The 288,358-nt window shown below is 41.1% G+C and overlaps 1 non-coding gene and 1 pseudogene across 1 annotated transcript; both read right to left on the reverse strand.

Moving 5' to 3' along the window:
* Nucleotides 1–28,074: 28,074 nt before the first annotated feature.
* On the reverse strand, nucleotides 28,075–28,181 carry LOC138835164 (U6 spliceosomal RNA). The gene has a single exon (XR_011374481.1). It is a non-coding gene; the product is annotated as a U6 spliceosomal RNA (small nuclear RNA).
* A 168,871-nt stretch (nucleotides 28,182–197,052) lies between these two features.
* On the reverse strand, nucleotides 197,053–200,421 carry LOC138835151 (transcriptional regulator protein Pur-beta-like; annotated as a pseudogene).
* Nucleotides 200,422–288,358: the final 87,937 nt, after the last annotated feature.

Raw genomic sequence — 288,358 nt, forward strand, 5'->3', positions numbered from 1 at the left:
CCTGAAGGCAACAGATGGATAGAGCATGTTTTCTGATCCAATCTGCAGTTCTTTATCTTTTGATTGGTGAATTAAGAACGTTAATATTAAGAGATAGTATAGAGACATCCATTGTAGTCCCTATCATTCCCTGTTTTCCTAAGTTTTTCTTCTTTCCTTTCCTCCTGTGCTTGCTCAGTTGGACTTCTATTAATGCCTGTCTTGTTCAGGTCCCCATTCCTGGTTGCTTTCTTCAGGTTGTGTTCCCCCTCTTAGCATTTCTTGTAATGCTGTTTAATATTTATGCATTCATTTAGTTTTTCTTTAGTATTAAAAATTTCAGTTCTCCATCGAATGTGAATGCTAGCTTTGCTAAGTATATCAGTCTGAGTTGGCAGTTATTGGTTCTAAGGGCCCGTATAGTACTTTCCCAGGCTTTTCTTGCATTCAATGTCTGTGTGGAAATATTTTTTCCCGTTGTAGTATAACTCCATTTTTGCTGCATGCAAGATTGTTTCCTTATTATTCAGATGTATCATTTTTACCAAAATGTGCCTAGAAGTGTTTCTCCTGGAATCTTGCTTGTTAGGTGTTCTATATGCTGTTATGTAAGTAAGAGGATCTTTTTTAAGATGGGGGAAAATTTCACTGATAATCTTGTTGAATATGTGCTGCATTCCCTTGCCTTGATATTCTTCACCTTCCTCCACTCCAATTATATGAAGGTTAAGTTTCTTGGCAGTATCCGATTTCTCTTGGATTTCCCTTTGGCATAATTTACATGATTTTTCCATATCTGTGATTTTTAGGTCCAGTTGTTGCATTCTGTTTTTGACATTCTACATTCCATTTCGTTCACTGTGTTAACTATGGCTTCCATTGTGGTTTGCATGGAAGAAATGGACTCATTTATGGATTCGATGTTGGTTCTCAAAGTACTAATTTCATCTCTTAGTGAGGTGTGTGCTGACTCTATTTTTGTACTAATTTCACCTCTTAGTGAGGTGTGTACTGCCTTTATTTTTGCATGCACATCCTGTTTGATAGATGGCATCTCTTTTGATATTTCATCCCTGTGTTCTTTGAATTTCTGGTCTATTTCTCACTTTAATTCTTGAGTCATTGCCTCCAGCATCTCTTGGATGTAGCTTTTGTCTTCCATTCCTGCTTTGCTCCTACTCAGGCTCTTCCCTGGGTGGCTGCTAGCTTTTGGGTGTGGCTTGCTATCCTGGGTGTTGATAAACCTTGTAATTTTTCTCTGCAATTTTCGTATAGGGATTCAGGGATTATTGGAGACTAATCTGAAATTTTATTTTGGTCAATAGGTGTCTATCTTTGCTTGGCTTCTGTTTCTGTGCTGGTAGAGAGAGTCTGTACCTGGTCTTGATTCTGTTGGGAGCTGAGCTGGTGGTCTGACCCACATCGGGTTCTCGGCTCTCTGCTGTAGATCACTGTCAGTTCCCACCTTTAGATGGGTTGAGCAGCCTAGATTACTCCTGTTTACTCCTAGAGGTGCTCTTGGCGAGATCTAATGTGCTGGATGTACTATTTCAGTTGCTGGAGTCTGTTATGGGCTCCTGATATTTGTTTGTTTGTTTGTTTGTTTTGACAATTGTGGGTCTGAACTCTGGTCCTGGGCACTGTTACTTAGCTATTCAGCTCAAGGCTGGAGCCCTACCTTTGAGCCACAGCCCCACTTCTAGCTCTTTCGGCTTATGTTGTGCTGAGGAATCAGATCCAGGGCATCAAGCACACAAGAAAATCTCTCTATCGCTAAGCCACTTTACCAGCCTGAGCTCCTGCTTGCAACCTGAGTTGTCAAATTCCTGGCCCAGGATATATGGGTCAGGTTCTGACCGGGCATGGGCTTCTTGTTCTGTTGCCCTGGAAACCCAGATCTTTTGCTGTCACAAGCATGTTTCCTAGGGGGTGCAGTTCCCTGTTTTCCCCCCTCTGCTGAGGCATATGCTCAGCTTCTGACTTCAGTTGGGAGGTGTTGGCTGTGTTTCTCATGCACTAGGTCCCAAGGCCTGTTCCTGGTCCCCTGGTTGGGGCACGCCAGTTAGACCTCTGCTGCTGTGCATCCCACCTGGGTTACACAGTCTGGAGTATACAGTTCAAGTTTCTTCCACTGTTGGTTGTTTTGACCCAGCGGCACTGTTCTTAGCTTGGGTGTTTAAGCTCCCTTCCAGGGGCACTCTTGCTCCAGCCTGGAGGGCTGGGTGGACCCAACAGGCTGGTGGAGCTCTCGAACAGTTCCCAGTTGTAGTGGGTCCGGTAGTCCGGGTGTTGGGGTGGGGGTTTGGGTCAGGGTCTGGGAGTTTCCACCAGCTCTGACCTCTCTTGAGGGCTATACTGTCCCCTGCAGGATATTCACCATGGCACTAGTTGTTGTTTTTGTGTGATGTAGGTTGCGGGTTGCTGCTCTAATCAGAGTTCAGTTGAGGTGGTTGTAGGCTGGGCTGGGCGGTGGTGGCTCTGCATTTTTTCTCCTCTGTCTCTGCCTTTGTTGATGTTCAGGCCAGTGCTGCAGGATGAGCCTCCAATTTCCAGCCGAGGGGTGGCGGAGGGATCTCCATGCAGGTTCTGAGCACTTGGGTTTGTCTCTGTGCTCTCCCAATAAGCACCAGTACCTTGCAAGTCTTCTGCTCTAGTGTGGGCAACCCTTGTAGTGCTGGGCTTCCCACTGAGTGGCTTAGGTGGCATAGAGCCACTCTGCCAGGACAGTGAGAGGAGGGGGTGGGATCTTTGTGCAGGCTCCCAGCTCGGAGGTTTCTCTGTACATCATGATCAGCGTGTCCTACACTGGTACCTCAGGCTTCTTCTGAGTGGGAGATCTGAAGATGACCTCCTGTGTCTCAAGGGACTCCAGCAGCCCCCGCCGCGCTGGGGTGGCCGTGGCTTGGTGTATTGCCCTGTAGAGAGTAAAGGTTGGGGTAGGGCTCTTCGTGCTTCTGTGTCCTGAAATTCTTCCTTTTCATTCTTTCTTTTTTGTTTTTTTTCCCCCGTCTCCTGTTTTTCTGTGGGTATTTGTCTTTTTGCTGTTGTTGGTCTCTTGGGGAATTAAGCATTGGAAATCAAACTCTCTTTTTGGTTGGAGAGAGCTGTGGCATTTTCCTACTGCTCTGTTGCCATCTGGGTCCCCCTTCTTGCTATGGTTTTAAAAGTATTTATAATGTATTATGTGATTTTGTGTTTCTTTGGTATGTTCTTCCTCCATGGTATAACCCCTATTTTCACTTCATTGATTCTGGTGCCCTGCACCTTGTATATAGATTTTTCTAATTTGGGGAGGGGAAGGGAAAACAAATGTTTAAATAAGGATACATGTTGGCTCATTGTAACAATGAGATGTACAAGACAGTATGTTGACAAAGAACTTTACAACTTTGTACATGGGGGAGGGGAGGCAAGAGTTAGATAGCTGGAGAGGGAAGGGTTGGTGGGGAAAAAATAAAGGAGGGGTTAACCATACTTGATAGGAAATGTAGTTATTGCCGTACTCATGTAACTGTAACCCCTCTATACAGTATCTTTACAATAAAAATATATTAATAAGAGGAAAACAATAAATGTAAGTGGCTAACTTATTCAGACGGTTGAGATCTGAGGATCATTGTTTAAAACCAGCTCAGGCAGGAAAGAGAGAGACTCTTATCTCCAACAGAAAACTAAAAATCTGGAAGATGTGACTCAAGTGGGAAGGTGCTAAACTTGAGTCAACCAAAAAAGGGGATGGGGACAGAGGAAAGCATTTAGGACCTAACTTCAAACCCAACGACCACCACACATATACACAAGCAAATTTAACTAACAATTCATGTATATATCATGTGAACTGCCTAATTGGAAATGTGCATAAGAATTTAAAAAACATTTCTATTTTGAAGACATATATAATTTGTGGAGGGAAAAACAAATTATTTAAAGAGGGATAGGAGCAAGGGAGGAAGATGAGGGAGATGGGAAGGGATGGTAAGGAGAAACAAGAGGAGGCAAAAATGCTTGATAAGAAATTTACTCATTAGCTTACCTATGTAATTTTAAACACGGTGTACGGCATTTTCACAATAAAAATTCATTTTAATAAGATTTTTATTGTAAAAATACTGTACAGAGGGGTTACAGTTACATGAGCAAGGTACTGAATACATTTATTATCAAGTATTGTTGCCTCCTCCCTTGTTTGTCCACTACCATCACTTTCCACCCACCTCCAAACTATACTCCCACTCCCCCCCCACTTAAATTGTCAAGTTCATTTTTCAACATAATGTCTTGTACATCTCATTGTTACATGGGTCAAACTGTATCCCTACTTAAGGATTTTGTTTATTCCCTTCCTCTCCCCAAATTAGAGAAGTGTATATACAAGATGCAGGTCACTGACATCAAATAGTGAAAATAGGGGTTATACCATAGGGGAAGTACATACAAAGAAGCAAAACAAAAATCACATGGTACATTATAAATACCTTAGAAACAATAGCAAAAAAAACCACACACACACACACACACACACACACACACACACACACACACACACACACACACCCGTGTCCATATCTTGAGGTTCATTTCACTTAATACGTCTTATGTGGCTATAAGGAATACATTTTTAAAAAAGAAAGAAATTAACACTTTATTTTATATTTGCAGAATCCATTATTATTTGGGAACATGTCATAGTGTTTGAAAAGTAAGCAAATAAAGGTTGATCACAATATACATATACCTCCTTCAACTGCACACTTGTAATTTTCCCTGGGATTTTAAGAACCAGATAATGTGGTTTTCATCCTAATGCAAACCAAATGACCTCACTAGTCACAAACACATCAAGATAACAAACAAGTAATGTGTAAGAACTGTTTATTTTTAAATCCTTGCAGAATGGTCTAATTTTCGACTTCAGTGTAATTTCCCTTTCAGTACAATATGTAATTGGGAATTAGAGAATTCCAACCTGTAAATCTCTCTCTCTCTCTCTCTCTCTCTGTTTCTCTCTCTCACTCTCTCTCTATCTGTATTTATGATTGTTCCCATTAATATTAAGGCATTAATTATTTATATAGTTTTGTTTTGTAAGGTAAACTTGGTTATATAAGAGATCCAAATGAATTTTGTTATTTTTTTGATTAACAAGGACTTCAATTTTGGAAAAATATTTGGTACATTACATATATTTATACCCAAGTAACTACTGCTGCTTACAAGTATTCTGTAGTTTTCCCCAACATTTTCTTTTTTTTTTTGTCTTTTCTTTTTTGGTACTGGGGATCGAACCCAGGACATTGCACTTGCTAGGCAAGCGCTTTGCCACTGAGCTACATCCCAGCCCAATTCCCCAACATTTTCAATCATGGTTAGAAATTGTACATAGTTGCCTAGCACCAGTGGGTCACGCCTATAATCATAGCTACTGATGAGGCTGAGATATAAACATTCTGGTCCAAAACGAGCCCATGCAGGAAAGTCCATGAGACTCTTATCTGCAATTAACCACCTGAAATCCAGAAGTAGCACTGTGACTCAAGTGGTAGTGCACCAGGCTTCAGCTGAATTGCTGAGGACAGCACCTAGGCCCAGAGTTCAAGCCCAGACCCAAAAAACCAAGCACAAAAACAAAAACTTTTTTAACATGGACAAAACACAGATAAAAATTCTGGGAATATATTGGCTGGCATATTTCATTCTTACTTAAGCAAAAGTTCTTTGTGGTTGGATTTAGAAACTCTATTAGAAGATCATTTTTGCCATAGCCTCATTCTGGTTCAAGTTAAAGTGTGTGGCCAAAAAAGGAGGTTTTGTGGTCAAGTTATGAAAATTTGTCTTAAATCATCACTGTAACTGAACACTGATCTCTGTTGTGAAGTTCTTCACATCACTCGATAAAGTCATCTAAGATGACACTGACATTCACTTACAGCCTTTCAAAAAATCTAAGCAGTCAGACTGAGCATGGTGGATATTGCTAATATGGGATGTAGCATGCGAGATGCAAAAGGAGGAACCTGAAGGGAGGCTTCAGACCACAGCAACTCAATTGCGTTGAACTCATGGCCCTGATGAATTCATGTTGAAGACCTAACCACTAAGTTTCCAAGGTTATGCTGTAAGACAATCCCTCTTATCATGTTCTACCAATATATTTGTTTCTAGACTATAATTGTATCTAACTAGAATAATCAAAACCTAAAAATCTGAAACATTCCAATATACTGGAATAAACATTTCTTTCCATCCTACACTCAGATATAGGGAGAATTCAAAAAGATGTTCTGGGGCTGGGTTATAGGTCAGTGAGTGTACTTGCCTAGCTAATGAAATATCCGGGGTTCAATCCTCATTAATACAAAAGAAGAATAAAAATCAGATAGGAGGAAAAGCCAGAAAGTGGAAAGTAATTCAAGTAAAACTCCTGAAACAAGGACAGACTCCCCTGGTATCTGTCAGGAAAAAGTAGAAGAAGAAAGGCCACCCCCTCCACCTGCCATAGCTACCAAGTGTGTTAGAACTAGACCAATCAAACCTCAGGCAATCAAAACTGAAGAAACAAAACCATAAAGGCTGTGGTTTGCTGCAGGATATTGAGGGAGGGGAAGCGAGAATTGGGAAAAGGAAGATTGGTAATGCCACCAGCCACATAGGTAAAATGGTCAGTGACATGTTGTGTAGAACTTGGAGAGATGCATATGGGAAACAGGAGGAATTACATTGACATACAGTTGCTGTACCAGTTAAAACGATCCTTTGCAAGCTAACACCTCAGTTGATGGACATATATCTTCAGCCAGAATGTGTATAGAAATATGCACATAGTTCTCAAATGCACACAACTCAGATCCAAAAGTAGGAAGAAAGTAATACTACAGAAGATAAAAAGTTCAAACTGAACCATGTGTTGGTCCCAGCTAATACATAAGGTGGCTCAGTGGTAGAGTGCTTGCCTTGCATGCATGAGGCCCTGGGTTCGATTCCTCAGCACCACATAAGCAAAAAGAAAAAAAGCCGGAAGTGGCGCTGTAGCTGAAGTGGTAGAGTGCTAGCCCTGAGCTGAAGAGCTGAGGGACAGTGCCCAGGCCCAGAGTTCAGGTCCCACGACCGGACCCCCAAAAAAGAAAAGGATGCTAATACTTTACCTCCCTTCCTTTCATTCTTTTTTTATATATTTATGATGATTATGGCTTGGAAGTGACCTAAATATAACTGGTGCTGGGTAGAGGAGCCTTAATTTTTATTTTGGAAGCTTGCTATTTTTATAACATGGTAATTGGATGGAACACAATCAAAATACCATAGTAACTGATCTCCCCTTCCTGGATGAATAAGCAAATGATTAAATATTAATGACAGCATCCTTGAACATATCCAAATGTACACTGCCTGGTCGCATTGGCATCTCCTTCTATGGAGCTCTCACCATTCAAACACAATAGATTTGGTAAAATATTGTTAGGTTGAGTCTTACTTGCCTTCATTCAGTCATCTTTGTATGTATCCAGTGGTTGTGGGATAAGTTTTTTGCTTTGTTGTTTGTTTGTTTTTCCTTTCCTGCTCCTGCACTTCCATTTTCAGATGATTTATTGATGACGTTCAGTAAGAGACAGAGTATTAAAACTGTCCCACTGATGGAAGGAAATATTCGTGTGAATGCACATACACAAGCACAAAACCCTTAATCCTCCTTTTGGTTCTTCCAGGGGAGGAACCAAAGGTCCCCTTCCCTTTTGGTGGGCTCCCACTTGTCTTGAAAGGAGGCATCTGGCCATGATACCTGCACCTGGGCGGACAGGGACCAAGAAGATGGTCTAGGAGGTGAAGAACAATAGGCCCTTGGACAGGGAATGTTTGTAGCACTTAGAAGCTGTGTTCAAGCCCCAGTACTGAAAGAAGAAAGAAAAGGAAGGGAAAAATGCGGAAAAAAGAAGGAACTATTGTTTGAGTGCATTTATATATTATCTATACCTCATGGATAACCGTGATATGAATCTGTTACCCTAGATGAGGCCCATTCTAACCACCCATCTTCACAATAAACCTATTCTCCAGTGCCAGAGTGTTTTGCCACTGCCAGGTGAATAGTTAGATGGAGTTCCTTTCCTGTAGTCAGGTTGTGGGAAATGGTAACTCTAACCGACTGGGATTACCCATGACATAGCAGAGATGAGCATAGCACACAGCACATGGAGAGAGCCATACTGGACAGTCCTGTTTCCAGTTTAGGGGGCCCAACCCCTCTTCTTGCTCCTCTTTCCATTTTGCTAGGTTCCTGTCTCATACCTCTCCCCATCATCCCACCTCCCGCCTCCATCCACTGGCCCATGGTCACCCCATGTTTCCCCCAACCCACCACCATTCTATGAGCCCTACTCCCCCTTTGTGGACCAGACAACTTATTGAAGCCAGATATCCACTCAGGGCCGCATCCAGTCTCCTGATCCACCCTTCTCACTGCCACAACTTTTACCTCCACTCCCACCTTCCTGGCCCCACCCCTTCCAGCCACCACCCCTTCTGGCCTCACTGCTTTCCCCTAACTGCCTGTTCCAGCCCCTCCCTTGGGAACATATGCTTAGGATGGGGAATGTGCACATTCCCAGCACTCACTACCCAATGCCAGGTGCCACAATATTCTGAACATGAACTATGGCTGCCACAGAGAAGGAAGTCCCAGGTCATAATCTGCCCATCCTCCCTGCCTGGCTAAGGCCTGGACAGCCTCAGGGCTCTCTGGTTTACCTGAGTTTGCTGGCAGTTGCAGGACTGGATATGAAGATCTTGCCTCCATCTCCTCAACCGGTGTTGCATCTTCCTGAGGGATCTTCAGCTTCAACACCGAGATCTCCATCTTTCTACTCAGTGTGGGCCCAGCTACAGACAATATCCCATGATGACCCTGATTTGAGGTAAAGGAGCCCCCTCTCCTAAACCCCTCTCTCCTAAACCCCTCTCTTTCCAGTTTCTTCTATGCTTCCCTGTGGGAGCCTCCCATCTCAGGCCATTTTCAACTGAAGTGGGCCATCTCCTCTTCCTGGAACCCAATATCCCCTGCCAGGCTCCCCTTTCCCACCAACACCTGGCCCACCACAATCCCTTGCTCCTCATCACACGGGACACCAATACCCCATTCCCTGGCCCTGTAGTGACCCTCGAACTTTCATTGGGTTAGGGATGTGTGGGACCCAGCTGCCAGAGACAACCCTAGAGGACCCAGTTCCAATGTAATGGTTCCCCACTCCCACTAGTCTCCTCCTCCCCACACCTGTTGGTCTAAACCTCACCCTAAACCCGGCTCCACCCCTCTCAGTGTAGGAAAATTCATGGGTGAGAGGATGTAGCTCCTCCATAGAAGGAAGATAGGAGCTTAGAGTTCAACCCCATCCCCTTCTGGTTAGCCCCCAGTAGTCACGGTTGCTATGAAGCAACTGCTGCGCCTCCAGCAGTTGGAGCTGAGGAAGATGCCACCTCTCCCAACTGGTGCTGCATCTGTTAGAGGGACGTGGTTCCCCAGGCCCTCTTTGGCTTCACCAGCCAGCTGATCTCCACTTTCAAGGTCACTGTGGAATCAACTGCTGGAGCAATCATCAAAGACCCAGAGTCAATGTAAATGAGTGCCACCTCTCACTCCCCTCCATTACCCTTTTCTCCATTCTCTCCTCTGTTCCTCAACAGGAGCCATCCCTGGGAAATGGCTCTTAAATATTAAGTGGGCTGAACCTGTCTTCTTCTCCTCCTTTCTATTGCCAAGTTGTCCACCTGTGTCCTTCTTCCTCACTAAACCTCTGCTATCCCCACCCACACCCCATATTTCCCCTTCCCACAATCAATTGTTTCCCCTGCCCACCCCAAACCATGCTTCCTCACTCCAGTTGCTTCCTTAACCTTTGCTTTCCTCACTCCATCCTCCATCCCTTGCTTCCTCTGCCACCCATTCCCATCCTTCCCCCATTCCTTCCCCTGCTGAGTGAGAGGATGTGCATGGCATGCACATATGAAGATGATGCAATTGGACTGAACCAAGGCAAAATAATCATTGGAGAAAGAAAGCAGGGGTTCAGAGTCTTTCCTGTCTACCATTCCACTTTGTAACATGCTTGTTGTTCAGTTCCACTGCATCTGCTGGTACTGGAGATAATATTGCTGACTCTTCAATGTCAACATGGGGGACCTCCACTTTCCTCGTGAGTGTGGGCCCATCTCCAGGAGCCATCCCTGGACAGCCATGAATTTAGGTAAGTGGGGCGTAACTCCTCCCAGCTGATCCCCTTTCCCTGACCACCTTCAACCCCATTCACCTTAGTCTCCAGTGTCCCACTCTCTCTTCTCCTCCCTGTCCACTTCCTGGTTCAACCCCTCCTGTGAGAACATGTTAGGGAGGGGGAATGTGTGTGTGTGTGTGTGTGTGTGTGTGTGTGTGTGTGTGTGTTTGTGTCCACACACAACACACATAAGTGGTGCCAAACTGGTCTGAACCCAGTTGTGGTGGTTGCAGACTCAGAGATATATTCATATTAATATTACTGAGATTTGCATTACAATATAAGCAATATAAGTATTTTAAGGAATTGGTCATTCAATGCCCTAGATTCCTAATGAATGAAGAATGGAGTTTGCCCTGCCTCCCCTCCCAGCAAGGGTTGTAGAGCTTCAGGATTACTTGTTTTCTCTATGTTCACTGGCATTTATGGGGCTTGAGGTGCAGCCCTTGCCTCCTTCTTTCAACAGGTTTTATGCCTGCCACAGCAGCTGGGGAAGCCTGAGTGATCTTCAGCTATACCACATGACCTTCCTGCTAAGTGTGGGCCCAGCTGTTGGAGCCATCCTCAGAGGACATCACGAGGTAAGTGAGACCCCTGTTCTTCATTCCTTGCTTTTCCATTTTCAACTCTGACCCCTGAGGCATCCATTCCAGGACAGCCCTATTTTGAGATAATTTGGTCCCACCACCTCTTACCAGGTTCTATACCATCTGCCAGTCCTCCCTTCCACCAAGTTGAGCTGAACATATGCTATAGCAGGTGCCAGAGAAAGAAGGTTGAGGATGGGAGCTGCCCCATCTCCTCTCTTGGCTATGGCCTGTTTAGCTGGGGGTCCCGGGGGGTTTGTGTATTCAGAATATGTTCCTGGCTGCTTCAGGCGAATTCACAGTACCCTGAATACAGTATCCTCAAACTTGACATTCAAGTCAAACTCTATGAATTTATGATACTATTCCAAATTACTAAAATTTATTGGATCTAGAAACCAAAAAATCAAACTTGTTATTTTAGTAGCAATTGACATCATGAAAGTAGAATATTGATCAGGAATAGAGGTAAGAAAACAAGACAATGTGGGAAAATGTAGAATACTGGATGTGCGTTAGAGATACAAAAATCATATCCTAGCCAGGAGCTGGTGGCTCACGCCAGTAATCCTAGCTACTCAGGAGGCTGAGATCTGAGGATTGCGGTTCAAAGCCAGCCCAGGCAGGAGAGACCGTGAGATTCCTATCTCCAATAAACCACCAGAAAACCGGAAGTGGCGCTGTAGCTCAAGTGGTAGAGCGCTCGCCTTGAGCTGAAGAGCTGAGGGACTGCGCCCAAGCCCAGAGTTCAAGCCCCATGACCGACAAAAAAAAAAATCATATCCTATAGGCTCATTTATTGAAAACTTGTCATCGTATATTGAAAGCTCAATTTACATATATAGTTACAGTTACTTTTCTTACCTATTACTTCTGATCACAAATCCTTTTATGAATTTTTATAGTACTTTTGAATAAATCACATTTTATTGTTAAAATACCTTACAGAGGGGTTACTATTACATGGGCAGGATAATGCGTACATTTCTTATCAAGTATTGCAGCCTCTTCCTTTGTTTACCCTTCACATCCCTTCCCAGCCTCCCCTCCCACCCCCCCACCCATACCTCCCCCCTCTCCCCACCCACACCAACGTTGTAAAGCTCATTTTCTTTTTTTTAAATTTATTTTATTTTATTTGTGAATATTCTGTACAGAGGGGATACAATTACATGGGCAGGATAATGCGTACATTTCTTACCAAGCATTGCCGCCTCCTCCTTTGTTTATCCTTCACATCCCTTCCCAGACTCCCCCCTCCCCCGCCTTCAGTCCCAATCCTCCCAACCCCCACCTCGCATCAACATGGTAAAGCTCGTTTTCGACATGACAACTTGTATTTCTCATTGGTGCAACAGGTCCACCTGTATCCTTAAACGAATTGCTTTTCCCCATCTCCTCCACAAGTTATACTGACATCAAATATAGTGAAAGCAGGGGTTATATTGTAGGGGAGGGACATACAAAGCAACAAAGAAATAATATTATAAATGCGTTAGAAACACATGCATGAAAGAAAAAAAAACATTAAAATAAATATCTAAGGGTTTATTTTCCTAACATCACATTATCTGACCTTTTTCGCTTGACTCATACATATACTAGATATTGCAAATAAGGGAAACGATGGGGCCTGTGTTTCTTTGGGCCTGTCTTATTTCGCTTAATATAATTTTTTCCAAGTCTTTCCATTTCCTAACAAATGGGGCAATGTCATTCTTTCTTCTGGAGGCATATAATTCCATTGTGTATATATACCACATTTTCTTGATCCATTCATCTACTGAGGGACATCTTGGTTGGTTCCAGATCTTAGCTATGGTAAATAATGCGGCAATAAACATAGTTGTGCTGGTAGCTTTAGTGTGGTCTTGTTTGTAAACATTTGGGTAAATGCCCAAAAGTGGGATTGCTGGGTCATAGGGGAGTTCTATGTGGAGTCTTTTGAGGAACCTCCATACTGCTTTCCAAAGTGGTTGAACAAATTTACATTCCCACCAACAATGAAGTAAGGTTCCCTTCTGTCCAAATCCCCTCCAGCATCTGTGGTTGTTAGAGTTGTTGATTTTTGCCATTCGAACTGGAGTGAGGTGGTATCTCAATGTTGTTTTGATTTGCAATTCTTTTATGGCAAGGGAGGTTGAGCATTTCTTCATGTGTCTATTGGCCATCCTTCTTTCTTCTTCATAGAAGTTTCTCTTTAAGTCTTTCACCCACTTGTTTATTTGGCAGTTGTTTCTTTGAGGATTTGTTGTTGGGGGATTTAATATTTTGAGTTCCAATTATATTTTAGATATGAGACCCTTGTCCATTGTATGGCTAGAAAAGATCTTCTCCCAATCCATGGGCTTTCTATTGATCTTGCTAGCTATGTCCTTTGCCAGGCAGAAGCTCTGCAACTTTATGCAATCCCATTTGTCCAACCTTTCTTTGATATGTTGTGTTTCTGGGTCACTATTCAGAAATTTTCGGACTGAGCCAAGGAGACCTAGGTTTTCTCCTTTCCATCCTGTAATGTTTTCAGAGTGTCTGCTTTGCCTTGGAGGTCTTTGATCCATTTGGAGTTGATTCTGGTGCAGGGTGATATATAAGGATCTAGCTTTAGGTTTTTTTTTAATTTAATTTTATTTTATTTGAGAACATACTGTACAGAGGGGCTACAATTACATAGGCAGGATAATGCATACATTTCTTACCAAGCATTGCAGCCTCCTCCTTTGTTTACCCTTCACCTCCCTTCCCAGCCTCCCCCCTCCCCCCACCCAATTATACCCCCCTCCCCCACCCCCACACCGACATTGTAAAGCTGCTTTTGACATGATATTTTGTTTTCTACAAGTAGTTAACCAATTTTGCCAGCACCATTTACTGAAGAGGCTGTCTTTGTTCCACTCTATTGTTTTAGCTCCCTTATCGAAGATTAGATGGCTATAGGTCTGTAGGTTCATTTCTGGGTTTTCAATTTTTTTCCATTGGTACTGAGGTGTGTTCTTATGCCAATACCAAGCGGTTTTGATTACTATGGCTTTATAGTAGAGTTTGAAATTTGGTATTGATATTTCTCCAGCAGTGTTCTTTCCATTGAGGAGCGTTTTTGCTATTCGGAGTCCTTTTTTGTTCCATATGAATTTTTGGATTGCCTCTACTATTTCCTTGAATAATGAGGTTGGAATTTTGATAGTTATCACGTTGAATTTGTAGATAGCCTTGTGAAGTATTGCCATTTTCACGATGTTAATCTTTCCAATCCAGGAGCATGGGAGGTTTGCCATTTTTTAAGTTCTGTGTTGATTTCCTTTTTGAAGATTTTAAAGTTTTCATCATAGAGGTCCTTCACTTCTTTGGTTAAGTTAATTCCTAGGTATTTTATTTTTTGTGGGGCTATTACAAATGGAGTTGCTTTCCTAATTTCAGCCACACTTTTCTCATCGTTGGCATACAGAAAGGCCATTGATTTTGGGGGGTTAATTTTATACCCTGCTAGTTTGCCAAAGTTTTGAATCAGCTTCAGTAATTTGTGCGTGGAGTCTATGGGATTCTTTAGATACAAATCATGTCGTCTGCAAAGACGGAGAGTTTTATTTCTTCTTTCCCTATTTGGATCCCCTTTATGTCTGCATCTTGTCTTATTGCTGTAGCTAGCCATTCTAATACTAGATTGAAGAGAAGAGGAGAGAGTGGACATCCTTGTCTTGTTCCTAGGTTCAGAGGAAATGGCTTAAGTTTTTCACCATTAAGTATAATGCTGGCTGTAGGGTTGTCCTAGACAGCCTTTATTGTATTGAGGAATGTTCGATGGATTCCTAATTTTTCCAAAACCTTCATTATAAAGGAGTGTTGGATCTTGTCGAATGCTTTTTCTGCATCTATTGAGATAACCATGTGGTTCTTATTCTTGCTCCTGTTGATGTGATGAATAATATTAATTGATTTGGGTATATTGAACCAGCTTTGCATCCCTGAAATGAATCCTGTTTGATCATGGTGTATGATTTTTTGGATGAATTGTTGAAGTCGGTTGGCCAAAATTTTGTTGAGAAGTTTTGCATCAATGTTCATCAAAGAAATGGGTCTATAGTTCTCTTTCTTTGATGAGTCCCTGCCTGGTTTTGGGATGAGGGTTATGATGGCTTCATAGAATGTGTTCGGTAGTGAGCTTTCTATTTCAATTTCATTGAAGAGTTGGAGGAGTATTGGTGTGAGCTCTTCTTTGATGGCCTTGTAGAATTCCGCTGTAAAACCATCTGGTCCAGGACTTTTCTTAGCTGGGAGGACTCTTATGGCTGTTTCTATTTCAAAGCTTGATATGGGCCTGTTAATCTGGTTTAACTCATCTTGGTTTAGTTTTGGCATGTCAATATTTGCTAGGAAAAGGTCCATTTCTGTCAAGTTCTCAAACTTATTAGCATAAAATTTTGAGAAGTATTCCCTCATAATATTTTGAATCTTGGTTGTTTCCGTGGTGATGTTTCCCATTCTCATCTCTGAGTTTATATATTTGGGTGTGTTGTCTTCTTTTTCTGATAAGGTTTGCTAAGGGTCTGTCAATTTTGTTAATTTTTTCGAAGAACCAACTCTTTGTTTTGTTGATTCTTTCTATAGCTTTTTTGGATTCTAATTAATTTAATTCTGATTTAATTTTAATTATTTCTTCCCGTCTACTGGATTGGGGTTTATCTTGCTGCTCTTTTTCAAGGAGGTTTAGATGTCTCATTAAATTGTTGGTTTCAGTTGTCTCGAATTTGTTGATGTAGGAACTCAGAGCTATAAACTTTCCTCTGAGTACTGCCTTTGCTGTGTCCCAGAGGAGCTGGTAATTTTTGTGCTCATTTTTTTGAATAGCATGAACATTGGAATTTCCTATCTAATCTCTTCCATGACCAACTCATGATTCAGCAGTGTGTTGTTCATCCTCCATGTGATACCAGACTTTCTTTGGTGGCTTTTGGTGTTGAGTTCTAATTTTATTCCCTTGTGGTCAGAGAGAATGCAAGATATAACTTCAAAGTTTCTGAATTTGGACAAGTTTGCTCTGTGGCTTAAATATGGTCTATTTTAGACAATGTTCCATGTGCTGCTGAGAATAACGTGTATTCTGATGCTGCTGGGTGAAATGTTCGGTAGATATCTGTTAAATCTAGTTGATCTTTGCAGCTGTTTAGATCTGTAGTTTCTCTGTTGAGTTTTGACAATTTGATCTATCTAGTGGTGAGAGTGGTGTGTTAAAATCCCCAACAATTAATGTCTTTGTAGTTATATTAGATTTGAGGGAAAGTAGTGTTTCTTGGATAAATTTGGTTGCTCCATTGTTTGGCGAGTAGATATTTAGAATTGTAATATCCTCCTGAAAGAGAGATCCCTTAATTAATATGTAGCGACCTTCTTTATCTCTTCTCACGAGTTTTAATTTGAAGTCTATTTTATCTGATATTAGGATTGCAACTCCCGCCTGTTTATGGGGGCAGTTTGCTTGGTAGATTTTGTTCCAACCTTTAACATTGAAAATGTGTTTGTTTTTACGGGCAAGATGTGACTCCTGAAGGCAGCAGATAGAAGGATCTTGATTTCTAATCCAACTAGACAGTATATGTCGCTTACTTGGATAAAGTCAGTTAATATTGAGAGATAGGACTGAGAAGTATTTGGGAGATCCTGCCATTTAATCCACCTTCATGGGGGCTAGAGGTACTGGGTTCTTACTATAGTTCTTGGATTCTCAGTTTGGGTGCAGTTTCTTGGCCTTTATTGTGGTCTTGTTGGTTTCTATGTGTAGGACATCTTTAAGAATATTTTGTAGGGATGGTTTGGTGGAGATATACTGTTTCAATTTTTCTTTGCTATGAAAGGATTTTATTTAGCCTTCAGTTATGAAGGAGAGTTTAGCTGGGTACAGTATTCTTGGTTGACAGTTTTTGTCTTTAGGACATGGCATACATCATTCCAGGCTCTCATTGCTTTGATAGTAGCTGCTGAGAAATCTGAGGTGATTCTAATGGATTTCCCTGTACAGATGATTGGTCTTTTCTCCTTGACAGCTTTAAAGATCTTTTCCTTGGTCTGAATTGATCCTGTTTGGATTATAATGTGATGGTGGGATGTCCTATTCTGGTTTGGTCTATTTGGTGTTCTAAAAGCTTCTCATATCTGAATAGGCATATTTTTTTGCATGTTTGGGAAGTTCTCTACTAGGTCCCTGTTAAACAAATTTCCTAGATCATTAACTCCTATTTCTAGGTGCTCGTCTACACCCATTATCCTCAGATTAGGTCTTCTGTGGTGTCTTCCAAGTCTTGAATAGGTCTATCATATTTCTTGGACTTGTCTTGGATTGTTGTATGTTCTTTCTCCACAATATCTAGGCTGTCTTCAATCCCCGAGGTTCTATCTTCTGCATGGTCTAACCTGCGGTAAGACTTTCTATTTGTTTTTTATCTCATTTCCCCAATTGTTCAGTTTTGATGCCTTCAAATTCTTTGTTGAAGCTTTGTTCTAGACTTGTATGAGCTTTTTTACTTCCTTAATTTGGTGGTCAGTGTTTATTCTCAAATAATTTTGTTGATTGGTTATGATTTCGTTGGACTCCCATTCCTTCTGTTGGGTGCCATTCAGCATTCCCTTTGTGGTCTCCATGATTTCCTTCAGCTCTTTGTTAATGGATTCCTGAATGCCTTTAGTGATCTTTGTGTATTCTCGTCCTGTTCTCTCAATTCCTGTATTATTCTTTGCTTAGCTTCCTCACATTCACGCCATTCTTGTATTTCTCTTTCAGTGTTCTCAGCGTGCTCATGCCATTCCTGCCTTTCTTTTGGAGTGGTCTCCAGCTGGTCATTCAATTTCTGTATCGGTTTTTGAGTAGCTTCCTCAGGCTCATGATATTCCCGCATTAACCTTTGGTTTGCCTCCTCTCTCTCCCTATCACGCTCATACAGAATCTTTTGTATGTTTTCAATCTTTTCATTTGCCATTGTTGCCAGCAGTGTTTGTAGAGCTCTCTGGGAACTCTCCTCTGGATTATTCATTATCTGTTCTGTCCCCTGATTATCATGACTTGGAGTTGAGATACGCGGACTTTCCATTTTTTTGTGTGTTTTTCCAGCTCACTCTGCTCATTTAGGATGAAAGTAACACCAGTTTTGTGCTAGAACACTATCTTAAGGCACGCATCAATCAAAGTCTGTACTTGCACAGTCCAAAGTCTGCAGATACAATCTAGTTCATCAGATATATGTATTCAACATCAAACAATTATATATTAATGGGCTACAAACCCCAAAGAAGTATTTGGCATACGAGAAATTATTATGTTGAGGAGAGATGTGGGTAAAAATAGGAATAAAAAGATGTAGGAAGGCACAGGGAGAGTTTACTTAACTAAGTCCTAATCTCAAAGTGGGAAATAGTTTGGATAGGATGAAAGCAGAGAGAGAGAAAAAAAGAAGAAAGAGAAAGAGAAAAAAGAGGCAAGAAAAAATAGAAAAGCAAAAATTAAAAAATAAAAATTGTAGTGCTTAAAAATTATGCAGAATTAAAACAAAATACGCAGAGAAGAAGTGGATACAATGAGGGAAGGGGAGGGAAATAATGGAAACATGAAAAATTAAAAATAAAAATACTGAAATTATTATACAGGTATAAAGAGTCATAGTGCTATTAAGGAATTTAAGTCTAAGAGGTTTTGAATTGAGTAATAAATTTCTGGATTAAGTGTGTACACAATGGGGGATAAGGTCTAATAATTGACTATGGGTATATCTGAGGATGTGCAGAACAGCAATTAAGTCACACAAAGAAGAATGAAGAGAAGAAAAGGTGAAAACATTGAGGAAGAAAGAAAAAAGATCAAATATTCAGGAGAGCTAAACAAAAAACAAAAAAAAAATAAACGTTTAAAAAGAAAGAAAAAAAATGCACACACACATATACTCCCCAAATAAAAATTATAAGAGGAAGAAAAAAATGTTACTAGAAAACAATTTTTTTTTGGTCCAGTTGTGGCGCCTGAACTGTGGGTCTGGGCGCTGTCCCTCAGCTCTTCAGCTCAAGGCTAGCGCTCTACCACTTGAGCCACAGCGCCACTTCTGGCTTTTTTTCTTTTTGCTTATGTGGTGCTGGGGAATCGAACCCAGGGCCTCATGCATGCAAGGCAAGCACTCTACCACTGAGCCACCTTCCCAGCCCTAGAAAACAATTTTTTAAAAAGGTAAAAATTAAGAATTAAAAAAATTTTAGAAAAAAAATTTTTATTAAAAGGTACCCCCAAAAAAGAAAAAAAAGTTCTTTAATTTTATTGGAGGGGTGTGAAGATCCTGTATCTCCCTTGTGTCCATAACCAGCCACTTGTTGGAGTCTCTGGTCTGCTTGTGGTGTTTGATTTTCCTGTGGCTTGGTTGGTTTCTTAAGTCAGTTTGAGTAGGCAGAAAAATGCTCTGCTTTACCCAGATTTTGTGATCCTCCTCCCAGGCTAGTTCAATGGGAGGGAGATCTGCTTTGAGTATCACAAAAGAGGGAGATGGCTCTTTCCTCAAGTTTGGAGATGCTGTGATGATTCTAAATTCTGGGTGGTGTTGAGGCCTTTCAGCCATCAGTAGCTTTTCCCTGAAGGGTTAGTGAGAGACTCACAAAGCCCAGCCTGGAGCCATTCTCAGGGTTCCTGTTTACTGAATTTCAATTGATTGTCAAGGCTGCTAAAGGGAGGGGCAGCCTCTGGCTCTGTTTACCAAGTGAAGAAAGCCACTCCTGGAATTGGCATCCAGAGCTGGGTGAATTTTCCCTGGGTGGAGCTGAGTCTGGCCGGTCAGTTTAGGTTCTTGTGACCTGCTAAATGACGCTAGTTTTCTTCCAAGGCCTGAGTTGGAGCTAGCAGCTCAGCCTGGCTTGTGTCAGTATCAAAGATGGAGATGTCTGGTAGTGGGGGGGTGGCCTTTCCTCCTCTGCTCCCTGAGAAGGAGTGAGGATTTAAGGCTTCTACCCACATGGTGTCTTGGTTCCTGGGTTGTCTCTGGTCTGTGAACTGCAGGATGAAATGTTTGCTCCTTGTCGCTTCTTGCTGATATTGAGTAGAATCTGCTCGCCTGCCGCATCTGACTCCTTTGTCCTGGACTCTCTGTGTTGCAGGTATGGCAGCTATGGCCATTTTCACCACCACTGCAGCCGCAGTAGCATCTGCTGGCAAGTGCTCAGATCTATCTCCTTGCCTGGATTTTCCCTCTCTGTCCTGTGATGGCACACTTGGTGTGATTCTCTGGCTTAGGACTGTTCACTGGAACACTAAAACTGCTTTGTATACGAGAGCTTGTTTAGCCTCCAGCTTCTCCTCTGCCATCTTCCCGGAACTCCCTTCCAAATTAAACTTTTTCAATCACTCTGTAATGCAGTATGGAGAGTACTCAAAAGACTAAACATAAATCTCCCTTATGACTCATTAATTCCCCTCGTGGGCAGTAATCCAATAAATAACAAACAAGCTCACATTAAAGCTACCACATAACCATGTTCAGGGCCCAGGGAAAGAGTTCAAGGAATGGGAAAAATTTTAACCCTGTTGGTATTTGTTTCCGCAAATATGAACCTTTTGACATCAGATACCACATCATTCTATTGGCAGTAGTTAGTTTAGGACTTAAATGTAGCGGGTGATAAAAGGGCTTTTTGTTGAATGTTAGGAAAAGATGTAGGCAGTCCAAGAGAAGGGGGATTTTTTGTTGTTGTTGTTGGTCTTTAACTATGGGAGTGGGACCTGTTCCTAAGCTCTTCAACTGAAGGTCAGTTCTCCACCTCTTGAGCCACAGTGCCACTTCTGGTTTTCTGGTGGTTCAATGGAGATAACAGTCTCAGGTGCCCCAGCTGTCTTTGAACAGCAGTCCTCAGATCTCAGCTTCCGGAGTAGCTAGGATTACAGCTGTGAGCGTCTGGCACCAGGCTAAGAAATGGGGGATTTTTATATAAAAAGTGAATCCACCTCTTCTCCTGTGTCTAAAGGTCAGATATCAGTATTAGAACACGTCATCCTCAATTCATTTCATCATACATTTGTAAATTTTCTCTTTTCCTTCATGTGGGAATACTTCAGTAAATATCAACTCAGATGTGGGACTGGATCAATTGTATGGGAATTGCTAGCAAATAAATCAAGAAGTACTAAATAAAATCAAATGAGCCCCTCATTTGGAAAAATTATTTTTTTCTCTTTTTATTACAAGTCTGTGCTTGATTACTTCGTAACGTGATATTGAACCTCCTAACAGAGTGATGACATTTTATTTCTCTTCAGTAATTGGCCTTCTCCCACATGTGGTCAAATATTTAAGAATCCAAAGATTTCCATTGATAATTCATTAAGCTGTCCTCTAAGAAAATGTGCATTTCTGGAATTTGGTCTGCTGTCTTATTCTTACATGCACAGGCTTTCTATGATTTATTTGTTCTACAAGGAATTCTATTTTCCAATCTTTGTGTGACAAATTTAATCTCTCTAATCAGTATTTCTGACCCTCTCTCTAGAGTCTCATTTCAGTCTGACTCATAAAAATATGTTTTTATCAGTTAAATGGCTCTCATCTTCTGTTATTTGCCTGACTTCATGTAGGCTGTGATAGCAGCTCTGACTGGCTGTGCTTACTGGAGTATATTTTTTAGAGGTCTAGGATTACTATTCAAGGTAGTAGCTTCACTGGGTCCCAATGATCCCCTGGCCTATACTCAATAGGTTTTTTTCCTAAAGAAACAAAAACAGCTGACTAAATTCCTGTTTTTATTGTTTCAAAATGAGCCAATCTGGCATCCTTGCAAAACCATGAATAATCCTCTCTAACAATGGTCTATCAAGATGGCTTTTCAAAGTTGACTGTGAAAAATGTTCATTTCCAAGTCACTACCATAAAACAGATCACATCTCTGGGAGCAGAAGTTTGGAAGGAAGGATTACCTTCCTTTTTTCTCTTAGGATAGATCAAATCATAATATTCTTCAGTTGTGGTCAGCGTGGAGCACATTTTCCCAAGAATATACTGTATTGTAAAAGAGGACCAACTATCAAAATAAAGGAGGAAATACTTGTCTAGAGTCTGATTTATCTTGCTTATATTTGTTGTTATTTTCATTATTTCAAACACATGGATAATTTGTCATTGGGATTAGACAGATTTATCTTGCTTATATCTGTTGTTTTTTTCATTACTTCAAACACATGGATAATTTATACTTGGGATTAGACAAGTGACAATGGATTAATGTAATAAACATTCATTACTTTCATATATCCAATATAATACACTTAACACCTTATGGAAAATTAAATCCAACTATTGAAACAATGTCAGAAATATAAAATAAGCCTCAATATGTATTATCTGGCACACATACACCATCATCTACTCAGAAATTCAGTCTCTCTACAAATATTTATTTGGCACAAAATAAAAATTTAATGAATATGTTCTATAAGCATCATATGAAATACTGTATATAATTTTATGGATGTATATAATTTTATGGATGTCTCCTAGACAGGAATTTAACATGTATGTAGTAATCAAATTTCCACAATTTAAGCTAGACAAGAGGAGTCATACCCTCATACACTGCCTGGAGAATGTGTGGTGTGAATTTTACCACAATGTTGAGCCTTTTCACCTAATACCAAGAGTCATATGCAATAATTTATTATTTGATGTTATGATGAGTGCTAAGTGTAGAATAAACTGAATTATTAAATTAATTCACAAAAATGAAATGATGATTTATTATTGAAATAATGATATGTTTGTTTAAATTCTAATGCTTCTCAATTTTACAATTCATGAAATATATTATTAAAATTAGTTTCACTTTCTTCTTTTCTATATCTACTAAAATTAAAATTATATGTTAAACATTCAATATTAAATCAGTAATAATAACATTATTAAAATAATATATTATTAAACTGTGATTTGAATTATAGTTCTAACAAATTGTGATGTAAAAAATACTATTATGGGTAATATTTTTTAAACTTACCAGCTTATTTGCTTCCTGTGTCATTTGTTATTCTTGGTCCAATTCATCTCTTCACCTTAATTGTTTATTTTTCTATTTTATCTCCATTGTTTTACTGAGTTTGCATTTTGTTTTCCCTGTTTAGTGACTGACATGAGGGTGAAAAGGTGTATGCTAGTTTATCACTTCCTATGTTACAGTGAAACCACTGTACTCCACAGCTGTTCTACTTTTCTCTGTATAGTACAATATTTTCCCCACTCTCATCTCCTGTATTGCTGCTCTCATGTATTTTATTTTTATTTAAATTTTATTATCAAGTTAATGTACAGAGGGGTTAGATTTACATAAGTAAGTTAGTGAATTCATTTTTTTCTAACTTGTTACCACTTCCCCCATGTTACTCCCTCTTCCTTCCTAACATCCCCCAAGATTATTTCCAAAATATTGTGAGTATCTCGTTTGCATAGGTTCCCCCTTTGTCCTTTGTCTCACTATTTTGTTTATTCACCTTTCCCTTTCCTAGTTCAGATCAACATATTTACAATAACCAGGGTATCAAAATCAAATACAGTGACTACAGGGGATAAACATTGGTGGGGAAAACACAATAGATAAAAAGAAATCACATACTACATTAAGAACAACAACAAAAACATGTCTTTGAGTTCATTTCACTTGGAATCACCTTATAAGATCATATGTAGGGCTGGGAAGGTGGCTCAGTGGTAAGAATGCTTGCCTTGCATGCATGAGGCCCTGGGTTCGATTCCTCAGCACCACATAAGCAGAAAAAAGCCGGAAGTGGCACTGTGTCTCAAGTGGTAGAACGCTAACCTTGAGCTGAAGAGCTCAGGGACGGTGCCCAGACCCAGAGTTCAGGCCCCACGACCGACCAAAAAAAAAAAAAAAAGATCATATGTAAGTAGATAGTGAGCTATTCTGCCCATCTACTAAGATTATCCTTGATGTACACAATAATGCTTCCCTATTACCCACTAATACCACTTCTGGGCATTTACCCACGTGACAACAAACAAGGCCACACTAAAGCTACCAGCACAATCGTGTTTATCACAGTATTATTTACCATAGCTAAGATATGATATCAACCCAGATGCACCTCAGTAGATGAATGAAGAAAATGTCACTCTCTCATACACACACACTTACACATGCATGTGGATTACTATGCTTCCATCAGAAAGAATGATACCACCTCATTTGTAAGGAAATGGAAGATCTTGGAAAAAATATTAAGTGAAGTAAGCCAGACTTAAAGAAACATAGGTCTCAGGTTTTCCCTTATTTGTAATAATTAGTTTATATCAAGAATAATCTCATGTATTTTACTTTGACATTTTGTTCTATGTTGAGCATAGAACATTATTGCTATATTGTTTGATATTATTTCTGCAAACAGGCAGGTATATTAAAAGAATTACATTAATCTCATCCATTACTGAGGGAAGAACAACTTTAAAGAGCAAACCCTACTCGGAAGAACAACTCCTATTGATTTAGCTTCATTCGGAAGAACAACTCCTACTTACTTAGCTTCATTCCTTTGTAAGGCCACCGTAGTCCCCTGTAACCTCATCTTGTACATTACAACTCTGTACTTGGTTATCCTTCATATCTACTATCTTCTACATTGTGATCTAAATGCCCTAGTGATTCCAGTTTGCTTTACTTTAAAAAAAATTCTCTCTTAATGTTTGAGGTTGGTGTGTTTGCGTGTGTGTAGTATTACAAAGATCGGAAGACAAAATTTTTGTTCATTTAGATTACATCTTTCTGGTCATTGTAAGTTGTGGCTAATGGGAGAAGTATCTTGCTATTTTAAGGATGAAACAGAACATGTATTTGTGCATGTACCAGAGTTGCTTTAATTGTGTGAATTTGAACACTTAACTTCGAAGTATATCTTGGCTGCTGTTGTGAATAATGTGAATAACAATGAACTACAAATATATTTACGAGTTACCCAGAGAGAAACAATCACATGATTGGTGAGTCAGATGATATTTCAACTTTGCATTTTTTTAGAAAATGCATACTAATTTCTACAACGAGAATACGAGCCTGTATTTTGACCAAGAGTGTATAGAATTTTCTTTTCTCCATACTGTCACCAACATTATTACCTTTTGAGTTTTATGAAAGTGCATGTTTCTAATAGGTGAAGTAACCCAGACTGGCTTTAGACTCAATTCCTCTTAGTCCAACCTCCTAAATGCTTGGAATTACAAACCTTTACCACCACACCTGGTTCTTTTGGGGTTTTTTGTAAGAGTTATAATAGTTATGAAGTAGTATCATAGTAATTTTGAATTGCATTTCTCTAATGACTTCTGTTCACTAAGCCAGCATAGAAATGGTATTAAACACAACTTTGTAAACCCACTGTGATTTTCAGGGCTTTTTGGAAAACAGGCCTATTCAGAACTTTTGTCCATTTTTATTCATGTTACTTGTTAATCTCATCTTTAAGGTCTCTATACAAAATCAATAATTAATTCAAGGTAGTAGAAAGGAAAAAATTAAGCAACTCCTAACATTTTAAAATTTTCAATATCATGATATTGCTTAGATCACTTGAGACTATAAAACTCAATTTAGTTTGACCTTTTACAAGGCTATATTTGTTTTATTTTATGTTTATTGCTCTTTCCAAAGCCTGCATGTCTGATTTCCATTGGTTTCCTTCAGTTTCAAGTAGTTCAGATTTCAAACTGAAGAATAAATGGAAGGAAGCAAACAAAAAAACACTGTTCCTCTCATCCGATGATGCCTCTTCAAGCATGAGGTAAGTTCATCCTTCTAAGTCCCTATGATAGGGTATCAAAAGGAGAATTCATTCTTCTAGGTCTCCCTATCTTTGCAATGTAACTTAAATGATGTAAAACACAATATACTGCTCAGATAAGTTCATGTTTTGTCAGTTTTGCATATTTTCATATGCACTTCAGCTCAGTGCACAACATTTCTTCATTATTCTGTCCCTGATATTTTTACAATATCAAGACAAGATAACCAGTTTGAATTACAGCATGAGAAGTTATCCACCTGGCTTCCTTGAAAGCAGATCACAGTCAATTGATAACATTAGTTCTGGTTTCTCTCTACATGTAATGGTTTCTGTAATACATATGGAATTATATTTAGTATTAAAAATTGCTGACCACACTCAAAGCTTATTCATAGAAACTTAAGTATTTCACCAGTGTCATGCCTCTTAATTCTTAAGATAATATTTGCTGTAATGCTAATGTTATTACCATTATAATGTTGGGAAAAATTGTAATTAAAGGCACTAAGTGCACGGTCCAAAGACACACAATGAGGAAGGAAATCAGTCAAAGTTTCCAAAAGTCTTTCAGCAATACAAAAAAGGTAGGTAAAATCTCTCCATTCTCTTACACACTCAATTCAATATACATATTGTCCAAGAAATAATACCATAGCAATTGTTGCCAAGGGTGTTTGTTTTCTGCCACATTTTGTCTTCAACACAGACTGTGTTGGTGACATTGGGTTATCATGCACAGAGATGAGCTTATATATTGAGGTCCAAAGAGAGCCAAATTTCTTCTGTTCCACATTTCCAGTTTCCTTTTTAAAAAGGAGTAAAAATTTTAAATATCATCACGCACTGTCTTTTAAGAATCCAAAAACGAAATAAATTCACATATAATCACTCCAAAATGCTTTAAATGTAGATGATAAAACAAGCACTCATGAAGTAAATTTTCTTCTACATTTAATATGTTTCTGAAAGCCTTGTGCTGGTTGGTCACCCTTGTAATCCTGACTACTCAGGATATGTACTCAGAAGGCTGAGTTCTGTGGATAACATTTGGAAACCAATCAGAGCAAAAAATCATGACATTATTTTTCAAAAATTTTAATGAACTAGAAAAGAGCATGAATGGAGATGTAGCTAATATACTAGCTCACCAAACTAGAGGGGAAAGGCCTAGCAAGACCTTAAAGCCCTAAGTTCAAACTCTGAGCACGCCAACATGCAGGGACACACACATACACACACACTCACACACTTATTCACGTCAGTGTTTTGCATTAATTTCTTAGTTAATGATATTATATGGGTATAATAGGGGAAATAAACTTTTCCATCTCAGAACATTTTTATATGTATTTTATTGTTAAAATACCATACAGAGGGGTTTCAGTTACATGAGCAAGGTAATGAGTCCATTTCCTCTCAGGCATTGTTACCTCCTCCTTTGTTTTTTCCCCCACCATCCCTTTCTCACACCTCTACAAGTACACTCCCCTTCATTCCCCCCAACCCCACCTAAATTTTAAAGTTCAACTTTCAACATAGTGTCTTGTGCATCTCATTGTCACAATGGGTCGACCAGTATTCCTAGTTAACCATTTTGTTTCTTCTTTCCCCTCCCCAATTAGCTAAGTGTATATACAAGATTCAGGTGCACCAAAATCAAATACAGTGAAAACAGAGGTTATACTGTGGGCGAGGAACATATAAAGAAACAATAAAATACATCGTACATTATAAATACGTTTGAAATAATAGCAAGCAAGAAAAAAACCCACTTGTGTACTTACTTTGCGGGTCATTTCATTTAACATCATCTTATCTGGTCATATGCCCATAGCTTTTGACCTTTTCTGCTTATCTCAGACATATATTATTTATTGCAAATAAGGGAAACCATGGGGCCTATGTTTCTTTGGACTTGGCTTACTTCACTAATATAATTTTTTCCAAGCCTTTCCATTTCCTAACAAATTGGGCAATGTCATTCTTTCAGATGGAGGTATAGAATTCCTATTCTCTCTCTCTCACACACACACACACACACACACACACACACACACACACACACACACACACACACACACACACACACACACACACACACACAATGGAAATCAATCAATCTATCTATCTATCTATTTATCTATCTATAACATTTTCTTGATCAATTCATGTACTGAGAGGCATCAATGTTGGTTCCATATTTTAGCTATGGTAAATAATGCTGCAATAAATATAGTAGTGCTAGTAGTTTTAGTATGGTCTTGTTTGTGATCATTTGGGTAAATGCCCAGAAGAAGTATTTGTTGGGTCATAGGGGAGCGCTATGTGGAATCTTTTGAGGAACCTTCATACTCCTTTCCGAAGTAGCTAAACAAGTTTACACTCCCACCCAAGAATGCAGTAGGGTTCGAATGCAGTAGGGTTCCTTTCTGGCCACATCCACTCCATCGTCTGTTGTAAAAATATGGAACACTTCATGAATTTGCTTGTCATCTTTGCACAGGGGCCATGGTACTCTTCTCTGTATCATTTCAATTTTAGTGTATGTGCTGCCGAATTGAGCACAGAACATTTTTTATATATAAAGTGTAATTGATTTTCTTAAACTAAACAATTCAACAAAAAGTAAGTTCTAAAGAATTGTTGTGAAATTTTAAAACCATGTGTTTCTTATATAAGCACACATTTATGAATAAAGTCAAGATTGGCATGTCAAAAACAATATAATTCCAGATATTTGTTGTTCAAGAGATGTGTAAGAGGAGGAATTCAATTATTCTATACAAGGCACCTCTCATAATGAAGTGTTAAGGTTTGTTAAAAGTTTTAATGTTTTAAATATTTTTAATTTTGGGAATTTGCTTATATATATGCCAAAATTAAGACTGTATGACAGGTCATAAAACTTTTCCATAAAGTATTTAAGATTTATTGTAGCAGCATATACTACTAAGTGTGTACATTTCAGAGTTTATAGAAATTTTACTAATGAGAATTTGCAAATTCTTTGTGTAAAGAAGCAGAGTGAAGAGTTAAGACTTTGTTAATTCCACAGTTTCTGTTAAAACTTTAGGGCTTCCTTACTTTATAGGTTAGCGAGGAACAAATGATGATATAAGCCATATACAGATGAGATGAGCCATAAATAATAATCTTAGTGGGAAACTTTAAAGACTACTCATAGCCTATAAAACTCTTATTGAACATCATAATCTTAGGCAGTTTTAAATGTACAGGATTATGAAAAAAATAGTAAAACCTAATATGTAGTATACTTCAAATACTGGAAACACTGGTAATTGTTTCATTTTTCATTTTATTAATCATTAATATTTAATGATTGGTTTTGTTTATTGTAGCATTGTTTTCCTTGTTGTAATATAATACAACTTTTTGTAAGTCGTCATTAGGAGGTACTTTGAGAATGTTACTGGGATGGCCACACCATGTTTTATAGGTGCATATGAATTTACAAAGAGCAAAATTAAGAACAAAATACTCATTAAAATTTTTCTCAAGTAGAGTCTGAATCAGGAGTGTTAAGTGTCCACAGCTAAAATCTTAGCCCTAGGCTGAAGCAGCCGTCTTACAGAGTTGAGGACACAAAAGTGAGAGACATTGATTTTTTGTGTTTTGATTTTGTTTTTGTTGGTCGTGGGGCTTGAAATCTTGGGCCTGGGTGCTTTCCCTTTGCTCTTTAGCTCAAGGCTAGTGCTACCACTTGAGCCACAGGACCACCTTTGTCTTTTTGTACTGATGTGGTACTGAGGAATCAAACCCAGGGCCTCATTCATTCTAGGCACGCACTCTACCACTGAAACCCCTTCCCACTTCCTGAGAAAGTGTATTTTAAAAAGTCATCTAAACAACATTTGCTTTCTGCTTTGGCTTATATAATGATATACATGAATATCTTTTTATATTTTTGTGAATTGTCATACTTCTAAATTTATATTAATTTCAGCCACTTTATCCTTTTCAAAGTCATGAAATATCTCTAAGAATTTGTTTCTGTAAAGACTGTTTTTGCATTTATAATTTCTTCTGAGTCACTTTTATTTTTTTTCAAAATCACTTTATATTTTATATTGACGGGTTTTCACACATCAAATGCCTTCAAATGTATATATGTATTAAGGTTTGTATCCTGTCAATAAATGTGTAGAACACAATTATACCACTGACAAAAGATAATTTGCACTTCATTTATGTGCTTTTGGACTTGGAGAGTGACTTTAGGTGTGTCAACACAAGTAGAATCAGCATGAAACAAGCCAGCATTTCTTCATTTAAGATATAAGGAAAGGATACAGGTTGATCCATTGTAACAATAGGATGTACAAGACACTCTATCAGAGGGGGATGGAGGGAGGAGTTGAGGTGGTGTAAAGGGAAGGGATGGTAGAGGAAAAACAGGAGGGGTTAACAATGCTCAATAAGAAATGTTCTCATTTCCTTACTTGTGTAACTGTAACCCCTCTGTACAGTATCTTTACAATAAATGTATATATTAAAAAGATACAAGGAAAATTTCTGTACTTATGGGAAGTTATATTTGTCATTCAATATCAGCAAGGTATTGTTTTTAGGATGACAGGCATATTAAAATTTTGGATACTCAAATTCTCTACAAAAATAAATATATTATTTACATTAGAAACTGCCCACAATCTAGTGCAGTGTAATTGCTATGAGAAATTTTACCGCATTCTAGGTTTGTAATGGAAAGTAAATGTATATGCAATATCAACAGATATGAATTTTTACAGATAATTTTTGTCTGCATTTTGTGGATGGAATTAGGAAAGCAATTTTAAAAAGCACAAATTTCATCACCAAGAGCTGTCCGCAAACCGTAACAAGTTTCTAATACAGCAAAATTGAATGGTTTGGAACTCCAAGAAGTACTTGAATTGACACATTATCAGAAAGTGTAACCAGGCAAGCACTTTTGTTTTTAAATTTTTTGGGGGGGGTCCGGTCGTGGGCCTGAACTTTGGGCCTGGGAGCTGTCCCTAAGCTCTTCAGCTCAAGGTTAGCACTCTACCACTTGAGCCACAGAGCCACTTCTGGTTTTTTTTCCTGCTTATGTGGTGTTGAGGCATCGAACCCAGGGCCTCATGCATGCAAGGCAATCGCTCTACCACTAAGCCACATTCCCAGCCCCTAGGCAAGCACTTTTAAGAAATGCAGCTACTAGATTTCTCATTGAGTGCTTTCATAACACTTTGTGAAATACAAGTCAGAACCTCATTGGAGACTAGACAGTTTTCCCTCACCTTTCTGTCAAGCTCAGTTATTATCAATCAACATATAGCTAATCTTGAATAATCCTCTAATAAGAAAATGTTGATGGAGTGTTTATATGCAGAAAAGCTCGGAACGCTAACTTTTTCCAATTGGCCTGAATGGTTGACCCCCACCCTATTATCCCAAGTCCATACGGACTCCAGGCATAATTCCAGGTATGTGTGAACTCCTTTGATGTGCAGGTAGGGCAATCCACCTAGGCCCAGTTGTAAACATCCCATCTCAGACCCAACTGAAAGTCCTCCATCTTTCTTGACCTAGGGGCTTTTCATTAACCTCTACCTCCTTGATCAGATCTCCTATAAAACACTGATCCTGTGCCAGCTACCTCACACAACCTCAATCTTGCTGGAAGGGCTGTGCCCCTGGCTGTTCCTCAATAAAGAGTCCTTTCTGTTGGTGATCAAGTCAGGCCTATTCCTTTTCCATTCTCCTCCATTTTCCTAACATATGCTGCTGACACCCAGGAGATAAAAAGCACCAGGAGTAAGTAGGTGCCCTCTGCCAAGGGGCCACCCACCTCCTTGCCACCTCTCACGGAGCCTTTCTGCTACCTTCCTCCTCCTTCCAAGGCTTTTCTTCATCAGAAGCACAGAGCCCTCTGAGCTTACTTTGGGCTAAACAGACACCTGAAAAACCTCCCAGCCTTTGCTTTTGTAAGCAGTGCAAGCAGTGGATGGCCACGCTGCTGTGGCTTGAGGTATTATTGCTCCCCTGCGTAAGCTCAGAAAAGGCCTTATCTCTCCCCCTATTCTCTATCCTTTACCCTGTCCCTGGATTCTGATCTCCAGGCAGGAGGCTCTTCACTGTTTGACTGACTTCACCCAATACCTAAAAGCCTTCAGGACAAGGTAACTAGCCCGGTCTGTGGTGTAGGCACCTGACATGGACCCCAGGAGGGCAGGACTCCCTCCCTTCCTTCTTGTCTGTGGGGTACAGAGACTCCAGAAGTCTCTTCTTTCCTTATACCCTGATACCCTTTAATTAGGACCTTTGGGGATGCCCTCTCTTAATTATTGGGATCCATCCGTCTGGCTTCCCAAAGCCCCAGCGGTGCCTGGAGCATCAGGACAGGCTCCATAGTCCTACCAAAATTTCCAAATTGTCTCCCAAAGACACCCCATTGGCATGCCTGCTGTCTAAACTTAAGACTTTGGGCTGACTGATTTACAGTCATAAAAAAACAAAACTGACTTGTTTTTATTCCAAAATCTGGTCTCATTACCATGCCACTGCTGACCTAAATTCAGAACCTTAGGTTTTACTCTTGCTGATTTAAACAATTCTCCAATGAAACTGGGAGGAGTCTGAGGTCCCCTAAACCTAAGCCCTCCTCAAGCTCTGCTCCAGAAAATCCTCACTTTGCTTGTTCTGTTCGGTCCACCAAGTCCTTCTCTGACCTCCACTCCAGAGGGCTCCCTCTCCACTCTCCTGCCTTGCTCACCAAGCCATTCTCTGCCAGGAGCCACCCAACGTTTCCTCTAAAAAAGTAACTCCTTATCTTGTAGCAACTCAATCTGTCTCTCTCCCCCTCTCCATTTCCCTCTATCTCTCTTTTCTTTGATGACCTCCATCACAAAAGAACCTTTTCTCCTTCCTTGCTCTTCTAACTACATTCTTGGTATTTGCAGTTGGTCCATATTCTCTAGGCTAAAACTGTGTCTGTTTCAAGCAAACTCCTTTTGCTGACCCCAGTCTCTGTGCCTGCCTGTCTGCATGCTTGTGTAGCTGACACAAGGTGGGGGTGGGCATAGGCCTCCAAAGGTAAAACAACAAGCTCTGAGTCCTGTTAAAAATCCTTCTAAACAAACCCCTCCATACTTATACATTTCTCAACCCTCTTCTATGGCTAATACACCTTCTTCCCTTCCAGACCATAATTAAATGGTCCTCTGGTCTGGACATTTCGTTAATCTGTTATTGACTGAGGCTGGCTGACAAACACACTGAGGACAGCCTCTATCTTTTGCTGCTCTCTCCCTTTACCACCCTGAAATCCCATAATAGAAACAAGCCAATCCTTCTTCTCTTAGGGACTTAGACAATAATACAGTCCTTTCCTCTTTCCTGAGTCCACTCACTTCAAAATCTAGATTCTTAATTTCTCCTCTAAGTGGCTACCGAAGAAAAATCCCTCCCTCTCACCTCTTCCAATAACTTTATCCAATTATTCAAACTACCTTTTCAGTAACTTCATTATGCCACATCCTCCCTTTAAATATCTGCAGGTTAAAAGTGCTATCTTTTCCCCTTACAAACCTGTTCAACCACCTCCTCCCCCAATTCTCTCTACATGCCTTGGAAGCTGAACCTAGCAAGAGACAAAGACCACATGATGGGTTTTTCTTCAACCCCCACACTTCCACCAACCTATCTCCTCTCTACTCTTCACTGTTCTAATGGTTAAAATGTTCAATTTAAAATACTAAACCACCTCATCACCAAAATTGATTTAAAGGGTTCCTTCTCTTGTTGTCAATGTTTGTTTAAAGGTGGAAATTCTGTTTGTCAAAATTTGCCTTGCATTTTGTTTGGTATTGCCTTGAACACATGGTTTTTTATCATATTGGTCAAAACAATACCACTTTGCCATTGGAATTCCAAAAAATCTTATGGCCGATTTTCATTTTTTTAAAAACCTACGTGCCTTAAAACGTTTGTTTAAGTGTGTGTGTGTGTGTGAGAGAGAGAGAGAGACACAGAGACAGAGACAGAGACAGAGACAGACAGAGAGAGAGACAGAGAGCACGTTCAACATAATCTCATTATAATACATAAAAACTGTGTAAAAATTATCTTCTTATAATTCTTGGTAGTGATATTTCTCAACAAATGTGCTGTTTGTTATAAGAAAACATCTTTTTCAAGGGTAGTAGTAAAAGTAGTGAGACCCAGTTCAGCTCCTAGCCAGCTGTGAGGATAAACACCGGTAAGGAGGTAAGAATTTTCTAAAAATGTTTGTTCCACATATTTGTTTCTGTCAGAAAATTTGAGTATGTGGAAGATGGTATGAATATGCCTTAAAAGACAGTTTATGAGTAAAAGTTTGTATGTAATTGTTGGCTGTGATTTACATTAAAACTATCATGTCATTCTCTATGTCCATCTAAAGTCAAGTGTCTTAACCAATCTTTGTATAAATTTGTAAGCAACAAACAGGAGATCTGACAATTCATCCGAGGGACAGATTCTGGCCAAGATCTTGCTTGGACTATCCTACCTCCACCATGGTAGATTGGACTTCTGACTGACTCCATCACACACAGCTGATTCTTGGTAAAAGACTGCTTTAGATTTACAAAAACTAAGACTCCTGGAAAACTCTCTGGAAACCTTTCCAAGCCTGACCTGAGAAAGCCAGCTGCATTGTTATGGTGTTAAAACATGTGTAGGCCAGGACAGCCTCTTGTAAAATTGGTTATCAGGTTTTCCAGGCATCCAAGCTGTGCTCAAACTCTCATCCCATCAATTGAGTTTTGTCATTGTAGAGTTCTGGCAAGTATTTGTTGATCAATTCTTGACAGGATGCATGTAAGCTCTACTTGTTCCTATTAATTTCTGGTTGCTTTAATTGGAAATAATAAAAGATTTTTGTGGCAAATATTGCATTTCAAAGCCAGCCTGGGCAGAAAAATCCCTCGGAGACTCTATAATCAGCAAAGAGCCAGGCTGGAAGCAGGCTCAAAAATTAACGATCCAAAGGCTAAAAGTGAGCTTGTGACTCAAAGTGCTAGCTTTGAGCTGAAGTGCTCAGGGAATTCCCTCAGGCCTTGAGTTCAAAGCCTATATCTAAGCCACAAGCACCTACACGTCCAGGACAAGGTGGAAAAGAATAAGAGGAGATGATGTCACATCAGCCACTTCGTGCCTACCTTTTCAAAATTAACCAGAGCCAAGCGGTCAATAGACACAAGTTGAGAAGCTTGTCCATCTACTGTCTGTATCTGTCTAACTTCTAACTGGACAGGAATTTACATTCTTGCCTTTGTTACCTGCTATTGATAGGAAATGATCAAGGTCTCACACCAGGCCCTTAACTTCTCCAATCCAGGCCTAACTTCTGACTGGTTATGGGCTCATGATACAAATGGAACATTTATGGCTTGTGCCCAGGGTTTGTTTTACTGTGTCACTCATATGAACTAGTCCTGCCACCTTGTCAGCCTTTTGACTGATCTCATCATTTTCAAGTTTCTCTCTAACAGGATAACAGTCCTCACTCAGGATCTGGGACCAAGTCAAGGCCATCCTATTACTGCAGGCAACCAGAGGCTTTGCTGACACTGCCCTGGATCCAACACAGACCTGAAAGACCCCAGCCCCAGTGACTCCTTTAAACCCTCATGCCAGCAGGAAATAGCCAGAAAAGACCATGATGCCCCTCCACATTTTATACTCCTTCAGGTTTACAAATGATGGGAATCTGCTTTGTTCTCATAACTCCATGATACTCCCACTCATCACAATTCTTTTTATGTCTCAAAGACCCTATATGAAGAACTTGCCTCTCACCTCTTGGCCCTAACATTCTATCAAGATGGAATATGATGAATTGACCCCGACCCTAAATCCCTGGTATTTGTGAACTCCTTTGAATTACAGGAAGGGCAATCCACCTAAGCCCAGCTGTACACATCCCATTGTGGTCCCAACTGAAAGGCCCCCACCTTTCTTGACCTAGGAGCTTTTCATTAACCTCTACCTCCTTGCTCAGATCTTTTATAAAAACCCTGATCCTGTCCCAGCTCCCTCACACAACCTCCAAACCCACTGGAAAGGCTGGGCCCCTCACTGTTCATCAATAAACAGTCCTTGTTTGTTGATGATCAAGTCCATCCTATTCCTTTTCCACTCGCCTCCATTTTCCTAACAAGGACCATCTGTATTCTATGGCCCAGAAGAGAGAAAATTAGGTAAGCATATATGTAATTTTGATTCCACCCACATCAGTTATCTATCCAGACCTGTATCAAAGTGAGAGGATTTTAAAAGAATTTATTGATTTAAAATTTAAAATTAAATGTAGAATGAAATTAGTTCCAATGCATTACTTTAAGATATTTAGAAACAACTGAGCAACCTAAAGGTCAATAAGACTTTTTTATTGGAAGGGAAGGAATAGTGTTATTTGGTTCTGTATATTCTAAGTAATTTGCAAAACGAATTTACAAAATAAAATTTACATTTGCAGCAGATTTGACACTTATTAATTTTTGTATATTGAAAGGAGCACAAGCCTCAAGAATATGTCGATGCAATCCTCTAATTTATCTCTAAATGCTTATGCTTCTGGTCTCAATATTAAAACTTCAAAAACTTAATTTTTAGCTAGTTGTGCAAAGGGATTTCGTTTCATCATGTCAGTGTTGAAGAGAGTGTACATGTGCATTTCAATGTACAATGCATCTGGATCATTTTCACACTTTCCATTTTTCTTCCTTCACTTACCCCAATCCCATTTTCCCTTCAAGTTTCCTATTTATATTCTCACATATGTACATTGAGGGTCATGACTGTATTAGTCAAACATTTCCATCTCCATTCTTCTGCCCTATTCCCATTAAGCCCAGCTCTCCCTTTTAAAACTTGTTTCAACTTCAGGGTATTTTGTTAAATTTCTCTCCCTTTGGCATTTGGCTTTGGGCTTGCCACATTCTCTTCCATGTTTGACCTACATAACTGAAGATATTTCTCCACATTTCTAATCTCTGAATGGCTGAGATAGGTCTCTTTTACTATAACCATTCTGTCCTAAATTCAGAATTGTATTCCTTCTTTGGTAGTCTGCTCATCACAGGGAAAGCTGTAGAACTCAAGGCAAATAGGGTGGAAAAGTGTAGTAGTGGAGGTCATTAGACATTGATGAAGTAAACTATATAACTCATGAGTATAGATGCAAGGGAGGAACTGGGAGAGAATGAGGGAATGGAAGACAGTGTATGAAAGGAAATATACTCATTAACTGACTCACATAATTGGAAACTCTCTGTATATCACCTCTGTTATAACAATTAAAGTCATTTGAAAAAAATTCCTCCATGCAATGTGCTAGCCTAAACTACTTCCTTTGAAGAAAATCTACAGCAGTTAGAACAACAGTTAAATTTATTAGAAAGAAAATACAATATTTAATTTGAAACCGTATCACATCAAATGAGGTTAGGCCAAAAAAAGAAAATAGAGTCAGGAAAATCTTTTTGTTGCTATTAACTGTCTGCAGAGAACTCTGAAGTTGAGCTAAAAGTGGAAATGCTATGAGGTGGCAAGTCCACCCTGACATCTCAGAATGCTGAGAGCTGGCCACAGAAGGGTTAAAACAGACAATTCTTGAGAGAGTTAAGAGACTGGAGTGTCACACTCCTTCCTTAGTGCTGGAAATGCTGAATTTTCAGTGCTGTTGACCTTGAAGGCAAAGGTGATGTGTATATCAGGTCTAGACATTGTCTGGTTGCAGTCTCCTCTCTCAAAACAAGGGAAAAAAGTGTCTCTCACAAACTCTGTTTCGGCTCTGATGGTAATATTAATATAGATGCTTTATTTATTTTCTTGGTCATGGGGCTTGAACTCTAGGCCTCAGTACTGTTCCTGAGATCTTCAATTCAAGGCTATTGTTTTACCAATTGAGCCATAGCACCACTTCAGGTTTCTGGTGATTAATTTGAGATGAGTATCTCAATGACTTTCCTGATCCTGCTGGCTTTGAACTGCAATCCTCATATCTTTGCCTCCTGATTAGCTAGGATTATGGGTGTGAGTAACTCGTACCTAGCTAGATGCTTTATTTTTTTTCATGTATCCATGGTTACTTGCTCTATGTAAATTCAAGAAAAAATGTTTGATTGTAGAGACTCAAGGCCCAAGTGCTACTTAGCCTTGGGAACCCAGGTTTCACTATATCTCTCTTTTATATTTATTTTTTTTGCTTTTTTCTGCTTTTTTATTGTGAAAATGCTGTACAGAGGGGTTATAATTATATGGGCAAGATAATGTGTACACTCTTATAAAGCATTGTAGCCTCTTCATTTGTTTCCCCTTCCCATCCTCCCTCCGCCCCCCCCAAACCAAACCTCCTCCCAGCCCAAAAAAGTTGTAAAATTCTTTTTCGACATAATGACTTGTGCATCTCATTGTTGCAATAGGTACACTTGTATCCCTATTTAAACGATTTTTTTTCCCTTCCCCTACACAAATTATACCAACATCAAATACAGTGAAAGTAGGGGTTATATCATGGGGGAGGGACATACAAAGCAACAAAGAAATAATCTAATAAATGTGTTAGAAACAATTGCATGAAAGAAAAAAAAAACATTTGAATACATATCTTAAGGTTCATTTCCCTAACATCAACTTATCTGGCCTTTTCTGCTTGACTCAGACATATACTATATATTGCAAATAAGGGAAACCATAGGACCTATGTTTCTTTGGGCCTGGCTTACTTCACTTAATATAATTTTTTCCAAGTCTTTCCATTTCCTAACAAATGGGGCAATGTCATTCTTTCTGATGGAGGCATAGAATTCCATTGTGTATATATACCACATTTTCTTGATCCATTCATCTACTGAGGGGCATCTGGGTTGGTTCCCTATTTTAGCTATGGTAAATAATGCTGCAATAAACATAGTCGTGCTGGTACCTTTAGTGTGGTTTTGTTTGTGAACAGTTTGGTAAATACCCAAAAGTGGGATTGGTGCTCAAAAGACTCCACATAGAGCTCCCCTATGACCCAGCAATCTCTTTTTCTTTATATGTGTGTTTGTCTGATTTTCTTTGGCTCCAGATTAATATATAACTATGTCGGATTATGGTTAACAACAATTTTCCTCTACAATGGTAAGAGAAATGTCCATTTTAAGAGACATATCAGCAAAGGAAAATTGATCAATAAGAAAAACTGGTTCCCAAATAGAGCATTTGAAGAAAAAACGAAGAGATAATTGGAGAGAAGAGGAAATGAGAGAAAGAGACAGAGAGAAAAAGAGACAAATTAGAAAGAAGGACGTAAAGAAATCTAATAAGCAGGAAACAGAATGAACAGAGAAAACCATAGAAAAATAGTCTTGTAAAGATACCTTAGAATCAGACAGACAGATTTCTAGAAAGGCCACAGATTATATTATCAAACATAGGCTAAGAATCAGGTAAGCTAAGGACCATGGAACAATCCAAAAACTATGTAAGGACAGTAATTTAAGTACACACACCTTTCTCAGTCCCCTACCACATCCAAAATTGTATGGGATCACATTATTTCAGCAACTCTTGTAAAACTTCATTAAGATAGTTCACTGTTGCTCATGAGGATGTGATCTCTGACAAGCTGCTAGTGAATCTTCACCTTCCAGAAGTCACCTACTTGGTGTCATTGAATCACATAACAAATGTTACCACCTTTTCTCATATCAGAATAACAAGACACAAATGGAAACAGATCTGCACTCAACTTAGAATATAAGATTTTATAATTACTTAATCTACAAGTCATCTTTATCTGATTTAGAAACATGTTCCTAAAGCTGAAATTGTTTTTGTCCTTTTCAAGCCTGGACACCCTTAGGGACATAAAATGCAATGTAAAAACATGAGAAATAAAAAAAAAAACACCTCACCAGAGATCCTTTCATTCTTTCTTGATGTTGACAATGATCAGAAGATTCTGGAAGCATGGCTGGGAGATTGGCAAATGAGGTAGTCAGGAAAGAACCTCTGTGATTTAGCCCCAGATTTTCCTGTTGAAAATATTCTAAATGAGCTGGAAAATCATAAAGCCTTCTGGGGAAAAGAATGTTTTCTGTGTCAAGTAGAGCATTAAACTCTTCACTAAAGGTGAATCCACAATCTATTAGTTGGTAGATAGGATAAAAGCAATTAATTTCTAGGTTAATATACATATAGGATTTTTAAAAATAATGTTCCCACAAAATAAATGAATAATTGAAAGAAAAAACACATCTCAACTTTAGTACAATTAGTTATTACTGAAATACACTTAGGGATGTATGAAGTACATTTTATTAATGCAAAACTATCCTAAGGACTCAATTTAGAATTTGTGCTCTACCTCATTCATCAACAAAATTAATAACCATAGAACAATGTATGTGAATATTCCATATCTGTTCACCAAACTCATACAGGAAAAATGCATCCAATAGATATTTCTTGTTATAATTTCAATTATGGTTGTCAAGTATACAAATATTTTTCTGTATACAAATACTCAGAACAACCTTGTGCAATGCTGCGCAATTTGCCATTTAACCTGCTTTGTCCAAATGGACATCAGTAAAAAAGATATAAACACCAGTTTGAGAAGTCCCTCACTTTCCTAAACATTGATATGAAAAACTATGGCGATCTTGCTGGATATACACGATTTAATAAAGACACACCTTAAAATACTAGTAATCGGAGTGACACAATGCCAATTAGCCACCTACATCCAAGGAAGGAGAACACTAAAGTCTAATATGTTACTTAAACAATACTAGCACAAAATACTAAGGTGAGGACACCCCAGAATCTAGATACATAAAAATTAAAACAAATAAATAGCTTTGTCATTTTATATTTTCAGTTGTTTTATTACACAGGAAAAGCTATTATCCACAATTCTGTATATTTTAAAATACAATATTGTGGAATGGAAACTCATAATATAAAATTAAATGAACTTTACATTGACATTTACCAAAACTGAAAATCTAATCTGTACACATAAGTTAGGTTGTTTGTGTTAGGAAAGACAATATGAATCATTTAAAAGCAATGTTTACACATTAATATTGGGTTTTTCTACATCACCACGATGTTTCTTCAAAAAATTTAGAAAGAGGGCTGGGAAAGTGGCTCAGTTTTAGAGTGCTGGCCTTGCATGCATGAGGCCTTGGGTTTGATTCCTTAGCGCCACATTAGCAGAAAAAGCCAGAAGTGGTACTGTGTCTCAAGTGGTAGAGCACTAGCCTAGAACTGAACAGCTGAGAGATAGCCCCCTGACCCACAATTCCGGCCCAATACTGGCAAAAAAGAAAATAAAAACAGAAAAATAATTTAAAAGAATTTATTGTAAGCTGTGTCTATATTCATAATGCTTGAGGTCAGGAGTATTATAGATTTCAAGGTGGGATATTTTATTTTTGCTTTGTGATTTGGACTATTTTCATATATACTAGTGATTGAACATACCTCCTTAAAATTTCAAAATTTTCTATTTCAGATTATTTTATTAAAATATAATCTTTATTTAGAAGATGGCATTGTAACTGGGCTATGGTTGCTTAATCCAAGTTACCCAAATGTCTGAGACCTTAGGATTATAGATTGAAGACAGCTGTGGGAGGAATGTCTGGGAGACTCTGATCTCCAATAAATTACCAAAAATAGTTGCCAGTAGAGATGTGACTTAACTGGTAGAGCATTAGCATTTGGCAAAAGAAGCTCATGGTCAGTGCCCAGGCATTAAATTTAAGAAGGAGGACTAGCACAGAAAAAGTGGCATTGGATTGTATTAAAATATATTTTACCAATTGTTTCAGAATACATGTTTAGGAAGTCTCATTTTAAATGGTGTAAAGCAGGCTCATTATTATACTGGAGAAATTGGCATTTGTCCATAACAAATAAACCAAGTGGAGTGTAACCCTGTTAGTAACAATTTAAAAGTTGCAAACACAAAAGGAAGTGCAGAAGATAAAAATTGGTTGAACATGTTTCTATAAGATATTTGAAAGGAGTGCTTATGCTTCACTGACTTCAATTCCCAAAAGGAATTTCCAAAGTGAAATACTTCTTTGAGCAGATTGTGACAAGAAGGATAACATTAGGTAAAACTTCAGAATATGTAAAACACATACAACCTTGAGCAAAATACATTACTTCAAATTTTCTTCAGTAACTTTTTATAAGACCAGAGATCCCTGACCAACACCTCCAGAACAGGCAGGAAAAACCAACATCATAGATCTAGCATTAATTCTCGGGTCTTCATCTGGCCCACAAAAGATGGACGGAGTCCAAGGAAAGGTAACTGTGGCCGCTAGCCCATTCCCCAGCCTCCCTTAGCAGCGGGGAGTCAACTCAAGCAGGAAAACTCATTTATTAACACAGTACAAGTAGTTTTTAAAGCAAAAATGAGCAGCTGGCATTGGAGGGGAGGAAGAGGAACCAATCACTGTCAAGGTCATACCCTATCATGCACCTAAGCTTCCATGGGCTGGTTACGCACAGAACATACAGCAAATTGGGCTCTGCCCACTCAATTCCTTCTCAGCACCATCTTTGCTACCCATGTGCTCTACAGATTCTGCCTTTTTTGTTTTAATGGCAGACCCACCTCCCAGTTAGTTATCTTTTCCCCTCCTTTGTCAAGGTTATTTTAACAGGATTACATTGATAAGGATAGCATTGGCCACTCAGGAGGTTCAAGGCAAGTCTGGGGGTCGAGGTTTGCCAGACAAGGATAGGGAGGGCCCTTGTTCATGATCCAAGAGCCCGTCCTAGTTATCTCACATCCTTACCTAGAACAATAATAAACATCAGTCTCACCACCGTTAGAAATGCCTGAAGCAGTTCAATTAATTCCTGGGCACATATAAAAAGTCAGTATCTTGTAAGGTTGTTCTCTTCAGAACATAGGAGCAGCCTGGGTATTGGGAGTTCCACACATGCAGCATGGTGAATCCTCGTGGGCTCCCACACTCAGGCCATTCTACTATATTCCAGAAAAACATGGAACATTTAAAACAAACTGAAGACATAGCAAACCAATCCTGGGCACATGGTGTCTTTAAAATGAGCCAGTTCCTTGTACATGCTTTAACCGAGCACAGGGTCAAGATGACCTTTGAGCTTTACTGTCAGCTCCCAATGGCTCCCAACATCTCCCCTGTCTTTGTTTAAAGAAGCGAACCCCCCTGTATTACGTTGGGTGGATCACATTGTCTGCCTTACCCATCATCGGGAACTTCTTCAGAGTGAAGCGGAAGGCCCTGTCTTACATTGGTCAGACTGACACCCCCTCTTACCCATCTCTGGCCGTGATTCATCTCGGGGGAAATTCATTCACTTGGAGCTTGATCTTATGTAAATGTTTGGCTAAGCTCATAAGAGTTTTGCAGTGCACGTATCATGCAAGGAAAGCATAGAAAAACCATCAGCAAATGCATTACCAGGCCAAGCAATGTCATTAGCAGTCCTTTAACATTAGTCAAGGATGGAATAGCAGTCTGCCTCTTCAGAATCCAGAGGTGGGGCCTGTTCTAATCTGGCTATTTGCCTGTGGGGTTGAAAAAGATCTAAAGACAAGATATTTGATGATTTCTGCATTGCCACCACTAATCACTGCCCAGGTCACCCGTTGAGGTTGACGCAGATTCCGTAGGGCCATATCCCAGACTGGGAGGGTCAGGAGAGCCAACAGCTGGAGTATCACCATCTGCAATTGTTAGAGAACACAAGAGATTCTCAAGGTCTGGTTGCCCTTGGGGATGGTTAGTAATTATCTTTCTGGCTTTCCTCTTTTAAATACAAGCCTTGGCCACCATAGCCCTTTTTCTTTCCTTGTTAGTTAGTTTATCCTTGGGTATCCTCCTGTACAGAGGAAATGGGTAAAAACTTAAGGTTCCTGGCAGGGATCCAAATGGGGACTGTCTCCCCTTTGGGAAAAACACATCCAAATCTGCCCATGGCATGGTCAGGACCTCTCCATTGTTGTGTCAGGGGGTCCTTCCACCTGACTTTCAGATGGGGCTTAGGGTTTAGTTGTTCCCAGTGCTTCTGAAATCTGGATTCAGTTGCCCCTTTTGAAAAATTGAAAATATTAATGGTAAACAAATCTATCTGTATCTGTATATGGGGGCTAACTCCCCTTATTTGTTTTAATAATTGATCCTTAAGACACTGGTGATTTCTTTCTATAATTGCTTGGCCTTGGGGAATATAGGAAATTCCTGTAGTATGATTAATATGCCATTTGTCAAAAAATCTGACATTGTTTTCCAAACCTTTCCATTTCCTAACAAATGGGGAAATGTCATTCTTTCTGATGGAGGCATAGAATTCCATTGTGTATATATACCACATTTTCTTGATCCATTCATCTACTGAGGGGCATCTGGGTTGGTTCCATATCTTAGCTATGGTAAATAATGCTGCAATAAACATAGTTGTGCTGGTAGCTTTAGTGTGGTCTTGTTTGTAAACATTTGGGTAAATGCCCAAAAGTGGGATTGCTGGATCATAGGGGAGATCTATGTGAAGTCTTCTGAGGAACGAAAAAATTATATTAAGTGAAGTAAGCCAGGCCCAAAGAAGCATAGGTCCCATGGTTTCCCTTATTTGCAATATCTAGTATAGGTATGAGTCAAGCGGAAAAGGTCAGATAATGTGATGTTAGGAAAATGAACCCTTAAATATGTATTTTAATGTTTTCGTTTCTTTCATGCATGTGTTTCTAACGCATTTATAAGATTATTTCTTTGTTGCTTTGTATGTCCCTCCCCCACAGTGTAACCCCCGCTTTCACTATATTTGATGTCAGTATAACATGTGGAGGAGATGGGGACAAACAAGTCGTTTAAGGATTCAGGTGGACCTGTTGCAACAATGAGAAGTACAAAATGTCATGTCAAAACCAGCTTTACAATGTCGGTGTGGGGGGGGAGGGGGGTATAATTGGGTGGGGGGAGGGGGGTAAAATTGGGTGGGGGGAGGGGGGAGGCGGGGAAGGGAAGTGAAGGGTAAACAAAGGAGGAGGCTGCAATGCTTGGTAAGAAATGTATGCATTATCCTGCCCATGTAATTGTAGCCCCCCTGTACAGTATGTTCTCAAATAAAATAAAATACAATTAAAAAAAAAAATCTGACATTGCTTTACTAACAAAACAGTGTCCATTATCGGTTTTAACTTGTGCTGGTAGACCCAAGGTGGCAAAGCATTGAAGAAAATGTGCTTATGAATATTTAGTTATTTCTCCTGTATGTGCTGTGGCCCAGCATGCTCCTAAGTAGGTATCTATAGAGACAAATGTATATTTAAACTTACCAAAGGCTAGGAAATGAGTAACATCCCTTTGCCAGAGGACATTAGGTTTAAGGCCTCTGGGATTTAACCCTGGTGGTTGTAATGGGGATACTTTTAAGAAGGGCTGGCATGTTGTACAGGTATGTACTATCTGTTTTATGTCCTTTACAGGAATCTGAGGAAATCTATGCTGAAAACCTCTCCAATTAATGTGGGTTAAATCATGCAAACAGGTAGCCTCTTGTAACTTTAATGGTTGTGGGCCAGTAGCTAACTGGTCTACCAAATTATTGCCTAGGGATAAAAACCCAGGAAATTTTGAATGCTCTCTCAAATGTTGAATATGAATAGGGGCTCCCCGCTCTTCTAATAGGCTCATAAGGGTAACCATAAGAGGGGAAATAGGGTTTTCATCCAGCTTAATGTGTGCCTGGGGAATACGAGGGAGCAAGTTAATCATATATAGGCTATCAGAATACAAATTAAAGGGCTTTTGAATGTCCTGAGGGCCATCATTATGGCTAGCATTTCTTTATATTGTGCTGACCCTTAAGAAGGCTGAAATCTTTGTTGGCTTGGGGTCTTTTGTTGTTCCTCAAAGTCTGCATACAGAGAGCCTGCTTTTCCTTCATCAGTAAAAACATGGAGGGTGCCACGAATAGACATAGGAGAAAATAGAGATGGTATTTTGAGGGGAAGTCGACATAACATGACAGTCCATTTGGATGGCCCATAATGGCAGTCAATTTGGCCTAGAAACCCCTCCAAGGAGAGAGCAAGACGAGCATTGGCTCGAGCGAGCCACTCAACATCTGCCATCTGAAAAGGAAAAACAATGAAGTGAGGGTCAAGGTCATAATGCCTTTGGGCTTGGGTCCTTCCCTTGACAATAGCATCTGCAAGTTGGTCTGCCTGAGAGTACACCTGAGGTGTGCCCCCAAGGGGAGTGTGAACCCACTCTAATGGCTCCCCTGTTTGAGTTAAAACTGCAGAAATCAATGTAACACCTACAAACAACCAAAGGGAAAATGGGCTCAAAAATAAAATACCTCATTAGGGAACATTTATCCAGGGCTTTTTGGAACTGCAAAAATATTGCCCAATGGATATCTGTAATTGTAATAACTTCTTGGGGCGGCCTGTCTTTTAGTAGAGAAAATAAGGGCACAAGACTATCTTTAGGGACAGGAACCCATGGTAACAGCCAATTGATTTCCCCTAAAAGACTCTGAAGTTGAGTTAAGGTTAGAGAGGCTAGAATATCCAGCAAAGGCTTAAGGGGTCTGGCCTGAGTCAATGTAAAGTGGGTTCCAAGCACCTTAACAGGAGGTACCTTTTGAATTTCAGTGAGGGCTATGGTAAACTCCCTCCCCTTTTAAATATGGCAAGAACCTGGGCCAGAAGGCCCTCCAGGCGGCTCAGGTCTTGGTGTCCAAGAATTATATCATGCATGTAGGCATAGGCAAGGGAGGTATCTGAACCCAGAACAGGCCCTAAAAGTGTGGCCAAGTATTGTTGGCAAAAGGCTGGGCTATTGGACATTCCCTGTGGCAGCACCATTTATTTGAACCTCTGATCAGGCTGGAAAAATTTAAGAGAAGGGATGGAAAAAGAAAACTTCTTGCAGTCATCTGGAAGCACGGGGACAGAAAAAAAAAAAGCAATCTTTAATATCAATCACAACCAATGTCTATTCTGAAGGTATAGCAGGAGTCCAGGGCATGCCTCTTGGGAGCGTTCCTCCTAGCTCCATCCTTTCATTTACCTTAAGTAGATCTTGGAGCATATGGCAAGCCCCGGAGACTTTTTGAATAACAAATACAGGTGTGTTCCAAGGATTCATAGAAGGGGCTATATGCCCAAAGTTTACTTGTTCCTCCACCAAAGGGTGGATGGCTACAAGTTTAGGTTTGGTCAATGGCCACTGTTCCACCCAGACAGGGCTTCCAGGCTTCCAACTGATGGGAGGTACTCGGGGAACAGTGGCCTTTAGGATTGGGGGTGCACCCAAGCGGTTCCCCTATGTTCTTCTCTGTAATTATGAAATTTAAAAAATCCTTTTTCTTAACTCCCTCTAGATCCTGTTTAAGCCTTTGTGCTTCTTCCCCATCCAGGATATCATCATAGGAAGCTTGATGGTCCATAATGACCACAGCATCCATTTGTCTTAGCATGTCTTGCCCTAGTAAATTGGCAGTGAGGCTGTTTGCTACTAAAGGGCATATCTTTCCCTGTTCTACATCTGGGTTAGTCCATTTCATAAGGGCAACCATCTCTTTGGACTGGGAGTTGCCCCCTACCCCCAAAATAGGGGGCCCAGGTAAAAGCTTCCAATCCAAGGGCACTTCCTCCTCCCTGAGTATGGTTTGATTTCCCCCCGTGTCAATTAAGCAGTGAAACCTCTTTCCTCCTATGAGAATACTTATTTTAGGGCTTAGTCCTTCCACTAGGGGGAAGGACTTGGGTCGTCCTGCTGTGAGACTGCCTGTGCCTCGCAGCAGAGGGGGTTACTCCTTGAGTAAACAGGGCTGGAGGATGCCCCTCCCCTTGTTTAAAGCCTTCTCATCTAAATCAAACTTGGATCAACAATCCTTTTTCAAAAGGTATCCCTTCCTGCACCTGGGGCAGCGTGTAGGGGGCGGTTTGGTCCCCCCCCCGGGCCGGTTGGAGGGGGATTGTTGTAAACAGTCCCTCTTAAATTGCCCCTCCTGCCCATAAGAGACCCCTCCCAGATGGTCTTTGGGTCTCTTGGCCCTGGGCTGCCAGCGCCTGGGTAATAGCCTCAGTCATTTCAGATGTCTGAGCATGTAAAGCTAAAGCTAATGATTGGGACTGGTGCTGTTGCTGTCCACATTCTGGGAGGCCACCACCCATCTGCTCAGGGAACTCTTTCTCAATCCTGCGCAGGACATGCGGTGGTCTGCATTCATCCCTTCCCAGACCAGCAGCTTTACAAACTGATCTCAGAGGTTCCCTGCTGGTAGCTTGCAATGAATGCTCTGTTGGACTCATTCTATAAACTCAGCTAGAGGCTCACCAGGTTTTTGCCTCACTCCTGCTATGGGGGTCTCAGTGGGCCCATCATCCAGTTTGTACCATCTGGCAAGTCCTGCCTGCCTCACCTGGTCACAGTATGGGCCAGGTATTGTGGCCTGTTGGACACCAGTGGAGTACCCTTCTCCAGTCCCTGTTAACATGGCATAAGTAGAAGGTATTGCGGGTTGAGGCTGCCAGTTATTCTCCACTCACACTCTACATTCCTCCTTAAAGAAAGCACACCATTAAATCAACTAAGAACTGGTGAGAACAGCCTTGGCTACATCCAGCCAGTCCTTATGGACACATGGGTGATAAGCAATGTCCTGTAACAGGGTCTGGGCCCAAGGAGAGTTCGGGTCATCCTCCACCACTGCCTTGTAGAGCTCTTTAAGATCCTTAGCTTCCCATGGATATCATTCCAAGGGCCTGTTGGCTCCTGGTGCCAGATTGACCAGATACACTTGGGGATGTAAATCCTGTGGCCTAGGCTCCAGGCCCCCAAGTGGCCCTTCCTTTCCAGGGTAGGCCTCTGAGTAGGTTACTTCCCCAGCCCTCAGCTCCTACATGGATCGTTGGTAGGAGTCCAAGTCTTGCAGGTCCCTCTCGCATGTCCTGTAGGGTGTCTTACCCTATTCCCCCCCACCCAATCGGGGGAATAGGGAGGGAGCCTACGACTATCAGGGGGACCTGAGTCAGAGGGGGTAACTTTCACCCTCGTTTTGACTTCCACTGTGCATGTCTCAGTGCATTCTCCCTCCAATTTGACCCATTCCTTTTCCTTCTCACATCCCAAGTCCTACTTTACTCCTTCTAGGCCTAATGTTGCCTCCTCCTCCTTCTTCTGTGAGATAGCATTACCCATAGTAAGGGTTTCACTTACCCTGAGAGACTGTTTTGCCTTGACCGGTGTCTTTTCCTTTTGTGCCCTACTTGTGGCACCAGGTGTCGGGTATTCGTCTGTCCCACAAAAGACGGACGGGGTCCAAGGAATGGTAAGTCCCCCACTAGCTGGTTCTCCAGCCTCCCTTAGCTCGGGAGACAATCAGACACAGCAAGGAATCAACTCAAGTGAGGAAACCTCGTTTATTAACACAGAGCAAGCAGTTTTTAAAGCAAAAAAGACCAGGTGGCATGGGAGGGGAGGAAGAGGAACCAATCACTGTCAAGGTCATACCCTATCATGCACCTAAGCTTCCACAGGCTGGTTACGCACAGAACATAAAGCAAATTGGGCTCTGCCCACCAACTCCCTCTCAGTGCCATCTTTGCTGCCCATGTGCTCTACAATTAGTAATTCTATATATGGCACGATCAGGATTAGTTTGAGAGATCACATTCCAGAAATGATAGTGAGAATAGGATTAAGGATTAGTAAATAGGCAGATACTATCATTTGTGACCGTTACTCCTGTACACCAAACCACAGCCTCATGTTCCCGCTGATAGTCTCTGGCTTATTCTTAAACCCAGTTCTCCTCCACTCCTAAAAGTTGGTCTAAACCTTCCAGCAACACGAAATGATTGAGAATGTTAGAGGAATTTTGTGTTTGGGAAGTAGAACCAATTTTTGCTTAAGGTAAGAAAAGCTAAAAATATTTCCCCCTTCCTGTGACTTTCTGCATCTTCTCATTAGGACTTGTCAGAGTTGACGAGGTCTGTCCTTTGAGGAGGTTAATTCCTTTTCATGGTGTGCCCCCCTTCCAACACTGGTAGGCTTCATTGCTACAAATACAGAAAAAGCACACACTACCATAATATGTACAACTGTCTGTAGTCACAAGGTCGTGTACAATCATGTATGTACTCAATCAAGGAGCACTAAGAAGGCAAACAAGGCAGGAGCAGAAAAGACACACCTGTAGGAGAAACAACACAGAATACCAAAATAAAATTGCAATATAAGAAGACTCCAGGCAGACACACAATTCACAACATCACTAGAATTGTTACCATGCTGATGTTACAGCTGGGCAAAGTGAATAAATTCACATGGGTTAACAACAGAATCTCTTGGTCATGGAGTTTAAACAAAGCTCTTGGCTCTCTTAGTCTGGAGAACCATTCAACTTACTCTCAGAACTTCAAGAGTCATTTTCATTTGTCTGCATGCACATAGTCTACTGGCAATGCAAACTCATGAACTGCAAATCATTAACCCCAGAAAGGAGTAACACATGGAGTGTAGACTCAGGTCCTACACCCATCTTAGGGTTCTCACCTCACATTATTTCCAGAGCCTGAGATTCCTTCAAGGTACAGTTGTCAAGGTCCACTGAAGACTGGCTGGGCACCTGCCTCGCTACTCCAACTATGAAGTGCAAAACTGTACTTCATAGCATTTCCAGCAGCAACGAGGGAAAGAAACGAATTTACAGAGTGAAAACAATGGTGGGTGAAGAGGCGCACATTAAGTAGGTTCTGCCACCCCATACGTCCAAAAAAAAAATCCCAACCCTTTCAAAGCATCTGTGCTTCAATGGACACTACAATTCCCACAATGTGATAGGCTATCCTAGAGGAAGTTGGTCTTACATAGGTTGGACCAGTGTCAGACTCTAAGTCTGAGGAGTTCCTTGATGCATAGGGAAATTTATCTCCTAACTGTGTCAGCTAACATGAGTTTCTACTTTAAAATCACCATTTGCCTCTTGAAACATTGTGAGACCAATCAGATAATGGAAATATATTGGGGAGAATTACATAATTTCACATTTTAATTCTTAGTTATGATAATGTAATTGTGGTTATGATATTACATTGCTTTTGCTTCTGTTTTTGCTTACCAGGTATGATTTGCTGACTGTAAATTGCTCTGTTTTTTTTTCCTTAAAATTTAGAATATCTTCCATGGCATCTTCAAAAGGTTTACTGACACTAAACTGATTCCTTGACCAATTTCACCTGTTCTAATATATACATATATATATATGTATATATTGAACTCAGTTATTGAACATAATAATTTTAGTTAATTCTTGTAATTTTCTAAATAAAAAATAAGGTGAGGTTTGGGTGCCAGTGGTTGCTGCCTGTAATCTTCGCTGCTCAGGAGGCTGATTTCTGAGGATTGCAGTTGGAAGCCAGTCCCTGCAAAGAAGTATATGAGACTCCTGAGACTCTTACTCCCGTTAACCATAAAAAAAACCAGGGGTGGAGCTGCTGTTCAAGGGGTAGAAATCTAGCTTTGAGTAGAAAGCTCAGGGACAGAACACAATCCCTGGGTTCTAGGCCCAGGATGACATAAATAAAAGATAATGTTATCTTCACAAAAGATAATTACACTCTTTCCTATCTACACAGAAATGGACATTTCTATTGTCAAATTGATTTTCCTTGCAACTCCATTTCCTTCAACTTACAATTGGTAACAGTAGATAAGGATATCTTGTTGCTGATTTTAGGAGATTGGTATAGGAATTTTCACCATTAGGTAGGATATTGGTTATCAACTGTTCTTTTTGAAAAACAGATATTTTCATTAACATATTTTCAGTACACAGGGTAGCCTCGTCGTCACAGTTTAATGCAAGAATATAATTTATTTCATTGACCTCACTCAATCATACTTCCTCATCCACTCTCCTTCCTAATATAATTTTAACCTACTTCATTATATTGTTTTTGTAAATGCTTTTAAAGAATTTTGAATGAAGAGAATAAACATGGTCAACATTGTTACTTGTATGAGAATAAAACAATGAAACATGTCCAAACTATTTTACATCATGATGAAGGGAGGGAGATGTACCAAATAGAATACATTATAAGCATATATGAAAATGTCATATACGAAATCCTACATATATAACTGTTAACACTTTCTTTTGTTCCTGTTTGAAGTGTCTTTTACCTTTTTTTTCCCCTCTGGAGTTGCTCTCTACCACTTAATTCCATTATTTTGATCACTTTATTAGAGATTATTTTGGATTTTACTATCCAGCTTGATTTTAATCCCTGGTCTTCAGATCCTATCCTACTGACAAGCTAGTATTACAAGCATGAGCCACCAGCATATGAGTCTACATGAACTTTATAAATGTACATTTTAAACCATTTTCTCTCCCTCTGCCACTGGGGTTATCTTCCAATAGCTCTATTTCCTGTTTAGTAGTAGTAGCAGTAGTAGTAGTAGTAGTAGTAGTAGTAGTACTAGTAGTAGTACTAGTAGTAGTAGTATAGTCCTTAAAATCTGTCTATTAAATCTGAAATCGGGCTTCTCTCCCAATAGATATGCTTTTCCATTGTGGTCACACTTACTGACTATTTGCAGATCTGATCATTGTTAATAAAATAGAACGTGTAAAGTAACAAAGAATAACAACTGTGGACAGAACTCATTTATTTCTCTGGTTCCACTAAGTTAGACTATTATAGAAAAGTTTACATTTCTACAGAGCTGTTCCAAGGACCAAACATGAGTATGTCCACAGGCTTTTCAGGGTTTGCCTAGCAAGGTGCTGCTTCTTTGGCCTTCAGCACACTGAGAAGTTCCACTAATATTAGCTTATTGTTGTCTTGTTTATGAGAGAAATATGGGAGCCTAAGATGAGAGATACTTGTTCCCAACCTTGGAAGGCAGAAATATGTACAATTATAACTAAACGGACGAGAGGCCTCTGTGCCTCTCTCCAACTGCTCTGTGGAATTTCTGTCCTTTGAAGAGGGAGGATATACGTGTTGTGTTTTAAAAAATTATGTTCTTTAAACATAAACATAAAAGCTCTCTAAAAACTCAAATATCTTACTAACCTTTAGTATTTTCTTCATTTGCTGTCTATCCTTAGGTTACTTCCAGACTATAATTGGTAGTTGTTATATTTTTTAAACATTGGGGTATGCTGCATGCATTTTATCACAATCACCACTACTAAACCACTGCTGCACTCTTTCTTTCTACCCTAACTCAGATGTGCAGGTTTGAGTCACTCCAGGGACAACAAGTCTGAGTAGAACATGTCTGATTTTGGAATTTCATATGCCAGAGAACGTATAATGGTCCCTTAACTTTTGCTATTGTGAGATAAGCTCCATGGCCTATTTCTTAAATGTGTTTTTCGGTCCTCTAATCCTACAATACTACATGACACTGAATGGAAGATTTCTTCATATTGGATGAGAAAATATTTGAAATGATATTGATTAAGTGGAAACTTACAGGGTCTAGTGGAAATGGAGATAGGACTGATAAAATGGTTTTCTAAGGTCCCAATGGAATAATCTGTTTTATATTCAATTTTTTTCCAATTAAAGTACACACACACACACAATAGTCTAAAAGTGAAAAAAAACAAGAATGATAAATGTTCCTTGGGTTGTGAGAGAACAAGGAAGGTAAATTTGGAGGTAAATTAAGTTAGCAACTGTGATGGTTAATCTTGAGGATAAACTTAATTGAGATTGATTTGATTGTGTTTAGATGCACCCACCTAACTCTGGGTGTGTTTGGGGGGTTTCCAAGCAGACTAACTGAAGCAGATACGCCTCCTGCACATGGGTGGCACAGTCCCATAAGCTGGCTTTCCATATGGAATTAAAGAGGAGAAAAGAGAATCCTCCCATGGAAGCACTCCTTCTCCCTCTCTTACTCCTTCCCCTTCTCCATGTCCACCATATTCTGCTCTGCCATGACTGCCTGAAATCTATGACACTGAGCAAAGTAAATTCCTAAGATATTTCTGTCAAGTATTTTGTCATAGCAAAAAAAAATTCATGATTAACACACAACCGAATTTTCCACTTCTACTTCTTGATTGATTGATTGATTGATTGATTGAGCCCTGCCTAGAACTGGAGCTCAGTTGTAAGCACTGTCCCTGAGCCTAATTTGCTCAGTCAAGGGTAGTGCTCTACCCCTTGAGGAACAATGCCATTTCTAGCTTTTTCTAAGTACTTTATTAGAATTAAGAGTCTCATACACTTTCCTGGCCAGACTGGGTTAATCCACCATCCACAAATCTTAGCCTCCTAAGTAGCTAGGATTACAGGCTTGAGCTGCTTGTGCCTGACCACATTCCACCCCTTCTTCCTTCTTCTTGGTTCTTCCTCCTCTCCCCTCACAACCTTCCTCCTCTACACCATGCTAAATAAGTATAGGCTTTACCACTGAACTGGACAACCAGCCATAGGCTGCCATCTTTACTCAATGAAATAAAGAGTTGACATCAATGGGTTGCTGACTGTATGCTAGGCACCAACCCACCTTTTTCTTTGTGAACTTGGTAATAAACCTATGAGATAGGTTATCATTATCTTAGTCTTACAAACCAGGACACTGGAAGAGAACTAATGATTTGCCAGGGCCAGCATCACAAAACTTAAATCCTGGTCAAACAAACATTTCAATCCAATTTCAGTAGTGAAGATCAGACTCAGACCCAGGCACTCTCCTCACTAGATAGCCATGTACTTAGTCACACCCCTGGGCATTCTTGATTCCTTGTTACAGGAATGTGAGGGTAGGGGATAACAAAAGCCACACACTAATGGAGTATTATTTGAAGGTGAGTTTTGCAATTGGAAAGTCCAGGAAAAAAGTCCCAGCTCCAGCATTTACTAACGTTTGACATCACATACAAGTAATTTCAAATTGTTTCCTGTGTTTCTGTATCTGGAAAATGGAGATAATCAGAACCCCTTCATTCATGAAGGAGCAATTCACAGCAATGTGTAATTGGCTCAGCTGCAATCCTAAGTACTAAAGAGGCTGAGATCAGAGGATCAAGGTTCAAGGCAGTCTGAGCAGTAAAGTCTGTGAAACTTTATTTCCAATTAATCACCAGAAAACCAAAAGTAGTGTAGTAATTCAAACTGGTAGAATGCTAGCCTTAAGCAGAAGAACTGAGGTACAGTGCTTGGGCCCTAAGTTCTAGCCTGACAACCAAAACCAACAACAACAAAGAGCAAGTTCCAATCATTTGTTTAACATAGTACATTGAGGCTGAAATCTGAGGATTGAAGTTCAAAGCCAGCCTAGGCAGCTAAATCTGAGAGTTTTATCTCCAATTAACGTACAAAAGCCAGAAGTACAGATGTGGCTGAAATGATAGAGCACCAGTGACAGACAGCCACTCACTGCTTTTTCTTCAACCTGGCATAAGTCCAGCACAAATGGCCCAACAGCAGATGTTTGTTGGTGAGAAACTGAATGAGTGAACACTAAAAGAGGCCTCGCCTCCTCCCATCTTTTCATGTCCAGGCCCCCTCTGACTGCACTGTTATCTGTTCTCTCATCCTGGGAAAATAACCAGAGCATAAAATGTGTCATATGAACCAGTTATAATTGTACACTTCAGTAGCTTTAAGTTTATTCACATTTTCATGCAACCTCACTGATACCAACCTCTAGAACTTTCTCAGAATCCAACCTGAAATTAAGCACTTATTAAACAGCACCATCCATCAATCCATTTCCCCAGTCTCAGGAAACCTACCATTCTACTTCCTTTCTCACAATTTGACTGTTGCAGATCTCCTGTGAGTGGAGTCATGATATTCTAATGATAGTGATGGTCATGGTGTGTATGTCTATGTGCGTGTGTGTGTGTGTGTGTGTGTGTGTGTGTGTGTGTGTGTGTGTGTGTGTGTTCATGTTCATGCACACCCCAGTGTTATTGCTTGTACTCAGGTCCTGGGCAATATCCCTGGCATCTTTTGCCATTTCTACCATAAATTCACATTAGTTTTCTAAGGTAGTTAATTGGAAATGAGTCTCATAAAACTTCAATCCTCAGCTCTAAACTTCTTGAATAGCTAGAATTACAGCCTTGAGCCAACAACACATGGCTAGAGACGGTCTATTTTAACACATTATTTCTGCTAGCATGTAGTGCTTCATTTTTTAGTCAAACATTAGTGTAAATATTGCTATGAAAATATTTTTGAAGGTGATTACCATTTTAATCACATGGGTAAATATAAACAGATAGATTTAAATAATTTTTAACGTTGAGTAAAGATTTATTATGGGCTGGGAATGTGGCTTAGTGTTAGAGTGCTTGCCTAGCATGCATGAAGCCCTGGGTTTGATTCCTCACTACCACATGAACAAAAAGCTAGAAGTGACGCTGTGGCTCAAGTGGTAGAGTACTGTCCTGGAGCCAAAGAAGCTCATTGACAGTGAGCAGGCCCTGAGTTCACCCTCCAGGACTGCCAAAAACCAAAACCAAAACAAAGCAAAGCAAAAATGATGATTGCCCTTCCTAAATAGAATGGACTTTATCCAATGATTTGATGAATTTCAGAATTTGAGCATACTCAAATTCTGCCACTTAGCTGCAGTATAGAAATTCTGAGTCTCCATCTACAGGCTGAATGATGCAAAATTTTTCTCTTGCTTGAGCTATCAGGCCTGATATCCCCCAATCAGCATATACACATGTATGTATACTTTCATGCATGTGTATATATGTGTGGACACATTATATATACATATACATATACGTATACATATACATATACACACAAGTTTATAGTGGGGAGGGGTTGAAATTAAAGTGTAGACACTTTCCCCTAGCTTATTCTGCTTGAGACTAGTACTTTACCACTTGAGCCACACCTTCGGGTCTGGGTTTTTTTTTGGTGTGTGGGAAATAGTCTTAGGTGATGGTTATGAGCCATTTTTATTGTTGTTGTTTGGTGCCAGTACTAGAGCTTGAACTCAAGATCTGGGCACTATCCCTTAGCTCTTTCACTCAAAATTAGCACTCTACAACTTGTCCTACAGCTCCATTGCAGGCATTTTAGTGGTTAATCAGAGATCATGGCTGTAAACCGTGATCCTCAGACCTCAGCCTACTAAGTAACTAAGATTACAAGCAAGAGATACCAGTACCTGCCTCAGATAGTATTCTTATCGTCATACTATTTTGATTTTGAGCTGTGTGGCTCTAGTCAGTGGCTTAATCTCTCTGAATACCATTTTCTGATTTGTGAAATGAAGATTAAGTAAGCACATTAATAATAATAAATACTCTATGGGGAGGGTATGGACATTTGATGGGGTAAAAATAAAATAAATGTAACCTTCATCTCTCAATACAACAGTTGTTAGTAATCAATATTTATTATTTGTCATTATTATTTGGCCCGACCTTGATTTGAGGATCCTTATAAGGTACAGGACACAGAGAGAAGTCCCAAGGCAGCCTCATCCTTGCCCCTATCTCACTGGCTCCCTTTGAGGTCACAAGAGGCCCCCAGCAATGAAAAATGTCCTAGCTCTACATGTTATGAGTTGCTCCCAGATTTGATTTTGACTTTAATCATTGGTGCTCTGGCTGTGATTTTAAGGAAAATGGCTAAATACTATTGGTGCCAATGGGGACATAGCAGCCCATTCTATCTATACTCGGTCTTTGAAGGTTCCCCCAGAAAATAGAACGAGAGGTGGGGGTGGTCCACAAAGTTGTTTAGTCTACTAATCACGGTTCTGGCAGTCTGTGCTGGACTAGGACTGGAAAATGGGGTAGAGAGACCCACCTATAGCCATTGAGGGAGTTTCCTTTCTTTTCCTGGTGATTTAGGTGATTTTTACATCTTTCCAGGCTACCAGAAGATAATAGGATAGGAGAAGGATCAGAGTGGGCATGTCACAGAAAGGATCAGATTCCAGGGAATGGATACCCATGTCTTCCTCTTCTTGCTATGAGAGGTCCTTGATGTCCTTGGTTTCCTAGTCTTTACAAGTGAAGCAAAGGCTAGCTCTTCCTTCCCACGGCCCAGGGAGCATTCAATAGGCCTGAACTAAAGCGCAGGATGGGCTCTGTAGGGGGAATCTCATCTTTAGCACCAGCCAAGGATGTGTTGTTAAAAAACTGTGCCTCCTGGTTCTCTGTAGGTTCCCAGATACCTAGCAGATTTTATTTCACTCAACTCTTGAACTAGTTCATTCCTTCACTCCCTTTTTTCTTCCCTTTCCCCTTCTATCCTCTCCCTCTCTTTTTTGTCAGTCTTTGTTATTGAATACAGGGTCTGTCCCTGAGCTTTTTGCTCAAAGCTAGCTCTCTACTATTTTGAGATACAGTTCCACTACTGGTTTTCTTGCTAGGATTACATAACTGAGCCACTAATTCCATAATTCTTCCCTCCCTCCTTCTTTCTCCTCCTGCCCCCACTACTTTTCTTTTTTCTTTCTCTTTCTTTCATTTTGTGTTTGTCCTAGGGACTGCACTGAGTACCTGGGCACTGTTTTTGAGCTCTTCATTCAAGGCTAAAATTCTACCACTTGGGCCACAGTCCCACTTCTAGAGTCTTACAGTCTTTCCTGCCCATGCTGACTTTGAACCACAGTCCTCAGATCTCAGCCTCTTCACCAGCTAGGATTAAAGGTGTGAGTCACCAACACCTGGCTTAGTTGTCCTTCTCAAGAACTTTCATCTCAGGCAGAGCAGGAATTGCTGTACTGAAACACCAGCCAGACACTGTAATAAGGACAATATATGTCTCAACTGGCCTAGGATCAAACATTATTGAAACTAATTCATACTGAGGAAAACTAGGTAAGACAGGTTTACCCATAAGGGTGAAGAATCCATGCCTGATGCCAATGGTTCACATGTAGACTCCTAGTTACTGAGAAGGCTGTGATCTAAGGACCATGATTCAAAGCCAGCCTGGGCATAAAAGTCTGTGAGACTCTTATCTCCAATGAAAAACTAACGACCAAGAAATGGAGCTGTGGCTCAAGTGGTATAGTGTGCCAAACTTGAGAATAAAAGCTAAGGGACAGCACCCAGACTCAAAGTTCAAACCCTAGGATTGGTGTGTGCATGCACGCACGCACGTGCACATACACACACACACACACACACACACACACACACACACACACACACACACACACACCACAGAATGCATGTAGCATGTCTTTTGGGCCACAGGTTTTTTTTCCAATGAAAGGTACTGAGGCAGGGGATTGGATTTAGGGTCTGGTGTCACTGATTCTCCAGGAATTTTCTTCCTCTGTAATACGGAAATAAGGATAACTGAGGGATATGGTTGTTCGGAGCATTAGACAAGCTAATAATAAGTGGTATATGTGTGTGTTTGTGTGTGTGTGTGTGTGTGTGTGTGTGTGTGTGTGTGTGTGTGTGTGTCTGTGTCTGTGTCTGTGTCTGTGTCTGTGTCTGTGTGTACCATTCCTAGGGCTGTCCCTGAGCTTTTTTGCTCAAGGCAGGCACACTAACACTTGGGACACTGGTCCAATTCCAGATTTTTTGATGTTTAACTGGAGTGCTGGCATTGAAACACAACCATCAGGTTGCTAGCCTCCTGAGTAGCTAGGATTACACATATGAACCACTGGCTTCAAACTATAATAAGGTTTTCATGAAGGGGAGTTGGTGATATTCTTCAGTTACTATTTCATGGTGACCTCCTCTGAGGCCCCCAAAATGCAACCAGATGGGGCTCTGCCTTCAAGGAACCAGGATGAGTCAAAACCAGCCAAGTAACGCTGCATTAACAAACAGCCCAGCAGTATTTCTACTCACAACATGAGTTTAAGTTGAGTCAGTAGGAGCTTCTTTTCTTCCTGTGAAGGACACTCTGCTCTGACAAACTTCTAAGATCACTGGCAAAGGAAATCAACTTAAGCTTCACTCTGATGTAGTTTCTACATATGTTGTAATCATGTGATTGTACCTAACCTTTTTTTTTTTTTTTTGGTTGATTGTGGGGCTTGATCTCTGGGCCTGAGCGCTGTCCCTCAGCTCTTCAGCTCAAGGCGAGCGCTCTACCACTTGAGCTACAGTGCCACTTCCGGTTTTCTGGTGGTTTATTGGAGATAGGAGTCTCACGGTTTCTCCTGCCCGGGCTACCTTTGAACCGCGATCCTCAGACCTCAGCCTCCTGAGTAGCTAGGATTACAGGCGTGAGCCACCAGCGCCCGGCTAGATTGTACCTAACCTTGAAATGAACAGAAATGTTTAAGTCTATCATGTTGCATGTGTCCCATGGTGTAGGAAGGCAGGCGTGTATGTCAGCAACTACTCACAAGTGTTTTAGTCCCATAGAAGATAAGTTCCTTTATCATTTTTTAAAATTTTTAACCTGGTAGTGCAGAGTGGGACTTGAACTCAGGGGCTGGAAGTCCCTTCGCTATTTTTACTCAAGGCTAGGATTTTACCACTTGAGCCACAGCTCGATTTCTGGTATTTTGGGTGGTTAATTGGTTAGCATTCTCACATATTTACCTGCTCAGGCTGGCTTGAACCATAATCCCCAGCTTCTAGCCTCCTGAGTAGCTAGTATTACAAATATCAGCCAACAGTGCCCAGCTGACACTTATAAGTCTTTTGTTTATTGGCCTAGGAAGGTGGCTCCATGATAGAGTGCTTGCTTCTCATGCATGAGAAGCATATCCATATCGTGGAGTTCCTTTCAATGTGTATACTATTTTAGATAAATATGAAGAGGCACTTAAACACCTTATCTTTTATGTAGGTAAGAGTTGTGTTTTTCTGGGAAGAAAGTCTTTAACTTAGCTTATGTAATGGTATGTGTGAGTCATCACCAAATGGTTTCTACATCTTTGTCATTCTCCTGAAATTTGCCTTGGGTTCTTAGCAATGTTCAATGATCAGGCCATGTCAACAGACACATTTGGCATTTGTCAAAAATGACAAATCCAAGGGAGGTACTGGTGGCTCACAGCTATAATTCAGTCATGAGGTTTGAGATGAGAGGATTGCACTTCCAAGCCAGCCGGGGTAAGCAAATCTGAGTCTCTTATCATTAATTAACAAGGAAAAAGAGAAAAACAAAACATGGAAGGAGCCCGGCACCAGTGGCTCATGCCTGTAATTCTAACTACTCAGGAGGCTGAGATCAAAGGACCACGGTACAAAGCCAGCCAGGGAAGGAAAATCCATGAGACTCTAATCTCCAATAAATCAGGAGAAAACCAGAAGTGGCACTGTGGATCAAGCAGTGAAGTGCTCGCTTTGAGCTGAAGAGCACAGGGACAGTGCCCAAGCTGAGAGTTCAAGCCCCATGCCCAACCAAAAAAACAGAAAACTGAAAAAACAAAACAAAAATATCCACAAAGAGAGATGTGGCTCACGAAAAAGAGCACCAATTGTGAGCAAAAACCAGCCAATCAATAATATGAGCTGGGTTTAAGGATTTAGCTCAGGGAGGAGCATTTCCCTGGCAAGTACAAGGTCCTGAGTTCCATCCTGCCTACTCAGGATGAAGAGATCTCAGAATCTTGTTTCTAAAGCATCCCTTGCAGGAAAGTCTGTACGACATTTTTTTTTTGTTTTTTGTTTTTTTTTGGGGGGGGGGTCCGGTCGAGAGGCCTGAACTCTGGGTCTGGGCGCTGTCCCTCAGCTCTTCAGCTCAGGGCTAGCGCTCTACCACTTGAGCCACAGTGCCACTTCCGGCTTTTTTCCTTTTTTTATGCTTATGTGGTGCTGAGGAATCAAACCCAGGGCCTCAGGCATGCAAGGCAAGCGCTCTACCACTGAGCCACCTTCCCAGCCCACTCTACAACTCTTAACTCCGATGAATCATCAAAATGCCAGAAGTAGAGCTGTGGATCACGTGGTAGAGCACTGGCCAAGAGTGAAAACTAAAAGACAGAACACAGGCCCTGAGTTTAAGACCAAAGATCTGAACACATACCTACACACACACAGACACACAGACACACACACACACACACACACACACACACACACACACACACACACACACACACACAAACACACACAAAGAAATATTGATAATTTAGTCCAAATGCACATAAACATATTCAGGTACATGAGTAAGTTTCAAAGAGGCAGAAACAAATATGATCACAGTTTGGAATATAAAAAAATGTCACGTGCCATCGGTTCATAGCAGGGAAGGAAGGCATGTGTCATTTCACCCTCAGGGAACTCCTCTAGGGGATATTTTGGGCAATCTCTCCACCAGGATATGTCTGTACTACTGGAGAGTCAAAGGTGGCAAGTTCCTCAAGAACCAGAAATTCACATTTCACCCCATCCAAGGGACCTACATTTCCAAGAGGATCTTTGCACTCACTCCCCAAGGAATCATCAATTCCTAAAAAACAGATAGGATGGATAACAGTGAATTGGGAGAAGGAGCGAGGAATCCTGGGGTCCCTGTGCAAATGGTTAAATGGGAAAGGGACTGACCTGAGTAGAGACACAAGGATAAGTAGGTGGAGGTGAGGCAGGGAAGCAGAGATGATGAGGGCACTAGTCCTACAGGAGGCATCACATCCTGGGACACAGGCATGTGCAGACAGGGTACTCCCCAGAAAGAGAATGCTGGATGAGGTCAGGGGACAGGAGAGGGCAACAGAAAGAACTGATTGTAAAGTATGAAAAGTAGAAATAAGGGTCCCATACTGGGGCACCAAGGGGCCTGGGTTCTATTTCTGACTCTACTGAGTGGACAAATCCCTATGCTCACAACCTCAATTGACCCCACCTGGGAGAAAAGTAGGAAGAAGCACAGACTGCTCAGGTGCTGCCACTGAGGACACCTACCAGATGAGGAGGAAGGAGAAGGAGTCACAGGTTTGGAGTAAACCCACACCAGGGTGGGAGACTGGGGTGCAACATTCTGTCTGCACCATACCTAGGCACTCAGCTCTCTGGCTCCCGGCCCCTCAGGGTTCCATCAGGCTGCAGCCTACAGTGCAGAGCCCACAGCCCCACATTGGGCAGGAAGACCAGAGCCACCAGTAATGGAGCCACCGCCTGCACAAAGCACTTCCCCTTCTGCTTCTTCAGAGCCAGTCAGTCCACAGTTCAAGCAGCCTTGCTCCAAGCCCTGGCATGTCCAAATGGTGGTAGCAGCAACAACTCAGCAAAAGGGAGTTGCCCAGGCCCAACCCCAATCCATCCCCCCTTCACGTCTGCTGTTCATAGGCTAGCAAACCAGATGCTACCACTTAGTCACCACAGCAGGGGGTAGTCGCTGCCACCAATCCCAAAGTTGGGCACTATGGAGTCCTCAGACCCAATATTCCCCCTTCTACACTTGTTAGAGAATGACTCTATCTGTCGACCTTGGCCTTCTTCTGGAGAGTTCTAGTCTATCCAGGTGAGATCTGTGGGTCTGATATCAGATATCCCCCTCCTCAACCAAAATGGTGCATCCTGCTACTCCATAGCTCCCTCACCTTCCCACCCAAGTGTGGTGAGAAAGAGCTAGAAATGAGTTGTTGAGCTATAAGTGGTACCTGCTTGGTGCTAGTGAGCATGTAAATTTTGGTAGTTGAAGTGTACCCCAGAGATCGATTCCTCCTCACAACCTCCTCTGAGGGTGTGAGCTATCCTGGGGGAGTCGAGCTTGTCAGGCTTTGCAGATACTGCTGGAGCCCTGGCATTGCTTTATGCTCAAGGCTAACACTTTATCATTTTGAGACACAGCTTTGCTTGTGGGGTTTTGTTGCTGGTGCTGCTGTTGCTGTTGTTGTTGTTTGTAGATAATTGGAGATAAGAATCTCAGGGACTTTCCTGCCCAAGCTGGCTTCCAATCTTGATCCTCAGCTATCAGCCTTCTGAAGAGCTTGGATAAAAGCTGTGAGCCATTGGTGCCTGGTTAATCTCTTTTGTTAAATTTGATAATTTTTGCTTTCTTCTGATTTCATAGTCTATCAAAATATGTGTGGAATACCTTTTTCTGCATACTGTCACTGTGATCCTTGATTCTTTACTGGGGGCTGTCCGCAGAAGTGCCGTCAACCCTTATGAACTCTATGAGGGGACTCTATGGCAGCTGAGTGTCCAGGGCAAAGTTGGCAGAGGAGGCAGTGGCACCCGCAGGGATTTGGCAGAGTAAGGGAGGACACAGAAGAAAATGAGCACTGCTTATATGGGCAGCCTGAGTGGGCAGCCCTGGGGGTTGATGGTGTGGGTGCCCCTAGGCAGCTGAGGATGGCCTGGAGGCAGCGGTGCTTCTGCTGCAGCTCCGTGGCTTCCATCACTGCCATTGCCTCTGCAGAGCAGGTGCATTGGCTCTGCCTTGAGCCTGGGGTTATAGGGCAGCTGCTGGCCGGCCAGGACTTGCTTCCGGGCATCTGGCTCATCCTGCGGCTGCCTGAAATTCATGTAGGCCTGCTGGAGGAGGTAGGGCATGAGCACAGTCACTGGCTGTCTCCCTGAGGCCCTTGACCTGGTGGAGAAACCAGTCCAGGGGTGCTCAGCTGCTGGAGCTCAGCTGGCAGTGTGGGACTCAGGCTGCTGCTGAGCAGCATCTGGTGCTCACAGATGCTGAGCAGGGTCCATGGGCCAGTCCACAGGAGACGTCAGCAGGGGCGAGGCATGGGACAGTGGGCCAAGGCTCCTGGGTCCCTGAGGCTTCGCCGTCCCAGTCTCTGCTGCTGCTGGCGCCTGAGCCCAAGGAGCACCCACTGCTAGTTGGAGGTTCACAGCATGTTAGCTGCCCCTGCCGGCGCGGGGCTTCCCAATGACTCAAGCCTGAGATGGGTGCTTGGCACCAGAGGCCTCAGGTGCAGCCTGCCACCCTTTCAACTGCAGCAGCATTGTGTACCACAACAAGCTGTACTGACTTGGCCTCACTCTGCAGCTTCGGTGCTGGAAAGGCTGTGCCCCACAGACCCTCATAGCAGCTGCATTGAAGCCCAGGAGGCAGTGTCCTTGGTGCCCCATCTTGGAAAAAGGACCCAGCATGGTGGTGGCGGCGGCTGGGCTGGAGTGGCCTTGCAAATGATTTAAGTAAACTTTATTTGGGAGTTTACTGTCTTCTTAGTGTGTGTAAAGCATTAGTTTTGTTAGGTGACTAGTTGGACATGTCTACATTCTGACCAGGTTGGTCTAATTGAACATTTTTTATTAATTTACTTTATTAGTATTATAAAGAACATGTACAGAGGGATTACAATTAAATGAGTCAGGTAATAAATACATTTCTGTTTGTATAGTGTCTTCTGTTCCCTCACTCTTTCCCAGCACCTTCCTTCCATTAATTAATCATTTAGGGAATTCCCTGAAGGAAATATAGACTAATGTAAAATAAAATCTTACGTCAGTAGAGACTTAACCCAATCACATTTATTTTTTTTGTAGAATAGACAAATCTATTTTCTGCAATGATGAAACAGCCATGAGGTATCCTTGGAGACTGGAGGGAAGTTGCTGAGCTACCTAACCTGGGCACTAAGGAGAAGATCAATTGGCCTAAAAGGATGCCTGAAAGAAGACAGAGCTGCATCTACGTGAGATGATCAAGCAGGTCCAAGCATTATAGAGGTGACATTAACTTACTTCTCTGCACACCATACTTAGTTTTATTTGCTGTATAAAAGAAAGGAAAGTTTAGAAAATTCATTATTGTGAATTTTCCAATGAAAAGGCAAGCCTTACGAACATTTATGTTTTTCTCATTAATAATACAGAATGGAAAAAGGTTCAATGTTGAGTATATAAATACTTTAAGTACTGTGAAGATACTCTTTGATGAGTCATGAAATTTAGTCCATGGAACACAAATCTAACTTTTTTTTTGAATTTTAATTTTTTGTGAACATACTGTACAGAGGGGTTACAATTATATGGGCAAGATAATGAGTACATTTCTTATCAAGCATTACAGCCTCCTCCTTTGTTTACCCTTCACATCCCTTCCCAGCCTCCCTCCGCCCGCCCAACCATTCCCCCCCTGCCCCTCCACACCAAAGTTGTAAAGTTTGTTTTTGACATGACAACTTGTACTTCTCATAGTTGCATATGGTCAAACTGTATCCTTAAACGACTCGTTTTTCCCCATCTCCTCCACAAATTATAACGACATCAAATACAGTGAAAGCAGAGGTTATACTGTGGGGGAGAGACATACAAAGCTACAAAGAAATAATCTTATAAATGCATTAGAAACAAATGCATTAAAGAAAAAAACATTTAAATACATATCTAAGGGTTCGTTTTCCTAACATCACATTATCTGAACTTTTCTGCTTGAAATACATATACTAGATATTGCAAACAAGGGAAACCATGGGACCTATGTTTCTTTGGGCCTGGCTTACTTCACTTAATATAATTTTTTCCAACCCTTTCCATTTCCTAACAAATGGGGAAATGTCAGTCTTTCTGATGGAAGCATAGAATTCCATTGTGTATATATACCACATTATATTGATCCATTCATATACTGATGGGCATCTGGGTTGGTTCAATATCTTAGCTATGATAAATAATGCCGCAATAAACATAGTTGTGCTGGTAGCTTTAGTGTGGTCTTGTTTATAAACATTTGGGTAAAGGCCCAAAAGTGGGAATGGTGGGTCATAGGGGAGGTCTATGTGAAGTCTTTTGAGGAACCTCCATACTACTTTCCAAAGTGGTTGAACAAGTTTACACTCCCACAAACAATGAAGTAAGGATCCCTTCTGCCCACATCTTCTACAGCATCTGTTGTTGTTAGAATGCATGATTATAGCTATTCTAAATGGCGTGGGGTGGTATCTCAATGTTGTTTTGATTTGCATTTCTTTTATGGCTAGGAACGTTGAGCATTTCTTCATGTGTCTATTAGCCATCCTTCTTTCTTCTTCAGAGAAGTTTCTCTTCAAGTCTTTAGCCCACATATTTATTGGGCAGTTGTTTCTTTGAGGATTTGTTGTTGGGGGATTTAATTTTTTGAGTTCCACGTATATTTTAGATATGAGACCCTTGTCCATTGTATGGCCAGTAAAGATCTTCTCCCAATCTGTGGGCTTTCTATTGATCTTGCTAGCTATGTCGTTTGCCATGGAGAAGCTCTGCAACTTCATGCAATCCCATTTGTCCAACTTTTCTTTGTTTGTTTTGTTTCCAGGTCTCTATACAGAAAATTTCAGACTGAGCCAAGAAGACCTAGGGTTTCTCATATTCCATCATGTAATGTTTTCAGAGTGTCTGCTTTGACTTCGAGGGCTTTGATCCATTTGGAGTTGATTCTGGTGCAGGGTGATATATAAGGATCTAGCTTTAGTTTTCTACATGTAGTTAACCAATTTTGCCAGCACCATTTACTGAAGAGGCTGTCTTTCCTCCATTCTATTGTTTTAGCTCCCTTATCAAAGATTAAATGGCGATAGGTCTGTGGGTTCATTTCTGGGTTTTCAATTCTATTCCATTGGTCCTGGGGTCTGTTCTTGTCGCTACCGCCTCGACCAGCAAGGAAGACGTGACACCGAACTCTTCTCTCTGCAGTTTATTCAGGACCTTTGAGTAATCTTCTGACCCCCATCCCCGGGGAGAATTCCCCACAGCCTTAAGTACCCGCTGGGTAGCCAACCCTGATACGCCACGTGGGAACCACCAATAGGTTCAGGTGCGCGGAAGCAAGCCAGATTCTTTGCCTTAGCCATATAAGGAGTTGTTTACCATAGAGAGCACTCGCCATCCGGAAGGCGGAGGGCGGAAGCCGGCGCCATCTTCCAGGTGCGGCCTCTCGCAGCTCTCTACAGTTCCCCCTTTTTTGTTTAAAGAACACAGATGAGAACAGAGGTCTGATCCCTGTTGTGCAATGCAAGGACTGCATACAAGCCTTCTCCCAGAGGGTACCTTCTCTAGGGATGACTCAGCCTGTCCATTGATTCGTTTTTCACAAGGACGGGAAAAGGCGAATCAAACCCGTGTGCAATCAAACATGCTCTCCTCGAGGGCAAAACTCATGCCTCTCGACTGCAGTACTTTGGCTTTGCAACCTGTGTTCATTGTTTTAGGGTGGCAAGCCACGCTTGGGGGGACTGACCTGCTCCAATGACTGCAAAGGCTTGGATAATCATGGCTGCACTGCGACGCTGAGAACCTCTAATTTGGCAAATGCACCACAGATATACCAAGGAGGCTAACACCAGAAGGCCTGTCAGGGCTCCTAAACCCGCCCATTCCTTAAGATGATTCATAGCAGCGGAGATCCATGAAGATAAGCCCTCCGCCAATCCAGCATCCACTCAGGTCGAGTTCACCATGACGATGGCAACCCTGAGCTGTTCCATCAGGCTGTCGAACTCCCCAGTTCAATTACCTAAAAGATAACTAGACAACTGTTTAGACAAATTTGCAGCGTTTTTTAAATAGGTTTTTTCCTGGGCCTGAACTCTGGGCCTGGGCACTGTCCCTCAGCTCTTCAGCTCAAGGCCAGCGCTCTACCACTTGAGCCACAGCACCACTTCCGGCTTTTTTCTTTTTGCTTATGTAGTGCTGAGGAATCGAACCCAGGGCCTCATGCATGCAAGGCAAGTGCTCTACCACTGAGCCACCTTCCCAGCCCCGCTTCTTCTGGGTTAATTGCACCACAGCAGCAGCTAATCCAGCATTAGTTAGTGGTCCACCCAGCTCTCTGCAAACTTTCATCCATGCTTCTAGTCCCCTATTCCTATATGGGGTTATGGCGGCTCTGCATTCCTTTGTGCACTGCTCATAAACAAGCTGCTTAATTAATGGCATGGCTGCGTCTGGGTCACCAAAAATTCTGCCAGCAACCTCAACCATACGGGCAACAAAGTCCGAAAACGGCTCCATAGAGCCCTGCAGGATTTTGGTGAGATTGCCACTCACCTCGCCTTTATTTGGTAAGGCTTTCCATGCCTTTATGCCAATTTTATTGTTTTGTTCATAAACTTGAACCCAGTAGCCTATCTGCTGATTGGCGAATCTCCCCTGTCCAAGCAGCATATCTCTGTCCCAAGCTGGGTTTCCCCCAGCCTGATTGGCCGCAGCCTCTTCACTAGCAAATTCAATCAAAAATGCCTTCCAATCTAAATACTGACCTGGGCTCAAACAAGCTCGTGCGAGCCCACTCCAATCACCGGCTGTCATGCAATGTCTGTTTAGGGCCTCCACCTGGGCTATAGTAAAGGAGGCTGTGATTCCGTATATCCACACAGACTCAGCTAAAGATTTTATAACCTTAAAATCTAAGGGTTCATGATACCTCTGTCCCTGTGGATCCTGAAATATTGGCAGGCTAGATGTGACTCGGTTCTGACCGCTTTCCACACGCCTGGGCTGAAAGAACAGCTGGGGCTGCCACTTCCGGAGTCCTCCGCATAGAGCGGAGGGGCCGAAGGTGTGGGGCGGTGCACGGAGGGTGTGCATTCATCTTTATCTGGGTCCTCTCTCTCCTTCCCTTTCCTCCTCTTTCTTATCTTTGTTTTTTCTATTTGTTCTATGAGTGATTGTAGTTCCTCTGAGTCTGTAGACTCAGAGGACTCTAGTTCGGCAAAATCGGGCTATAACCCACCTCTGCTCTCCTCCTTTTCTTTCTTTTTTTTTTTTTTTAATTTTATTTTATTTTATTTGAGAACATACTGTACAGAGGGGCTACAATTACATGGGCAGGATAATGCATACATTTCTTACCAAGCATTGCAGCCTCCTCCTTTGTTTACCCTTCACCTCCCTTCCCAGCCTCCCCCCTCCCCCCACCCAATTATACCCCCCTCCCCCCCACACACCGACATTGTAAAGCTGGTTTTGACATGACATTTTGTACTTCTCATTGTTGCAACAGGTCCACCATTATCATTAAACGACTTGTTTGTCCCCATCTCCTCCACATGTTATACTGACATCAAATATAGTGAAAGCGGGGGTTACACTGTGGGGGAGGGACATACAAAGCAACAAAGAAATAATCTTATAAATGCATTAGAAACACATGCATGAAAGAAACGAAAACATTAAAATACTTATTTAAGGGTTCATTTTCCTAACATCAAATTATCTGACCTTTTCCGCTTGACTCATACCTATACTAGATATTGCAAATAAGGGAAACCATGGGCTCTCCTCCTTTTCGCTGTCTGCCCATTCCGATCTTTCTTCCTGCAGCATTTCTAGGGCGGCCTGACCATTCTCTACCGCCTCACTGCAACGCTGGTCCTTGAGACAGCCTCTTGTTCAGAGGCAAAATCTAGGTCCCTCCCTAGTTTCTCCCAAGAGGCCACCGTGAGGCTTCCGGAGACAGCGAACCACGGGGCAACGATGTCACATTCATTCAAAAATCTCTCTAAAGTACTCTTTTTTATTTTTAACTTTTTTGAGTGCAGTAGCTCATTGAGAGCCAAAAAAATTGGGTGCGAAGAAGAAGCGCCCATGTTTTAAACATTTAAAGCTGGTAAACAAACTTTTACTTTCACTTTTGGCTACTCTACTGACTAGCCCCGGGTTCTTGCTCTCTCTTTATCTACAGAGCAGAGCAAAAATCCCCCCCGCTCTTGTCGCGGATTCCCCCTTTACCTGGGAACTTACCCCCGCTCTTGTCGTGGATTCCCCCTTTTACCTGGGAACTTACCGGTGCACCACCCTGACCACAGAGAGTTCTGAGTCCTCGTTGGGGTTATGGCTGAGTTCCCCGTACGGACCACCACGTGTCGCTACCGCCTCGACCAGCAAGGAAGACACGACACCAAACTCTTCTCTCTGCAGTTTATTCAGGACCTTTTAGTAATCTTCTGACCCCCAACCCCGGGGAGAATTCCCCACAGCCTTAAGTACCCGCTAGGTAGCCAACCCTGATACGCCACGTGGGAACCACCAATAGGTTCAGGTGCGCGGAAGCAAGCCAGATTCTTTGCCTTAGCCATATAAGGAGTTGTTTACCACAGAGAGCACTCGCCATTGGGAAGGCGGAGGGCGTAAGCCGGCGCCATCTTCCAGGTGCAGCCTCTCGCAGCTCTCTACATGTTCTTATGCCAATACCAAGCTGTTTTGATTACTATGGCTTTATAGTAGAGTTTGAAATTTGATATTGATATTCCTCCAGCAGTGTTCTTTCTGTTGAGGAGAGTTTTTGCTATTCGAGTCTTTTGTTGTTCCATATGAATTTTTGGATTGCCTCTTCCATTTCCTTGAAGAATGAGGTTGGAATTTTTATAGGTATTAGGTTGAATTTGTAGATAGCCTTGGGAAGTATTGCCATTTTCATGATGTTAATCATTACAATCCAGGAGCTTGGGAACTTTTGCCATTTTCTAAGTTCTCTTTTGATTTCCCTTTTCATGAATTTAAAGTGTTCATCATAGAGGTCCTTCACTTCTTTGGTTAAGTTAATTCAAAGGTATTTTATTTTTTGAGGGGTATTTCAGATGGAGTTACTTTCCTAGTTTCGGCAACACTTTTCTCATTGTTGGCATACAGACAATTCATTGATTTTGGGGGGTGAATTTTATACCCTGCTACTTTGCCAAGTTTTGAATCAGCTTGAATAATTTGGGAGTGGATTCTATGGGATTCTTTAAATAAAAGATCATGTAATCTGCAAAGAGGGAGTGATTTATTTCTTCTTTCCCTATTTGGATCCCCTTTATGTCTGCATCTTGTCTTATTGCTGTAGCTAGGCATTCTAATACTAGATTGAAGTGAAGTGGAGAGAGTGGGCATCCTTGTCTTGTTCCTGAGTTCAGAGGAAATGGCTTTAGTTTTTCACCATTAAGTATATTGCTGGCTGTAGGTTTGTCAGATACAGCCTTTATTGTATTGAATAATGTTCCATGGATTCCTAATTTTTCCAAAACCTTCATCATAAAGGAGTGTTGGATCTTGTCGAATGCTTTTTCTGCATCTATTGAGATACCCATGTGGTTCTTATTCTTGCTGCTGTTGATGTGATGAATAATATTAATTGATTTGCATATATTGAACCAGCTTTGCATCCCTGAAATGAATCCTGTTTGATCGTGGTGTATGATTTTTTGGATGAATTGTTGAAGTCGATTGGCCAAAATTTTGTTGAGAAGTTTTGCATCAATATTCATCAAAGAAATGGGTCTATAGTTCTCTTTCTTTGATGAGTCCCTGCCTGGTTTTGGGATGAGGGATATGATTGCTTCATAGAATGTGTTCGGTAGTGAGCTTTCTATTTCAATTTCCTTGAAGAGTTGGAGGAGTATTGGTGTAAGCTCTGCTTTGAAGGCCTTGTAAAATTTCGCTGTAAAACCATCTGGTCCTGGACTTTTCTTAGCTGGGAGGTCTCTTAATGCTGTTTCTATTTCAATGCTTGATATGGGCCTGTTAAGATGGTTTAACTCATCTTGGTTTAGTTTGGGCATGTCAATATTTGCTAGGAAAAGGACCATTTCTGTCAAGTTCTCAAACTTATTAGCATAAAGTTTTGAGATGTATTCCCTCATAATGTTCTGAGTCTTGGTTGTTTCCGTGATGATGTTTCCAATCTCATCTCTGAGTGTGTTCTCTTCTTTTACTGATAAGATTTGCTAAGGGTTTGTCAATTTTGTTGAGTTTTTCGAAGAACCAACTCTTTTTTTTTGTTGATTCTTTCTATAGTTTTTTTGGATTCTAATGCATTTAATTGTGATTTAATTTTAATTATTTCTTTCCATCTACTGGATTGTGGTTTATGTTGCTGCTCTTTTTCAAGGAGGTTCAGATGTCTCATTAAATTTTTGGTTTCATATCTCTCCAATTTGTTGATGTAGGAGCTCAGAGCTATAAACTTGCCTCTGAGTACTGCCTTTGCTGTGTCCCAGAGGAGCTGGTAATTTGTGTGTTCACTTTTGTTGAATAGCATGGACATTTGAATTTCCTTTCTAATCTCTTCCATGACCCACTCATGATTCAGCATTGTGTTTTCCAGCCTCCATATGATACCGGACTTTCTTTGTTGGCTTTTGGTTTTGAGTTCTAATTTTATTCCTCTGTGGTCAGAGAGAATGCAAGGTATAACTTCAATGTTTCTGAATTTAGACTAGTTTGCTTTGTGGCCTAAAATGTGGTCTATTTTAGAAAATGTTCCATGTGCTGCTGAGAAAAACGTGTATTCTGATGCTGCTGGGTGAAATGTTCGGTAGATGTCTGTTAAGTCTAGTTCATCTCTGCAGCTGTTTTGATCTGCGGTCTCTCTGTTGAGTTTTTGCCGAGTTGATCTATCTAGTGGGGTGAATGGTGTGTTAAAATCCCCAACAATTAATATCTTTGGATCTATATGGGATTTGAGGGAAAGTAGTGTTTCTTTGATTAATTTGGGTGCTCCATTGTTTGGCGAATAGATATTTAGAATTGCAATATCCTCCTGAAGGAGTGATCCTTTAATTAGTATGTAGGGACCTTCTTTATCTCTTCTCACGAGTTTTAATTTGAAGTCTATTTTATCTGATTAGGATTGCAACTCCTGTCTGTTTATGAGAGCCGTTTGCTTGGTAGATTTTGTTCCAGCTTTTAACATTGAAAATGTGTTTGTTTTTATGGGCAAGATGTGACTCCTGCAGGCAGCAGATAGAAGGGTCTTGTTTTTTTAATCCAACTAGACAGTCTATGTCGCTTAATTGGAGAGTTCAGTCCGTTAACATTAAGAGATAGGACTGAGAGGTATTTGGGAGTTCCTGCCATGTTATCCACCTTCTTGGGGGCTGCAAAAACTGGGTTCTTCCTATGGTTATTGGCTTCTCAGTTTGGGTGCGGTTTCTTGGCCTTTATTGTGGTTTTGTTGGTTTTCTATGTGTAGGACTTCTTTAAGAATCTTTTGTAGGGCTGGTTTGGTGGAGATGTATTGTTTCAATTTTTCTGTGGTATGGAAGGTTTTTATTTGGCCTTCAGTTATGAAGGAGAGTTTAGCTGGTTACAGTATTCTTGGTTGATAGTTGTTTGTTTTTAGGGCATGGCATATGTCATTCCAGGCTCTTCTTGCTTTGATTGTCTCTGCTGAGAATTCTGAGGTGATTCTAATTGGTTTCCCTTCATAGGTGATTAACCTTTTCTCCCTGACAGCTTTAAGGATCTTTTCCTCGGTCTGAGTTGATCCTGTGTGGATTATAATGTGACAGGGGGATGTCCTATTGTGGTCTGGTCTATTTGGGGTTCTAAATGCTTCTTGTATCTGAATAGGCCTATCTTTTTGTATGTTTGGGAAGTTCTCTGCTAGGATCTTGTTAAAGAAATTCCCTAGACCATTAACTTCTGTTTCTACGTGCTCCTCTACACCCATTATCCTTATATTAGGCTTTCTGATGGTGTCTTCCAAGTGTTGGATAGATCTATCATATTTCTTGGACTTGTCTTGGATGGTTGCATGTTCTTTCTCTATAATATCTAGGCTATCTTCAATCCCCGAGATTTGATCTTCTGCATGGTCTAACCTGCTGTCAAGACTTTCTACTTTGTTTTTTATTTCTTTTCCTTCTAGTTGGTCAGCTTTTATCGCTTCAAATTCTTTGTTGAAGTTTGTTTTAGATCTTGTATGAACTTCTTTACTTCCTTCATTTGGTGTTCAGTATTTGTTCTCAAATCACTTAGTTGATTGGTTATGGTTTCCTTGGACTCCCATTCCTTCTGTTGGGTTCCATTCAGCATTCACTTTGTGGTCTCCCTAATTTCCTTCAGCTCTTTCTTAATGGATTCCATGAATGCCTTTAGTGATCTTTGTGTATTCTCATCCTGGTCTCTCAACTCCTGTTTTACTCTTTGGTTAGCTTCCTCCCGTTCATGCCATTCTTGTAGTTCTCTTTGAGTGTGCTCAGCCTGTTCATGCCATTCCTGCCTTTCTCTTTAAGTATTCTCAAGCTGCTCATGCAAATCCTGTATCAGTTTTTGACTACTTCCTCACGCTCATGACATTCCTGTATAAACCTTTGGATTGCCTCCTCTCTCTCCCTCTCACACTCATAGAGTCCTTTGTAGGTTTTCAATCTTTTTCTGCATTGACCTATTGTTTGCCTCCTCTCTCTCCCTCTCACACTCATACGGAGCCTTTTTTAGGTTTTCAATCTTTTCTTGCATTGACCTTTTGTTTGCCCTCTCTCTCTCCCTATCATGCTCATACAGAGTTCTTTGTATGTTCTCAATCTTTTCATTTATCATGTTTGCCAGCAGTTTTTGTAGAGCTATTTGGGAACTCTCCTCTGGATTATTCATTATCTGTTCTGTCCCCTGATTATCATGAGTGGGTGTGGAAATACCCGAACTTGCCATTTTTCTTGTGGTTTTCCGGCTTACTCTGCCCATTTGGGATGAAAGTAACACCAACTTTGTGCTAGAACAGTAACTTAAGGCAAGCATCAACCAAAGTCTGAATTTGCACAGTCAATAGTCTGCAGATACAATCTAGTTCAACAGATACCTCTATTCAACATCAAACAACTATATATTAATGGTCTATGAACCGCAAAGAAGAATTTGGTAAACCAGAAATTATTAAGGCTAGGGAGAGATGTTGTTACAAAATAGGAATAGAGTGATGTGGGAAGCTATAGCGAGAGTTACCTTAACTAAGTCCTAGTCTCAAAGCTGGAAATTGATTGGATAGGATGAAAGTAGAGAGAGAGAAAACAAGAAGAAAGAGAAAGAATAAAAAAGACCAGAAAAAATAGAAAAATAAAAATGAATAATATGCAGAATCGAGAACAAATTATTCAAAGAACGTGAATATAATGAGAGCAGGGGAGGGATATAAAGGAGATGTGAAATCTTAAAAAATACTTAAAATATTATATAGGTATAAAGAGGTAGTACTGCTTTTAAGGAATTTAAGTCTCAGAAGTTTTGAATTGAGTAATAAATTTGTGGATTAAGTGTGTACACAATGAGGGACAGATAGCTTCTAATAATCAATTACGGGTTTATCTGAGGATGTGCAGAACAACAATTAAGTCCCATAAAGAAGAACAAAAGAGAGGAAAAGGTGAGAAGGATGAGGACGAAAGAAAAAAAAGATCAGAAGTTCAGTGAAGCTAAGCAAAAAACAAAAGAATTAAAAAAAAAAAAGAAAAAAAAAGAAAGAAAAACGCACACACGCATGTATCCCAAAAATAAAGATTATAAGGGGAAAAAATTACTAGAAAAAAAATTTTTCATAAAGAGGTAAAAATTAAAAATTAAAAAGTTTTAGAAAAGAAAAAAATTTTTGTAAAAGTATTAAAAAAAAAAAAGAAGAGGAAAAGAAAAGTTATTTGATTTTTTTGGAAGGGTTGGGAAAAATCCTGTATCTCCCTTGTGTCTGTAATCAGCCTCTAGTTGGAATCTCTGGTCTGCTTGTGGTCCTGTGGCTTGGTTGGTTTCTTAAGTCAGTTTTTTTGGACAGGCAGAAAAATGCTCTGCTTTACCCAGGATTTTGCGATCCTCCTCCCAGGTTAGTTCAATGGTAGGGAGATCTGCTTTGATTATCACAAAAGAGGAAGATGGCTTTTTCCTCAAGTTTGGAGATGCTGTGATGAGGCTAGGTTCTGGGTTGAGTTGAGGCCTTTCAGCAAACAGTAGCTTTTCCTGGGGGCTAGTTTGTGAGAAACTCACAGAGCCCAGCCTGGAGCCACTCTCGGGGTTTCTTTTTACTGATGTCGAGGCTGCTAAAGGGAGGGGCAGCCTCTGGCTCTTATTACCCAGTTAAGAAAGCCACTACTAGGGCTGGTGCCTGAACTGAGTGACTTTTCCCTGGGTGGAGCTGAGTCTGGCAGGTCACACCGCCATTAAGTTCTTGTGACCTGCTAAATGACGCTAGTTTTATTCCAAGGCCTGAGTTGGAGCTAGCAGCTCTGCTGAGCTTTATCAGTATCCAAGATGGGGGGGGGTGGCCTTCCCTCTTCTGCTCCCTGAGAATGAGTGAGGATGTTAGGTTTCTACTCAAGCCGAGTCTTGGTTCCTGGGTTGTCTCTGGTCTGCGAACTGCAGCATGAAGATGTCTGCTCCTTGTCGGTTCTTGCTGGTGTTGAGTAAAATCCGCTCGCCTGCCGCATCTGGCTCTTTCGTCCCAGCCTCTCTCTGTTTCAGGTATGGAGGTACTGCCACTGCTGCCACTGCCGCCGCTGCTGCCGCAGTGGCAGCTGCTTTCAAGAGCTCCGATCTGTCTCCTTCCCTGGATTTTCCCTCTCTGGCCTAACTCTCTGTCCTCTGATGGCACACTTGGTATGATTCTCTGGCTTAGGACTGTTCACTGGAACTCTAAAACTGTTTTCTATGTGAGAGCTTGTTTTGCCTCCAGCTTCTCCTCCACCATCTCTCAGTCACTCCCAAATCTAACTTTATATGTTTTACAGTCCTGGGATATAATACATGAAGTGATGCTGAAATTTTCTGCTATCATTAGAAAAGATACCTTTCCACACAGTGAAATCCTACATGATTTAACACTAATTAAGAAGTAAAATGTTTTATTCTGTGTCATTAGTAGAAAAATGATTGTTTTTTTGGCTCAAAATGGCAAATTTTTCTCAATGATTATGAACTATTTTGAACCTAATAAAGCGGTTTTGAATTTGAGTTCTTTTTTTTTCCTGCCAGTTCTTCTGGGACATGAACTAAGTGACTGGGTTCTGCCCTGTAGCTTTGGACCTCTTGGCTAGCATTCTACGGCTTGAGTCACAGCTACGGGGTTTTTTTTTTTTGCCAGTTGCTTTTTACTGGTTGAGATAAGAGACTCATGGAGTTTTTTGCACCATCTGGTGTCAAACCATAATCCTCCAATGTCAGCCTCCTGAGTGGCTTGGATTACAAGTGTGAACCATAAGTGTGTAACTTATGTTATGCTTTTTCATGGTAAATTTTCTCAAATGAGCCCAGAAAATGTATCAATTTGTGATTCTATGAATGAGTGAATTCATTTATTTCTTCTGTGAAGTAAGTCACAAATTAAATAAGATTAAAGAATTTTTATTTTCAGACCTGAGAACAAATTCAGGGCCTGGCAGTTGTCAGGCAAGTGCTCTTCCATTTAGCAAAATCCCCAATACCAAAATTAAGATTCCTAACATTCAATAACACAAGATTCAGAGACTCAGTGGAAACTAGTTTGTTGACCACTGAATAGAATGAAAACAAATCACAAGATGAAAGGTCATGAAGGCTGGGAAAATGTAGGCTCCGATAAATAGCTCTGCACCTCTTCTCCCTGCTTCCTGTATTCACCTATTTTTAACCAGTCTTGGGGATTGAACTGAGGGTCTGGTCATTTTCCTGAGCTTCGTTTACTTAAGGCTAGCACTCTTCCACTTGAGCCACAATGTACTTCTAGCCTTTTCTGTTTATACCTTACTGAGGAATCAAACTCAGGGAATCATGGCTGCTAGGCAAGCAATCTCCCACCAAGCCACGTTCTCAGGCCTCACTTTTTGTTCTTGAGACAAGATATTCAACTACAACACAGGCTGGCCTATGTCCATGTTTTTAGTATTAATTGACTTAGGAGAATATGCAGGGTACAACTTGCCTGTATCAATGTCTGCCACCTAATTGTTTCTTGGTGTAGGCCTTTAAGTTGGGTAGTGTATGATTTCACTTCTTCAGTGTCACAGTGGGTAGAATACTAATAGAGATAGAAATATATTTTCTAAAAAAATTCCTTAGTGATGTTTGAGGTCTAAAAATGTCATAGCATTAATTAAATCTTAACAAATGTAATTGACATTACAAAGGTAATATATGGAGGATTTATGGTTACTTTTGACTGCTTGATTTAGAATGATCCCTTACCTATGGAGGAAGTCACATTCCAGAGACCCTTGACATAGATGATAATCCTAGAAATAGCAATAAGTGAAGACTAATTATCACAAGAAACTGCATTTATTTTTTGTGCTGGTCCTAGGGCATTAATCAAGGCCTAAGTACTGTCCCAGATTTGTTTTTAATTTTAACTAAGACTATTGCCTGATGAGTTTAGCACATAAGAACAAATATACTCATGAGGGTGAGATATAAAGACCTCTGATTGAGCCCTGCTTGGCCTAGAAAATGAATGGGACACTTCTCTCCCGAAAAGAGATGGAAGTGGTTCTGTACTTCAAGGGGTAGATCAACAGCCTTGAGAGAAGAAGCAAAAGCATCTTGCCAATTCACGGTGTTCAAGTCTAAGTATTGTTATATGTACACCAGAGTGTGTGTATAACACACATACACACACACACAGACACACACAGACACACACACACACACACACACACACACACACACAAAGAAAAAAAGAAAAGGAAAAAAACCCTAATAAGGTAATTAAGACACCTAATGTGATAAAGAGGAGAGAGCTTGAGGATTAATTTTTGTATTATTAGATTATTAAGCCACAATCTACAGGTGATTTAAAGTATACAGATATAGCTGGGACACCAGAGTTTCATTCTTGTTAATGTATGTTTGTATGCATGTGTGAGCTCATATACCCCATACCAGTGCTTGAATTCAAGCCCTTATTCACTTCATTAGCTTTTTCTCTCAAGGATGATGCTTCCCCACTAAAGCTACATCTCCAATCTGGAATGCCTGTAACTCTAGCTACTTAGGAGTCTGAGACATGGGAGATTGTAGTTTGAAGCTCCATAAAGTAGAAAAGTCTGTAAGATTCTATCTCCAATTAAACAGAAAAAATAATGAGTCCAGAGGCCTGTCTCAGTAATTTTTCTGAGGTAACCTTTAGTCAGTCCTTCCTTACATTTCTCAGTGCTTATGTAACATACGGAGTCATATAGCTACAAAATATACTCAACCTTTAGACACATATGAGCATGCATATATTTTCATAATATGTACATCAAGAGAAAATATACATGTTTTTGTTTCTATGATCAGTCCACACATCTCCTAGAAGGTGGTGAGTTCATCTTGCACCCATTGCTGTGCATATGGTATTACTCTAGAAAGACGAAATAGTAGAAAGAGGCAGCATATGTACCACATAATTATCAGAATATCTTTCTTGTTGTAGGACTCTAGGTATGTACACATGCACTGTGTACATATATTAAACTCATTTACTTGCACTGTTTGACAAGTGTTAGACAGCTGGCCCTGTTTTTAGCAGTTACTTTGAACGAATATCATGGGTTCCCTAAGTTGTGTTAGAATGCAGTGCTAGACTCTGAAAACATTAAGGATGGAATAGGAGAAACCCTAAGTCACCTTGGCATAAGCTGAAATTTTCTTTTCTTTTTTTTCACTTTGACAGATTTATTCATTTTAAATTTGTTTTAAAAGCATTCACGTTAATTCTTTGAATATAAGCTATTCAGTTTTATTATTTTATTGTGAACATATTGTACAGAGTGGTTACAATTATATGGGCAAGAAAATGAGTACATTTCTCATCAAGCCTTGCAGCCTCTTCCTTTGTTTACCCTTCACATCCCTTCCCTGCTTCCCCCGTCCCTCCCACGCAATCGTTCCCCCCCCACCAAAGTTGTAAAGCTCGTTTTCTATATGACAACTTGTACTTATTGTTGCAACGGATCCACCTGTATCCTTAAATGACTTGTTTTTCCCCTTCTCCTCCACAAATTATACCAACATCAAATATAGTGAAAGCAGGGGTTATACTGTGGGGGAGGGACATACAAAGCACCAAAGAAATAATCTTATAAATGCATTAGAAACAAATGCATGAAAGAAAAAAAAAACATTTAATTACATATCTAAGGGTTCATTTTCCTAACATCACATTATCTGAACCTTTTCTGCTTGACTAATACATATACTAAATATTGCAAATGAGGAAAACCATGGGACCTATATTTCTTTGGGCTTGGCTTACTTCACTTAATATAATTTTTTCCAAGCCTTTCCATTTCCTAACAAACGGGGCAATGTTATTCTTTCTGATGGAGGCAGAGAATTCCATTGTGTATATATACCACATTATCTTGATCCATTCATCTACTGAGAGGCATCTGGGTTGGTTCCATATCTTAGCTATGGTAAATAATGCTGCAATAAACATAGTTGTGCTGGTAGCTTTAGTGTGGTCTTGTTTGTAAATATTTGGGTAAAGGCCCAAAAGTGGGCTTGCTGGGTCATAGGGGAGTTCTATGTGAAGTCTTTTGAGGAACCTCCATACTGCTTTCCAAAGTGGTTGAACAAGTTTACACTCCCACCAACAATGAAGTAAGGTTCCCTTCTGTCCACATCCCCTCCAGCATCTCCGAAAGTTTCTTAATAAAGACCCAGAAACACAACAAAGCAAAGAAAGGTTGGACAAATGGGATTGCATGAAATTGCAGAGCTTCTGCATGGCAAAGGACATAGCTAGAAAGAGCAAGAAAAAGCCCACGGATTGGGAGAATACCTTCACTAGCTGTACAACGGACAATGGTCTCATATCTAAAATATATCTTGAACTAAAAAAATTAAATACCACAACAAGAAATCTTCAAAGAAACAACTGCCCAATAAACAAGTGGGCTAAAGACTTAAACAGAAACTTCTCTGAAGAGGATAGAAGGATGGCCAATAGACACATGAAGAAATGCTCAACCTCCCTAGCCATAAAAGAAATGCAAATCCAAACAACATTGAGATACCACCTCACTCCAGTTAGAATGGCTAAAACCAAGAACTTTAATAACAACAGATGCTGGAGCAGATGTCGACAGAAGGGAACCTTACTGCATTGTTGGTGGGAGTGTAAACTTGTTCAACCACTTTGGAAAGCAGTATGGAGGTTCTGCCACATAGAGCTCCCCTATTTCCCAGCAATCCCACTTTTGGGCATTTACCCAAATGCTGACACACAAGACCACACTAAAGCTACCAGCACGACTATGTTTATTGCAGCATTATTTACTATGGGTAAGATATGCAACCAACCCAGCTGCCTGTCAGTAGATGAGTGGATCAAGAAAATGTGGTATATATACACAGTGGAATTCTCTGTCTCTGTTAGAAAGAATGGCATTGCCGCATTTGTTAGGAAATGGAAAGGATTGGACAAATTATCTTAAGTGAAGTAAGCCAAGCCCAAAGGAACATAGGTTCCATGGTTTCCATTATTTGCAATATCTAGTATATGACTGAGTCAAGCAGAAAAGTTCAGATAAGGTGATGTTAGGGAAATGAACCCTAAGATATGTATTCAAATGTTTTTTTCTCTTTCATGTGATTGTTTCTAATACATTTATAAGATTATTTCTTTGTTGCTTTGTATGTCCTTCCCCCACAGTATAAACCCTGCTTTCACTGTATTTCATGTCGGTATATTTTGTGGAGGGGAAGGGGAAAAACAAATCGTTTTAATAGGGATACAGGTGGACCCATTGCAGCAATGAGATGTACAAGTCGTTATGTCGAAAACAAAACTTACAAATTTGGTGCGGCGGGGGGTGGCGGGGAGGATTGGGTGGGGGGCATGGGGAAGGATGGGAAAGGATGTGAAGGGGAAACAAAGGAGGAGGCTACAATGCTTGATAAGAAATGTACTCATTATCACACACATAAAAAAAAGAATGCAGTGTTAGAATGCCTCTCATACATACCTACATACCTGGAAGAACTAGTACTTACTTATTGATTGTGAATGGGACTTTTTTTGCCAGTTGTGGGGATTGAACTCACGGTTGAGCACTGTCCCTTAATTTCTTTTTTTTTTTTTGCTCAAGTTTAGTGTTCTACCACTTTTGCCGCCTTTTCTGTTTAGGTGGTACTGATGAATCAAACCCAGGACTTCATGCATGCTAGGCAAGCATTCTACCACTAAGCTAAAATTCCAGCTGAGAAGGGGATCTTGATAATTGTTCCCTATGCAACCTTGAACTCTGCTTTCCAAGTAACTATTTTATAGGTTTGAGACACTACACTAATTGTAATTTTTAAATTTTTATATATTTCATTTTCCCCCTTTTTATTGGTAGTTCTGTGCCTAAAAGTGGTTCATCCCATGTATAAGAACTGTGTTTAAGGGAAAATTGGTTTCAAGAATTATTCTGGGGTATTTTTGTTTCTGTTTTGTGCTGTAATGAAAGATTTATTCCTGGATGGTAGAAATCTCTCATGGTGGGTAGTGAGTAAGCTGTGGAGCATTGATGGGGTGATGTGTGTTACTTGTTTTGTCCTTTTAGATTTTCATTTAGATGTGTTATTCCTCAAAGTAATCCCTTTACTATAGCAAGATTGTCCTTTTATTTTTGAGACATATTTTAGCCCAGGCTGATCTTGAACCCATGATGTTCTAGTTCAACTTCTTGAATGGTAGGATTCCAAATATGTAGCATCACACATAGCATGGATGCTCTGTAATTAGTACACACTTCTACTCAACTGCCAGTAGTTTGATGCCATGCCCAGTGTTTACAAAGTATTGTTCTATATTGGAAGATATCTGTAGAAAGAATATCCTGCTCTAGATAAGTGCGTTATTTAGAAGCGCAGTGAGATGCATTGTAAACTAATTACACCATTTTCCAGGGCAGGACAAGAAGACTGTTAGGAAGTACACAGGTAAAGAATAGTGTGAAATATTATCTTGGGCTTTGAGTACAGTGATACAGAAGAGGACTTATACAGGTAGAGTCCTGTGAGGATTCTGGAAGTGGAACAGTTGTTTTCTAGGTAGATCAAATGTGAGGATGTCCAAGAGGAGGGACCAGAATTTTCTGAACCTTGAAGGGGCATAGCAGCAGAGTACTGGATGGATAGTAGCAGAGTGGAAAACAGAATACTCTTTGGGTGTTTGTATGTGTACTAATTTGTTGATGGCACAAAGCCTTAACCCCTGCCAGCAGCAGAGGAAGCTGCCCAGCTCAATCCCATGTGTGTGCTGGAGTGTGTGAGGCTACTGAGGGAGGAAGATGTGGATACTCAGTCCACACTTGAGCCTGGGTCATTCTATAAATTCACTGTGGAAGAGTGTACCTAGATTTGTCACATATGAAATTAAACTTGTTAGGGAAGAACTGAACTGACAGCCCTTTTAATAATACTTATGTTGTGCATAGGTTCTTGTAGGTTTTTCCCGGGCAACAGCCCAGAAAACTAGCTCTGCTAGTTATGCCTCCCATATAAACTGGAATGACAGATTCATGCCATTACACCTAGCCAATACTGATTGAGATGGTTACTTGGTTAAAAAGTATTTCCTTGAATGGTCTTGCACCATAATACTCTCATTGTGTCTTTACAATACCACTAAAGAAAAGTTTAACGAATGTCTCCTTGTCCTCAAGTTAATCATGATTCTACCAAGGATTTGCCTTCTCAAAGCAGGATAACACCTCATAGAGAGAAGTGTTATGTCAGGACAAAAGTACCACCAATGACTAATCAGCAGGCAGTTAGAAAGAATATGAGCCTGGCTCTCTTGGCTGGGAGATCTTGTTCTTTGTAACAGAATTAGGCTTTACTTTTCTTTTTTTAAGGTCCGTTAGCAAAAGATCAATACAAAAATAAATAATTTGCATTGAGCCTCCTATATAGAAGATTCTAATGACAATATCTCCTCATGGGTTTTGAGAACCCAGTCTTTGGTGTGACAAGCTTGGTGGGCTTGGAGGATTGTTTTCTGTACTCACAAAAGCAGAATCTGTTTCCCATGTTCCCTTGTAAGACTGTTACACTTGTATGGGATTTTAGAAGACAAAAATATGTTTGAAATACTAACTTTCGCAGCCAGTTGATTTACCAGTTTCTATTTTGGCTTCTTTTTTCAATGTTATGATAATTTCTTAGTAAGCAAGTGTATAACAATGGTACCCAAGGAACTTGAAATACAATAATAATTTTCCACTCCCTACTTTATAATTGTATTCTTTCACTATCTTATATTCAATCAACAATTATCTGATAGCCTTCAATGGCTTTGTCAAAGACACCAGTACCTTAAACTTTGCCAAGTCTGTGTCAGCTCCATTCTTCATGTTACCTGACTTCGCTGTGGCAGGTGGCTCCCAGTTATCTCATCTCCTTTCCCTGCTCAAACTTTTTGGCTATTTCTTCCCTTATCACCCCAGATTCTTTGTCCTGGTTAAGAGGTCTTCTGGCACATTTGGACATGTTGGAGGCTTCCTTGATTTCTCACTTCCCTCCATCTGCACTCACACCAGCAATCTTTCTGGCCACGTGGCATTATATGATAATTGCAGGTTGCCAGATTCCCATTGTGTATTCCCTGCCAGGTCTTTCCCTTCTAATTCACACCATACATTAAGATGGGTGAAATGTTTTCATTTGCAAGTAAATGGATAGAAATGGAGACTATCAGGCTGAGTGAAGTAAACAGGTTAAGAAGGATAAAAGTCACATTTTTCTTTAATATGTAAATGCACAATCTAAAATATAAGCATGTGTAAACACATAGAGAATCATATATAAATACATGTATAGAATCTGTCTGTACGTTTAGGAATTTATAAGAGGATTAGTAGGATTGGGGAAGGATAAATAAATTTATTTGTCATCTGTGCATGGCAATGTTGACAAAAGGAAACTCACCGAAATCTATTGAATATTGATGAGTAGGCTAGTTGGGGAAAGAGAGACTGAGGTCATCAATATCATTAAGATTACTCAATAAGAGTTTGTAAACTTTTATGGTGAAATCTCTTAAATACTATTTTCATGCAATTTAAATAAAATGAGAGATAGGAATGCAAAATAGCTACTATCATAGGTGCGTGTTTTAATGGAAGTGAGAAGGACAAACAGACTACAAAAGTAGGCAAACATGTTCAAAATATATAGTTTTTAAATAGGTGTGAAAAATAAACAACAAGGCATGTTGACATTGACTTGAGAAAGGCTGAAGATGTGTGAGAGTGATGGAGAGATGAGTCTCATAAAGATACATTGTTTGAATATACAAAAATGTCATAATCAAATCCCTTGGAAAAAGTGAGAAAAAATTACTACAGATATATGTGCTATTTTTCTTATCTCATACGCTAGTAAGTCTTTTTTAATTTTTCATATGCTAGTAAGTCTTTTTTAATTTTGAAAGTAACAGACCTTAGTTGTATATAACTGTCATAATTGAAATCTAGGGTTTAAATTATTCTCCCCACTCTATCTGCACAATCATATATGCCGTTCCCAAAAGAATACCATTGCCAGATATATATTGCCAGAACCTTTCCCATGCATATACAAACATCAAGTGTCCATGAGTATAACATACTCACATAAGATTTTACCGATTATATCATATATAGGTTTCTTCTCACTTGACCGAGCAACCTGCGGTGTTCACTATATATGAAACATTGTACTTAATTAATCAGCCTGTACATGATCAGTGGAAATTTCAATGGTTTTAAATTATTTTAGACACATCTCATTACTGCTAATGTCTTTCCACTAGTGAAGTGTAAGAATATCATTGGAGCATAAAGAAAGTGGCTATAGTTTCCCATTCCCTACCCTTCCCCACCATTCTAATTTGTGATAGAGACTGCCAAAGAAGTATGGCTATAAATTCTTTAAAAAAATGTAGGACATTCTGCCAAGGAAATAGTCCCCTTTAAGAGAATGTGAAATTCAGTGGGACTTAACATTTGTGAACATTAAATGTTGACACATGACTGAGTTTTCTAATACATAATTAACTTTGTGTGTATGTGTGTGTGTGTGTGTGTGTGTGTGTGTGTGTGTGTGTGTGTGTGTGTGTGTGTGTGTGTGTATTTTCTGAACCTGAGAGTGAATTCAGAGCCTGAGTGCTGTCCTGGAGACTTTGTACTTGAACCACAGCTCCATTTCCTATTTGTAGTGTTTCACTTGAGATTAGTGTCTCAGAGACTTTCCTGCTTGTTCTGACATGGATCCTCACAACTCAGGCTCCTGAGTAATTAGGATTACAAGCTTGAGCCACAGATGGCTGGTCATTATAATCCTCTGGTTCTCAGAATGACACTTCTCTATTTTTTGCTGTTAAAACTGGCAGTTGGCATTCATTGGCCTGGTTAGGGTAGGAGCATCTTCAGGGATTGTGGTCGCGGCCTTAGAATTGAATGTAAGTAATACCTTCCCCAGTAGCTAACATCCGTCCTCATCACTGTCTAAATAAAATTTATAAATTGAGAAATTGGCTTTCAAACTTGAATTTCTATTAGACATATTGTCTTATTATTAGACAAATAATGGACTCCATTATATTTTCATGTTTTTATACTACATATTTTGATAATATTCACTTTCATTACCCTCTTTTGCCTGTCTTTTCCCAGGTTTTTACATTTTTCCCTCTCTCTCCCTCCATCTCTTACCCTCCCTCTCTACGTCTCTCTCCTCCCTCTCTTTCTCTCTCATTCTCTGTCTGCCTCTCTGCTAGTATTTGCTTTTCACTTTTTGCCTTCATTCCACCTTTTAAACAAAGCCTCAAGTTCTAGCTTTCTCCTGGTTAATTGTTATTAAGATTTTTAGCCAGGCATCGGTGGCTCTTGCATGGAACACTAGCTACTCAATTTGCTGAGATCTAAGGATCCGGCTTCAAAGCCAGCCCAGACAGGCAATTCCATGAGACTCTCATTTCTAATTAATCACCAGAAAAGCAGAAATAGCTTTGTGGCTCAAGTGGTAGAGTCCTTGCCTTGAGCTGAAGAGATGGTGGGTAGTGCCCAGGCCCACAATTGAAACCCCATGACCGACCAAAAAGATAAATAAAACAATTCCTTAGATTTTTCTGTCAAACCATGGTCATAAATTAAATGTATTCATGTAGATAATATAGGAATTTAATGTTGTTGGCTTATTAACAACTATTTAAATTATTTTTGACAAATATAATGAACCATGCTTTATGAATCTCTTCTTATTCTGAAATACTACAAAAATAGTAGAGTTTTCGGACCCTTCCTAACCTAATAGGAAGCCCTATTCTATATCAGAAGTATATATCAACCATTTCTTTCTCCTGTGTTCACCTTAATTTACATCTATTCCTTTATTATTTTTATTTGTCAATTATCTTTAAGTAGTTGTAGAAAAGAGGTGCCATGTGACAAAGCAGTTTATGAATACAGTGTCTATTAATCCATGCCACCCCTACAACATTCCCACCCCCTTCTGACAAACCCCTTCCCTTATTTTTCGTAGTTTTGTAGTATATGAAATGAATTCCTTTTTAGAAAATTAATTTAGTTTATAGTTATGATAAAGAGGTAGTGTAGAGGGAATACAATTGCATGAGTCAGAAGAGAACATTTCCTTTCATGAAGCATCTTCTGTTTACTCACTCTCTCCCAATGAGCTCAACTACATTCTGCCCCTTCCTCCCTTCATTTATCTACCTTTTCCCTACCCTCTTTTTTGAGGTAGCCAATTTCTGCTAATATTCTCAGGCTTTGACCTAGTCTTTCTAAAGGTTATAGAATTTGGGCAACATTGGCAGCAGTGATGGTGCAGCAGGAAAGCTCCCACAATGAAGCCCACAATCACATGCAAGGTAAGGTGTATGGAGAAGGGCGGACAGGACACAGCACACCAGAAGTACTGGACCCTCTTCTTCAAATAAATGTCCCAGAGCAAACCTTCTGAGGCCCAGGAGCTCATGTGCTCATGAGCATACTGCTATTCTTCCCTCATGGCCAGCACAACAGCACAGCAGCACTGTACATGCTGGTGTTTGAGTCCCCAAAGAAGGCAGAAGTGTATGTGATGTCTGGCTAGGGTTTTTTTTTTTTTTTTTTGTCGGTCGTGGGGCTTGAACTCTGGGCCTGGGCGCTGTCCCTCAGCTCTTCAGCTCAAGGCGAGCGCTCTACCACTTGAGCTACAGCGCCACTTCTGGTTTTCTGGTGGTTTATTGGAGATAGGAGTCTCACGGTCTCTCCTGCCCGGGCTGGCTTTGAACCGCGATCCTCAGATCTCAGCCTCCTGAGTAGCTAGGATTACAGGCGTGAGCCACCAGCGCCCGGCTTGGCTAGGGTTTTGATTGATGGACCCCACTTCTCCACAGCCCTGAAGTGTTCCCGTTTGGGTTCCTGGAAACAGTTACACTCCTGGCTCCATCCGCTTTGGGCACTGACCCTATGGAAAGAGAGAACTCCTGGGAATCTTGATATTACTTCCTACCCTCCACAGACGGTGTGAGCTGCACCAACATCCTGGTGGAGGACTCCTGGTTGAGGAAGCCCACAGCTTCCAAGGCAAGTGGACATGCTTATGGCCCAGGCAGCGCTGCAGTTTCTCTATTGGAAAAAAAAGCTGGACTGTGGTCTTCATCATGTATGCACAGAAGCATCATCCATCAAGCACGGGTCAGCCTCTGTATAATCCCTGCTCCACTTCATCTGGTTTCTGCTGCTGACCATGGATGGTGGCAAACTGACCGTATTCATGTTGCTATGCTAGCAGTGCCAGCCCTCCCTATTCCGGCACCCAATTCATGACAAGTACCTTGACAGGACAGGACAGAATAGGACAATTCTACCTCAGGGTGTATCCCAAGCTTTTGTCTTCCTATGGAGGTGCTCAACCACCTCCTGGCCTCCCTTACTCGTCACCTAAAATGTTCTTTCTTACTTATGCTCTATGTATTAAAAACTTATTCAAAGACAAGTTAACTGTTCATGGCTTTCATACTCACTGCTCTAAATCCTGAGATGTCTACAGTAATGTCATTCTGCTTTGAGTAAAAACCCTCCAAATGGATTTTATGGAAGCTTCCAACTGTTATACAAAAAACAAGGACTGAGTAAATGAAGAATCAAGTACTTAATGATTAGACAACTCAATGTCCTGAAAAAAATTGCCCTTCATTGCTCAGGACATGGAATATAATTCCAGACAAAATTCAGCCAGGTATATTTTTAAAGAACCTTTAATAGGGCAACTACTCTTTCTTCACTTTCTAAAGAAGTATTTTGTAGAATCAAAATGATCTCTTCAAAGTTTTAGGAAAAATCAATAATAAATTTATTAATTCCTAGAGTTTTCTTGATTGGAATGCATTTAAATGTAAAATAATGAAATATGCATAGATTCCATTTGTCTCTTTCTTCCTTAAGTAGGCTTGATAAGTTTCATCTTTGAATAAATCATCTGAAGTTATTTATTACTTCACTTTTTAATTTTACAACTGTAGGATTTCTGATAAAGTACTCATTTGTTTTGGTTATTGGCAACTGGTTTCTTCTCTGCTTTGTTATTATGTATTTTGATCAGTCTTTTTAAATATATGTCAATTTATTGATCTATTCAGACACAGCTTCTATTTTCATTGATTTGTCTCTGCTGTGTTCAAAAGCAGGGTTTTTAAGCCACTTAACAAAGTGATTCTTAAATATCCATAGAGGAGCAAAAGAAGAATAGAAGAGAATAGAGGAATAAAAGAGTATCAGTTTAAGCTTGAAATCCTAGCTACTCAGTAGGCAAAGAGCTGAGGATTTTGTTTCAAAGCCAGCCATGGGAGGAAAACCTGTGAGACTCCTATCTCCAAGTAAAAACCCAAAATGCTGGAAATGGAGTTTGTGGCTCAAGTAGCAGAGCCCTAGGCTAGAATTATTGATGTGAATTCCCAGTGTCCTGGTAAGTTGTGCTTTTTTTAGCAGTATAAATGTGTGCAGTTTTTAAGCCCTTAATATAACCCACTTCATGTAGTATAAAGTTACACATGCTCTGATAAGTCTGTATGGTAATCACTGAAATTTAAAATTCGGTCTTCCCGAATTTTCCAGTTTTCATATGGTCATTTCTCATTTAGAAACAAATTATTTCAGATTTTATTTAAAGTCTGAGACTGGGACTTGTATTTGGTGTTTGATGCTGTTGCTCTTCAGCTAGTACTATATCAACTAAGCTATGCGTGTAACTCATAATTTCAGATTTTTCAAAATGCCAGAGAAGGTAATAGTGATAATGCTATTAAGTCCTTCACCCATCTAGATACCCACATTTGGTTTGTATGGGTTCCTAGTTTATCAGTATATTTATATGTCATAACTTTTGGTTTTGATTTTGTGCTGTTCCTGGAGCTTGAAATCAGTACCTTGCCCTCTCCTTGAAACTGGACATTGTTAGCACACATAATTATCCTAGCTACTCAGAGAGCTGATATCTGTGAATCCAGGTTTTAATCCAGCCCAAGAAGGAAAGATGAGTTTTTTTAATCTCTAAGTAATCTCCCAAATGAATTTGGAAGGGAATCTGTGGTTCAAGGGCAAAACACCGCCCTTGAGGGAAAACACGTGAGTGAGAAGGTAAGGTCCCGAGTTTAAACCTCAATATCAGCATTCAACAACGTTGTTTTCCTTGAGCTTGATATTAAATTGCTCAGAAAATAATCAGCATTGTAGTAATGTTTAGCACTACTATTACAAACATCAATTATATTTATTGATGTTATTCCATTATTTTCCTAAATTTTACTTACACATTAATATCCAGTAATGGAAAGACAAGATTACTGTTTCACAAGTATTTATGGCATTTGAATATATGGATGAGAGGGGCATACAAGGAGTTTGGATTGAAAATAGATATTTACAAGCTCTTCACATGAGTAAATGATAGCTGAAGAAGCTGTGAGCATGTATGAAATAAGCTAAAGAAACCAGAAAGGAAAGACAAGGCATGATTCCGGAAAGCAAACAATTTTGGAAGGATAGAACACAAGGAAAGTATGTAGCTTTTGGTAAGAACTTTGTAACCCATCTACAAAGTGAGCACATTTGATTCCTTATTTCTAGTAGAAGGCATTTCAGTTAACTTTATTTTACAAAGTTAAACATGATTAACATTTAATTTTAACTGATCTCTCAGTTAAGCAATTAGTCTAGCCAGGCGCCAGTAGCTCATGCCTATAATTCTACCTATTCAGAGGGCTGAGATCTCCAGATCCTAGTTCGAAGCCAGGTTGGACAAGAAAGTCAGTGAGACACTTCTCTTCAATTAACCAGGAGAAAATTACAAGTGTCACTGTGGCTCAACATGGCAGCACTATTCTTGAGTAATAAATCTCAGAATTTGAACCCAGGCCCTGAGTTCAAGATCTCTGAAATTATTCTTAAAATAACTTGTTCTTAGTAATTATTTAACTTGTCTAGAAGAATGTTTTAAACTTTGGGATTTTTTATTTCATGTTGACAGCATGGTTTTTTAAGATATGCAGAGAAAAAATATTTATAGTCAGAATTGGTTTGGTTTCCTTTGTATTACAGATTGCTTCTACACCCAAAGATCAGGTGGAAAGCAGATGGCCAAATCCTGGCTCTTGGCAATGGAAATGGATTTGTGTTTCTATTATCAAAGAAACAAACTTATGAAATGATAGTCTTTATATATAACACCTTAATAGTAACTTTAAAATTATCATTACTATTATTATTAATATTATTAGTTTTTGTTAGTTGTGGGGCTTGAACTGTGGGTCTGCACGTTGTCCCTCAGCTCTTGAGCTCATGGCTAGTGCTCTACCACTTGAACAAGATTACACTTCACATTTTCTGAACGTTTAATTGGAGATAAGAGTCTCATGGACCCATAGTTCTCAGCGTCCCTAGTAGCTAGGATTACAAGTGTGAGCCACTGGCTCCTAACAGTAAGATTATTTGGAAAAAGACAAAAACCCATGATTGTACCTTTACAATATCACAATCTGACAATTGTATCTGTAACGTTAGTTGTATGAAGTAACCATAGGCAGCAATCAGTTGTAGATCTCACCATGTCCTGTCCAATGCTAGATATTATTTCATTAATTTATTTTACTTTTTCCTAACAAAGTTCATTATGAATGTCCAGCAACACAATTTGCTATTGAGCACAAAGAACTCTTCAGCATATTTATTCCAACAAACAGCATTTTGCACTTGTTCTTTAAAAAAAAACTTTGCCAGTCCTAGGGCTTGAAATCAGGGCCTGGGCAATCTCTGAGCTTCTTTTGCTCAAGGCTAGCACACTACCAATTGAGCCACAGCACCACTTCCAGTTTTTCTGTTTATGTCATACTGAGGAATCAAATCAAGTGCTTCATGCAGGCTAGGCAACCATTCTAAAACTAACCACATTCCCAGTCATTGGGAATTATTTTGTTGTTGTTGTTTTAAGATAGGGTTTTTCTATGTGTCCTTCTGTTGACCTAAAACTTGGGGTGGTCTCAAGCTAACTTCTAAATTAGCCTCTCTATTTAAATGATTTATTGTTTCCCATCCCCTCCACAAACTATATCAACATCAAATACAGTGAAAACAGCGGTTATAACTTTGGCCGGGGGGTGGTGGCAGGGGGCGGGGAGCAATGGGAGGGATGGGAAATGGGAAGGGATGGGAAGGGGAAACAAAGGAGGCGGCAACAATGCTTGATAAGAAATATACGCATTATCTTGTCCATTTAATTGTAACTCCTCTATATTGTATTTTCACAATAAAAAAAGTCAGCCTCTCAATTTCAGAGATATCAGACATGCACCAACATATTCAGCTCAGGATTCTTTGTAAGAGAATTCTTTCAGAAATAAAGTTATTCTGTCTTCCTTGGACTGGATGTCTTTTTGCATTCGGCACTGGTAATCACATTTCTTGTACTGGTGTGTTTCTCCTGCTAGATCAATAGAAATATTTCAGGCTCCCAACTGGAAACGGAGCTGTGTCACCAGCAACATCACAATCTTGTGAAAAGTAGCAGCTGGCATCATGTGTATGGCAGCCAGCTGGACCTCAACTATCTGATATCTTTGTTCTCCAACAATTCAATCATTTCTATGCACAGTCTGAAAACAGTCATAAGTAATTTTTTATTTATTCCATCCTCTTCCCAGCTACTTGCCATTCTGAGCTATGTATGTTTTAAATTCTGTTAAACATTAATTACTATTTCCTGCCATTTTCAAAAGTAACATATATGTCTTAATTTAAAATTCATTCAAACATGACAAAAACGTTAACATAGTTGTTGTACACCATTGGTTCATGTTTTAACTCTTAGCTACTGTAGAGGCCAAAAATGGAGGATCCTGGTTTAAAGCGGCCTATGCAAAATAATCTGCAATATTTCTCCAATTAAGAAACTAAAATCTGGGTTGGGAAGGTGGCTCAGTGGTAGAGCGCTTTCCTTGCATGCATGAGGCCCTGGGTTCGATTCCTCAGCACCACATAAGCAAAAAGAAAGAAGCCAGAAGTGGTGCTGTGGCACACGTTGTAGAGAGCTAGTCTTGAGCTGAAGAGGTGAGAGTGTGCAGGCCCAGAATTCAGGCCCCACTACCGGACCCCCCAAAAAAGAAAGAAAGAAAGAAAGAAAGAAAGAAAGAAAGAAAGAAAGAAAGAAAGAAAGAAAGAAAGAAAGAAAGAAAGAAAGAACCAAAATCTAAGCTGGTGCCGGTGACTCAATCCTATAACCCTTGCTACTCAGGAGGCTGAGATCTGAGGATCACACTTAAAGCTAGCCTGAACAGGAAAGTCTGCGAGACTATCTCCAATAAACCACTACAAAACTGGAAGTGGCACTGTGGCTCAAGCAGTAGAGTGCTTGCCTTGAGCTGAAGAGCTGAGAGATCGCACTCAAGACCAGAGTTCAAGCCCCATGACCCACAAATAAAAAGAAAGAAATCAAAATCCAGAAGTGGAAATGTGGCTTAAGTAGTAGAATGGCAGCTTTGAGCAAAAAGACTAAGTAAGAGTAATATGTGTACTTCAGACTCCATTATTTACTCATGGAACACACACACACACACACACACACACACACACACACACACACACACACATCTACATTTTCTTAGACTTCCATTCTTGAGCAGTATTCCATGCCATTAACTTAATGCATATTTTCTCCAAATCCTTATGGTAGGGAATAAAGTACTTTTGTACATATGATAATGCAACTTTTGAATTTTTGGTTTTGAACTTTTTTTGTACTTATGTGAGAAAACAGCATTTTTTGAACACTAAATAGAAATCACTGTTGTTGGTAAATAGGTGGGTGACAGATTGACAGATGCAGATAATACCACTTGAAAATTTTCTTCTTTAAATTTAAATATATAATATATAATACATATATACACATATGTATGTATTTAAAATTTCTGCCAAGATTTTATTTCCATTATAATGATCTATTTGTTCCATTATATAAATTTAACATATTGTATATTTCACAGGAGATTAATATTTATAAAATTTTCTTTCTTTGCGAGACTAAGTCCTACAGTGTAGACCAGACTTACCTCAAACCTTTATTCTTCTCTGTTTCAGGTTCCTGAGTAATGGCTGGAATTACCATGTGGTAGCATAGTACCATATCCACCTATATTATTTATATTTTGTATACTTGAAAATTAGTGTGAACAGCTTTAAGCCATAGTATCATCATGAATTTGAATGAATTTAATTCGGAGTGAATTCAAGTATGTTAGACATACCTGTAATCCCAGTACCCAGGAGGATTTAAGTTAAAGAGCAGCCTGAGCTACCCAGCAAGTCCTTGTCCACAAAGCCAACAATTGTGTGTGTGTGTGTGTGTGTGTGTGTGTGTGTGTGTGTGTGTGTGTGTGTGTGTGCGGGCCCTAGGGCTTGAACTCAGGGCTTGGGCACTGTTCCTGAGGTTTATGCTCAAGTCTAGCACTCTACCACTTGAACCAAAGCTCCACCTCCAGCCTTTTTAGAAGTCATTGGAGATGAGTCTCATCCACTTTCTGTCCAGGATGACTTAGAAACAAGATCCTCAGTTGTCAGCCTCTTTTTTAAGTAGGATTACAGGTGTGAGCCTGTAGTAGTTGTTGTATAACTGTTAAGTAATATGGTAAACATCATGCCATTTTATACTCCCCCCCCAGCAGTGTTTGAGTGTTGCACACACAACTAACACACAACCTGCTCCATGTTTGATGACATCCAGGTCTCATAATCCTGTGAGATAAGTATTGTTATGCTCACTTTACCTATGAAGAATTTGAAGTCCAGAGACTTTAGTTAACTTTCCATCCCCAGCTAGTATACAGTGCAGCCTGTATTCAAATTCAACTATTGTTGAATTTGGCGTCAGCATGTGTTCTAGTCAACATGTATTCTAGCTTGTACTGCTCTTTACAGGTACTGTTCTCTGCCTGATAGATTAAATTTCTCCTGTATGTATGACTTATTCCTCACTCTTTAACTGTTTACACCCCCTCTCATAAGCTAGGGAAATAAAAGTGATGAGAAGAACCATTTTTGAAGAGAAAATTGATAATGGGATTTGAACTTGCTATTACATATTAGTCTGAACTTATTCCATGTGAGTTATGCCTCCAGCACTATTTCTGTTTTTTTCCTTTTATATTGTTATTATAAAGATGATTTAAACAGAGGTTATAGTCATATAATTTAGGTATGAGTATATTTCTTTTTGGAAATATCAGCCCATCCCTTGCTCTCTCAGTTTTTCTCTCCCCCTGGTTTGTTTTTTTTAATTAACTTCCTTATTATTATTATTTTATTAATATTATGTAGAGAGCTTTGTTACATAAGTGAGGTAATGACTACATTTCTTTTGTCTTTATTTTTGTTATAGTCAGTCATGAGGCTTGAACCCAGGGCATGGGCACTGTCCCTGAGCCCTTTCACTGAAGAATCGCACTCATCTTGAGCCACAGATATATTTCCATGAGTGCATTTCTTTGTGGACAATATCACCCTTTCCTTTCGTCTCTTCCAGTTTTCCTCTACTTCCCTGTCAACGTCTAGTGCGTTGGGGTCCCTGGATAAGGGTCGTGAAATCAAAAGGACATAGGGGATGCAGAGTGCAAAGAACAATTGCCACTGCATGCTGTGATTTATTAATAGTGGGTATTTAAAGACAAGCAAGCATGATCTTTGCCAAGATTTGGTCAGAAGACATTCATACAAAAAATTTCAACAGATACATTTTTATTTGACCTATGAGACAATATCTTGATATATTATTATCTAAACTATTTTAGAACAAACTCAAACCACTTCTCCAATCTCAGGAAAATGCTTGACCAGCTGTTCATCTATGCTTAAGCAGCCAGAAGATCTACTTCCTCAGCTCCCAGGAGTCTATGACATGTGTTTTGAGATAGGGAGAGAAAACATTTTCCTTCTCTAGCCTGGCATACCAAGAGCTTTCCTAATCCCAAACACAGTCCTCAGATAATCCTGAGGCTGAAGCCTGCATCATTCTGCCCCCTCAACATAGACCCTGAGTCTTCACACTTCCCCACCAACAAGTTGCATAGTGCACTTTCAACATAGTCTCAACTGAGTACCACTGCTCCATATGTTCATCTTTTGTGCCTCCATTTCTATGCCCCCTTTACCTTCCCAAAGAGAAATAAATGAAAAAAAATGACAAATATGTCTAAGACAAGCAAAAAGGTGAGATAAGTTGATGTTAGGTGAAATGAACCTGAAGATAAGGATTCAAATGTTTTTGCTTTCATGCAATTGATTCTAACATACTTATAAGATGATTTCTTGCTTTGTATGTGCCTCCCTCACGGTATAAACCCTGCGTTCACTGTATATGATGTAGGTATAATTTGTGGAGGGGAAGGGAAAAAACAATTGTTTAAATAGGTGTACAGGTGGGCCCATTCCAACAATGAGATGTACAAATCGTTATGTCGAAAAACGAAATTTACAACTTTGGCCAGTGGGGGGGAGGCTTACGGAGAGGGGGGACTGGTGGGAAGGGGTGGGAAGAGGAAACAAAGGAGGGGGCAAAAACGAAAGAAAATAAAGAAAATTATTATCTTGTTTCTGTTTCCTGGTCACTGGTTATTTTTGAGGTAGTTTGTGTGTGTGTGTGTGTGTGTGTGTGTGTGTGTGTGTGTGTGTGTGTGTGTGTACTGGGACTTGAACTCAAGGAGCTGACCTTTAGCTTTTTTTAGTCAAGGCTGACACTCTACAACTTGAACCAAACTTCCACTTCTGGAATTTGAACTGTTAATTGGAGATTAAAGTTTCACAGATTTTCCTACCTGGGGTAACTTAAATCCACTTTCCTCAGGTCAAATCCTTCTAAATAGCTAGAGTTACAGCTAGATGTGAGTCACTGGTAGTGCTTGGCCTAGCTTCTTTTTATTAAGAAGTTGAAATGTAAAAGAAATTTGCAATAGTAGAACAAAAGAAATCAATATAACTTACGCAGCTTCATTAAGTTTTAATAATTTGTCATATTTGATATGTACAGAACAACATTTTTGTAAATGCCCCTGAAATTTTGTTTTTATCTGGGTTTTTTCCTCATCATCAACTTGATTTTATAACTTTTAAACTAATAAATATTGATGAGAATATGCCCAGAGGGCATTATATTTTGTTGGCTTTCATTAGGAAATGGTGCAAGCTAACACATGTCATGATAAATTTTTGTACTGGAACCTCATGATACATTCACATTCTTAGTCAGAAGGCATCAGAGCCTGTTACGAATCATCTAAACCTGACAAAACCCAGACTGAGGTCTTGTGACCACTTTCCTCTATGTCATTGTCTTAGAGAGCAATTCTGAATCTCCAGTGACCTTGACAGAGTCCTCCTGGACCCTCTCAGAACACAGCCAAGATAATCATTCAAGCATGATGGGAGACTGGTGTCTGCTTCCTATGAGAAACAGCACAAGAACTGTTAGTTCCTTAAACTGTCCTCTGTACTGAGGATTCCTCATTGAGCATGGAAACCTAAGAATTAAGGATACATTAAACTCTCTCTTCCTTCTGCAGGTTGTGGACCGGTTTTCCTTCTGCTGCTGTCATCTTCTGTGGAAAGAAATGATCTAGAAGCCATTTTGCTTATTCTAGGCCCTTAGTTTAAGTCTGGGATTTATATTTAGACAAAAAGATATGTAGTGATAAAAAAGTGAATTAATATTTTTTCTATTCTATTTATTACTCAAATATATTTTCAAATTATACCAATAATTCTTTTTTTGTGTGTGAAAATACCGTACAGAGGGGTTACAATTACATGGGCAATGTAATGAGTATATTTCTTATCAAGCACGGTAGCCTCCTCCTTTAATTTCCCTTGCCATCCCTTCCCATCTCCCACTCACTGCCCCTTCCCCCAGCCAAAGTTGTAAAGTTCTCATTTCAACATAACTAATTCTACATCTCATTGTTGTAATAGGTCCACCTGTATCCCTATTTAAATGATTTGGTTTTTTTCCCTTCCCTTCCTCAAATTATACCAACATCAAATAGAATGAAAGTAGGGGTTCAAACGTGAGGGAGGAACATACGAAACAACAAATAAATCATGTTATAAATATGATAGAAACAATAGCAAGAAAGAAAAACCATTTGAACACTTATCTTGGGGTTCATTTCACCTAACATCAACTTATCTGAGCTATTGTGCTTGTCTCAGAAATATACTAGTTATTGCAAATAAGGGAAACCATGGGATCTAGGTTTCTTTGGGCCTGGCTTATTTCACTTAATATAATTTTGTTCAAGTCGTTTCATTTCCTAACAAATGGGGCAATGCCTTTCTTTCTGAAGGAGGCATAGAATTCTATTGTGTATATATACCATATTTTCTTGACCATTCATCTACTGTGGGCATCTTGGTTGGTTCCATTTCTTAGCTATGGTAAATAATGTTGCAATAAACATAGTTGTGTTGGTAGTTTTAGTATGGTCTTGTTTGTGGTCATTTCGTTAAGTGACTAAAAGTGGGATTGCTGGGTCTTAGGGGAGCTCTATGTGGAGTCTTTTGAGGAACCTCCATACTACTTTGCAAGGTGGTTGAACAAGTTTACACTCCCACCAATAATGCAGTAAGGTTCCCTTCTGTCCACATCCCCTCCAGCATCTGTTGTTATTAGAGTTCTTGATTATAGCCATTCTATCTGGAGTGAGGTGGTATCTCAATGTTGTTTTGACTTGCATTTCTTTTATGGCTAGGGAGGTTGAGCATTTCTTCATGTGTCTACTGGCCATCCTTCTTTCCTCTTCAGAGAAGTTTCTCTTTAAGAACTACACTGTAATTTTTTAGAAAAGCTAACTCACAGCCCAACAAAATAAGCACCCAGAATTGAGTATTCATATGTGGGAGTTGAATCAAGTGCTGAAAGGCACATTAATGAGCACATGAAGGGTGGAGAAATACAGTTATAAAATCAAATTCATAATTAAAATGAATGAATATGTCATTTTAAAATGCATTTAATTTTACATGCATTTAGTTTTATAACTAATCTTTACATGCCTCTTGCTTTTTGTACTTTTAGGTTATCTTTCAATCTCTCTTATGTAGGCAATGCATGGACCATGTCACTGGTACCTATCCCTCTTATGTTGCTGAGATTAATGGTATGAGTATTCATGCTTCACTTGTTTTTGAGATTGGTATGCATACATTTTTGGCGAGGCTATGTTCACATTGTGATGCCGCAGATCTCTGACTTCTAACAAATATTGATCATAGATGTGAGATAGCATATCAGGCAATTCAAAGTCTTTTATCTCATTTTCAAGAAATAAAGTATGTTTTCAAAAATTACATTCAAAATGACAAACAGCAAAATAACTCCTTACATTATCTGATTAGTGAAACTATATTTTCACACTTACTTAACAGGAACAAACCTATTTTAATATTTATGCCAGTGATTAAACTCAAATTGTAGGCATGCAACAGTGCCTGACATCTGTAATCGTAGTTATTTGAATGCTGAGACCTGAGCATAGTGGTTCAAACCCAGCCTGAGCAGGAAAGTCTGTGAGTCTTTTGTCACCAAATCATCACAGAAAAAAACAAAAATGTCACTGTCGCTCAAGTGCCTTGAGCCAAAGCATCCTAGTTCAAGACAAAGTTCAAGCCATAGGAATGTCAAAAAAGAGATTAAAATCAAATTGCCTTCAATCACTCATTTAGACAATCTGTAGTGAGGGCAGGCTACTGGAGTTCACATCATTAACTGAAGAGATAGAATTTGAGATGATCACTGTTCAGCATCAGTCAGCAAGGAAAGTAATAAGATCTGCACATCGAAAACCAGGCATGTTGGAATGCACTTTTGATCCCTCAAATTCGCCGACAGAGGTGAGGAATTTAGACTCTGTTTGGCCCTCAGCAAAACTGATAACCTATGAGCAAAGTAAATCAAAAAAGGAATGTTGTTTAGCAAACAAAATAAATTCATAGTCATGTGCTAAAGAAGGAAAGGAAAAAGAACGAAGAAAGAGAAAAGAAAGGAGGGAGGGAGGAAAATAAGAGGGAGGGAAAAAAGAAAGGGAGAAAGAGAGGTATAAATAAAAATCTCAGCATGTGTTAGATGTTAATAATGACACTAAATCTTTTTAGCTATTATGCCATCATTTATTTATGTGGCAGAAACATTTTGTGTGAAGCCTACATAAACCCCAAACTGGACTTAGACATCTAATAGCTATCTCATTTTTATGTTTCCTGTTTGCAACACTGCTATTTTATCCTATTGATTAGTGTGAATTCTATGACCAATATAAAATCACATTTGGAATAAAACAGTTACTAGGTGAGACCTTCCTGGATAAGGTTGTGTGGGGATCCTGGTGGGGCCCTGTCAGGTTCAAGGGAGAAGCTGGTACTTACAAAGGTTCTGTGGTGTAACTGGGCAGGGCTTTGAGGGTAGAGGTCAGTATGGGTAGGGCTATGAGACAGTAGGGAGGGGACCGGAAAGACTAGACTTGTTCGGGGTGGGGTTTCCAGGGGAACAGGGCATGGCTTTAGGAAGAAGGCCGACAGGTGGCCTGTTTTTCAGTATAAAAAGGCAGGGCAAAAGGGGAGCTTGTTATTTGCAGACAGGACTTTGAAATGGAAGAACAAGGCTACAGGGGAGGAGGGTTTCTGGTGGAGCACTGAGAGCCTCCACGGGATAGGCAGGGTGGGGTTTCCCGTGGAGCAGGGAGGGGAATTGAGGGAAGAGGCTGACAGAAGGCAGTGTTTCTGGTGGAGGAAGGCAGGGCTATCAGTGAGAGGCTTGTTGGGGGTGTGGCTTTGAGAGGGAAGGGTGGTGCTCAGAAGGAGTGGGCTAGTAAGGGGTAGGGTTTCTAGTAGAGCATGGTAGGACTTTGAGGCATGTGGTAAGGTGGAAGTGATGTTTCTATGGAGCAGGATGTGGTAGCAGTTGACAAGCCTTATTAGGAGGGCTTTGTGTAAACAGGGAGAGAATCCAATGGACTAGACTAGTGAGGATGAGGTTTTCAGTAAACCCAGCCACAACTTGCAGACAGGGAGTACAGTTGGGTGGGTATTTCAGTATTGCAAGGCAGTACCAAACCTACTTTGGCTGGGTTTCCAGTAGGGCAAGGCAACCTTAAAAGAAGGGACTAGGGAGGGACAGGGATTTCCAATTGAGCCTGACGAGGATTCCAGAGGGAAGCCAATTGGTGCAGTGGTTTCAGGTGGAGCAATTTGGGTGTTGAGAGATGGGATAGAGTGATGGGTGTTTTCTGATGGAGCAGGGCAGGGCTTGAAGCATTGGAGCAAGCTGGAGGTGGAGCTTTGGGAAGGAGTGGAAGGGTTTCAAGGGTACAGGATAATTATAGGCAGGACATCTGATAGAGCAGAGTGTGGATCTGAGGGAGGAGCCCAGAAGGCAGGTTTATCTGGGGAGCAAGGCAGGGCATAGAGGGAGTGGATGTGGGAGGTGGGGAGGCATGTGGTGGAGCAGGAGTTTTCCAGGGAGGTGGTGAGCTGTGTGAGAAACTTCAGGTTTAGCAAGGTAGAGTTTCAAGAGCAGGTATAGGGAGGTGGAACGTTTTTGGAGTAGCATGGTAGGCTTTGTGGGAGGAGGTAGGTTCAGTATTGGGCTTTGAGAAGTAGGATAGTAATAGAGGGGGTTTCTGATGAAACTGGGAGGAACTCTAGGGGGAAGCCTGGTTGGGGACAGGGTGTGAAAGGAAAAGAGGGGCTTGGAGGGACAATTATATGGGAGGGGCCAGACTGGGAGGGGCTAGGGTAGTTAGGGGGTTGTATCCAGTGGATAAGGGAGGGATTCTTGGTGAACTAAGGCAGTACATAAAGGGAGGAGATAGGGATGTGGACTGGTTTCTGGTAGTGCCGAACAGACTTCTAGGAAGGGGTGGAGTGGAAGAGGGATTTCCCTGTAGCAGAGCAGGACTTTCAGGAAGGGGTCAGGTTGCAGTCAGGGCTTTGAGAATTCATAGAAGGACTACCAGAGAGTAGGTTAGTTAAGGGTGGGCTTTCTAAGGAAGAAGATGACTGGAAGGGCGTTTCCAGTGGATCAAGTCAAGTTTCCTGGGAGGGGAGGATAGGAAACTGGTAATACATTGAAAGTGAAGAGAAGGGCGAGAAAAAAATAGTTAGTACTAATAAATGCAACATAAGACTACCATTTTCTGTCAGTGTAGAATTAAATTACTTTTATGTATGAGAGAGATACTGGATAAACTAACCAAGTAATTCCTTCCTAGTGAACTTTTTCTAATAAAACCACAGATCACATCAGGCTCAGGGGAACAAAGTAGATTAAGACATATGAAGCACTGGACTTGATTCCCCACCACCACCTTTGGAACACAAAAACTATAAACTGTCTCATTTAGACATAATGGACACTCTATTGTCCTCAAATTATGAATTAATAGAATTTTTCCTCTGAATATTTTAGAAATACTAAAATCATTTAAATAGTAATGATTTAACTTTATGCTTCTATATTGAACCTAAACTAAAACTAAATACTTAGCAAAATATAAAATATACAGAATGTTCAATCTTCCAGCATTAATTTTAATCTAAAAGAATTTAAAACTAGAAAATTGTCATATGGTGAGATTGCAGTATGGTTTTCTTTTCAATCATCCAAATGGTGACTTGAGCAATTATCATTGGATGCACCAATACTTAAAACGTATCCAAGAATATAAAGCACTACTATGCAGACCCTGAAGAAACTCAGAGGGCACCATAAAATGATTTTGGAATAAAATTAATGACTGCTTCCACTAGGAATTGATCTTCATGAGGCCCACAAATATTTTCCAGAAGAAAGGTCTATATTGAAAAATAATGAAAAGAAATCAGGCAAGCAGACCATGATGTAAACATTATCCAATGAACAACATCTACTGAGGCATGATTGAGACCCTTCATTTACCTAGGGTACAGTACTGAGCTATGTTCTTCCCTGAAGGCAAATAACAGGCAAAGCAGCGAAAATACAGTAATCATTATCAAGATATTAAATGTACAGAATGAACTCAATGAATGTATTGCTAGAAAGTAAAGATATATTTATGAAATAAAGACTAAATTTAATATTCCCAATATCTGGCCCTCTGCTCTGAGAGGGGTACAGGCCAAGTCACAAGGAGAATGGAGTGAAGTAAAATAGTATATATCAGTAGTTCCCAAATACAGTGATGAAAGCAACAGGGGAGAAAATCAACATGACCATCATAGGATTTACAACAATGAAAATCAAAGGAGAATTACAAAGGATGCCCTTGCATATTTGGCAGAACAGTGAACTCATATATGGTCAGAAAAGTGTCTGGCAGTGACTTCTAAAACATGTGGAGTGATTACAGGAAACTACCTGGTACCCACATAGTGCCACAAGAAGAGATGAACTTATGAATTACAGGATATTGAATAATCATAAAGGTCTTGCTTCAGTAGTACAGAGACAAACTTTAATAAACTGTTGTGAAAAAACTAACACATTATAAACCAAGACAAGGAAAATTATATGTATATATATATATATATATATATATATATATATATATATATGACTCTACTGTGTGAAACAATAGAATTCAAGAAATCAAATTAAGTAATGTACATACCAAGTAATAAAAGTAATGCAGAAGAATAGCATAATTAAGGTAATCTTTCAACAATACGTATTTTATTTGAAGAGTGCTGTTTATGAATAATTTGCTTTCCTTACAGATTTTGAATGAACAAAAACAACAGCAAGAAACAAAACAAAACAAAAACACTTGATAATAAAGGTGGATGCCAGTATCCCATCAATATTCCTATATAAACAGGAGGCTAAGATTGAAAGATCAAGGTTCACAGCCTTTTGCAGTAGCAATCCATGAAACATTTATGTTCACTTGTGCAGACAAAGGCAGAGGGAAACCTTGGCTCAAGTAGTATAGCTTCAGTCATGAGTGAAAAAAACAAGCAAGAGTTTGAGGTTTGGAGTCTAATCTCATTACTACACACACACACACACACACACACACACACACACACACACAGATTTGAGGCTTGGAGTCTCTCTTTACTACAGAGAATAGAGGGAGGGGGAAGGAGAGAGAGAAGGAAAGGAAGTGGGAGAGGGAGAGAGAGGCAGAGGGAGAGAAAGGGAATATTAAGCTTATAAAGTGAATCTATTCTATAAAAATATCATTTTCAAAATAATACATCTGTAAGAATACATGTGAGGATTTCTACAGTTGAGTCATGAGACCTGGAAAGGGATAAGAGATCGAAAAGCCATCTCAAACAACACTCAGAAGAATGAAAGCTATGCCCTGGAAGGGTCAAACAGTCAAGTGAAGACAGACACATAATTTTTTGCCTTAAATTTATTTAAGTTAGAGCTGTTAGGACACTAAAAGATTAAGGCCTTGGAGATAATATTGTTGTCTGTGTTACGGTTGATATGATTATTGCTCCCTTCTGCACCCTAACAGTAAGGGAGTTACATACACAGTGACAACTATGTATACAAACAATACCTCATGTTAATGACTAGATTATGCCATAGTTTGTGCACATACCTGTAACCACTGACCAAAACCCTGTAATAAGATGAATATAAAGCATATTAAGAAGGATTTTGGGATCCAGAACAATGAGCCTTCTGATCCCCAGGTGTCTTCTTTCCTATCCCTCTCTGTGATTTCTCAGTTCTTTGTCCAGGTATCCCATCATCTGTGCTGTTCTATTGTTGCAGTTAGTGACAGTACTGATATTCAGAACACCTCAAAACAAACTGTGGAAACACACTTTCCCAACTTTTCTTTTTCCAAAGAAGATCCTCAACAGTAATGATATGAACACCTCTAAACAAACTGTTGATACACTTTTTCCCAAAGAAGATACATAAAATTATATGAGCATCTGGAAAGACACCAAAGCAGTCATCCTGTGATACACTAGCAAGGAAGTACATTTCTGGAGTATTGTTACTTCTGCTAATATAAGAGATGGATAAGTGTCCCTTTTATACATTTGGTATGTGGTTTTGCATAAATTTTCACAAACATATATACATTGTGAAATAATATGATTTATTTCATAGGTCACAAACTGACTGGAGTGAATGACCCTAAAGTCTTATCTCAGTTGCCTGAATCAGACTTAGATTAATCTGAATTGGTTAATTATTAATATTTCTCCATGAAACTCAACAACATAGAATGAAGTTTGAGGGTCGGGTCATCCCATACCTCTAAGGTTTTTATGTGTATTAGAGTAATACACACCTACCCTGCTCACTGCTCACACTCATTGCACACAGAAGTGTTATAATTGTCTTCAGATCAGAAATATGCTAGAGCCTAAAGTAAAATGAGATGAGCTGTACATTCTCAATGCAAGAGGGAAGATCACCCCTGCAATTTTTCTCAGTGGAGAATACTTCCTATACCTTTTACTGACTTAGCTTTGACTCTGTACACTACCATTATTAGGGAGGGTCACACTGAATATGCAGCAACAATACTGCAGCAACCTTAGCTGCCTTTGAATTGTACCTCCAATGTTGAGACCAAGGTCAATCCTGCAATTTAATCACATATTTAATGACATCTGATCATTTCAAGCCCTGGTTTAAAATCCAGCTATCAATGCTCTTACCAGTGTGAAAGGTCTCACTCATTTAGGTTTTTTGTTTATCTTCCTGTATTTCAGATACTGATTAGATGTTGGTTTTTGAGATCGAGCTTTTAGTTTGCATTTGATTTTTGGAGGTGTTAGTGATTCCAGTTGAACTGCATATATTGTAATGTAAATAATTTGATGTTTTGACATATGAATTTAATTTTGGCAATTGAGGAAGTGAATACACATCACTCACAAAAGTTTCTTTATATGTGTTAGTATTGCTTTATTGTGAACTTCCTTAAAAGCAGTCATAGCAGCACATATCCTTAATCCCATCTCTTCTGTCACTGAGACAAGGCTTGAAACGTCTAGATGATTTGTCACTTCATAGTGAGAACCTTTCTACAAAGAAGGGGGAGAATAGCAAAAAGAGCAAATTAACCTACCATCAGTTTTGTTATATATTCCTTACACTTTGTCATTAAGACCACCATAATAGTACTTTTTATTATTCCTTACAATGCTCTTTCCCTGTTCTGAGCTATCCTTTATGGGTCTAAAAGAAATTAGAAATATACTTCAGGAAAGTATTAAGCATATAATATGCAATGTTTGCCTAAATTGTCTTGTTATTGGAAAGACACTTGTATTTTTTTATTCTGGTAACAAAGATTATAAACTAAGTTACAATTGTATTCCAGATGGAAAACAGACTAGAAACATGAAGGGCAGCACTAAAGAATGCTACTGGTACCACTAATATAGTAAATAAATTTAGGCAAAACTCCTTTAGAATAAAAGCCACAGGACAGCCCCAACATTACTTTCATTGTTTCATGTGAAGAATAGAACATTTTTTTTAGTAAAGACAAATTTTCACAGATATTACCATCAACTGGGTAAATATTTCTGAAGGCCTTCAGAAAGAATGCTGTGACCATGGTGAGAGAAGCAGATTTATCTGGGACTTATTCAAAACACTATTCCAAGCACTGCACCTGCACTAGAGTAGTTTTAGTGCTCATGACAGTTCTGCAATTTAGGAAAGGAATTCAATATATCACTCAAAAAGACCTAGCCAACAAGGCCAAGCAAATTTTCCAAGTACCTAAGACTGACCATAATTCAAATCCAATTTTCCACAAGGCATATCTGAGGCAATTTTGTAAATGTCACATTCATTACCTTTTAAGAACTATGGAGTAGATGAAGCCACATTATCTTCTTCATTATGGTTATAATGGCAACAAAATTGCTACAGAATATAAATATTTTTAAATGAAAAGGGTATGGGTAATGACTTTGTATCAAATGATCTTTGTATCAAATAAAGATCGGTTTAATTTCTAAAGATATAGCTGAATGAACATCATACAGCTTTCAATGTTTGTGGAAGTAATTGGTGTAATAGTTTAAGGAGTAACAAATCCATGTCAACGACACCTATGCTTATGAACACAGGCTTTTATCATTAAGTACCTTGAATGCACATGGAATAGTTTGTTAGTGATATATAATCCAAAAGGAATATTTTTTTGTGAATAGGTACTTTGTTGTACTAAAAAAATCTATTCACTGTTCTAAAACATGTATTAATTTAATGGATAGTATTGTTATTACTATAATGTATGTATAATATATGTAATGTTATTATAATATATAAATGATATATGTATAGTATAATTACTGATATTCTATTACTACTATAAATTATATATGTATAAAATTTGTTTTATTATTATACTGTGAAGGATACAAGGAATGACTTTATTTAAATAAACATATTTGTATGTTTTAGGTGCATAAGTTATTTTTGTGCCAGTACTGAGGTTTGAACTATGGCCTGGTGTTTTCCTTGAGCCTTTTGCTCAGTGCTAGCAGTTTACAACTTGAACCCCAGGACAACTTCATACTTTTTTCTTGGCTAATTGTCTGTATGAGTCTCAGAGTTATTTTCTGTTTGGGCTAGCTTCAAACAGCTATCTTCAGATCTCTACCTACTAAGTAGCTGTGATTATCCGTGGCATGTTCTTAAGTCATTATTATTGAGTGTTCAATAATATTTTGATATTTCATGTCTAAACCAATTCAGAATAAACAACTACTTATTGGGTAAAACTTTATTTTGGAACAGAAACTGTAAGGACCCTTACTTTAAAATCAGTTTTCAAAGGTATTGCTAGTATAATTCTTTGTCTTACAAGCAGAAAAATTACATAAACATCTCTATCTTAACCGTCTCATTTTCAACAGTATACAAACTACAATATAAACATTCATCTTCCAGAAATCACACCTCTCTAATTACATATTCACCTTTGATTATTCTCCACATGATTATGAACATCCTCTAAGATAGGCTAAACTTATCCACTAGAGTCAGCCTACCACAGCAAACACATTGTAATACTTACTGAATAAATTTGCTTGTCCTCATCCTTATCAGATTTGCAGCTACTTCAGTAAAGAGTATTTTCTGCTGCTTTGCTTGTAGAAAACATCATCCTGTTCTATTTCCCAGCAAAGAAACTGTGGTTGGCAGGCTTGAGAACTGTTAGATTCAGAGGTTCTTTAGTTTTGAATTTTTCCTTTTCTTTCTTGGTAGGTAAGTTGGAATAAGAAAAAAAATTAAGCAGTGTAATTTAGTTTAAATGAAAAGACATTTATTTGAAAATGTATATGTCTGAGTGAAGCAGAAAAGTTCAGATAAGTTGATGTTAGGAAAATGAACCCTAAGATATGTATTCAAATGTTTTTTTCTTTCAGGTGATTGTTTCTAACACATTTATAAGATTATTTCTTTCTTGCTTTGTATGTCCCTCCCTCATGGTATAACCCCTGCTTTCACTGTATTTGAGGTTGGTATAATTTGTGGAGGGGAAGGGAAAAAACAAATCGTTTAAATAGGTATACAGGTGGATTCATTGCAACAATGAGATGTACAAGTAGTTATGTGGAAAAACGAACTTTACAACTTTGATGGGTGGGGAGACTAGGATTGGGGAAGGGGTGAGGGGAGGATGGGAAGGGATGGGAAAGGGAAACAAAGGAGGAGGCTACAATGCATGATTGGAAATGTACTTATTATCTTGCCCATGTAATTGTAACACCCTCTGTACAGTATTTTCACAATAAAAATGAAAAAGAAAGAAAAGACTACAAGTTATTGTTATTTAAATTAATTTTAATTCAAATAGAATAGGGTTGGTTTTAGTGGTGCTTGACTTACTATTTAGAAGGCTGAAAGTTGAGGATCATAGTTTCAAGACAGACACGCTAAAATGGACCATGGTACTCACAGACAAGGTGAAATGGACTATGGTACCCTTACCTTCAACTAAGAACCAAAAAGCTAAAGGTGGGTCTGTGGCTCAAATGGAAGAATGCCAACCTTGAGCAAAAAAGAAAAGCAAAAGGACCTGAAATTAAGTCCTAGCACTAGCACATAGATAATATATATATATATATATATATATATATATACATATATATATATACACACACTATATGTATATATATGTATGTCAATATGTAAATTATATATGTATATGTATGTATATATAATTATATAATAAATTATTTGCAAGTGTCAACTATATACAAGCAAGCATTTAGTCTTGCTCTTAAAAACAGAATCATACACAATTATGAATCCCTGTGATTTATAGGAGCCAACATATATAGAAATGTAAATGACTAGATTAGGAAATTAATAGAATGATTTTTGTTATAGAATAGACTGTATGCACAAGATTAGGCAAATGATACTAAGTCTTTTTCCAAAACATTGAAAGAAAAAGCATTATAGTACAAGAAATCGCATTTAGATATGGACTATGCCACTCAGTAAACAGGTTGATCAGGAAAATATGATAGCTATATGCATATAAATATGCATATGTGTGTATAAACATGCACAGTGGAATTTTATTTATCCATTATAAAGAATGATAATGCATCATTTGCAAAGAAAGGAAAGAAATTGGGGGAAATCATGTTAAGTGAAATATGGGAAGAAAGTCAAACCCAGGGAGATATGTTTTCTGTTATATAGGAAGGTAGACATGATCAGGATCAATACAATATGCACACTTTGGGGTGGAATCCAAGTATACACCTAGTTATGAACTGAAATATGGTTGGTTCAGAGAAGAATTTAAATAATGTAATTCCTTAGACTAGCTAACTAACCTTCCAACAAAATAAACACCAGGAATCAAGTACTCAGAGGTAGGGCTGGGATCAAGGTAGGGAGAAATAGATATATGAAGCAATAAAGTGGGGATAAATGCAATGATCTAACTTAATGCATATCCCATAAAATGAAGAAATTGAGGAAAAGTTGGTAGTGAGAGCATTGGGGAAAATTATGAAAGAGGTGACATTGATCAAGATCCAGTGTACTCATGTACTCATGTATTGAATGTCAACTCCTATGTACATGTTGAAATCAAAATAAACTTTAAAAGCCCAATATTCGGTATGCTTATGGAAATATTACAGTGATGGTGGTTCTCTGAATAACTAACCAAGAACGAAGAGTTCAAGAAAGTAAGTAGCAGAAAGGAAATCATGTTCAGCTGGGGAAGAAGTTTAAGATGGGGCAGATTAATGAAAACAGGAAGGGATAGCAAATACAATCATAATATTAATGATACATATGTAAAAATGGAACCAGGTAACTTGGAGGATGGGTAGTGTTGGGAAAGATGGGGTAGATCAATGTAACACTAATCAAGATGCATTATACTAATAAACTCATTGAATTGAAACCTCTTTGCACAACAACTTTATGATAAATACAAATGAATGAAAACAAACACAAGAATTGAATTTGTATTCCATTTCTTATAGCACAAGTAATATATAGTAAGCTATAATTTGGACAAAATACAAAATTAATAAACTACATGACAAAATAGGAAACTGGAAATATGGGTAACATTGCCTTTGGAAATATACATGCCTTATACATTTCAAAAATATCAATATTCTGATTACTTCGATTTTCTTTTGAAAATAAAGTGATCTATAAACTTTGACACACTATTATCATAATATTTAATGATACATAATTTAGCTAGATTTCCTAAGAAACCATTTTTATTTATCTTATATTATAAAATATAAGGAACTGTTATGACACCACTATACTGTAACACAGATACTGAAGGTTCGCTCTTAAATCGCTCCACAGGAGACTGTTACATATAAGCTGCTACAAGTTTCAAAATCCCAAATATAAGTTAAATTACTTAGAAGGAAATGGTAGGAGGACAATTATTATCGTTCACAATCAATATCAGCCTTGGACATCCTGAAAGAGAGTAAGTCAGAGACAAATGTGTTTGTTTCACCAGGCCTCTACTTCCAAACTAGAAGTGTTGGAAAGACCCATCATGGCAACCTACTACTAAAAGCCAGACCACTAGATAGTCAGATCCTCTAAGACTCCTACATGGAAGACTATCTCTGACCCGCATGTTCTTCTTTTCACCAAAGAAACAGTGCATTTAGTAATTTATGTTTTTTGAATTTAGATAATGAATGAACATTTTTCATACAAATCAAGTTTGAAATACCTTTGATCTATTTTCCCATGCTTAAAACTAGCAATACAATAAATAATAGTAGCCACAACTTGGAACTTTTCTTCATCAATGGAAAAACAATCTTGAAAAAATGGATTCTGGGAAGAACCGATTAAATCCAGGGATACATCTATTTTACACACAATTGTTCAAGTGGAAGGAAGGCCAACATAGTTTCATTAAAGTAAGAATTAGTCAAAGGTCTGCACATCCACACTTAAAAAATATTATATTTGTTTTAAACTTGCTGATTGTACTCTAGGTAGACTTTGTAGACTTGGTTATTGTTGACAGACAAAATCTACTTGAGTGAGACATAGGAACCTTAAGCAAGACTTCCTGATAAAGCACATGGTGAGTTAGAAGAGGAAACCATAGTCAAAAAATGAAACTTACTTTTTGTTGGTCACAGCGCATGAACTCAGGGACTGAGTACTGTCCTTCAGCTCTTTGGTTCAAAGCTAGCCCTCTCCAACTTTGGTACAGAGTACCGCTTCTGATTTTTTGTTGGTAACTAGAGAGAAATCTCATAGACCTTCTTCTCAGGCTAGCTTAGAACCCCCATCCTCAGATCTCCGTCTCCTGCATATGTAGGATTGTAGTTATAACCCATCAGTATCCACCACCCCCAAACGGAAACGTTTGAGATTCTAATAAATTCAATTTTCAGTGGAAACCTCAAAAAGTATGGCAAGGAAAGACCTCCTAGAATTGTTCTTGCTACTAAAGAATTGAAGCTACAGAGTGAGCAACCAGGAAGTTGTCTGTTAATATAGATGCAAGTCTAGAAGGGTGCCATTAATTTCAGTTATTTTTTTCAATATGATGATCTTCAGTACAAACCAGAACTTGTTGTCACAATGCATCTACCTCTTGGCATGAGCTGAGCCTGGACCTATTCTACCTCAAATGCAAGAGATGCAAAAGAATAGCTCACAGTTTTGGAATAAGTTTCATCAATGTACACCAAATATGCATATACTTCAGTCGAGTTGACCATGCAGATGAATCTGTTTTTCTAACCTTCTTCCATCTTCTATCATTCAACAGCTTTTGATGAATCTCATTTTGTACCTCTTTATTCAACTTCTCAAGATAATTTCTTATTAAGCTTCTAAAATTGTCTTTTCCCCCAATTGTTGCCTTCTTAACATTGCCTCAAATTATAAACTATATATGATTGTCCTGTATGTGTTCACTGATATATTTAAATTTTGGTCTACCATCCACATATTATAGGATATCTTTAACCTGCTATAACTGCTCTGAAAATCATTATGGAGGTTCCTCACCAAAGCAAAAACACAATGCCATAAAACCAAGTGAAATTAGGATTGTGTATATCCAAAAATATTTTTGAAATGAAATAGTAGAAGCATTCACTTCTCTTATATCCCAGTATATGTTTATAGCTATGAATATTACATTTTCTTTATTCCCTCTTTCTGGTACACCTAGGTGGACTGCAGAGATTGATTGTTATGAATGCTCCTGCCATGAACATGGATATTCATGTTGAATCATATTCCTTCAATATGTATCCAAGTTGTTGTAAAGGTCATTAAAATATGTGTCTTTTTTGGCATTGTGTAAACTTCCATTCTGAGCTGCTTATGGGTTGCACTAGTTTATAATGCCACACAACTGAATATTCCTGATTTATTTCAACCTCTCCAGCATTTGTTTTTATTTGTTTGAGCTGTGATAAGTATTCTGATGTGTAATATGGAATCTCAGTGACTTTTTGATACATATTTCCTTTGTGGATAAGAATTTCAAATATTTCATTTATTTATTAAACATTTACATTTGTAATACATTCCTAATCAGTGACTTTCTTTTTTTTTGTTATTTGATCAATTTTTAAGTTTTAGAATTTGTGATTTTTTTCCCATTCCAACTATTCACCTTAGTAAAAAAAAATTATCACTACAGTGCACAATTTACTAAAATCAAGCGATTGTACATTTATAACACTGTTTTTTTTTTTTTTTACAACCAGGCAATTATTTCAATAAAGACGCCCAACTTCTTTCACTAGAAAGATAGATTGAAAGGATAGTATCTCATATTAGCCCTAAGCTAATCTCAGAATTACCAGTCACAGGGATGGCCCCAAGAGTTGGGCTAAGTAAAATGCACTTACACAGTAAAAACAGCATTTCAAGTGATCAAAGGGCTTCATAAATTTTTTAAAAGGCACCACCTTCAACAAGCAAATGGTGCAGTTCACAAGCAGACCATAGGAATCTGAACATCAAGAAGATCAAAGGATAAAAGTATACAGAAGGGGGGCTGAGAAGGTGGCTCAGTGGTAGAGCGCTTGCCTTGCATGCCTGAGGCCCTGGGTTTGATTCCTCAGCACCACATAAGAAAAAAGAAAAAAGCCGGAAGTGGCGCTGTGGCTCAAGTGGTAGAGCGCTAGCCTTGAGCTGAAGACCTGTGGGACAGTGCCCAGGCCCAGAGTTCAGGCCCCACAACCGGACCCAAAAAAAAAATTATAAAGAAAGACAACTTTAGAACGTTGACTCAGAATTGGGGGGGGGGGTGACAAACCACTAGATACCAAAACTCAATGCTGAAGGGAAGAAGTGTTTTACCCCAAACCTCAGCTGTGTTTGATTCTTTCACATCACCCAGACACACACACACACACACACACACACACACACACACACACCCCTCGTGTACACAAAGAACCCTAGGGGCAGTTGTTTCTGGGACAGTGAAGCTTTTTTATTCTTCCTTTTAGATAATCAAATGTGATGTTGTGGTTGGCTTCACAGCCACCCCACACCTGAGCAGGAGGGAAAGGATTCCTGAGACTGCAGGATGGCCTTGTGTACCCCTGGCTTCCTGTGTAAGATTGTAGTTCGTGGACCCCTAGGCCAAGCTGAACAGCGGGTACAGTTTGGCTGGAGGATGGCACCCCAGAGCTCTGCATGTATGCATGGGAAGCCCTGTGAGCATGTCTGGGATGGCCTTTCAGCAGTGTGGAGAAGTTGACACCTGTAGTTGGACATGGCAGCAGGCAGGAGAATAGCAGGAATCCTAAAGACAGGAGAGGCACAGGAGTGAATGCGCTTTTCCATGGAGAAACCTAGACTACACGAATGAAGTTCCCAGCCCACACAAGACGGCCACCGCTCAGGTCCCCAGATGCCCTATCTGGTCTTGTCCACAAAGCCTGGTCCTGATCTAGAGCTGGAACCTCCCCAGCTGTCCTGGGCTCAGTGCCGCAGGAGCAGTGAACTCCAGATGTGCTTCCTACGCCCAGTCATTGCAACTCAATGATTATAGTCACAATTCTTCTTTCCCTGGTATCCTAGTTTCTGCTACTCTGTTCTACTACCCATAATTCATAGTACCATGGCTCCAGCCACCTGATTCCCTGACACCCCTGACACTGATACTCCATTCCCTAAGTAAAAAAGGGCAGAGTGGGCACAGCCAGTCGACTTTGGTACTCCTGGCATCTTGCAGGCACATTGGGACCAATTACTCCTCAGGTATTTAACATGAGCTACTAACTGCAGGTGGAAAGGGAAAAGGTTATACGGAGGTGACTAAAATGTAGAGTCATCAACATATCATCGGTTGCTAGGAAAAGAAGGCCTTAAGGTAAAAGTTAATGAGAAGAGAAAATTTTACAAAGAATATTGGGGATGATGAAATAGGTTTAGCTTAGTCTCATACTAGTGATCTGATTTATTTTATGACACAGATATGTAACTTTTGCATTTTAAAAATTGATGAAGATGCATATATGTGGTACTTATATTAATTTATGGAATAGTTGCATATAATTAATGCTATTCAATATTTTATGTTCTATGATAGTTAACTCATGAGTCTACCATTGTCAATATGAATTGAGCTATTAACAAATGGAACTTCACTGTCAAATACTACAAGGAGATTACTGGTGCTAGTACCGAAATGAAAGCTAGTAAAACTGAATAAAGCTACAAGTTTGAAAGGAGGGGGTAGTGTTAAGGACTTCTTCACCATGGAATCTGGGAAGACTAGAATGTGTTTTCTTGAAATATTTGTTTTTTTAACCTTGTTAGAAATCAGAACATTATTATTTATTCTTGCTTTTTGGGACCTTTTTAGTGAATGGTTTACAAAAAATTATCAACATGACTTTGAAAATTCACTGATGTGAATTATCAGATGAACATTATATGCAAAGCTGCCCTGAGATGCAGGCAAGCTGGATTCCTTTTCTATTAAATTAATGAAATAAGCTTAGTTTTGAATGGATGGACAGTCCATGACATTTGTTCCCAAACAAGAAAAGATATAGGAGAAAATAAAAGAGAAAGGAGACCCAAGCCTCCTGAATTAGCGGAAATATATAGAAATATAATTTAAAAAATCATGGTTCAAAGTAAACCATGGCAGGAAAATCTGTGAGACTCTTATCTCCAATTAACCACCAGAAAGGAGGAAGTGTTGCTGTGGCTCAAGTGGTAGATGCTTTCGCTTGATCTGAGGAGTTCAGCAACATGTTAACACTCAGGCACAGAGTTCAAGCCCCACAAATGACAAAAAGGAATTTTAAAAAATTAAAGCATCAAACAACCTGAAGATGTTGTCCAGAGTAAAGAGTGTGGCCTTATGCATTTACATGACTTAGTCACTTGCAACCTAATTTATCAGGTGAGGGTTGGTGATTTGTGTGAGTGCCAAAACTTGTAAAACTATTTTGCACTTTACCAAGGAAGGAGGGATTGGAGGAAGGGGAAAGGTGTTTGGCGGTCATTCCTTTTGGTTCAGTGGTTGTTTTCTGGAGTCAAATTCAGAGAAATTTCCCTGCTAATCCTATTTGCATGGGGAACTAAGGAGCTATGCCCTGGAAGTGGACTTTGTCCTGTCCTTCGCCTGGTTCCAACTCCCACTGGGTAATCGAAGTCCCTCTTCAGGACCAAGATGCCTTGAAGACAACTTATCCACCGGGCAGGTGGACCTAACCACAGCCAGAAAGGCAAAATGTGCCATGTCAAGGGCAACACATGAGATCAACACATGAGACCAGAGATTTTTTGTCATTCTCATTTTGTATTACCACTTTGATTCTACAAAATAATGTGTTGATTTTAACACCTCTCACCTCTCCCCCCGCATTGGTAAAGCTCACAAAAATCCTTCTTCTAGCTCCCAGGACACTTAACTCTTAGGTTTGTCCAATCGTTTCCATGATAGAGAATGACTTAATTGTATTTTGAACACATAAAGCATGCATATAAAACTAGCACATTTTGATCTTAGGAGAAAATAGCCTGTTCCCCTCACAAATTTATTGACTGTTAGGCAGTTTTAGAGGGGAATCTGTTTTCCTTTTTAGATAAAAGGCTTGTAGGAAACTATGTTCATAATCTGGCTGCTCCTCCCCACACTTCAACACCTAAAATACAAATTTCACAAGAATTTACAAGAAAGAATACAAAAACCAAACACTGGGAATGCTCAGAAACAGAATGTTTTCAAAACCCAGAATATAACTTTGTTGTCTGAGGGAGGGGCTCTCTTTATATCAATTAACCAACACAAAAGAGGAGCCATTAGTACCTGACATGAGTGTCAATGGTTGCTATTCCAAGGACAAGGAGCTGGACAGACTGATCCGGTGGGAGGTTGCAGGGAAGAAATCTTCCACAGTGACTTGGGTACAAAAGTTGGAGTTACCACCTCTGTGCCTGTCTTTCTTCTTGCAGCACAACAGAGTTTTCCCCTGCTCCAAGAAGGCTATCTATGTACAAGCAGATCTAGAGAAAGGCTTTGGTTCAGTAGGCCCCATCATGCAATGCATGATAACCCTTCCCAAGGAAGGGTCATTCAAGCCCTGGGCCTACAGGCCGGTGCTAGAGTACTTCAGTGGGCACCGTGCCATGTACGCCTATGCCCAGGTAGAGCTTCCAGTGACTGCGGCTGGCTCTGTGCTGTGGCACCATCCTAGCCCGCCAGCATGTCTTCTTTTCCCACAGTCCCCTGGTATTGCAGAAGGTGAGCGAGCTGCAGTTAGGCTTCTACTTCACCAGAAGCCCCAGCATGCCTAGTGGGCATGAAGAGGCTGCCATCTAAACTACTAATTTTATGGAGCAGTTGTAAATAAGGTTATACACATTAGTGTATGCACAATGTTATATCCTGAGTCTGTAGTTTCCAAAGGACATTGAACTCTATACTAGCAAAAATAGGTTTTGTTGTTTGTATTTATAAGGCCATAATGGCAAACTGAAATAAAAGTACAATAAAGTTGTTATCCAAAAACACAGTATTAAATATCAGAATTTGAAAAAAGTTGCATGTAAGTAGTGCAAATGTAGTTATACTAGAATGATAAAATACGCAAAACTATATTACTTTAGTTACATTCAAAAATAAAAAATAAGGAATTACAGAAAGAATACCAACTGTATACAAAATATTAACATGGTTTTAAAGGTTGAAATAATATAGTTAATATATATTGCTGTAATAAAACATAATATTTCTATGTTCTGGTTCTGTTTATATCACTGAAGGAAAATATTAGAAAATAGAAAGTATATGTGGCACATATTGCTTCCGGTCCCAAGAAGGGGAGTGGAACTTCTGAATGTGTGTCCTTGGAAGGTCCCCATGACCAGCCCACGAAGACCCATCAGAGGTCCGTGTGGTGACCTTGCAGGGGCTCCAGGGTACCACAAGGATACTGCATTGTATCTCTAAAGCCTTCACCTTTGTACTACACTGAGATTTAGGGAGTAAGAGGGTAATGGGGCTTAGAAAAAGTTGTGATATTCTAAGAGAATATCTAAAACACCCGTCCACAAATCCACATTTTCAGTAAGGTACCTTTCTACCTGAATATAGGAAAAATACAGTGAACCAAAGAAAGTGGGCCCTAGAACTAAGCAAAAGTTACTAACCAGATATGACTGAGGCAAGCAAATTTAACCTAACACATAAATATGCAAAATCTGCACTGTTTATACGAATACACTTGGAAACAAAATGCAATAGAAGATAGATACCTTGTATTAATACTTACTCAGCTAGGCCACGGTGGCTCATAACTACAGTCCTATATAGGAAAATTGAGCTTTTGTGAATAACAAGTATACAAGATTCCATTTCACAAATAACCAGGAAAAGATTAGCTGGACCGGCACTGGTGATACATACCCGTAATCCTACTTACTCAGGAGGCTGAGATCTGAGGATCGTGGTTCAAAGCCAGCCCAGGGAGGAACGTATGTTAGACTCATCTCCAAATAACCAGTAAAAAAACCGGAAGTGGCACTGTGGCTCAAGTGGTAGAGCACTCGTCTTGACTTGAAGAGCTCAGGAACAGCGCCTAGGCCCAGAGGTCAAGCCCCATGACCAACAAAAAAAAGCTAGGTTGGAAGCACGACTTAAGTGGTAGAGTGACAAGCAAGCAAGCTGAATCCTTGAGTTCAAACCCTGGTACAAGCTAACAAGGAAGGAAACATATTCCCAACATTTTCTTTTCATGAAGGGAAGGAATGAGGTGATTGTTCCATCAATCTTATCTAGGGAAATCATCAGTGATCCTTCTGGCAATCTCCAAGATGACAGAACCGATATCTTCTCTTTTTAAGAGAAGTTCTCTCTCTCTCTCTCTCTCTCTCTCTCTCTCTCTCTCTCTCTCTCTCTCTCTCTCTCTCTCTCTCTCTCTCTCTCTCTCTCTCTCTCTCTCTCTCTCTCTCTCTCTCTCTCTCTCTCTCTCTCTCTCTCTCTCTCTCTCTCTGTGTCCATTGTGGGCTTGAATTCAGAGGCTGGGAGCTGACCCTGAGTATTTTTGCTCAAACTAGTGCTCTACCAATTTGAACCAAATTGCCACTTTCAGTTCTGGTGGTTACTTCAAGATAAGCATCTCATGGACTTTTCCTGCCTGGGCTTGTCTTTGAATCTCAATCCTCAGATCTCAGCCTCCTGAGGAGCTAGGATTATAGGCCTGAGCAACCTGTGCCCAGCTAAGGGAAGTCCCTAACAGGATGATCATCTGAATGCCAATGAACGATTCCTACCATTCTCTGTCTGATGTACTGTTAGACTCAAATTTTGTCTGAGTACTTACTAATAAGTTGTTTAACCCCTGTGCTTCCATGTAAGAAAGTTAACAGTTAACTGCTCAGAGCAATCCAGAGTTCAGTGAATTAATACACAGAAGTTCTATAAAGAGAAGATGTTGGCACACAGTAATACTTAGGAAATGTTATTTTTTATAACAAAATACAAGTAGTGACAGTTATCCTCACATATTATTGAACATATGGGACAAGGAACATTTCAACTTCCTCTAAGGAAGCAACATCAAAAAAGAAGAGCAACTGTGATTGTCAGTAAAAAGAAAACAGTATCCATCTAGAATTTATATAACTGAGAAGTGCACATTATATATTATTGAAAGCAGCAATTTTAATCAGTATTAGGCAAGACTGAGATCAGCCAGTGTCACTGTCATTTGATATAGTTTTTCCAACTTTCAAAAGCTTGCCAAGGGAGTACAGAAACAAGGATTTCTCAGCATGGTTGTCCAACATGGCTGCTCTATAGGGCAGCACCAGGAGTTCAACTAGATGCTTAGTGACAGCTATAGTCAGCAGAGATTTGTTGACTAGACCTCATGGAGATTGCCATCTCTCAGATAGATCACACAATCATTAGTCTTTTATGAATGCTACAGTATCTCCATAAATATGAAGGTTAGGATGATGTTATAATTCATTCTGTTACTCACCCTTATATCACCCAACTATATATAAATGTTCATTGGTTCAGAAAGAATATTATGTGTTCCCAGAGGTATCCAGTTCACATAATTTCCCAACATTCATATAAATTTATATCTCTTTAGACAACTCATGGCTTAATTCATCATATTAAATATTAATCCTATTTTTCCAACATATTGTAGTTTTTGTTAAGAAAAATAGAAAAAGAGATAGGAGCAGGTTGGACTCTCAATCTTTTTAAAAAATATTTACAATATTTAATATACAAAAAGTAATAAGAAATAAAGATTAATTTTATAGTTGTTTTCCTTACTCTGATGTCTTTGTTTTTAATGGTTTCCTTTGTACAATTTAAATCTATTGTGTTATCCTATTTATTTAGGTCTGATACTTAAAAATGTTGTTTCTTCTTTCCTTGTATATAATTCAGTGACAGTGAACTCAGTTTTTCTCAGGTTTTCATGAGTTTTAGCCTTTAAAATTTTTCAGAAGTTTAATTTAGAAGTAAAACAGAAAGATCCTTGATAGAAGTCAGTACTATATTTTCATGTTTAGTCATTCTCAGAAAGAAAGTCGTCAATGAAAATATGTATTATGCAAAGTTATGATATGCTTGAGTGTCAAATTTCTGTACAAACTGGGGAGATGTTTAGGTTATTATGAAAACTGACATGTGCCATGCATTCACTTGATTTCAATCTCCTCCCACTCCAATCAGTGCCAAATTAAAACATCCTTTCTCTCCCACATCATCTGAATATTTCATATTTCTGATTTTATATCAAAACATACAAGTAAAAGAAGTGAAATGAGAACATCATGTGTAATAAATAAAAGGATATCTGCTAATCATTTAGGTAATATAACCAATTTCCAACCTTAAAACAAAATTGTTTCTTATAGTGGCATGCAAAATTCAATATATTCTGGCCAGATACAATGGATTGAGGCTTATGTTTTTTTTTGTAACACTCAGGGACTTTTGCATGCTAGACAAGAGTTCTACCACCATGCCATACCACCAGCCCACAGGGAATAACCCTTGCTTTCATTGTATTTGATGTTGGTATGAATTGTGTAAGAGAAGGCAAAAACAACCCATTTAAATAGGGATACAGGTGGACCCATTGCAACAATGATATATACAAGCCATTATGTTGAAAACTAACTTTACAACTTTGGCCGGGAAGAGGGGCAAGATGGGAAGGGATAGGAAGGGGAAACAAAGGAGGAGGCAACAATGCTTGATAAGAAATGTACTCATTACATTTCCCATGTAATTGTAACCACTCTGTATGATATTTTCACAATAAAATCTTTAAAAAAGAAAAGAAAAAAGAATGTAGTAAATCTTAAAAGCTGATATAAACTTATAACAGCTCTTACAGCCTCACCCACTCCTTGTCGGCTGGTGGTATGGCATGGTGGTGGACTCTCCATCTTGACAGGCTAGGACTACTTACTGAGAATCAATAAGGGGCAACCAAACTTCCTGGAGGAATGGAGGCTACAAGGAGGTGGGGTTGGAGGTGGACTTTTGTGGAGTCTCAGTCAGGGGGCAGAGGTTATCAAGGAGGTTATCAAAAGGCTATTAGGGCTGAGAGATGGGGACATTCAATCAGCTCACAGTGGAATGTTGGAGGCCAGGCTTGGGTCAGACTGCCCTGCCTGCACATCAAGTCCACACATACCTGGGTTTTGCTTGGTGTCCATATGCACCTGGGACAGTAGGGGGGTGGTCAATCTTTCATATTCCATCCTTAGGTATATAAGAAGTTTGGGACAAGACGGGAGAAGTAAGTCCTTAATATAGGTCTTTGGATAGATAAAAGGATTGGGCTGGAAGAAGAGATCAGGAAAGAGTTGTTATACTCTTCTTGGAGATTCTTCATCTGGTCCTATTGGGGATTTATTATCCAAACTGTTCTGTTTGGAATTTATATTCCATTTGGGATTTTCTAACTGAGGTATCACCCTAGTTGTGAACTTCCCTTTGCTTTTCTTTTGTCAGTCATAGGGCTTTAACTCTGGGCCTAGGTGCTGTCTCTCAGCCCTTCAGCTCAAGGCTACTTCTCTACCACTTGAGCCACAGTGCCACTTCCGGTTTTCTGGTGGTTAATTGGAGATAAGAGTTTCATGGACTTTCCTGCCTGAGCTGGCTTTGAATTGTGATCCTCAGATCTGAGCCTCCTAAGTAACTGGGATGACAAGAGTGAGCCATCAGTGCCCGGCTTTGGTCTTGCACTTCAGATGGGGTCAGGGATGAAGTACTCCTGAAAACCAGGAAGGACCCGGAGGTGGGAGGGGTGGGAGGTGAGTGATCATGGGAGAAATGTGGAGTTATGAGAACAAAGCAGGTTCCCATCAACTTTGAATAGCAAATTAATTCTTCTGATAATCACCAATCATTGTGGCCTTTTTATTCTTATAAGTCACAGTGATAACATTGTTATTTCTATATCTATATCTATATCTATATATATATATATATATATATTCACAGTGATATTTCTATAGTGCTAACCAGATGCTAGGCATTATGTGTACATTCTCTCCATTACACATACACACACTCCTTAAAACAACTCTGTAGCATAAGTACTGTATTATTACCATTTTACAGATGAAGAAAACAGAACAACTGAAGAAAGATTAAATAAATTTTCCAGTCTGGTGAGTGGTGGAGCTACAATTTGTACTCAGCACTCTGCGTCCAAGTCTATGCTCTTTAGAGACGCTTCCTTAAAAGTTCTAATGGTTTGAAGGTGAAGATGAGTGGAAGAAGTATAGAGAACAGGAAATCAATACTTGTGAAAGCATGTCAGATGTGAGGATAGTAGGAGAGGACAGGTATATGTCTGAGATTAAAAATAGGAGACATGAGGTGAACCCAGGGAAGGCATGGGTGGAACTGGGGGTCCTATGGAGGCATGACCATGTAGGACTGTGTAGGTCAGGTCAGAAACTAAAAAAGAACAGGAAATCACTGGGGGGAGGTATGCAGTGAGGTAGAGGGAACAGCAGTCTGAATGCCACTTTGGTACACAAGGTGAAAATGCAGGGAGCCATGTGACAGCCAGATGACTGTGCTGTTGGAGGTATGGTACAAATCACACAGAACAGAGGGAAGGATTGAATTTTGGAGAGGGAGTCACAAAGGGAGTTCCATAGGTTATTCCTAGGCTTCTACTTTGTGGAAACAACTGAGGAGGCTCAGAGGCTTGTAATGAAAGTAATTTGCTAAATCCTGGAGATGTGGAGTACAAGGAATATATGGGATCAGGGGAGGTGGCCAGAATTATACTGCAGGAAGGACTCAGAGATAATTCTGGAGATATACCTGACAGTTTAAGGCACAGGATACATAAGATCCCACAAACGGGCTCTAGAAGAAGAGAAGCTGAAAGAGATGGCATTTAAAAAGACCTACAAGGCAAGGATGAGCCTTTAAAGGAGATGTTGAGACACAGAAGGAAAACCAGTACTGTGATATCAGAAGCCAGTTAGAGGACATGTTTAAGAAATTAATAAAGTCCAATGATTCTGAGAACCAAGAAGACTCAGGTTGAAACATCCATTACATCAGGAGACATGGTGACAGCTTCCAGAACACAAAGAGGGCAAGAGTGAAGTGAGGAATGAAGATGGGGTATGTAAATGAAGAAAGAGTGCACACAACTCAGAAAGAGGGAATCATGAGAGAATGGAGGCTCAAGAGAAGGGTCAGCAGATTTCTGAGTGCCAAGCACCAGTGGCTCACACCTGTAAGCCTAGCTACTCAGGAGGCTGAGATCTGAGAACCACAGTTAGAAGCCAGCCTGGGTACACAAATCCTTCAGACTCTTATCTCCAATTAACCAGCAAAAATAGCAAAACTGGAGGCATGGCTCTAGCAGTCATGAGCAAAAATCCAAGTGACAACACGAATCTCTGAGTTCAAGTCCCAGAACCAGCATGAGAATGACTGTGTTTAAACTGTTGATTCCAAGACCAGAGCTGGGAGAAATGAGATGAATACAGAAGGGAAAAACCTAACATATGAAGCTTCTATGAAGTAAAGAGAGAAGACCAAAAGCTCTAAGAGCTGTGAGAAGATGGGCTTTTACCAGGAAGGCAGGAACTTAGGAGATGAGTGGCTATAGACAGGTTTGTACCTTTGACAGGGAAAAAACTGTGAAGTTCCCATCTGATGACTCCCACCTTGTTTATGACACAAGGCTGCACAGGGAGAATGAAAGAGGAGGTGTGGGGCAAAAGGGAAAGGGTAGTGTCAGAGTTCTGAGTAGATAAGAAGGACTAAGCTGTGGTAAAAGTGAAACCCTGAAACAGATTGCTATGTGGAACTGAGGACTCATTTTAGAATACTGGGGGTCAAGCCTTGCAGAGATTTCAAATGATTACAGTGCCTGCCTGTGGGTATAGGCACGTAGGACAACTGTGAGAAGTCATCCTGCTGGGGTTTGGCTAAGCGAGATCCCATACGAACTCCAAAGGAAAAGTGGACTTAAGGTATAAACCTGCTAGATACGGACCAGGCACCTAAGCAATAAGAAGTAAAGAGAGAAAAGAGGGACTTTCTGATAATAACAGGAACAGAAAAAAATGAGTTGAACAGCTACTGATGGAAAGAGGTGGGTAAACAACAGAATATTTGAATTTAACCCATTAATTTCATTAAAACCCATTAGAAGTAGACACAAGTGGGTCATGCTTCATGTTAGCTCTTCAGAAGACAGATACAGAGGATTGCGGTTTGAAGCTGGCCCAGGCAAAAAGTCTACTAGACTCCATCTCCAAAATAACCACCAGAAACCAGGATGTACAGCACTAGCTGTCAGCAAGCTGAGCAAGAGCTCAAGGCTCCAGTTCAAATCCCAGTACCTAAAAAAATCACTCATTAGCAATTGTGTAGATTTTAAGTCAAAGCCCAGCAAAATAAGAACCAGGAAATGGGTGCTAGTAAGAAGGGAAGGGGGAGGGGAGGAGAAGGAAGGGGTTGATGAAGGGGGAAGGTTGGAGAATGCAGGCAAGAATCCAAGCCACAGAATTGAGACATAATAAAGGAAAGGGTGTGTCAAAAGGGTGTGTGTGAAGATGTGACACAAATCAAGATGCAGAGTACACAAAAACAGCTTTGGTAAATTGCAAAACTTTCCATACATAACCTAGAATTAAGATAAGTAAAGGAAGGGGTGGCTTGGAGAATTGGGGGAGAATGCTGAAAAGGTAACATTGATCAAGACGCATTGTATTCATCAACTGCTTTGTACAACTACCTAAAGATAACAAAAATATTTTTTAAAAGGAAACTGAGAATGACTATGGTCATAATGCAAGACACAATGCTATCTACTGTTAAGACAGAAAAAAAAGGGAATGCAAGTTTTAGAACCCAAATAAGATGATTATGCTAAAAAAAATTACTCATTAGATAGCTTGAGCTGGATTGCTCCTTATTAATACATTAAGAAGATGTATGAAAAGATTACAACCTAATGAGGAAAATACGTGAAACACCCTACTTAGTTGGAGACTCTTCATCCAGGACACACAGGGTCTCCTCCACTGAGTCCTCTTCCTTCAAGGCCATTAACTCCACGCCATTGAAAAACAGCAAAAGCCTCTGCAGTCATATGAATGCGTTTACACTAAAGCTTTTACAACCATAAGATTGCAAAAGCAAATTTTAATGGCCCATTTCTTCTTTTTCTAAAAAAATGCTTTATTAAGTTTTAAACTTAAGAGCATTGCACTGAAGCAAAATTTTCCTACTTATGCTTTCTGCATAGCTGAGATTACAGATGTATATCCCCATGTCTGGCTTGTTGATATTCAGTCTTTTCCCCCAGATAACCTCAAACCATGATCCTCCCAAGTTTCTAGAAATTACAAGTGGGGGTCACTGAGCTCAAATTTAGTGTCTTATTTCTTAAGTGTTTGCTTTTCAAGGAGTTATGTGCACATACAGTTGCCACAGTAAAATGATTTTTCATCCATATAAATTTCCAGAATATGAAAATTAATTATATCACTAGAAAATTCCATAAAATAAGAATGGGCTATATGCCAGGCAACAGTGGCTCATGCCTATACTCCTAGCTACTCATAAGGCTGAGATTGAGATCACAGTTCAAAGCCATCCAGGCAGGAAAGTATGTGTGAGTCTTATCTCAGTTAATCACGAGAAAACTGGAAATGGAGCTGTGGCTCAAGAGGTAAAGCACTTGCTTTAATGCACTAGCCTACGTCCTGAATTCAAGCCCTACAACCAAGAGAGAGAGAGAGGGAGGGAGAATGGACTATAAATAAATCAAAATTCTTATCTTAGAAAATTCCAGCTACTTAAAGGAGTCATAAACTGAGGTGTTCACACCTGTAATCCTAGTACTCAGAGCAGAGGACTGCAATTTGAAGCTAGTCCAGGCAGGAAGGTTTGTGAGACTCCAGTTAATCACCACAAAGGAAGTAGAATGGTGGCTCTAGAGGTAAAGCACTGGTCTTAAGCATCCAGGTCCTGAGTTCAAGCACCATGGTCAACATGAGAGACAGAAAGAGAGACAGAGAGAGGGAAACAGAGAGGACACCATAAATATTATTTTTTTGGTCAGTCCTTGGAGCTTGAATTCAGGGCTTGAGCACGGCTTCTGAGCTTCTTTACTAGCACCTCTGCCACTTGAGACACAGCACCACTTCTGGTCTTTTCTGTTTATGTGGTACTAAGGAATCCAACACAGGACTTCATGCTAGCTAGGTGAGCACTCTACCACTAAGCCACATTCCCAGCCTCAACCATAAATATTCTTAAACTACAAGTATTAAAAATACTTCCTAAAAATAAGACTATGTTGGGCCTGGAACTACAGTAGAAGACCAACAAAATGCTGTGGCTGTAAGTGACAGAGGTGTTTGGTATAACAAGCCAAGTTCAATTCCAACACTGCTGTAAAAAATTTACAGTCACATATGGAATGCAGCATTTTTTACAACCTGGTTCAGAAAAAATTTTTCAATGATGGCTTTTTAAGGTTTAAAAGTACATATAAATTATATTGCATTAATAAAATACATCTCAACTTAAATATTTTTTGTTCTAAGTATGTAGAAACAACATTCAATTTTTAAAAACACTCACAATTAAAAGAGGTGTTCTTAAGGAAGGGACCCAAAGGTGCAATGAATGCCTCTGTGCCAGTGAACATATAAAATAATATTTATCAACAGGAATTTCAGGAAATTGCAACAAGTTTTTAATATTTTTTTTCCTCTTGTTGATGAAGATGGTGTTTTTTCTTTTTTCTTTTTGGTCTTTGTTTCTTGTTTTTTGCCTGTTTTTCCTTTAACTGTCTTTGGTGGGTAATAGGAGGCAAAGCAATGGAAGAACCAATGGTGAAAAAATGCAGCAGTGGTACTCAGTAGACACTAACAGGAAAATGAATTGTGGTACTATACAATTTGTAGGTAGAGATGGGAGAGGGAAACGGAGATAACAAAGGAAGGGGTGAAATTGCCCCCAAAGAAAAAATTCATTACATGCTTATGAAATGGTAACCCTTCTATACAACTCTTTAATAATTAATAACAGTTGCTGGGAAGGTGGATCAGTGTTAGAGTGCTTGCCTTGCATGCATGAGGCCCTGGGTTCAATTCCTCAGCACCACATAAGCAGAAAAAGTTGGAAGTGTTGTTGTGGCTAAAGTGGTAGAGTACAACCCATGAGCTGAAGAGTTGAGGGACAGTGCCTAGGCTAAGGTTACAGGCCCCATGACTGACAAAAAATTTAATAACAATTTTTTAACCTCACAGTTTCTTTTTGCCATGAACTTTGATTAAATTCTACTTTAGTTTTGTTTTTCTTTTGTTGTACGGGTTCCGAGTCTTGAATTCAGGGTCTCTCTCTCTCTCTCTCTCTCTCTCCTCTCTCTCTCTCTCTCTCTCTCTCTCTCTCTCTCTCTCTCTCTCTCTCTCTCTCTCTTCTCTTCTCTCTCTCTCTCTCTCTCTCTCTCTCTCTCTTTTCTCTCTCTCTCTCTCTCTCTCTCTCTCTCTCTCTCTCTCTCTCTCTCTTCTCTCTCTCTCCCCTCGCTCAGCTTTTTCTCTCAAGGCTGGCACTCTATCACTAGAGGTACACTTTCACGTCCAGCTTTTTATTTTTTTTCTCGTTTAACTAGAGATTCGAATATCTATCTCAGTTTCATTTGCCTGAACTGGTTTCAAACTTTTAATTCTCAGATCTCAACTTCCTGAGTAGCTAGGAGTATAGATGTGAGCAACAGGTCCCTTCCTTTAAAAAAATTATTATATATTAGTTATACAAGGGAGATTTTGTTGTGACATTTCCACACAATGTTATCCTTCTCGCTCTTCTTAAAACAATTTCAAAAAGTTTCAGTTTTACTTTAACAAAAATCTACTTAACCATATTCATTCTCTTTCCCCTTAGTTAGCCAACCTTCTTGCTAGTTCTCTGCCTCAACCTCTCTCTCTCCCCCCAACTTTCCATTGATCAACAGTTTTCATGTAATTTTCATATATAGTTATAATGTATCTCAAAATTATTCACTCTCTTTTTCCCTTTCCCTTCCCCTCTTAAACAGTCCTGTAGACTCAATTTGTAAATCTGCCCATATACACAAAGGTACAATCATGTCTATGAATATATATGCTCTTTAGGCCTAGCTTCTATATCGGAAAAAAACACGTACCTTGTGTTTTTTTTATTTTTATTTTTTAGCTTGGTTCATTATGATGTCCTCTATTATATCCACTTTTCTGAGAGCGACATGATTTCATTTTCCTTCATGGCTGTGTAACATTCCATGGTACATCTATATTACTTCTTTATCAGTTCAAGAAGATTCCAGGTGTCTGATTCCATCATTTGGCTATTGTGCACAGTGCTGGAATAAACATGAGTTATGCTGGCATCTTTCAGGTATATTGATATATATTCTACTGACATACGCCTCATATTGGTATAATGGAGTCTTTGGAAGGGTCTCTTTCTAGACTGATATCCGTAGTGGTTGCACTAGTTTGCATTCCCACCAAAAGAGTATAAAGATTCCTTTTCTAATTCATCTTACCACATTTTCTTGGTGGCTGTCATTCCAACTGAAGTAGATTTAATCTTATTGCAGTTTTAATTTGCATGTTCTCTATTATAGCTAAGGCTGTTGAACATTTCCTCATGACTTTATTAGCCATCTTTTTCTTCTTCTGAAAACTATGTAATTAGATTATTTCTGGGTTTTTTTGCTGTCTAAGTTCAGTCCTTTATATAGGATGGATATCAATCCTTTATTTGTTGAATAGCTGGCAGCCCTAGGAAACTCCAAATTGTCATTACTCAGTCATGTGGGTCTGTCCTTCTGCCAGTGTTTTCAGCATGAACAAGGGATGAACTGCACATCTCTTGGCTTTCACTTCCGCATGGATCCAAAGTTCACATGACAGCACTGACTGCACATTAGCTGATTAAAAACAACAGGAGGGCCTGGGGACTTGCTCAGTGTAAGAGAACTCATCTGGCAAGTGCAAGGATTTAAGTTCAGACCTCAGCTCTGAAAACTACAGAAACAATTAAACAATCAAAACCAAAACCACAAAAAGTGAGTCTTACCTGATGCTGGTGGCTTATACTGGTAATCTTAGCTACTTAGGAGGCGGAGATCTGAGGATTGTGGTCCAAAGCCAGGCTGGGCAGGAAAATCAGTGAGACTCTTATCTCCAAAAATCCAGAAGTGAAGACAAGGCTCAAGTGGTAGAGTGCTAGCTTTCAGCATAAAAGCTCAGGGTGAACACCCAGGCCCTATGTTCAAGCCCCAGATCCTTCATACATTAAAATGTCTTACTCTAAGACTGATTTATTAACTATCACCACCTAAATTCCTGTCACAAAGAAACCCAAAATGAATGCCATGAGACACGTCTTTCCAACACCACTCCTGGAAGCCCCACAAGTGGCACAGCCACCTCTTCATACATACATATAGATATTATGTGTATATGCGTATATATGTATATCTAGATACATATATACAATTGAAGTAAGAAAAAGATCATTGAGAATATGGAATTCCAGATTGAGCAACCACTCAAAAAGTTTCTCTTCAGGTCCTATAGAAGAGAATGGTAGTAAAACTAATGTTACATTTGGCATTATTATTTTATTCATTTGTCTTTTAGAACAGATACTCAAAGAAGTATAGTTCTGCCTGGCATTGTGGCACATGTCTGTAATGCTAGCATTTAGGAGGTGGCAGTAGCAAGCTAACAATTTAGAGACCAGCCTGGGACACAGAGAACTCCAGGTCACCCTGGAACTGTCTGTATCCGGAATAATACTAACAACAAATAAAAACAAGATTGCATAAAAAGCTTAGACTCTTTAAAAGAAGAATAGAAGTACAGATGCATCAAGTTTCTAATTTATGGAAAGCTGGTCTTGCACAGTTCCTTGCTCTACATCATCCCTTACCCTACAGTAAATCCTACCACTTGCTCAGCAGACACCATGAAGGTCAACACCCCTGTAAAACCAAATACATACCAACTCTAGCAGAACTGGCAAAGATCGAAAGTATCATTAAACCATAAAGAAATGTCTAACAAGAGGAAGATACAGGAGAAACTTCTCTTGGAGCTGCAACCCACATCTACAAATGACTATAAAGTAAGAAGCAATACCAAGAAGCTAAAAGGACTCTGAAAGGTCTCCAAAAAGTATATAATATGTGGGAATTTAGAAAGCTTATTAAGACATACATAAATATGCCAGGCCATATACTTGTTTGGGCATCAACAAGTATGTAGACATCTGTCACAAATCATTAGCTAATATAAAATACGAAAAGATCCTTAAAAGCAGTTTCAAATCTAAATGCAACAGAGCAAACTTGTTTTAAAAAGTTATCACCTAGAAGCTGGGCACCGGTGACTCAGGCCTGTAATTCTAGCTTCTCAGGAGGCTGAGATCTGAGGATTATGGTTCAAAGGCAGCCCAGGCAAGGAAGTCTGTAAGACTCTTATCTCTAGTAAATCACTGAAAACTGGAAGTGGCACTGTGGCTAGAGTGCTAGCCTTGAGCTGAAGAGCTGAGGGATAGCACCAAGGCCCAGAGTTCAAGCCCCACAACCAAAAATATAAAGTTATCACCTAGGTACTTACACCAAAAATATTATGTCAGTAAATCAAAGCCCCAAATCAGTCTCTGCTTAAGGATACATAATTATAAAGCATAATTCAGTGATCACAATTCTCAATAAAAGCAAATAAAGGTACATAGATTTACACTACATCGTAGGCTCTCAGAGGACACACATTCACCCCTTACCTGGTCTCTTTACCTAATCCCCAGGTACAAGCTCCATATCTACCTATGCAGTCTTCAGTTCTAATAGCTCTAGAGAAATGAATAGTATTCCTTTAAGCTACTACTGACGCTCTAGTCAATTTCTACATCAGAAAAAGCGATCATAAAAGTTGTCCCAAGATAGCCTTTCAAAAAGTAATACCATAATAGCATACTGATATGAATTTGGCTAAATATACATACATAATGAACAGATTCATATATTATTGAAATTTATGTAGAAAATAGCACATATAAAATGACTTACGTTTTATCATTCCCACTGTATGTTTCAAAATCTTGTTTCCCTGTGTGGTCAAATGCATCAAAACCTCTATTCCTGGGACCGCCTCTCCCTCTGCTTCTCATGCCCCCTTTTGGGCTTCCACATCCTTTCAGCGGCCTGTCTCAATCAAACCTGTCCACTGGTCTAGTCAAAGATGACAATGCAATATGATAAGAGAGCCCAAGCCTCTGCCCGTGTTCTGCCTCATCCAGGCTCCTTTATGGTGTGGTACACTACCAGGATCTGGTGGTGTAATCACCTGCCCGCTTTCCCTTCTGCCCATCCTCATGCTTTCTGAGGACCTACTTTTTTTCTACTAGACTCCAAGATGTAGTTCTAAATGAATACATCTTCTTAATCATTTTAACACGTTGTTTATTAACTTTTTTAAATTTGTATAGGCTTTCCAAAACATTTTCCCTAACAACAAATTACTTATTTAAAAGAGATCCTGTCTGGGCGCCGGTGGCTCACGCCTATAATCCTAGTTATTCAGGAGACCGAGATCTGAGGATCAAAGTTCAAAGTCAGCCCAGGCAGGAAAGTCTAAGAGACATTTTATCTCCAATGAACCACCAGAAAACTGAAAGTAGAGCTGTGGCTTAAAATGGTAGAGCACTAGCCTTGAGCAAAGAAGTTCGCAGAAAGTGCCCAAACCCTGAGTTCAAGCCCCATGACTGACGAAAACAAAAACGGATCCTGAAATCAAGTAATCCGGATTATTAATAGCTTCAATACTTGCACCAGTAAATTATCCTACCATTCTCTCATGGCTAAGAAAAGCCATTCTTACCACAATAAAAAAAAAGATCGAATTTACAATTTTCTTTTTTTGAAAACAAATGCAGAAATATTGATGATTAATCTTACCTTTTTCATATAAAACATTATGCTAAATAAATTCTCTACATTGACTTTTCTACCTTCTAACAAAACCCAAACCAATTTTAAAACAGAACATTTTTTTCTGATTTAAAATTCTATTCTTTTCCAATTTTCTTTATTAGCATTTAATGTAATTTTGAGAAAAGAGAAATTATTTTAAACTATCAAAATTCCTTACGTAAATTAGACTAGACATAGAAATACAGAAAAAAATCATAGCACATTATGAATTGTTAGAATACAGTCCAAAGGCTAATAATTTTTAAAATAATTTTTATTGAGATTCAGTGATTACATAAAATTCACAAATTTCACAGTATTGTGGGATAGTAATACTTAAAGTCATATACACATTTTAACCTTTACAAGGCAAATTGTCATTATCATGGTCTATAAAGTTTGTGAATTCTATAAGTTTTGACAATACAACTATTTCTTCCAAATCGGTTGATATGTACCTTTCTTTCCTTTTGTTTAGTGTTAGCTGCTCCCTCTTTCCCTCTAATCATCTCCCTTCCATTGCTGCCCTTGAATTCCTTAGTTCATTTTCATTCAATGTCCAATGTAGCTGATGTGCCCCTCTGTTATATAGTCTCCTATTTCCCTCTGATTCTGTGTCCTGCTCTTAGCTCCCCTCAGATGTGCACATATATATGGTAAATATATATGGTACATATATATGGTACATATATATGGTATCTATCTATCTATCTATCTATCTATCTATCTATCTATCTATCTATCTATCTACCATATATAAGGTCGAGAACATGGAGTCAGTTAGGAATGATATGACAAATTAAGTAGAGGTCCTTTGTTTCTTGAATCCTGTTTATTTTGTCATATCTCTTTGCATTTTGGATTTAACACTCACATATCAGGAAGCCATGTGCCATTTGTCTCTCTGATCTTGGCTTACCTTGCTTGAAATGATTTATTCTAATTCTATCAATTTCTGGTGAATACCATTATTTTATCCTTTCTAATGCCTGCATATTTCACTGTATGTATGTACTACAAATTTTTGATACATTCATCTGTAATGAGGCAGCTGGGTTGTTTCCATATCTTAGCTATTGTGAACAGTGCTGCAATAAACATGGAGGTGCATGTGTCCTTGTATCCTGGTTCCTGTTGCTCAGGGTAGATGCCTAGGAGTGGTATGGCTGGGTCATATGGGAGGTCTATATTTAGCTTTCTGAGGACCCTTCAGACTGCTTTCCAAAGTGGTTGTGTTAGTGTACATTCTCACTAGCAATGCAAGGGTTCCTCTTTCTCCATATACCCTCCAGCATTTGTCATTGGCTGACATTAGGATGTGTTCCATTCTGACTGGTGTAAGGTGGTATCTCAGTGTTTTGATTTGCATTTCCTTTATGGCCAGGTATGATGAACATTTCATGTGTTTCTTTGCCATTTGTATCTCTTCTTCTGAGAAGTTTCTCTTTAGCTGCTTTCCCATTTAATATTTGGTTATATTTGGGAGGATTTAGTTTCTTGAGTTCCCTGTATATAATGGATATTAGGCCTTTCTCTGATCTATTGCTGGTGAATATTTTTTCCCAATTAGTTGGTTATCTTTCTAGTTTGGTTTCTATTTCTTCATCGATGCTGAAATTTTGTTTTAAGATAGTCCCATTCTTCGAGTCTCCAATTTGTTGTGACCCGGGGACTTTGTTCAGGAAGTTCCTGCCTGTGCCTGTAAGTTCAATTGTCTCTCCTACTCTGTCCTGCAGTAGTTTCACAGGTTCAGGTTTGATGGGAAGGTCTTCAATTCATTTTGAGTTGATGCTAGTGCATGGAGACAAGTTGGGGTCCTCTTTTAGTTTTGTGCATGTGGCCACCTTGTTTTCCCTGCACCAATAGTTCTTCCACTGTATGTCTTTGGCTTCTTTGTCAAGTGTCAGATGAATATAGGTATGTGATTTTACTTCTGGATCTTCTAGTCTGTTCCATTGCTCTTCGGGTCTGTTTTTGTGACTAAGCTGTCTTTGTTATTATGGCTCTGTAGAAGAGCTTGAAATCTGGTATCGTGATTTGTCCTTCATTGTTTCTTTTGCCTGTAATTGCTTTGGCTATTCTCGGTTGTTTGTAACACAAATCTTTAAAAAAAAGTCTACACAATACTTGAACAGCAAACACATACATGGGAAACAACATCAGTGAAAATCAGTCCTACATTTATAGAAATCTAGATCAGATAACAACAAAACACCAAAGTCTTCTCAAATATATTAATGATAGAAACCAAGCCTAAAATCATCCCTGTGTATCTTGTAATCCTTGAAAACAGTATATATTCCATATACTTTTTCCCATTTCCTTTGTTGTTGTTGTTGTTGTTTTGAGTTTGCATTTTTTGAAACGTAGTCTTCCTAATCTAACCCAGGATACAAACTTGCAATTATCCTGCTTCAGCCTCATAATTACTAGAACAACAGGTGTGAAGCAGCACACCAGGTCTTCTGTATTTTAAAACTTGATGAAAATTAAATAATCTTGTACTCAAGAAGTTTAATTCTTGACAAACTCCAACACAAAATGCAGAAGATTAACATATGGATCATGAAACCTGAGCTGGGTGTCAGTGGCTCACACGTGTAATCCAGCTACTCAGGAGGCTGAGATCTGAGAATTGTGGTTCAAAGACAACCTGTGCAGGAAAGTTCGTGAGACCCTTATCTCCAATTAACCACCAGAAAACCAGAGAACACTGCCATTTACATTTGGTAGGAGTATCAGAAGTTGTGTCCTCTCAATGGGTCATGTGAGAAATATGTATGCTACAAAAATAACTGGTCTACACTTTATTCCAGATTAAAGAAGATAGAACACTTCGTGAAATTTGAATGCAAATTAAATAATTTAAAGAATCAGATAATAGTGCTATATCAATATGAATTACTTTAATAATTCTCTCATGGTTTTTGGCAAATACATAAAGTATTTAGGGATAAAGGAACACTCACACATCTTATTTCTAAATGACAAAGAGAAAACTATGTAGAAAAGGAGAGAATGGTAAAGCAAATATGTTAAGAAGTTGATATTCAGGGAATCCAAATGAAGGGTATAAGAGAATACTTTATGTAATTCTTGCAATGTTTTTATAAATCAAATTATTTTAAAAGAAATAAAGAAAAGTCACTTCATTGTCTCACATCCCTGTGCCCCTACCATTACATATGTTATTTCACTTCACAGACAGATTTTCATGTCACAAAAATCTATCTTTTTAAGCCTACCATACTTATTAAAAAAAGAAAAACTGACATGTTCAATTATACTTTTTAAAGTTCCATACTTTTTAAAAATGATGGCAACGACGGTTTCTGCATTTGAACAAAAATTTCATTTTTTCCATAGAATAAAAGTCTGAGTAGAGAAAAAATACATAAACCTTTCAAAAATTTAGTTCTGCTCCAAGAAGCTTTACATATAAAAGTGGCCATTACAGAGAAAATTTGAAATAATCACCAAAAATAAAAAATAAAGTGAGCTTTTCCAGAACTTTCTCTAACCTTGTGGCAGATCCACCAGGTTGTGCATTGCTGTTTTATGTGTCCCTTCTAGTTAGTCACCATATGCACACTACTTCAGATGTGCTGCTCTCTGCTACAGGTCCTTTATTTACTTATTTCTAATTGACTCTAGCAGGGATGAGGTACACTTGACCCATGGGCCCTATAAGGCCTGAAAAATCATTTGGTACATGACAGGTTATAAATATCCAAATAGCGCTTGGTGGAAAATGGTTCCTTACTCCAGCCTTATAAAGCCATGTTCTTTGACTAAGACTTTGTTTCGGACAGGGTCCTAAATGAATTTGGATGGCAGGAAGTCAAATCACTTTGAGAAAATTGACTCCCTGAATACAGAACTATCTTACTAACAGAAGGCATAAGCAAAATAATAACTACGTTTGTAGAAGGCTTTGCTCTGACTCAGGAGACATGGTAGAATGCACCAGTCCTATGCATTACTTCACACCAGAGAACTTTCCAGAGTTTGGTATCATGTATCATATTAGACTTTTCTTCACATGTCTCATGATAGCCTACTTAGCTGATCATAGAATTAAGAATCTGTTTCAATCTATTTAAGAGACTGGATTCATAATGCTAAATCAAAACCCTAATTATATCCCTACTCTAAAATTAGCTCCTTAGTGTAAAACTTCAAAGTAAAATTTTAAAGAATCCAATATGCTCATCTGTTTTGGTTTTGTTTTGTTTTGCTGTGCTGGGGCTTGATTTAAGGACTGTATGCTTGCTACAAAGGCACTCTACTTGAACCATGCCTCCAGTTCCTTTTGATTATTTATTTGTTTATTTTTTTCTGGTGTCAGTATTGGTCCTTACACTCAGGACCTTGAGCTTTTACTTACCTTTTTTTGTTGTTGTTTACAGCTGCTGCTGTATTAGGCCTCAGTTCTAATCTGGCTAATTGGAGAGAAAATATTATGGATTTTACTGCCTGGGCTGACTTCAAACTGTGATCCTCAGATCTTAGCCTTCTGAGTAGCTAGTACTACAGATGTGAGCCACTAGAGTCCAGCTATTTTGTTACTTTTGTATACTTGCTTTTGATTAGGCCAGCCTGTACCCCATATTTATGCTTCCCACATAGGTGACAGGCATGTACCAGGACACTCAGCTTTTTATAAGTTAAGGTGGTGTCTCGCAAAACAGCTATGTTAACTCGTGTGAAACACTGCACTGTGTGCTTCTCATACTTATGGAAAATATTTTTTTCCTTTGCAGTGGAATTAGACATTGATACTAGGGCCTTGTATATTCTAAAGAGCTCTCCCAATGCTCTACTGATAAAGTACCTTCCAAGCCCATGGTTAATTTATTATTTATTTATTTTTGTTGTTCATGGGGTTTGAACTCTGGGCCTGGGTGATATCTCTCAGCTCTTCATCTCAAGGCTAGCACTCTACCATTTAAACCATAGCACCACTTCCTGTTTTCTGGTGGTTAATTAGAGATAAGAGTCTCAAGGATTTTCGTGCTTGGGGTTGCCTTTGAACCACGATCCTCATATCTCAGCCTCCTGAGTAGCTAGAATTACAGGCATGAGCCAACAGAACCCAGCTCCACATTTAGTTTTAATTATACAACTGGCCCTGAATCTTGATATAAGGTCATCTCTGAAATACATGAAGATCTTTCAGGTGTCGTCTAAAATAATAATGACTTGTTGCCTAAACTATCAAAATGTTCCTAAGATCTGTAATATGGAAAGTTCACAAAGAGTTATGGCTGTTCTGAAAAGTCCTCTGGTTTCCCAACCATCCCAGTTGAGGACTGTACATACATTTCAGCTGAAAACTTCTCAGCTGTAAAGTCGGCCTGCCTCTTGGCCTCAAATGGTCCATATTCCCTGTAGGATCTCTGCTCAGCTCTATTAAGTATCACCTCTTTTCTCCAGCTGTCATTCCAGCCTTGTTGCTCCCCTTTTCTAGGAGTCCACTTCTGGCCTGCCAGCAGAAAACCAAAGCAGAGGGCTAAAACACAACATCCATGAAACACTAGGTACAATTCTATAGGTTCCTTAAGATTTCATTTTTCCAAAAACCAGTTGGAATACCACTGGATAAATGGGAATTTCAGGGGAAAAAGTTGCTGATGTTATTTTCTAGAATTTATTCATTTTAATAAAACCTTATTACTATTATGACTTCACTTACGTTTTAGAGAGTATACGATAAACCATATAATTATAGGTATCTTTTTCTTTCTTTTTCTTGTTGCTGTGTTTTGAAATAAGGTCATTACATATGTTTGAGATTAGCCTGGAACTCACAATCATTCTGTATCAAGACTCCTGAGGGTTAAAATCATAGGCATACACCACACCTGGTTAATTATAGATGACCTCTATTAACACAATTTAATAAACTAACTACATTTCACATTTCAAAAGCAGCTTTATGAAACCATAGTTCTAAACCTCATCCAGGAAAGTAGTACATACCAGTACCTTTGATTGTAGTTTAAAGTACAATATTAGATTGTACTTAACATTGTATTTTAAAAAGATTTTCCTTCCCTTGAATGGGATTTATATATTTGCCATATGTCTCTAGTGTGGGCCTCAACTCAGTTTTCAACTCACTCAAGAAGGTATCTTTTTTTGTCCATTTGAGAATCCAGCATCCAGGTGAAACAAGGACAAAGTGCTAACCCTCTTTTGTCTTTTCTCTTCTGCTTCTTTAGAATATGCAATCAAATCCTGTATTTTAAGCCATCTAATAAGTTAGTAAATAAATTTTGAACTTTGTCATTTCTTAAACTGTCTTCCAAAATTGTCTTTTTCCCCTTAGATTTAGAAGGGTCCTCAAATATTATTTATAGCTTTTGCTATACTTCTTTGATTTTCCTTAGGAGTAATTACACCACGCTGATAGTACATATAGAAAAATATTAAAATTTATTCAAATAATGAATGTACATCTCATTAAATTCCTCTCATGTATCCACAATAAAAATACAGGCATAGAGCTGGGAATGTGGCTTAGTGGTTGCCTACCATGCAAGATGCCCTGTACCACATAAACAGAACAAGGCAGAAGTGGCACTGTGGCTCAGTGGTAGAACACCACTCTTGAGCAAAAGCAGTTCAGAGACAGTGCCCAGATCCTGAGTTCAAGCCCCAGGACTGGCAAAAATTACAAAATTTAAAAATACAGGGATTTTTTTCAGTTTTCTCATTATTATTTCCTAACTAAACTTTATACTCTAACACAAATAAGTAAGTACTATCAAGTCTTAAAATAAAAATCCTGTTTGTACATCACAAACATAAAATTATGTAATTACCTTGAATATAAAATGTTTTTGAGTGTCAAATATTGCACAAGGGATTTAAGTTCACTCTATGGCTCTAATATCCTATAATATCAATAACTATTTAAATCTAACTTACATCACTTTATGATATTTTCATAGAGGATTATACTTCTACTGTAGAAACAAATCAGATCAACCAAAATAGAAGGGGTAGTTGAAATCAGGGGGAAAATGTCACTAAGTTGTTAATAAGTTGAGCCAGGCACTGGTGGGTCACACCTGAAACCCAAGCTACTCAGAAGGTCAAGAGCTGAGGATCGTGGTTCAAAGCCAGCCTGGCAGAAAATCCATGAGGCTCTTATCTCCAATTGAGCACCAGAAAAACTGAAATTAGCACTGTGGTTCAAAGCGGTAGAGTGCTAGGCTTGAACAGAAGATCTGAGGGACAAAATCCAGACCCAGAGCTCAAGCTCCACAACAACAAAACAAAACAACAAAAAAACAAGTTGAAGGTGAGTACTGGTGGCTTATTCCTGTAGTCCTAGCTACTTGTAAGAATGGAATTTGAGGATCAGAGTTCGAAGCCAACCGAGGCACAAAAGTTATGTGATCTCTAAGAAAGCCAGAAGTGAAGCTGTGGCTTCAAGTGGTAGAGCACTAACCATAAGCAAAAGAAAAAGCTAAGGGACAGAGCCCAGGCCTTAAGTTCAATTCCTAGAATTAGCACCTACATAAATAAAGTTAGCAAAGTGAAAAATTAAAAGATTTGCTTTAGATTTTCTATTTGCAACCCATAAGCATTTGTGTTTTACCATTATAGTATCTCCATTCAACTACAGAATTACTTCATTGATTATTCTACCTTCTTTCTGCTATCTCATTTTTAACTATATCAATTAAACTTGCTTTATAGTAAAGTCATTTCCATCATTTCTGTATGTAAATTGAAGTGTTAAATAGAATTGGCTACTTACTAGGATATTTACCAATATCCTGCAAATACTACATTCTCCCTCTAAATCTCCAAAGACCAAAGCTAATAGTGACAGACATTTTCCCCCCAAATCAGTTGTAAGAGGTCAAAACTGCAATTGAACCCACCTTGCTTTTCCACACTAGAACAGCAGCTTGCATTTCACCAACCCTTTCCAATAAAAGGCTTGCATTAGCATTTGATCACTGATCTAAACACAAGCTTAGAAAAGGAAAAGAATACAGTAAAATTTCCAGCAAGAGTTCCCATAAAATAGTTGCATTTTGGCTCAAAGGGTTTCTAGGCTCTGAAGAAAGCTGAGGAAAGCGAGCTGAAACAGTCTCTGATGGTTCGAGAATATACTGAGCAAAGGGCCTCTCATAGGTTTCTGTACAGCTTTGGATAGTTTAGTACATTAAAACTTCCAATTCCACGGGGCAAACATCTAATTCCCACATTCTGGAGGATTAATGTTTCTGGTGTATGTCAAAAAGTGTATTCCCAAATGCTTGACATTTCTCTATGCTAAGCATTCACTCAATCTTCAGACTAAATTTAAAATGTTTCATTTTTGCCTAACATCAACTTATCTGACAGTTTCTGTTTGTCTCAGACATATACTAGTTGTTGCAAATAAAGGAAACCATAGGATCTATGTTTCTTTGGGCCTGGCTTACTTCACTTAATATGAGTTTTGGCAAGCATTTCTATTTCCTAACTAATGGGGCAATGTCATTGTTTCTGATGGAGGCATAGACTTCCATTGTGTATACATACCACATTTTCTTGATCCATTCATCTATTGAGGGGCATCTGGATTGGAACCCCAAGATAAGGATTCAAATGTTTCTTCTTTTCTTTTTTATTATGAGAATACCGTACAGAGGAATTACAATAACATGGGCAAGATAACGAGTACAATTCTTATCAAGCATTGTAGCCTCCTCTTTGTTTCCACTTCCCATCCCTTTCCATACTCCCCCCTCTCCCCACACGACACTCCCCCCACCCCTCACCAAAGTTGTAAAGTTCGTTTTTTGACATAACGAATTGTACATCTCATTATTGTAATGAGTCTACCTGTATCCTTAGTTAAACGATTTGTTCTTTCCCTTCCCCTCCACAAATTATACCAACATCAAATACAGTGAAAGCATGGGTTATACAGACAAGGGACTCATATCTAAAATATACCTAGAACTTAAAAAATTAAATCCCCCAAAACAAAATCTACAAAGAAACAACTGCCCAATAAATAAGTGGGCTAACGACTTAAAGAGAAACTTCTCTGAAGAGGAAAGGATAGTCAATAGATACATGAAGAAATGTTTTTTTTTTTTCTCTCCTGCGGTTGTTTCGAACATATTTATAAGATGATTTCTTTGTTGCTTTTTATGTCCCTCCCCTATGGTATAATCCCTGCTTTCACTGTATTTGATGTTGGTATTGAAAGGTTAAAGTTTTGAGGCAGTGACCACTTGTTGCTTGTTTGTAGCAAAGCAACAAATGGGGCTAAACTGCACGGTTGTGTGCCTTTATAAGACCTGAAAATCCTTAGCTCAGGGCTCGCCTCCTGGGCTCCGCTGTGTCGGAGTGGAAGACGAGGCCCAAGCTGCAGCCTGTTTAAATAAAACAGCTGTAGAATCTGACTCTCGGTGAGAGGTCTATTAGGGATCTAGTAGCCGTGGCAAAAACAGGAAAGGAAGGACAGAAAACATGAAATTGAGCGTGAAAAGAGAGACTGGATAAAGGAAAAGAGGCCAGACTTGTTGGAATCGCCACTATCACATGCTGAGCATACATAGTTCACAGAGGGCAGCAGTTTCATTTGAGATGGAAAAAGATACGCAGGCGCAGCAATCATCACGGACACTGAGATAGTGTGGGCAGAAGCACTCCCCCAGGGAATGTCTGCACAAAGAGCAGAGCTAGTGGCACTAACAAAAGCCCTACAAATGGGAAAATGGAAGAGACTAAACATTTACACAGACAGTCGGTATGCTTTTGCCAACGTGCATGGCCATGGAGCCATTTCCCAAGAGAGGGGACTGCTGACAGCTGAGGGAAAATCTATTAAAAACAAACAAGAAATTTTAAGCCTCGGCCAGATGGGAACCAGCAAATATTGCCATTATGCACTGCCCTGGCTATCAAAAGGGAACTGATTCTATAACCAAAGGAAATAACTTGGCCGATCAGGCAGCTAAGGAGTTGGCCCTCCAGCCCAGAGCTGACTCTAGTAGACCCAGGGCCACGAGCTTTGCCTCCTGAGCCTCAGTATCCCCAAGAAGACTTTCAGTGGATAAAGAAAATTCCCATGGCCTATAAACCTCTGGACAGAGAAGGAAAACTGGTGAGGGGAAAGTTATCTTGCTAAAAAGATTGGGGAAGGGGATTCTAAAGAGAATCCATTGCGTCCCTCACATGGGAACCCGAAGACTGCAGGAAATGCTCCAACACTCCAAAGTAAAAATCAACTCATCGAGGACATTGTTAAAAATTGTGAAGCCTCATAGCTAGCAAGATCAATAGAAAACCCACGGATTGGGAGAAGATCTTTATTAGCCATACAACTGACAAGGTTCTCATATCTAAAATATACTTGGAACTCAAAAAATTAAACCCCCCAACAACAAATCCTCAAAGAAACAACTGCCCAATAAATAAGTGGGCGAAAGATTTAAAGAGAAACTTCTCTGAAGAAGAAAGAAGGATGGCCAATAGACACATGAAGAAATGTTCAACATCCCTAGCCATAAAAGAAATGCAAATCAAAACAACATGGAGATATCACCTCACTCCAGTTAGAATGGCAAAAATCAAGAACTCTAACAACAACAGATGCTGGAGGGGATGTGGACAGAAAGGAACTTTACTTCATTGTTGGTGGGAATGTAAACTTGTTCAACCACTTTGGAAAGCAGTATGGAGGTTCCTCAAAAGACTTCACATAGAACTCCCCTATGACCCAGCAATCCCACTTTTGGGCATTTACCCAAATGTATACAAACAAGACCACACTAAAGCTACCAGCACAACTATGTTTATTGCAGCATTATTTACCATAGCTAAGATATGGAACCTACCCTGATGCCCCTCAGTAGATGATTGGATCAAGAAAATGTGGTATATATACACAATGGAATTCTATGCCTCCATCAGAAAGAATGACATTGCCCCATTTGTTAGAAAATGGAAAAACTTGGAAAAAATTATATTAAGTGAAGTAAGCCAGGCCCAAGAAACATAGGTCCCATGGTTTCCCTTATTTGTAATATCTATTATATGTATGAGTCAAGCGGAAAAGGTCAGATAATGTGATGTCAGGGAAATGAACCCTTAGATGTGTATTTTAAGGTTTTTTTCTTCCATGCATGTGTTTCTAACGCATTTATAAGATTATCTCTTTGTTGCTTTGTATGTCCCTCCCCCACAGTATAACCCCTGCTTTCACTATATTTGATGTCAGTATAACTTGTGGAGGAGATGGGGAAAAACCAGTTGTTTAAGGATACAGGTGGACCTGTTGCAACAATGAGAAGTACAAGTTGTCATGTCCAAAACGAGCTTTACAACGTCGGTGTGGGGGGGGAAGGAATAGTATTGGGATGGGGGGGAGGGGGGAGGCTGGGAAGGGATGTGAAGGGTAAACAAAGGAGGAGGCTGCAATGTTTGGTAAGAAATGTATGCATTATCCTGCCCATGTAATTGTAACTCCTCTGTACAGTATGTTCACAAATAAAATAAAATTAAATTTAAAAAAAAATTGTGAAGCCTGTCAGCTCACCAATGCCCCCAATCAACTGGTTACAAAAGGAGCTTGCCTCCGTGGAGATAGGCCAGGTGTGTATTGGGAAGTAGACTTCACAGAAATTAAAACTGGAAAATTTGGATATAAATATTTGCTAGTTTTTGTAGACACTTTTTCAGGATGGGTTGAAGCCTACCCAACAAACATGAGACTGTGAAAGTCATGGCTAAGAAGATCCTGGAAGAAATCCTACCCAGGTATGTCTTCCCATCCACTGTTGGGACAGATAATGGATGGGCCTTCGTCTCAAAAAATAAGTCAGGGAATAGCCACAGCACCTGGGATGGATTGGAATTTGCACTGTGCTTATAGACCACAGAGTTCAGTGCAGGTAGAAAGAATGAATCAGAAAGGAGACCTTAAATAAATTGGCCTTGGAGACTGGTGCAGATTGGGTATCACTCCTTCCTTTTTCCCCTGTTTAGAATAAGAACTTCACCCTATCGGTTTGGCTTTACTCCTTTTGAAATAATGCATGGACCCCCTCCACCCATTATCCCTAGTCTTCAGACTGAATTGCTTGCTGATTTGGATGATACTGAATTTCTGTGTAAGCTTGACTATTTACAGCTGTTGCATAAGAGTATGTGGCCCCAGCTTAGAGCATTATGATTCTGCTTCTATTCCTACCCCCCATTTGTTTAAACCAGGGGACTGGGTGTTTGTTCGAAGGCACAACTTGAGATCTCTGGAACCACGGTGGAAGGGACCTTACATGGTGCTACTGACTACTCCTCCTGCCCTTGCTTCTTGGATCCACTGCTCCCATGCCAGACCAACTGAACCCTTTGCCCTGGATGACCGTGGAGAAACATGGGAAGTCTGCAAGCATCCTACCCAACCACTCCGCATACACCTCAAGAAAAGAAAAATAAACTGATTGTTATTGATATTATTGTTTAATATTATGGCTAAGGTCAGAGAGGGACTATACCCGTTCAAGTTCGAGAGGTATTGGAATTTAGTTTTGGCCCAGAGCTACAAGATTGTGTCTCAGGACTATAAGTCAATGGGGGGGAATGAAGGGTTAAAATTTTGAGGCAGTGACCACTTGTTGCTTGTTTGTAGCAGAGCAATAGGTGGTGATAAACCACCTGGGTGTGTACCTTTATAAGACCTGCACATCCTTAGCTCAGTGCTCTCCTCCTGAGCGCCAATGTGTCAGAGTGTAAGATGAGGCCCAAGCTGCAGCCTGTTTAAATAAAACAGCTGTAGAGTTCTTCTTGGTGGAGGTCCTGTGACCTTGGCATAACATGTATAATTTTAAAGGGGAAGGAAAAAAACAAATCGTTTAAATAGGGATACAGGTGGACCCATTGCAACAATGAGATTTACAAGACATTATGCTGAAAAATGTACTTTACAACTTTGGCAGGGGTGGGGGTGGGGTGGAAAGGGGAAAGGACGGGAATGGGAAACAATGGAGGAGGCAACAAGGCTTCATAAGAAATGTACTCATTATCTTGCCCATGTAATTGTAACCCCTCTGTATGGTTTTTTCACAATAAAATAAATAAATAAAATATTTAAGTAGAGAAAATCACAGACCTTCATAAAAGGGCTTACAGAAATTTGTGTAGAACTTTAACACTCATTACAGATAAATTTAGTACAGTAACTACGTAAATGGAAATTAATGAGGTGCTTTCTTCTATTATGCACCTTGAAAAAAACTACAATGTTATTCTACCTATAAAATTACCTCAAGATTTGTAAATATATATCTCAAAAGCCAGATTGCCTAGACTCTAAATGGACAGAAAAGTTGGTAGTGCACTGTCAGGCAGGAAGTGGACTGCATCCCAGATTATATCACTTAAGTTTTGAAAAAAGAAAAAGCACTGTGCATTTATGTAATTAAATTTGTGTATATAAATTCACAGTGCTGACGTCAGGAAAAATAAAGGGTGTTCATTCAATGTCATACATGTTTAAAATTTCCACCACAGGGTAGGACTATAGTTCATTGATAATGTCCTTTGGCCTGGCTTGCTTGAGGCCCCAAGTTTGATCCTCAATACTATAAGAAAAAAATGACAAAAATTTATTTTAAAATTGAAAACTGTGAAAAGTCAGCTTATTAGCAATACTAGCTGCAGTGTCACACTCTTCTAAAGGACACAACATTTTCATTTGTTTAAAAAAATGAAGCTAGACATGAAGTCATGATGGCATGCACTTCTAATCTCAGCTTTGTAGGAAGCATAGGGAGACAGCTATATCTAAAAATTAGTGAGGCCATCAGTTCAAACTATTACAGCAAAAACTACGTAGATCAGTAAATAAATGGAGAATCCTTGCCTCATTTAATTTTATATTTCTCTAATTTGAGAAAAAAAGTAAGGTAAAAGTGCATTATCTCATTTGATTAAGTAAGGTCATACACTTACTGACATACCGAATAGCATTTGGTTTTCAGCATCTTTATTTTACAGACTTTATTTTACAGACTTCTGATTCTCAAGCAACAAATCTTCTCCACACAGATAAAGGTAGAGTCGCGATTTGCACAAGTCAAGGTGCTAGCACTTAAAATTTTCTGACAGGGCCTGAACTCACACTTTGTGTGTGTGTCTGCACACATGTATATGTGAGTGTGCACGCATGTCCATGCTCAGGCCTGAGCACTGTCCCTCAAGATTTCTGGCTCAGGGTTGTCACTCCACCACTGAACTGCAGCCCCACCATGGTTAACAGGAGGTAAGAGTCTCCTAAACTTTCCTGCCAGGCTGTCTTTGAACCTTGATTCCGTTTTAGCATCCTGAAGACCTAGGAGAACAGGCGTGAGCTTCTGCTGCCTAGAAAGCAGTGGATGAGTCTTGACCAAGCCAGGAATAGGCAAACAAGCTCTGCTAATGATAACAACTAAACACCTAAGATCACTACTCAGAACATTGACATCTACACACCTAACTGCAGTACTCAGAACAGTGACAACTGCACACCTAATCTCAATACTCAGAACAGTGACAACCACACTCAAAACTACAATACTCAGAAAACTGAATACAGAACACCAAACCTCAATACTCAGAACAGTGAAAACTACACACATAAGCTCAGTACTCACAACATTGACAACTGCACACCTAAATTCAACATTCAGAAAAGTGACAACTACAAATCTAATCTCAGTAATCAGAACAGTGACAACTGTACAGCTAACATCAATAATTAGAACAGTCAAAACAGTGACAAATGCACACCTAATCTCACTACTCAGAAAAGTGACAACCACACACCTAACCTCAATACTCAGAACAGTGATGACAGCACACCTAACCCCAACACTCAGAACAGTGACAACTACACACCTAACCTCAACACTCAGAACAGTGACAATTGTACACCTAATCTCAACTCAGAACAGACACAGCTACACACCTAATCTCAATACTCAGAAAAGTGATAATTTCACAGCTAACCCCAGTACTCAGAACAGTGAAAAATACACACCCAACCTCAATACTCAGAACAGTGAAAACTACATAGCTAAACTCAATACTCAGAATCGTGACAACCACACTACTAACTTCAATACTCAGAACACTGACAACAGCACACCAAACCTCAATACTCAGAAGTGACAAATATACACATGAACTCACTACTCAAAACAGTGGCAATTACACACCTCATTTCAACACTAAAAACAGTGACAACCAAACACATAACCTCAGTACTCAGAACAGTGACACCTGCACACCTAACATCAATACTCAGAACAGTCAAAACAGTAACAAATGCACATCTAATCTCAATACTCAGACTAGTGACAACTGCACACCTAACTTGAATACTCAGAACAGTGACAACAGAACACCTAAACTCAACACTCAGAATGGTGACAACTACACATCTAACCTCAACACTCAGAGCAGTGACAACTACACTCCTAACCCCAGTACTCTGAACAGTGACAGCCACACACCTAACATCAATACTCAGAACAATGACAATAGCACACCTAACCTCAGTACTCAGATCAGTGACAACTGCATATCTCAAACACTCAGAAAAGTGACATCCACACACCTAACTTCAAAACTCAGAACAGTGACAACTGCACACCTAACATCAATATCAGAACAGTCAGAACAATGACAACTGCACACCTAACCTCACTACTCAGAACAGTGACAGCTATATACCTAACCTCAGCACTCAGAACTGTGACAACCACACACCTAACTTAAATACACACAAAAGCAACATCTGTACATCTAACTTCAGTCATCAGAATAGTGACAACTACATACCTAAACTCAATACTCAGAACAGTGACAAATACACACCTAACCTCAGTTTTCTGAACAGTGACAACTACCACATAACCTCAGTACTCAGAACAGTGACAACCGCACACCTAACCTCGACTCAGACCAGAGATAACTACCCACCTAATCTCAGTCAGAATATTAACAACTACACACTTAACCTCAACACTCAGAATAGTGACAACTACACATTTAACCTCAGTACTCAGAACAGTGACAACTACACACCTAACTTCATTTCTCAGAAAAGTGACAACCACATACCTAACCTCAATACTCAGAACAGTTACAATTGCACATCTAACCTCAACACCTAGAACAGTGACAACCACACAGCTAACCTCAACAATCAGAAGAGTGACAACCACACACCTCACCTCATGACAACCACTCGCCTCACTCAGCACTCAGGGAAGAAGTGGGAGGCAGGTGCAGATGCCTCAGGCCAGGGCGGGTCAGGTGGAAGTGTTTCCTGAGGTGCCCTTCCTCTTCCTGCACCAGGCCATGGTCTGATGAGGCAGGAGACATCTAGAAGCTTGGAGGTGCCAGGGTTAGGAACGCCTGTCTTAGAGCAGTCAGGGGTGATTCAGGAATGCAAGTGCAGCCAGGCCAGCGCCAGTTAGAGAAAGGCAACCCCACCCCCCGTCCTCTGTGGCCCCCCACCGGCAACCCCATTCCCTTCATGCTGGTAGCACCAGCCCGCTCCAGACTTGCTTGCTGGCTCGGTGGCACCCCAGGACCACCTGGGGCGCCAGCCAGGCTTCCCGTTTCATAGGCTCCCACCTTCCTGGCCAAGAGCACTCTTGGCACATGAAATGCCTCCAGGGCGCTCACCCTCACTGCACACAGTGCCTTGGTCTCATGCCGAGGATCTAGGCAGCTGGCCTGGTTGTCCTGCACCCGGTGCCCTTCCTCTCCTCTCCTACCCATGTACCTGGTGGCTGAGGGCCTGGGCTGTCCTGCCAAGGCTCACCGGGCACCGGGAGGCTCTTGAGCTCCTTCTGAGACTCCCTGTGGCTGCCGCCAGGGTGCGGCCTGGGAACCTAAGTTCCTGCGTAGCTCCACCGGAGCTGCAGCCACCATGGCGGTCTTGTCTTGCTTGCGGCTATGCAGCTGCTGCTGCTGGCGAGAGCGATTGGCATCGCACAGGATGTGGAACTGGTCCTACTCACCTTCCAGCAGCTGGTAGAAGCGGTTGGCCACGGCCCAGCAAAAGCTCTCCTGCATAGAATCGCTGGTGGTTGTCACAGGGCACCAGAGCACCCTTATCCAGCTTTGGTCACTGAAGGTCTAGGCGGGCAGCCCACACAAGCAACGCTCAGCACATCCTGTGGCAAGGACCCATTCCGCCTGCCTCCTCCCTCTCTGCTGGGCCCTGTCCAGTCCCTCCAAGCACCTGCCCCTGCCACTGCTGCTACCGCTGCCTACCCAACCGCCGTGAGACAGCCAATCAGCACCCAGAGACATTCCCCTTTCCCAACCGGCGAGCCAGAGAGCCCAATCACAGGCCGGTGGCTGTTACTTCACTTGACCTCTGCACCCCACCCCCGGCCCATTGCGGAGAGACGGGGCCAGAGGTGAAACCACAACAGATGGACGCAGGTGACTTGCACTGCCAACCAGGGGGTCAGTCTTGGCTATCCTGTAACCGCATGGAATTGGGGTACTTTCCATGTCTGCCACACTTCTGTTAAGGTTACACATTAACTTAGCCATTCAACAGCCATGTACTTAGCATTTAGTGTGTTGTTGAAGAAGCACCAGCTGCTTCTTGTTATGGACCTTAGACCTTAGTCTGCATACTGAGAAAAAAGAAGGAATCCTTTCTAACTTCCAGTCCAAGGTTCTACCTTGAAGACGTGATTCCTAGTGCAAGGAAATAGCCATGAGGACATGACTCCCAGCACAAGTGCAAGGATCTAACCATGAGGTCGTGACTCCCAGTGCAAGGATTTGACCATGAGGATGTGATTCCCAGTGCAAGTGTCTGACCATGAGGATGTGACTTCTAGTGAAAGGGTCTGACCATGAGAATGTGACTCCTAATGCACGAATGTGACCATGAGGATGTGACTCCAAGTGCTAGTGTCTAGCCATGAGGACGTGACTCCTAGTGCAAGGGTCTGAGCATGAGGACATGACTTCTAGTACAAGAATCTGACCATCAGGATGTGATTCCTAGTGCAAGGGTCTTACCATGAGGGTGCGTGGGAAAGCTTTCCTTTGGAAATGAAGGTTAAGGTGAAAGGGAAAAGTGATAAGGGGCAGATGAAGACGTCTTGAGGTGGGATGGAGTGCAAACCTTATTAAGCTCAAAGGAAAGCAGTGTGACTGGGACTAGAAGGATTAGACAAAGACCTAATTTTAGTCTTTCTTCCAGGAGCAGTGCCTTAAACACAACCAATTTATATTTGAAAGGACCACTTTAACTGTGCTGTGAAGAAACTAGAGTGGATTATCCAGGGAAGAACTGATGAGGTCACTTGGACTTAGGATGGTAGCAGTGGATATAAGTAAGAGTGACTAGATCAGCAGGACTTGGGACTGTGTTTGATATGGATGATAAAGCTGATGTGACGATTCTTTTGCTGGCATGGGCATCTGAAATGGGAATGCTTGTCACAACTAAATACAACACTGGGAAGGGACCATGAGTTTCATCTTGGGCATGTTGAGGTTGGTGATTGGATAGTTTTGTTTGTCATTTCAGACATTCAGTTAAGGCCTGGAGCTCAGAACAGATGGGTTTCTTTCAGGAAATCTTTCCCACATACTAGTGGCTGCCCCATCTTACAGACATCACTTTCTCTTACATTTTGGATTTTGTTCAGGTATCAGGTAACTGTGGACCACAGGGGAAACAGGGCCCCTTCCAGCCTCAACCTTCATTAATCTTACATCATTCATTGTAATTCCATTTCTTTGCCAGCAACTGCTGAGGAATAGGTTGCCTTGAATATCTGGCAGAGCAGATTGGAGGGGGAAAATTAAGGGCAAGCTTTTCTTATACGTAAAAAGAAATTGAAGCTGGGTACGGGTGGTATGCCTAGCATCCTAACTACTGAGAAGACTAATATGTCAGGATCGTGGTTCAAAACCATCCTGGGCAGACAAGTCTGGAAAAAACTCTTCTCTCCAACTAACCCTTCATTGCAACTACACATATGGAGAAAGCCTAGATCCTGAATTTTTTGGTACTTCCAACTTAACCCACTTGGGAACCTCCCTACCTCCCTACTTGTCATTAAATAAGTTCACCAATAAAATAAAGTGGAAAAAAGATAATATGGACAGAAGGTGTGTTTCATTTTTTAATTTTTTGGGGTCATGGGGCTTGAATGCAGGGCCTGCTTGCTGCCCTGAGCTTTTTTCTCTCATGGTTAGTGCTCTACCAGTTTGAGCCATACTGGCACTCCTAGCTTTCTGGTGGTTAATCGGAGATAAGTATCTCATAGACTGGGGTTGGGAAGGTGGTTCAGTGGTAGAGCACTTGCCTTGCATGCCTGAGGCCCTGGGTTCAATTCCTCAGCACCACATAAGCAAAAAGACAAAAGCAGGAAGTGGCACTGTGGCTTAAGTGGTAGAGCACTAGCCTTGAGCTGAAGAGCTGAGGGACAGTGCCCAGGCCCAGAGTTCAGGCCCCATGACCGCACCAAAAAAAAAAAAGAATCTCATATTTCAGCCTTATGATCAGTATTACAGAAGTGAGCCACTGCCTTCTGGTTGGACAAAAGATTTTGATAAATGCAGTGACATAGTTAACCTCCCAAACACCGTATTAACTAAAAGAAGCCAGAGGTAAAAGGCCATTTATTGTATGATTCCACTGATATAAAATATGTGTAGAACAGGCAAATCCATAGAGACAGAGTAGATTGGTGCTAACAGGAATTAGGAGCAATGAAATGTTGGAGAATTACTCCTTAATAGGTCTTCTGTAAGGTAATAAAAATACTCCAGAAATAATGCAACAGTAACACAAAATTGTGAATTGCTAAATGTCACTGATTTACACATTTCACATTGTGAAAATAATAATTTTAAACCACAACTTAAGGAGAAAATGTACTTTGTACCCAGATCAAGATTTGAACCCTGTCCTGACACCCATTAACTCTGTGATTTTGGACACGTATTTCTGGGCCTTGTTTTCTCATCCATAAAATGGAGACATCACAGTCCCTACCTCCAAGGGCTACTTTGAAGTTGGAATGAGATCATTCATATACAGTGATCAGCACAGTGCCATCACATAATAACTCATCATGAGAAGTCTTTTTATTAAATGTTATTAGTGTCATTCATCATCGATCACATAATTTTCAGTCAGACTTAATAGCAGATAGAGTCATCTTAAATTTTCTTAAGATTTGTTTTTGTTTCTGTTTTGGGGCTTGATCATAGAGCCCGAGCGCTGTCGCTGGACCTCTTTGTGCTCAAGATTAGTGTTCTACCACTTGAGACACAACTCTATTCCCAGTTTTTGAGTGTCTAATTGGAGATAAAAATCTCATGGGGACTTTTCTGCCCATCCAGCGTCAAATCTCAATCCTCAGACGTCAGCCTCATGAGTAGCTAAGATTAAAGGTGTGAGCCACCAGCACCCAAATTCTGAAGTTTTCTTTTTTTGAATTGTGCTGATACTGGGTCTTGAATTCAGGTTCTCTCATTCTTGCTTTGCTTTTTTTTTGTGAAGTTTGACATTCTACCACTTGAACCACAGCTCTACTTTTGGCTTTTTCCTGGTTAATTAGATATAATAGTCTCACGATTTTCTACAGAGGCTGGCTTCTAACCTTGATCTCCGATCTCAGCCTCCTAAGTAGCTAGGACCACAGGTGTGAACACAGGTGTGAACTACCAGAAGATTATTTTTTTGGTCTGTTCTTTTTTGGTTGTGAGAATTGAACCCAGGACACTGTGCTTGCTAGACAATCACTTTGCCACTGAGCTACATCCCATCCTGAAGATTCTTTATGCAACAACATTAATACCTGTACAAGAGACCATACTTTGTGAAGAACGGTAGCAAGCCAATGTTGTCTCTGGTACCTTTAAGCTGTCACTATACCACCATAAAACCATCCACTTGAGAGAAGGGGTTATTGTTTTACTATTGGACTTCTGGAATCAGACAACGTCCCCCAGTTATTCCTATTTTCCTTCCAGCAAGGTTAGCATACAAGTTCTTAGGGCTTGTCCTATGAGCATTGAATCTTAATGTCCAAAGCACAAAGGGCCATAATAACTGTAAGTAAACCAATCCTATTTGCTTCAGAACTAAGAACTGCTTTAAGATGGCTGAAATGGAGATAAGTTGTCTCTTGCTGATATTATCTGGTCACTGGTTTCTGAATTTACTGTAGACCTTATAATAATAGGTCTCACCTATTTTACTGATCATTTTTCTGCTGGGAGATTGCAATCTTAAATACATTCATGAAATACAATCAGACTGCATTAGCATGAGTTATTTACAACACTGTGTTTGATGTGATCAATTTTGCAAACATCAAATAACTCAAGATGTGAAAATGATCTGTAGTAATTATAAATAAATACACACATCCCCATGAAGAAGAAAAAATATATATAATATTATATATATCCCAGTGGTTATTACAACCAATGGATACACAGTTAAGGTAAACTGTACACAAAATGTAAAATGCTTTGAGTTTCAAAAGTTTCATTAAATATAATATAAAATTGCCAAGTACCAGTGGCTCATGCCTATAGTCGTAGCTAATCAGGAGGCTGAGATCTAAGGATTGTAGTTCAAAGCCAGCCCATGGCAGAAAGTCTATGAGACTCTCATTTCCAATCAACCACAAAAAAGGCCCCAAGGGGAGACATGGCTCAAATCTTAAGCTGAAAAGCTTAGAGACAGTGCCCAAGCCTTACATGAAAGCCTTGGTGCCAAAATCTTCAGATAGACTTAGAATTTAATTCAATTGAGCGTTCAACTCTCAATAGTTACTCCTTGCAATTACATTTTGGTGAAGCCAAGGAAGGGCAGCTTCAAGCGCCTTGAAAGTCACCTTTCTTTCTGTAATTATTTATTCTCTGGATGAATGAATTTCTTGTTTGTGTGTCTTTGCTCAAGGCAAATATTTTTAATGTGTTAAAATTATATAAAGGGCTAGGTGCCTGTGACGTATTCCTGTATCCTAGTTACTCAGGAGGCTAAGATCTGAAGTTTAAGGTTCAAATCTAGCCCAGGTAGGAATGGCCATGAGATTCTTATCTTCGATTAACCACCAAAAGCCCAAAGTGGAGTTGTGGCTCAAGTGGTAGAGCACTAGTCTTGAGCACAAAATCTCAGGGACAGCACCCAGATCCTGAGTTCAAGCCCCAGGACAGGCAAAAAGAAAAAAAGCATAAAAATTCAACAAATTAATATATGACAAACAAGATACATCACAGGATCAAGTGGATGTGATATTGTTTATTTTTGCTGGCAATTGCAGCTGAATCTTATACAGTGCCTACTAAGTGCCAGTCATACTTCTGACCTGCTCGTGGAATCCATGTATCTCCTTAATGACATGGATGCCTTCATTTCCCCATGTTCTGTGGCATGAGTGTTCTAAGAAGAAGAGCTATGTTTGTCAGTCCAGGGAGAGTGTACTGAGTCTTCTCTCCTGACCTGGTGTTTTAGTGATAAGCACTGAGCTAAAAGTTGAGGTTTTAGTAGGGCAAGCTCTTCTTAAAGACCTATTTACAATAATAATGGGAACCAGTGCTCAAGCCTGTAATCCTAGCTACTTAGGAGGCTGAGATCTGAGGATTGCTTGTGCAGACAAGTCCATGAAACTCTTATCTCCAATTAACCAGAAAAAGAAGTATGGCTCAAGTGGTAGAACACTGCCTTGAACAAAAAAGCTAAAGCCTCACAACCAACCAAAAATAAAAATAGAAATGAAGGAGGAGGAGGAGGAGGAGAAGGAGGGGCAAGAGCAGGAAGAGGAGGAGGAAGGCCTATGTAAGCAAGGAACAAACAATATTGTTAGCTGGAGGTACTGTTTTTCAGAAACACCATAAAAGCAGACTTCTGTATAGATCCATAATTCTATCATTAATCCAAATTATATAAAGGAGCTAGTGGGTACAGACAAGATACTTAGATCCTCCAAAATACTGTTTTGCTATCTGAAAACTATACCAGGTCACTGCTAATGCTGGATTGTCTAAGATGCTGAAATATAGCTGTCATTCTACATCTATTTCAAATTTGTGTTCAGAAGTAAGCTAATACCTTTCTCCTCCAAGGATGATTTGTTGACCGGCAGAATTTCAGGCCTACCTTAAGAGCTGCCAAATATGAATTTATACTTTATAACATCCCTAGGAAATTCCAGTGCTCTGTAAAACTTGAGAAGCTTTTAGCTAGAGCAAAAAAAATACAAAGTCAGCATTTGGATCTCTCAGAACCATCTTTTGGGAGCCCAATCATCATGTACGGCTGAGATATTTGCGTTGGTCATTTTTGTGTAGTTATATCCATGGTATTAGAGATGTTAGTTCATCATGGTTGAGGGTGGGATAGAGTAGAGCAGCCCACGTCACGAAGGCCACGATGCAGAGAAAGGAGAGGAAACTGGAGACCCTGTATAACCTCAAAGCCTCCGCGCTGCCCAACTTCCCCTGTAACCTACATCCTCCAGGCAGTCCTCCCTCCCAAAGTTTCCATGGTCTCACAAAACAGCAGCACTAGTTGAGCAGTATGCCTTGAAAACATGAGCTGGTGGGGGACATTTCATATTAAGGTATAACATTCTGACCCTGAGCCCTGCAGGCTCATGTTCCTCTCACAAGGCAAATTCTCCAAGACTCTCCAAAGTCTTAACAGTTCCAACAATGGTCAAGAGTCTAAATATAAAGTCTTTCATAAGACTCAGGGAACTTTAGACTCCTGTAAAAAAAAAACAGTAAAATCATAAATACTTCTTCTGGATTCTGGTGCTCACATCTGTAATCTTAGCTAATCAGGAGGCTGAGATCTGATGCTGCTTGTGGTTCAAAGGTAGCCTGAGCAGGAAAGTCAGTGAGACTCTTCTCTTCAATTAACCGCCAAAAAGCCAGAAGCAGAGAAGAGTCAAGTGGTAGAATGATAATCTTGAGTATAAAAGCTCAGGGATAGTACCCAAGCCCTGAGTTCAAACCCCAGGACCATTATGTACATGCATACACACATACACACACACACACACACACACACACACACACACACACACACACACACACACACACATACGCACACACACACACAAACAGAAGAATTTTTGGTTTTGGCTGGGCAATGGATGGATCTGATGTGCAGCAACCAGGCTCAGAAAGATAAGGAGCTCATGTCTTCTCTCATATGCAAATCTTTTTAAACTTCTTTTTTGTTGCCAGTACAGGACCTTGAATTCAGGGTGCTGTCCCTAATTTTTTTCACTCAATGCTAGCCCTCTACCACTTGAGCTACAACTCCATTCTTAAGTTTTGGCTGGTTAATTGGAGATAATAATATCATAGACTTTCTTGCCTGACTGGCTTTGAACTACAATCAGACCTCAGCCTCCCAAGTGACTAGAATTATGGCCATAAGCCACTAGTGCCTGGAAGACATGTGGGTCTTACACCTAAAACAAATATATATAAATACATACAGGTCTTACCAAACTTACTATGGTATAAGCTGGTATGACATATATCTAAAACATAAACATATATATGTAAATATATATGTAGATATCTACATATATATATATATATATATATATATATGTCATACCAAATTGACTAGAGTATGGTATAAGCTGCAGTGAGATTCCATACCATAACCCCATCAAAAAGCTAATAGTTTAACAAAAATGACTATCAAGAAACTGAAATGTGTCTTGACTAGAGCAGGTGGATGCTAATGGGAGTGGAAATGAATAGAGAGAAGAATGGTGGGAGAATGTACATATCAGTCTCAATAGATGTATGTGAAAATGGAACTTGGAAACTGAATGAGATAGGTGAGTTTGGGTTTGGGATAGGTGCAGGAACAGAAACTGATGGAGGGAGAATGATTGTTGAAGAAGCGCTATGCACATAAATCAAAACTCTTCTGTAAAACTATTTGAAGGTAGCAATAAGAAACATGGTAAAAATTAGGCAAAATTCATCCAACAGGTCAAAAAAGACCCTGTGGATATTATGAGAGGTACAGGGAGAACATGCCCAACACCAGTGATTAGGGAAATGTGGATCCAAATTAACATTAAATTCATTAAAGTGACAAAATCAGAGAGGACTGATTGTGCTAGATTCTAAGAGGTGATGTGCTTAGAGTTTCCTGGAGGTTTACAGAGCAGAGGCTTGTTTTCCAAATGGCGGTGCAGGGAGATGGTATGCACCTCTAGCTCCCAAGTGCATGCCAACAGTAGAAGGCAGTGACACACACCTATGTGCATACTACATTGCTCACCATAGTCAAAGAAGCCAGAAGTATCCTAAGGACCCCTTGGCAGGTGACTGTACACAGAGAACATCACATGTATGATCAGTGGAGTATTTAAACGCCATGGGCTGTAAACAGAATATGTGCCCACACTGGAGTATTGACATATAGTGGGCTATACAGAGAACATGGCATGCACACACAGTGGATTATTTACACATAATGAGACTCGGAGAACATGGTATATGCACACAGTGGAGTATTGACAAACAGTGGGCTGTACACAGAGACATGGCATGTGCACACAATGGAGTATTGACACACAGTGGGCTGCACACAGAGAGCACAGAGTGTGCACAAGTGGAATATTGACACACAGTGGACTGTACATGGAGAACACAGCATGTGCCCACAGCGGAGAACTTATACACAGTGGACTGTACATGGAGACATGACCTGTTCACACAGTGGAATTACAAACTGTGGACTATACACAGAGAACAGGGTGTGTACACACAGAGGGGTATTGATACACCATGGGGTGTACATGTAGAACATGGCCTGTGCATGCAGTGGAGTATTTACACACAGTGCACTGTACACGGAGAGCGTGGTGTGTCCATGCAATGGAGTACTGACACACAGTGGGCTGTACATGGAGGATACAGTGTGGGCACACAGGGGAATACTGACACACAGTGAACTGCACACAGAGAACACAGCATGTACACCCAGGGGAGTATTGACACACAGTGGACTGTACACGGAGAACATTACATATACATATAGTGGAGTATTTACATACAATGGACTATACACAGGGAACATGATTTGTGCATGCAGTGGAGTATTTACAAACAGTGGACTATACCCACAGAACATGACGTGTGATTGCAGTGGAGTATTCACACATAGTGGACTACATGGAGAACACAATACATGCATGCAGTGGAGTATTGATTCTGGGAAGAAAGGTAAGAGGCTGACTGTTGGGCCTACAATGGCCGTTCCTGAGAATGGTTGGCACTGAGGACCTCCTGGACTTCTCGGAAATCCTGTCTCCTCAATCCGGCTGCCTGAAACCTCATTCCGGCCCTCAGCCCCTCATCCCAGCTGCCAGGGGACCCCTGTTGGCCCTGGATCTCGTGGTGCCTGCAGATCCCACTGGCCAGCCTTGGGCCACTTTCCCTGGGTGGCCCAACACCCTATCTGGACCCCAGATCCTCTGCCCAGGTTGTCTTGAGATGCTGTCTGGTCCTTAGCCCATGACCTCCCTAACACCAGAGCTGGAAGACCTTTGACCCCTTGCCCTGGAGTTTTCCCAGTCTCAGCCAGCTGGCTCTTGGCCTCTTGCCAAGAACATGTCCAGCCCTCAGCCCCTAGACCTGGTCTGCCCAGACACCCTGCCATTTGCATTCCTCCTATTAGAGGCTCAGCATGCTCTGAGCTGTGCACTCCACATTGAAAGGGTTACCTTGGGGCTCAAGGTAGCCCACTGGGAGCTTCTCTCAAGTATGTAGACTCATGAAGGTACTGGTGTGGCCAGGCTGTGGCTGGCAGGCTTCCTGGCCATGTGTAGATGTCTTCTATGAAAGACATTTTGTTTTATTTTGTGAGAAATGAGACAGTGTCTCAATCAAGCCCAGGCCATCCTTGAACTTACATTCCTCCTGAGGAAACCACCACACTGTGCTCATTTCTTTGCCACATTATAGGGGCAGTGTGCCTAACTCCCAGTGTGCTGCTGAGGAAATGCCTTGGGCAGTTGGCAGTGGGCAGGAGAAGCCACAAGGTCTCTGAATTGATGAAGTGGATGTGCAGCCTGGCGTGGCACCTTGTTGCAAGACTAGAGGGATCAGATTCCTGGAAGTTGAACATGCACAGTGTTTTGTTCTGGTAAGTTAGCCCAGGCAGGTGTCAGTGATGTGTAGGATAGGAGGACTTTAAATGTGGTTTTCATCCGGTCTTGACAACTGAATGGATTTAGGATTAGAAGGGGGGAGGGGTGACAGAGTTCAGTTGCCTCTGACCACATACATGTGCTCATGTGTCTATCCTCTCTGCCCACCCCATTTTTTCTTTGTGCTGTGTATGGGGAACTGATGCTAAAGCTCTTGTTAAATGTGGAATTCAGAGGTAAACAATCATTCTTCTCTTAACTATCTTGAGAACAGGGCTTGCTGTGTGCCTTAGGCTGGACTTTGGTGTAGCTTTCCTCATGCCTCTTCTTCCCAAGTGCTTGGATTATGGGGTGCCTGGCTCATTTATTTTAATTTTTTTGGCAGTACTGGGGTTTGAACCCAGGGCATTGCCTTTGGTATATAGGCATTTCAACCTTAGAACCACACTTCCCACCTTGGCCCTTTTTCCATTATTTTTCTTATAGGTTCTCACTTCCCCCTTCCTTCTACCTATGTCTCCCAGGGAGCTGAGATTACAGAAATGAACTGTCATACTCAAAGGAGTCTAATTTTTAAAATCTTTTGAAGTATCCTGGTGAGAGAAGATTTTAGGATACGATTCTTTGTATTTTACTCTAAGCTTGCTGATTAGCCTAGCTTCTTTTGCCTTCTGATTGTTTTCATTAATTTATCAGAGATAGCAGGAACGAATAACCAGATCCTACAATGGCTACAAGATCTTATACATCTGACCTTACCTCTGCTCTTTCTTCTCTACTTCTACCTCTAGTTAGCCTGCTTTGAGCTTGAATTATGTTCCAGATTGGCTTTTTCCACTTCTGTTAACACAGAGCTATAAATTAGGCATACAAGTTTTGCTTTGACTTCAGTAGCAATAACAAAAATCACTTTTCTTGGAAAGATTACTTGTGTCAATTTTTCCTTGTTGTGGCAATTTTTAGGATGTAATATCACTTAAGTGTTAATACCGTTCAGTGTGTCAGCAGCAGGGATTCCTTTGCTTTGATCACTGTTCTAATTGTCTATATTGGATTTGGAACATTTCGGTGTTCATATTGTTGAGTCTTGAAGTCTTCCCTTTGTTCTAGAATTTCCTTAATCTACACCTAAGGTTTAGTTTTTGTGAGGCTTGTTGATCATGGATGTGTAGTTGTAAATCAGAAGGAGTGGTGGACTGGCTGTTGTTCACATTTAACCACTGCCCTTGTCCTGCATTTGCAGGCATTGATTCTGACTCCCAGAGGCCATACATTTAGTGGGTATTCCTGTGGGGGTTGTGCCACCGGGTTGCTGACCACCTCTTCTGTGCCCCATTCTGTACTTGGACTTGGTGGCACGCTTGTTTTCCTAATTTCTCTTTGGAAACAGACAGTTTTGGCTCAAATAACTGTGAAGATTGTACCTGTGGGCTCAAAGGGGGTTTAGGGGAAGAGGTTATCCAAAACTCTGATGTCTGCAACAGTTGATGGGGTGTGGAAGGTTGGCTCTGACCTTTCTTTGCCTTCCAGAATGATGTTAGCCATGGAAGACTTAGGGGGGAAACACTACCATCTTTTCCAGCATGAGGACTTGGAACTTCATTTCTTAGACATTGGAACAACTTTTCCACTTCTGTTCCAGGTTCTCTACAGATGCAGTAGCAGCAGAGCAGGCAGGTGAACTGTGTATGCCCTGTGAGATGTCTGGGTAGATACATGGGCATAGAGAGGCCTGGCAAGTCCTGAATAGCTCAGGTAAGCAGCCCAGAGGGATAGGCTGGTAAGGGTAATGTTTAGGGAGAAACTTGGGCCTAAGTAGGGCTTGTTCCCATACTATGTCATTGAGACAGCTATCTGTCCTCCAGATCTCATCCTGGTATACTGACATATTTTGGGTGATTGTAGGAGGCCAGGGAATGCTGTAAACCATTGTTATAAAGGTTTCCTCACCCTGATGAGTGCTCTTTTCCTCATGAGTGCTCTTTTCCTGGTGAGTATGTGCTCTCCTCCTGGTGTATATGTTCTCCTAGTGAGTGCTCTCCTCCTGGTTGAGTGTTCACCATTTTACTCCCACTCGTGGACTAGTGGATGCTGATGACATTCTTGGAGAGCCTGGGAGGAGGAGCATCAGTGTGTCTTCCTCTTCTTTTTTTTTAGAAACAAAGGACTTTATTAGTCACAGTAATAGCAGTGGCCCAAGAACCCCCATCTTCTTGTCCTGGTTCTCTGAGACCCAATTCACGCAGCAGGGTAACATGAAGACAGCTGAGTGATCACTGCTCAAGCAGTAAGTTGTATGGTGAGAACGGAATCTCAACTTTAGGAAACCTGAACACTTTATAATACAAAATAGTATAGGTGTTCTTTATCCAAAGAGAGACAGTGTCTTCTATAGTGGTTCACAATACAAAAATATTTTAGAAGTTAGTTCAGGACTAAAGCAGTCATTGCCTTTTGTGGCAAAACATGGACATTGAGAGCTATGTGAAGAACTGCCTCCTCAACAGATGTTTCAAATAATTTATTGAAAAAAACTAATAAATTCTGTGTATCATATATGATACTTTCCCATAAGAAAAATTTTAACTTGATTTTTGAAAATTTCACAGAACTGTAAACATTTTTATTTTTACTTATTTTTCTTTTGCCAGTTTTGGGGCTTGAACATTGGGCCTTGGCACTGTCCCTGAGCTCCTTTTGCTCACAGCTAGCACTTGAGCCACAGCACTACTTCTGGCTTTTTCTATAATTAATTGGAGGTAAGAGTCTCACAAACTTCTCTGCCCTGATTGAGCTGGCTTTGAACCCTGATCTTCAGATCTCAGCTTCCTGAGTAGCTAGTATTACAGGTGTGAGACATCGGTGCCCGGCAAAAGTTTGTATTTTTAAAGAGATGACAAAACAGTGAAACTACCACAGTGTTATATGTGTTTTCTTCATTTTTCTTCTTAGGAAAAAGGCTAAAAACATTTAATATATTTTCTCATGATTTTTCTGCTAAAAGGATATACAAAAGTGGATGAATCTATCTTTTCTTTGTTCAAAATATTTTAACCATTAAAGTCTAATGACATGTTACAATACATATATTTGTATGATGTTCCTATTTCTATAACAGTTTCTCTACACTCTATGAACAGTGCATACATGATTCAGTGTAAATCCTTACAGTGTTTCATTGTTACAGAACTTGAGTTCAAGTCAAATAAGGGAAAGACTAGGTCTAAGTCAGTCCTCACCTGTTTTCACAGCCATACTGGAGCCTGACCAGGTGATGTGCTGTCAGCCCAGCTTAGGAGGCCTAGAGGTAAGTCAAGCCACCCTTTGAATTGCAGATTCACCTTGTTGTTAAACACAGATAGGATATGCAGATATACTGTGATTAAGCCCCTGGGAAATCCTGCCTCTCTTGGTGCCTTTTGTTTTATGTTGGGGTTTTGTCACGACCCAAGCATGAGGTTTTGGTCTTTAAAAGTTTGGTGTAAGCTCTAGTCTAGGCTGCTGGTCTATGAGACAGGAGTCTACCATGTAGACACCGGCCTTTAAATAAAGATTCCTGATTTGAGCTTTCAAAATGTGGCTTCTCTGGATTTGCATCTGAGATACCTTATAACACAAGTGGATGTTAATGAACATGACCAAAGTCTTTGTTTAAAATATTATTATAGCACCAGTAGAATTTGACTAAATGTGAACCAAATTCATAATACGTTCTCTAAAATCCTATTCAACAACTTGAGGTTTGTTATGTTTGTATATCTCCTGCGTATGAGAGAAAATAGGTTAATTCTGTAGCAGGACACCACAAAAAAAAAAAAGAAAGAAAGAAAGCATCATTTTTTTCCATATGTAACTAAACTATTGTGCTAATATATGTGCTATTGTGCTGTATATGTGCATATAATTCAAAAGTATTGAAGAAAGAATAGCACCTTAGAAACAACCCTAACATAAATAGTATAACAAAAAAATTTAAGTCTAATAATCTCTTTACAACTCTTTTCTTATTTGTTTCCTGGACCTAGCTCATTCACTTACATAAAATTATTTACGGAGCCCTATATTATAAATCAAATGTTTGTATAAACAAAAGCCACATTAGATGTTTGGCAAGCAAAAATAAATTAATTTGATTAAATTACCATAGCTAAGATATGGAACCAACCCAGATGCCCCTCAGTAGATGAATGGATCAAGAAAATGTGGTATATATACACAATGGAATTCTATGCCTCCATCAGAAAGAATGACATTTCCCCATTTGAAGGAAATGGAAAGGCTTGGAAAAAATTATATTAAGTGAAGTAAGCCAAGCCCAAAGAAACAAAGGTCCCATGGTTTCCCTTATTTGCAATATCTAGTATATGTATGAGTCAAGCAGGACAGGTCAGATAATGTGATGTTGGGAAAATGAACCCTTAGATAAGTATTTAAATGTTTTTTTTTTCTTTCATGCATTTGTTTCTAACTCATTTATAAGATTATTTCTTTGTAGCTTTGTATGTCCCTCCCCCACAGTACAACCCCTGCTTCCACTATATTTGATGTCGGTATAATTTGTGGAGGATATGGGGAAAAACAAGTCGGTTAAGGATACAGGTAGACCCGATGCAACTATGAGAAGTACAAGTTGTCATGTCAAAAAGAAACTTTACAACTTTGGTGCGGGGGGGGGGGGGGGGAGGGTTAGGATTGGGTGGGGGGGGCGGGGGGAGGCTGGGAAGGGATGTGAAGGGTAAACAAAGGAGGAGGCTGCAATGCTTGATAAGAAATGTACTCATTATTTTGCCCATGTAATTGTAACCCCTATGTACAATATGTTCACAAAAACTAAAAATTAAAATTAATAATAAAAGAAGAATGACCAAAGATTATATTCAGAGAACAACATTTCTTCATTTAAGTTGAGTGGAGGTTAAGTGTTATGTATACATATGTTAATTGTATTACTCTGTATTTGCTGATGCCCAAAAAATTTAATAATATAAAAACAAAACAAAACAAAAAAGCAGTCTGGAGATTCACATTGTGGATATTCACCAACATTAGACTTTCAACCAAGCAAGGAGAGACATAAGAATCATGAAGCTCTTCTCAGCATGATTTCCTCCTTCAAAACTAACTCCATTATCCTGGGTATCTAAGCACATTCACTTTATTCTGAACAATAAATGGGGTTTGTCTTTTCTGTGGAGTGAAATGTGTGGAACAGCCTTTGCTGAAATATTAAGAATTATTTCTACTATAACCCGATTTTGTCTTCAGAAATAGAGCAATATCCAGTGATTGCATTGTTTGTGGTTATTTTTAAATTGATTAAAGCTTCCACTAATTATGTCACACACAAAAAATAACCCAAAAAATCATTTAGTGCCAGGTGCCAATGGCTAATGCTTTTAACCCTTGCTACTCTGGAGGCTGAGATCTAAGGATCATGGTTCAAAGCCAGCCTGGGCAGGAACATCTTTGAGACATGTATCTCTAAATAACCAGCAAAAAGCTGGAATTGAAGCTGTGGCTCAAGTGGTAGAGGCTTGAGTGAAAAATTAATAGATTGCACCCGAGCTCTGAATTCAAACTCAAGTACAGAATGAGCTCTGAATTCAAACTCAAGTACAGAATGAAAGAAAGAAAGAAAAAAGAAAGAAAGAAAGAAAGAAAGAAAGAAAGAAAGAAAGAAAGAAAGAAAGAAGGAAGGAAGGAAGGAAGGAAGGAAGGAAGGAAGGAAGGTGGAAGGAAGGGAAGGAAGGAAGGAAGGAAAGAAGGAAGGAAAGAAGATTTACTCAACAGCTGATATGTGTATAGATGGATGATGACAGAATGGACCACATGTTCACGAACTTGTGGTAAAGGGATGCAGAACAGGCAAGTGGCCTGTACACAAACAACTAAGCAATGGAACTCGCATTAGAGCCCAGGAGAGGGACTGTGTGGGACCAAAGCCAGTCTCCGCCCCCCAGCCCACCTGTGAGGGGCCCAGGACCTGCATGACTGTGTGGGAGGGCAGGGCAGTCTGGTCTGAGTGCTCAGTCAAATGTGGCAAAGGTGTTCATCATCGGACAGTGATGATGTACAAACCCAAGAAAGAAATGTGCCCTCTCCACCAGACCGAGGAGGCTGAAGATTGTGAGGATTATTCAAAATGCTATGTGTGGCAGATGGGTAACTGGTCTAAGTGCTCAATTACCTGTGCAAAGGAATGCAGTCTCGTGTTATCCAGTGCATGCATAAAATCACAGGAAGACATTGAAATGAATGTGTCTCTTCAGAAAAACCTGCAGCATATAGGCCATGCCACCTTCAGCCCTGCAACGAGAAGATCAATGTAAATAACATAACATCAACTAGACTTGCTGCTCTGACTTTCAAGTGCCTAGGAGATCAATGGCCTGTTTACTGCCGAGTGATCTGAGAAAAGAACCTGTGTCAAGACATGAGGTGGTATCAGCGATGCTGGACATGTGCAGGGATTTCTATTGCCCAAAACTTCAGCAGAAGAGTTAACCTCTAGGAAGCTGGCCAATCACTCCCTCTCTTTGCAATTACATTATTTATAACACCCCACTAGCATGTTCTTCCTCTTTCACGAGGAAGCTATGTTGTAAGCACAGTGAGAAAAACTGGGCAAGAAGCGGGCATTTCACCACATGAGCCTGTGGGGGCCATTTGTGTACTGTGCAGTGATTCCAAATACAGGTTGGCCCTGATTTGAGTTCTGTTTAACTTCACGTTCTTGGGAATGCTTACAAAGTGGGCAGGTCTCCTGAGGAGTCCAGATTCTAGGGATGGGGGTGGGGTTGGGTGGGCTCAATCCTCCCAGTTGAGACTAGGTCATTGGGACTGAAGGGGTACTGTGTGTCCTGGGTACCACTGCACTGACTGCTGTACCAGACCTCTCCCTGGCTTTACCTTCAGCTCCTCTTCTTATCAACACCTTCCCCTTCATGTATGGAGCCATTCTGCAGTGGTGTCCTAAAGCAGATGAGTGAACAGAGGAGGTTTCTTTGCACTGCCTGCTTAGTGATGGAGTTAATGTTCCTTAGAGCTCTATATATTATACTACCCTTTCACAACAAGCACTGTCTTCTGATGAGAGGTCCTCTATATTTTTTTGGTGTTAAAACATTTCTAATGAGTGATAGTTGATAGTTGTGTGATGACTTGTCACTGAACTAATTTGGTAGCCTTTATCTTAAAAAAGTCTTTAGTTGATGCAAATATCTGGGGATTAGTGGCCTAGCTGTAGAGCCAGAGGATCCTGGAATCTGAATTGGACTGTGGTGTTCCTCGCTGCTCATTGTCAAGCATTCTGCAGGGTTGGCACCAGAGACCTAGTGCAGTACCAGAGAGGGGCTGTCATGTCCATAGGTCGGTGCCTGGCTTTGGCTGTGTCCTGTTGGATTCCTGGCTTTGGCTGTGGCCTGTTGGATGCCTGGCTTTGGCTGTGCCATTCCCGGATGTTATTCTTTCTTTTCCCATGGAGCTCCCTGAGTGGCAGCAAGAACCAGAGGACAGAGCTGGTCTGGGGAAGCTGAGCTCCAAGTGTGAATGGGTGTCTTGCCTTCTTCCTTTTGCCTTGTACTTCCTTCTTCCTTGTCCTTCTTTCTCATTTTAGACCCTTTGAGTTGGAAATGGACGCATATACTCTATCATTCTTCGGTTGTGTGTAAGAGAAAGAAAGTGCAATTTCTTTGGGATATAGTTGGGTGCTCTAGAAAGATGGAGCAGGTGTGCCTGGGCTCCTGACATATCTGTCATCACTGTGGGGTAGGGTCTACCTTACTCTGTCAGAGGCTTAAACTTGCCATGGAGTGGCAGCTGAAGGCTGATGAAGGTTAAGGGTAAACTTAAGATCCCCTGGATAACAGTGAGGGAGGCTGAGATGTGTTGGATGTAGGAGGACTAAAGAAACAAAGATCATGCATAGGTGGAGGGATAGAGGAGATGTTGGCTGCTGGCCCTCAGAGGCCTCAACTCCCACCATTATATTGGTCTGGGGCTTCTGTGAATTGGCTTGTGAACTCTGGGGTTTTCAGCAACACCCCTAGCTTCTACCCACCATGTGTCAGTGACAGGCAAAGGCTACTGCTCCTCTGTGGCAAACAGAAGTGCCTCTAAAGAGTGCCCAGTGTCCTTTCTTATGGGGAATTGCTACTGTAGCCCAGTGGCTCTCCTAAGTCTTCTGGTAATGTCTCTAGGAGGTCCTGAGTTAAGTGAGCAAGTGTGATAGAGTCCAAATTCTGTGAGTTTGCCTTCCCAGGAGTGTATGTACCTGGGTGACACTGAACGAACCCCAGAGTCCTTTCAAAAATTGTGGCCCTGGGTTAGGTGTATTGTTCAATTGATGCAGTGAAAGCCTAGCAAGCTTAATAGGCTGAGTTTTTAAAAATCTTAGTATTACCAAAAAACTGTGGTCCAGCTAAGTATGGTGATGCATACCTGTAATCTTTACATTTGGGACCGAGCAGGGTCTGTAAGATGCAGTCTGGACTTTGTAATAAGAGCTTGTCTTTTTTTCTTTGTCAGTCATCGGCCTGAAATCTGGGCCTGGGCACTGTCACTCAGCTCTTCAGCTCAAGGCTAGCACTCTATCACTTGAGTCATAGCACCACTTCTGGCTTTTTTCTGCTTATGTGTTGCTGAGGAATCGAACCCAGGGCCTCATGCATGCAAGGCAAGCACTTTACCACTGAGCCAACTTCCAAGCCCAGAGCTTATCTTTTTTTTAAAAAAAGCAAGAGGTGGTTTGGTGGGAGGGGAATGGAGAATGACTGGATGTAACTTCTTTTGCAGCTCTGTTACCTTGACTCTCTTCAAGTCTGATTCATCCTCCAGGGGGCTGCAGTCCTATGGGTGCTCTTATTAACCTTCATTGGTCTGGGTCTGGAGCATCTTGGATATGACATAAGGTCTTACTCTGAGTCAGACTTGAACATGTTTCCTAGTGTGAGAAAAGCTTCTTTTCTATCAAATGTACGTTTATTATTTTCTGTCAATCTTGTGAGAATAGTTTTTCTGGAAAATTTCCTTGTTGTCCAGGTGGCTTGGCCTTCATTGATTACATTTTGGTTATATTTTTGCCTGCTGCTCTTGAAGAATCCTATTCAAAGCTCCTTGAATGTTTGTGAAATCCTGTTAATTCACATCCTTTTGCATATTCTGTATCTGAACAGCCAGTGTGAGCACATGGGCAAGGCCTCTTGCCTTAGGGAATAAGAGTGAGCAGTGCCTGCTATGTGTGCTTACTGGCCAAATTTTTGGTTGATGGCACACCCTTCTGCAGGAGTAAATTTTGTCTTGCTGAGTTCCTTTGGAGTTGATGTTCTTATTCCTACAGGACAGCCCAATATCCAGAGCCATTTCTAACAGTACTGACTCTAGGATAGCTTCAATGGGCAATTTTCATGAAGACTTTCAGGGAGAGAGCAGCAATACTGGGTTTGGCTGACCAGCAACCACTCTTGTTCTCCTGGAATCCAGGACCTGCCCTTTGCTCCCTTCCTTCTCTGTGGCTGACAGAGACTCTGTCCGGTCCCTGTGGATCATGGAGTGAGAGCAGAGATTACATTTCTGTCCCCTCCTCCCCAGCTTCTCCAAGCTCAATGGTGGATTGTGGCTCTTAGGTCTGTATGATGTGGCCATTGCAGGCCCAATATAAAGTAATTGTGTCTGCAAGTCAGTGAGTGTGTGTGTGTGTGTGTGTGTGTGTGTGTGTGTGTGTCTTGTGTGCATGTGCACAGACTAATACTGATTCTTCAACTAAAGGCCTCTTGCTCTTGCTTAACTTTGTTGCTCAAGGTTAGTGCTCTATTACTTGAGCCATACCTTCCCTTGACTTTATGCAAGTTGCAATGCTCAGATCTCAGCCTGTTGACTTCTCCATTTGTAGAGGTGGTTTTCCTGTCTCCTAGAGCTCACTGTCCCTGTCCTTTTTTCCATGCCTTGCACGGGACCTGAAGCAGAAGCCATGCCTGTTAGAAGGAGCAGGATGCAGTTGTCATGAGAAACATGAAGACTGAGATACTGTGGCAGCACAGGGTGTATGGGAAGCTGAACCCACTCCAGTAGAATGTTTGCCTGTGTCGAGGAGCTTGGTGTGGCTGTGCTGCTTTGGCAGGAACAGAACCACTTCAAAAGTCAAGATATTTGGCTTGGTCATTGTCACCATCAGTTTTACATGGTATTTGTTTGGTCTGTGGTGAGGGGTCTATAGTTGTTGTCTTTTCAGAAGCTGCTGGTGAAGCTGTGGATAGGGGAGACACTGGAATAGACCCTGAGGTTGGGCCTCAGGTGGGTGGGCCTCAGCCCTTGTCTCCCCTCCCCTCAGGTGGGTGGGCTGCTGCCCTCACCTCTGCCTTTTGGCAACCAGCATCCACCGTAGTTCTGCCCTGGCAGAGAGCCTCAGCACCTCATCTAGAGGTTTTTTCTCTCTCTGAATGAGGCAGGGGCTTTTGTTCCACACTGCCCAGGTTTCTTCTGACAGCGGGAGGGAAGTAGAGCTGAGGTATGCAATTTGTTCAAGTCTTAACAACTTTGTTGAAAACTCCCACAGTGGTGAGCAGTGTCTGGCCTGTGCTGCTCAGGACTGTGTTTGCTGAGGAAGCTACCACTCTGGGAGACAGTCGTTCCTTTTAGCAATGATAATCACTGTGGATAGAACTATGATTTAGGATGAAAGAATCTTATCACAGTGAAGATTCTTGACCCACGTTGGCCCCTGTAGCAGACTGTTGCTGATTGACAGCAGGTAGGTAGAGGGATGTACAGTGGGATGTAGGCTGGAACTGTTGGGTGGCTTGCCCGTAAGTGCTGGTATTGTGATACAGCACAGGGCTGTTCTCATTACCCATCCTTTCTGCCTGCATTTGCATCCTTTTGGGGGACACAGTTTATGTTCTCCAGCTTAAGTTCTGCTTTCCCTTCTGCTGTGCTCTGCAGATAGGTCACCTCCCATCATGACTACCCTGGTCTCAGCGAGGTGGAGGACTCACCATTCCAGATGAGCCCTTGAGCAGGGCCCAGGCCCAATGAGTTTGTCTGTGTTCACGGTTATAGAACCCCCAGATTCCTGGCTCTCTTTCCTGCTGTTCTGGGAAATTGAGATTCTTATAGAGATGTGCAGTCTTTATTTATGGTGTTCACCACTGGCTCAGATATCTGCCTCTGCCCCATGGCAGAGCTTCCTTCAGTTCTCTGTCTCATAGCTATACCTCTTGATTTTCTTTTTGCCTTGAAAGCTCAGAGGATACAGGCTGGGCCAGCATTCCCTTTGAACTCCACCTGTGGAACAGGCTCATGGATGCTGTCCCAGCAGGCTGTTGCTGGGGGCTTCCTCTTCTTCTCTGTGAAAGTCAACTACCCACAGGTGTTCCTTCTGCTCCTGGGGCCACTCTGGTCTGGTGAGAAACCTCTGAGTCTTGTTTCCTGTTAGGAAGAGCACAGACCCTTTGTGCCCATCTGGACCAGCCATGTTGAATAAATGGCATGCTAGTGTGCCCAGTGTCTGCCACATGGCAATGTGCAGCAGGCAGTTCGAGCTGCCGCTCTGGCCAAAGTAACATAGGCTTCCAAAACTAGCTGGAATTTCCACTTTCTTCTTGAGTCCTTTGCAACTATTTCTATGCCCAAGAGCCCTGTTATAAGCATAGCTGGTCCTTAGGTGGCCATGTGTAGCATCAAGTCTTATGTTCTCCCCTCAGTCCTGTTCTAGGCTCTGAGTGGAATTGCCTGTGTGTCCTCCAGGACTGAGCAGGAGAGAGGAGCTGGATTTTGTACTGCACTTCTTGTCTTCATTAAGAAAAGGGTGTCTTTTATGTTCTGGTAACACCTCCCTGTAATCCCAGGAGACTGAGATATGTTTTTATGTTTTTATGATTGTGTTTTAAAGCCAATCAGGACAGAAAAGTCAGGGAAGCCCTGTCTCCAATGAACTATCAAATCTTTTGGTACTGGCATCAAAAACAAGACAAAGGTTTCATCCTCAAATGGAGACTCCCAGGTGTCAAGACCCTCCCCGGGCGATGAGACCTCTCCCACTTAATCAGGTTCCCTCAGATGAGATGAGACACCCCCTCCTTGGATGGCTTCCCTGCTTCAGTGGCAGGATGAACACGAGAGCACAGTATTGATTCTGCTGTGATGACCTGGCAGGATTACACCCTGTACTAAGGAAGTTTCTCCTGGTTGACTGGTCTTTCAGGGAGGCAGAAGGAGTAAATCTGGGGTGGTCCTTGTCTCTGGAAGCTCCTTGGGGAGAGGATTCTATGTAGGGAAGATTCTCCTGTGCTTCACCTGTTGTACTGAAGCATTCCGGCTCACTGTGGGGAGCTAGTATCTTGGAAGCTTCCGTGCTGTGTGCTCATCTCCTTGTGTAACCCCACCATGTCATACTTGTTATAGGTCAGCCTTGAACTCAGTAGAATTGGGCTCCACTCCCATGTTATACTCTTCTCATGGTGGAGGCAGATCTACTAATTTTAGTCTCACCAGAATCACTTTGAGCTTGAGGGAAGCCAGGATATGTGCATAGCATGTGTGAGGCCCTGAGTTCAAATTATGTGCTTCTTTCACAGCACCAAGAAGGGAAATGAAAAAGATTTCCACTTTTAGGTAGTGTACCTGAATTTACCAGCTACTTGGGACGCTGAGTCAGGAGGACTGCTTGAGCCCATCTCTTCCCTGCCAGCTGGGGTGATACAGTATTGAGTCCTAGGTACTCCCCAAACAAACAAATCCCTTGGAGTTTGGAGAAAGAGCAGATTTTTCTTCTTCCTTTCCTTGGAGGTGGAAGGTTGGCAGTTTGAGGACACCTAATAGAACCTTCTTGCAAGGAGAAACCTGTACTAATGAGATTGAGCATGGTTCTGGGACTGGGTGGAAGGAGTAGAAGCAGGGAAAAGTTGGTCCCTCTGCTCTGGCTTGTGTCCCTGCAAGAAAGCTTACACATTAGCAGGTTTGCAAGTCACGCACAGGTATGAGTGACTGCTAGTTCAGGTACCCACTCCTAAAGCTACCTCAGAGAAGCTTCATGAGGGGCCTGGGAATGTGGCCTTGTGATGTGTTTGTGTGTCTTGTGTGTGTGTGTGTGTGTGTGTGTGTGTGTGTGTGTGTGTGTGTGTGTGTGTGTGCGCGCGCGCGCGCGTGCGCGTGCATGCATGCTTATGTGTGCCAGTACTATGTCTTGAACTCTGGGCCTGGGCAATCTCCCTTAGATTTGTTGCTCAAGGTTAGCACTCTATCACTTGAGCCACAGCTCCCCTTTTAGCTTTTGTGGTGGGAAATTGTATATAGGAGTCTCACAGACTTTCTTTCCTGGGCTGGCTTTGAGCCATGATTCTTACATCTAGTCTCCTGAGTAGTTAGGACTACAGGCGTGGGCCGCTGGCACCTGGCTCTCTTTCATTCTACTTATGTTTTTTTTTTTATTTTTAGTTGTCAAGGGTCACCATTCGTTTTGAGTACAGCACCTCTTATTAGGTGTTTTTAGGTCTTTCCCTCATTTGGAGTAGTCTGCCCAGCATTGTGGGTTCTGAGGTATTACTACCAATAGGTGGTCCTGCTGACTTTGTGATCTGGCTTTGTTACTGTTGGTTGTGGGGCCTGAACTCTGTCCCTGAGCTCTTTTGCTCAAGAGCTACCATTTTAACTAAAACACCACTTCAGATTTTGAGTGGTTATTTGGAGACACGAGTCTCACAGACTACTGGCCCAGGCTGGCATTGAATCCTGATCCTCAGATCTCAGTCTCCTGAGTAGCTAGTTAGGATTACAGGTTTCAGCCACCAGTTCCTGGCCAATGCAGCTTTCTTAGGAAGACTGGGATTGCCTCTTACAAGCCTTCCTCAGCCTCATCTCTTTCCCACAAGGAATTTCTAGCTAGCTAAATTCAGAGTCAGGCGGAACCCCGGACTTTTGGTTTTCATGGTGGCTTCATCATGTAGGCATGAGCAGTGATGTGAGCCACTGATGATCAACTCTGCCTTGGCCTCTGTTTCTCCTGGTGAAAAGCCCCAGCCTTTTGATGCCGCCTTTTGCTGTCTGGGGACCAGCCCCAATATGAGTCTTCCATGAACTATCAACCATCAGCCAGCTTAGCAAAACACAGCAAGTGTCATCACTGGGATCTCAAGAGTTGTAGCAGCTGATCACAGAACGGCTCTGCCTTATCGTATCATAAGAGTCTATGTTTATGTAGTGGATGTTCAGAGCTGCCAGAGTGGCAGTTTATTAAACTATTTCCTAGCTGGCTTTTTGGAATAGAAATGAACAAACCAATTTCTAAAGTTTCTATAGATGTGCATAGGATCTGGAATGGGCAGGATAATTTTGAAAAGGATCAAGTTCAAAAAATGTTACAAAGTGCTTAGGAAAATGAAAGTTTGGGACATTGACAGACAGGTAAATGAATAGAAAAGAATGGAAAATTGAGAAGTAATTGAAGAATATAATGTTCATTGATTTTTTAAAAAATCAAAATGTCTTGATGAGAGAGATGGTTAATCCAAATCACAACTTGTGTGGAAGGAGAAGAGCCTGAACTGTGGCCTCTACACCAAATATAACTCCACGTGGCAAGTGAGACTATGGAGGGAAGCCAGAACTCTGAAAACTAATGTTTGACAAGAAGGACATACAGAACATGAATTAATTATACTTCGGAAAAAATAAGATGCATTGGACTTTAGTTTGCTTTCAGAGAGCTAGCAAAAGGACAGACTATAGAGAACTTGTTGTCAATGTGTCTATATCTACATATTTATCTGCCTGAAGAAGTATACAAAAACCATATAATAATTTCTTTTTCCTGGTATTGAGGATTGAACTCAAGTCCTCAGCACTTTCTGAGGCCAGATTAGAAAATGCAGAAGATGGGGCTCAGTGGTGGAGCACCTGCCTAGAGTGTACATGGTCTGGACTTTGAGCCCTAGCACTGCCAATAAAGGACAAAAGCTTTTTTTAAAAACAGTTTCTATATGAGATGTGGTATATGAATGTTAAACGAGGACACAAAAAGCTATAACAGCAGTATTCATTAGAGAAGTCACGTGTTAAGATCACAGGGTGCTCAACTGGGATGAGTGTCCCTCAAAGACTCATGGTGGTAGTGGAAGGGGTGGGATCATTGAGATGTAGGGCTTGGTGAATGGATGTTACATTATTGGGGTGTGCCCATGTAGGGAATACTGAGGCTCTCCTCTCTGTCTTTACCATGCAGCTTCTGGGAATTGAGCCATCTCACTTCTGCCAGGTTGTAATGTGTAGTCACAGGCCCCAGAGGAGAGGTGCCAACTGACACAGACTGACACCATGAATGAGTGATCATCTCTCTGTTGGCAGAGAATAATACAGAACATGCAGATTGCTGTTGAGCAATAGAAAATGGTACAGACAGTCACTCTGGAAATAGACAGCTTTTTGTGCACGTAGAATGTAACAGCTATTTTGCTCCTAACTATTTGTCCACACTACAGTGTGGCCTCATGAGGACTTGTTTGAAGATGTTTATAGGAGCTTTATTTGTAGAATCAGCCAAAGCATGGAATACTCAGATGTGTGCCTGCAGGCGACAGGAAATGAGTGCATGGTACATCTACACTATGGGGTAACATACAGAGCAGTGAAAAGCAACTTGTGCTGAATGGTCTAGCTTGAATTCAAAAGGGTTGTGATTCCATAAACCTGAAGTGTTATAAAAGGTCACACCAACCTAGAGTGACAGGAAATCAAAGTTCCTTGAGTCCGTGCTGGGAATCTTCTGGGTTGTTGGTACTGCTGTCAGTAGAGGCATGAGGTACAGCTTTAAAACGGGCTTCATTGAAAAGTGTTTTTATCAAGGGTGAAGTATACCTCCAAAAGAAACGTTACCCAGAAAGAACAGAAAGACCACTGCAGTGACTTGGATTGGTTTAGGGAGAGATAGGGTTAAGCCAGAATACTTGGGGGAGGAGCTCATCCCTTGAGTTGTCAAAGGCCTTGAGGAACCTGAACCTCTTAGGCTTTTGAGATGTGCCCAACACTGTCAGCTGACCTGCATCTGGGTTTGCTCCTTGGCACCAGAGGCATCAAGGTAGAGCAAGAGGCAGTCATCGCTTGGAGAGGAAGCATTTAACTTCTGAGGTGGCAACACAATACTGTCTCACTGTGGAGATGGCTGAGGAAGATTAGCAATAAATTTTTGACATGTGCAAACTCCTTTTTAGTTCTGGGTACCAAATAGCCCTCCCAGAGTGAGGGAGGAGGATCAGGCTACCACCTTGGTTGTCAGTGCACTGCTGTTCATCTGCTTTTTACCTGACAGGAATTGTTTAAGAGTCTTTGTGGAAGACATTCAGATGTAAAGTTCTCTGTATTCCCATTTGCTCCCTCTGGCTTTTAGTTTTTTTTCCATCTTGCTAGCTGTTCAATTTTGGAGTATCATGCCCCAGTCATCTTTTAGACTAGACAAGTTTTGTAATGTTAATTTTAGTATTAGTTTCATTTAAATCAGATTTTATGTATTTTTTGACTTATTAAAAATTGAAGTTAAGAGAGTCACTCACTGCGCTGTGTTTCTGTAGTTTGGACATTTGTATTTTCTGCAGTCTAGCTGCATTTCTGTAGATATTCCAGTAGGAGTTGCTACTAAGTCATCTACAAGTAATGGAAGCTTGGTGTTTTGGATGCTGAGACTTGAAATGTACTTTGTCTTGATTGTTTCATCCATTTAGTCAGTTCAGTTTCTTTTTGCATTTTTGTAAGCAAGCATTGGAATATCAATGTTGTCATGAGTGCATTTAGGGTTGTGGCTGCCCAGGAAGTAACATTTCAAGTCTGTGTGGGCTTTCAAGTTTCTGTAACAGTAGTGCAGAGTGGAGCTGAGGAGACTGTCTACCCTAAAACCAGGCAGCTGGGTGCAAAACAGGACCATGGTTATGCCAGTGGGATAACCATGTGGGAGTGAGTGGAAAGGGTTGTGTCTGTGGGTTGGGGATGCATACTATCTGGAATGTGGGAGGATCTGGATTTCATCCCCACTATTGGAAATAAACCACCTTGGGTTTTTCCAAAACAGATGAATCTGTTTGGCTCGAGGGCCAGAACATAACAGTAGAGTACAGGGCTGCCCATGTGGTTTAAGCCAGAGCAAAGCCTTGCTTTCTTTTTGGCAGCTGTGATCCCCCTTTATCTAGTGGGGTGTACTTCTGACTGAGAAGAAAGCCAGCAGTGTGTCTGCTGCAGTTTGTGAGGAACCCCTGCTCTGGCTGGGGTCTCGATGCTAGGTGTTGAGATCTTCTCCAGGGAGAAACATTCCAAGGGCTCTGATCTAGTGCCTTCCATGCGGGCCAGCATCCAGACATGGTGGAGCATGGGGTGCAGAAGAGTGTGCCTCCACAGGGTTTCACAATGGGTTTTCTAATGCTTATTTAAGAGTAATATTTCACCGATCAGATGTTCCCTTAACTATGCACACTTGGAGATCTGTAAAAGCTACTTTATGATGTTTGCCAGATTATCTTTTATTAAGACAGTAACACACAGCATTTTTCAAGGTCCTTTTGTGCTTCCCATCCATGGGAAGCATTTCTTGTGACCATGATGCAAGCGTCATCCAGGTTCCAGCAGCTCCTGCTGTGCAACAGAGGTGCCCAGTGTGGTGAGGTGAGTGGAGTTGGGTAGACGGTCCACCATGCAGGGTTTGAAAGTGCACTGGCCTCTGTCATCAATAGCATATACTCCTCTCCACTTTTATTATGGTCTACACAAGGGCCAAGAACCTTTTTCTCAGCAAAGGGCCATCTGGATTTTTATGACATTGTTCTGGGGCTGAACAGACAGCTGTGAGCAGCCAGTGAAAAACATGTGTGCTGACCTGTCACATGTCAAGTGATTTTTGTGGCCCTTACATGACTGACTGAGTGTCCTTCAATTCTGGTCTCAAAGGAGGATTCTGGAGCAATAGTGGAAGGATGAACACTGCTTGCCAGTGGGACTTGGGGTGTTTGCAGAATTGTAGATTGCTCCCCCCACTTCCTGTATTAAGCTATTTGTTATTTCTAGTCTTCTTTCTCTCTGTTTTCCCTTCTTGTCTCTGGATTGCTTTCCTCTGTCCTCTCTCCACTACCCTTAACCTCAAGTTCTTTTTCTTTCCCTTCTCAGGTAGGCAGAATTCTCCTGAGAGTTTGTGTGCAGGGGGAAGAAGAGCATCCTCATGGCTGGGTAGGTATAGGCTGCAGCTGATTGGAATTCCTGCTGTCTCCCAGTGTCATCTCTTCTCCCTGTTTAACTTTCTTTATCAGCTCTAATGTGGGAAAGCAGAGCAAGGGGAGTAAAAACTAGAGACATGGCTGGGAGAAATTCCGCTGGCCTGTTCCTGGTGAGGTTTGAGCCATCATGCACAGATTTTATTTAGTCCATTTAATATAGTGGCTGTGGAAGTTGGTAGCAGATGTCTTGAATCCTACTGAAGGAACTAAAATATGAGCTTGTGGCACCTTGATATTATACATGGGCCCAATTTGATTTCAGTTTATTTAATTAAAACTTGACAATGCTGCTAGCTACACTGCAGTAGTTATAGGAAACTTCTGACTTCAGCTTACAAAACTGCGACGGACCAGCTCCGCCGGAGCACTGGGACTGATGGGACAGGGATCTGGGGATAGGTGGGCAAGGAGTAGGCGAAATGACAGACACAGACTCAAAAGAGTTGCATCTGAGTGTATCTTTATGGAGGACAATTAACATTTTCATACAGTGTGTGATTGTGACATAGATTCTTTTTTTATTTAAGCAAGTAATCAATTTTTAGGAAAAGAAAAACATTGATGGATTACATAAAAATTGATGACTATCCCACCAACTGTTTAAGCTAAATGGTGCGAAACAATGCGTCATCTAGTCAGCCTTTTTATGTTTAATAATGAACAAACCTAAGATAGGGCTGTACTTATATTGTACTCTTTTTATTTTTTTCATATATTTTCAAGCCCCTTTGAAACCATCCTAAAAACCACTTTCAGGTTGAATCAGGCATTCTCCGTTTTCTATAATTTTAATCCCAATGTTTATTCACATAAATTTCTAATTATTATTTTAAACTATCTTGTTGTTTTGATAATAAACACCATAATGGTCCAGATCTACTTAATCTTTGCATAAAATCTAATGAGTTCCAAAACACCCTTTTTCCTTTCACATTAATCCATCTATTTTCATCTTTGTAAACTCCTGGATAAGGCAATGGTTCATGGGTCAGCTCAGGAAATGTGATGTCACTAACTTTATATTTTGTGGGAAATCACCATCTATTCCCTATAATGTAAGATGGACTAAAAGTAGTCATAACTGTTGGGGAATTTTTCTTTTCCTTTAATTATCAGGGGTCCCTTTTTTTAGAACTCTCTGTGCTTTTGGGATAACTCCTTCTGGCTTAGTTTAATTCATTAATTCTGCCTGTTGTAACATATCTAGAGATTTTAAATTTCTATATTTACTATGAATGAGCCACAAAACTGCTTGTGAAATTGTAGGAGTTCCTGGAGGCAGTGTCACATCAAATGATAGATTGATTGTGGCATTGCCCACATTTAATCTTTTGTCTTTATTATTCAGAGAAGCCGTCTCCATTGGATTGGAAAGAAACAACATGCTCTATTCATGGATCAATAGAAAAATAGCCAAAACGAGAATAAAGGCAATGAATGTACAGCCAAGAAGAATATAGTAAGAATAAAAGTAGAGGCCATAAAGGTGCAGCCAAGTGTATGGGAAGCCTTGAACCAACACCCCCTTCCTGCAGGCATGCTCCTTGAAGATTATGCTTTATCTGGCGTGATCTCTCACGCAGACTCTGAAGGAGGTGGCATGGCACAAAACCTAGACCTTTCTACCTACACCTTCCTATTTCATGCAGCTCAGATAGGACTGTCTCTTCCTAGTGGAGTTTTTGCTCATGAATATTGCTGCTAACTGATGTGTCCTGTGTAAAGAACTTGAAAAGATTGCAGTTAATAAAGCAGGGTACAGTACCTTGGAAGACCTAGAAACATTGAAGTGGGTTCAGAGTTAATTGGAAGAGAAGAGAACTGGAATGAACGCTGGAGTCAAGGTGGCTTCTACATGTGAGCTTTTAGTTGGACTGCAGCCTCAGTGTGAAATGGAAGACATCTTTGCCTCCAGTGGACCAAGAGACCCTTGTGGTCAGGTCAGCAGGAGGGTCCTGGAGTGATTTGTTAATCCTGCCCTACAGGGGGAAGGCGGATTCTCCATATCCCCCGTGGGAATGGGCAATTGGCACCACAGCCATGGGAGATCGAATGTAAAATGAGCCCATTTTATTTTATTCACATAAAATATTATAGGCTTGTTTAAAACTTAATTCTCATCCTGAGTATGCAAAATACAACTTCCAAAAAAATGTTCAATTTTTTTACTTTGTACTTTGCAAATATACAAAATAGAAGTTTGGTTAAATTTATATTACACATTTATTAAGGTGAAGAACTATGTAACATGTTAGCTCTGCTTAAGGCATACTTAGGAATAAACGATTGTACAAATTATTGTGCCTTTGAAACCACATTGCATAACAGACTGTCTCCGTAAAAAATGTTAAAGAAGTAAACCAAGTATAACTTAGTCATACATATAGATCAGAAGACAAATATATAGTCCTTGTCAGGGCTGGGAAGGTGGCTCAGTGGTAGAGCGCTTGCCTTGCATGCCTGAGGCCCTGGGTTCGATTCCTCAGCACCACATAAGCAAAAAGAAAAAAGCTGGAAGTGGCACTGTGGCTCAAGTGGTAGAATGCAAGCCTTGAGCTGAAAAGCTGAGGGACAGTGCCCCGACCCAGAGTTCAGGCCCCATGACCAGACCCCCCCAAACATATATATATATATATATATATATATATATATATATATATATATATATATATATATATATATATATATATATATATATATATATATATAGTCCTTGTCAAAGCATACAGCAGTTTGAGAACTTTGGCTTCCTCTTTTGTACCTTTAGAACCAAGACTCATCAAGCACCATCATTTAGGCTATTAGAACACATATTCTGTACTGAAATCTCTTCCTCTTCTTCTAACTAAATAATAGCTTTTAGAAGGCAAAGGGAATACAAGGTGTTCTTTATATTTATATTGCATCTGAGACAATCTGTGAGAAGCAGAGTGGGAGAGGGGTGTAGAGTGAGACTAACACCACCACAATGCCACAAGAGGCAGGCCTCCTGGAGCAGAGCAGAGGCCAGGCCTGTGGAGAGGAGAGCCCTGTGGTATAGAGAGGCCTGCTGGAAAAAGAGTGAAACCTGCCACCTGGAGGCTGCAGCTGCTCTTAGTTCTGAGGTAGCCCAGGACAAGGCAGTTATAGACCAGCTAGTAAAACTCCTTTGTCACCTTTGGCCATGGATTTTCCCTCCTCTGAGATCATTACAAATTCAAGGGAATTCTGGTCTTCCCTCTCCCTCACCCCACCCCAACTGATGGATCTAATTTGCACCCTATTATCCACAGCTTCCAGTAATCCCATGGTGGTGTCTTGTAAATCCAGGAATACTCAAGTTGATTTAGAATTGGAATGATAGCTAATACAAGCTCAGACCCATCTGTTCAATTTTGTTTTTTTAATTTTGCCTTTGGATTCCTCCTTTCTCTTGATTATCCATTCCGAAGAGATATTGGAAACTTTCCCATGGTTGTAGTGCTTTGCCAACATGAGCTCTCTCACATGGGACGACAGTATGAAGGATTTTCTACTGGCAGTATGTGACTCTGTATCCACAGTCAGGGATTTAACAGTGTCTCTGTGCATCGGGCCAGGGGACCCACCTGGACAAGGCTGTCTCTATGCATCAGGACAGGAGACTCATCTAGACAAGGCAATCTGTATGCACCAGGCGATGAGACACACCTGGACAAGGCCGTCTATGTGTCAGTCCAGGTGAGCCCACCTGGACAAGGCCGTCTCTGTGAGTCAAGCCAGGAGACTCACCTGGACAAGGCAGTCTCTATGTTTCAGGCCAGGGGACCTATCTGGATAAGACTCTCTCTATGGGTCAAGCCAGGAGACCAACCTGGACAAGGCTGTTGAACTTGTGGCACAGGAATGGCAGCACGACTAGTGTTGCCTGGTCAGTTCATCAGAGTGGGCAAACTTCTACCCAATGCCATCCTAGTCACAGTGGTAAGGTAAGGTGTCTCACCTGTATGGGTTCAGAAATGCACCTTGAGATGAGAGCTCCTTGGATAGGTTTGGCTGCAGCCCATGTGCTCACACGCATGGGTGGCCTTTGTGTGGCCATGACCTTCTTACTTCCTTTGGCTTTGGCTCCTCTGGCAGGTAGGAACCAGGTCACCTGCTCACGCAGGCAGGGTGGGTAGTTGGGCCCTCGATGGGCATGGGATATAGGGGCTAGCAGTAGAGTTGGGTGACAGTCCCTATTGACCAGAAATTCCTCATGACAGGCTAAGGTAGTCCTAACAGGGAGCTGTTGCCCCAAGGAGAATTCTTTTTTTTTCACTTTTCCGCATACTTTATTTGTTACAAACATACAATTCTTTAAATATAGACTGTAAAATTCCATTTGCAAAAGTCTGCTATTGTAAGGAGTGTACACCAGCAGGAAGGCTTCTTAACTTTTTCTATGAGTTGTCTGTCAGTTTTGCTAGTTAGTGGTAAATACGGGACCTGCTGTTTTACAGGCCTGTCCGAAGCTTCTGGCTGTATTCACATTGCTCTTTTGAAGCAGCCCTGCATGTATCAAAATTGTTCAGAATCTGAGCTTCAACCTACAGGCAGTGAGATCAACAGCCCGTCTGGACTCTGCTTTTTGAACGGTTTTCAGGAAGTGTGATTTCTGGATGGGTACTGCACTTCACGGATTTGTTTGAATTGCCCATGCAGCTCTATGTTAAAGTGCATTCTTCTTTTCAAAAATAAGCAAGAGAAATAATCTTTTTACTTTTTAATTAACCAAGGTACTTAAAAAATGAACTTTTTGGTCTCTCAGCAGATATTCTCAAATTGATCATACTACTGCAATTTCCATGTTCTATTTACAACATTTATAGGATTCTGGGTGGAGGGAACTTTATAAAATGAAAGATGCAGCTTCACTTGAAACAGAAATCAGCTCTACAAATTCATACATAGGCATACGCACTTGGCTTACAATGTATAAGCTTGTTGGTATTTGCAGAGATCAAAGACAACCCTCTCCAAAAAAAAAAAAAAAGAACATAAAACAACCTTTTAAAGTAATTGCCAACCTAAACTCTAATTGTACATTTAGATCAGGAAGCTGTCTCCTGCTATCAAGTTTTGGTTTTAATTGAAATAACTTTGTAGATTCTCTACTGGAAGGACATGAGTCCCCCGCTTTGGAGTGAAGAGCCAAGTCTAACAAAGCTACCAATAGATGGAACTGTCTCTGAAGATTCCCACAGAACAAAAACATGCTATGTAGCACTGTATCAGAACAGGTGATCTTAACAAATGATTTTAGAAAGACATCTGTATGAAAGTCCAAAAGGAAAACAAAATGCTTAATAATATAGATGTTGTAGGACTTCAGAAAAAAGTTCAGATACACTGATGTAGTCTTGATACTGATGCCACTGAAAAATAACTCAAATACTACTTGCCTCCTATTGGAATGTGCAAAACAATAGACTGTAAAAAATGTGTCTACACTTACTGAAAGTCAGTTTCTAGACTTTTTGTCCAATCTATAGGGTTTTAAGAATCCAAGTTCTTTTCCCCTAGGTAGAACTTTGGGTTTTGAACTCAAAGCCTTGTGTTTGCTTGGCAAATGCTCTACCACTTAAGCCACACGCCCAGTCCTATTATTGGTATTATTTTTTGCTTTATTTTTCAGATAGGGTCTTTTGTTTATAGCCCAGGGCTGGCCTTGGGCCACGATCTCCTATCTCTGTTTCACAAATACCTGGGATTACAGGCATATTCCAACATGCCCAGCTCCAGAGAGCTTTTTTACACAGAAGAGTGACATGGTAGAAGAAAAGGATTTATGCTTATTATCAATTTAAAACAAAACCTCCAAATGTGTTTAGTGATAAAATCCTGTTTTTTTCATTTTCTTTGAGTCTCTTGTACTTTTTTCTCCCAAGAAGAAATGTTAAAAGGGAAGAAACAATCCACTTGCCCTTCTATTTCCAAGCACAGATTTTTCTGACCATCCTGATCCAGCAACACAGGACAAAACATTTTGCCTTTAAGAGATGGTCTCAGTGAGTCTTGAAAAAGTTAGCCATTGAAGAGATGCTGAAGGTAGGAAAAAGAACAAACTCATGCCTTCTGCAAAATGCTAGTGGCTACTTAATGTATCTATCACTTTCTCTTCACAACTCTGGACCTTCATTTCACTGTGTGCCTGCGGCGAACGCCTTCTCGGCCAGCGAGAAAAAACGACCACCACACCAGGAGTCTTCTCAGATCAGGCTTTATTGGAGAGCCTTTTAGTTGATGGGAGAGCATGAGCGCAAGAGAGCGTGCACCCAAAACATGGCCGCTTATATAGGGAATAGGAACACGGGTCTTTCTATCATTGGTCGTCTGCCTTTCACCGTCACCAGGTGCCACGGGATTGGCTGGGGACTCTACATGGCTCGCGCATGCGCAAAGCCCAGGACCCACCGTCCCGCCAAGCACTGCCTGAAATGGAGTGGTTACCTCAAAGCTGCAAGGGAGTGGGCACCATCTTGTAATGGCGTTTACCCCGGCTCCCTACAGTTCCCCCTTTTTTGTTTTTTGGCAACAGGTAAGAGTAGAGGTTGGGCCTCTGTCTAAAACATTAGGACCTTGCACTGGCCTTTGCCTGAGGGGCGCCTTCCCCAGTGATGACCAGGCCCATCCAATGCCTTTTTTGCAGAGGTGGGATCTTGGGCATCAACCCACTTGCAACCCAGCATGCTCTTCTTGAGGAGATGGTACCCTCAAGTGCAGTGCACTTGCCTCGCACCCTGTCCCAAATTGCAAATTGCATACCTGTCCCGGTGCAATGGGATCCCCTAATCCCTCGGGGTGCTAAGGCTATGCAGAATGGTAAGGCTTAATTGCCTCTCAGGGCCGACAGCCAGATCTGGGGTGAGGATCCACTCTCCAAAGCGGCTAATGCTTGCAAGATAACAACCTTGTCCCTTCTGGTTTGGGCTCGAAGGCGATAGACCAACCATAGGCAGACCACGCATCCTTCCAGGCAGCAGGCTAAAAACATTCCGACTCCCACCCACTCTTTGAAAAAGGACACCGCAGAGGCAATCCAGTCTTCCATCCTACAATCTGCGGAAAATAAGGTGGGGAGAAAAAGGGAGTCTGCATGCAGGGGCATAGGAACTGGCCAGGCCCTGGTGACAGCCCACAGCCATTGGTTTAGCTATCACAGGGATTGCTATTAGCACTGTTGCTAACAGCAGGAAGATCAGCTGCATCAGGAGACGAGTGGATGGCATCTTCAAGAGGGGTTTCTGCTGCAGTCTCCACCGGCCTGGTCAGTCTCATTGGCACCCAGTGAGGTACTTCTTGACTCTGTGGAAAAACACAAACAGCTCCCCTGGATCTCGTTATTACTGGATCCGGTCCATACCATTTATTATTAATAACATCCTTCCACATAACCATGTCTTTAGTATCCATGGGGTCTCTTGTCATATGCCGATCTGCGGCAGACTGATCGTTGTCATTTAGAATTAAAAAATTAAGGGTAAAGAGCGCAAGAGAAAGTCTTTCCCTGGGGGACGCTGACTCAGCAATTCCCCCTTTTTGTTTTTGAAGCATCTCTTTTATGCTTCTATTAGCTCCTTCCACTATACCTTGTCCTTGAGGATTGTAGGGCAGTCCGGTGGTGTGGGCAACCTGCATTTGTGCGCAAAAGGCGCGAAAACCATGGGAAGTATAAGCAGGGCCATTATCCGTCTTAAGTCTAAGGGGCTTTCCCCAAGCTGCCCAAGCTTCTAAGCAGTGTATTTTGACGTGAGACACCTTTTCTCCTGCCAAAGGTGTGGCATGAATGACACGAGAAAAGGTGTCCACAGACACATGTAAATATTTTAACTTACCAAATTCTGTCAGATGAGTAACATCCATTTGCCATAGGGCATTTTGTCTCAACCCCCTGGGGTTTACCCCCACATGGGGAGGATGAAGAAAGGTAACACAGGATTTACAGGCTTTAACAATATCTCTTGCCACATGCCTGGACAAATTATATCTTTTCCTAAGGGTATTAGCAGGTACATGATACAATTTATGAAAGTCTTTTGCCAATTCTACAGGATCAGCAGCGACCAGAGCCACAGCCCGAGTTGCCTGGTCCACCAAATCATTACACCTTGCCATCGGGCCCGGCAACATAGAGTGGGCGCGAATATGTCAAATATAAAAAGAGTGTTTTCTGTTTAAGATGAGGGACTGAATCTGTAACAAAACATTAGAAATTGTACTGGCCTGCTTAATTGAAGCAGCAACTTCAAGAGAAGCAACGGCATTTACAACATATAATGAATCAGAAAATAAATTAAAAGGTTGATCAAATCTTTTAAAAACTTCAAGCACAATTAAACATTCAACAGCCTGTGGGACATTCGGCCGAAAATTAAAGACTACCGGCTGTTTGTGTCCTTGAACAAAAAGGGCACCTTGTGCAGATTTTGATCCATCCGTAAAGATGGTCAGAGCATCAACCAAGGGCTCCTTTGAAGTGACAACAGGAAAATACACTAAATTTTTGTTAACTATGGCAAGCAGAGGATGCTTAGGATAATGGTTATCAATTACATTTGGAAATGAGCAAACAAGAATTGCCCACATATCCACTGTGGCTGCTAAAATTTCAACTTGCTCACGGGTGTATGGAATAATTAATTTATCTGGAATTTTTGCAAAGTGCATCAAACAATACTTTATACCCAAAATTGCCTGCTTAGCCACTAATTCAGGAAAATATTGAACAGTTTTTGCTCCCACAGAATTGCCGTGGAGCCACCATAAGGGGCCATGTTGCCAAAGAACCCCCGTGGGATAATTTTTTGTTTTTAATATACATAAATCGATAGGTAATTTTAAATCAACCCGTGAAAGTTGAGCCCTAGACAAAGCTGCCTCAACCTTTTGTAGGGAATTTAGTGCTAAAGGTGTCAGGGATCTAGAGGAGGTGACTTCAGGGTCGCCCTCCAAAATGGCAAATAAAGGTAACAACTCTGACCGAGGGAGATTAAGAAACCCCCTTATCCAATTAATATCTCCTGCCAATTGCTGAAAATCATTAAGTGTTTTGAGATGACCAGTTGGAATGGAAAGTTTTTGTGGTTTAATCTCAGTAGGAGAAACTATGGTTCCCAGAAATTGAACAACACTAGTCTGTTGAACCTTTTCAGGGGCAACAATCAGTCATTTATCAGCTAAGGTCTCCGTTACCTGCCCACTTTATGAAGAGTCTCTACCGAGGGAGCAGCCAACAAGATATCATCCATATAATGGACAATCTGTACTTTTGGAAATTTTTTCCTGACAGGGGTTAATGCAGCCCCTATGAACAATTGACAAATTGTTGGGCTATTAGCCATCCCTTGGGGGAGAACTTTCCACTGATAGCGAGCATCCGGGGTTTCATGATTAACAGAGGGCAAAGTAAAGGCAAAGTGCTCCCTATCCTTTTCATAAAGAGGTATGGAAAAAAAGCAATCCTTAATATCTAAAGCTAAAATAGGCCACTCTCGAGGTAACGCAGAGAGCCATGGAAGTCCCCTTTGGATGGGTCCCATAATTTGCATCTGGGCATTTACTGCTCTAAAGTCATGTAATAATCTCCATTTTCCGGAGGCCTTTCTAATCACAAAAATTGGGGTATTCCAAGATGACACTGAAAGCTCAACATGCCCCAGCTGCAGCTGTTCCTGGACAAGAGTTTGAGCCGCTTCCAATTTTTCTCAAGAGAGGGGCCACTGAGGAACCCACACCGCCTTTTGTGTTAACCAAGGTATGGGTACCGCACCTTCAGTGGAAGCTTTGTTTTCAGAGGCCCCTAAGAAAAACCCAAACCCTTCCTGTCCTGTTTAGGAAGTGGCTCTATCGGCTCCTTGTGTCCCTGGAGACGCCGACCAAGCCCCAAGGCTGGCAGAAATCCTTGCTGTTTCATCATATTCTGACTGGCCTCAGAATAATCATTGGTTAAAGTTAGCTTTAGCTGTTGCTGCACATCTCTTCCCCAAAGATTGACAGGGACGTCTACCACAAATGGCTGCATTTTTCCAACTTGGCCTTCGTCTGTTCTCCAAGTCAATTCTTTTGCACTTAACTGTGGGGCATCGGCATAGCCCAGCCCTTGTAAGGTCTGGGAGGATTTCTGAGTTGGCCATTGCTTTGGCCGCTCCCCTCTTTGGATGATGCTTCGATCTGCCCCTGTATCCACCAGTCCCTCAAATCTTCTCCCTTCCACTTGGAGAGTTAGCATGGGTCTTTGGTCTAAAGTTATGGACAGGCATGTAAGGTCGACTCCAGTGGAGCCTAGCCCTTTATCTCCTCTCTCTATCTCCTTAGCAGGGAAGTTGCCATGAAGAGAAGGCAAAAGCAGGAGCTGTGCGATTCTATCCCCGGGAGAAATGGACACCACTCCATGGGGGACATGGCAGAGGACCTTGATAGTCCCCGTATAGTCAGGGTCAATCACTCCCGTGAAAATTATTAATCCTCTCATTGTGGAGGAGGAGCGTCCTAAAACTATTCCTACAGTGCCTTCATCTAGGGGTCCTGTCATGTCTGTCTCCACAATCTGGACACCCATCTGCTGTGTTAATACCTGTCCGGAGGTGGCACAGAGGTCCAACCCTGCGGAGCCTGAGGTTGCTCTCTTTGGCTGGGGGGTTGTTGCGGGTGCTGTCCGGGAGCCAGAGTCTGAAATGCCCCGTAAATTTTCGGGCCCTGGGGACGAGGGCCCTTCTTCCCGTTTTTTGGCTCTGGTTCCGAATCAGCGTTTGGAGTAATTTGGGGGATAAAATGTCCATTGATGTCTCTAACTGACCTGCACTCGTTGACCCAATGCTTTCCCTTTTTACAACGAGGACACACTCCTGGAGTCCTTGGCGGCCTGGGTATGTTTTGCGCAGGACCACCATTTTGAGGGCACTGTTGTCTAAAATGTCCCAACTGACCACACCGGAAACACCCTTTTCCTTTACTATCTTTTGCGGCCCCGGCAGCCGCCAAGACAGCAGCCGCCAGCCCCGCATTGGTCAGGGGGCCACCTACTTCTCTAGTCTTTGAGTTCTTACTGGGGTAATTGCCCTCTGACATTCCTTGGTGCTTTGTTAAAAAATGATTTGCTGTACAAATGGCATGGCTGTTTCCAGATTTCCTAACACCCGCTCGGCTGTCTCTAGCATACGGGCAACAAAATCAGAAAATGGCTCATTAGGGGCCTGCATGATTTTTGTTAGATTGCCAGCCATCTCTCCCTTGTTTGGGAGGGCCCGCCAGGACTTGTAAAAGATCTCGTTTACCTGGCGGTATACTTCAAAGGGATATCCTGTCTGATCTACCGTGTAGGGTCCCTGCCAGAGAAGCATATCTACAGTCCAGTCCGGGTGCCCGTCACGGACATTTTGTCTGTATTGGGCTTGAGCCTTGTCTTGAACAATAGACCGGAAATCGAGGAACTGCCCATGATTGAGACAGGTACGGGCTACCTCAAACCAGTCCGTGGGCGTCATAGCATTGACGGTCAGTCTTTGGAGCAGGGCAGTGGTATAATTAGCCGTCACTCCATAAGTCCGGACTGCCTCAACTAAATCCTTAAGCTGGAAGTAGGAAACCGGCTCAAAATTTCTTTCATTAGTAATTGGATTTTCAAAAACTGGAAAAGCGGCCGCCAGCCGCGACCAGGTGCTTCCTTTTATAAAGTGACTCCGCCCCGCCGGCGGGCAGGGCGGGGGGGGGGGCCGACGGGTGAGGGCCAGCTCCGTTTCCTCTTCCTGGCTGCTGCGGTACTCCCACCCCTAGAGGGCGCCACCCCCCATATCTGTCTGCCACATACTCAGCCGCAGCCTCTTCTAAGTCTTCACTATCAGCTGGATCGAGCTGCTCTCCCTCCTCCTCTAACATTTCTTCCTCTGAGTCACTCACAAGATCACTGCATTCTTGGTCCCGCCCTTCCACATGTAGGGCTGAGAACTGGTTTGCTTTTAAAGAAGGGCATAGGGGTCTCCTTGAGACCCCCTTCTCCCTAAGACCCTTCTCCTTTTGTGAGGGCTGCAGTCCCTCCTGCTTTAATTCTTTAGGATCCTTATGTCTTTTTTCCCTTTTTCTTTTAGGACTATTTTCCTCCCCATTACTGGATGCTGACTCTGATAGACTATCCTGATGCCATGTTAGTACTTTGCATCCTTCCTGGATTAAATCAAACCCTCCCTCCTCGAGGCAAGTGCGCACCATCAAAAAGACAAGCCACAAAGGAAGAAGCAATGCAAGCAACCAATAAATATCTAAATCTACAGTGAACAGCATACCGGAGGATACTTACCGACGCCCCCTCTCGGCGTGTTGAGTTCTGGCTCCTGCTCGGCCTCTCACGCGGGTCCCGGGTTTCGGCACCACTTGCGGTGAACGCCTTCTCGGCCAGCGAGAAAAAACGACCACCACACCAGGAGTCTTCTCAGATCACGCTTTATTGGAGAGCCTTTTAGTTGATGGGAGAGCTTGAGCGCGAGAGAGCGTGCACCCAAAACATGGCCGCTTATATAGGGAATAGGAACACGGGTCTTTCTATCATTGGTCGTCTGCCTTTCACCGTCTATAGGTGCCACGGGATTGGCTGGGGACTCTACGTGGCTCGCACATATGCAAAGCCCAGGACCCACCATCCCGCCAAGCACTGCCTGAAATGGAGTGGTTACCTCAAAGCTGCAAGGGAGTGGGCACCATCTTGTAATGGCGTTTACCCTGGCTCCCTACAGTGCCCTCTCTTATCTGTCAGTGGATAGCAGATATAGCATGGGGAAAATAAAAATTGCTCCCGGATGCAAAAATCAATTAGAAAAGTTGAGTTAAAAAATTTCACTATCATGCTAGTTTAGCTTCTAATACAGTTGTGCTCTTCCTTTTACTAGTTTCCTGTGGTAAAGCTAACAATATGGCATCTGCTCGCTTTAACATGGTTCTATCTGTCCCAATTGGAATGTCTAATTCCAAGAAAGTATGAGTTAGATTCTCATACGAGAGTAAGACTGTGAACAGACGTGGACAGTATATTCCATACTGGATTAGGAAATACAAAATGCATTCACAAAGGCCTTGCTTGATTCAGGGGGACACATTGCATTTGGGAATCCCCAGGACAAGAAATCTTTACAATGCTGATGCAATTTTATTTTTCCATTTTCTGAATTTAACTTTCAGTACTGAAAAGTGGATTGCACATGTTCCAGTAATGAAACTAGGTTTTAAGAATAAGGTCTGAGGATGACTTACACAGTCAAGTCAGATATGGCAATGGAAATTGATACTCAAGAGTCCAGTTATCTCAAGAAACTTCTGAAGCTAATATTAAAAATGAATACTTTTTTTCTAAATTAAAAGCAGAAGAAATGAGGCTGTAATTTGTCATTTCCACCTTGAGTTTGGAATTTCAAATGGGACATATGGACTTTTTTCTTGTCTGTATTTTAAGGTAAACATGGTTCTTTTTTTCTTTTTTCTTTTCTACAAACTATCTCCCCCCACCCTGCCCTACCCCCACCCTTACACCCATTATCCAGTATACTGAATGGGAATTGTAACTCTTTCAGAAGACAGCTAATTGATTTACAGTACTCTAAAAACAACCCTGAAAACTGATAATCTCATTCATTTACTGTAACTTCAGTGCTGTTGTTGACAGAAAAGAAAAAGTTACCTTAAGGCTTAAGGGAAAGTAACTTATTAAATTGTTAATGCAGCATTTTTTACTCTCCCATCCATTGGGAACTATCAAAATGCATTCTAAATCAACAATACAAACTTTCTAACGTTAGCAAAGATTTCTACTTTCCTGACATAAAGTTAGAATAATATTCATAAACAGAATATCTAGGGGAGCCTGAGAAACCATGATCCACATCACACAAAGATCCTATGCATTTCATGATCAAAAAGTGCTTTATCTTTGAGAAATATGTCAGGGATAAAATGGAAATATACAATGCAAAAATCACTTGACACTTTTTCACAATTGTGGATAAGGAGCAAAAGAGTCTGTTCTCTGAACAGGCCTTACTTATGCACAAGACTTTTAAAGTGTCCTAAATTAATATTGATTTAAAGAATTCATAATAGTGGGGATTTCACTCCACTATATTTTAAAAAAAACCTGAGATTGGACATCAAAGCTGTCAACTATGTTATTCATCAGAGAAATTCTGATACTTAGAAAACTCAATTGAATTAGCTCCAGGATCAAAACGTTAACTTTCCCCAATCAAAAAGGATACAATCAAAAACATACCTAGAGTGTTATAGAACAACTCTCAGGAAACAAGTCATTTTCATATAAGCAAAAAGTCACTTCTTTCCTCTCCCTTCTCACTGATCAAGGCCACACGATTTTCAAATGATTATCTACTGAGAGATCAGTTGTGCATTGGAAAAATTACATAATTGGGTTAAAAATGAAAACAAAATTTACAGTGAAGAATACTTATGTGCATGGTTTACACACTCCACCTTCTTAATTTTATCCACCTCAAGAACAAGGTAGATGCACAGTCACCTTGTGTAGATTACATTCTACACCCCTGAAAGCCAGTCAAGGTCATATTTAAGCATCTTCATCAACAACAGTGCCTGAAGTGTGCAGCCATTTACAGACCACTCAATATGAGGGCATTATTGTAACCAGCCTCTTTTGCCCACAACCCTGCATTTTCAGATAAGACAAGATAATTGTTTTGTTTTGAGAAAACCGAAGCTTGAAACTCTTAAAAGACCTGCAATTTACTGCAACGTGACCCAGAGGTAACAAAGGAAGCAGGAGGTTAATGGCTGCCTGCCCCAAAAGTCTCTCAATCATTCTGCAGTAAATAATTATGGAAAGTGACATTACAAGTAGCCATGTGTGTACCACAGCTACAGCCAGTTGTACCACCTATATGCCTCAAACAGTTCCATAGGGTATTTGGGGGTTTTGGGTTTACTTTTCAGATTGATTTTTGGTGCTATACAGACTGACATTTTGTTTGGTGCAACATATGCACTGAAAGATCTGCTCACCAGATTTGCCATTTCACTTGCTGAAATGATGAGAAGGGACAATAGAAACCTAGAGTTACATCTCTTCACAGAGACCGACTCTTTTGACTGTTTGAAAAAAAAAGGCTTATCTCTGTAGCTAGTTTGAAATAAAACTCAATTTTTTGAAAAGGAGTTTTAGTTCCCTATTTCTAAGGAATGTAACTATTTTCATTAGCTGGGATGTTTGCCAAATTTTAAAAACAACTTCTAAAGCGTTTGTAGTAAGCAGCTAAAAACAAAACAAAAAAGTAAGTTGCTTCCCAGAGTTTGTATAATGCCATTATCTAACTGGAACAAAGACTATTTCCTTTAATAAGCTAGTATTAATGAATGAATCTCCATGCTCTGCAGATTTCTATTGTCCCTAGTCACAGGAATGAGGATCAGTGAAATGCTACAATTAATCCACATCCTTCTGCAATCTTCCTACAGTGGAAGAGAGGCGAGGAAACACCCCTGCAGGAAAAATAAACCTCATAGATTGGTTTAAGACTAAAAAACCCACCACTAGGACATTCACCACTTAATCTTACACAGGCAGGTCAAAATTTTAATATAAATTACTTTTGCCAACACATAGCTTATGCATTCTTTGCTCCTTTTTTTGGAGGATTCTCAAATTGATATCTAAAGACTTACATATGATATATAACTGTTATATGGTCTTATGACTAAGAAAATTTCTCTGGTAACCAAAGCTGATGCCATATATGGTAGTGTTCTTGGCATATACTCTATACGCCTCAGACCACTTCTACATTCTTTCTATTCAGCTAATTATAGCTTAGTAGCCACTGGTAAAGGATTGTGAAGACCCTGTCATTTCTACAGAATAGAAAGGCAAGGCTAGTTACTGCAATTCAGCCAAATAAAAAGAAAAGAAAAAAGATTAATAAACCACTCCCTTGAAAAGGAGAGGTACTGCACCTTTGCAAAATTGAACTGGCTCACTGCAGCTGAGCAACAGAATCACCACTGAAGCAAGAAAATAAGTTGGTCTATACAGGAATTGTACATGATTTGAAAATGCAAAAGTTATAGCGATCAACTAATAGCTGCAACCTTAATTTCCATTGCTGCCTCAGAGTTGAAACTTAAACAGTTTCTGCAAGCCTAATGCTAGCTTCTCATCTCCTTTACTAAAACTAGGAATTTGTTCTCCGCAGCAAAGAAACAAAACACTCAAAACACATAGGTAAATACAGCAAGACATTATTGAAAACAGCTGCCTTGTGGTACAAAATACAGTACAAGTATACGGATGTCATTAAAACATCAAAAATACTATTGCTCCCATACAATTTAGTAAACATTCTTGGCAAAGGAGAAAATTTGAAAAGAAAAGCTATAAAAATGTTTAAAAATTCTACTGTGAATGATGTGAGTAGAGAAATTGTCTGAAAAGGGCACCAATGTTTGTGACTCTTCTATTTCTTTGAACCTAAGATCAACATTATTCTGAGTCATAGTCTAGCTTTTTTTAAAAAGGCCTAATTTTATATACATAAGTATCTCCCTACCTCTCAGCCACAAATACATGAAAATGACCGTTTTGTATATTACTTATTTCCCAATAAATAGAAAACGATTGTATAGATTGAATACCAAAATAAGATAATAAAAAGATATGCAATAAATTAAAAAGGCAGCTCAAATAAAGGGCAGGCATGCAGTTAAAAAATACTAAGATTGTGGAGATGGGGTTACTTGCCTCCTGGTTGAGAAGGTGTCACACAAAGAATACCTATAAACTTTGGAAAGAACCTTAGCTCCCATTCAATTCAAAGTTTCCTAGGCCTGTGACATTTCTAGAAATACCTTTTGATGGGGTGAGATTAACTTGATTAATAAAAATCATTTCTACTGAAAATCCACTTAAAATATAGAAGAGGTGATCCATGAAAACCCCAACTTTTATTCTTGAATGACAGCTGGATAAACTGGCCAATGCCAGTATGTTGCAATTTCAAGATGGTATAAAAATGCTTCCAGGATATAGTCAGCATATTCACGTTCACATCAATTCCATTCACAGATGGATTTCAGCTTCCACCGGGTGCACTGCTTTAATCATTCATCCATCATTTGCCAACTTTGATTGTGAGGTACTAATAAGATGGATCAATTTCTTAAAAATTTGTTTTAAAGAATAAATGATGCTGGAATTCTGAACCTGAGGATCTTTACTATTTGAACAAATCCACAGATTAAACTGAAGGTGAATTAAGACTTCAGTTTTAGTTATTTCCAACTTCTCTGTGAGGATGCATATTCCATTAAAGCTCAGGCTTGTAGCCATACTGTCCCTTTTGCAGAAAATCATCAAGTTTTACAGTTAAAAATGCAGCCAATCAGTGGCTGTAACAGCCAAATTAGCCATAATTCACTTGCTCATATGCTAGAGCCAAGGGATCTGGCTCTCATTCACACCAATGCCACTTCTTGGTAATGACCTCCACATTTAGAGATCAAGGGAAGAACTTTAGTGAGCAGCAACCCATCCACTCAACGAGTTTGCCTTGTGCTTTATGCCTGACGTATTGTGCCTACCTCAGCAACCCCCAATGTAAAACTGCTTTTATTTTTTGAAAAAAAAATCCTTTTGCCCAACTTTTAAACTATTTTAGTAATGAATTCTCTAGTTCAAGCATTGGCTTTTGAATTTTTGTATCCCGGAAAACAATTCTGCAAAGAAAAGACATGGGGCCAGGTTCCATGCAAAATCATTTAAAAAAATACAATTTGTTTTGATTCACTGATGGCTTCTTGAATTCTTTTTTGCCTTGTCCATGATTGTGTAAAGTTGCATTCCTTTTCATAAACCTGGACTCTCAGGACTGGGTAACTGCAAAGGTCTCTCTGTCTCAAGAATTTCCGTGAAGATCTCGATCCAAAAGGCTGATTAGAATAAAGGTGAAGGATAGACACTGCAACGGCGGCTTGGCCTGGAGAGATACTTTAGATTTACCCAGGTACAACACAAATTCAACTGTTATACACAGATGGATCTGGGTAAGTCAGATGTGTTTAGGGGCCCAGACTCGAAATCTATCCCCTTCAGGATTATCTAGATGAGCTTAGGAACCTCGGGTGGGAAATAGAAGCTGAGACACTTGCAGGTGAGGAGATGCTGTTGTCCTCTGCAGGTTGCTGTCAATTTCTGGAACTTTACTGCTTTACTCACTGTTCAAGACTGTTGTCTTATGGTTATTTCTCTTAACTATATTAATTTTTTTAATTTTGTTGTTTTTTTTTTCTCCATTGGTGGCCTCCCGGGCTCCCTCTCCACTAGCTCACAGGGGAATGAGCAAGAATGGGAACTAGCCAGGGGGATGGGGGGTGGGGGGCGCGGGTAACAGGGTGGGGGAGGCCAGGGGGGAAAGCCGCCATTTCAATCCTCATCCACCTCCTCACCTTAGGACTCCTCACCACCCCCCCCCCCAGCATGACGCTTGTAAAGCTTATCCCTCTGCCGCTCCTGGATTTCTTTCATCTCATCCGCATACCGGCAGAAGGCGCCACCAAATTTGCCCCAGGCCTTGAAGGGCACGGTGATGGCATTGCGGTAGGATGGCTTCACCTCACTCACACAGTAGAAAAACTCCGTACTTGTTGTAGCCCACATCGAAGAAGAAACGTTTGGAGTCCACCGTAATAGAGGTGCCCTCCGGGAGTTCCCCGTACAGCCCCCCCCCCCCACCGGCACCGCCTCTTGGGCCTCCGGCCAGCTCGTGGTCTTCGCCTCCGTAGTCATCGAGGAGCTTGGCAAGCGTGTCGGAATTCGATGAGACCTTGCGCAGGCAGCATGATGGTCTGGCCGCTCTGGAGGCCTCCAGGCCCTGTGCCTGCGCCAAAGCCGTTGCCGCGGTTGATGGTCTGGCGGATGTGCAGGAAGGGGCCCGTGCTGGTTCTCCTTGAGATCCAGGTAGTACTTGCAGTTCTCACGCACCAGGAACTCGCTCTTGAGGTGCGCCGGCCTGCCGCCCTCCTCAGCGCCCGCTGCCAGCTGCTCGGGGCTGCTGGGGCCCAGCTGCGTGTAGTGATCGTTGAAGTCGCCCAGCGTGTCACCGAAATTGGCCGCCACCACATTCGACAGCGTGAGGCGGCTCTTGGAGCCGCCCGTGCCCACCTCTGCGATCTTCAGGAAACCGCCCTTGGCGTTCTGCTTCACATCCAGGTAGAAGCGCTTGTTCTGGATGTCCAGCCGCTTCGAGGCCAGCTCCTGCTTCTCCTGCTGGCCGCCACCGCGGGGTGCGGGCTGGAAGCCTCCCTTCCCGCCACAGCTGCCGCCACCACCACCGCCGTGCTAGCTGCCGCTGTTGCTGTCCACTATCTTCTTGGCTACTGCCTTGCCGCTGCGCACTGTGCTCGCGCCCCCGCCCTCCGCCCTGCGGCTCGCGCTCCCGGGCCCCCAGCCTTGCCTGCCGGCTCCTCACATGCTCCCGCTGCTCATCGCCGGCCGCCGCCGCCATCCCCCATCCCCCAAGGAGAGTTCTTGTGTGCTGGGCCAGTGGCTGTTACTGAGCTGGGGTACTGTACCCAAGTGGGCTTCCAGGTGCTCGCCAATGGTGACAAGGAGACTGTGGCCTGTCATCATAGGGCACCACCACCATTGGGTGACCACCTTCCAGGCTGCCTTTGCTGACCGTGATGACTGAAAGGCTGCCATACTTGCTGCCAGTGGTGAATAAGCCCATTTTATAGAGAGGAATTACTATTCTTAAGTGCGAAGACTGGCATTGGTTGAAGGTCACACGGCTGGAATGTATGGATTTGTACTCTGCTCATGCGACTTTAAATTGAGTCTCAGAATTGAGCACCATCCACTGCAGGGCTGGTTGGAGCAACAGCTGGTGGGGTTCCTCCCTCAGGATCTCTGACTCAGTGTGTGTCTGTAAAACCCACTCTTACCTTTCACCTTCTACCTTGGGTAGCCTACATCAGGGTCTTTGGTTGAGTGCCAGGCTGTGCCTGCTGCCTGCTGCCTGCTTGCAGGTTGGCCTGCTCTGCAGCCAGCAAAAGCTGAAAGTGTTTCATGTACCATGCACACCAGAGACTCTAATGCATCTATGCCAACATCCTGAGGGCCACTGCCCAGCAGAGAGCACAGCTGAGCCTCAGAGACCTAGAAAACCTCTCTTGGAATGCTGGCTCTGTTCCCTCTTCCTTTTTGTCACACTGTCAAAAAACCTATATGTGCTAGACCAAGGAGTGGGTGGCTAGGCCAGTCCCTAATGGGACTTTGTTGCTGTACATGAGCACTTCTACCTGCCACATCCTGGGCTCGCAACCCACTGGTATAAGTGCTAGATAATCAGGCCACCACTTCACACTTCAGGATAAAAGAAGCTCACCTGAGGTCTTGGTGCAAAGTCTACATGTTCAGGGCTTGTGTTACTAGCCACGTCCTCACTAGGGGATCAATAGTGTACTCTCTGGGGCTTCTTCCTCTCTGGGAATGACCAGGCCTTGCTTTATTCACAGGAGTGGCATCTTAGGCAGATCCAGGAGATGCGCAGCATGGATGTGTGCCTGACTTTCATGTAGAGACTTAGATGACTGAGCCAGCCATGGATGGACAGGGAAATGCTTCTGCATCCAAGTTGCCTTGATGAATTCTTACTTAGAAGATGACCTGGCTCTAAGCAGATCTCAAGGGGAAAACAAGAGTAGATGGGCTGGGCCACATCTATAATTCTAGTACTTAGGTGGAAGAGACAGGTAGAGAGCAGCTGGAGGCCAGGGTTTAACTTCATAGTGAGATTGTCTCAAAAGAAAGCCAACGACTGAGGAGGTAGACCAGTGGTTAAAGCAGTTTTCTACTGTGTGAAAGTGTCTGAGTTCAATTCCCAGCATTCTGAGGACAGCATAGACACAAGCTCTGTTTCCTGACCTCCTTTCAGAGGTAAAGGACCTAGCCACTTGATCAGGGTGCTTTACAATGAGAAAGACACCAATAGTACCTCAGTCTTGCACTGCCATTGAGCCTTCTTAATCTGTCTGTCCACTGATATGGACCAAGTCATGACTTCTGTTTCCCCACCACTAGGCCAGGGGACCCTTCCCTGTCTGTTCCTTCTCAGAAGGAACACAAGCCATGCTTCTCAGGTAGAACCAGAGTATTTTTGGCAGTTCCTTGGACCTGTTAGTCAGGCCGTGGACCTCAAGGAATCTGCTGTTCAAATGTGTGCCGAGGACCAGCTCTGTCGGGACGACGGAGGACACCTAGTGGAGGAACTGCCTCAGTCGATGCGGATGTGTAGGGACTGACAAAGCCACAGCTGAGGACAGAGATGGGGCCAGGGTTGCAAGGCTCCTTCCCCATTTGCACTTATCTCTGGATTACACCCAGCCATGTCCTCTGCTGCTCTGATACTGGAGATCACTAGCAATAGGGGATCACACTGTTCATCTGTGGATTCTGATCTATGCCAAAGCATAGCCATTGGGAGTTGGTAAGGACTGCTGAAGAATGTCCTCTGGAGTTGGGGGGGGGGCTTTCATGATGTGATGTGTGTGGGCACAGGCGAGGGCAGTTCATAGGGAGTGCTGCCAAATCCCTCTTGAGGACTTCCTGCTTACCTGTGATCCTGCCCATGGTTACAGCTGGACTTGAGGTGGTTAGGTTGTGAGCTGACAGATCAGAGACCTTCTCTAAACAGAGCCCTGAGTTATCTGGAGGGACGACTTGGCCCTGTCTGATGGCCTGGTAGCTGCTACCCAGCTCTGGCTCTTTTGGCTTAGTGGGTGTGGAGGCCATGGTGCAGGTGAGGAAGGTCCTTTCCTTCTGGCAGCCCAAGGAGGAGATGTGGTTTGTCCCTACCTCTGGGCATTGCATTTTTGTCTTATAAGCTTAAATGTCTCTGGTCTTGGAGGAGCTCAGAGTCCAGAAGCAGAGAAATGACAAAGTAAGTCCTGACAAACTTGCTTGTCACTAGTGGCAAAAGGTAGCCCAAGGTGTAGGCTGTCAGGCATTCTGGACCTCAGACATGCAATTATTCTAGTCCAATGCCATCAAGACCTGCACTGCAGGCAGAACACTTATGTCATGGGAAGATATGGTGTAGTAATCGCCAGGTGGGTTTGCCATGGAGATGCTCTCCAGGGTCAGACTCTTGAGTGGGGGTGGGCAACTTCACCTACCCCTACCAAGTGCTGAAGGGCATTCTTTCCACTAGGAAATAGCATTTTGTCATTAGTGGGAAGGGAGTTTGGGGGACAGATTGCATAAGCAGGGTACAAGCAAGATAGCTGGTAGCGAGTGGTGAAAGCTGCACTGCAGAATGAGGAACAGGAGGATGTAAACAGTTTACAAGGAGCCTTGAGTAGGTTGAGGTTTAAGTGAGCTCAGTGGGCGAGACCAAAGGCAGAGAGATTAGTGTTCAAGGCTAAGACTGAAAGGGGTTTTGAGAATCGTGAGGGCCCTGAGGTTGAGGTAGCAGAGGTAGGATTGGGCTTGGCTGTATGGGGTTGTGGATGCAGGAGCATGAGGGTTGGGACATGAGGGAGTGGTGGCATTCTGGCCTGTGCACATGGCATGAGTGAAGAGGGAAGGTACAGGGAAAGGACGTCTGAGGGCTCACTGGAGTCTGGGGCTAGGCTCTTGTATTGGGCCACTGAACCAGATGTGCTCGTAGTCTCTGAGTGATGCCTACACCCTTGGGAAGCAGACACACAGAAGATGAGCCTTTTCCAGGTTGCACCTACATACATTCAGGCATTTGATCTGTGTAGAGATCTGTGGTCCCATTGTGTGTGGTCAGGTTGAATTGGCCCAGGTCACTAAGCAGGAATATAGACATCCTTTGCCCATAGGTCAGCTCTGAGGACCAGCAGAGTGGCAGAAGCACAACTGGAAGCTCGGTCCATGGAAAATCCGCACTATCCTTATCCTCCTTTTCCAAAGCCTGAGGTATCAGACACAGCAGGACAAGGCACTGCTGTCAAGGTACATAGGATATGATCTCTCAGTGGTAGCTTTTGAGAGTGTGAAATTGAGTTAAGCTTGGCAGTAATCTTTATCGACAAGAATCAAGGTTTCATTTTAGACACAGCATAGGAGGCATTAGCTGGTGAGTTACTGCTCCCATCGCTCAGCTCCATGGAAGTTTGTACTGGCCAGCCCAGTACTGTGAGTCCCATACAGGCCCATCATCCTTCCCCCTCTGGGACAGGTGGGAGGCCTCATAGGGACAGACAGCAAAAGACAGGGTCCTTGCTGTCCCAGAGCCTTCACTTGGATTAGATTGTCACTTGACACTGGGAGGCAATTCTGGCCTCACTGTCATCTCTCATCCCACATGCCCACAAGCATGCCATGCCAACCTACCATCAACAATACAAGTCTACGGGCTCTGTTGCTGTCAGGGAAGGTGCCAGGCCCATCTGCATCCACGGGGACACAAACAGCCCCAGCAGTAGCCACCCCATTCCCCTCCCTCCCACCCTCATTCTCCTTACTGCCCACATGCCGCCCCGGTCTTTTCAGACTTGTGCACAGGAGATGACCCCAGCTGGCAAACATCAGCTGACCCTCCACCTGCCTCAGTGTGACCACTAGGCACCTGCGTTGGTCACTCACTTGGGTGAGTGTGTGTGCACACTTGTTCCCACACAACACACTAACACTGGGTCGGGCTTAGACAGAGTCACACAGAGCTTTCTCTGCAATTACCACAATGCCCTAGGCTCCTTCCTTCCCCAGACATCCTTGAAAATGAGATCACTGAAAAGGGCCCTGTGCCAATGTAATCCTGGCCCTGTCTCCATGCCCACTATCCAACACTCCCCCAGTTTAGACACTCATCACAGGAGAAAGAAGCTTGATGCCCACATGTGAAATGAGGTATCACAAGAGCTGCCTCTACCCATCTGCATTTCACTTGGCATGCTTTGGCTGAATTCTGACATTTCCCCTCCTAGCCAGTCCCAGGCCCAATACTGCCTCTCAGCTCTGTTGCCAGGGGCCGAACACCTTCCTCACCTTTTGTAGGCTTTCACGTGTGTGTGTGTGTGTGTGTGTGTGTGTGTGTGTGTGTGTGTGTGTGTTTATCCCATGATCCTCCTCAGTTCCCCTTTCTAAAAGTGGTAGAGTTTTTCTGAGCTCCTGCCAGCAAGCCTCCAGGGAAATGGGTCTTACTTTGCCAAGAGATTCTGCCCATACCTGGAGAGAAAATGGGATGATGGTTCTCATGATTATGGAGGACATGTACACCATATGGACAGTAACAAAGGGTACTTGTTGCAGATGCCCAGGGGGTATCCACAACCCTTTTGGCCCCATGGAGGCACGGTGCTCCAGCAAACAGGCCTTGTGAGTGACCAGGTGATCCTTGTCCTGCAATGCTCTCACTGATTTGGTCAGCTGGAACATATCTAGGTCTCACCCAAGTGGACATGTAGGTCTTTGCAGAACCAGCTTTCACTCCTCTTCACCCCTTCACTGGCCTCTCTGTCATCTCTCTTCTTACAAGCCCCCAGGTGCACCCACTCACTCAACTTCCAGCCATCAACCCTGCAAGTCTGTGGGACTTGAAGCTGCCTGGGAAGGTGCCAGGCCCACAAACTACCATGTAACCACAAATAGCCTCAACAGTTACCACACAGCATTTTCCATCCCCTCCCAACCAATGCTTCTTTCTGGCCTTATGCCACTCCCTGTCTTTTCAGACCTAGCAGTTATATAAACACATGCAAGGAAGGGCTGGCTGCATCTTCCTGTATGAGGCTCTCCCATGGAGTTCCTAGTCTCTGTCCTCCCATATCAGTGGAAACATCTGGAGGTGAGGCTGCAGGTGAAGGCGACTGGCTTGGTGCTGTTCCTTACAAAGAAGGGATAGCCAGCCTTAGGTACAAACACACACACACACACACACACACACACACACACACACACACACACACACACACACACACACACACACACACAGGTGAAAGCCATTCAAGGGCAGAATACTGTCTGTTGTGTATGGCAGAGACACCAGAAGGAGAATGTGTGTGTGTGGAGGGAGGCAGCATCGTGGAAGGCCTGATGTGGATCCTTTGGGGACTGATCTCCTGAGCTCTGCCGGCACTGCTGTTAGCACTGGCTTGCACCATCTTCCAGCTCCACTGACACCAGAGCAACAGCCATCACCACAAATGCACTGACCACAAGCTTCTGCATGCAGGGAATCTTGCCTAAGGGCTCTTCAGACAGCTCCAGAACTAAGCCCCACCTTGCACCAGCCCCTGCCACACACCTGACTGCCCTCTTACTCATTAATTCTCTGCCTTATTTCCCATATGACCTACTGTTTCCTTTCTTTCTACTGTTCTTATTGTTAATTTCAACAAAAAACTGGTACACAATGACTTCTCTCTGGTGGAAAAAAGTTCCAATCCGTGGCCCCAAATCATGTTTGAGTTGGTGCCGCCCCTGGCACTGTCTACTAGGAAACACAATCCTTGAACAGTTACCCTTCAGAGGACGTCCCCACTCTTTGCCTCCTTGTTTTTGGCAGTCAAGAAGCTATCCACCTTCCTTATTCTGGATTCCTTACCTTTTTGCTGGTAGCCTGTTATCTGCCCATAATTGTAGGAGTAGTACCTCTGATTTAGGTCACAGGCCTCTGTGTCCCAACAGTAAATGGAACTCAGAACCGAACTCACAGGGCATCTTCCTAAGGTGGCAGGGAATTTTGGAGGACAGGAGTGCAAAGGAAAACACGGAGGGAAGGGCCTACTCCAGTTGTTGCCCAGTCCAATGCAAGGAGAACTACTCTGGAGGGTACATGTTGGGGAGACATCCTGGGGCCCAAAATTCACATAATGTGCTATCAGCAGTTCTGTCACACAGGGATTTATGAGGGGGAAAGAGGAAGGGAGAGCCTGTTTGTCTAAAGATATGACCAGTCTTATCTTCTGCTGATGACCTCACATGAACAGTTGGAACTAACACACACACAAGCCCCTACAAAACAACTAGCATGTGTGCAAACCAATGCACACAGTCTTCAGATAGCATTTCTGGCCAGCATCCTGGCAGGTAGGTTGGAAGAAGCTGCTGGCTAGCACTGAAGAGAATGTAGAATGTTGTAGACGGACCACTGGGAGAACTCTCCCTAGATGAATCTGTGCTAGCTTGGAGAACCCATCCAAGCTCTGAAGAAATAGGTCACTTGAATTAATAACAGCGCCAATGCTGGGGTTTCCTGCCACAGGGACTTTTGCACAATTCATCAGGATATCTTGGCAAGACTACTTACTCCTAACAGCACTGGGAAGTCCAAGGGGTTAGAAGGCTCTAGAATGTCCTTGCAGGCAGCACCAATGTATATTTCCAGTCCATGGCTAGCAGGAAATAGTGTGTGAGGGAGGGGAACATTAGATTTTGGAAGGGAGGTGAGGGGGAAGCGGTTGGACAGTCCCAATCTCTGTCAGAGAGACTGCAAGAACCCTAGCAAAAACCTTCCTTTTACTCAACAAAACAGGTATGGATATTTCATTGTGGAAAGCACTGCATCTTGCTTAGACATTCACGTGTGAGCAGAAACAGAGCAAGGAACCTCTGGCACCACCAGACATAAACCTCTTGACCTCCCTGACTGAACCTGACTAACCTGACTGGTTCTCCTGTGGCATGAATTCTGCCAGCCATTGTTTTGCTCACCAATGGATGCCATCCTGCAATGTGCTCCTCATGGGCCTGCTTTCCTAGAGGAAGGTTCATCACATGCCATGTCTACCCTCTGCATTCTCAGTGAAAGACAGGTGGCTTCCTTCAGGGCACTGAAGCAAAGACAAGGTCTTTAATTAGAAAAAAGAAAGAATTTCACAGGAATAAGAACAGGGGGATATTAAGAGTGACTTTAGTAAGGAGCCATAAATGTCTGTTCCACACCTATATATGCTCCACACCCATACTGAGTTTTATCACAACATCTAACTCTGTCACATGCAATGTGACAGAGGCGTCCCAGGAAGGAAAGTCCTTCAGAGTATTACCTCCAATTAAACATAAAAAACCCAGAAGAAATGACATGGCTCAAGAGGTAGTCAGTGTCACCCTTCAGGACAAAACCTCCGTGACAGTTTCCTGGCCTTGAGTTTAAGCTCTACAACTGGCACTGAAATAATAATAGTAATAATTCTACAGAGATATGACAGATTTGTGGCCATTGGATAAGATGTCCACTCAAATCAGGTGATTGGGATAGTTAATATCTCTGAAAATATTTTTTGGTGGAGTCCTACTTTTCTTATCTTTGTGGCCAGGTGATCCTTGCTCTAAGTTTAGCAGTCCCATTACTATGTTGGTTTCCATTCTGTGGTTGCTGGTGGCAACTTCAGTCTGAAAGAATTACAGCCCTGCATGCCCCTGTAGAAAACATTGGAGACCATACGAAGCCTTTACCAGCTTGTTAGCATCAGACAAAGTGTTGGCACAATCATCATCTCATGCTGAACCAGACAGTCATGACGCAGAGAAGCCATGCTGCTGAAAGGAAAACCTCCCCTTCCTACTGCTTTAACTCATGCCAACGTGCACTTACTTTTCATAATGTCACCCATTCAATACTGCCATACACATGCAATCACACTGTGCATGACTGTGAGGGACAGCACTGCAGGGGCTGCTGATTTCACTGTATCTTGTTCCTTCGTTTTTCCTAGTACTACCCCAGCAAGGGGTAGGAAAACAACCACTGGGCCAAAGAGAAGCTGCACTTATAGGCTATTTTTCTAGAGTGGGTGTACCCTTTGCACTCTGCTGCCATTGGATGAAATGTCTGAATCTCTCTGATCTTAACTAATATCACTATAACAAACATTGTTAGTGCAAATTTTTGTGAGGTCTGAGGTTACACCTCCAGTGTGCTTCAAATAGGTAATGGCATCCAAAACCCTGCCATGTGTTTGTCATCTATATTTGATGGTGGTCAAAGCTGACCGTACAAGTCTTTTGCTCACATTTCAGTTAGGTTGTATTTCTGTGTTCTGACCATGGAGTTGTGAGCCATGTTCCAGAACATTTTACCGGACTGCGCGAGGTGACAAAATCAGAAAAAGGTGAAGGTTGCTCAGAGTCTAAATTTTTCAAGGACAAAGCTGAGATTCAAACATGGGCAGTGCGTGCTTAGACACCATCGTGAGCAGTTGCTCACCACAATCATCACTGTGGGCACAGATGGACAGCCATTCAGAGGCACAGGTACCTCCTAGCATTATTAATTATGGGTACCTGTGACTGGTCTAGCTGATCTGAGGACAGCTAAGGAATACTTTAACTCACACACTAATGGGCTAATAAAAGTGACAAGGTTTCATTATGCTACAAGGTATTTTATACTCTGGATTCAATACTTTGGACAAGGAGCACTAAATTGTGACTGTATCACTTTTTGGGAGGCAGCAGGGGAAGCAAGTGAACAATCTCTGAAATGTGAAAGGTCATGAGCTACCACCTCCTATCCACATCCTAAGGCCCCTTTGCTAGACAAGAATGCATCTCCTCCCTAAAAGCATCCCCAGAAGAATGGCCCAGTATGGACCTAAGGAGGTTCTGTAAGCATCCAAAGAAAACCAGGTTTCAAGTGAGTCAGTGGCAACAATAGATTTGCCAACCAACTGCCACCATTAGGAGGTCAGAGTGAGTTTACTTTGTGGCTTGGGTAGTAGGAATTGGAGGCTGACTTGATGGGTCTTCTGAAGAACCCTGCAGGGTTAAATAAAGTGGCCAAGCAGATTGACACGCCACAGTACCTGTGCCCACATCACTCAGTAGCTTATCACTAGGTGGTTCTACAGACTACCTGACAGTGCACAGAGGAAGGCTGCATAGCCAAGTGCTCAGGATACACTGACCAAAGGTTATTGCTGAGGAACAGAAATGAGCAGAACAGGCTCAGCTCCTCAGTAACCTGGACTCTCCCATTGGGTGAAGCACAAAAACTCTGAAGACATACAGGCCTGTGTTCAAGTCCTATTTCTAACACATTGGAGCAGATTAAGCCAGAGCTCAAGTTCTTCTGGTACAAAGCTGTGATAATATCCTTGTCTGTTAGGGAGAAGTCACATGTTGCTTGTTATACTCCAAGCTCAGTGGTAAAGGAAGCACATGTCCACAGACACAGATAGCTCTCATTCACTCATTGCCAATCTGGACACAGGTGACAATGCTGAACCCCAGAACCCAGACTGGTCATAAGAGGCCCTAATCCCTTCACCAACTTGGCAAAGTGAGACCTGTATTTCCAGCAAAGCAGAGGAACCACAAATTGCAGAGTCTCTGGAATTCCAGCACAAACTTCTTAATCCTGGTTCTTCACAATCTCTATAAGCATAGTGCCCATCCCTCATGGTCACTATGTTGACTGAGTGTGGCTGAAGGCTCAGCCAATGCCAGAGGTAAAGGCAGTTTTAGGGGTATGCACAGGGTGCCTAGTGCCTGGGCCTCCAAACATTAGTGAGAACTAAGAGAAGAAATCCTGTGGTCAGGCCTCCTGAGCCCCATGCAGAACAGCAGCTGAACAACTGCCTTATCTTCAGCCACAGAACCAGGGGGACTGTTATCAGACTCAGCCAAAACACACAGGCTCAGAGTTGCAAAAGAACAAAGTTTCTGAACACTATAATCAAATTCCACTCAGAAGTGAACCGGAGGGAGACACATTCATCTACAAATACTGATAGATGGTAACCTGCCTCTATAAAACCTTAAAAGAATCAAAAGATGGGGAAGATAAGGAGTAACAGCCTTCCCTGATAACCCTATAAGGGAAATGCATGCAAATACATGCTCCTTCTCAATAACTTCCTACTGACACTCTGCAATCACGTTGCTTATCATGGAAAAAGTTACCTTGCTGCCTAGCCAGCCAAAGACCTTCTTATCCATCCACTAAGGCTCAGTCGTAGAGTGCTTAGAGTGCAGAAGGCACTGGGTCCAAGCCCCAGCATTTTTCACACACAGAAACACCACCACTATATTGTGACACATGATCCTGATCAAGGGCTGTCAAAAACCAGATCCACAATCTTACAAACAGCCATAAAGAAAACATTCTGTTTGTTCTGAGATAAGGACATTTAATTGAATATTAATATGGCCCATCCCTTCTCCTGCTATTGAGAATGACTCAGGAAGTTTGCTGTTTCTAGGACACCAGCCCAAGCAGAAGCAGCACAAGCTTCATCAGCAGGTCCAACCTCTAGCTCCACAGAACCAAGAACATTATGCAAGACAGTCAATTCAGTCAACACTACTTCAGGATGTGTTTCATCGGTAACACAGGTCAAGCCATAGAGATCACAATGGCAGAAAACTCAACAACATCCACTTATGGCTGTTGGTAATGCTCTGGTAAAAGAACTGCTCTTACAAAAGACTTAATGGCCTTTGCATGAGGCTCCATCAATGCTTGATACAGGATGCATGGTGTACTTCCCCTCCCTTGTTCACCCACAGCTCAGTGTGTGTAGTGCAGTGACTACACAAAGACAGCTGGGAGCCCAGATTACACAGGCACCATACAAATTCTAAGGAAGAGACCTTTCAAGACCCACACCCACTGCATCTGTGACAGACACCAAGTCACTGAGTCAGCAAGCCCAGCAAGCAGCAGGCATTCAGCAAACTGGGTCTCAAAGAAGGAAAATGGTAACATCTGAAAGAGTGTGCCCCAAGACCACTGATATTCTATGGGACCAGAGTACAATGGGCAGTGGGCAACATTTGCCTTCCAAACATCAACTTCCTAAAATCTGCAGGATACTGTCTGCACCCCTCCCCTCTATGTTGAGGGATCACTGTGCTAAGATTGTGCTGCAAATCTTCTTGTAGCCTGATTAAAACTGAAAAATACTGAAGAGGAAGAAGAGGAACAGCCAGCAGGTGGCATGTGAACTACAGGGGAGCCAAGAAAGAATAGCAGAGGCCTATTTACAATGACATGAACAAACAATGAAATGAGAAGGCAAAATCAACAGCTTATCAGGAGCAGGAGAAAAAGACACCCAATTGGCAGGAGTCAGGCAGCTGGCCCACACTGCCATAGAACCATAATCTGCTCCCAAAGGAAAATCCTTTGCAGCTGCCAGCACTGCCTGCCAGCCAGCCTGACACCATACTGTGCATTCTACCCTTCAGCCTCTAATCCATTTCACCCAAATTTCTGCTTAGATGCCCTTATAAGATCCCTAGGGCTGGGTGCTGGTGGCTCATACCTGTAATCCTAGCTACTTAGGAGGGTAAGATCTGAGGATCACAGTTCAAAGCCAGCCTGGGCAGGAAAGTCCGTGAGACACCTATCTCCAATTAGCTACTAGAAAACTAGAAGTGGCACAGTGGCTCAAATGATAGATCACTCGCCTTGAGCTGAAGATTACAGGGACAGGCATAGGACCAGAGTTCAAGCCCCATGACCTACAATAATAAGTAAATAAATAAATAAGTATATAAATAAATAAATAAGATTCCCTAGGAACATAGCTCTTTGGCCTTACCAGGTCTCCTAGCCCCATGAATGGGATACTGACCTGCCACCCAAGACCAGCACAGCCAACCCAGGACACTAGGGCCAAGAGCAATGTAGTGAATCCAACTACTAAGAGCAAGGATCCTCATCATGGATGCCTGGCTAGTTCCACTTCAGTGTCTGACAGCTGCTGGGTACCTCATGCTCATTGGTCACCCTACTTGTCACAGAGTCCATGTGCACCAGGAGCCACACAGAGCAATGAGCCACAGCCATGTGAAGTCAGAACTTAAATGACCAGCACACAGAGTATAAAATAAAACCCACCTTGAAAAAACACACAGAATCAGGCAGGGGAGGTTCTGGGGACCTCACTTTAGACACCAGAGATGCCAGTGAATAGAGCTCATGGTGACTGCTTGCCCACAGAGAGTAAAACATTGGGTATGTCCACAGGACACACTGAGCTCACGTTTCCTCCCAGGGTGGTTGCATCAAATCTGGGTGCCCAGGAGTCCTGAGACAGGGCAGAGAAAAGGAGTGACAGGGACAAGCCTGCTGCTGGAGCCTTCACTCCCCAACTTCTCCCTAAAGAAAAAGCATGAGCTATTGAATCTACACTTGTGACCCCGCAGAGGCTATACAACCATGCATATCATGCAGATCTCTGGTCCACGGGGATCTCTGGTCAGACAGTGATCTGTTACTTGTCACAGCAGTTAGTACAGAAAGTACCTCACTTTAAACACACACTTTTCCTTTCTCTTGGTGGTGCATTCTGTTTCATACAATAAAATGAAGAGCAACGCCAGGCTCTCCTACCAAATCACTTCTCATGCCATTCCATCCAACAGTATGTTGAAAGTGAAAAAAGCAATCTTTATCATTTTTTAAAGCAAACTGATGTTATTATGTCCAACATAACCAGCTAATTCTTTTTTGGGGGAGGGGTCCAGTCGTGGGGACTGAACTCTGGGCCTGGGCGCTGTCCCTCAGCTCTTCAGCTCAAGGCTAGCGCTCTACCACTTGAGCCACAGCGCCATTTCCAGCTTTTTTCTTTCTGCTTAAGTGGAGCTGAGAAATCGAACCCAGGGCCTCAGGCATGCAAGGCAAGAGCTCTACCACTGAGCCACCTTCCCAGCCCCAGCTAATTATTTAGTTTATTTTTTATAATTATCTTTAAGTAGTTGTACAAAGAAGTTCCCATTCTACAAAATAGTATATGAGTACAAAGTGTCTGACAACATTGTCACTCTCTTAACCCATCCCTTCTCTCACTTTTTTTATTTAATTGAGATTAGGTGATTACATAAATTTCACATATTTACAGTATTGTGAAATAGTGATACTTAGAGTCATGATCACATTTTAACTTTCACAAGGCAAATTGTCATTATCATGGTTTATATAGTTTGTGATTTCTATGAGCTTTGACAATACAAGTTATTTTTTCCACATCTGGTGATGTTTACATTTCTTTCTTTTTGCTTATTGTAGGATGTTTCCACTTATTCTGTTCCTCTTCCTGGCTTCCCTCTGTGTGTGTGTATATCTATCATATATATAGTCAAGAAAATGGAGTCATTTAGCAATGACATGACAAAATGGTTGGCTGTCCTTTGTTTCTTGAGTCCTGTTACTTTGCCATATCTTCTTGCATTTGGCTTTATCATCAACATATCAGGGAGACCATGTACCATTTCTCTCTTTGTTCTTGGCTTACTTTGCTCAAAATAATCTGCTCTAGTTCCATCCATTTCCCTGCAAATGTCATTATTTTGTCCTTTCTAATGACTGAATAATATTCCATTGTATATAAGTACCACAATTTTTGGGTGCACTTATCAGTAATGGGGAATCTGAGGTGTTTCCAAATCTTGGCTATTGTGAACAGTGCTGCAATAAACATGGAGGTGCATGTGTCTTTGTATACTGGTTCCTGTTGCTCAGGGTAGATGCCTAGGAGTGGTATAGCTGGGTTATAGGGGAGGTCTATATTTAGCTTTCTGAGGTACCTCCAGACTATTTTCCAAAGTGATTGTATTAGTATACATTCCAACCAGCAATGCAGTAGGGTTCCTTTTTCTTCCACATCCCCTCCAGCATTTGTCGTTGGCTGACATTAGGATGTGGACCATTCTGACTGGGGTAAGGCGGTGTCTCAGTGTTGTTTTTATTTGCATTTCCTTTACAGCCAGGGATGATGAACATTTCCTCATAACCAGCTAATTCTAAGAGCCAAGTGATATAAGAGAGCAAAGGAAAGGGTAACACTGTCCAAAAAGAAATGATTCCCTGATTTCTGTAAGTATAAACCCTCTGAACATCACCTTTATATACTTTTTTTTTTAAAATTTTATTCATGGGGCTTGAAATCAGGGCCTGACCACTGTCCAGGAGCTTTGTTCCTGAATGCAAGTGGCTCTACAACTTTGAACCACTGTGCCCCTTCCAGTTTGCTGGTGGTTAGTTGAAGATAAGAGTCTCACAGACTTTCTTACCTGAGACGGCTTTGAAACATAATTCACTCTCAGCCTGCTGAGCAGCTAGGATGACAGGCATAGCCACTGTAATGCGGCTCAATTTTTAAAAGTCTTTAATACTTAAAACCAAGAAATGTACTCATTACTTGACTTAGGAAACAGTAACCTCTCTGTGTATCACCTTTGTCATAACAACAACAAATAATAATAAAATAAATTATTAAACCACTATCTCCACATGAGAAAGAGTCCGTGGCCTGACAAGCAATGGCAAGAAGGGTGGGTCTGAGCTCTCTTCACAGACCTGCCTGTCCACAGGTCGGTCTGTGCAGGGCTCTCCTCCTCACCGTGGTCAGGGAGCATTTACTCTATGGCTCTGAAGGAGCCTGATCATACAGAGTGATCCTCCACACCAGGTCCTCCAAGGAGTCAGGAATAAATGTGAGGCACCCCATGAGTGTCAAAGGTTAAAACGCAGTATTGGCAAAGCACTTGCTGTCCAGAAAAAAAAGAGGCTGAATGCTCAGAGCAAGCAGGGACACAAGAACCAGGAAGCCAACAAGCAGGTACTAGAGATGAAACTCTCCGGAGCCCTCAAGTGCCACTTACCACTTGTGATAGAAACATGGGTCATTTCCACCAGACTCCAGCCCCCAACCACTGGCTCAGACCAGAGCCAGTGAAGCACAGCCATCCCCCAAGACTTGCAAGTGTTATCACGGTACACACGCATACGGAGGTGAGACTAGATAGGCCCTAAGGTCCAAAAGAGTAATATTTCCAAAGGACTGAGTTGGATCTCAGACCCTTTCATTAGTTCTTGCAAGAGCTAATATAAATGACCGGCCTTTTTCCTCCTCCAGCTTCCTGTGAGGTGGGGTGATATCTCTGCCCACATGAGGCTCTTTCCATCCCCAGGAAGTCCCAACCATAGCTAAGGTGATTTCAGCAACAGGCTCTTTTTATCTCCAGAACTGTTAGCTAAAGCATCCTCTTCTTTAAGAAGTACCCAGCCTCTAATACCTTATCCTGTTAATGAGATACTAAGAGATCCTGAGGGTTACACAGTTTCCTCTCAATGGCCCAATGAGTCCCCATGGATGCCCTGAGTGAACATCTACCTGGTAGTGATATCACAGTGCCCGTGTGCTCCCTCAGTGACAGCTCCCATAGTTGAAGCTCCACCACAAATCCACAAAGGACTTCTGGAGTCCTGAGAGAGGAAGAAGACTGAACACAGTCCCATGTACCCATGGAAATGGACTTAATCCTGCACCCAAGATACAGGGCAAAAATCATACCAGCCACTGACTACTCAAGAGACCAGGACAAGTCACACATCGAGCTTTTACACCAGTAGGGTCAAAACACAGCCTCCACAAGCTACACACTGTTTCCAAACCAGTTCCTCAACTACACAAGGTTACTTTCATGAAGTCAGTTTATCCACCTGGAAAACCAAGAGACAGCACATAGCAAATAGTGTCACTTGCCCAAAAACATACCAGTCATGAGGCAGTACTGGGCAGAACTTAGCTCCTTCCTAGATTTAACAAAACATTCTGTGCAATAGCACAGGGAGGAATAGTACAAAGAAGCCTGTGAATGAGCTGCTCCATGAAAACCACTCACATCTTCCTCATTATTTCCATCCGGCTATGAGGAAACTGGGGCTTCAAGATATGTTTGGTGATGTAACATCCCCTCCATCCATGAATGTAAGCACACTCAGTGCAGACCTCACCTTCTGACTACTGCTGCAGGAAGACATGTACCCAGAGCATCATACATTGAAGAGTGGTGCGAGCGTCCCAGACACACCTGTGGGCTTGTGGCATGGTACTGGTGGGTGGCACACAAGTTTGAGGCTGAGGATGAATTCTGCTCGTCATCACCTGTCAAAGCAGTGAGCACAGGGCACACAAAAGGAATGTGCAGGCAGAGCTATGTAGTGTGAGCTGCCCACAGCCTCAGCCCTGTCCCTGTTAAGGCACCCATGGCAGCACTGACTGGGTGGAAGCAAGCTTTGCACTTGTCACTCTGCAAGGAGAGTCCTAAATCACACTATAGGACTGCACTGAGGCCATCCTCCTAATCCTCCTACCTGCTTGTGGACTCTGCTGATGTCTTAGGATGACAGCAAGCACCCCAGGATGATCTCAGGTAGGCAGTACTAGCATACAACTGAAAGACCATTCATTTTTCTAAGGAGCTCTAGGTTCCCATGGGCAGGGCCCTTGCCAGCACTGATACAAAGGAGCCACCCCAACCCACTGTCAGATTCATGCTGCTGTGGAGCCACTCTGGCCTCTTCTAATTCCTATGCGGAAGCACTAACTCTGTAGGAGGGTTTTTGAGGTGAGTAGGGTAGGTGTGAGGCCAGGAAGGTAATGTGCGCTTTGGAAAGTTAATGCACTCACCACACACTTCTCAGGCCAGCACAAATCTGGACAGCAGAACACAAGGAAAAGGACATATAGAAAAGGAATAGGGGGTAAAGTTCAAGAAGCCCTGGTAGTCATAAATTAGGTTCAGCTCTGCCAAAGAGAGCACAACACTCAGCTTTCAGTGGTCCATCCTAAACACTGAGCTCTGCTGGAGAACAGGGGATTCCTTAGTTGCTGATAATCCTGGAAGATGAATACACAATCATAACCCAAACCACAATGCAAACCACAGACCTGGGTCCAGCATTCCTCCAAAAGGGAAGAAGAGGGTTTACTTTCTCAATGCCTACTGACCTGAGTGTGGGTAAAGCTACTCAGAGATGCTTACCCAGGACACTGCAGGGTTTAGACAGAGTAATACCAAGTGCCATTACAGACTACAAATATTAGCAGTGTCCACCTTGAAACCAGCACTTCACAAGTACAAAATAGAAGTAGTTGGGCTTCAAAACCCTTGAGCACAAACACAAATGACAAAAAACAAACACAAACACATATCATTATGAGGAAGGGCAAATGATTGGTATCGCATCTACCTTATACTGAGGACTGCTAAAATTCATCATCACCAAGCTATTCACAATATGAGGAGTTGAAAGAAAGTGAGACTAAGAGAAATGACTCCTACTTCAGAAATTTGTCTTATGGAATGCAGCTTCACACAGACGTCAGGGCACTGCAGCTTCCCAGGGTAGAACCTACTTGAAAATTTATGTCAGGGTCCCCTATCTTATTATGAACACACTATACTTTAAATTCTCCTCTGGGCCAGCTATGAGACCACAATGATTAATTCTCACCAATTAATGAGACTTGGTATATCTTAGCGATGGTAAATAATTCTGCAATAAACATAGTTGTGCTGGTAGCTTTCGTATGGTCTTACTTTTGATCATTTTGGTAAATGCCCAAGAGTGGGATTGCTGGGTCATAGGGGAGCTCTATGTGGAGTCTTTTGAGGAACCTCCATACTACTTTCCAAAGTGGTTGAACAAGTTTACACTCTCACCAACAATGGAGTAAGGTTCCCTTCTGTCTACATCCCCTCCAGCATCTTGCTTCTAGCTTCTAACTGGGGTGAGATGGTATCTCAATGTTGTGTTTATTTGCATTTCTTTTATGGCTAGTGAGGTTGAGCATTTCTTCATGTGTCTATTGGCCATCCTTCTTTGTTGTTGCTTTCTATGTCCCTCCCCCATGGTATAACCCCTGCTTTCACTGTATTTGATGTTGTTATAATTTGTGGAGGGAAAGGAAAAGAACAAAAATTTTTAATATGGATACAGGGGGATCCATTACAACAATGAGATGTACAAGATGTTATGTCGAAAAACAAACTTTACAACTTTGACTGGGGTTGTTGTTGGTGGTGGTGGTGGTGATGGTGTGGATAGGGGCCGGTGGGAGGAGAAAGAAAGGGATGGGAAGGGAACACAAAGGAGGAAGCAACAATGCTTGATAAGAAATGTACTCATTATCTTGCCCATGTAATTGTAACCCCTCTGTATGGTATTCTCACAATAAAAAATAACACTTGGCAGCTCTGACCAAGGAAACACAACTTGCAAAGCCAGCCCATTGAAAATTACGAAGGATTCCTGAAAAATAATGAAATGATGGTAGAGAGTGCATTGTCAGGAACTGGAAGGTTTATGGTTAAAATGACAATTATCCCCAAACTGACCTATAAATTGAATATAATTCCAGTAAACATCACAAGGCATTTTGTAGATATCAATGACCTATTTCTAAAATATATTTTAAAAAGCAAAGGAATCTTTAACAGCAGGACAATCTTAAAAACATATTTAGGACACTGTCACTACTACCATTTTTAAAGTCAATGTAGTGTTAGGGGATGTGTCTCAAGTGGTAATATGCTTGCCTAACAGGACGGGGATAAGTTAAAACCCCAGTTACACACACACACACACACACACACACACACACACACACACACACACACACACACACACACACACACACACGCAATTGCATCTCTACCAGTTAGCACCAAAAGAATATGGAAGACTAGCTCAAAGCTAGATATTTAAAAACAGAAAAAGAAACAGACCAATATGTATACAGCAGATTTATTTGACAAAAGCGACAAACATATTTAAGCTATTCAAAGGATTGAACTTTTCAAGAATACTAACACAACAAATTTGGGGGGACAAGATGGCCCTTCATCCTACCCTCATGAAACAGGTATGATGGATCATAAATCTGTACATAAGAAGTAAAATTACGAAGCTTCAGAAAGAAAATACACTTGCAACCTCAAAAATAATTGTTTCTCTTTTTGCCGTAATAAGGTTAGAAATCACACTTTCTAATCAGGTACTCTTCAACTGGTGGCACCCTTCCTGTCCAAACAGACGCTTGTTTTGTTCTCCTTCTGACATCATGTCTCTTCTGGTCCAAGATAAAAGCCACCGGGAAAATAGAAAGTCCTCCCTATCCCCAGTATGCATAAAAATCATATGCCAGGGACCAGTTAGGTCCCATGAACATCCCTGCAACAGTTGTGATCCATAACCCAGACCTTCTCCACATCCGACTCCAACAGGGTAAATTCCTTCTAAGTCTACAGGGGACACCATTCTTAATTATACTCAATTCCAATATGCCAATCATTGACATAAAATGAACTATTGCTTTCATATAGACCACATATATTCTCCTATATGCTTTAAAACATCTGTAGTTTACATATACCAAACATTATTTTGTAAGGGATCATAACAACAACCACAAAAAAAGGTCTGTACATATCAGCACAGTTCCAAGAAACTTTTTGGAATAACTCTGAATTGCATTCTTTGGACCCAGAGATACAGAACTTAATAAGACAAAAGAACAATCGTATGAAATTAAAAGTTCCATTTATAATTTGATGGTGTTAATTCAGCCCAGTAATAAGTAATAAGTCAGGTCTAGGATTATAATGAAATAATAGGCCCTAGCTAGCATATGAAGCCCTGGATTCAAGAAGGAACATAAGAAAAAAGGAAGGCAAGGCCAGACAAGGGCAAGGGCATGGGCAAGGACAAGGGCAAGGTCAATGCAATACAAGGACAAGGCAAATACAAGGACAAGGTAAGGACAAGAGCAAGGACAAGGGCACGGGCAAGGATAAGGGCAAGGGCAAGGGCAAGAACAGGGACAGGGACAAGGACAAGGGCCAGGACAAGGACAAGGACAATGGCAAGGGCAAGGAGAGTGCAAGGACAAGGACAAGGGCAAGGGCAAGGACAAGGACAAGGACAAAAACAAGAACAAGGACAAGGACAGGGACAAGGAGAAGGACAAGGGCAAGGACAAGGACAGGGACAAGGACAAGTATAAGGGCAAGGACAAGGGCAAGGACAAGGACAAGGGCAAGGACAAGGATAAAGGCAAGCATGGGCGAGGACTAGGGCAAGCACAAGGGGAAACAAGGGCAAGGATATGGACAGCGACAAGGATAGGGACAAGGACAAGGGCAAAGACAAGGACAGGGACAAGGACAAAGACAAGGGCAAGGGCAAGGACAAGGGCAAGGACAAAGACAAGAACAAGGACAAGTACAGGGACAAGGAGAAGGACGAGGGCAAGGACAAGGACAGGGACAAGGACAAGTATAAGGGCAAGGACAAGGACAAGGGCAAGGACAAGGATAAGGGCAAGCATGGGCGAGGACTAGGGCAAGCACAAGGGAAAACAAGGGCAAGGACATGGACAGCGACAAGGACAGGGACAGGGACAAGGACAAGGGCAAAGACAAGGACAGGGACAAGGACAAAGACAAGGGCAAGGGCAAGGACAAGGACAAGGGCAAGGACAAGAACAAGACTCAGAGTTTGGAGTGCCTATATACCAAGAGTAATGCCCCGGGTTCAAACCCTAGTACTGCCAAAAAATAAATTTAAAATAAGTGATCGGGGCACCCCATAATCCAATCCCTAGGGAAAATGAGTGGCTGAAGGCCAGCTGGCCAATTCTCACAGAATCCCGGGCCAAGTGGCTATGATGCAGACCGGGTTTCTGGGCAGCCCAGGGCAAGGATTCAGTTGGGCTGACCTCAGGCCAGCCCAGTGCACTTTGATATCATTGAGTCCTCCTCTCCCCCGCCTGCCCTCTACCATTTTCCCCACCCCCCTGCCCTCTCTCTCTGGCCTACCTGTCCCCCTCCAGCCCCCTGCCATCCTCCACGACCCCTCATGTCCTCGTCCTCTTCACGTCCCATCTCCCCATCCCCCACTTGTCCCCTTCTGTCCCCCCATTCCCCTCTGCCTCCCTACCTTTCCCCCTACACTCCCCCTCGTCTCCCCTCCTGTCCCCCTCCTGTCCCCTCCTCATCCCCTCCTGTCCCCCTACAGTCCCCCTAGCGTCCCACCTGCTCCCCTCCCCTTCCTTCATCCCCCTCCCCGGCAACCCCTGACCCTTCCTCCCTTGGCCGTCCCATCCACCCTGCTCCATCAAAGGTCGCCGTGGATCTCTGGCCTTGCTGCCAGCTTGCTGGCCAGCTGAGGTCTGGAGGGAGCAGGACTTGAACAGAAGGAAGCACCAGGTGCTGGCCACCCTGGCTTGATCCAGAGACCCTGGGGCTCCCCCAGACGGGACTCGAAGTGTTAGAGTGTTAGAAGCAGACTGGGTCCAGAAACAAGTCGGAACCAGGGCCAAAGTCGGACTAGGGGCTGTCTGTCCGGGATCTCAGAGCAGCCTAGGACCAAGGGCTGGGATCCAGACCCGGATCAGGCCAGGGACCGCCTTGGGCGGTCCTTGGGCTGGCCCCTGGCACCTCCTGGCAGGGCTCACCATGGCTGCTCCAGGGCTGACGCCTCCCTCCCTGGCCTCTCTGGGCACCGCCCCTCCTGTCAAAGCTCACCTCTGAGGCCACTCCTGGCTTGGCACCTCTGGAAAGAGCTCACCTCCGTGGCTGCTCCCAGCTGGGGGCCCTCATACTCATGGCTTCCTGCAGCCCTCACCTCAGAGGCCAATCCCTGGCCGGGATCCCGGCTCCCAGCTCTGGGCAGTGCTCACCTCAGCAGCCACTCTGGGCTCCAGGATTCTGGCTGGGCTCACCTCAGTACATGCGGATACCCCGGGGCCCCATGCACGGGTCTCAGGATTCACTCTTGTGCCCCAGACTCAAACAAATGGCCAGAAAAGATGGATTCTCTGTTCTACAGTAGTATGGCAAAGCCTCTCCAGCCACCAGATGAACGAGGTCTGCCAGGGTGGGCCCATGAACCTAAGACAAACCCTGGGCCCTGAGGCCCTGCCTTGGGTGCTCCCGCCAGATGCTCTGGGGAGGCAAGGAGAAAGGATGGGCAGAGGGCGGCCAGGGCCCGGGGCTGGTAGGAGGTAGGAGCCACCTGGGGTCCTGGGGACCAGAGCAGGTTGGAGGGTTTGAAGGATGTGAACAGTCACCCGCCAAGGGGCCATTAGGCCGCTTCCGGTTTCTTTGACTGTGGTGGACAATGTTCTACCGACATGGGTGTGTCTACCCCTGCCTTCACCTGTTGGCATGCACTGGGATCTAGCGGTGCACACCATCTCCCCACACTGCCACTCTGCAAACTTTAGGGACATGCTAAGCACATCACTTCTTAGAACCTAGCACAATCAGCCCTGTTTGTTTTTGTCACTTTAATAACTAGTGATTTTGATCCACAGTTCCCTAATTACTGGTATTGGGCATCTTCTCCCTGTACCTCTCATGATATCCACAGGGCCTTTTGTGACCTGTCAGAAGCATTTTGCCCAATTTTTATCATGTTAGTTATTGTTACTTTCAAATAGTTTTAGAGAAGAGTTTTGACTTAACAAGTCCATTTATGTGCACAGCACATCTTGTACAATCATTTCCCTTCCTCCACCTATCCCAGTTGGGATAGGTAGGAGTATATTGAGATTCCATGGCATAACCCCATCAAAAAGCTAACAGTTGAATAAAAGTGAGTATCTGGAAACTGAAATTTGTCTTGACTAGAGGATGTGGTTGCTAATTGGAGGGGAAGTGAATGGAGATAAGAATGGTGGGAAAATGTACACATCAGCCTTGCCTCCATTTTCAGCTTCATAGGGATCCACTGCCCAGTCCTCTGTGTGTCATCTGGGCCTCAGATGGAAACTAAATGGACCATCATGTATTTCAGAAGAGATGTATGCATAATGGGTAGGAAGAGCTAGATAAAACATTTCTTAGTATCTTCTGACCTCCATGCTCCATGTTTTGTACACTTTTCCTTTACCCAGGAAATTTCTGGCACCTGGGTGTGTTTTTCTCTGCTGAGCACCAAAGCATCCCTTCAGGAAAAGATTTGCTAAAATTCTTTCCACTTTGGTGTGACTGGCTTCTGCTACCTCTGAAGACAGTACTCCAAGATGAGTCCTAACTTGTACCAAAAGTTTTCTTCTGGAGAGACATTTCTAAACTCGAAACTGAATTGGAGATCATCTTTAAGGGACAGGAAATACTTTCTTTTTGAATCTTCCTAGTATCCAGATTATCAGTGATCAGTCAAAGCCAAAAAATGCATTTTCTTAAGAGTATAGGGTTTGATGCATCATAGGTCCAAGTAAATATAGTGACGACTTTTTCCACACATAAGTAAGATACCAAAAGAAAGATAAAGCTCATAAGCATATATGACATTATCTTTAAAATGTGATACCTAGGCAGTACTCAGAGGCAAGTTTATAGTTCTGAGCTCCTACATCAACAAATTGGAGAGATCTGAAACCAACAATTTAATGAGACATCTGAACCTCCTTGAAAAAGAGCAGCAACATAAACCACAATCCAGTAGACGGAAAGACATAATTAAAATTAAATCAGAATTAAATGAATTAGAATCCAAAAAAACTATAGAAAGAATCAACAAAACACAGAGTTGGTTCTTCAAAAAAATTAACAAAATTGACAGACCCTTAGCAAATCTTATCAGAAAAAGAAGAGAACATACCCAAATAAATAAACTCAAAGATGAGAATGGAAACATCCCCACGGGAACAACCAAGATTCAGAACATTATAAGGGAATACTTCTCAAAACTTTATGCTAATAAATTTGAGAACTTGAAAGAAATGGACCTTTTCCTAGCAAATATTGACATGCCAAAACTAAACCAAGATGAGTTAAACCAGCTTAGCAGGCCCATATCAAGCACTGAAATAGAAAAAGCAAGGAGAGACCTCCAAGCTAAGAAAAGTCGAGGACGAGATGGTTTTACAGAGGAATTCTACAAGGCCTTCAAAGCAGAGCTCACACTAATACTCCTCCAACTCTTCAATGATATTAAAAGAGAAAGTTCATTACCAAACACATTCTATGAAGCCATCATAACCCTCATCCCAAAACCAGGCAGGGACTCATTAAAGAAAAAGAACTATAGACCCATTTCATTGATGAACATTGATGCAAAACTTCTCAACAAAATTTTGGCCAATCGACTTCAACAATTCATCCAAAAAAATCATACACCACGATCAAACAGGATTCATTTCAGGGATGCAAAGCTGGTTCAATATACGCAAATCAATTAATATTATTCATCACATCAACAGGAGCAAGGATAAGAACCACATGGTTATCTCAATAGATGCAGAAAAGGCATTCGACAAGATCCAACACCCGTTTATAATGAAGGTTTTGCAAAAATTAGGAATACTTGGAACATTGCTCAATACAATAAAGGCTGAATATGACAAACCTACAGTCAGCATTATACTTAATGGTGAAAAACTAAAGCCATTTCCTCTTAACTCAGGAACAAGACAAGGCTGTCCACTCTCTCCACTTCTCTTCAATCTAGTATTAGAATGCCTAGCTACAGCAATAAGACAAGATGCAAACATAAAGGGGAACCAAATAGGGAAAGAAGAAATAAACTTTTCCCCCTTTGCAGATGACATGATCTTGTATTTAAACAATCCCATAGACTCGACTCCCAAATTACTCAAGCTTATTCAAAACTTTGGCAAAGTAGCAGGGTATAAAATTAACTCCCCCAAAATCAATGGCTTTTCTGTATGCCAACAATGAGAAAAGTATGGCTGAAATTAGGAAGTAACTCCATTTGTAATAGCACCTCAAAAAATAAAATACCTAAGAATTAATTTAACCAAAGAAGCGAAGGACCTCTATGCTGAAAACTTTAAAATCTTGAAAAAGGAAATCAAAACAGAACTTAGAAAATGGCAAAACCTCCCATGCTCATGGATTGGCAAGATTAACATCGTGAAAATGGCAATACTTCCCAAGGCTATCTACAAATTCAATGTGATACCTATCAAAATTCCAACCTCATTCTTCAAGGAAATAGAAGATGCAATCCAAAAATTCATATGGAACATTAAAAGACCCCGAGTAGCAAAAATGCTCCTAAATGGAAAGAACACTGCTGGTGGAATATCAATACCAAATTTCAAACTCTACTATAAAGCCATAGTAATCAAAAGAGCTTTGTACTGGCATAAGAACAGACCTCAGGACCAATGGAATAGAATTGAAAACCTTGAAATGAACCTACAGACCTATAGCCAAGTAATCTTCGATAAGGGAGCTTAAATAATAGAATGGAAGAAAGACAGCCTCTTCAGTAAATGGTGCTGGAAAAATTGGTTAAGTACTTGTAGAAAACTAAAACTAGATCCTTATATATCACCCTGCACCAGAATCAACTCCAAATGGTTCAAAGACCTCGGAGTCAAAACAGACACTCTGAAAATATTACAGGACGGAATAGGAGAAACCCTAGGCCTCCTTGGCTCAAGCCGAAATTTTCTTAATAGAGACCCGGAAACACAACAAATCAAAGAAAGGTTGGACAAATGGGATTGCATGAAGTTGCAGAGCTTCTGCATGGCAAAGGACATAGCTAGCAAGATCAATAGAAAGCCCACAGATTGGGAGAAGATCTTCACTAGCCATACAATGGACAAGGGTCTCATATCAAAAATATACTTGGAACTCAAAAAATTAAATCCCCCAACAACAAATTCTCAAAGAAACAACTGCCCAATAAATAAGTGGGCTAAAGTCTTGAAGAGAAACTTCTCTGAAGAAGAAAGAAGGATGGCTAATAGACACATGAAGAAATGCTCAACCTCCCTAGCCATAAAAGAAATGCAAATCAAAACAACATTGAGATACCACCTCACCCAGGTTAGAATGTCTATAATTAATAATTCTAACAACAACAGATGTTGGAGGGGATGTAGACAGAAGGGATCCTTACTTCATTGTTGGTGGGAGTGTAAACTTGATCAACCACTTTGGAAAGCAGGATGGAGGTCCCTGAAAAGACTTCACATAGAGCTCCCCTATGACCCAGCAATCCCACTTTTGGGAATTTACCCAAATGTTTACAAACAAGACCACACTAAAGCTTCCAGCACAACTATGTTTATTGCAGCATTATTTACCATAGCTAAGATAGGGAACCAACCCAGATACCTCTCAGTAGATGAATGGATCAAGAAAATGTGATATATATACACCATGGAATTCTATGCCTCCATCAGAAAGAATGACATTTCCCCATTTGTTAGGAAATGGAAAGGCTTGGAAAAAATTATATTAAGTGAAGTAAGCCAAGCCTAAAGGAACATAGGTCCCATGGTTTCCCTTATTTGCAATATCTACTATATATATGAGTCAAGCAGGAAAGGTCAGATATTGTGATGTTAGGAAAATGAAACCTTAGATATGTATTTAAATGTTTTTTTCTTTCATGCATTTGTTTCTAACTCATTTATAAGATTATTTCTTTGTAGCTTTGTATGTCCCTCCCCAACATTATAACCCCTGCTTTCACTATATTTGATGTTGGTATAATTTGTGAAGGAGATGGGGTGGACCTGATGCAACTATCAGAAGTACAAGTTGTCATGTCAAAAACAAACTTTACAAATTTGGTGCGGGGGAGGGGGGAGGAATTGGGAGGGGGGGCGAGGGGGAACCTGGAAAGGCATGTGAAGGGTAAATAAAGGAGGAGACTGCAATGCTTGATAAGAAATGTACTCATTGTCTTGCCCATGTAATTGTAACCCCTCTGTACAGTATGTTCACAAAAAAATAACAATTAAAATTAAAAAAATAAAACAAAATGTGATACCTGATGTAGTGCCATATATCTGTATGACCCAGCACTATAGCAATTAAGGTAGGAGAAATGAAAGTTTAAGGCTAGCCTGAGCTGCATAGTAAGACCTCAAATTCAAACAAACAGCCCTTTTAGAAAATTAAGAGGGTTTTAGTTAAAGGGCACACTTTGTATTTGTGATAGAATCACAGGAAAATACCTATGAAAAAGCAAAGAAGAGGCTGAGCAAACATGGAGGCCAAAAAAGGAGTGAGCTATGTAGAGACACTGATGTGCTTGTTGTGATCATATTTTGAATCGATTACCTTCCATTAGGACTTCCTGCAATGATGGAAGTGTTTTCAGGTTCAGATTCCAGGATGGCCATCCTCAGCCACACTTGGCCTACTGGGCACAGAAAATCTGGCTAGTGTGACTAAGCAAGTGGATTTTAATCTTGAGGGATGTGAACTTATTTAGCTACCCAGAACTAGTAGTTTACACATTGTAAACTGTAGTTATAAAAACCATTGCTTTTGCCAACTGCAATTCTAAAAATATTTTGTTAATAAACACTCTTGATAGGGAAATGATAGAACTACCAATATTTCACAGCTTTCAAGATGCAAACAGCTTATTTATTGAAAAGATGATTTCTTTTTTTTCTTTTTTTTGTGAAAATATTGTACAGAGGGGTTACAATTACATGGACAAGATAATGACTACATTTCTTATCAAGCATTGTAGCCTCCTCCTTTGTTTCCCCTTCCCATCCCATCCTCTCCCTGCAACCAACCCTCCTGCCCCAGCAAAGTTGTAAAGTTCGTTTTCAACAAAACGACTTGTATGTCTCATTGTTGCAATGGGTCCACCTGTATCCCCATTTAAACGATTTGTTTTTTCCATTCCCCGCCACAAATTATAACATCATCAAGTACAGTGAAAGCATGGGTTATACCGTTTGAGAGGAACATACAAAGCAACAAAGAAATAATCTTATAAATGTGTTAGAAACAATCGCATGAAAGTAAAAACATTTGGATACATATCTTAGGGTTCATTTCCCTAACATCAACTTATCTGATCTTTTCTATTTGACTCAGACATATACTAGTTATTGCAAATAAGTGAAACCATGGGACCTATGTTTCTTTTGTCCTGGCTTACTTCACTTAATATAATTTTTCCAAGTCTTTCCATTTCCTAAAAAATGGGGCAATGTCATTCTTTCTGATGGAGGCATAGAATTCCATTGTGTATATATATACCATATTTTCTTGATCCATTCATCTACTGATGGGCATCTGGCTTGGTTTCATATCTTAGCTATGGTAAATAAGGCTGCAATAAACCAAGTCGTGCTGGTAGCTTTAGTGTGGTCATGTTTGTGAACATTTGGGTAAATGCCCAAAAGTGGGATTGCTGGGTAATAGGGGAGCTATATGTGGAGTCTTCTGAGGAACCTCCATCCTGCTTTCCAAAGTGGTTGAAGAAGTTCACACTCCCACCAACCACTTCTGTCCACATCCCCTCCAACATCTGTTGTTTTTAGAGTTCTTGATTATAGCCGTTCTAACTAGGGTGAGCTGGTATCTCAATGTTGTTTTGATTTGCATTACTTTTATGGCTAGAGAGATTGACCATTTCTTCATGTGTCTATTGGCCATCCTTCTTTCCTCTTCAGAGAAGTTTCTCTTTAAGTCGTTAGCCCACTTATTTATTGGGCAGTTGTTTCTTTGAAGATTTGTTGTTGGCGGATTTAATTTTTTGAGTTCCAGGTATATTTTAGATATGAGACCCTTGTCTGTTGTATGGCTAGTGAAGATCTTCTCCCAATCCGTGGGCTTTCTATTGATCTTGCTAGCTATGTCCTTTGCCATGCTGAAAACATGATTTCTGACTGACTCATCTCCTGCTCCAACCCATTACCCAGTTTTCATAGCCTTGGTGTCTTTCACTGGTTTCTAGAATGACCCTTCAATACTGGATTTTGGAACAAAGTGGCTGAACTTACCTCTCCAGGAGATAGTTTTCTGCCTGCTCAATGAGAGGACAAAGCAGTGGCATCAAGGCACCCATGTTATTAATGAGCTGCTTTTCCAGGGGTGACAACTCTGTCTGTGAGTGGTGTTGACTCTTAGGAGCATTATTTGATCTTGCATGAAGATCTATTTCCAAACATGCAAGAGATGTGGTTTTCTTCAGTATGCTTGGACTCATACCATTGCTTAGAGAAAAAGAAAATACAAGCTGTTAGGTGTCAGAATGCCACACAGGGCAAATAAAGGGTGAATGTATAAAAGGTGTCTTAGAGTGACAAAACCCTGAAGAGGAGAAAAAAGTGTAACAAAAGTTCCGATCTTATCACCCCATTGTTTCCTAGACCAGTGTGATCCTGTCAATCCTTCTTCGAAGTTGGTGAGGGCACAAGAGGGCTTACTGATCTCATAGTAGCTAAACTGGACTATATATGACACACTTGTAATACTGAATATGAACAGGGAAGTCATCAGGCATAAAATTCTGTCTTTAGGGAAGGTGACATTGATGGATTCCACCCACACTTGAAGATAATCTATCAGAATGAAGTTGTCATCCTTGATCTGCATGGGTTTGCTAGAGCTAGGGGAAATCTCTTTCAGGTCATCTGTAACTGATGACCAAGGATCACAGATTGGGGGGGCTCACTATGGACTTGTACAGAATGATGTCATTCTTCAAATCTGGGTACATACTCATCCTGAAAGAATTTGGCTGCATGGAATGTAACTCTTACCAGAGACTCACAACTAGAAAGTGATTCCTACTCGGAGCTTGTGGTCCTTTCTGTAGAAAAATTTGTACCTTCTCAATATCAAAATAAAACCTGAACAGACAACTCTTGGGCTCTCTCATTCCGTGTTTCAGCTCTTTGTCAAGAGCCGTGCCTTTGGCTGCGTGGTGCTTCAGTCTTAGGGCTGCAGACAGAAGGGACACTGTGGGAAGGTCCTGGGGAGAGCGGTGGACATTCGGTGTACTTTCTGATTATGCATGAGAATGGACGAAAAATGCTTTGAAGTTCTTTATACTGTACCCAGACCCTTTACCGCATTCCTGTTTGGTTGTTGCCATACACTACAAATGATCAGGAAAATGCCTGCCAAATGAGATGACACAGATGAGTGTACCATACTCCATCGTGGCACGTGCCTTCAAGTGTCCATTTTTATGTTTGACAATAGTCACACTGCCTGTTTTTACCCTCACCCCCCCCCCCCCGCGCCCGCCTTGTTTCCTGCTAGCTGTGGGGCTTAAACCCAGGGCCTGGGAACTGTCCCTGAGCTTTTCTGCTCCAGGTGAGCACTCTACCTTTTGATCCACAGTGCCACTGGAGATTTTCTGGAGCTTCATGAGAGGCGGGAGGTGTCATGGCTACTGTGTGGCAGCAGCAGAGGTTGGAGGGGAGCGGCCTGAGCCTGGTCCCACCCTCCAACAGCCGGGCCATTGGGGAGGAGCCCTCGAGCATCCTGGGATCCCTGGAGCACCCCTGGAGCATCCTGGAGACCCCTGGAGTATTTCGGGGAGGACTGGGACTGCCGTGCAGGGATGGGCACCTTTACTGCTGCCTCTTTTGGCCTCCACACCTTCAGAACTTGGAAGCCCGCTGGCCTCTGTGCCCCTGAATCCTGGATGTAGCCTAGCCTCAGCACAGAGCTAGTCTGTCCTGGATGCCTTCACCCTGGGCCCCAAGGCCATTCAGAAAGGGGTCAGGCTGTCCTGCTTGTCCCGAGGCCTCATCTGAGCCTTGTCTAGGTCTTTACACTGACCATTCAGGCCACAGACCCTGGTCCTGCACTGCCCTGGGACCCAGCCACAGATGGCCCGGCCCCTCTGCCTGGTGGACCCCGAGACTGTCATAACCCATAGGCCCTGATAGTCAGCAGGGGCCTGATAGTTAGCGCAACCCCTGGTCAAGCCTGCTGGAAGGGGCAGGCATCAAGAGGCAAGCATCACTGATCTACAGACTGGGGCCTCACAGACTGATCTTCGCACACCCGCGCTCGGCACACCTGGCCACTGGACAGAGCTGGACATTGAGGTTCTGACGTCACTGCACCACCTGGAGCTGCAGGAGGGACATGCAGCTGAAAGGTGCATGTCAGGCCGCCAAAAGAGGGTGTGGAGGCTCACATGGCGAGCTGCCTATTGGGATTGGACAGGGGGCAGCTTGGGGGATGAGCATGAATGGTGGCTTGAAACCATTATTGGGGGAAGGCAGCAGCCTATTTGGGTATATATAGGCTGAGTGCTCTGAGGTCATGGGAACTTAGGGGGTAAACAGTCCATAGGGAGGAGACCAGGAGTTCTGGGGGAGGGGAGTCCAGTGCAGACAGAGACTTGAGGATATCAGGAGTACTGAGGAGAGCAGTCCGGAGCAGATTGGGAGTCCCAAGGGGAGGAGTCTGGAGCAGACCTGGAGTCCTGAGGGGAGGAGTGTAAAGGAAAACCCTGAGTTTTGAAGGGAGTAGAGGAGGGAGTAGAGGAAAGCTTGTTGCAACACAGCAGGGCAGGCCTGTGGAGGCCATTTGGGGCCTCCTCTGGAGGTCATTTGGGACCTCCTCTGGAGCTCATTCGGGGCCTCCTCTGAAGGTCATTTAGTGCCTTTTCTGGAGGCCATGTGGGACCTCACTCTAGAGAGGCTTGTGGAGAGGCACCTCCTAGAGCAGAGCAGGGCAGGCCTGTGGAGAATGGAGAGGCCTGCAGTGGAGGAGGACTGGAAAAGCCTTCCCCTTTGGAGGTTCAGAGCTTTGGAGCTTTGGAGGTCTGAGGTTTGGAGGTTTGCAGACCTACTAATTGGTGGTTTGCAGAGCAACTAATAAAGGTGGGAGGGTTGGGGCTGCCCACTGGAGGCTTGGAGGTTTGGTGGTTGAGGCGGCTCTTGGTTCTGGGTATCTAGCCGAGGACAAGGTAGATTCAGGACCCCTTTCTGGTGTAAATAGTGTAAACTAACTTCTTTTGTTCAACTTTCACTGTGCCTCTATGGATTGTCTTTCTCTCAGGACGTCATAGGTAGACCTGTTCTGGCACACAGCTTCTGGCTTTGTGCTTCTCTGAGGATCTTGCAGGCCCTTGGTCCCTTGCCTGGACTTGTCTAGGTACTAGGATCATCTATGCTGTTTCCACATTCCATTTTGCTAAGGTTCTCCTGAAGTGGTCAGAGTTGCAACTCTGCCTCTAAGGCGTCTGTCCCACTGGGACATCCAGAGGAGCCCTTCTGCAGGTAGACTTACTAGGGGACTAGCACAGCTGGATTGTCATTGGAGGGCATGCTTCCTGGACAGTGTGTAAGTTTCTCCTGCAAAAGGCATTTTATTTGTCTCATTTCTTAAATGAATTGTCTGTTCTCGGTGCTCTGCATACTTTTATTGAGTTGTTATCTTTATTGGTGTTGATTTTTCCACTATCTTCCTTTCAGAGACAAGTCTTTCATTAAGAAATTTCTAATGGCAACAGTGCCAGCCAGTCTGTGGTTTGCCTTTTCATTTTCTTGAGTGTTACTATTGAAATGTAATTTATCTTCTATGAAATGAATAGTTTCAATATGTATGCTTTAGCAGCATTTACTGTATCCAGAAGATTGTACACAGGGACTGTTGTTAACCAGGTTAGGCAGGTTAACCAGGAAAGGCATTCATCATTCCTTTTCCCCTCTGCCCCTTGTAGCCACTGCTCTGCTTTCTGTCTCTGTGACTTGCTACTCCATCTTAAATGGGTAAAACATATAGCAGTATGGCTCTTTCACTTGGCATGGGGTTTTCAAGCTTGTTCTTGAATTTTTGAGATAAGGCATTACCATCCAGTGTATTGCCCAGGTTTGCTTTTAATTCATAGTGCTCCTATTTGCTGAGGTTATAGGCTTGTGCCACCACTCCTGGCTTTTTTATTCTTATTTTTAAGTCATATCAGACATTTTACTTGAGATGAAATAAACAGCTTACCGAAGTGAACTCCAAGAAGTAGAAACAAGAAGCTCTTTATTTTAATTTTTGCAATTCTTGTGTTTTTCTGGTTCCCCCCACACCTTTTGCCTCTGTTTTTGATATCTGTACATTTTGTCTTGTATGAAAGTTTATCTGATTTGTGGAGGGGAGGGGGAACTACAGAAACGATGAGAGAAAGGGTGAACTAATTCAGCAGTGATACACATTAGATGTTGGAAATGCCTTTATTGTGATTAAGTGATTTCATATATTTCACAAATTTCACAGTATTGTGAAATAGTGATAATTAAAGTCACAAACATACTTTAACCTTCACAAGGCAAATGGTCGTTATCATGGTCTATAATGTTTGAATTCTATGAGTTTTGACAATACAACTATTTCTTCCACATTGGGTGATATGTACATTTCTTTCCTTTTGCTTAGTGTAAGCTGTTCCCTCTTTCTTTCTCCTTCGCTCCCTCCCATGGCTGCCCTTGAGTTGCTTAGTTTATTTTCATCAATGTCCATTGCAGCTGATGGGCCCCTCTGTTGTATATTTTCCTGTTTCACTCTGATTCTGTGTCTTCCTTCTAGCTTCCCTCAGATTTGCATGCATATATATATATATATATATATATATATATATATATATATATATATATAAGGTCAAGTACATTGAGTCATTTAGAAATGATAAGATGAATTGAGTGGAGATCCTTTGTTTCTTGAGACCTGTTTACTTGGTCATATCTGCTTGCATTTTGGATTTAACTGCTTTCAACCATGCATTCTTCTTGGTTAGAGGGAAGGTTCTGTTGTAGGTGTTGTTCTCTGGGAGGGAAGGAGGATGTCTTTTGTGGAGTACTCATGCTTTCCCTACAAAAAATAAACTGAAATGTATTAGATTACCTGAATAGATTTATTTACAATAAAATCAGAGTCTGCTCCCAAGAAAGGTATCGTCAGACCTCTATGTTCTGCCTGTTCAATGCCACTGGACAGCTGTTGAATAATTGATCCAGGCTGATACTACATCCTGTACATCATAGAGGTTGCCTCATTTCCCAGACTTTGTGTTAGAACAGCTTCTTGAGTTGTTCATTCCTGTTCAGGGATCTAACTTGCCATGTCACTGCTGTTCACTCATCTATTTTGCAACTTCTGAAGGCTTTTGATGTGAGGTCCTTTTTATATTTTATCTTCAGGGGTAAGCCTCAGAGATCAGGAAATCCTTTACTCCTGCCTTATTGCTACTACGAATATTTGGTCCTGGAGCCACTGTCTTGAGCTAAAGTCTCTGTTTTTCCCTTTTCTATAGTGTGTGTTGTGTGTGTGTGTGTGTGTGTGTGTGTGTGTGTGTGTGTGTGTGTGTGTGTGTGTGTGTGTGTGGTGTGTGTTATTTTGTTTTGTTTGCCAGTCCTGGGGCTTGAAATCAGGGCCTGGGCACTATCCCTGAGCCTTTTTGCTCAAGGCTGGTGCTCTATCACTTGAGTCACAGTGCCACTTCTGGCCTTTTATATGGTACTGAGGAATAGAACCTAAGGCTTCATTCATGCTTGGCAAGCCTATACCACTAAGCCACATTCCAGCACTTTCCTGTTTTATACAAATCAAAAGCACTTTATTTGCAGTCTGTTTTTCCACTTTATATTGTAGATTTCATAGTTTCAAATACTACATAAAAGTTTGCCTCCCTTCTTCCTTCCCCTCTTCTACACTTCTCTGCCCTCTTGTCTCCATTTCTGCCCTCTGTGTCCTTTTCTTCCCTTTGTGCTAGGAATCAAACCTAGGAAGTTATGCATATGATACCAACTGCTTGCTCCAGTAGTAGCAGTTTTAGGTGTGACTAGTAAAAGGGTGCTAAGTTTATTTCCTCCACTGTAGACCAGACCCACAAAGTGCACTAAGTTCTATAGGCATCCTTAGAAGGTTTAATCCTCCCTACCTTTTGAGATTGGTTTCCATGAAGCAGAGTAAGTCCATTTTAAGCTGTTTTCTTTTCTTTTCTTATTTTGCAGGGCAGGGGCAATTCTGGGGGGTTGAACCTAGTGTCTTGCACTAGGTAGGTAATTAGGTGCCCTACTTATGGAGGTAGAGCCTCCCAGCCCTTTTGCTTTATTTTCTGAATAGGGTTTTGGGGTTATTCTTGGACCTCTGTACTCTTGTTTATACATCCTCCATAACTGGAACAACAGGCATGTGCCACCACACCAGTTTTTCTTGAGGTGAGGGCTTGTGAATTTTTGACTGGCCTTGAATTACTGTCCTCTTGATCTCCACCTTCTGAATAGGAAGGATTACAGGTGTGGTCTACTGTCCCTGTGTCCACTGAAGTTTAATCACTGAATCAAGGCTGGGGCAAAGCTATCGTCCATCTAGGAGCAAGTCAGAATATATGAAGATCTTTGAAGTATTTCTGGTTTTTGTTTTTCAATTTTTAGGTTTGGTTTGTTGTGTGGTTGCTTTGTTGCTCTGTGATTTGAATTCAGAGCACTGTGTTGGTAGGCATTTTCTGAGTCAGGTACTTTAGTCTTGGGTCTAATGTTGCTTCAGTTTGTTTTGAGATAGGATCTTGTGCTTTTGTGGAGGCTGGCCTGGCCTACAGTCTTCTTTATGATCCCTACATATCTGCATGACAGACATGGACCTCCCTTCTAAGCTTTTACTGTGAGAAATGAAGACTCACGACCATTTTACTCTGGCTGGCCTTGAAGTGTAATGCTCCTGATCTCTGCCTGCCAAGTAGCTGAGATTACAGCTTGTGCTACTACACTTAGCTATCTTTGGTATTTTCAAACAATGATAAAGCCAATTAAAACAATATCTTCTTGTTACCTTCGCCATGAGTCTGCAGATTTGTAAAGAACAGGAGTGATCAGACTCTTCTCCCACCTTCACCCTTCAGCGTACAGGAGTGTACTCTGGCACACAATCATGAGTCTTACCTGCCCAATTTTGAGGCAACGTGGAGTTTATGTAGGATCCTTCTCTACTCATGGGCTTTCTCCCTAACCCTGAAATCCGGTCCTGTCCTTTTTCCCAGGGTCCTTAGATTAGGAGAAGCTGTGTTCACTGAAAAGGCAGGATATATAATCTTCAATAATTTAGTTCATTAACCAAGCCTTATTCTGATAACCTGTTCATAGAGCTGACTTCTCTGTTTAGCCTGTGTGGCATATCATAAGCAAGGTCAGTCTAATCTTTGATAGCCTTGAATGCATTTCTCAATCAAATTCCCAAATTATTGACTATTATGAAAGAGAGGGGAGGGGGCTGAGATGATTAGGACCAAATGAAGATACCAGTGTATGTGTCTTGAGAGTATAAAAGTTTTGCACAAGAAGGTGACACACTTTCAAATAAGTGCACATAATACTTGTTTCATGCACCTGTCTATTGAGACTTGTTTAGAATCTAGCATATTAATGTATGTATCAGATTAAAGTTATCATGTGCATTTTTCTCATTTATTTTGATAAAATCTTTTTTCTAACAGTCCTCTTGCAGTACCACCTTTGGGCTTACCATGCTATGGAAAACCACAAACCTGGAGTACCAGTCAGCACTCCAGAAGACTTGGTAAGATAAGGTGATAGGTGTTTTTGGACACTTGTAATTTTGAATGTTGTAAATTAGATTTTTGCTGTCTTCTTGGGAGGGATTGGAGTGATTTTTTTGACAAGACAAGATTACTCCAATCTAGTTTTAGATCATTGGTACTGTTTCTTTTAAGTAATCTTTACCATTAGTCTCTGATAGGGATATCAGCTATCTTCATTTCATAGAGAAAGAGACTGACACCTACAAATGTTTTAAAACAGCAACTACGGTTAAACCTTAGGTAGGATGTGATAGAAAAGATTTTGTATTTGGAACCAGAAGCTTTTTATACCGTGAATACACAGGCACACAATCAATACAGACTTCAGTGTTTGGAGAGGTAAATGGTTAATCTTCATGTTCCCATGAAAAATTAATGGTAAATTGTAGGCATTTAAGACAATCTGAAAATGGGAGTCAAGCAAAGTTCTCAATGTGGGCTTTTACAGAAATCCAGTTGAAATGAAAAGAAAGCTTAAAGACTGTTTGGTAAAGTCCATCCTGTTGACTCTGATAATCAGAAGAGTCAGGTTACAAAAGAGATACTATTCTGAATTGTTAAAGAGAAGCAGAAGATTGAGAACCACAAATTATGTAGCAGGATGGCAGAAAAGCTTTGAGAAATCAAGTTTCAAGAAAGCTGATCTGAAAAGTGAGATGCGTGTAGTGCAAGTTTTGTTGTGAGAGCAGAAGTAGATTGATGTCAGAGCTCCAGTACACAGGCAGAATAAAAGGAATTTCTCCTTTACTCAATCTTCTTTAAAAAATTCTGTTGTGTAGGAACTAGATGATATTCATTCACATTAGGAATGGCCATCTTCTTAATTGAGTCCACTCATTTTGATGATCATCTCATTTGTTATCATCTGGCCAAATGCAGCCAGATATAATGTTCAACCAAGTAAAGGGCACCCTATGGTTCAATTGCATTTACTAGTATCATTATCTGTCAGAACATGGATGCATGGTGGATCTTTTTATTAGCTCGGAAGCTTTCATCTTATCAATCTTATGACACCTCCTTTTCCCCTTCCCTTCCACTTCCCCTTTCTCTTTCCTCTTTCCCCTTTTGCTTTTCCCCTTCCTACTCCACCTCTCCCTTTTCCCTTCTCTTCCCTTCTTTTCCTTTTCTTTTCCTTTTCCTTTTCCCTTTCCTAGTCCTAGCCTCTTTGTCCTTTGCCTTGCCTATGCTTTGAATTTCCTTTTGAGTTTGCTTTTATTCTTGGCACTGCTCCCACCTTTTCCTTTTCCCTTCCCTTGCCTTTGTCTTGCCTTTTTCTTTCTTATGTTCAATCTCAAACCCAGGACCTCATATATGCTAGCTAGTGGCCTATCATTGAACTACTTCCCCAGCCCTAACTTAAATTTATTATTAGACTGAATTACCCCTTCAAATTACTTTCATTTTCATACAATTTTTCTTTTATCTTAGTGGCTTCCATATCTCTGGGTTCAAAAAATGTAGTTCAAAATTATTCAGAAAAGATACTTGCAACTTTGCTGACATTTTTAAACCTTTTTTCTTGCATGATCCCTTTAAATAATACTGTATAAGGCATTTAACATAATGCTTACATTATATTAGGTACAAGTAACCTACAGATCATTTAAAGCACATAAGAGTATGTATATAGGCTATATGAAAATAGGCTGTTTTAAGTAAATGACTGTGAATATCATTTGATTTTGATATTATTAAGAATGTTACACCCTTGTAGACTCTGAAGGAATTTACCTTGTTCTAGATGAATGTAGGGCAATTTCTGGATTATGGATTTTGTTTCAGGGATGTTCATGTGGCTTATCTGGTCTTAGGCATGTGATTGTTAGGAATTCTATGGGGGGAATGTCTCCCCAATCCCATCGGCTTCTGTCTTAGACTAGAAGAGACCTTATGAGGAAATGAGATAACATGAGGAAAAGAAAATCTAGAGACCATGACTAAGAAGCTTCATTTCCTGTGTTTTGTGGAAAAACCTAGGCCCATAAACACAGAATTGAGCTGTGAATTGAGGTGAATCAAGTGTGTGGTGCTGCGGTTTAGTTGTATGCTACCCTTATGAATGGTCATCAGCTTTTCTTGGTAAATCAATCATTTTTCCAAAATGCAGATCTAGATATGATTTTTCATCTGTTTATGAATAGGTATGCTTTCTTATCTGGTTATGAAAATGTTGGCTCCAACATCCAACAAAAGCCCTGCAACCAACAGCAAAACACACAAACAAAAACAAGGCAAAACAAAACAAAAATCTTGTCTTTAAACTGCTCTCCCCTACAATGGTCAGTGTTTAGTTGTAGAACATTAGTGTTTTTAATGTTTATTTCTCGATATAAAACCCAGGCCTCACACAGGTTAGGCATTTTCTCTAACATGTCTCCAGCTTTTTTTCACTTTTTTGATTTTTCAGATAGGCTTTTTCATTTTTGCCTAGGTTTAGCTTTGTCTTACAGTATTTTTACCTACACTTTCCATGCCACTGGGTTTACAATTATGGATCAGCAGGCTGAACTTGTTTACGATGGAGTGTCACTTTTTCTTGGCTATCATCAAACTTCTGTATTTCCAATCTCTGTCTCTTGATAAGCTGGGGTTATAGATATGCATCAGCATGCCTGATTGGAGACTTTTAAGTGTTCAAATTATTTTTAAGTTTTAAAATGATGGGTACTGCATTTTGAAGGTGAAGGACATAGGTTAGTGGCTAGACTAGGGAATGGAAAAATGCCAAATCACACAAAGGTAAAAAAAAATGGGACTTTGATCAATGTCAACATGAAAAATTGGCAATTTGGGCATGTGCTGGAATGATAGAGTAAGTGTAACTTTGCTTTATGTCATTTTGATGAACATTTCTGCTGATAAGTACTAGAGAATGGCAAGTAAACAGGAATAATGGTAAAGGATCCTAACATAGTATGAAGAGATGAAAATGTTCATCATACATCCATGCATAATCAGAATTGTACACTGAATTTCCACTGTTCTTCCCCAGAAGCTCCCCACAGTCTGCATTCTTTCTGCATCTCTAAGATGGAAACACCATAGTCTCTAAGGCAAAACCTGGGACAAAGAGATGGAAACATGTAGTAAAGGTCGTCATAACTGTCTTCTGTTCAGATTTATTTGCTTATGAATGTATTTATTTTTATTTACTTTTTGGTTAGTCATATGGCTTGAACCTAGGCCTGAGTGCTGTCCCTCACCTCTTCAGCTCAAGGGTAGCTCTCTACCACTTGAGCCACAGCACCACTTCCGGTTTTCTGGTGGTTTATTGGAGTTAAAAGTTTCATGGCCTTTCCTGCCCGGGCTGGCTTTGAACTTTGATCCTCAGATCTCAGCCTCCTGGGGAGCTAGGATTACAGGTGTGAGCCACCAGTGCAGGGCAAGATTTATTTATTTTGTTTTTCCAGTCTTGGGCATGAACTCAAGGCCTGAGTACTGTCCACTTGAGCCACAGAGCCACTTCTGGTATTTTCTGTTTATTTAATGCTGAGAAATGGAACCCCAGGGCTTCATGCATGCTAGGCAAGTACTCTACCACTAAGCCACCTTCTCGGCCCCATGTTCAGATTCATTTTGATGCTAAGAAGGCACAATGTTTTTTTTTTCTAGAAAATGTTTAAGTGCACTGTAGGAAACTCTTAGTTTTCAGTCTATCCCAGTATAAGAGGTTACATTCTATGTACCCAACTTCTTTTAGCATGTGTATATGCACAGATTTTAACAGTGAAAACATTCTGTACAAGACCCTAGTAAGTTCTCTAAAATCTGTAACTTTAGTGGGATGTGTATATGAGGACTCATTTTTGGATCATGCAGATGACCTAAAAGTGATCCACTCTAGCTCTACCAAGCTTAGATCAAGGATGACAACTTCATCCTGACAGGTGAACTTGTACACACTAGATACATCGTCCTCAAGTATGGATGGAAGACTTTCCCTAAAGACAGGAATTTCTTGCCTGATGACTTCCCTGTAGTTGTTCAGTGCTCAGAGAGTCTCATATATAGTACAGTTCAGCCACTATGAGATCATTAAGCCCTCTAGCGCTCTCATCAACTTTGAAGAAAGGCATGATACGAAGATTTTTGTTACAGGGTTGTTTTCCTTACTTCATGATTTTCTTTGTCACTCTGAGCATCTTTCACACAGTCACCTTTTTCTTACCCTGTGTGTCATTCTGAATTTTCTTTTCATTTTCTAAACAATGTTATTTGGTCTAAGCATAGTGAAGAAATATCCAGGGGGGGGGGACACATCTCTTGGGTTGCTAGCAGTAGGGAGATATCCGCGGCAAGATCGAAAAATGCTCCTAAAACAAATGATCCCTTAGGAGTACCACCTCCTCTTTTTGACTCTACCTACCACCTGGAGCAACGCCATCAAACACTCCCCTACAGAGTCATTACCTGTTACTGCCCAGTTGTGTTAAGAAATGGTTTTTCTTTCTTGCTATTGTTTCTAACATATTTATAAGATGATTTCTTTGTTGCTTTGTATGTCCCTTGCCCATGGTATAACTCCTGTTTTCATTGTATTTGATGTTGTTATAATTTGGGTAGGGAAAGGAAAAAAACAAATTGTTTAAATAGAGATACAGATGGACCCATTGTACAAGACGTTATGTCAAAAATCAAACTTTACAACTTTGGCACTGGGCGGTGTGTGTGGGGGGGGAATAAGGGAAGGAATGGTAAGGGGAAACAAAGGAGGAGGCAACAATGCTTTTTAAGAAGTTTACTTATTACCTTGATCATGTAAGTGTAACCCCTATGTATGGTATTTTCACATTAAAATATAATGAAAGGGAAACAGAACAAAAAAGAAAGGAGTAAACCAGTGAGTTCACAAAACTTATCAACCTTTGGTCCTCAGTACAGAGAAAGATTTCTCTACCACTTCTAGGACAGGAACAATTAATCGATGGAAGAATTGCAGCATAGCCTGTCATGCAGTTGGCAATATGCTAAGGTAGGATCCATCTTCTCCACCTTTACTGGTAGAGAAAGAGGATTCAAGAGTAGGGTCATCTATTTCTTATAGTGACAATAGGGGCAGTCAGGAAAAGCTAACCTCATTTTATTTTCTCCTAAACACTAGCCATAGATAACCCTAAACCCATACCAACAAAACAGTATGTAAGAGACGGAACTGCTATAAGGGCATTTATTGGAGATGAGAACAAGGTAATGTATTGGAGGTTTATTAGGGGGAAGTTATGAATTATTTTGAGGGAGGAAACTCTTGTCCCTGAAAATTATGGAGGAAAAGTTTCCCTTTCAAAAGGGAACCACTCCCAACACACTGCCATTAGGAATGGTAGGGGTAGCCAGAGGCACTTGAAGCACTTGCTGTCTGCAGGTGGGTCTGCTGTGGAGCCCTGGTTCCCTGTATTCCATGGCTGTGAGATGCCTTCGCTCAGGAGTTAGCACACTCTTTGTTGGCTCTTTGTGCGAGCCTGTGCCCTGCCTGTTCTTCTCAAGGTAACTCTCTGTCTAAGACTAGCAGCTTCTTGTGTGTAGGACTTGACACATGCCACTTTAGAGCAGGAAGCTTTGTGGGGTGCTTGCCCTGGCTACATTCTGTCTGTGTCTGAAGTTCTGCCTTTGGTTGAGATTTCCCAGACTTCATGGGAGATACAAGGGATTCCTGGGGGCATGTGACACCTACTCCATGCCTCTGCCTTTATTTTTCCACTGGGACTTTACCAGTGTCTCTGGTGACTTTCTGATTTTCAGTGTTCCCAGATAAAGAAGCTTTCCCTTTACCTAGGCTTCTGGCCTGAGCGGATGATCATGGAGAACTGCCCTTTCCAAGATAGCTTTCTTGTCATTTGCCATTTTTACCTGTACTAAGCCACTGACAAAAATGTTTCATGTGGTTTCTGAAATGGTTTTCAGGAGGAGGCTGTCCCTTCTGTAACAGAATATAGGATGTCCCCGCAGGTGTCTCCTTTAATGTTTTATTTTGAGGATGGCAGCTCCTCTTCTGAGTTGTGATGTCCCAAGCCATGTATCTCCTCCACCAGACTTGTCTGATTTTAGTGTTGGAGGACTCGTGTCATTGTTACTTTGTGGAAAATTTTTACCTTGGCCCTTGTGGAGGTCAATATGGTGCAACGCTTCTGGCCCTGCCCTCTGCTGATCGTTGTCTTGTCCAGTTGTTCATGCAGTTCATGGGAAGCTGCCATGTCCACACTGGTGACACTAGAGTTTAAAGTAAGTAAAGTCACATTTTTCAAGTTATCTGACTCCAGAGGCTGGTCATCCTGAAGACTCTGGGCCTTTCCTATCTTTCTGCTCTCCAGTTTCAGTTTTAATTCATTGAAAAGTCCATTTTTTAAAGTCTGATAACTCAGACCTTGGGAAACCAATGTATCTATTGGGGTCTTTTTAGTGGTCAGGATACCCTGTGCTTTGCTTTGATTGATAGGTATCACTACGGAAGCTTTGCTCTCATTGGTTATGTTGCTTTTAGCTTCTAATGGAAGATTACAGAATTCCTTTGTCTTGAATATCTCCTTAGAGATATTATATAGGGAAATTTTCTTTGAACATATCCCTTTTTCATCAGTCTTTTGAATGCTTTGTCTAAAAATTTGTTTCTTATCATCTGCATCAGGTGCAGCCACTGCTGTCCTCAGGAACACATTTGGACTGCATATATTGTCTGCTATGGATTGTGTCACACTGGCTTTTTCTAGGACACCATGTGTTGGGTGCAGAAAAGGCCATCTGCCCTCCTTCATTCTATGTAGGTTCTCAATGTACTCTTTGTTGGTATCAGAGAGTAATTGTCTCTGAAACCACTGTTCTTTCTTGCTCACAGGTGAGGCTGAATTTGTTGTTCCCATCTTCTTTGGCTATTAGCAAAAGACTTTTGTCCATGGGGCTGGGATACCCCAAGTTTAGATTATACTCCAGAAAGAGGTGGATGGGGAGGAAAGTTTAGAGTTGGAGCAAACCAAGATGGACCTTCTTTCACATAAGTGGTTTCTATTGATTCCTGGGCCTTCTGGGGAAGACATTGCATTGTCTTCATTTGAAAAAAAATGTAATTCTGTCTGCCACGATATTTGACTTGCTGGAATCAGGGAAAGAAATATCATGGGGTGTGGCCAGACTTCTGTCCTTCCCTACGAGTGGTGCCAAATCTCTCTGTTTCTTTTGGCTAGGGGATTTTTCACACAAGGGCAAGTACATGCTGTTGGAATGACATGAACCATGCACAGTCCCAGGAACCTGATACTCTTTGATTTCTGTAAATTTCTTGTTCCAATGTACTTCCAGGCATCCTTGAATTGTTTCTGATGCAGAATTACCAGTTGGGTACTAAAATCATTGCCTGACACAATCCCTGTGAAACTTTCAGAATTTGACTCAGACTGACACTGTGAGCTATTATGTGGAGCCCCCACTGAGGCATTGGACCGATGGTCTTTGGGGCCAGTCTCTGCACTGTGTCCTTGTTCCTTCACTACTTCCTCATCTACCAGAGGTATCTCTATGCTCTTCTCATTAAAACTTTAAAGTTAGCTAGATTCAAAGTTTGGATGTTTGCACTTCTGATGTTTAAAGGAGGAAATCCATGAGAGACTCTGACTGCTGTTAGACTCAGAGCTTTGGGGAATTTCTATCCTACGACTTACCAGTAACAGAGACTCCTGGATCCTGGGGGCAGGCCCCAGTGCTGCTGGATGAGCCTCTTTCTGATGCTCTAGTTCTTGCCGCAGGTCACCGGTGAGGGGGAAATTACTGGGAAGGATGGAGACCATAACTTTAGCTTTAGAATACTGTCTGACCAATGGAAGTTTTGGAGCTGGAGAACAAAAGTCTTCCCGAGATCTCTGGACCACAGAGGGTAAATCCTACATTCTCTTGCTTTTTCTGCAATATATTATGTTCTGGGTGATAAATTTCAGATGGTGTAAGGAGCTGTGCCTCACTCTGCAGTCCATGAAAACAGACTCCAGAAGCCCTAACCTGAGGTTCAGGAGATGGCAGGCCATGGAGCAGAGAGTGAAGCTGGGCCTGTGCCTGGGTTCCTAGAAGATGTTGGTGCAAAGCCTCAGGCAAGACTTGAGATTGGATCTCAGGCAATGGCAGAAGTTTAGGGTCAGGGATTACTGGCGATTTGTGGTCTGTGAAGACGTTGGAGATTATATTGAAGGAGACAAATTTCAAAGAATAGTCACCTAAGCCATAGATAGTGGAGCTTAACGCTCACTGTACAAAGATGGAAGATCCCAAAAGAGTTGCATAGACTTTTGCCGAGAATGGCCTTCATAGGGATTTGGACATGAGGCCTGCATTTAATTGTGCAGCTCCCCTTGCTTGCTGTTGGAGCTCCCAAATGGAAAGGAAATTGCCAATTCCTGCTGCTCAGCAACCGACACTAACACTTTCCCTACAGAATTCAATTGGCATCGTAGCTTATCTTGTTGGGCATAAGAATCAGTTTTTCTTTCCCTTTCTTTCCACATCAAGAAGCCACCTCTCTTCTTGATTTGGATCTCCAAGAATGCTAGAATGCCAAGTCTGACAATTGCGTGGTTATCAGGCTCGATGTGTTAGGATGCAGCAATACCTTCAGTAGAGTCCTTGGAAGGATGGAGGGCAAGGGATTCCCGCTTGGCCTCGCATTCTACTAACTCACAAGGGGGCGGGCTTTTCACACCCAGCTTTCTGCAGGACAATTCTCTGGTTAGTGGGTCATGAGTGGGCAAGTCAGAAGCTTTGCCAGTCATTCCACAAGTGGAAGCATGTTGGAGAACATCTCCTATTCCCCAAGTATGATGTTCTAGGGGAGGAAGATTTGAGGCGAGTTGTTGGGATGGTAATGGAGCTGCTTGAAAATTAGTTTCCAAAGGAAACATAGTCTCTAGTGACAGAGCATGATCTGGTGGTAAGATCACCTGCTTGGGAGAGTCTGTGGAGGGTAGAGTTAGAGAAGGCTCGGGTGTTGTAGCTGGAATTACATTTTCTGCTAGGTTTTCTGAGAGAGGAGTGTTCAGTGATGCAGATGACTTTTTCACAAGAGTTTTGGAAACTAATGGAGACCCTGAAGAGTCAGCGACTTTCACAGATGCTTGAGATAGCAAGTGACTGGCCTCCACCACTGTCTTGCTACACATCTGACAGAGGGGGTCTGGACATAGCAGTTTCCAAAAGTGAGTAGTGTTGGGATGCTTGTTCAATAGGCTACAGATAATAAAATGTACAAACTTGTAACTAGGACCAGTCCTGTGAATAGAGGGTCTGCTGGTCTGTAGTACAGGAGTAAGTAGGATGGGGCAGGGAGAAGGGTGCAAAGAAAGGACTCTTATTTTGTTGGTCGTGGACCTTGAACTCTGGGCATGAGCACTCTCCCTCAGCTCTTCAACTCAAGGCTAGCACTCTACCAATTGAGCTATAATGCCACTTCCAGAGAAGGGACTTTTGAATCTAGCTACGGTCTTCATAATCTTCTACATCTACTCCTTATCGTGTCCTCATAATAGTAGCCATTACTTTATCCCTCTCATGACTCAGGCTAGCTGTACTGAATCCCATGTATGCAAAGAACAATAGTGACCAGTCACCTTGACACCAGAGAAAGCAGCTTCTGCTCCTCCTCAGCTTCTTTACTCAGAGGTCTCCGTCTTGTAAAATCAGGATGTAGTTTATACGTGATAAAAGTCAGAACACAGAGATGTTACAGGAGAGCACCTCTTAGTATAAGGCTCTGCTTTAAATAAAGGTCTAAAGCTCCAAGAAGTAATAGAGAAAGTCAAAAGTGCAACAGTAATGTTAAGATTATTCACTTGTTTATGTGACTTCATTTTCACAGCATCTGCATGTCAACCTATACAATACAATACAATATCAAACTCCCATGTGAAGCACAGAAGTGACTGGACCCCTCAGACATGAAGACAGAGAAAGCACTTTGCACAATGTTAGGACACAGGCATTGTGACTCAAAGCATCTTCTAGTCCTTTCTCCACATCTTACCTGGCCAGCAGCACCCACTCCAGCACCCACCCAGATCCTTCATGTTGGCAGAGCTGGGACTTTGAGAGGCTTCTCAGTCCTGTCTGTAAGCCTCTCCTCTGAGCGTCATTTTCTGGTATTCTGTGCCTAGCAACGGTTGTTCTCATGGGCCAGAAAAGAAAAGCGGAATTCAGTTCTGGCAAGCTTAGATCAAGGAAGAAGAAACATACCTCTAAATTCTCTCTTTTTTCTGTACAATATTGTTGGTCTCTGAAAAGGTTACAAAATATTTGGAGATTAAATTTGGAAATTATAAAGTATATAAACCATTTCTACAGATATCATTTTTATTTAATTATCATTTTTCTCAGTTAATTAAAAGTGCTTTATAAGTATAATTTTAATGACCATGTTGGCTGTTTGGACAAACACCTATGGGACTTGAATGACTTATTTCCCCTGATGGAATCTATGACCTCAGAAAGGAAGTTGGCACCATTAAACCATCCTGTAAGAAGAATGGCAGCCTGTGTCTACACAGAACACGCTGGTTTTAATTATACAGTCATTTTCTTCCTCCTTCTTTGGCCCATCTGTTTACACTGTGGGAGTTGGTTTCTACAGTGATGGTGTCAGGGTATTTGCTTCACCTGCTGTCTTAGTAACTAAATCTCCTTCTAATCACTCCTTGTTCTGAAGCATTTCTAATGAATGCTCCCAGAAGCTAAATGTGTATCCTGAATTTCAGGAGACAAGGTCCTGGTCCAGGCAGAATAGTTGATAGTAGTAGATAAGTTGCTATGGGGCCACAGATGTGGGCTTCGTGGCTCTTATTCAAGGTACCTCATCAAAGTTTATCTGTCTTTTCCCCATTGTAGTTGCATATAGTAATTTAAGTTTCTTAAGTTTACTTACACAGATACATTGAATGTTTCTTGCAATTTCTTTCCCTCAGTTTACAGGCACCATGAGGAAATTACTCTCAGAGAATGGTTCCTTTTACTAATTTCCTCTATCGCTTGGTTTACATGTATCATTTGGGGATTTTTTAAAATAGGTTTTTAATTGTTACAGCAGAAATAATTTTCTTAAGCAAAAAATAATTGGTTATTTTATGGAAACTCTAAGGAAATACTATTTAAAACCAATAACTAATAGATGTACAAATATCAATAGTCTCCCCTTCCCTTCCCTTCCCTCTTTCCCTTCCTTCTGATCATTCTGACCAAATATTCCCACCAAGATTTCACAGTGCTATATTTGGAGGATGGTTTCTTGACACAGATAGAAATGTCATACTGATCTTGTTTCTGAAGGGTGTTTTAATCTTATTAATTAAGCAACCTTTACTGCTATTCAGTAAAGCTCTCTTGAGAGTGAAGGGTCTTTGATTAGTGAAATTTCCTAATTGGATCAAACTCTCATCAGAAAATATCACAACATGCTTTACCTTACCCTTAGGATCCCATTGTTTAGCATAAAACTACTTCAACAAGAATTCGATCAACCTGTGTCAATATTAGCCTGCAGATATTTGGAACTAGAGAAAAGATCAAGTCACTTAAGCAATCCCGGAATTTAAGGAAAAGGGATGGAGTTTTGATTCATAATAGTATAAATACATATCATATATAAATTGGGTTTCTATAAAGTTACTCTCCTACACTGATTGCAAATTTTAATACTTCTTTTTCCTGTGCATCTCACCTTGGTTTTAAAGGGTTTATTATGTGAATACTGTATTCATGCACAGACAAAGGTATTGCAAAGTGTTTTTTGTTTGTTTGTTTGATTGATTGATTTTGCCGGTCCTGGGGCTTGAATTCTGGACCTGGCCACTGTCCTAAGCTTCTTTTTGCTCAAGGCTATTGCTGTACCATTTGAGCCTTAGCACTGCTTGTGGTGGCTTCATCCTCCTCCTCCTCCTCCCCCTCCTCCTCCTCTTCCTCTTCCTCTTCCTCCTCCTCCTCCTTCTCTTCTTCTCTGCCCCCACCTCCTCCTTCTCCTCCTCAACCTCCTCCTCCTCCACCTCCTCCTCCAACTCCTCCTCGTCCACCTCCTCCTCTTCCTCCTCCTCCTTCTTTTTGAGTCGTTTATTGGAGATAAGAGTATTGCAGAGTCTCCTGCCCTGGCTGGCTTGGAATTCTGATCCGCAGAGCTCAGCCTCTTGGGTATGGAGGATTACAGGTGTGAGCCACCGGTTCCCATCTGTAGTTTTAATGGATTCATCTTCAAGTCTTAATTATTATTACTATTTCTATTTTGTGTCATCAGTGCCTTTAGCTTTTCTGTTTGTTTTTTGGGATAATTTAAAGCAAAACTCACCTATAAACACTTCAGTTAATCTTAAGAAATGAAAAGAACTAAAGTAAGTACTAACACATTGAAGTACTAATGTATAATATTTTATTAGGTTATCATAAAAGGTTGTTAATTATCTGCTCACGATTGAGCAGTTTTTTTTAAAAGAAAAAGTTGTGTTTCAATGAAAACTCTATAGTGGCAAGTGATTTCTACAACTTCATTATGCTGTATGTATGACCATATCAAGTGAAAAATTATGTCCTTGGGTACTATACATTAGTTACTAGCAGAAGCTCTCTTCTTTAGTTTTGTCCTCTCTGTAGACCAATTAAAAGAAGTTGAAGGTGGCCAGAAGGAAGTGGTCACTATAGATGTGTAGTGACCACTTTTCATGGGGCTTGAACTCTGGGCCTGGGTGCTATTCCTCAGCTCTTCAGCTCAAGGCGAACACTCTACCACTTGAGCCACAGCGCCACTTCTGGTTATCTGGTGGTTTATTGAGATAAGAGTCTCACAGACATTCCTTCCTGGGCTGGTTTTGAACTGTGATCCTCAGATCTCAGCTTCCAGAGAAACTAGGATGACAGGTGTGAGCCACTGGTGCCTGGCTCAAAGACAACTTTTTATTCTGACATTTTGGTACTTGGGACCTTGTTGATCTGGAGAGAATATCTTTTCCAGGGATTACCACACTTTATGCCACTACCCATCTGCTGGGGAATGGTCTGAAATGTGAGGACCAGGTAAAAGACTTACCACAACTAGTCGGGGCCTATGCTGTAGAGGCTGTTAGATTTATTCAAATTAACACATTCTAAATCTTCTTTTGTGCCTCAGTGGTTGCTTCCATAAAATTCACTCTGTTGGGTCTTGCCTGTGTTTTGCCTAGTCTCTTACTGCCTCCTGACCAAACTTTGTGCTCCCTGTATGTGTTCCCAGCGTGGTAAGCATTAGAAACTAGCCCTTCAACTAATGAATAAACAAAATGGAGCATAACCATACAATAAGATATTTAACCATAAAAAGGAATGACGTGCAGGTCTATGCTATACATGGATGAATCTTGAAAATAATTATGGTAAATTAACATTATGCTAAGAAAAGATCACACTATTGTAGGACTCCAGTCATAGGACATGCATAGAAGACAGAGAAATGAAGGAATTAATTTTGTTCAGGAGCTGAGGGGGAAGATGGAATGGAAAGTAAATAGCTAATGTGTGCAGGGCAGAATTTTCAAAATATTCTGGAATTAGTGATGACAGATTCACAACTTTGTGAATATCAATATATTATATACTTTATTTTTAGCTCTTGATGTTTTATTTTTCTCATGCCAGCATATATTAATGTTACATGACATATCATGCATGTGCATAGTATACTTTGACCATATTCACCACCATCATCATTTCTTGGTCTTCTCACACAGATCCTCTTTCTCTTCCAAAACCATACTCTTTCTACTTCCAATTTTTCTCTTAAAATCTAGTTTTTTCCTATGAGAGAAAGTATGCTTTTTCCACATCTGACTTATTTTTATCACCATAATTATATTCAGGTCCACCTACTCTCCTGCAAATAACATTTTCTGTTCTTTATTATTGTGAATAATTCTCCTTGTGTTTAACATAAATACACAAGGAGATATACACACACACATAAACACATACACACAGCACATACATACAAACATTTCCTCTACATCCCCCACCCACATTAAGAGGGTATTCTTTTTGCATCTAGTATCTGCTGCTATTTGTGGATATTTTTCCCTTCTGATAACAGTTGTTTTGACTGAGATGAAATGGAATCTCAATGTAGATTTGATGACTGTCTGTGAGTTTCTTTTGCTCAAGGCTAGTGCTCTACCACTTGAGCCACAGCACCACTTCCAGATTTTTTTGTGTTTGTGGTACTAAAGAATCGAACCCAGGACTTCATGCATGGTAGGCAAGCACTCTAACACTGAGCCACATTCCCAGCCCCCCATTCGTACTTTTGAGAACTGTCTCATTCATTTGGCCATTTATTGATGGGATTTTTTGCTGTTTATTTTTTTATTTTGTTTATATTATAGATATGATTTCCCTGCAGATCAATTAAACTACCTGAGCATTTTCACTCATTTACTACAGATATATACCTTGATATTTGTAGATCACTGGTCTTGCAAATTTCTATTTAATTTGTAAATCAGACATATTTCCATTTCCATTTTCTACACTACAATGTCACTCTTCCTTTTCTTTTTGCTTTTTTCCAAGTGTCAGGATTTGAAATCAGAGCCTAGCACTCAGCTAGCATTCTACCACTTCTGTCAGCCTTCCAGAATAATTATTTTGCTAAACATTTTTGGGAATGCAGTCTCATATCCCTTTCTACTTGGGATGACTTCAAAGTAGGATCCCTGAATCTCAGCCTCCTGAATAGCTAGAATTATAAATGTAAGCCACTGGCTCCCAGCTCATCCTTCTTTCTAATTATGAAGCTATCCATTATTCCTCTTATGATTTATGCAGCAGTTTATAGCGGGTAAATTTGCAGTTGATAGAAGGTACATTTGTAAGATTACAATAGATTTTTTAAACAATTGTTAGGAAGAAAGGGCCTATCATTTCATAAGTTAACAAATGAGTACATTTCCTATCTTTGGGGAACGTCATCCTTCCCTTTCCTTTCCCTCAGTCCAATAGATTTTTATATAAGAAAGATAGTCAAAACAAGTTCCAAGGAAGATGCAGTAAGTTTACTTCATTGCTACCTGAGTCTAATTTTAATTTGGATCTAACTTGTGTCTAGATCCTATTACAGATGGCAATTGCCTTCTGTTTTTGTCTGTCTTAGTGATTGCCTGTTTTGCTTGTTGCTACTGGTTTTACTGTTCTCTAGTTTTAAATTTTAGACAGGGTCTTTCTTTGTAGCTCAGCTTGGCCTCAAACTTGAGAGCATCTTGTGTCTGACTCTTGAGTGCCAGAGTTGCTGAGGTACACCTGTGCTTCATCTGCTAATAATCTATATAAAGATGAGCATTATGATCCCTTTGATGTGCTTACTATATATATATATTTGAGCTTCCCCTTTAAGCCTAGCTGAACTGTAATGGAGAGTGAATACAGAGTGTGCTGTGACAGGCTATAAGGCCCTGTGAAATGTGAACTTCAAATTGTGTCCTTTGAAACAAGAGCAGCTAGCTCCCCATACTGACATGGAACTACAGAAAGGTGTTATTCATTTGGAACCAGAGTTTTCTCCGGGTAGCCATGGCAGTGGGCTTCCGTGAATGATTGATAAGTTTATAACATTTTCCACTTAGAAAATTACCTTCATTTTCAAGATGGGCTGTGCCACATAACTGGCAAAACGTTCTAAGAATTATACATTGCCAACTGGTAAGAAGAAGATACTTTTCTCCATTCAGGCTTCCTTCCTAAATCCAAGATCACAATAATTACGGTACAGAGGACAGAATGTCTCCAGTGTTATGAGTTTATTGGGTCACATTTTCAATATCTTCCTGATAATGACAGTCCCAGCTCTGTTTCCTGATAACCATGGCAACATCCCCATTTCATTGATCCTCCTGGCACTCTCATAGGATTATCTAGTGGATGCTTCCATTTATATTTTACTTCCCTGCCTTGAATAAAACATTCAGTTGACCCAAATGTAAATTAATTCAGTTACAGCACAGTTTTTAAGGCACCCAAGCCAGTACTTCAGTAGTTCAGTTTATGGAGAGTTGATTAATAGGTAAATATTTGATAAACACTCATGTGTTCCATTGTTTTACTACAACTCTTGAAATTACAGGTGTCCCTGAGTAGGGTTGCCTAGTTTAGCAAGACCTACTCTATTACGAGAGGAAAGAAGTTTCCATTCTAATAGTGACGGGAAGTTCCACTGCTGGCTAACTTATTCTGAGAGAAACGCATTAAATAAACATGAAACCTGCCCTCATGTGATCTTCCCCACATGAATGGATATGTTTCCTTAAAGTAATCCTTGTGCTTCCAAAACCACCCAATAGAAATGAGTGTCTGCATTTTGTGGTGCAACCACAAGCATTTTTGTCAAGATTTAGAGTGAGCCAGAACTGAATAGTACAGTGAGACAAAATTGGAGTCCTGTTTACTCATTTGCTAACAGACTGCTACTAATGAGAATCACAGGACATTCTCTGTGTGAAGCAATAAGACTTCTAACTAATAAAGCACTCAGAGTGTGGGCGGGAAACATTTTATGTTTACATACATACATGGGAATAGCTTTCATTTAATTTGAGAGCTAGAATTGATGTGGACTATGGAGTACAATTCTCAGGTCCAAACTACAGCTCTTTTATTAGCTGTGTGACCTTGGTTAAGTTATCTAAACTCCTCTGTGTTTCTGTTTCTTCATCAATAACAAAAGGAAAACACCAACACCAGGGCCAGAAAGGGGATGAACTGGGTTAATATAGGAAAGGATTTAGGAGGTGAGCAGATTGAAGCACACTGCTCAGGCTGCTTATTTGCTCATATTTCTATTAAATTTTTCTTTAATCCAAGGCTTAGTTATTACAAACAAACTCCTGTTACTGATTTAAGAAAAAATGCTTCTCTGTTCAATAATATTTTGAGAGAAGAAATATCAGGATTACTGAATTTAAATCTATTTTGAAGATTTCAGAATTTTCATAATTATGAAATTGTTAGGAAAGAAGACATTTTCAAAATTGATTCATTTGAATAATCATTGCAACCCAATTTTTTACCAAGCTGAGTGCCAGTAGCTTATGCCTAAAATCCTAGCTACTGAGAAGGCTGGGGTCTGAGGATCTCAGTTTGAAGTTAACACAATGGCATACCAGATTTCAGTATTTATGGAGCCAAATGGAGAGTACAGTGAAATGTATAGCTCCTCTATAAATGCCATATTATTAATATATAATTAGCAGGAAGCACACAATGAGTTTTATATTTTTAGAATATTTCTGGACATTGAGAGGTTAGGCCTCAAGGTACTTGTACCCTCAGCAGAGACGTGAGGATCCCAGTATAAAGCCAGGTCAGGCAAACACATTCATGAGACTTTTACCTCCAGCAAACCTGCAAAAGAAGTGGAGCTGTGGCTTAGGTGGTAGTGTGTCATCTTTGAGTGGAAAAGCAGACTAAGAGTACTTGGCTCTGAGTTCAAGCTATAGTACTTCATTTCACTATTTTACAGAAGTTTTCAATTTTTCTGCTTGAAGATTAATTTTTTTGAGACTGGGACTTGAACTCAGTACAGGATACTTTCACTCACTGACAAGTGTTCTACCCACTGACCCATGCCTCCACCTCAACAGGGCTGGCCATTTCAATTACTTTTTGTCCAGTGTAGATTAGCTTTTAACTATTTGTTTGTGCAATCTTTTAAAGGTTTTTAAGTTTGTGTGACATCTTTGAAGATGATTTTCTGCCATCAGATTTCTCTACTCTTTCTTTTCTATGCTGATACTAGGGCTTGAACTTAGGGTCTGGGGTTATCCCTCAACTTTTTCACTGCCATTTAAGCCAAAGGTCACTACAACTTTTTGGTGCTTAATTGAAGACAAAAGTGTCTCATAGATTTTCGGGCTCAGACTAGCTTTGAACCACAACCCACAGATCTCAGCCTTCTGAGTAGCTAGAATTACAAGCATAAACTAGGATTACTGGCTTAGCAGTAGATTTTTAAATCATTATGTCACAGAAGAATTTAGTATGTGACTAAGGTTATGTTCCAATGTGCACTGGAGCACAAATTTTCAAGAAATGGTTTGAAGAAACAGCAATTTATGACTAAGGCAACTTCAAAACTGATGTAGTTCAAAGGATCCGTGGAGGAAATACAAGGGAAGATTTCTTTTAATCAGTTCCCTATGTGCTCTGTACGAGCTGTGTGTCCAGTTTTTAACTTAAGATTATATGATAATTAGTTTTCAGAGGTACTACATGTCATAGTTTGCTATCAGCCTTCCTCAGCATTTTTAAACTTTATTCTGTCTCCTTTCTTTTCCCTCTTCTTCAAGAAAGCAAATTTACACTTGAATATCAGTATTATGTCACTGAAAACAGATCACCACAAGATTCACAGCTCAAAACAAGTCACATTTATTGTCTCACAGTCCACTAAGTCAAGGAACAGGTTAACTGGGTCCTTGGATCAGGGTCTCAGAAGGTTAGAATCAAGGCCTTATTTCTAGCTGGGGCTGTGTTCTCATTTTATACCCAGAGTCCTCTTCCAAGCTCATTCTGGTGGTTGGCCATATTCAATCCTTCTCGGTTTTAGGACAAAGGCATCCTTCCTTGCTGGCTGTGAGTATGGTCATCCTCAGCTCCTAGAGGCCTTCCTCAGATATCTTCTAGGCTTCCTAAACGGTTGCTCAGGACCTAGCTGCCCAGCCTTCTCATGTTATGATAGCTCCTCTCTTCACAGGCAGCAGGGGAAGAGAGTTTCATTTCATCTAAAGTTATCACAGCCCTGATTTCTCATCATGTTCTTGGGTCCTGTTCCCTGTAGTGTTCAGAGCTTGAACACTAAAGGGAGGGAATTTGGGAGCTCTTGTAGAATCATATTTTAAACAGTTAGCTGTTTTTGATAACCAATTAAACTGAGAGCCATTTTTGTTTTTGCTACACATACTATAAATGATAAAGTTTTGTTTCAAATGAGAGGAGCAAGATGTTCAAGAACCATATTGTGTACATGTGGGAAAATGTGGGAAAATGACACAGGAGTCTTGTTCCATCATTACAGAAGAGATCAAAAGTTTTGAACGCAGCATTCCTCCCTCAGTTCCAGGAACGAATGTCAGCAACAATCTGGTTTGACTTGTAAAATAGTGTGTGATTCACTTTGGAGCACAATAAAGATGTCTGATGTTTAATAATAAGAAGTTCATCCAAGCCTAATATCTGCTAATAGAGCACATAGATAATGTTGTAGATGAGTTCCAGAAAAATACGATGAAGTGAAAAGTTCAACTCAATCTCTAATGCTTTATTTGAAAAATAAAACAGATCAGAGTTAAATATGCTATAGTATTCCCATTGTATCCTACCCTGTAAGAGTATATGAGTATTATTTTATTTTCTTCCTTTTATATGCATTACATAAGTAAGTAAATATGTATGCTGACACATTTGTGCTAGGAAATTCTTTAATATTTTTCTTTTCACTTTCTTTCAAATAGTAAGCTATGTGTATGTAGTTAGTTGCTTATGAGAAAAGACTCCAGCACGCCAGCTCTTTCAGTGGTGCATAAGTATCAGAGAATTCTCAAACCTACCCATAACTTCCTTTAGTGGTATTCCATTACTTGGCTATCTAGGTCTATCTTAAATTGAATATCAGATCTTTCTAAGGCAGAGTAACTTCAGGAGTAAAAAAGTTACTGAGGATGCTCTTATGCAATAAGGAAATTATACATGGTTCATTGCAACAGGCTTTCATTAAAAGCTTATTTCAGCAGGTGAAAAGCAGGTTGCATTGCTGATTCTCAATACTGCTTTGGGATGTTGGGTTGATTTATGATGCAAACAAGGAATAATTTCTTACAGTAGCCCTCCCTAGTCATTGTCTACCATGAAGTTTTCCAAAGTATGTTCTCAACAGCCATTACTCTGGAAAATTCATAGGAATTCCAACCAAAACCTTGAACTAAAAGCTTTCATAATAAAATTCAACTAAGAAATACATATCTGTATTTCATCCCAGAAGGAAATGATAGGAATGTTTTTCAATTTTTTTATGAAAGTATTTGATCACAAACCTTCTTTTGCAAGGATATCTTTTCACTATTTTAAAAACATGCTCTAACAAGATTATCTCTAATTTTTAAACTTCTTGAGCACCCAGAGAGCAAGCTGATCTTTCTAAAAGGCATGATGGATCCTTATTCCATCCCATTCACTGGCTCAAAGACTCCACTTTTAGTTCCAATTCCTGTCTGGTTGTTCCTGGATGCAAGAATAGAAAAGGAAGGTTTCCTGTTTCATTCTTTCCTCTGTTGCCTGAAAACAACATTATATTACATCACAAAACCTTGGCTTTTCCTAAGAGCACTCATGGAGATCTTCAAAAACTTTCCTGAAGCTCTTACTTGAACTGACATAAGAACACTCTGAGTGTCGCATTTGTTAAGTGTCAATCACAATGAAATTGTGGAACCATATTCAGAAAAGCAGAATCCTACTGAAGCTGAGAAATGGCTTAGATGGAAGAGAGAAGGCCTTTTGTTTCTTTTTAGCTTTCTCAGCTTTATCACTACTAGCATTTTTGATCAGGTAATTTGCTTTAATGGGATGAGGGGATAGAGGCTTTTACATGATATGAACTATTATTACTAGCATCTATCTAATAAATACCAGTAGGAAACACCTCAAATGAGGAAACTAAAAATGTCTTCAAATATTGTGTGTATCCTATGGAACAAAACTGTCATCTGACTGGGACTCATTGAACTGGTAAATAATGGAATAATTAGTGTTTAAAAAGGACTGTCCAGCAAGTACTTATGGTTTGAAGCTAGTTTAGACACATAAAGCCTCCAGATTTTTACCTTAGATTAACCAGCAATAAAGTTGAATTGGAGGTGTGGCTCAAGTGGTAGAGTGCCAGTTGTGAGCAGAAAAGCTGAGCTAGTGTAAGGCCCTGTGTTCAAGCCCAGGTGGTATAGGATGAATAGGAGAATGGTAGATTAAGACCCCAAGAAGATGTAGTAGAATGTCCAGTTACCCGGGTGTAGTTTACTGCCGTAACAAGAACCTCCAATGAGGCATATCTTTCTGTATAAATGGCTGTGTAGTTCCCTCTTACATGTGCTCAGAGCTTGTCAGGTGACTTGCCACGGCCAATGAAGTATCAGCAAGTACAAGCTGAGAGCTGAAAAGTACTCCACCTGCCCACTCTGGGAATACTGTTACTTTAGGACCAACTCACTGCCAGTCTCCACCAGACACTGCCGGCCACTGCCAGCCTCTGCCATCCACTGCCAGCCACTGCCAGCCTCTGCCGGCCACTGCCAGACTCTAAGCTGTGGCCAACCTCCTACCTGAGCCTTGCCCGGTTAAAGGTGAGGGTTATGAGGACATTACAAAGTTACTGTGTCCACACTGTATGTGATGGCTTGCATTGGCCATGGCCGTGTGGGTGGAGAAGACAGACACTTGTGGAGAGGTGGAGATAACTCACCGTATTTGCAAGCCTGTGTTCTCGATGACTTCCAAGGAAGGGCTCCAGGGAAGGGGTGTAAAAATTCAGAAACCAGGGTGGAAGGTGAAGTGGAGACTCTGACTGGAGGCTGCCAGGCCAACTCTGAACCATGCCCACGATGTGGTTTAAAACATGAACTTGTTTGGAAAGACTCCACTGTGCATGTCGGATGGGGAAGATATTTAGTAATGGTCTGAAGCAGCTGGAAAGCCCTAGGGTTAACAGATGCACTGAAAAGCGGCTTATAGTGTGTGGAGAGACCGGCTGCGGAGCCGCAGGAAGACATGGACTAAACCTGCTTCCAAGAGGAGACCCATTTCACCGCATGAGCCGCCCCATGTCCTCAGACACTCCCTCCAACTCAGGCCTCTGAGGTGATGGCTGGGGCAGCCTGGGTGCAGGGCCCATCCTGAGGCCAGGGAGCCCTCAGACCTTGCCAGCAGGCCAGAGAGCCATGGATCCCCGCTGTGCGGCAGCCATAGTGCACCACAGCTGAATGAAACATGCAGAGGCTGGACTGCCCGAGTTGCCTGTCTGGTTCCGGAACAGAAAGGCCTCCAAGCTACCGTTTTTGCCTAGGCATTCTACTCCTGCTGGTCATCCTTCTGCCCAGCAAAGCTCGGCAGGCCGGGCCCCAGCCCCACCGCTGCCTCACCCTATCCCGGCTCTGCCCCCCTGCCTGGCTCCGCCCCACCCAGGCCTGTCCCACCAAGTCCAGGAAAGCAGAAGCTCACAGCTGGAGGTGGAGGCTAGAGACAGAGCCTTCATCCCTGCCTTGGAGGGCAAAGTCAGGTCCTGTGAAATGAGCAGCCAGTGCTGCATGCTGGGTGCTCCAGGGAGGTCAGGGGCGCATCGCCTCGAGTCCCAGGAACCAGGTGGAAGCCCCGCTCGCCCGGCCACGGTGACCGGCCTGGATGCTTCATCCCTCTCGGACACTTCCGCCAGTGGTTAGCCCCCCTCCCTCAGACTAGGGAACTGGCCACTCCTTGCATGGAACAGCCCCTGGCCTGACCCCTGCTGTGGCTCCTGGACTGGTCTAGGACCAAGTGCAGCTCACAGCAAAGAGCTCCCTGGCCAGCGCTGGCAGCACGGATGTGCTTAGGGCCCTGGAAGAGTGGGCCCAGGCATGGCTGCACTCAGACTTCACTGGCTGCCATGTGAACTGCTCAGGCAGCCTGAAGTAGGAGGAGTTCAGGGCACTGTGCTGTGAGCTGAGTCTGCGGTCCATAGACACTAGGCCATGGCCCAATGCCTGGACTCCAACTCCGATGGAGCCATCACCTTCCAGGAGTTTGTGAGCTGCTTCCCAAGGGCAGCAGAGTGCCAAGGGCCCAGAACCACAACCAAAACCACCACAGCCTCAACCATGACCACCAGCACCACGACCACCAGCACCACAAGGACGAGGATGAGGACAAAGAGGATGAGGACTGGGAAGGTGGCCCGGATGTCCTGGGGAGCCGGGCAAGGCCCAAAGGCCGCTCTTAGTGGGACTTCCAGGGAGGACTGGGGGCAAAGCCAGACTCATTCCCAGGTGTGCATGTGGTGATGGTGGTGGTGGTGGTGGTGGTGACTTTTGGGGTGTTCAGTCTCAGTCCCTTTCTGGGCCCCTTTCTCCTGCTCACTTGGCTTTTCCCAGGAGAGGCCTGAGGGATCTCCAAGGAGCCAGGTAGCAGGCTGACCTCTGGCAGGGCTGTCGGGATGCAGGGATCCGTAGACCAGGCTCCTGCCCAGGTAGCGAGCCCATTCAGCATCCTCCAGGTAGGCAAGGAAACTTGGTTGTGCTTAGGCTCAGATTGTTCAAAACTGCCCACTACACACAAGGCATTGTACACAGGTGTTCACAATTGCCCAGCACTCACCGGGCCTTGTACACAGGTGTTCACAAGTGACCACCACACTCTGTTCTTAGGAACAGAAGAACTGGCTTATTACACAATAGAATAAAATAACAAATCTCTGTCTATGAGAGAAATAATTGAATACCACATTTCCCATTTAGTTCCCAGGAGGGAAGGGATGCAATCAGGCCAGACTATAAGACATCCAGGGAGGAAAGACAAAGAAAAGTTTCATCTTCATCTGCATCAATCCCTGCCTTGGAGTCAGGTCTCCAGTTGTTAGTTCTACTATTTATTCCCCATCTCTCCCATTTAGTTAATGCTGAGAAGGTTCTTCTGCTTTCTGTTTGGATTTTTAGTTAAAATTGTATTGAGCTCTTTTTGTTATTACTAAAATTGAAAAGATAGTACATTGGCTGATGGTTTGCCTGAGTCTCAGAAAAGGATATTTTGTTCCTATGTGTATCAGGGTGCTTACTACTTACTGGCTTTGCACTCCACACATTTGTAAGGCAGACTTGAGGTTGGACAGGGAAGAGAGGAGTTCCGCCTCCCTCCCAACCTCCAGTCTGGGGAGTACAGGGCTCTGGAACTGCTTCTAGAGAAGGAGCAAGTGACTCATCCTGCCATCAGAGGGCTTGTGTAGAGAAAGTGAGTGTGGCAGTTGATCTTTTCTATTTACAAATGGGGTGAAACCAGTGTCTCCTTCAGGGTGGGAGGAAAATGTAAACATGGCTGCACATTCTGCTCTTTCTTTGAATCATCTTTCAGTGTAACTTGGTCCAGCTAACTAAGAATAATAATACTTTCAGGAATGAAAGCCTGTTCTTGAGGGTTCACTTCTATAATCCTAGCTACTCAGGAGACTAAAACCTGAGAATCTTATTTTAAGCTAGGCTGAAAACAAAAGTCCAGGAAATTCTCATCTTTAATTAAATCCACAAAAAGGTGGAAGAAGAGTTGTGGCTTTGCACAAAATAAGCAAGGGGCAGTGCTGGCACCCAAAAACAACAACAACAAAATCATAAATCAGCTTTAGGAATGAAGTAGTCATACTGTCCATATTTGTGTACAAAAGATCTTTCCAAAGTTATTCAGTATAGGAACAGATGGTTAACTTTTAAATGATTATTGAACTTTTTTTGTTTTTAAAGATCATTCCACCAATCAGGACTTCATATCATTGGTAGAATTATTACTATCATATGCCTTTCCAAACGTTCATAGGTTATTATATTTAATTAGCACGAGTCTCACCTGGTAGATTTGTCTCCTAAGCCCCACCTTTCATTGTGAGGTTAACAAATACAATATTTGTTTACTGAACTTGTCACAGTAGAAAAGAAGTCCACTTGAGTTGGTTCACCTGAACTTACCATGACAACCATTGGCTGTTTTGGTAAATTGGATTGCTTTTACCCAGTTTCTTGATGTAGCTGTTGGTCCACCTATCCTTTCAACCAAAAGTTACTAAAAAAAGTCTTTTGTTATTGATAATGTTGTCATTAGTTTTGCAAACTTTAGTGAGTGTCCTATTTATACCAGATACTGTCTTAGCTATTCTTGTATGTTCTAGGGGACAAAGATAAGATAAAATACAGAGTATGGGTAAAACATTTCTCAAAAGTTTCACTAAAGAATATTTAAAGGCAAGAGGGTTATTTGCAGGAAGTTTCGATATTGTGGACCCCTTTAGTAGAAGTTTTTTCTGTATACAAAACTGGGACCTGATTTTAGAAACCTGTGCTAACTAGGCAGGTGCTCTATCATGCTTTCAGCCCCTTCTTCATTTTTTATTTTATTGTGAAAATAATGTACAAATGGGTTACAATTACATGGGCAAGATAATGAGTACATTTCTTATCAACATTAGCCCCTTCTTCTTTAGTTTTTTTTTCTTTTTTCTTCAAATACCGTCTTGGCATTTATGCCCTGGTGGTTCTGGTCTATAATATTCTTTAATCTACCTACTTCAGCTGGGGTGACAGGCCCATGTCATTAAACCTAGCTTTTTATTGGTTGAGAAGAGGTCTCAGGAATTTTTTTGTTGTTGTTCAGATGGGATCTTGAGAGTTTTTTGATCGGACTGGTGGAAATCTTGATTGTCCCTATCTCTACCTACATGCAGCTGGGATACCAGATGTGAGCCACTTCACTGGTCCTTGTAGTTTTACCTTTAACTACTTGTTCATTTTATTAATCATTAAGGGGAGTGTGTGTGTGCGTGTGTGAGTGTGTGTGCATGCGTGCATGCGTGAGCAAGCTCATGCATGTGCATGCATGCACACATATGTGCTAAAACTGGGGCTTAAACTCAAGGCCTGGGTGTTATTCCTTAGCTTTTTTACTCAAGGCTGGCACTCGACCACTAGAGCTGCAGCTCCATTTCTGGCTTATTGCTCTGTAATTGGAAATGAATCTCATGGACTTAATCCTGCCCCAGGTGGATTCAAATAAAATCCTCCAGATCTCATCCTCCTGAGCGCAAAGGATGATAAGCATAATTTTAATGACTGGCAGGGCTTATTTTAATATAAAACATTGTGTCTTCTTCTGAGGGGAAAAGTGTCTGTCTAGGAGAGTGAGCTTTGTGTCTTTGTTCCCCACCCGACACTGTCTTATCAGATAGCTCTCTTCCCCATGCCTGTCCAGTTTGAGAGGAGTGGTTGGTAGATTTAAGATTGTAAAGAGGTAAGAGGTAAAGAATGGTCATTTTGACAGGATTTCCTCTTCAACATTGAATCATAATATTGAATGACTTTGGATTAAATTCTCCAATCTCCAATAACTGTGAGATTATAGAAGAAATAAAATTATGTGGTAAGAGGTTGAAAGTAGCATTTTTGATGTGTGTCAATACATTCTTCAGTTTGGATCTCTTAGGAAGTCAGGGACTGCTTTCCTCAGGTTGGTGAGAGAAGTGGCCTAGAAGGCATGGGACCTGTCATCTTCCGTTTGGCAGGTGTAGATGGTCTACAAGCTCAGTTTGGGTTTACTACTTCCTGTTGAGATAGAATCAGATTTTCCTTATTCTGTCTGTCTGATGAGACAGAATGCAGGATGGAAGGGGATACCAGTTCAAGAGAAGATCTGGAAATAGGAATTGTGTTCTGGAGGGTGATGTGGGGAGGCAAGAGGGAAAATTTACAATGCAGCTTAGCTCATGTCTGGCTCCTGGGTCTTTGTCTTGGTGAAAGGGAGTTTTGTATATAGTAAGTATTCAGCAGATGTTTGCTGAGTGAATCAAATAGTCTATACTCTTGGATTCACTTCCCAGTTTATATAATAAACCAAATATCCTTGAGATTTGTGCATAAAAAACAAGGAGTTTTATGAAGAATTTATTTTTCAATGACAGAATGAATAAGGAGAAGTAGACAAAAGGAGGACTTGAAGATATTGGCCCTTGACGATGATCTTTATACTTTCTGAGCTGGAAAAATATCTTTAGCAATTTCTAATCTTTAGAAAATTATTCTAGAATGGTAAAATGTGTCAGGTCTATTCAAAATGCAGGTAACCGTCAGGACACCATTTTTCTGGACATGCTTTTAATTCTTTCTGTCTGTTTGTTGTAAAGACTTCAGAGGACAGCCTTTTGATCATCTCAAAGAAGTTAGATTTAGATAGCCTCTTTATGTCTTCTAACTCGCCTAATTTCCACTAGCCCTGAACTACATCCTAAGCACTGGAGAAAATACACCTAATCAACTAATCAGCCAGTCAGCCAGCCAGCCAGTCAACAGGTCAGCCAACCAATCAACCAACAAATAAATTTCATTGAGAAAAACCAATACTATGCATGTGCAAACTGTACATATTGGAAATGAATGTATCTCAGTCTAACTCTGCCAATAGAAGTGATCTCTAAACTCAAAGGGAAAGGCTTAACAATTGTAAATCAGTTCCACTCAGTTGTGATGGCTTGAAAAAACAAAGTGGCAGAAGCTAAGTTTCCTTAGTGCTCAGGGTTTCTTAGTATTTCTTCTTCTCGGTTTCCTTGTTAGGCTTTTCCAATGTGGAAAGGACTGAAAGAGCACTTCTTTGGTAATCACTTTCTGTGTAGTCTCTTCTCTTCTCTTCTTTGGCTGCCTTAATTTACATGATTTTGCAAAATGGTAACAGAAAAGAGAGATGGAGGCCAAAGAAGACATGAACCCAACAAGGAATAACAGAAGGAGGGGCTGCATCGTGATAGGGAGCCAAAGACTGATCAGCAGAGAGTTGGAGGGAAAGAGAGACAGGCTCATTGATTCCATCTTGTCTCAGTTTCCCCCATCTTCCACCTAGTGAGCTTTTGGCTTTGACCGATCTTGAGATGATAGAAACAAATATACTTTTCTCTCTTTGGTCTCAGCTCTTCTCTTCCACAGGTGAGTATTTCAGCATTCAGAGTGTGCTTGTAGAGTTAAAAGACAAATGTACATTTTAATGCACATGTGCTATAATACTTGATTCTCTCCCAAGGAGATATTTATTCCAGCCTTGAATCCCAAGGGTGTGTTGCACTACAGTCCTGGGTGAGGTTTAAGGGTAGTTTTGATAATGGGTTTAACATCAGTTTTCTGGAGGTATCTGTGTCTTTTCTGGATCTGAATCATGAACCAGTGTTCTACCCTCACCTTTACATTTCTGCCGATGTCTATATCTGTCTATAAATATCTGTATCTGTATCTTTAGATACATACCTATCCATAGATAACTATATGTAGGTATATACAGATATAGACATAGGTAGATATAAACATAGATAGGTAGATAGATATAGACACAGGCAGAAATATATATGTATATATATATATATTTCTTTGATCTTTTAAACTATTGCTGTTCTTACTCCATTTAATATATATTCCACTATAATCATGTATATAATTGCCCTGCTGAATGAGAGAAGCAGTGTGTTAAAAACCACAGCTCCACTTTTAACCTTTTGGCTTCCTGGCGCCTTTTCACTATGTGCATAGCTTAGGTTTTATTGTGTGAACTTGCTGGTAGTAGTCATATTGGATTCTAATATTTGAATACAATCTGTTCTGGCTGTATATGGAAGGTGGCCTACTCTTACCCTCAGATCTCACTGTCCAGAGGTTTATTCTCAGAATTTGAAAAGAGATGATTTATTTTGCTCTTACAGTTTAGTCAAAAAGGAAATAAGCTCCCAGGCACAGGTGGCTCACGCCTGTAATCCTAGCTACTCAGGAGGATGAGATCTTAGGATGACAGTTCAAAGCCAGCCAGGGCAAGGAAGTCCATGAGAACCACTAGAGAACCAGAAGTTGTGCTATGGGTCAAGTGGTAGAGTGCTCACCTTGAGGTGAAGAGTACAGGAACAGTGCCCAGGCCCAGAGTTTAATCCCTATGAACACGAACAACAAAAAAGGAAATGAGCTTTAAACTAAGTGTCTTTGATACTATAAGAACTACAGACACTTATCTAGGTTTTGTTTTAACATGAACTTTTCTCCAAAATTATACCTCAAATTCATGGTCCTACTAGTCTTCTCATTTTAAGCATTTAACATCTTTACTATAATCATCCTTTTAGCCTGGATTACTTCATCTTTTCCATCACCTCCATCCTGCTGTCCTGCTTTGAATAGACAGGTGGATGGATGAAAGGTACATTTTTTTCCCATCAGTTGTAGGGCTTGAACTCAGGACCTGGGTGCTGTCCTCCAGCAATTTTTGCCCAAGGCTAGCACTCTACCACTATGAGCCACAACTCCCTTTCTGGTTTTCTGGTGGCTAGTATAAGATAAGAGTCTCATGGACTTTCCTGCTCATGCTAGCTTGTAACTGTGATGCTCAGATCTCAGACTCTTGAGTAGCTAGGATTACATATGTGAACCTCCAGTGCCTGGCTTGAAAGACTGGAGATGTATTTCCTCTTTCTAGCATTAGAGTATAGATAAAATCATCATCACTGCATCACACATAACTGTAAAATACAGGTGGCACTTGGATGCAGGATGTAGTTGGAATGAAGAAATGGTATGAGATAACTTATCCTGGGTTCAGACTGCTTCCTTCCACTGTACTAACTTTGCATCATGTAACAAAGTGGAAAGTAAACACGAACTCCCAAAGGAAAATGCTGCTGGTGAAATCTCTCTATGATGTTTAACATTTCCTTTGAATCATTTTCTTGAACAAATTCATTGCTTCATCTTGTAAGCATTAAGGATCTTCTAAGTGAAAATTTATTATAATCTCTCAATTATAAAAGGAGAAAAGCTAATTTTAACTCTTGTCAATTTGCCCTTATAAAAACAAGATAGCTGAATCCATACTACCAACAGAGTTCTCTAATTATTTTTCTGGTTCACTATTTTTTTTTGGTCTGCCGTGGGGCTTGAACTCTGGGCCTGGGTGCTGTCCCTGCACTCTTCAGCTCAAGGTGAGTGCTTTACAACTTGAAGCACAGTGCCACTTCCAGTTTTCTGGTGGTTTAATAAAGATAAGAGTCTCATGGAATGTTCCTGCCGGGGCTGGCTTTGAACTATGATTCTCATGAACCCTGACCCTCAGATGTCAGCCTCCTGAGTAGCTAGGATGATAGGCGTGAGCCATCGGCGCCCAGCCTGATTCACTACTGACATTGTCTTTGACATAGAACTCAACGTAGACCTGACATTGACCTCAACCTTTTTAAATATCCAGTAGTCCCTGGTACCTGAAAGACCTAGGATGCAGAGTAACAACCAGAACAGTGATGTTCTTGCATAACAGAGCTTGGATACTCTTGGACACATCTCAGTCTATTCTCAAACGAGTCATCAAAGACACTTCAGGGTGCTTACTTTTGTGTTGGAGGGTTTTTGTTTTGATAACAATCTAAGACAAATTAGTAAAAGCACATCCTTAGAAGAGCACAAAGGGTTGAAATTTTTGTGGTATCCATAGGAAAGTGATGAGAGGAATGGGTTTTGTCTGTGGCAGTGTGCTTGAGAAAGCCACCTGCAAATTCCCAGTACCATCTTGACATTGCCCCGGTTAATTTCATTTGAGTAAAATTGTATCTTCTGTCAGGTTAGCTGGACACTGTTAATTCTGACTGCACTGATTTTTTAAATATTGGCTATATGGCATAAAGATATTGTATTGGTTATTTGTTCATTGAGAAGAAATGTGATAGAAAAATAAGCCAACTCTGGAACTTTAGGAAATACTTCCTTTCATAAGTTCTACATGTTAATCAGGGATATGAGATATTTTCCTAAAGGGATTTGAAGTCTTCAAAAACTGTATAGATTTGATATTGATCTATTTTTTGTCCATCTGGATCATCTCCATAAATTAAATTGTGGAAGATGTTCATATTCAGCTACTAAATGATAAACAAAGTATCGCTTCTCTTCCCCCAAGAAAGAAACTCTTGTTTCATTTGCTAGTTTTTAATCATTCATTCATTCATCCATTCATTTCCTTACTTAAATCTGTGTGTGTGTGTGTGTGTGTGTGTGTGTCTGTGTGTATGTGTGTATCTACTATGAACCTGGTATTGTACCACACACTGAGTCCTTTAAAACAATATCCTGTGAAAGGTCAAAAATTGAGTGGGGTGCTGGTGGCTCATGCCTGTAATCCTAGTTACTCAGGAGGTTGAGATCTGAGGTTTGTGGTTTGAAGCCAAACTGGGCAGAAAAGTCCATGATACTCTTGTCTCCAATTAATCACAGAAAAGCCAGAGTGGTGCTGTAGCTCAAGTGGTAGAATGCAAAAAGCTTAAGGACAGTGCCCAGGCCCAGAGTTCAATGCCTAGGAAGGGTGGAGGAAAAACAAGAAAAAGAAAAAAAGAAAAATTGCCTAGAAATATTCTCTCTATCCAGAAGGTGAAAACACCAGCAATGTTGTCAAGTGGAGGGAATGGCTTGGCCCAGAACTTACTTGTGATGAAGAATCAGGCCAGATGCTGATTTTAGAGTGTGTTTATCCCTATGAAAGAGAAGTGACATCTTCTCTCTTCTGTGAACCAGCCACCATTCCCTATCGTCTTGTGATGTCAGAATAGTTCCCTTGAGAGGATTTCACCATGTGTGGGCTGCATTTGGTGAAGTGGAGCTGGATGGGGCTTATGGACCTGGAGGCTAGGGATAATTGCCCTTTACCTATGCGAGGAAGAATCTTCAACTCAATATTCTTCTGCTACTTCTCAGCTCAGGAGAGCCTGCTGCCCTGCAGGAGATAAAAGCACTGCTTTCAACGATGTCGGATTTTAAGGGGGAGGGCATTTCTAAGTTTATATATGCAGTGAAAGTCCAGTGAAGTGGCTAGGAAAGGGCATTTTTGCCACCACCAATTCCTACCTGTGAGTATGTGCTGTGGACTCACATGTCAGGGATGGTCCCCATTTCAAGATCTCTATTGCTCTGAGCTTCTAGTTCCAGCCTGACTTAGAACTTGAGTGGGGTTGCTTTCCTCTTACAGGGGAGGGGTTAAGACTTTTTACTTAACGACTTTCTGTGTCTTCGCTATTATTTTTTTCTTGCGTATTGTCTGACGATGCAGAATTACTTTGACCAAGCTCAAAAACTGTTGTCCAATATTTTTTTAATTTAATTTAATTTAATTTGAGAACATACTGTACAGAGGGGCTACAATTACATGGGCAGGATAATGCATACATTTCTTACCAAGCATTGCTGCCTCCTCCTTTGTTTACCCTTCACCTCCCTTCCCCGCCTCCCCCCTCCCCCCACACAATTATACCCTCCTCCCCCCACCCAATTATACCCCCCTCCCCCCCACACACCGACATTGTAAAGCTGATTTTGACATGACATTTTGTACTTCTCATTGTTGCAACAGGTCCACCTGAATCCTTAAACGACTTGTTTGTCCCCATCTCCTCCACATGTTATACTGACATCAAATATAGTGAAAGCGGGGGTTATACTGTGGGGGAGGGACATACAAAGCAACAAAGAAATAATCTTATATATGCGTTAGAAACACATGCATGAAAGAAACGAAAACATTAAAATACATATTTAAGGGTTCATTTTCCTAACATCACATTATCTGACCTTTTCCGCTTGACTCATACCTATACTAGATATTGCAAATAAGGGAAACCATGGGACCTATGCTTCTTTGGGCCTGGCTTACTTCACTGAATATAATTTTTTCCAAACCTTTCCATTTCCTAACAAATGGGGAAATGTCATTCTTTCTTATGGAGGCATAGAATTCCATTGTGTATATATACCACATTTTCTTGATCCATTCATCTACTGAGGGGCATCTGGGTTGGTCCCATATCTTAGCTATGGTAAATAATGCTGCAATAAACATAGTTGTGCTGGTAGCTTTAGTGTGGTCTTGTTTGTAAACATTTGGGTAAATGCCCAAAAGTGGGATTGCTGGATCATAGGGGAGATCAATGTGAAGTCTTTTGAGGAACCTCCATACTGCTTTCCAAAGTGGTTGAACAAGTTTACATTCCCACCAACAATGAAGTAAGGTTCCTTTCTGTCCACATCCCCTCCAGCATCTGTTGTTGTTACAGTTCTTGATTTTTGCTGTTCTAACTGGAGTGAGGTGATATCTCAATGTTGTTTTGATTTGCATTTCTTTTATGGCTAGGGATGTTGAACATTTCTTCATGTGTCTATTGGCCATCCTTCTTTCTTCTTCAGAGAAGCTTCTCTTTAAATCTTTCGCCCACTTATTTATTGGGCAGTTGTTTCTTTGAGGATTTGTTGTTGGGTGGTTTAATTTTTTGAGTTCCAAGTATATTTTAGATATGAGACCCTTGTCCGTTGTATGGCTAGTAAAGATCTTCTCCCAATCGGTGGGCTTTCTATTGATCTTGCCAGCTATGTCATTTGCCCTGCAGAAGCTCTGCAATCTTATGCAATCCCATTTGTCCAACCTTTCTTTGATTTGTTGTGCTTCCGGGTCTCTATTCAGAAAATTTCGGCCTGAGCCAAGGAGACCTAGGGTTTCTCCTATTCCATCCTGTAATGTTTTCAGAGTGTCTGCTTTGAGTTCAAGGTCTTTGATCCATTTGGAGTTGATTCTGGTGCAAGGTGATATATAAGAATCTAGCTTTAGTTTTCTACATGTAGTTAACCAATTTTGCCAGCACCATTTACTGAAGAGGCTGTCTTTCTTCCATTCTATTGTTTTAGCTTCCTTATCGAAGATTAGATGGCTATAGGTCTGCAGCTTCATTTCTGGGTTTTCAATTCTATTCCATTGGTCCTGAGGTCTGTTCTTATGCCAATACCAAGCTGTTTTGATTACTATGGCTTTGTAGTAGAGTTTGAAATTTGGAATTGATATTCCTCCAGCAGTGTTCCTTCCGTTGAGGAGCGTTTTTGCTATTCGGGGTCTTTTATTGTTCCATATGAATTTTTGGATTGCCTCTTCTATTTCCTTGAAGAATGAGGGTGGAATTTTGATAGGTATCGCGTTGAATTTGTAGATAGCCTTGGGAAGTATTGCCATTTTCACGATGTTAATCTTGCCAATCCAGGAGCATGGGAGGTTTTGCCATTTTTTAAGTTCTGTGTTGATTTCCTTTTTCAATATTTTAAAGTTTTCATCATAGAGGTCCTTCACTTCTTTGGTTAAGTTAATTCCTAGGTATTTTATTTTTTGTGGGGCTATAACAAATGGAGTTGCTTTCCTAATTTCAGCCACACTTTTCTCATTATTGGCATATAGGAAAGCCATTGATTTTGGTGTGTTAATTTTATAACCTGCTACTTTGCCAAAGTTTTGAATCAGCTTGAGTAATTTGGGAGTGGAGTCTATGGGATTCTTTAAATACAAGATCATGTCATCTGCAAAGAGGAAGAGTTTTATTTCTTCTTTCACTATTTGGATCCCCTTTATGTCTGCATCTTGTCTTATTGCTGTAGCTAGGCATTCTAATACTAGATTGAAGAGAAGTGGAGAGAGTGGACAGCCTTGTCTTGTTCCTGAGTTAAGAGGAAATGGCTTTAGTTTTTCACCATTGAGTATAATGCTGGCTGTAGGTTTGTCATATACAGCCTTTATTGTATTGAGGAATATTCCATGGATTCCTAATTTTTCCAGAACCTTCATCATAAAGGGGTGTTGGATCTTGTCAAATCCTTTTTCTGCATCTATTGAGATAACCATATGGTTCTTATTCTTGCTCCTGTTGATGTGATGAATAATATTAATTGATTTGCGTATATTTAACCAGCTTTGCATCCCTGAAATGAATCCTGTTTGATCATGGTGTATGATTTTTTGGATGAATTGTTGAAGTCGATTGGCCAAAATTTTGTTGAGAAGTTTTGCATCAATGTTCATCAAAGAAATGGGTCTATAGTTCTCTTTCTTTGATGAGTCCCTGCCTGGTTTTGGGATGAGGGTTATGATGGCTTCATAGAATGTGTACGGTAATGAGCTTTCTCTTTCAATTTCATTGAAGAGTTGGAGGAGTATTGGTGTGAGCTCTGCTTTGAAGGCCTTGTAAAATTCCGCTGTAAAACCATCTGGTCCTGGACTTTTCTTAGCTGGGAGGTCTCTTATTGCTGTTTCTATTTCAATGCTTGATATGGGCCTGTTAAGATGGTTTAACTCATCTTGGTTTAGTTTTGGCATGTCAATATTTGCTAGGAAGAGGTCCATTTCTGTCAAGTTCTCAAACTTATTAGCATAAAGTTTTGAGAAGTATTCCCTTATAATGTTCTGAATCTTGGTTGTTTCCGTGGTGATGTTTCCATTCTCATCTCTGAGTTTATTAATTTGGGTGTGTTCTCTCCTTTTTCTGGTAAGATTTGCTAAGGGTATGTCAATTTTGTTAAGTTTTTCGAAGAACCAACTCTTTGTTTTGTTGATTCTTTCTATAGTTTTTTTGGATTCTAATTCATTTAATTCTGATTTAATTTTGATTATTTCTTTCCGTCTACTGGATTGGGGTTTATCTTGCTGCTCTTTTTCAAGGAGGTTTAGATGTGTCATTACATTGTTAGTTTCCGATCTCTCCAATTTGTTGATGTAGGAGCTCAGAGCTATAAACTTGCCTCTGAGTACTGCCTTTGCTGTGTCCCAGAGGAGCTGGTAATTTGTGTGTTCATTTTTGTTGAATAGCATGAACATTTGAATTTCCTTTCTAATCTTTTCCATGACCCACTCATGATTCAGCAGTGTTTTGTTCAGCCTCCATGTGATACCGGACTTTCTTTGGTGGCTTTTGGTGTTGAGTTCTAATTTTATTCCCTTGTTGTCAGAGAGAATGCAAGGTATATCTTCAATGTTTCTGAATTTAGACAAGTTTGCTTTGTGGCCTAAAATGCGGTCTATTTTAGAAAACGTTCCATGTGCTGCTGAGAACGAGTAATCTGATGCTGTTGGGTGAAATGTTCGGTAGATGCCTGTTAAGTCTAGTTGATCTATGCAGCTGTTTAGATCTGCAGTTTCTCTGTTGAGCTTTTGCCGAGTTGATCTATCTAGTGGGTAGAGTGGTGTTTTAAAATCCCCAACAATTAATGTCTTTGGATCTATATGGGATTTGAGGGAAAGTAGTGTTTCTTTGATAAATTTGGGTGCTCCATTGTTTGGCGAATAGATATTTAGAATTGTAATATCCTCCTGAAGGAGAGATCCTTTAATTAGTATGTAGCGACCTTCTTTATCTCTTCTCACGAATTTTAATTTGAAGTCTATTTTATCTGATATTAGGATTGCAACTCCCGCCTTTATGAGGGCCGTTTGCTTGGTAGATTTTGTTCCAGCCCTTAACCTTGAAAATGTGTTTGTTTTTACGGGCAAGATGTGACTCCTGCAGGCAGCAGATAGAAAGGTCTTGTTTTTTAATCCAACTAGACAGTCTATGTCGCTTAATTTGAGAGTTCAGTCCGTTAACATTACGAGATAGGACTGAGAGGTATTTGGGAGTTCCTGCCATGTTATCCACCTTCTTGGAGGCTGTGAAAACTGTGTTCTTCCTAAGGTTCTTGGATTCTCAGTTTCGGTGCAGTTTCTTGGCCTTTGTTGCGGTCTTGCTGGTTTTCTATGAGTAGGACATCTTTAAGAATCTTTTGCAGGGCTGGTTTGGTGGAGATGTATTGTTTCAATTTTTCTTTGCTATGGAAGGTTTTTATTTGGCCTTCAGTTATGAAGGAGAGTTTAGCTGGGTACAGTATTCTTGGTTGATAGATGTTTGTTTTTAGGGCATGGCATACGTCATTCCAGGCTCTTCTTGCTTTGATTGTCTCTGCTGAGAAATCTGAGGTAATACTAATTGGTTTCCCTTTATAGGTGATTAACCTTTTCTCCTTGACAGCTTTAAGGATCTTTTCCTTGGTCTGGGTTGATCCTGTGTGGATAATAATGTGATGGTGGGATGTCCTATTCTGGTCTGGTCTATTTGGGGTTCTAAAAGCTTCTTGTATCTGAATAGGCCTATCTTTTTGTATGTTTGGGAAGTTCTCTGCTAGGATCCTGTTAAACAAATTTCCTAGACCATTAACTTCTGTTTCTAGGTGCTCCTCTACACACATTATCCTTAGATTGGGCCTTCTGATGGTGTCTTCCAGGTGTTGGATTGACCTATCATATTTCTTGGACTTGTCTTGGATGGTTGTATGTTCTTTCTCTATAATATCTAGGCTGCCTTCAATCCCTGAGATTCGATCTTCTGCATGGTCTAACCTGCTGTCAAGAATATCTACTTTGTTTTTTTATCTCTTTTCCTTCTAGTTGGTCAGCTTTGATGGCTTCAATTTCTTTGTTGAAGCTCTGTTTTAGGTCTTGTATGAATTTCTTTACTTCCTTAATTTGGTGTTCAGTGTTTCTTCTCAAATCACTTAGTTGATTGGTTATGGTTTCTTTGGACTCCCATTCCTTCTGTTGGGTTCCATTCAGCATTCCCTTTGTGGTCTCCCTGACTTCCTTCAGCTCTTTGTTAATGGATTCCATGAATGCTTTTAGTGATCTTTGTGTATTCTCTACCTGATCTCTCAATTCCTGAATTACTCTTTGATTAGCTTCCTCCCGTCTGTGGGATTCCTGCAGTTCTCTTTCTTCCCGTTCGTGGGATTCCTGCAGTTCTCTTTGAGTGTTCTCTGCCTGCTCACGCCATTCCTCCCTTTCTCTTTGAGTATTCTCAAGTTGTTCACGCAAATCCTGTATCAGTTTTTGAGTAGCTTCCTCACGCTTATGATATTCCTGTATAAACTTCTGGGATGCCTCCTCTCTCTCCCTATCACGCTCATACAGAGTCCTTTGTACATTCTCAAACTTCTCATTTATCATGTTTGCTATTAGTGTTTGTAGAGCTATTTGGGAACTCTCCTCTGGATTATTCTTTATCTGTTCTAATCCCTGATTATCAAGGTTGGGAATTGAGATACCCGCATTTGCCATTTTTCTTGTGTTTTTCCGGCTTACTCGGCCCATTTGAGATGAAGATTGCACCAGTTTCGTGCTAGAACACTATCTTAAGGCAACCATCAACCAAAGTTTGCATTTGTACAGTCAATACTCTACAGATACAATCTAGTTCAACAGATACATCTATTCAACATCAAACAACTATATGTTAAAGGACTTCGAACCGCAGAAAAGAATTTGGAAAACCAGAAATTATTAGGATTAGGGAGAGATGTGGGTAAAAAATAGGAATAGATTGGTGTGGGGAGGCACAGGGAGAGTTAACTATGTCCTAATCACAATGCAGTAAATGGGTTGGGTAGGATGCAAGTAGAGAGAGAGAGAAAAAGAAGAGACGGAAAGGGGAATAAAGAGATACCAGAAAAAAATAGAAACGTAAAAATTAATGTTATTATAGAGGTTAAAAGACCGTCTATTTAGAGAGGAATGTGAATATGTTCAGAGAAGGGGAGGGACATAGAGGAGATTTGAAAAACTTTAAGGATGGGAAAGGGAGAAGAAAAGATCAGAAGTTCAGTAGAGCTAGACAAAAAACAAAAAGATAATTAAGAAAGAAAGAAAAAGAGAAAGAAGACAAGAAAAAAAAGGAAAACACTCATTCACGTATTCCTACAATAAAAATTATAAGATGAGAAAAAAAAATTTACTGGAAAACAATTATTTTTTCAGAAGAGGCAAAAATTAAAGATTAATAAAAGTTTTAGAAGGGAAAAACTTTATATATATATATATATATATATATATATATATATATATGGTAACAAAAAAACAAAAAACAAGCAAAAAAAGAAAAGAAGAAGAAGAAGAAAAAAAGAAAAAAAAAAAGAAAAAAAAGTCTTTTGATTTTTTTTTGGGGGGGGAAGAGTGGGAAGAATCCTGTATCTCACTTTTGTCTGTAACCAGTCTCTTGTTGGAGTCTCTGGTCAGCTTGAGGTCCTGTGGCTTGATTGGTTTCTTAAGTCGGTTGGTTGGAAGAGGCAGAAAAATGCTCTGCTTTACCCAAGATTTTGAGATCCCCCTCCCAGGTTAGTTTTCTGGGAGGGTGGTCTGCTTTGAGAATCACAAAAGAGGGGGATGTGGTGATGAGGCTAGGTTCTGGGTAGAGTTGAGGCCTTTCAACAAACAGTAGCTTTTCCCTGGGGCTATTTTATGATAAAGCTCACAGCGCCCAGCCTGGAGCCATTCTCAGGGTTTCTGTTTTTCAATTGATTGTGGTGGCTGCTAGAGGGAGGGGCAGCCTCTGGCTCTGGTTACCCAGTGAGGCAAGGCACTCCAATGGCTGGCGCCTGAGCTGGGTGACTTTTCCCTGGATGGAGCTGAGTCTGGCAGGTCACTTCGCCGTTAAGTTCTTGTGACCTGCTAAATGACTCATTTTATTCCAAGGCCTGAGCTGGAGCTAGCAGCTCCTCCGAGCTTTGTCGGTATCCAAGATGGAGATCACCGGTGCTGGGGGGGAGGCGTGGCCTTCCCTCCTTTGCTCCCTGAGGAGTGAGGACGTAGGGCTTGTACTCACGCCGAGTCTTGGATCCTGGGTCGTCTCTGGTCTGCAAACAGCAGGATGAAGATGTCCGCTCCTTGTCGGTTCTTGTTGGTGTTGAGTAGAATCCGCTCGTCCGCTGCGTCTGGCTCCTTCATCCCCGACTCTCTGTGTCTCAGGTATGACCCCGCGGCGGTGGTCGCCGCCGCGACCCTGCCGCCGCAGCGGTAGCTGATGTGTTTCCTTGGCTTCCCCTCTCTTGTCTAACTCTCTGTCCTGTGATGGCACACTTGGTGTGATTCTCTGGCTTAGGACTGTTCACTGGAACTCTAAAACTGCTTTCTATGCGAGAACTTGTTCAGATTCCAGCTTCTCCTCTGCCATCTTCCCGGAACTCCTTTCTCTGTTGTCCAATATTTTCTGCTCTAGGTTTTGCTGCCTTACTTAATAGGTCCATCTTTGGGAAGCCAGCCTGAGTAAAAGTACATGACTCTTTCTGTAGAATAAACTAAAATAAAAAGGGAAAGGATCAGGGGTTAGCAAGTGATAGCACACTAGATCTAAGCAGGGAGCTCTCCATCCTGGAATATGAACACACTGGCAAAAGAATATTTTTGTGGTTGGTTGCCAGGATCTCCAGGCAAAAGCATTGTTTCCAGGGCAGAAGGCTCCTGGGAGGCTGGGGCAATATTCATTAAGGCTGACCTGGGCAGCAATGGCAGACGGTTTTTTCATACATGATACGTTAATCTGTAATTCATAACTTCTGTACCCAAGAGTTGCAATCTCCTCTGGATTGAGGTGGAATAATTCCATAACCACCAGCTCATGTTTGTTTAGGAAAGGAATGTTTTAGGATCTTCCTGTGTCATATTCTTTGACAGAGACACCATTTGCTAGCATGAGTCCTTGGGATGCAGAACACTTTTCTTATATTCCTCAGAGATCTGTTGGCCTAGTACCTGCTTCCCACTGTGGCTTGGTTAGATGGATATGCAAATGAAGGAAGGAAGGAAGAAAGGAAGGAAGGAAGGAAAGAAGGAAGGAAGGAAGGAAGGAAGAAATCACAGTGCTGGAAGCTCTCTTCTAATATAATAGATGCATTCAGGGAAAAGTAATATTCTGCAAGCACACAGCAGAGGAAAAAAGCACAGACCTCTCAGTGTATGTATAATTCTCTAACCATAAGACTCAAACAGAGATAATCCAGATGAAATACAGCACCATAAGGAAGTCATGTAAGATTGTTCACATAGAGGAAAAAACAGTCTGAAATATCTGTAGATGATTGACTAAGTGATAATAAATAGGTTTGTTTTCCTGAGGTGAAGCGAGCTTGAGAGAAAGTGGTGTGTGTTTTATGGCTGCTTAGTTATGGTGACAAGGACAACATATACAAAGATAAGAGAGAGCACAGAGAAAACAAGTGGACAGTCTGTGCCTGGAGGGAAATCATGGCACTAATTCTGCTTCTTACTTACAGAGTGCCGGATCCTGCTGACAATGAAAGGGAATCCTGAATTAGGGGGTGAGCATTCGGAAAAATAAAGACATAAGACAAAAGATGGGGTTGGGAGGTCTGCAGCTCAAGACTGCAGCACTGTTTATGTTTAACTTTCCCTAATATATACTATTAGAAGTCAAGAGGTAACATAAGGTTACAATAGCCCAGAAAAACAAGGAAAATTTACATAAAAACAGAGTGCAGTAAAAACAAGACAAGGTCAACTTGTAGAAAGTAAAACAAACTCTGCAGACATAGCAAAGCAATCCCAGTCACGTGGTGTTTTTTAAGTAAGCCAGTTTCTTGTACATGCCCCACATTGAGTACTTTAAACTTTACTGTCAGCTCCCAACATCTCCCCCATCTTTGTTTAAAGAAGTGAACTCGCCTGTCTTAGGTTGGGTGGATCACATTGTCTGCCTTGCCCATCATCGGGAACTTCTTCAGAGCGAAGCTGAAGGCCCTGTCATAGGTTGGTCAGACTGGCACCCCCTCTTACCCTTCTCTGGCTGCAGTTCCTTTCAGGGAGAATTCATTTATATGGAGCTTGATCTTATGTAGCTGGCTGGCTAAACTCATAAATGAATTTTGCAGTGTCCCTATAATACAAGGAAGGCATAGAAAAACCACCAGCAAAAGCACTCCCAGGCCAAGCAATGACATTAGCAATCCTTTAACATAAGTCAGGGAACAGATATAGCGTTGAAATTATTTAAACAGTTTTGTAGCAGTTTTTGCCACATTAGAGTCCAGAGGTAGGGCTTGTTTTAATCTGGCTATTTGTCTGTGGAGTTGAAAAAGATCTAAAGATAAGTTATTATGGTGCCAAATACCGTTGAGATGTGATACAACTTTTTCCCATGAGTAATTTGATTCATTATATATGTGAGGGGTCACACAAATAAAATCAAACTTGGCATGACAGCACACTCGCTGTAAAGTTTGCAGAGCACAGACTTGTTCTCCTAAAGATAATACTAACTCATACAGTGCTTCTAGTTTTTGTTCTACCTTGTCATAAACCTGGCCTTGAAAGTATAGAGCCTGTGTAGTATTATGAGCAAGCTGATTAAGATAATGGGCAGTTTGTACTTTTTGTGTTAGCACCACAGCAGCTGCTGCTGTGGAGGCAGCTATCGAAATAAAGGCCAAAACATCAGCTACAAGTAGCCCAACAAATTGACAAGGGCACATTACTTCTTTCAATTGTCTTAACACCTGAATGCCAGAATCTTCATACCAAGTTTCAGAAATATTTACAGGAAGCATAACAAAAGATCGTTTTCTAACAATAAGTATGGATTAAGTTATGCTGCTATATGAGCAATTAGTAAAAGAAAAATTAGAGCAGGTAATATTAAACGGTCCATACATCATGACATAGGGTGGTGATACACAACTCATAAATATTTTTTAAAGGATTAATTGGGCCAGGTTATGTTATTGAGTGCAGCCACCAGCATCCAAACATGATGTTGAGCATGCCCATTCATCCACCACAGTCCAAGATTGTATTTATTAGTAAGATTAGCTCCAGACCAGTCCATTAGTTGAGAGTTAGTTCCAGAAATATTGGTAACAAATGGCTGTACATGCCTGTACCTTATTGGATGAGGCTATCCTGTAGATACTACTATTTGTGAAGAATTAATGCAACGGGGTATCATATAGGATGGAGTAGAATTTGAGTGAACTGAGTGCCCAATTGGTAAAGATGCCATCTGTATATTGCACATTTGATTTTTGTCTGGGATCTAAATTTTGTGAGTCACGGATAGCATTATAATACAGCCTGGAATGGAGCCTTTAGAGCTGGTGATAAAGCAAAAAGGAGTTCCAATGTGTGAGGCTGAGATATCTCCCATCTTGGTGTGCTGGATGAAGGGATCTGGGGCTGTACTGTATGCTGATCTATTGACGTGAATGAGTACTTCAACTCCCTCCCAAGTTGTAGGGTGCACAATCGGGGGATCCGGAATGTAAGCCCAATGTGTCAGCTTTTGTGTCATCTGAATGAGCCTCCACAATCCTAACGCAATGCTCAGGCAACTAGTGGGATTTATTTTCTTCCTGCGAAAAAACCAAACATGTCCTCGACCCCATGTTAAAACCGGATCGGGTCCATGCCAATCACCTGTTAAAGGATCCTTCCACTTAACTTGGGCAAAAGCTCTTTGCTCTTTTTTCCCCAAAACCGCTGTGCTGTGAAATTTCATTATAATCTAAACTTTAAAAATTTAGTACAAATAAAACATGAGAAGAATATTAACAGGAGAGAAGGGGTATAATTCCCCACATTTTAATTTAAAAATTTGGTGTTTGAGCAAACCATTAGCTCGTTCAACAATTCCTTGACCTTGAGGATTATAGGGAATACCTGTAGTGTGAATAATCTGGTAAGATTTACAAACATTTTGAAAAGCTTGTCTGACATATCCCGGACCATTATCAGTTTTAATATGTAAAGAAGTCCCATAGTGGCAAAGCTGTGTAGGGAATGAGCAATACAATGTTTGTTAGTCTCCCCAGCAAGAGGAATAGCCATAATAAAATTAGAGTAGGTATATGGTAACATGGACAAAGCGAAGCCATCCAAAAGATTGAATCAGGCAGGAATTTAATCTACTTTTTCCATGGTGGAGGTGTTCAGGGTAATGATGTAGATTTCCTCCAGGTGACTGTCAGGCTGTAGCAGCAGCAGCCACAGCAGCAGGGCCTCTCAGTGGCTCCAAGAGACACCAGCACACCTCGTGCTGGGCTGTAAATTTCTACACAGACTGGTTAAGGATACAAGTAATACATAGGCTTGGCAGGCTATGGCCCCACTAGTTTATAAGACTATTTAGACAATAGCCCAGGACAATTTACCAAGATGACAACTTTTTTAACTAGATAGTTCTTTTAATAGGGCTGATTTTCTAGGCAGATATAGAGGGCTCAGGCCTGTACTACTATTTTCCATGCCCTTTTCTTCTGTTTATTTTGCCACATTTTTTTTTATGACTCTGGTCCCTTGTTCTAAAAAGGGGATGATGGGCGAAGTTTCATCTTCTGTAACTTCTTCACTCTGACTCAGGGGTGTTGATCCTACCTAGGCAGGAACCTATAACTTTATTCTATCTTACAAAGAGGTTACCAGGATTAGATGTCCTTAAGAACAATATTTTAACTTTTGACAAATGTACAGACTTTTTTTTCCAGCTACAGCAGTGTAGCTTGTTTAGCACTCTGGTTTGCAAAAGCATCTTTAGGAATGTAACCTTTAGTGACCCTAACAATGCCTAAGTCACGTGTCCAAGCCTTTAGACTAATGTTAATAGAAACACACTCTCATGTTTACAAATTTTTTTCTTGAACAGATAGATTTCATGTACCTGGAGTTAGTTCAAAAGTTACTGCCAAGCGTTTCCGGGAAGATGGCGGAGGAGAAGCTGGAATCTGAACAAGCTCTTGCATAGAAAGCAGTTTTAGAGTTCCAGTGAACAGTCCTAAGCCAGAGAATCACACCAAGTGTGCGATCCCAGGACAGAGAGTTAGACAAGAGAGGGGAAGCCAAGGCAAAAAGACACATCTGAGCACCTGCCAGCTGCCGCGGCGGCGGCAGCAGGGTCATGGCGGAGTCCGCAGCCTGGGCCATAACTGAGCACTCACACAGAGAGTCCGGGATGAAGGAGCCAGACGCAGCGGGCGAGCAGATTCTACTCAACACCAGCAAGAACCGACAAGGAGCGGACATCTTCATCCTGCAGTTTGCAGACCAGAGACGACCCAGGATCCAAGACTCGACGTGAGTAGAAGCCCGACGTCCTCACTCCTTCTCAGGGAGCAGAGGAGGAAAGGCCACCCCTCCCCCCCCAACACCAGTGATCTCCATCTTGGATACCGACAAAGCTCGGAGGAGCTGCCAGCTCCAACCCAGGCCTTGGAATAAAATGAGTCATTTAGCAGGTCACAAGAACTTAATGGCAAAGTGACCTGCCAGACTCGGCTCCACCCAGGAAAAAGTCACCCAGCTCAGGCACCAGCCATTGGAGTGGCTTTCTTCACTGGGTAACCTGAGCTAGAGGCTGCCCCTCCCTCTAGCAGCCTCCACAATCAATTGAAAAACAGAAACCCTGAGAATGGCTCCAGGCTGGGCTCTGTGAGTTTTTTTTTTTTTCACAAAATAGCCCCAGGGAAAAGCTACTGATTGTTGAAAGGCCTCAACTCTACCCAGAACCTAGCCTCACCACTGCATCCCACTCTTTTGTGATTCTCAAAGAAGATCACCCTCCCAGTAAACTAATCTGGGAGGGGGATCTCAAAATCTTGGGTAAAGCAGAGCATTTTTCTGCCTGTTCGAACAAACTGACGTAAGAAACCAATCAAGACACAGGACCTCAAGCTGACCAGAGACTCCAACAAGAGGCTGGTTACAGACAAAAGGGAGATACAGGATTCTTCCCACCCCTCCCAAAAAAACATCAAAAAAAATCAAAGAACTTTTTTTTTCTTCCTCTTCTTTTCTTTTTTTTTCTTTTTTTTGGTACTTTATATATATATAATTTTTTTTTCCTTTTCTAAAAATTTTATCAATCTTTAATTTTTGCCTTTTTTGAAAAAATAATTGTTTTCCAGTAACTTTTTTTCCTCTGATAATTTTTATTTTAGGAACACATAAATGTGCGTTTTCCTTTCTTTTCTTGTCTTCTTTCTCTTTTTCTTTCTTTCTTAACTATCTTTTTGTTTTTTTTTTGTCTAACTCTACTGAACTTCTGATCTTTTTTCTCCCTTTCTAATCATTTTCACCTTTTCTCCTCTTTTGATCCTCTTTATGTGACTTAACTCTTGTCCTGCACATCCTCAGATAAACCCGTAGTTAACTAGTAGACCGTATCCCCCATTGTGTACAAACTTAATCCACAAATTTATTACTCAATTCAAAACCTCTGAGACTTAAATTCCTTAATAGCAATACTACCTCTTTATACCTATATAATATTTTAAGCATTTTTTTAAGTTTTTCACTTCTCCTCTATGTCCCTACCCTTCTATTAATATACTCACATTCCGCTCTAAATAGATGGTCTTTTAATCTCCATAATAATATTAATTTTTACGTTTCTATTTTTTTCTGGTCTCTTTTCATTTCCCATTCCCATTCTTCTTTTTCTCTCTCTCTCTACATGCATCCTACCCAACCTATTTCCTGCATTGGGATTAGGACATAGTTAACTCTCCCTGTGCTTCCCCACACCAATCTATTCCTATTTTTTACCCACATCTCTCCCTAACCCTAATAATTTCTGGTTTTCCAAATTCTTCTCTGCTGTTTGAAGCCCATTAATATAGTTGTTTGATGTTGAAAAGATGTATCTGTTGAACTAGATTGTATCTGTAGACTATTGACTGTACAAATGCAAACTTTGATTGATGGGTGCCTTAAGATAGAGTTCTAGCACAAAACTGGTGCTATTTTCATCTCAAATGGGCAGAGTAAGCCAAAAAAAACACTAGAAAAATGGTAAATCCGGATATCTCAAGTCCCAATCTTGATAATCAGGGGTCAGAACAGATAATGAATAATGCAGAGGAGAGTTCGCAAATAGCTCTACAAACACTGCTGGCAAACATGATAAAAGACAAGTTTGACAACTTACAAAGGATTCTGTATGAGCGTGAAAGGGAGAGAGAGGAGGCATCCCAAAAGCTTATACAGGAATATCATAAGCGTGAGGAAGCTACTCAAAAACTGATACAGGGTTTGCGTGAACAACTGGAGAATACTCAAAGAGAAAGGGAGGAATGGTGTGAGCAGGCTGAGAACACTCAAAGAGAACTGCAGGAATCCCACGAACGAGAGGAAAGAAAACTACAGGCATCCCTTGAACGGGAAGAAGCTAATCAAAGAGTAATACAGGAATTGAGAGACCAGGTAGAGAATACACAAAGATCACTAAAGGCATTCATGGAATCCAATAACAAAGAGCTGAAGGAAGTTAGGGAGACCAAAAAGGGAATGCAGAATGGAAACCAACAGAAGGAATGGGAGTCCAAAGAAACCATAACCAATCAACTAAGTGATTTGAGAACAAACACTGAACACCAAATTAAGGAAGTAAAGAAATTCATACAAGACCTAAAACAGAGCTTCAACAAAGAAATTGAAGCCATCAAAGCTGACCAACTAGAAGGAAAAGAGATAAAAAACAAAGTAGAAAGTCTTGACAGCAGGTTAGACCATGCAGAAGATCGAATCTCAGGGATAGAAGACAGGCTAGATATTATAGAGAAAGAACATACAACCATCCATGACAAGTCCAAGAAATATGATAGATCTATCCAAAACCTGGAAGACACCATCAGAAGGCCTAATCTAAGGATAATGGTTGTAGAGGAGCACTTAGAAACAGAAGTTAATGGCCTAGGAAATTTGTCTAACAGGATCTTAGCAGAGAACTTCCCAAACATACAAAAAGATAGGCCTATTCAGATACAAGAAGCTTTTAGAATCCCAAATAGACCAGACCAGAATAGGACATCCCACCATCACATTATAATACACACAGGATCGACTCAGACCAAGGAAAAGATCCTTAAAGCTGTCAAGGAGAAAAGGTTAATCACCTATAAAGGGAAACCAATTAGAATCACCTCAGATTTCTCAGCAGAGACAATCAAAGCAAGAAGAGCCTGGAATGATGTATGCCAGGCCCTAAAAACAAACAACTATCAACCAAGAATACTGTACCCAGCTAAACTCTCCTTCATAACTGAAGGCCAAATAAAAACCTTCCATAGCAAAGAAAAATTGAAACAATACATCTCCACCAAACCAGCCCTACAAAAGATTCTTAAAGAGGTCCTATACATAGAAAACCAACAAGACCACAATAAAGGCCAAGAAACTGCACCAAAACTGAAAATCCAAGAACCATAGGAAGAACCCAGTTTTTGCAGCCCCCAAGAAGGTGGATAACATGGCAGGAACTCCCAAATACCTCTCAGTTCTATCTCGTAATGTTAACGGACTGAACTCTCAAATTAAACGATATAGACTGTCTAGTTGGATTAAAAAACAAGACCCTTCTATCTGCTGCCTGCAGGAGTCACATCTTGCCCGTAAAAACAAACACATTTTCAAAGTTAAAGGCTGGAACAAAATCTACCAAACAAACGGCCCCCATAAACAGACGGGAGTTGCAATCCTAATATCAGATAAAATAGACTTCAAATTAAAATTCGTGAGAAGAGGTAAAGAAGGTTGCTACATACTAATTAAAGGATCCCTCCTTCAGGAGGATATTACAATTATAAATATATATTCACCAAACAATGGAGCACCCAAATTTATCAAAGAAACACTACTTTACCTCAAATCCCATATAGATCCAAAGACATTAATTGTTGGGGATTTTAAAACACCACTCTACCCACTAGATAGATGAATTCGGCAAAAACTCAACAGAGAAACCACAGATCTAAACAGCTGCATAGATCAACTAGACTTAACAGACATCTACTGAACATTTCACCCAGCAGCATCAGATTACAAGTTTTTCTTAGCAGCACATGGAACGTTTTCCAAAATAGACCACATTTTAGGCCACAAAGCAAACTTGTCTAAATTCAGAAACATTGAAGTTATACCTTGTATTCTCTCTGACCACAAGGGAATAAAATTATAACTCAACACCAAAAGCCACCAAAGAAAGTCCGGTATCACATGGAGGCTGAACAAAACACTGCTGAATCATGAGTGGGTCATGGAAAAGATTAGAAAGGAAATTCAAATGTTCATGCTATTCAACAAAAATGAACACACAAATTACCAGCTCCTCTGGGACACAGCAAAGGCAGTACTCAGAGGCAAGTTTATAGCTCTGAGCTCCTACATCAACAAATTGGAGAGATCGGAAACTAACAATATAATGACACATCTAAACCTCCTTGAAAAAGAGAAGCAATATAAACACCAATCCAGCAGACGGAAAGAAATAATCAAAATTAAATCAGAATTAAATGAATTAGAATCCAAAAATTCTATAGAAAGAATCAAAAAAACAAAGAGTTGGTTCTTTGAATAAATTAACAAAATTGACAGACCCTTAGCAAATGTTATCAGAAAAAGAAGAGAACACACCCAAATTAATAAACTCAGAGATGAGAATGGAAACATCACCAAGGAAACAACCAAGATTCAGAACATTATAAGGGAATACTTTCAAAACTTTATGCTAATAAGTTTGAGAACTTGACAGAAATGGACCTCTTCCTAGCAAATATTGACATGCCAAAACTAAACCAAGATGAGTTAAACTATCTTACCAGGCCCATATCAAGCACTGAAATAGAAACAGCAATAATAGACCTCCCAGCTAAGAAAAGTCCAGGACCAGATGGTTTTCCAGAGGAATTTTACAAGGCCTTCAAAGCAGAGCTCACACCAATACTCCTCCAACTCTTCAATGAAATTGAAAGAGAAAGCTCATTACCGAACACATTCTATGAAGCCATCATAACCCTCATCCCAAAACCAGGCAGGGACTCATCAAAGAAAGAGAACTATAGACCCATTTCTTTGATAAACATTGATGCAAAACTTCTCAACAAAATTTTGGCCAATCGACTTCAACAATTCATCCAAAAAATCATATACCACGATCAAACAGGATTCATTTCAGAGATGCAAAGCTGGTTGAATATACGCAAATCAATTAATATTATTCATCACATCAACAGGAGCAAGAATAAGAACCACATGGTTATCTCAATAGATGCATAAAAAGCATTCGACAAGATCCAACACCCCTTCATGATGAAGGTTTTGGAAAAATTAGGAATCCATGGAACATTCCTCAATACAATAAAGGCTGTATATGACAAACCTACAGCCAGCATTATACTCAATGGTGAAAAACTAAAGCCATTTCCTCTTAACTCAGGAACAAGACAAGGATGCCCACTCTCTCCACTTCTCTTCAATCTAGTATTAGAATGCCTAGCTACAGCAATAAGACAAGATGCAGACATAAAGGGGATCCAAATAGGGAAAGAAGAAATAAAACTCTCCCTCTTTGCAGATGACATGATCCTGTACTTAAAGAATCCAATAGACTCCACTCCCAAACTACTCAAGCTGATTCAAAACTTTGGCAAAGTAGCAGGTTATAAAATTAACCCCCAAAATTCAATGGCTTTTCTGTATGCCAACAATGAGAAAAGTGTGGCTGAAATTAGGAAAGCAACTCCATTGTAATAGCCCCACAGAAAATAAAATAACTAGGAATTAACTAAAGAAGTGAAGGACCTCTATGATGAAAACTTTACAATCTTGAAAAAGGAAATCAACACAGAACTTAAAAAATAGCAAAACCTCCCATGCTCCTGGATTGGCAAGATTTACATCGTGAAAATGGCAATACTTCCCAAGGCTATCTACAAATTCAACGCAATACCTATCAAAATTCCAACCTCATTCTTCAAGGAAATAGAAGAGGCAATCCAAAAATTCATATGGAACAATGAAATAACCAGAATAGTAAATACACTCCTCAATGGAAAGAACACTGCTGGAGGAATATCAATACCAAATTTGACACTATACTATAAAGCCATAGTAATCAAAACAGCTTGTTATTGGCATAAGAACAGACCTCAGGACCAATGGAATAGAATTGAAAACCCAGAAATGAACCTACAGACCTATAGCCATCTAATCTTCGATAAGGGAACTAAAACAATAGAATGGAAGAAAGACAGTCTCTTCAGTAAATGGTGCTGGCAAAATTGGTTAACTACATGTAGAAATCTAAAGCTAGATCCTTATATATCACCCTGCACCAGAATCAACTCCAAATGGATCAAAGACCTTGAAGTCAAAGCAGACACACTGAAAACATTACAGGATGGAATAGGAGAAACCCTAGGTCTCCTTGGCTCAGGCCGAAATTTTCTTAATAGAGACCCGGAAACACAACAAATCAAAGAAAGGTTGGACAAATGGAATTGCATAAAGTTGCAGAGCTTCTGCAGGGCAAATGACATAGCTAGCAAGATCAATAGAAAGCCCACGGATTGGGAGAAAATCTTTACTAGCCATACAACGGACAAGGGTCTCATATCTAAAATATACTTGGAACTCAAAAAATTAAACCCCCCAACAACAAATCCTCAAAGAAACAACTGCCCAATAAATAAGTGGGTGAAAGACTTAAACAGAAACTACTCTGAAGAAGAAAGAAGGATGGCCAATAGACACATGAAGAAATGTTCAACATCCCTAGCCATAAAAGAAATGCAAATCAAAACAACATTGAGATATCACCTCACCCCAGTTAGAACGGCAAAAATCAAGAACTCTAACAACAACAGATGCTGGAGGGGATGTGGACAGAAAGGAACCTTACTTCATTGTTGGTGGGAATGTAAACTTGTTCAACCACTTTGGAAAGCAGTATGGAGGTTCCTCAAAAGACTTCACATAGAACTCCCCTATGACCCAGCAATCCCACTTTTGGGCATTTACCCAAATGTTTACAAACAAGACCACACTAAAGCTACCAGCACAACAATGATTATTGCAGCATTATTTACCATAGCTAAGATATGGAACCAACCCAGATGCCCCTCAGTAGATGAATGGATCAAGAAAATGTGGTATATATACACAATGGAATTCTATGCCTCCATCAGAAAGAATGACATTGCACCATTTGTTAGGAAATGGAATAACTTGGAAAAAATTATATTAAGTGATGTAAGCCAGGCCCAAAGAAACATAGATCCCATGGTTTCCCTTATTTGCAATATCTAGTATATGTATGAGTCAAGCGGAAAAGGTCAGATAATGTGATGTCAGGAAAATGAACCCTTAGATATGTATTTTAATATTTTTTTCTTTCATGCATATGTTTCTAACACATTTATAAGATTATCTCTTTGTTCCTTTGTATGTCCCTCCCCCACAGTATAACCCCTGCTTTCACTATACTTGATGTCAGTATAACTTGAGGAGGAGATGGGGAAAAACCAGTTGTTTATGGATACAGGTGGACCTGTTGCAACAATGAGAAGTACAAGTTGTCATGTCCAAAACGAACTTTACAACGTCGGTGGGGGGGGAAGGGGGGGAAGGAGCAGGATTGGGATTAGGGGGGATGGGGGAGGCTGGGAAGGGACGTGAAGGGTAAACAAAAGGAGGAGGCTGCAATGCTTGGTAAGAAATGTACGCATTATCCTGCCCATGTAATTGTAACCCCTCTGTACAGTATGTTCACAAATAAAATAAAATAAAATAAAATATTTAAAAAAAAGTTACTGCCAATTAGGGCTTTTGGCACATATAGGAGTTGGGATTTAAACCATCCCCCACATTTTATAACTTTAGCTTTTTAGTACTATCACAGATTACTAACAAGTTTCTGTCCCTACAAGGCAGATAGTCATGGACATTAGGCATGCTTACAAACTATCTTTCCATGACCTCCTGGCTTTGACCAATTTTTGAAGGGCCATGCACACATGATTCTAAGATCTGACATTTTTGCCATCCAAGCAGTGGCTTACTGCCTCTGGATGTTCCTCCATTGCTCTTGTCCCAGGAATGTCTTCTCTACATTGGAATAAATGCCTCTTCTGCATTTCCCTTAGCTGGTCACTGGACTTCAATTCGGGGCCTGAGTGCTGTCTCTCAGCTCTACAGCTCAAGGCTAGCACTCTGTCACTTTGAGTCCCAAAGCAACTCTGCTAGCTCTTTCAGCACTCTGCTGGCTGAGTAGAGGTTACAGTCTCACAAAGACCTTTTTTTGCCCAGGGTGGCTTTGAACTACTTTGTAGATCAATGTGTATTATAAAAGGCCACTTTACTACAATTAAAAGCAACAAGGTGGTCAACATAGAACTAGCTTTTAAGCATGCTCTTACCTGAAACTTATTAAGAGCCAAAGTTATATCTGACAAACTTGTAAGAATCCTCTGTGCTTTGCCCTGGGCTTGCTGGAAACTTAAAAAACATATAAGAGCGAACTGGAATAGCAATTATTTTGGTAATCCTAATTTTTCCATTTTAAGACAAATGTTAAGAACAATTTACTTTTAAACTTTATATCCAGAAATCCATTTCTAATATTTAAGCCACCTACTAATTTCTTTAATTATTTTATATTTGAGTTTTTACTTACATTAAAAAATCCCTTAAAATCTCTAGGCCAAGTGTCACTCATTGTCTCTTGGCTGCTTCTTTTAAAACATATACACATTCAAACTTTTAAACTGAAATGACAATTTTTTCTTAATGTAAGAATTACAATCACCATCACTGTACAAAGAAGCTAAACTTAACACCTTTATGACTTTTAAAAACATATCCTAATTGTAGAACATCATTGAAAGGAAGTCACATTATACAAATACATTTTTAACCCTCTTTTTATGTCCAAGGGGTCAGTTTTAGCAATACTAATCAGATCATCACATCACTAATTTTTACCATCATGTTTCTGGTATTTATCTGTAGAGAAAAAGGACAGAATAAAGATGGGCCACTTGGCCCGTCTGTGGAATGGGAACGCACCTAATCTCACTCTTTAGGGTAAAATGAACTGCGTTTGTGCCAGCTTGTCCTCTTTTACGATGTGTGGAATCCTCCCATGGCCCGTCCCACCATGTGTGACCAGTTCAACTGCACTTTTGAATGTTTACCTCTTACCCCTAAACATGGGTCTTTTGTTGGCGTTTAAGTTTTTCCTTTTCTTATCTCTTGGTTTTTGAATGAAAAAAAAATAGTTTTAGACAGACAGAACAGGTAATGTTTTTGACAGTGTTAAACAAACTTTTATATTTAAACTTCTATTATTTATCCCCAAATTTTAGCCAAGGGAACTAAACTCCAAACATCCAATGCATTTTTGTTAAGCCACATAACTTGATTACAGTGTAAACAGCCTTATGCATTTTAAAATACCAGATTTTTTAATTTTTAAGTTAAAGA

The sequence above is a fragment of the Dipodomys merriami genome, unplaced genomic scaffold, assembly GCF_024711535.1.
Source record: "Dipodomys merriami isolate MVZ:Mamm:240054 unplaced genomic scaffold, mDipMer1.0.p SCAF_23, whole genome shotgun sequence".
NCBI lineage: Eukaryota > Metazoa > Chordata > Mammalia > Rodentia > Heteromyidae > Dipodomys > Dipodomys merriami.